At 35.5% G+C, this 288,358-nt stretch overlaps 1 protein-coding gene and 1 pseudogene across 4 annotated transcripts; both read left to right on the forward strand.

The window, feature by feature from the left end:
* Nucleotides 1-12,567: 12,567 nt before the first annotated feature.
* RTTN (rotatin) lies at nt 12,568-228,585 on the forward strand. Of its 4 annotated transcripts, XM_072604121.1 has the most exons (49): nt 12,568-12,871; nt 13,272-13,459; nt 18,147-18,348; nt 19,122-19,211; nt 21,653-21,743; nt 24,064-24,178; nt 27,007-27,157; nt 29,888-30,053; nt 34,702-34,871; nt 39,731-39,846; nt 46,163-46,336; nt 49,096-49,308; nt 50,661-50,773; nt 54,383-54,509; nt 58,963-59,088; nt 59,637-59,753; nt 63,455-63,594; nt 74,372-74,543; nt 78,924-79,020; nt 84,617-84,705; nt 85,063-85,180; nt 88,128-88,224; nt 91,897-91,965; nt 99,014-99,202; nt 99,804-100,043; nt 107,664-107,808; nt 120,739-120,893; nt 128,618-128,837; nt 131,412-131,540; nt 132,022-132,132; nt 136,919-137,077; nt 144,229-144,300; nt 153,698-153,887; nt 158,850-158,941; nt 175,823-175,925; nt 181,155-181,350; nt 183,244-183,334; nt 187,910-188,063; nt 189,622-189,759; nt 196,374-196,585; nt 204,039-204,144; nt 207,368-207,465; nt 209,058-209,135; nt 213,149-213,275; nt 218,447-218,649; nt 220,431-220,698; nt 223,866-223,969; nt 227,111-227,180; nt 228,161-228,585. In XM_072604121.1, exons 1-49 carry the CDS (start codon nt 12,841-12,843, stop codon nt 228,244-228,246), a joined length of 6,708 nt encoding a protein of 2,235 aa, XP_072460222.1. In that variant the 5' UTR covers nt 12,568-12,840; the 3' UTR covers nt 228,247-228,585. The 4 variants fall into 4 exon arrangements, 3 of the variants coding, with proteins under 3 accessions (XP_072460222.1, XP_072460223.1, XP_072460225.1); XR_011966004.1 differs by lacking the exons at nt 213,149-213,275; nt 228,161-228,585 and having other exon boundaries at nt 227,111-227,164; XM_072604122.1 differs by lacking the exons at nt 204,039-204,144; nt 207,368-207,465; nt 209,058-209,135; ... (4 more) ...; nt 227,111-227,180; nt 228,161-228,585 and adding an exon at nt 194,252-194,355 and having other exon boundaries at nt 196,374-196,505.
* Nucleotides 228,586-286,910: 58,325 nt separating this feature from the next.
* On the forward strand, nt 286,911-287,342 carry LOC140498343 (low molecular weight phosphotyrosine protein phosphatase pseudogene; annotated as a pseudogene).
* The last annotated feature ends 1,016 nt before the right edge of the window (nt 287,343-288,358 follow it).

Here is a 288,358-nt window from a genome sequence, read left to right on the forward strand (position 1 = left end):
TACACAGTAACAACAACATTGTACAATGATCAGCTTTGATAGACTTAGCTCTTCTCAACAATACAATGATCTACGACAATTCCAAAAAACTTGTGATGGAAAATGCTATCCCTACCCAGAAAGAGAGTATGGAGTCTGAATGCAGATTGAAGCATAATATTTGCTCTCTCTCCCTCTCTTCTTTTTTCTTGTAGTTCCTCCCATTGGTTCTAATTCTTCTTTACAACATGACTAATGTGAAAATGTGTTTAATATATGAATGTGTGCATACGTACACACACATATACAGGAAGGGGGAGGGAAAGGAGGAGGAGAAAATTTGGAACTCAAAATCTTATGGAAGTGAATGCTGAAAACAAAAATAAATAAATAATTTTTAAAAATAGGGATATTAATGGCACCTTACCCACTGGATTATTTTGAGAATCAAATGAGAAAACATAGGCATAATGCTTTGCAAACCTTAACATACTACATAAATGCTATTATTACAAAGATACCCCACTCCCCCATGAAACAATCCCTATCATATCAAGGGAGATGTATATATGTGTACATATATGTGAACATATAGAACAAATATGTGTGTGTATATAATACACAATAAATTAAAACATATAAATAGAAAATGGATACACACTATATTCATACACAAATGTTATTGTTGTCAGTTGTGTTATAGATGCAAAATGGAAAAGGAAATGGCAAACTACTCCAAAATCTTTGCCAAGAAAACACCAAATGGGGTCACAAAGAGTTGGATGTGACTGAAAAGATATAAACACATATCCATACATGCATACATATATACGTATAAAATGGTTGATCAAATACAAGATAGGAAAGCAATAAGTTACTGGCAGTTGAGGGCCTGGGGATTAGAAAGGGCATTGCTTTATTTGAATTGAATCTTGAATGAAGATTGATGGATTCTGTGATGCAGAGGTTAGAGAGAGCATCTTTCTAGCATGATGGATGGCAAGTACAGAGTAATGAAGATTAGAGGTGGAGCATTGTATGTGAGTAACAGCATGAAGTACAGCTGGATTGTAGAGTCAGGAAGGGGAATACTAAAATTGGAAAGACATGTTTGGGCCAAATTGTAAAAGGCTTAGAAACCAAAATAGAAGAACTTATATGTTATACTGGAGGTAATAAGGAGCCAATGGAATTTATAGAATTGGGGAGTGACATGGTGAGACTTATGCTTTAAGAGAATTACTTTGATGGCTTGGTGGAGGATAAATTTGAATTAGGAGAAATGAATCACTTTTCCTTTCTTGTACTTTTGTTCCCTATGTGCTTGGCACTTAGAAAACATTAGTTGATTAGTTGATTGATTGCTTGAGTCAGGGACAGATTTAAGAGTCCATTGCAACTGTCTAAGCAAGAGGTGATGAAGACTGAAATTAAAGTGGTATCACTGTCAAGAGATCATATGTGAGAGATACTATGAAGGTACAATACAAATGAAAAGATCTGGCAACTGATGGGATATGTGGGGTAAGAGAAAGTAAGAAGTGGAGGAAAACACTGAGATTATAAACTTGGGAGATCAGAAGAATGTTAGTTCCTTCAACAGAAATGTATAAATTTAGTAGAGGGATGGGCTTTGAGGGAAAGAAAATGACATCGTGACTTTAGGACATTCTTTGAAATGTTAATAGTTTGAAATGTTAATAGGCAATTAGTAATGTAGGACTGAAGTTCAGGAGAGAAATTGGAGTGGGGGCTGAATATACAAATTTGGGAAGAATATCTGTATAGGGATGATAATTAGACCTATGAGGTCTCTAGGAGAGTGTATAGGGTGAGAAGAGAAGAGAGCCCAGGACAGAGCTTTGGGGAATTAAGGGGCATGAAATGAAGCATGAGCCATCATAACAGACTGAGGAGTAGTTAGACATGTAGGAGAACCAGGACATAGTAGTGTCAGGAAATCCACAGAGGAGAGAGTATCAAAAAGATAAAGGTGGTCAACATTATTAAATGGGATAGAGGCTATGTGACTTGCCCGGGATCACATAGCTAGTTATATGTCTGAGGTGTCTTCCTGATTTTAGGTTCAACATTATCCACTGCACCATCTAGCTATCCATGTTGAAGCTATTAGAGACATGGGAGATCAGAAGGTCCTGAAGGAAGTAGAAACAGATGAGGTCCATAGTTACAGGCAGGATATGATTCTACAATAAAGAGTATGGTTTCACAAGTCACATGGAAAAAATCAGTATCATTCCTTTATAGTCACATTTCTTAAATGTTGAGGGCTATCTTTAGAACAGTGAGAACACTTTCATTGGAAGCTGGTGGAAAGGATCAGAAGAAAGAAATAAGTTTAAGGATTTATCTCTTCATCTATTCTTTTCACACATCAATGCACCCATTAGCAAGCATTAAATACCTACTTATTATAAGTAAGACAAAGATCATGGCTAAAGGAGTTGTATTCAACAGTGATGATAAGATATGTATACAGATAAATATAATAATATAAATTAGATTAAGATTAGTGAATAATCAAAAATAAAAAAATCTCAAGATATGGGATAAGAGATTATTTTCATTGGGGAGGACTTGTGATAGCATCTGAACGTCTTTAGGATCCTTTGCTCCCCAAAGGAAGAAAAAAAGCAAGTATATAGCAGTGGACTCCAAAGATGATGGGAATCTTAAAAAAAAAAAAAAAGTTCACGGGAGACCAGAACTTAAAATTGTTAGTTGCTGAGTTATGCATAATAAACATGTGAGGGATTTGGAAGAATATGATTCTTCCCCCCCCCCCCCTTAGTTGATGTAGTCACATGATTTAATCACAGATGCTGAAGTTTTAATAAGGTAAACATTGAATTAACTGTAAAGTTTTGGCCCTACCCAGAGATTGCTGTGAAAATATGAACACCTCTTTAAGTCAGAAGGGAACGATGTAATAGAATGAACAAACAAATTAGTCACGGTCTTGGTGGCTTTAAGTAGATATTAAGCCTTGGACCTGTTAAAGGAAATACAAGCTTGGGAGCTTTGTAGAGCAGGATGGAGAGGAAGAGATTTGTTTCTTTTCCCCTCTTTCCCCATCTGCCATAGTATCTAACAGTGACTTGCCCAGACAAAGATATCCCATCTACTATCTGAAAGAGTTCAGGGCACATTGGAGGGAATGAACCTGAGTTCCTTCTTCAAACAGAACATGGATACAGAAAGACACCAACTTGATGGAGAAAGAAGATTCAAGGAATGAGAACCTTAGCAGCAAAGAGAGCTAGCAACCTATGAGATAGCTCTCCTCTGTCAGCTAGATGATACAGTGGATAGAGCACCAGGCCTGGAGGCAGGAAAATCTCTATTCAGATCTATCCTCAGATACTAGTTGTGTGACTCTGGGCAAGACACTTAATTCTGTTTGCTTCACTTTCCTCAACAATAAAATGGGAATAATAATAGTACCTATCATGATTGCTGTGAGGATCAAATAAGATAGTCTTTGTAAAGCACCTGGCACATAGCAGGAGGTATATAGTCACTTATCTCCACCCTGCTCTGTTCCTAGTCACCCTCCCCCACCCCCAACCCTTACTGAGTCAAGATATATATATATATATATATATATATATATATATATATATATATATATATATATATATATATATATATATATATATATATATAAAAGAACACATCTTGGGAGTGCTGAGCAACCCACCCAGCAGAGATGCTTCCTCTTCCACCCAAAGGGAAACTTTGTGAAGGCATTGTAAAGAGCGAAAGGACCTCAGGCCCTGAAGTTCCAAGAGATATGAGTTGCCTTGGCCGCAAGTATTCTCTATGTGTATGACCTTATATTTCTGCCCACTCTTTCTATGGGCTCTATGTGGATTTCTGGGAGAGTACACCCTACATTTATATTTTGTAGCAATTATTTTTTCTATGTCATCTTAGCAGATGTTTTTCACTGAGACTAATTGTGTCTATTGATATGTTCATGGGAAACATACCAAAGAGAGCTTGTGAGCTATAGTTTTAGAAGGGTGGCCCAAGAGGACAAAGCCCTTGAATCTCAAGGTAGTAGTTACCTTCTAGATAGTCTCCCTTGCTGGGAGTGGAGGAGAGGAAGGAATGATGTGTACAGACAGCAATGGTTTCAGGAGACATTTTAAAAGAGTTTGTCTTCAAAACTTTATTGTTTTTCACATTTGTGGTCATACAGGTATCACTCCCTACAAATGGGCAGTTAACATGACAGAGTGTTTAGCAAATGGAATATAGAAGAGTGTTTTCCATGCCAGACTTTCTTTTTTTTTTTTTTCAATTCAATAAACCTTTATTTTTTTTTTCTATTAATTTTTTTATTTTTTTTAATGTTTAACAATCACTGCCATACAATTGCGATTTTATCCCTCCCCACCCACCCCCCACTACCTCCCTCCCTCCCCACGACTGCATACAATTCTGTATAGATTCTACATAAACTTTCCTATTGAGTATATTTTCACTATCGTCATGCTGTGTGGTCAGACTAAGATAAATGAAAGAATCCGTATAACAAATCAGAACATGATACACAAACAGATACACATACACAAACATGATCTGCTACATTATGTGAGTGACTTCCATATTTCTCTCTCTGAGTGTGGAAGGCTTTTTGCCTTGAGGTCCACCATTGGGATTTTTTTTTTTTTTTCAGAAGTTCTTGTGTTATTACAAAAATCTAAGTCTACCAGAAAAAACTCTCACACACTGTGGTTGTTGCTGTGCATAAAGTTCTCCTGGTTCTGCTCCTTTCACTCAGCATCAGGTCATATAAGTCCTTCCAGGCCTCTCTGAAGTCTTCTTGTTCATCATTTCTTATGGCACAATAGTACTCCATTACATTCATATACCATAATTTATTCAGCCATTCCCCAATTGATGGACATCCCCTTGACTTCCAGTTTTTGGCAACTACATAGAGTGCTGCTATAAATATTTTTGTACATGTGAGACCCTTTCCCATTTTTATGATCTCTTGGGGATATAGTCCTAGTAGCGATATTGCTGGGTCAAAGGGTATGCACATTTTTGTAGCCCTTTGGGCATAGTTCCAAATTGCTCTCCAGAATGGTTGGATGCGCTCACAGCTCCACCAACAATGAATTAGTGTTCCAACTCTCCCACATCCTCTCCAGCATTTATCATTTTCTTGTTCTGTCATGTTTGCCAATCTTATAGGTGTGATGTGGTACCTCAGAGTTGTTTTGATTTGCATCTCTCTAACCAATAGTGATTTAGAGCATTTTTTCATATGATTATAGATAGCTTTAATTTCTTCCTCTGAAAATTGCCTGTTCATATCCTTTGACCATTTATCAATTGGGGAATGACTTGTATGATTATACATTTGGGTCAGTTCTCTATATATTCTAGAAATGAGGCCTTTATCCCCGAGCTTAGCTGTAAAAATTTTTTCCCAATTTACTACATCCCTCCGGATTTTGGTTGCATTGGGTTTGGTTGTGCAAAAACTTCTCAGTTTAATGTACTCAAAGTTATCCATTTTGCATTTCATAATGCATTCTATCTCTTCTTTAGTAAAGAATTCTTCCCTTCTCCATAGATCTGATAAATACACTATTCCTTGCTTCTCCAGTTTATTCATGGTATCAATCTTTATACCTAAATCATGTACCCATTTGGACTTTATTCTTGTGTACGGTGTCAGGTATGGGTCTATGCCTAATTTCCGCCACACTGTTATCCAGTTTTCCCAGCAATTTTTGTCAAACACAGACTTTCTTTTGAAGCTGTTAAGTGGGTTGTTTAGTGCACTCCCTACAAATAAACTTGGCACTTAGGTGTTTTAACCATATGTCTGATTTTTACAAGGATTCAGGATTATCTATAAATTATAAATTGCATAATTAGAGCCAATTCTATGTGGAAAAACAGATTGGAAAGAGATGAATGGCATCAGTATCCATACACTATGCAGCCAAAATGAGCTAAAATCTTCACATAAATACTTTTGGGCCTTTAAGTGAAGGGTTTACATTTTTGAGGAGAAACTTGGGAACAGTCACTCAGGCACAAATTCTCCAATTTAATCTTCCTTTACCATTGAAAGGAAGTGAGTATACTGCAGAGGTAGTAAATCCCAATCAATGTTCTTACTTTGCTCTTTGAAAAGTAAACTGAATTCTCCAAGCTTTAGTTTTAAAACAGACAAGACATAAACATTCGGTTCCCAAGATGCGTATACTGAGGATGAATTAGATGAATTAGATGAATTACAATTTTGTTATACCTCTAAGAAAATGCAAAGAATGACTATATTTTTTATGTGGCTAAAATTCAGATATTTTAAGTTAATGAAAATATTTCTCAGCAGGACAAAAAACAAATCGTCAAAGATATGAGGCAGATCTATTACATATAACTTCATAAACTGCAGCCCCTAGTTACAAAATGAAGAAACGTGAAAATGTGTGAAAATTTAAAAATAAAGAAAACGTTTTTCACCCTACCTAGAACACTTTTCAGCAGATGGCACTGCAGTTTTACAGGACAGTAGTTCAATATCTTTCTTAAGTTTAAGTATAAAAATATTCATACAAGTAGGATCTCTTACAGCCAACCGCAGTAACCTTCAGTGATTGCACAGAGAGGTTGGGAAATAACACATATGGGGTTCAGAATCACAGATGTAATTACACATTTAATGGCCATAATTTGACCTTGACCTGTGAGATAAATTTATATATGATGCCATCCTTTTCTGTGATCTTTCTAGCTCTCACTAATTTAATAGTACATTTTCTTCATATTCAATACTTAGTAGAATCTCAAAACTGCACCAGTATCACATATTTCACAGATTCACAGAAAGTTAGGGTTGTCAGGAACACTGGAGGACATCCTAGTTCAATCTCCCCTCTCCCTTAATTTGACAGATGAGAATACTTAATGCAGCACTTAACACAGTTCATGGCACATAGCAAGCCCTTAATAAATGCTTGTTGGCTGACTTATTGACCAGAGGTTAAGTAACTTGTCTAAGTTCAAAGAGATAGTAAGTGGAAACACAAGAAATCCAAAGAAGAAAAGTTTTTGTACTCTGATACAGGATTTATTTTTATTATAGTTGTCTTTCACTTGTTTAATACTTCCCTAGACTTGATGTTTGACTGCTAAAATAGGAGCACACCTGGACAAAAAATAAAACAAAACAACTCAGTATTATTGGTAATATACTATTTACCAATCTACGTCCCTATTTCTCTTTCTCTTGTCTACTTTTCTTATCAATTTCTTTTCTTTTTCCTTTTTCTTTCATCATCTTGTCTTCATTTGCTTCATGAATGTCAGAGTTGAAAGGGGTTTCATTGTAGCCCCCTTGTCTGGAGCTACTTCTCCAATTGAGCACACACAGTTATGGTTGAGGGTTCCCATAGTTCTGTTAGCTGCTACTACTACTGGGGGTAATTCTGAAGGCCTCCTTTTAGCATTTTTCCTCACAAGTTCCCAACAAAATACTTCTGATTCACATCAGTGAACCAGACTTCCATTTAACATTTAGAAAAGATTATTCACTAAACAGGCATAGTAAGAATAGCCAGTACAAAACATTCCCTGCAAAAGATTGGGGGAAGGGAGAACCCCCCCATAAATATATATAAGGTCCTTGAGAAGACTGGGGCACTAATGGACAATATGATTATTATATGGGAGAGGGCAATCAGGTAACATAGTAGGTAAAGAAATGGCCTTAGAGTCAAGAGGACCTGAGTTCAAATCTGGTCACCGACACTCATAAACTGTGTGACCCTGGACAACTCACTTAACATTTTTGTCTCAGTTTACTCATCCCTAAAATGAGTTGGAGAAGGAAATGACAGAGCTTTCCAGTATCTTTGCCAAGAAAATTCCAGAGGGGGGTCATGAAAAGTTTAACACAACTGGAAAGGACTGAACGAAAGTATCAAAGTATGAGACGTCACACAGGGTCACACACCTAGTAGAAAACACATGTAGCCAAAGGTTACTGGGAGCCCTTTCTTGAATCCATAGCTGGATGTCTCTGGTGCAAGGGTCAAGCTCCTTCAAGCTTTGTCATTCCTCAATGGAGTGGGGGAGGAAGAGAATGATTCCTTCCAAATCGTTAAAGGAGGATTATATTAGCTATTTTAACTTCCATGCCTCTGAGAATCTAAGCTGGAAAGTATTTTAGGAGTCATATCACTCTGCTGATTCATTTTGAACATTGTAATATTCTGAACCCCATATTTTTTTCATGAAAAGATGTTTTAAAGACAAATTTTACATTTATCTCCATTAAATTTCATTTCCTTAGACTCAATTCAAAGCTCTAGTTTGTAAAAAAAAAAAAAATTTGGAGGTTCAAATTTTATCTTCCCTCCCAGTCATATAGAAGCAGTGATGGAGAGGCTGTGTAGAATGATGAATATAGTGCTGGCCTGGGAGTTGGGCCAACCTAAGTTCAAATCTTTCTTTTGACACTCAAACTGCTTGTGTTCTTGAGTTATTGTAATGGTAAAATGGGAATAATAATAGCTGTAGTAAATGTCTAAGGAGGTTGTTGTGAACTCAAGTCATATAGTAATTTTCAAATTCCAAAGCACAATATAATCATTAATTATGTTGGTTTAAAATGTGATAAGCATTCCATCAATCCCTTTGTAAGCATGGGTGGTGGGGTGGGGGGAGGGAGAGTGGAGTGAACCCCTATTCCCTATACCCCTTGATATAGTCACTGGAAATGATCACAATGTTAGTACATCATTATCTCTTTACAAATTAGGAATACCTTTCTCTGACTGAGGCAAAAGGGTGCAACTAACTATCATTAATTGAACAATGATAGTCCTGATAGAGCTTTAAGAAAGGGCTAGCACTGTCAATTTAGAGTTGGGCTCACTGCAGACTCTCAGAGCCCCATCTAGTAAACTACCCAGAAGAGATTATTTGCCCAGGAGGAGCACTGTGAGATCTTCCTAAGAAAAGAAAGGTCTTCCGAAGACTAGCAGTACTGGAGGGGAATGGAAAAGGCATTTATACAGTACCTAATATGTGTTAGACACTGGGCTACGAACTTTTTATGAATCTCTCATTTGATCTTCACAACAATCCTGCAAGGTAGGTATTATTATTATCTCCATTTTACAGTTGAGAAAACTGAGGCAAACAGAGATTAGGTGTCTTGCCTAGGGTCACATTAGTGAGTAAGATCTGGATTTGAATTCAGGTCTTCCTGACTCTAGGCCCTGAGCTCTATCTACTCTGCTTGCTAGGGATTACCTGAAGTAGTGACTAGCCTTGAGATGAATATCAGGTCAGTGGACCCAGATGGCTCAGGAGAAGAAAGTGAGGTTGGTGACCTTGCACAGCCCTTCCACACTCAAATCAAAGTCAACTGCAAGTCATGTCATCATCTTGATGTCATGGTCCTCTTCGAGAACAAAGGACAAAAACAACCTGTGAGTGAGTAGCAGTTGCTCTCCTCCCTCCTTTCTCTCCTCTCCCCTCCCCACCTCCCCTCTCCTGTCCTCTGATGTTCTGCCCAGGGGAAGGTAAAATCCATGACCAAAAGCTGCCTTTTTTTCCTTTGGGTTTACTGGCAACATTTCTTGTTCAAAGATCAAGCCTTAAACCCAATTCACTCTGGAGCTCATAGACTGAACAACAAGTCCTCACCCACCTAGCACAGAATGAATGTAATAACTAAATAGTAATTGTTTCTCTTTTACCCAGGTACCCTGAGGTTCTTCCCCTCCCAGTTCAATTTTTTTTTTTTTTTGATAAAAGGGGCCATCCCTTGAGTAACATAAAGAAGCCTATTCATTGAATGAGTGTATATCACTCAAAGTGAGAATGTGATAAGACCTTAGCCTAAAAGGGCCAGGGTCTCGCATTACATCCTGGGCCATCTCTAGTTCTCCTGATGAATATCAGGCCACTGGACCCAGATGGCTCAGGAGAAGAAAGTGAGGTTAGTGACCTTTCATAGCCCTCCTTCACTCAAATCAAAGTCAACTGCAAGTCATGTCATCATCTTGATGTCATCGTCCTTTTTGAGAACGAACGATAAACACAACAACTGACTAGCCTTGATCACATGTTCCTTACACATATGACCAACTACCTTTTTGGTCTGTTTGAATCCACTCTTTCCTCTATGTATATAAGTGGGTCAAGGGGTCCCAAGCTTATGGGGCAGAATGATTTGTTTCTACTGTTTTCATCATGCCATCTTAATAAATGACTTTTGCTAATAGCTTATTGAGCTTACAGTCTGATAGTGGAAAGCATACTGGTGAGGATTTGTGAGCTATAGTAATAGGATTGGGAATCCAAAGAGCAGACCTTGAACCTGTAAGAGTAGTAATTACTCTTCAGGAAGGTAGCCTAGAGGGACTGCTACACTTTCATTCAAATCAATGATAGAAAATGCTGAATAACACAGCACCTAAATGCCTGTAGAACTCCACTTGAGACACTTCTCCATAGTGAAATCTATCCAGTCGTATCTCTATCTGGTCTTTCAGACAGTTTCACATCAACCTCACTCTATTACCATTTCTCCTATTCTAACTCTAACTCTGTTATCATATCTTTCCATCTTGTCCACAAGAATACCTTGAAAGACTGTCAGATATCTTGCTGAAATCCACGAGTTGTGTTTACACATTTCCATGATACCAGTAAACCTGTTAGAATGAAAATGATACTAATCTGGTATGAACGTTTTTGATAATCCATATCAGAGTGTAGTGATCATTACTTCACTTTTCAAAATGTTTTCAAATCATCCCTTTAATAATACATTCTAAGAATTTTCAATGTATTGAAGTCAAGCTTTCTGGCTTATTCTTCAGAGCATCTACAATTTTGTTCTTTCTGAAATTTGTAAAACTTGTCTATTTTTAGTCATATAACTCCTTTTCCCTTTTGCATGACTTATTAAAGAGAGTGATCCACTGTGTCACAGCAAGCAAATCTACCACTTAAAAAAATTTATTTGGTTTTGGTGACAAATTTATTGAGGGGGCAGATATTCTCTTAGCATGTCCTCATTTTTCTTGGCTTTCAATGCCCTGGAAACCATTTTTGTTGCATTTCTCCCAGTCTGAAGAAGCAAAGTATGAATGGGGTTCTGCTTTCCCTATCAATTGATATCATACATCATATATCAAATCACTTTGAGCAGTCTTCTTTTTATTCTCCTTCTAACACTGCTAAACAGTTCCTTGTTCTTAGCATTCATTATCAACCTCAGCTTATTTCGAGTTTTTATGCTTCTGATGATATTCTTACAGATTAGTTTAACTCTTTTTGGTTAATTTTTAGTTTTTTGACCTTTCTGTCATCATTTTCTGTATGCATCTTTTAAAAATCTAATTTAGCAAGCAGCTTCCCATCCTTACCTAATAGTTTCTTGAAATAGCTTCTCTTATTCTCTCACATTGAACTTGCTTTTGCATCTTCTGTCAGAATCTTATTATTGAGAGTTTTCTGTCTTTCTTCAACTGTTCAATATTTTCCTATGTTTAGGCTCCCCTTCCCTGACTTGGTAAAGGGCCCTCAGAGCATAAGGCATTTCTAGAGGCTGTTTGGGAGTTTGGACCATATTTAAACAGACTGATAACCAGAATCATGCTTTAGTGAAAAGAACACTAGATTCAAAGACCACTTCCCCTACTTCTTATCTCTCCAAGCAATTTACTCTATTTGGTCTAAGTCCCTTACATACAAAATAAGGCTACTGAATTAGGTTTCCTCTCAGGTCTCTTCCACTTCTAAGTGGTAAAGCGCTCATCAGTTACCCTTTTTTATGCATTTTCTTCAAAGAACACAACTGAATAAAGTTCTAAGGTAACTTTTCAGTTTTTACATTACTAATTGGTCCAAACTTTACAAAGGACCAAAGGAACACTCCAGCATTTTGTGGCAACTTAGTTTTCAACCATAGTTGACACAGGAATTCTAGACGTAATTTAGAGTGTGCATGCATACCCTTGAATGTTTTTACTGAACGCTGCCATGTATTGGCTATTTACAATATAGGATTCCTATTATTCCAGAGGTTTTTAGACATATCCCAGTCATAATCCATTTTTCTTTTATTTTTCCTTAATTTTTAAAAAAAATATCTCATGAATTTCATGACTATGTTTTACCGGTAGGCTTCCGCTTCCCTTCTGAACTTTCTGCGGCAGGGGATCGCTCCTACAATGACTTCATTTAGCCAATGGCTTTTAAAGGCAAGGCTTAGCTTTGGGGCTACTTCAAATATCCAGACAAACGCATTCCACGCACGATCTCTAGCCATAGCCCAGGAGACGGCCCTCGGTGGGCTCGGGCCCCACAGCGAAAGGGGCAGAGCCGCAGGAGGCGGGGCCTCCAGCCCCGCCCGGATTCTCAACCCCGCCGAAAAACCCGCGTTCCGTAAAGCACCGCCCAAGGCGCCAGGATCTCTAGAAGAAAGGGGCGGGTCCTGAACCCTAGGTCGTGTAGCTTCTCGACCAATCAGGACGCAGAGAAACGTGTTCAGACAAAGACTACAACTCCCGAAGTGCATCGCGACTGAAAGGGGTTCCTTCCTTCTGCACTCTTCTTACCCTTCCTTCTCCTGTACAACCTTGTGTTGCTTCTCGGTAACTACGCCAACCGCGCTTCTAGAGCCTGGCTTGGGATTTTCGGCGCGCCTTCCTATCCCAGGAGCTGATTCCAAAACCGGGGCGGCACGGTTTCCGCGGGGACAACAATTGCGGCCGGACGGACGCCGTGGCGCGGAGGTTGAATGCAGAGCTGGCCGATGCTGTGGCTGGGAGTTTCCGGGGGCACGAGATGGCTTTGTTGGGGCTGATCAGGAAACTGGGTAACTTTCTGGCGAGCCCCCAGGCACCCTGGGGCCGTATCCCGCGTCCTCCTCGGTCCCCTCCTCCCCAGATTCCTTCCTCCCTCCCCCCTTTCCTCTCTCGTTCCCTCCTGAGGCTCTCGCCTCCTCGCCCCGACGACCCTGGGGCGCCTCTGAGCCCCACAGAGCTGGCTTTGGGGTAACAGCTTGTTTGACCCTAGAAAACCAAGCTGATAATTGTGATCGACTTCCTGAAAGACGCCTAGTGTCACCCTCCCCCGTCCTCCCCAAAGTGCCCCCTGGAAGCCCTGTGCAGGGTGTCCGAAGCCTTAGGGTCCTGAAGCTGAAAACCGCCCTGAGTGCAATGGGGACGCCCTGTATCTGATTCCCGAATGAGGTGTGTGTTGTCGTCCCTGGACAGGTCATCCCCTGGCAGAGATAAGGGAGAGGGCGCTCAAGAGTATTCTTTGCAAGGTGGAACACAATTTGATTTCTTGTGTCGAACTCGTACAAGAGAAACTTCTTTTTATTTATTTGCTGGAATGGTTCAACTTCCCTACTGTCCCCATGAAAGAAGAGGTTCTGAACCTACTCAGCAGTTTGGTTAAGGTAAGATCATCTTGGAATATGAAAGAGTGTCACCAAATGATTTAATTTAGTAGCAACATGCATTTATGAAGGGCCTTATATACACAAGGCAATACTGTAGGCTTTGGGGACACTTCTACAGGGATTATGGTACAGTGTAAAGAATACTGAACTTGGTGTCATAGGTCACTGGATCAGCCACTTACTACTTGTGAGACTCTGGACAAGCTGTTTAATACTTTGGGCCCTAGTTTGCTCATCTGGGCAAGATGATCTTTAAAGTCCCAATTCCAAAATTTGGTTTTATTATCTTTGATTTTAGAGGCATGGGCACTCTTATAGGATTATAGATTTCCAGCTGGAGAGAACCTTAGAGATCATTGAAGCCAGTCCCTTATTTTACAGATGAAGAAACAGTCCCAGAGAGTTTAAATAACTTAAATAAGCTGGTCAGATCTGAGGTACATTTTGAACCAAAGTCTTCTTGACTCCAAGTCCAATGCCCAGTGTAATATACCCGTGCTGCTTTTCTCCACTTGTGTACCTCACAATCATTCATTGACACTAGTAAATGAATGGACCTTGGAGAAAAATTCATTTGTAGCTGTTCGAGAACCGAGAATTTAGGCTTGTTCTCATGGGATAGAGTAGGGCAACAAGTTGGTGAAGTCAATAGAGTGCTTGGCCTGGAGTCAGGAAGACCTGAATTCAAATTCAGCCTCAGATACTTCAAGCTGTGTGACCCTGGGCAAGTTACTTAACCCAGTTTGCCTCGGTTTCCTCATCTGTAAAATGAACTGGAGAAGGAAATGTCAAACCACTCCAGTATCTTTGTCAAGAAAACCCCAAATGGGGTTACAAAGAATTGGGCATTACTAACAACAACAACACCATAGAATAGAATGTGGCTTCTCACAAAGCATATTTGAACTATTTCCAGGTGGCATAAGCTCCAGTTCTTATGTTCTTTTGACATATCATTCTAAAACCCATGGTCCCTTCTGTGTCTTGATGAGGCCTTGAATTAAATTGGGCATTGAAAGATGAAAAAAAAGAGGAGTGCTGACCCTGTTATATGATAAGTCATTGGAATTGGTTGGGGATACAAAGATGGAAAATGATATAATTCCTACAAATCTTTGAAGAGTTTATGATCTTTTGACTAGAGTTGAAGATGGGATGGTGTAAGGTGTGGATAAGTTGTGTATGTAGATGGACCTCAGTTTTTGGAGGACTGGCCTAATTTGTAGAGGTACATCAATAGAAGGTTGACCACTGAGTGGTGATTTTTCTTTTTTGACTATAATAAACTGTGAGGGGCATCCACTAATTACAGTGATTTGCTTGTGATTTACATCAGTGTAGGAACTGTTTTGACTCCTTGAAGTAATTATATGAAAAGGAAGCATATGCAAAAATGATGTAACTTACAGTAGAGCATATGTTTTCTTTTGTGACCAGTGGTATGTATTTTCGAATAGGGAAGATTAAGGGAAACTGGGTCAGTTGAACAATGGTTCGGTTCAGTTTACTGAAATATATTAAGTACCTGCTGTTTTCAAGGCCCTGTGTTGGAGATGTAGAGACAAAAGCAAAACAGCCCATGCTCTTAAGGAGCTTACATTCTACTTTGTACAGTGAAGACTGTATTCCCTCTTCATCCCTATTTCATAGAGTCCTTAACTTCATTCAAAGCATAGCTTAGAGTTCACTTACTATATACAATGTCTTTCTTATTACTCTCAGGTGTCAGCAGTCTGTCCCTCTTGAAATTACAGGGTAATATTTGCATATATTTATATGCATATTTGCTGTATCTTCCAGTAGAGGACCACTGCCTCATTTTACAGATGAGGAATCTGAGGGTCAGAGTTGAAGTGACTTTCTCAAGTTCTCCTAGGAATTAAATGGCATAGCAAACATTTGAACTTGGATATTCATGTCTTTGTTCAACAGCTCATGAATTGGAGCAGAGTCTGAAGACAGTGAGAGTAATCCAACACTGAAGTTTGTCAGGCCAAGATCTTCAGTTGGATAGATAGCAAAGACCTCAAGAGAAAGAGGACAGTGTAGAGTTGAACTGGTTCACCAAAGGGTTAATTAAGATGGGAAAGTGAAGCCAATGTGCTCTGTGTAGGAGTAATGGCCTGGGAAAGAAATGAGGACTGTCAGGATTAGATGTCATGGTGAGGAGGAGGAGGAATGGGATTTGACACCGGGAGAGGTGAGGTAAAATAACAACAGATTATGAACAGAAATTTTAGAGTTCAGGAACATGGAAGTGATGCATTTGTGGATGTTGTCAAGATCAAGGATAGGACTATCTCAGTGTGTAGTTGAGGTAAGTTTGAGCAGTGTGTCATAGGAAATGAGTAAGTTGAGGAAATGTGAGGTTAGGATGTTTGAGAAAGTATCAATATGTATGTTGAAGTTCCCTACTATGAGAATAAGAGTTGGGGAGGAGAAAGACTGTGAGGCAGGAGCTGAACTCATTAAGAAAAGGATAGTGTCCTGAAAGTCTCTAGAGAACAGCCATGAGAATCTTGATTCAGTGATAAATATGTGTTGAATGAACCTCAAAGGAGTAGAGGTTACTGGGTGATGGTGGTAGAGAGAAAGCCTCAATATGGCAGCAGGGAGCAAGGTGTATTGCAATGCCCCTGCCACAACCAATGTAGAGAGTGTAGCCAAGGAAACTGCTATTAAGAGGGAACTAAGTTTCAGTGAGTACAAGAAGATGGAGAGAATGAGAAAGAAAACATTTAAGATGAAAGTTAGTTTGTTACCTAAGGCGCAGCTATCCCAGAGAGCACAGTGGAAAGTATGGATAGCTTTAGAGTGGAATGCTGTTGGGATTATGTTAAATGGGATGGGAATAAGGATGCAGTAAGTGGGGGACCAAGAACAGGGTTTGAGCAGGAGCAGCTGATGGTGTAGTTTCCTGGTGTGTTGTCGGGGGGCGTCTCGAAAGAATTCACAGACTCAAACCATATCCAATCCCAAGCAAAGGCATTTATTGAAGGTTATGCTCCCTGGAGGACTGGGCTTCTTAGAGGAATCAGCAGCTTCAGTAGGACAAGACAGGTAATTTCATAGTGTAATGATGGAGATTACACAACAGAAATTATGACTACTAAAGAGGCAGGAGGAGTTTGTCAAGGGATTAGGTAATAGGGAAGGAGTCTCAGTGGAACTGCAGTGTGATTACCCATAATGCATGCAGAAAAACCCAAACTTGGGGGAATGGGGGGAGGCATTAATTTATGATAGATACTGTAATAAGTTTCTCTACATCATAAGTTAGCCTAAAGTACAGTTTTTGCTGTTACTGTGCAGGTACCTATTTAGAGAAAGTCTCTTCTATTGTGTAGGAGTCCACATCCTCCTTGGACCTCCTGGTGCTGCTGCTTTCTGATTGGCTGGCTATTGTGATGTTGTCTGAGATTAGATGGATGTGGTTGTGGTTGTGGTTGAATGCTTGGGCACACCTGTTGTTTCTGTGAGAAATATGATGAATGGGTCTGGGGGCAGTGGGTAGGGATTCCGTCACATGGACACACCTTCTGTTCTAGTGGGGCATGAGTTCATGGGCACTTCTGCTGTTCTAGTGAGGCATATATGAGAAAGTTAGGATATCAAGGGGGGGGGCAGTGACTATATTGAGTCTGGGGACAGTGGCTAGTTAGGGGCAGTGGGCCTGCTGTTCACTGAGGCTTATGATTGAGTCTGGGAGCAGTGATGTGGTTAAAGACAGATTGTGTGGTTAAATCAGGACATACCTGCTGTTCTGTGAGCCCATAAGGAACTCAGAATATTGATGTGGGAGCAGCTTTATTAGGACTCACTCCATCACTGGGAAGACAGAAACACTAGAATGGGGAGGGAGTGATGGATTGACAGTATGTTAAAACTTTGAGGAATGATTTCAGAGGGTCAGTAAGCAGTGTGCAACTCCTGTTGATGCAAGGGGTCTGAGAGAGGCCTGGAGCTGGATAATAGCTGCTCAAGGAGGCTGGGGAGGCTTCCTGTGGTGATATAGGGGTCCTTGAGATAATGCCTGGAGAGCTGTGGAAGAGCTGCTCTGGGAAACCATGAATCACTTGAAACTAGCTTGGATTTGAAAGAAGGGTACTACTTTGTTCCTGTTAATCTGTGCTTCTGGTGTCCTTTTAGAGAACCATATTGCTAAGCTTTTTTTTCCTGATAGTTACCAGGTATTTTATTGTATGTATTTCTGAAACCATTCTGTAAGTTATAATTTTCTCATATAGATTGATTCCTTTGGGGAATAGTTGCAGAAATGTAGTGAAAAAATAAAATTGGAAGATTATTGACAGATAAATGCATAAAATATTTATCCAAGTACTTATGTGCCAGACATTATGCTAAATGCTACGGATACAAATACAAAGAAACAAGACCATTACTGACCTCACAGAATTTACATTAAAATGGCGAAATACAATATATAATGGAGGCTGGAAGGTGAGGAAGGGGGTTCTTGTGTGTTTGGTGTTATAGTTAGGAGCTGATGACTGAGGAGTGATGTGATGTCTTAGCAGAACCCAAGGTTATTCTAGGGCTAGAGTCCAAAGTTTTTTTTGAGGAGGAGGTGGAGATAATGGCCAAAGTTTTATCTTTGCCTGCATGAAATGTAGTTGTTTTTGATTATAGCTATTCTCAAAAGACTGTCTTTCTTTTATTTTAGCATCCATCAGCAGTCCAACATTTGTTTGATATTGGTGCATATGAGTTCTTCTCCATGCTTCGTCCTAATGTGGATCCAGATTTGCAGGCTGAAATTGATGGTATTTTGGATGGCCTGTTTATTCTTCCTTCAGATGATTCTTCTCCATATCATCGTTCTTCATTTTTCCAAACCAAGCCATTTGTATGTGGACCCAAAACTGGTAACCTGAAATTGATATGATATATTCCTTAAAAAAAAAAAAATCTCATTTTCCTAAAGCTAACTGCTGATAGATTAAAAAAAGGTAGACTTTGAAAAATGGTCATCTTGATGAAGCACCCTTGTGTGTTTAATGTAGTGGTAGGTTCATCTCTTTCCTAATAAGTTATCTCCTTCCCTAACTACCTAATAGTAATTTTATATTTATTATATGTATATTCTGTGTATACTTAGGTGTGTACATTTTGTTTTCTCCATTGGAACATAAGCCTTTTGTGATCAGGGATTGTTTCACTTTTTTGTATTTATATTCCCAATGCCCACTATAGTGCCTGGCATTTATTAATAAATATTTACTGGTTGATTGGATAAATCCAGAGTGAGAAGGTAAAATAAAGATCCTGGAAAAAAAACCATCAACTAATCCATTGTGTCAATCCACAGATTTAAATATTTTCATTTGAACTAAAATAATTGAGCTTGATTGATAGAAAAGTGATGGGCTGAGGAGGTGTGGAGGAGGAACTCTTTAGGTTGAAATTGATGAAATTTTAAACATATACCTATCCAATATAGGATTCAGTAACTTTTTCTCTAGGGAATAGTAAGTAGACTTGTTACAGATGAGAACAACCCTAAACAGTGTCCTTCCAGATGTTTTTTTTTATAAAAACCTTGTGAAAATTAAGATAGTAATTAATAAATTTTATTTTCATGGAGCAAAGAAAAAAGAGGAAGCCAGTACAAGTTTGGTAACTTTTTTTTTCTCTTCAGCTTTACCAGAAGAAAATGAAATTAGACCTGGATATTTTCCTCAGGACATAAACAGTCTCCAACAGACAGAAGGCTATTCAGGATCACTGAGTATGTATATTTATGATGATCATTTATGTATTCTTTGTTAAATTTAAGTATCCTTTTTGGTGTAAATTTTTTACTATTATGTTACAGTGCGTAATATAAAATTTAGAGTATGCAGAGGACACATCCTTTCAGTCGAGGCAAGTAAATGTACCAGCCAGAAAATCAGTTGAAGATACTTCTATTTTCTGATGGTCTTGTATTTTAAGTGCAGATCCACTTTGGAAACTTTTCCCTAACTGCCCCAGAACTCACATAAGCATACTTATCCATTAGAGAGAATAGAGTGAAAGCTAAGTGAAGATAGAGAATAACTAGGGGAGAGTCATGGATTTCTAGAGATGTAGATCAATTTTTAATTTTTTTATTCAACCAACCTATGTGCTTATTATATGTAATAGTGTTTTAAAAGCTTGATGCATTTCTCATCTGCCTAAAATTTTTGTTAGGTTTTTACTTAGCTTTGTTTTTGAGATGACAGAATAGATTCTCAGTAATTGCTGTGATCATCATGTTTTCTATCATTAGTCCACAGAGTAAGGCAGGCAGGTCTTTAACAGTTAGTCACCAAGCTAAGTGATGTAATGATGTAGGGAACAGTTGAAGGAGCTGTGGATGTCAGAAGGGATAAATATTTGCTTGTGCATGGGGCTCATGAAAATGTTAGAGACCTTTTGGTTTCTGAATTTTATTTCAAATCTGAGTTGAAGAAAATATTTAAATCTTTACTGATATCTCTTGTTTTTATGTCATTTGTATTTCCCAGAGAGCCTTCCTTTGTAACAAAGAATGAAAGAGAGAAAAAAAAAAGTTTGCAAAATAACGAGCACATACAATGAGTCTGACATTGTTAAAATATTGTCTTAAAAGAGTTCTTTAGTTCAGTGTTTTATAGTTTTAACTAATTATTAGTAAAATCCTTAAGAGCTCAGTGTGCAAGCTAAAATTCCCTCTTACTTTTTTTCTCCTTTCTTTAAAAGAAATAGTAATCAAAGCACCTTTTTCTTTGATCACCCTTCAGAGATAAACTTCTTTTTCTTTTTGTTCTAAAAGTACTTGTCTGTATGTAATTCTGTTCTTTTAACTTGTTGAGATTTTTCCCCAGCCATTGTCCTTATTTGCACAATGGCCTTTGCCAATTGAAAGGAAATATGGAGAAACTGTTTCAGTGCTGCTACTTTAACTTCTGGAATGATAAAGAACCATTTGAAAAATACCATTTGTGTATTCTGTAGCTTTTACTTATCTTTGGTATTGTTGAACTTCCTGTTAACTGCTATGATCTAATTGAAAAGTGACATTCTAGTATGAGTTCTAATGCTGATCCTGTAACTGTAATTATCTTCTTGTCTGTATTTTTATTGTTTAACTTTTAATCTTTGACATATAATGTTATTATGAATATTTTAAAATGAACTTTTCTCATTGGCATTTAACTTTAGTATTTAATGATGTGTCTATTATTGTTAATATATAAAGTTGGGATGATCTCTACTTGCTAATTAGTCCCTCTTCCTCACTCTCCAATCCAGCCAAACCGGCCTTCTCTCTGTTCCTACAAAATTAACTCTCTTATCAATTAAGGGGTCGCTAGGTGGCACAGGATAGAGTACTGGCCCTGGAATCAGGGGGACCTGAGTTCAAATCTCACCTCAGACACTTACAAACCGTGTGATCCTGAGCAAGTCACTTAACCCTCTGTGCCTTAGTTCCTTATTTATAAAATGATCTCGAGAAGAAAATGGCAAACTACTCTATTATGTTTGCCAAGAAAACCCCAAATGGGGTCACAGAGAGTAGTCTGAGAGGTAGGGAACAAAATGGAAATTTCAGTGGAAACTAAGATGATTATCCAGCTTAGTTCATGATAAATGTTTCTCATTGAATTAGCTTCTGTAGCCTATTTAATACTATGTAAACACATCTTTGGTTAGGAAAAAGATTCCTTTGAAGATGGCAATGTATGTAGCTGTGGGAAACATTGCCATTCTGAGTGACTTTGCCATCAAACTGTCTTGTTTTTGAGTCTTATGAAATATTTGTTTGATTGCAGTTATAGGTGTTTTGATGTAAGATGGAGCTTATGATGGCAGTCTTGTTTTTTTCTTGTCATTTTGTTATTAAGGAAAATTGTTCTGAAGTTTGATAATTGTAAAAAATAGCTCTTTAACGGTGCTGACAGAGAGCCAGTATGACTTCATTAAGAACAGGTCGTGCCAGTCTAATCCTATTTTCTTTTTTGACAGGCTTACTAAGCTGGTGGATCAGAAGAATATTATAGATGTAGTTTTCCTTCAAGTAGAGGCTAGATCCCCACTTTTATATATTATGATGGGGATTCCTTTTGAATATGAATTAGAACAGATAACCTTTGAGAATGCTTCTAGTGCCCAATATCTGTGATTCTGTGTTCATAACTGCATGTTTTGCTATTTCATTAACAGTAAATCAGACTGTGAAATGTTTGAAGTTTTCCACATTTCCTTGGTTGCCGCTCACTGCAACAGATAGACATGTTCTTTCCTCTAATGAAAGGTATAGTAGTTGAAATGTTTAAATGTTTAAATTATTTATTATAATTTATTTAAATAATATTATTTATTTAAATTATTTTTATTTCAGTATCCTATATAATAGCTTATTAATTTTTATACTGTGCTTATACTCAGTGAAGTGAATAAAAGGAAGTCAGCTTCGATTCTTCAAATTTTTGTCATATGGACCTATATATTGGAAGTTCCATATGTAATATATGTTACCTAGATAGGAATAATATGTTCTATGTAAATATCTATACCCATTTTATGTTGAAATTCTTACTTCTGTGAATTACTTTACAAAATTAAGTTGTCATTGGCTCTAGATTAAATAAAACTAATACAGACTTACTTGAAATAAACCTCAAGGAAGCTATCCAGTGGTAAAAAAAAAAAATTTAATTTCATAGATTTTGTAATTGAGTTTCATTTGTTAGTGCTTTAAAAAAAAACCCTGCCTTTTTATTTATGCAAATGCAACCATTGATTTATATTTTGAATTGTATTAATAGTAGTAGTGATAGTCTCACTTCTAACAGATTTTCCTTGTAGTAAATTGTATGCTTCAGATGATTTGTTTATAGTAGTGCTCTTTTTTGTGGCTGTGAAAAAGATCAAAGTAGATTGACCTCTGCAGGAATGAAACTTCTGATCTTAGTCTCATTATTATTAAGCTATATCCAAAAAAATGGTTGCAAGGCCTATATTGTGGTTGATCTTAAAATTAGTCTGAGTGATTTCTAATAGTCTTTGAGTTGGTCTTCCTGCCAGCCAGTCTCTTCTGTCTTTACTCCATCATCCATAAAGCTACCAAAAAGCATCCTATCCAGAAATCTTCAGTGATTCCCCGTTGTCTCTTGTAGATATGTTTTGGAGAAAACATAAAATTAGCTAGGCATTCAAGGCTCTCCACTCACTTATGTATCACTTACACATCTTTCTGACCTTTCACATGATTTCACTTCCAGCCAAACTGAACTACCAACTGTTTGGTAGCCTTCTTGTAGAGAGCTAGTAAAAAAAAAATGACAAAGACTGAGAATCTTATTTTGAACAAATAGGGAGGTGAATAGGGAAAAACTTTCAGTGACCTGAATAGAGAGTAAGGTATTTTTACATCTTCCATGGCCAAATGATTGCTACCTGTTCTATGCTCAAAGTAGAGACAAGTCTACTTCCTAGAAGAGGAGGTAAAGGGGTTCAGATGCCCTTGTGCTTGCTAAGTTATCAGAGAGAACAAAAAAAAAATTCTTTTTCTCTATACTTTGTCCTCATCCTCACTCCTAGAAGGAGGTCTTCAATGTGAAAACAAAGAAAAATTCAGATCTGAAGAGGCAAAGGGAAATCATAATTTTTACCCTATCTCTATTTCTTTATCCTGTCCCCTTACCCTCCTCTTACTTATTCATTTTGTCTTCCTGATGTTGAGCCCTTTGAGAACACCAAGTGCAGTAGTTGTGTGTAGCTTTATTTTTTTTTTATATTAAGTAGCCATGGCTGCTGAAGAAGTGTGACGGTTACAGTGCTGGCTGTGGGAGCTACCAGGCCTATGTTTCATTGATGTCTTTGCCTGAAAGAAGGCAGTGGAGGTGGCAATAGAGGCTGCTGCTCATGAGGCTTTTGAACCTAGAGTCCTTAGGCAGCTATTTGAGTAGAAAGGAGGAGCAAAGAGATCTTGGGTCTTAGGGCCTTCTTACTCACCTACCTCCTTTCTCTACCTTGGGGTGACTTACTGCTTTGTCATGAGTGGCTTGCCTGCCAACTAGTGGAAGTTAGCTTGTGGCATGGTATTTTGTTCATGTGAGTGTTGTCTGACCTGAATTATAAACATATGGAAGGTAATAACTGCCTCATTTGTATAGTGCCATCTATGAATAAAGGGATGACTAAATGACACCACAGCTAAGGAGGAGACAGGTCTTTTCAGGATACCACTTGAGCATGGCTGAAGGGAAGCATATACTCGTAGAACTCTCATGGCTTGGTCACTACAGATGACAGAGGTTTTGGCCTCTCAGTTGCAATCTTGGGTAAGGTGCTGAGAGATATGGAGTGCTCTCTGTAAGACCAAGAGAGAGGGGAGCTCCAACTTGGAGGGGATAGAGGAGGAAAGGATTCTAACTGAGGTATGGCATGGAAAGAATCAGTCTCTTGGAACATGTTCCTTCCTATGCCTCTTGAAATATTTCTACCTATGATAATGAAATTTCTAATAATGAAGTGTTGAAATGCATTCTCTAATAGAGTTATTAAAGTATTTGATGATCTTTACTGTGCAGGTAGGTTGTTTTTCCAAATAATGCCTTGATTTATTTTAGTTCTTTAAGAAGTAGTAACTTCACTTTAGTCTGGAATACATGTGAACTGTTGGAAGATGTTATCATGCAAGATTTTCCTCCTGAGATTTTCCTTCATCGACCAAAGATTATTCAGGTAAGGATATTTGGTAATATCTTTATATTTGCTAAAATATTTGTTAAATTTTGTATTTTAAAATAGTGAGCAATTATTCATAAGATAAAAGCAAAGTGGAAATCTGTGAAGAGAATTTTATAATAATAATAATGATAGTAATAATATTCCAAAATTTTCATATTTGAAAATAAAGTACAGAGCATTACAAATGTCTGTTTTTGGAAGCAGCTCAATTCTTAGCTTCCATGTAGAATGTGGTTTGGACTCCTTAAATATACCTTGTATGGATGGGACAGAGGGGATCTTGGACCTTGTAAAATTTAGGCAGAAGGACAGTAGTCTATCTCTACAACATTTCTTCCTGCCACCTGTACCTTTCTCATACTTACACATGTACTACTCTTGTTTAGGTGCTCTCTTCTTGCTTGGACTATTGCAGTAGCCTTCTCCTTTTCAGCCTTTCTCCTCTCTAGACTCCCCCACTTGACCAAATAATATTCTTAAAGCACAATTCTGACCATGTTATTCTTCTACTTAGTGAAGTTCAGTGACTCCCTTTTGCTTCTAAAATGAAATACAGAATCCTCAGGTTGCCCTTCACAATCTGACTTCAGTCTACCTTTCTCAGACTTACCTCAAATGACCACCCTGGATATAGTCTATATTCTAGTCAAACTTAGACTTTCTATTCCTTGAACTTGGCTTTTGTATGGTCTGGATATACAGTAAATTTCTTTGCTGGAATGTATTCCCTCCTTTCTTAATCCTTAGCATTCTTCAAGAGGCAGTTCAGGTACCATCTCCCATTGGAATCCTTTCTTGATCCCCCTAGATTTTAATGTGTTGTCTCCTCATATTCCTCATATTTACCTATATATTTTCATGTTGTTTCTCACAATTTGAGCTCCTTGGGACCAAGCACTGTTTTTCTACTTTTATGTGTGCAATCTCAGTTAGCGTAGTGCCTTATATATTGTTGTTGTTGAGTCATTTCAGTTGTGTCTGACTCTTTGTGAGTCCATTTGGGATTTTCTTAGCAATTATACTGGAGTGGTTTGCCATTTCCTTTTCCAGCTCATTTTATAGATAATAAACTGAGGTAAACAGGTTTAAGTGACTTGCCCAGGATCACACAACTAGTATCTGAGGCTAGATTTGAACTTATGAAGATGTCTTCTGTTTCCAAGTCCAGTGCTCTATCCACTGAACTACCTAGTTGCCAATTATATATAGTAAGATCTTAATAAATGCATCCAGAAATGCTGTAGCATTCAATTTGGGAATAACCAGTTAACATGGCATGATCAGAGTTATGGGGTTGAAAGGTCATAAATAATAATTTCCCTGGGATTAAAATGAAATAAAACATTTCATGTTCAGTTTTTCAATATTGGTAGGTGAAGGCAATGGAAGATGAGTTGATCGTGAAGTCTTTCAATATCTGAAAGCCAGGTCGATTAAATAATGTAGAATAAGAGATGGCAAAAGGGCTTACTACATCTTTAGAAGATGAAGACTTTATCCTGTTTAATTGAAATATTCTATGTTGGGAAACCTTCAGTTTTTTCCTTTTTTAAAAATTTTAGACAAATAATAAAACTTAAGTATATAGTCAGAAAAAAATTGTAAACTTAAATATAAAATAAAAAAAAACATGTGCACAGCAGAACATAGGAGAAGATTCAGAATATATGCCAATAACTTATCATTTCAAGAAAGCCTATGTATTAAATACTGTATGTTATGTTGAAAGCTTTCCATCTTTTCTTTGCTTCCTTGTAGGTTTTCTTTTGTTTTCTCTTGTACATTTTTTACTTTGTTTTTTTTCCCCTTCCTCCTCCTTACCCACCACCCCAAGGCTACGATTAAGCATGGATATATTTATATATAGGTATTGATATATACATATACACACACACACACACACACACACACACACACATAAATATGTACTTTCCCTAAGAGATTCTACTCCTAATTTTGTTTTTATGTTTGTGCATATCTCTTTTCCCCCATCTCTCCTAACTCCTGTACTACTTTACTTTACTTTATTTTACTCCCTTAACTACTTTACTTCTATGTGCTACCTTGCCCTCCTGCTACTTTCCCTACCCCCACTCCAGCAATCCCTCCCTTATCCTCGAATTCCCCTAAATCTACACATCCTTTTATGTATCCGTTTGACCAATTTCCTCCTCCTTTCTAAAGCTCCCTCCCTCATGCTCCCATTTCCCTAAATCTAAAGACCCTTGAAATATCCCCCTTTTAACTTATTCTCTTACCCTCTTATCTAAAGATCCCTCTTCTAACTTCAGTTTTCTCCTTCTTAGTCCTTTTTTTTTCCATATAGATTTCACTGTTAGCAAGCTTTGACTCCTTTTCTTCAATTCTTTTCTTAGATTTTTTCATTCAAGTTCACTATTTTAGCCTGGTGGAAACAGTACTGGACTGGAATCTAGAAAATCTAGGCTCAAATGTCACCTCTGCTGATGATTAACCATATTCCTTTATACAAGTCACTTAATGTCTCTGAGCTTTAACTTTCTCGTTTGTCAAATAGGAGATAATAATACTTGTATTACCTGTCTTACAAAGAAAACGTGAGGATATTACTTTGTAGGCTCTAAACTACTATCTAAATGTGAGCTAGAATCATATTTCTGTGCTAGATCATTTTTAGCCTTTTGGTTCATATTCCTTTATAATATGTATAAATTTATATATTCCTTTTGATGAAGGGCCCTCACTCATCCTATAAAAAACTACACACATTTAACTCCTGTAATTATTTGCAGAAAAGTCAGATGCATTGTTCTTATAATAATTTTTATTGTTATTTATTTCAGAATCTCTTATCTCTGTTGAATCTGGCATTTGGAAGAGATGAACAGCCACGGTTAGCATTAAAAGCAGTGTCATGTCTGCAACAATTGTGCTTATATTTGAGAAACAGACTTAACTTTCACAGAGATCCAGGATTTTTCTCCTTTAAACAAGGTCTTTTTATTTCTTTTGTTCATTAGACTGGCTATATGTGTATAACTATAGTGGAAAAAGTCTCCAATGTATAATGCTATAGAATAGAGCTTGTATAACTGAACAATACAAAACCCATTCTCTTCCCCACATAGACTCTTATATTTAAAAAGCACAGACTGCATATAAATAATAAAACTATTTCCAGATATTTTTTCTCCAAGTATTTACATTTTTCCATTCTTATACTAATGATAATAATGAAACCAAGGTGTTCTTGGGAGTTAATGGCCATAGTTATATTTCTGTGTATTTCTTATATTTTTTTCTACTTGTTATTAATTTTGTGATTTAGTTCAAGGTTGAATGCTGATGAAACAGTGGCTTAATATTATTGGTGAGAAGAGAATAAAATATTTATTTACATTTTCTTGCTCGCCAAACTTTTATTTAGTTGTTTTTTTGTAGTATGTTAAATGCCTAGTAATGTGAAAAGATTACTACACCTGATTTAAAAGTAAAAGTTTGTGGCTTTACCTGGATTTATGTTGCAGAATCCTAGATTTTTTTATATTTTAAAAGGATTTTAGAGGCCATCTAGTCCAGTATCCTTTAAAAGCAGTTTTATTGATGCCTTTTTTAAAACATTAAAGTGATTTGCCTTTAAGATTCCTCTGCTGAGGGCCAAGTGACTGCTTTTGAGAACATATTGAATAGTTTTATACTAATTTTTTCTCAATGGCTTTCCATTTTGACTTCAAAAATGTTATTGCAGGAAAAATGTGATTTTAACATGTAAAAGAAATTATATGTAATTAATGTTGATATTCATTTCAAGAAACTTCTATTCATTTTCAGCATAATGTCAAATCCTTTAAGGTTTTGCAGAACAAGTTTGGAGGTTTCTTAAAAAACAAAGTCCCTAGGAGCTAATGTTACCTTAGCCTTGGCTAAAAAATTTCCTTCATAGACCAGAAAATATTAAATGAGAAAGAAGAAACCCTAAGTTAATCATATTTTCATAAGTTCATCTTGATTTGAGAGAGGGGGTACTGGCAGGGAAATCTCCCTGGGTTGTTACGATTATAGCAGTTGGGGAAAGCAGGTGATAATCACTTGAGTAACAGTAGAAACTGGTCCTTAAGAATGGTGTCAAAAGAAGGTGGAGAATCTTTAGTAGGAGGAAACAGAATAGAGACTGCCATGTGCAGAAATCTACTACAGGGCATTATTGTAGAAATTCATGGTCTCTGAAGAAATATCAATTGCCTTCATAGAGTGTACATATTTTTTGACTTTGAGCAAATACTGTCACTGCTGTGGGCCTTCTATTACTCTTCTGTGAAATGACAATGTTGTACTAAATTATCTCTAAGATTCCTGTGAGGAATTCCTGTGAGCTGTGAGGCATTTTGTTAATATCAAATATTGCTCTGATTGTGTTTCAGCATAGTATTGCTTCATAATTAGTTGTGTGCATGCTTTGTATAAGTGAAAATTTTGATCTGGCTAGGAGAATGTGAATATAACTTTAAAAAAATGCATATATGCTTACAGCTGAGAGGAACTTTAACCAAAGGTCAAATTCTATCTGTGATAATCTGCTCAGGGAGAAGCACCGTCTAATAATATCATAGAATAAATGCTATTAGCATATCAAAATAGTCTTTGTAACTTGTGATTTCTGAGTTATAAAGATCTTCCAACATTAGTTGGAAGCAGAATATGTTAATAATTTGGTGTTACTTTGTCATAACACTTCACAGCTAATTTACTTTTTCACTGAGAGTTTTCTGAGTGATGCCATTGTACTTGGAAATTTAGGCAACCATACTTGCTGCATCATTACAAATTATCATAAAATAATTCACCAAATGGAAAAGCCATTTGAAGGTGCTTTTTCACACATCTGAGAAGGTTTAAGTAGTCCTTGATTTGTAGTTCTGAAATGTATTATTAATACCATTTACAGCAAATGACTGATTGATAGATAGGAGTTTCTCAGTACCTAGTACCCTTTTAGGGAAATATTTATAGTTTTGACCTAGCCAGCAGAAAACTTGGAATCAGTTTTTTCATCAATACTGAAGTAGCCTCCTTGGTTAAGGCTAAAGGTAAATTACATTGACTGGGGAGTTTCAAATACTCATTTTAAGGCATCCAATATGAAAATTACTTCTCTGCCAGGCATAACTCTAAATCAATGACAAATTAATAGAGATACATTGATATAGTAGATTTAAAATCTGGGGGCCTTGGTTTTAATTTCTACTAATGCTTGTGTTTGTGACATTAGCATTGTAACTCATCTGGACATCAGTGTCTGTCTTAGGTCCTTTTCAGCTTCCAAATTTTATGTTTATGTAATAGTTGACATTTTCACAGTTCTTTATATCAGGTTTACAAAGTACTTCATATGCGTTACTTTTTTCCTTTCGATAGCCTTTTGCAGTTGGTGCTGCAGGTAGCATAGATTCTTTTACAGATGAAGAAGTTGATGCTCAGAGGTCAACTCACTTGCCCATGGTCACACAACGGCTAAGTGTTGGGCTTGACATTTGAATGCACACTTCTGTATGTTCTAAGTTCAGTGCTCTTTGTACCACATTCTGTTACCTCAGCCTATGACTGTACACCGGTGGCACAAATCTGAGGTTTTAAAATTGCTTAGAAGAATTATATGTAAGTACTTCTAATGAGTTTGGCTAATTCATACATAACTGATAATTTTCTTATTTTTTATTCTATCAGACACAGTTTCCCAGAATTCTTCCTTGTCCTATAGCCGTGAAACAAGAGGTGCCCATCATTCCCAGAATACTTCCCCAGGAAGCAGTAGCCCTCGACCTTCAGTGGTTGGACACATAGGCTTGCGTCCCAGAGGAGATGGCCAGGATTGGGATACAGTATCTTCCAGGTGACCTTAATGAAAGTGGATAAATTAGTGAAATTATCTTAACAGAACCTGTTGGGTTTTTTTTTCCTGTTGTTGTTGTTGTTTATATTATAATGGGGCTATATGAAGGATCTGTGATTTTTATCAGCTAATCAAGAAATACTTATGAAGCACTTGCTGTGTGCTAGACACTGTGCTAGGCACTAGGGAAACATGGAATAAAGAATGAAAAAAAGAAACAATCCCTACTTGCAAGAAGTTTTCATTCTAGTGTAAATAAGTTTCTGATATGGGAACTTCCTTCACCAAAGCTGATTATAACCCTTTTGGACTTGGTTGATAAGTCCTAGGAAGTAAGCTGAAGTAAGCACATGGGGGTTAAGTGATTTACTGATGGTGATGTAGTTAAGAAATATCTGAGATAGGACTTGAATCCTGGATTTCTTAATTACAAGACCATGGCCACTCCTTCTCGTTGCATCTCGGTTTCTGTTTATGTGTTGGGAAAGAAGCATTTCTGTCATCTTCTCTTTGAAGTAGTTTGGATATGTAGACCTGGCTTTAAACATTAGATGTGTTTGTGAAAAGTGTATTAATTTTTTTGTAAATGCCAACATTTTAAATGCATTGAAGATGTATATTATCTAAGGAATCTTTTGTGAATTCTGTCACCAGGAAAAAAAAATTTTTAAAGTGAATTAGCTCCTTCTTGATTTAGTTTTCATTTAACTCTAGTTTTTCCTATGTTTAATGTGTTTAAAAATAAAGTTAATCTGGATATGCAGTGGCAAGTGTTGATATATGTCTTATCCTTAGTCCAGAAGTATTTTATGTTTATCTTTGTATATGAGAGGCAGCATGGCATAGTGGATAGAGAGCAGGCCAAGAGACATAAAGACCTGGATTCAAGTCCTGCCTCTGATAGATACTAATTGTGTGTTATCTTTGACAAATCACTTAACCTCTTGTGTTCCAGGAAGCTCTCTATGCCTGTAAATTGTGAAAAGGTGCTGAACTGCACCGGAGGAATTTCCTCATCTGAGCGTTCCTTATACCAATCAAACTGGTCCAGTCCTTTTCCCTTCAAAAGAGATTATATCCTATCCTCATATAGTCATTACAAGGTGATTATAGTTATCAACCAGGGATGTGAATTTTTTTCCTATGAAACAGAGAAAGTTTCAATTAGATTTTTTTTCCCTTCTCCTATTCTTCTAACGTGTGTGTGTGTGTGTGTGTGTGTGTCTGTATGTATGTATGTTTCAGGGGACTGGGGAGTTTACTTGTTGCTAATTCTTCATGCTAAATATTTATTGATATTTTCCCTTCTCCCAGGAGGTATCTTAGGACTTCTTTCTGTTATGAAAAAGGATTTCCCATTAAGTATTATTTTAATGAGCAAAGCTTACTGATTTCTTTGTTATGATGTATTTTGCAAGGTTTATTAAAATTTATTTTGTATGAAGTATATTAATTAAATTAGATCTCTGCTCTTTTCCTTTGTTAACATTCTTTTCCAGATAGAGTTGGACAAGTTATAAATGAAAAAAAAATTGATGTCATGAGACAGAAAATAAATAAGTATTGGAAACATTTTGTTAGAATCATTTAAAGACTACTAGATTATATGACTTACCTATTTTTTTTTTTTTGAGACAAATGGGGTTAAGTGACTATGACAGGGTCATACAGCTAGTAGGCATAAGCCATGTGATCAAGCATAAGAGTTTCTTTTTGCTTCAGACATGTATTACATGGTTCCAAATCCATTGGAAGAACAAATTACAAATGAATTTTTTGTTTCAGTTATAATTTTGAGCCATTTTTATAGAATTCAATCATATATATTTGTTTAGGGATCTAATTTGCTTAGAATTTTGGCAAGAAGAAATCTAAATGTGGGCAATATGACACTTCCTATGAGCAAAGTTATAAATATGTAGTAAATTTCTTCTGAGGAACAAGCATGTATTTCCATCTTCAAATTCTCTCCACAGATATGATTTTATATTTCCATTTGCCTACCATATATATCCATCCAGATGTCTGACTGGCACTTCAGACTGAACATGCTTAAAACTGAACATGAACCCAGAAACTATTACATCATAAGTGTCTTAGCTACCTAGATGTATAACTTGGACTTTTCTTCTTCACTCTGTCACCTGTACTTGATTAGCAAGTTCTATCAGTTCTACCATCAAGGCATTTTAAAAAATAGATTTTTATTTATCTGCTTTGTTTTTGATAGCACTAGATTTTCCCCTGTATGTGTCTCCTCTCTTCCACTTAAAAAAATAGGCTTTATTCCTGACTTTTGCTTTTATACTACGGTCATTTCTAGAGTATAGCCCCTTTGTGTGTCCCCTCCAAATTGTTACAAAGAAAAATAGTTAAACAAAAACGGTGGACCCAGTTACAGTATCTGACAATGTATATACTGTTCTCCAGTAGTATATACTCTCATGCCTTTACTGAGAGGAACTTTCATAGTATTTCTCACCTGTTTCCTCATTTTCATTCCTTCTCTGCCACCTTAGTTCAGGACTATATTACTCTTGCCTGGTTCATTATAATGAACTTTCAACCATTTTTTTGGTCCTAGTTTGTCTTCCAATCCATCCTTCATTGCTTTCTGGGTTTTCTGATGTACCATCTTGATCTTGTGTTAACTGCAAGCAAGGTGGGATTTTTGTTATTTGTCTTTTGAAATTCAGTTTCTTAGCCTCAGGCTAAACTGTAAACATCTGGAGGATCTCCTTTCAGGTTAGGTGTTAAGGTGCTAGCTGCTATGCCTTTGGGCACTGAGCCAGGGTGATGCTGAGTCGATGCTGTACTCATAGGTTCTCTGCACTGAGCCTGTCAGATAATACACTGGGCCGGCTACTCACGTGGGCTCAGCCAATCAGATGTTGAGTAAAGCCATATATAAGCTGAAAGATTGATATTGCCTTCGACCTCACTCCTGAGAACTCTGAATGAGTTCTGGATGAGACTCTGGGGAGCCATTAATAAGATGCCCCTTCTCCCCTCATACATGTGAACCCAGAAGAAGAAGAAAATGAAGAGAAGAGACAATGAAGATGAAGAAGAAAATGAGCACTGAGCTTGAGAAGGCTAGCAACTGCCGTAGGCAGGGAAGGAGCCTCCTGGCTATGAAAGTGAACCTAGCGGAATGGCAAAGACCTGCCCACAGGAAGGAGGCTTAGCTTAAACCTCTTTTAAGAACTGTTATTAAAGAGCCTCTGGGCTTCAAAAGTGAATTGAGATGGAGGTGCTGGTAATGTGTGTGTAAATATTGTTGTTGCTGGATTAAGCTTTGTTTTCCCAGAGACAGAAGAGAGGCAAAGGCCCCTGGAGCCTCTTGTCAGGCAGGAGCAGGAAGAGCTTGGAATGGAGCAGTCCCTGGGAGTTGAGACCTGGAACAGGAGCAGAGAGCCTTCTGTGTCAGGATCCAGGCAGGAGCCAGGATCATTTGACCTATAGACCTACAGGAGGAAGAACCACAGAGCTTGGGACTTGGCCCTGAGTCAAGATGGAAGTTTTGAAGCAAGGCAGGATGATTGAGAATGCTTTCCTGCCATGCCCCTGTGGGATAGTTTGGGACTCAGGGGGTGGAGTGTGTTTAATCTCAGAGTGCTAGGTGGGAGTCTGCAGTAGCAGTGTGGAAAAGACATACCCCCAGGGAGACTTTTAGGATTTGAACACTTATTTTGATTGAGGGAATTGTAACCTGCTGTGACCTAGGATATTCTTTGCTACCCGTGGGTATGTGTTGTGCTAAGGAAGACCCTGGCCTGGGACCCCCTGACTGTATAAACAAGTAGAAGGTGGGGGGCATGCTGTGTTATATACTTAATGATGATCTATGTTATATACTGAATGATATGTTTTGTTTAAGACCATGTGACCACCTTGATAATAAGTTGCTATGCTGTTATGGATTGTGAATGTTTTGCTTTAGTTTCTTGAATAAGTTTCATAATTGAATAAATAGAGTGCTTACTATACTGTGCGATTCGACCCTCTAGATTCACAGCAACAGCTGTCAAAATGTACTGCTATGCTTGGCGTTACATCATGTCACTCTTATTCAAAAACTTTTGGTTACTTCCTCTGCCTTCTGAATTGGGTGTACATTTTTTCCTGGCTTTCAGGACCTTCATGATCTAACTCCATTTCTATTTTTCTAACCTTCACATAATGCCTCCTCTTATATTCTATTCTAGCCATGCTAGGTTACTCTCTCTTCTTTCTTGTCTTACCTTCTTCTCTATCCAAGCTGTTCCCCCATGCATGGATTAGGCTTCCTGACAAAGTCACATGTTGAAAGCCTTCTCTTTCTTCAAAGTTAAATTCAGGTGCCACCTTCTATGAAGCCCACTCTGATTCTCACTCCTACCCCCAACAGTGCCCACTAACTGCAAGGAATGTCTCTCTTATCCAGCTATTAATAGTCCTCAGTCTCCTCTTTACATTGATCATTTTCTTCCTTTTATTATAGCTCTTTGTTTTTTATCTTCTTCTATTAGATTGCAACAGGAGACTATATCTTATTTTATTTTTTAATTTGTAGTGCCTAGGACAATGCCGTATAATAGGCACTTAAGAAATATTTACTAACTGAATTACGGAAGTTCATTTTTGGTGTTTATTGTTGGTTCTACAGTGAAAGTAGTACAGTTCCTAGACCTTCCATCCATTCACCTTTGGATGTGGCACAGACTGATCTGCGAGAGCTAGAAATTGAGGATACATTGGAGCTACAATTCCAGCAACTTAGTCTTCCCCAGTTCTGCATCTCTGTTCTGGAATCAGCAGTCCCTCTCTTAAGGACAAGTGAGTTGGTTTGAATTAGCTACTTCTTGGGGTCATTTTGTATTAGAATTTGGGTATTTTTGAGAAATCTTGCATCTTTCCTTTCCTTTTTAAACCAACCACATAGGGCATTCACACTGCTTGAGATTATGTGTTTTCCTTGAGCAGCTAGCAGAAGTTAGAAAATAGAGACTACCTACTTTAGGCCATGTCATCACTCTCTTCCAGTGTGGTTACCAAAAGGAGTCTATATACAGTAGTAGTTGGTGCTTTCAAGTTTTCAAGGGAATTTCTTCACAACTTCATTGTGAGATATATGGTGTAAGTCTTTAGTATGCCTGTTTCACAGATAAGAAAAGATTCACAGTCCACAGGTAGTAAATATTAGAGCCAAGAATCAAACTCAGATCTCTCCTGATTTGAAGCTAGGGAGTTTTTACTCTACCGTACTGCCCTTTAAGTCTGTCTTCATGCCTGCTTAAAAATAGAATCACTGAAAACAGAAGGCAACCTGAATAAATCAGAGAGAAGATGGTTGAAAAGATAAGCAAAACATTGGTCTTTCAGGAATTTTTTGGAGAGTTTTTCACTTCAAGCAAATATTCTTTCCTCTCACTCTGTTCCTCCCTAAACTGTACAAAGCTGTTAGCAAGTTTAGATCTTCTCTGTAGTGTCATTCCCAGTTGTATTTTATTTTGTAATGAATTTGTATCCCTTTTCTTCCCTACTGGATGAGGTTGCAAAGAAGTCTGCTTCTTTATGTAAATAGCCAACCGTTAGGATTTATGATTCTAAATTCAACCTATTAAAATTGAACCTCTTCATACTGGTAACTTAATTTAAATACTGGCTTTTAGAAGTTATTTCTATTATATTTAATGTTGGACTTTGTAAATGTTATTTATTAATGTGTAATCAGTGACAGTTTCCTGACTAACAGGTTTATGCATATAAATAGTGCTTGATTTAAATATTAAAGAACATTTAATCATGGTTATTTATCATACTTTTATATAAAAATATCCCATATGAATAATTTTTTAAATTAATTTTTTCTTGTTGCCATGATTGATATTTAATGGAAACCTGTCATATTGAAATCAACTTGAAAGTGTATTTTTAGGGGGAGAATTCCATTTAGTTATTAATGTTTCTTTTTTTCCCATTTAGTCACATATTGGAAATAAGTTTTGACTATTTCGTATAGAAGTTCTGTTTTTATTAAATTTTTTTGCCTGTTTATTTAAACAGGACTCCTAATTTTTTATTTTATTATACAGTTGTATTCTGTTTAGAAAATAATTACAATATCCTGATTATTCATTCTTTCTCTAGATCAGGTAGTAAGGGACAAAAGCTTGGAAAACAGCATTGCTTTTCTCAAAAAAAATCATTTTCTTCTGTGGTTCACAAACCTGTCAAAACATAAATACAAGATAAATGAGTTTATATTCTTTAAAGTTCACATTGGGAGAATTAAAAATATTTCATGCAAGTCTTTAAGGAATGCTTTCCAGAAGTGGAATAAGGGCCTATGTTTTAAGAAATTACACTCAGTTTATAGTCTAGATCTTTGTTACTTTTTTCTCTTTGGAAAACCACACTTTAGTTCAAAAAAAAAAGAAAGAAAAGATTTTTTTTTTTTTTTTGCTTGTATGTTTCACAAATAACACAGGAGACACTGGAGTTTTTGGACTCCAGCCTGTAAAAGGTTTATTCTTGATCTGATCAGACAGGAAGGCCAGGAAGACATCTTTGGAGGGTTTAATAATCTTACTTTATTCTAGTCTATTCTTCTCCAAAGTGTTGCTGATAATGGGAGCACTAACTCCTGCAGCATTTCTACAATTACCCTTCTTGCAGAGGCAGATGAGAAGGTGGGGCAACTCTCCTTATGTCTTGATGGGGTCAGTGGAGACATGCACATCTTGTGCACTCCCCCAAATCCCATCAACCCTCAATGGGGGCTGGTTGAGACAGGTAAATGCATTCCTCTAGGTATTACCCAAATCCCAAATGGGTTGCTCCCTCACTGACCAGTACTTACTTTATAGGGCAACAGATAAAGAAGACATCTTGCCAGCATTAAGCTCAGAGGTTAACTTTAGCAATATCATCATTTGGTGTAAGAGTAGTAAATATTACCATTATGTTACCCCGTATTTCACTGCACACCCTCACTAGGACTGCCTGTCACTATGATTTTAGGAATTATCTAGGATCCTTGGGGCTTATCTGGGAGTTATCATCCAACTCCTGGAAACTAGACATTGCCATGACCATTGATCCTGAGATACCAGCTGCTACTTGTCAGTAATCTAAATCCAGAGACCAGTCCTAGACTTAATTAATTGAAACCCTTGTATGGTAGATGATCATGACTAGTACAAATCCTTTCAAGGACTAAATTCATTTAACTATTATATAGCTCTAAAAAGGGTAACAAAATCCTCCTTTCTTTCTCTATAATGCTATTTATGTGACTAATTATTAATATTCTAACTATTAATATCCCCTATGAGGGATGAGGATTTTACTAATGTTAAGAACATTTAATGAAGGTTTTAAACTTTAGTCTTGAGTAATTGTTTGCCAATGTGTAATATTTTTCTTGGTTGAGGATTTCAATTCTTATTTTTGTGGTTTTTTAGTTTTAAAATTGTTGTATATGTTATACTTTTCCTTCTTACTTTTTAATTTGATGCAAAAAGCCAAATTAATTAATTATGCTTGGTATTTCTTGGTAAATTAATTTTCTAAAATTTCTCTTGCCACTCTGTTGTTAGGATCCTGCATAATTTGTAAATGTTGCTTAGTAAGAATGATTTATAAAATAATTTTGCTTAATAAGAGTGATTTATAAAATAATTCATTATTAGTCTTCTCATTTTGAAGCTATAGAGGCCTTTTATGTACTAGCTTGTTTTACTTTTATTAACTAGAAATTTACTTTTTCCATTTAGTAGGCTATTAGACATGTTTGGAATATGTATGTATATATATATATTTGGAACTTTTTATTAAAATGGAATTCTGTAGCTCAGAGACACTTCAAAGATCATGTATTTTAGTCATTTTACAGATGATAAAAGGAGTATGATGGTTGAAGTGACATATCTAATGTCACATACTTAGTTTCTAGTACCAGCTTTGTTACTCTATTTCCTCACAGTCTATTGCTTTTCTTCTGTTATATAATTCTGCCTTTGGTATAGGTTGAGGATAACTTTGTTCTGGGACTGATCTAAGATTTTATTCCTTTTTTAGAATAGGTGCTCATATCTGGCACACCAGTCTCTACTTGGCAGTAATCTAAGCCTGGAGGCCAGTCCTAGACTTAATTGAAATCCTTGCATGGGAGATGCTCATGACTAGTACAAATCCTTCCAAGGACTAAATTCATTTAACCATTATATAAATCTATCAGTTTTCTCAATTGAAAGCTCCTTTTGCTTTTTTAGACCTAGGGTATAAAAATGGATTGTCCTGAAATCTGAATTAGTCTGTCTGAGTGTAGTGGGAGTGGGAAACATTTAGGATATTTTCACTTTCATGGGGTATATTTTTCTGAACAAATAAAATCGTACATTTTATAGCACCTGACTTGAATATATGTTTACTAACATCTGATTCTTTGTACTTCAAGTATTAGTAATGAGAATGAAGTTTGTAGGATCAGAACCAAAATCTTAGTGTTATTAATCAATAATGTCTCTTCTGTTTTCCTTTTTTTTTTATTAGTTCTGAGAACTTAAGCAAGTAAACAAAGATAAAAGTAGGAAAGACAGTTAATGATTGTTGATTAGCATTAATGGTGCCAGGCAATATGTGCTTTAGCTAGAAGAGACAGTTTCCAACAGGAGTGATTTAAGAGGGGTTAATGGAAGGAGGTACAATTGAATTGAAATTTAGAGTAAACCCAACCTCATCTTCTGTATATTAAGACACAAAAACATCAAGGCCTTTCCTGTTAAATGATGCATTTTTTTATCTTTTAAAGTGTTAGTGCTGAGAATAGATTTAATCAAAACTCCCAATTATACCTCAGCCTGTAGTTCAGCCAGTCTGAACAGTCTCTCTTTCTGCCTGACTTGACTTGCTATATTCTTCTTCCTTGTCTCTTTTTCATAAGGACAGTTGTATTTGTGAGTAAGAAGGCTTCTTTTGAAATTTGAGAAACTCTTGTAGTCTAAATTCTGAGGAAAGAAACTTATGATCACAACAGACTACATGACAAGATTAGGAGGGTAGCCTCTTCAGGGCTGTTCATCCACTTTTGGTGTCTGCCTTTCACCCAGCTCTCACCTGTGACTCTAAGAAGCTGTAGCATTTGCAGTGGCCACACCCCAATAAAGCATCTTGGCAGATGGGCTAAACCAAGTTGAGGGTAACTGATGGGCCTCAAACCTGTCAAACCACAAACATTTGAAGACTTCTTATGGCAGAATGGGTGGATAAAAACACTTTGTTCCAATGACCATGAAGGCGGCTAAAACAGGTTCTGTGGACCACTTAGTTTGGTCAGACACCAAGGTCATCCACTGTAACCCAGGACATCAGCAGTCATCTTGACTTTTGTCTTGCCACTGGACTTCAATGACTCTGGAAGAAAGAGTGAGGCTGAGATTTTGCACAACTCCATCTCACTTAAATCCAATTCCCATGCAAGTCAGGACATCACTCTGTGATGTCATTGGTCCTCTTTGAAAACAAAGGACAATCAACAACATGAATTTTTTAGCAGTACCAGGTTGAAAACAGGCCTTTGATATTTCTAGTTACAACTTTTACTAGCTTGAAAGGTTTTCTTTGAAATTTAACCAAGTTAATCCATAGAATCTTTTTTAAAATTAACATTTTTTCCCCATTTGCATTTGCAGATAGTAGAGAAATAATAGTGCAAGTTCTGGAATTGCTTGCAGAAATTGTGATACTTATTAGAGATTCTTTATCTGAAGATATCTGGGATGACAACAGCCTTTTTGCTTTAGACTTGGTAAGTATTAAAACTTTCAGTAATATGGTATTAGTAATACTTATAAGGATTCATGATCTTATTGGTGTATGTATTTTTTTCATTAATCCACTTCTTACCCCACTGATGCCTTTTTATCCTATGTGATCTTGTGTCTTTGTTCTTACATAAATACTTCATAGAGGATCATATTAAGCCAAAGGCTTTTTACTGAGTCTTTTAATGTTCTGTGGGTAATGATACAAACAGCAGGACTGTGCATCTGATATCCTATGCTTATATTGCCTCATTTTCCTGTCATACACATCCTTGATGTCTTTTATGCTATTTCTTATATGCATGTCATTGTTGGAAGTATATTGAAACCTACTTATACTCACAGACATTTCAGTAGATAATGGGGACAGAAACCTGCTTAAAACGGGCTAAAGAATAAATAGTGAGAAAGTAGAAGCCAGTGTAAACTGTGTTTTCTAAATGGGTCCAAGGCATAAGAGTGTAGTAGGGTCAGGGTCAGAGAAGGAGGTTTCTTTTAGGAGATTGTGAAATCCATCCACATTTGTAAGTAGAGTCAGTTGACTGGAATTGAAATGGATTATATTGTTCTCACTTCAGAAGAGTCACTCATGGAATACTCTGCAGTGTCCACTCATTTAATCATTAGAACAAGACCAGAGATTTTTCTTTCTTAGATACAGAATATAAGCATGGTGTATTTAAACATTATCACTAACAACTTGAAAATCTGTATTAACAGAAACAGATCTAAAGAGCAATGGAAATGTCTATCTACATATTCTTTTTTAAAATAAGCTTTAGTTGATGTTCTCTGTTTTTTACATCATCATAGCATCCCATAATTCCTCTCCCTTTCCCTTTCTTGGACATGACAAATCCCACATGACAAATAGTATTTTTTTAGAGAGGGGAAAAAGAAATCAGCACAACTGATCAATATATTGGAAAAAACCCCAAACATGTGCAAGGTGTGACATCTATGAACTTTCCTTCTCCACAAAGAGATAGGTTAGGGATGTCTTCTCATATCTCTTCCTTTGAGTCCCATTGATCTTTATAACTTGTTCATTTTCTTTTGATTTTTTGGTGTGTCACTGTTCTTTTTTTTTATTTTTTATTATTAGTTTTTTTTAGTTTTCAACATTCACTTCCACAAAATTTTAAATTCCAGATTGTCTCCTCATCTCTCCCCTCCTCCCACCCCAAGAGAGCATACATTCTGATTACCCCTTCTTCCAGTCTGCCCTCCCTTCTGTCCCCATCCCCCACCCCCCTTCTCTTATCCTTTTCCCTTCTCTTTTCCTGTAGGGCAAGATAGATTTCTGTACTCCATTGTCTGTATATCTTATTTCCCAATTGCATATAAAAAGAATTTTCAGCATTCATTTTTAAAACTTTTAAGTTCCACGTTCTCTCCCTTCCTCTGTCCCCATTCACCCTCATTGAGAAGGCAACCAATTCAATATAGGTTATACATGTATAGTCATATAAACACTTCCATAACAGTCATATGAAAGACTAAGTATCTTTCCTTCTATCCTATCCCACCATCCATTTATTCTATTCTCTCATTTGACCTACCCCTCCGCAAAAGTGTTTTGAATTAAGAATTGTTCTTTCCTTATTTCCTAATTGTTATAGTTACTGTGTATATATTGTTTTCTTGACTCTACTTACTTCACTCTGCACCATAGGTTCATAGAGATCTTTCCATCCTTCTCTTTATTCGTTACACACCATTTCTTATAGCACATGTACCACATTTTCTTTAGCCATTCTCCAGTTGATGGGCATCTGCTTTGTTTCCAATTCTTAGCTATCCCAAAAAATGCTGTAATAATTATTTTGGAGTTCATGGGGACTTTTTTCTTATTGATGACTTCTTTAGTATATAAATCCAGTGTTGAAACCTCTGGTTCAAAGGGTACAGAAATTCTTGTTACTTTACGTAATTCCAAACTGCTTTCCAAAAATGTTACATTATTTTACAGATCCATGAACAATGTATTAATGTGCCTGAATTTCTACAACCTCTTGGGTTCCTTGAGAGCTACGATTGTTCCTTTTTTCTCTTTGTATCCCTGATACCTAGCATAGGGCTTAGGACCAAGAGGTACTTAATACAGGCTTAGTAATTGGTTGATTCTTACCTATCCCTCACTTCTTCATATCCTATTGATTCTTCCTCACCAGTATCTCAGATATCTCTTCCATATATATTTGTAGAGCTATTACTTCAGGCACTTAGAATTTTTTGCCTGTACTGTTATATTAACTTTTGTAACTGTTACTCCTGCCTATAACCTGTCTTCAATCTGTCCCTCACAAATCTACCAACATAATTTCCATTCTCCACAAAGTTGTGTGCGTAATTTTCCCAGTCTAAATCCTATTATGATCTTGTCATTTCTTCACTCAGTATCTTTCAGTGGCTTCATATTATCAATAGGATAAAGTACTCCTGATCCTGATATTTAATTTCATAATTAATATATTTTAAGACCTAAGTACCTCAATTTCTTCATCTGTAAAGTTGGAGCAACTAACAGTGTTTGCCCCAATGCAGTTTTTGTATAATACTTTTGAAGTTATATCAAAGGCACACTGGTGTAACATTCTTAGGAAATTTTCTTATATTACAAATTTTCATTTAATGACTTTTTCCTTTGAAGTACAAAGAATATATTATCACTTGTTATTAAAATTAACTTAAAAGTTTTTTGTAAGACTTTAATCTGCAAATTAATGGTTCACTTTTAACTTCTGGCTGCTGTTCTTTTTGAATGTAGCAAATTGTTTTTATTTTAAAGGTTAAATCTGTTGCTTAAGATCTAGCTCATGGGTTGGAATTATTAAGTCAGATAAAACTGCTAGTAATAAGTAGAAACAGTACAAAAAGGTTTTCCAAGAATTAGGTATTCTAACAACTGAAAATTTTTATTTTACTAAACAGTAATTCAAAGACTAATGATATTTACTAAATTCTTTCATTGAAATGAATTAGAGAAACATGAATTGGCAACTGCAACAGTATTTAGGTTTGCTTAGAATTTTTTTTTCCTGTGAATGTAATATAATACTTTTTCCCCTGAATACCTTAATACCTTGCTAATGAGCTATCATTGAAGAATGAGATTTTCCTCATTAATAAATTTTCCAGATAATTTAAATTTTATCTCCTGAAGTTCTGTATTTTCAAAATCATCAATTTTTTGTTCAGGACCTTTAACGATATATTATGTGCTTCTTTGTCTTAAGCAGAAAATAGTGTGCATGTTTAGTATTTTCTTTAAGGCATTAGGTTTACAGAGATGTTTACTTTCTATGCTAAATGAATCAGAACTGCTTTACCCTCTTACCTCTGGGTTTGTTTTTTATTTTTTTTCTAATGAAAAGTGGTCAGTCATTTCTTAGTAATGTCATGGAATTCTGAGTTTCAGTTTTGGAAGGGAGTTCTTTGGTCTTTAATTTCAACAGACTCAAATGGAAGCCCCACTCCAACCTACCCAAAATCAGTTATCTGTTTGAAGACTTCCAGCACAGGAAAATCCTTTGGCCTCATGAGACAGACCATTCAATAACTTAAGTAACCCTGGCAACATAGGAAATAAGGTTAGACTAACACATTACATTTTCTCAGTAAAGCCATTCTGGATCTTTGTGATCACCTCTTTACTTTCTAGATATTTCTCAGCCATCTCTTTGCAGATGTGTTTGAGAATTTTGTCAGGAATCAGAGCCACTCACACTGGCCTGTAGTTGGTGGATTTCCTTCTGTTTTGTTTTTTTTTTTGAAGTTGGGATGACATTTGCTCTTTTTTCAGTGCTATTTTCTGTAATCTTTTAGATGTTACTGGCAGTAGTTCATCAGCCCCAGCAAGCAGTCCTTTCAATACCCAAGAATGTAGTTTATCTGAATTAGATTAGTGAAACTCATCAAGGGCAGCTAGGTCCTTGATTATTGTCTCTTGCATTAGCTACTTTTGCACTTTACCATATAAAAGTCATTCTTCTTGTAAGAGAAAACAGTAAAAATTGAGCAGTTTTTCCTTTTCTCAGTCACTAGTTATCACTGTCCCATTCATGCTGAGCAGTGGTTCTGTCTTTTCATTGGTCCTTCTCTTTTCCCCAATATTACTTTAAAAAAATTATTTGTTTCTCACTCCATTGATATTTGCTCTGTCCTTTTCTTCTCTGATTTGTAGTTTGTCATTGCAGACAATTCTTTTATTTTCTGAAAATTTCACATTTTTCTTATTCTGAACGTTCTTCATCATAATTGTATTGATTATTTGTCATTAAGTTTGGTACCAGTCTATCTGATTTTTGATTTCCAAGTTTGCTCCATTGTAGTCATTTCTGATTCTGACACTACTTTGAATATCTTTATACCTTTTAATCCAGGTGCTGAAAACATTATCTTTGTCATCTGTTGTCTTCTTTGAAAGTCTTTAAAGCAGCAGCATAGTTTTTTTAAGTGACATTCATCTATCCATAGTAATTCCACCAAAGAATGTGAGCACAAGCCCTTTGTTTCATGAAAGTCTAAAAAAGAAAATGTCTTACTTTCATTTAAAATGTCAAGTCATTAACTTATTATTGTACCTTCAGAACTTTTGGTAATAATATTCTGCCTTATTTGATTTCTCTTTCAGTACTTTACTCAGTGTCTGTGTGGCTAGGGTCTTTGTTAGTCTGCCCATCAAAGAAAGACAGTACAGCTCCATTGACATTGTAGATCCTGCTGCTGCTGCTTTTGCCATACTTGGGTGCTGCTACTCTTGATTCCTTTTTTTTTAAAAAATGAAGTTTTATTGATTTCTCTGTTTTACATTACCAAAATTTTCCCAAGTCCCTTACCCCTCCTAGAAACTTACCACATATAACAAATAATATGTTTTTAAAAACAAAAAGAGAAAAAGTCAGTAAAGTTGATTAATATATTGAAAAAATTTGAAAAATATGTTTAATGTACCATCTTCATGTCCCTCTTCCCTCTTGAAAGTGATGGGATGGGGATGTATTCTCTTATCTCTTCTTTGCATGCTTTTTCTTTGTAATTTTGCAACTTTCACTTTTGATTTTTAGGTTTGTAGTTTACATTGTAGTTATTGGGTATATTGTTTTCTTGGCTCTGCCTTTTTTACTCTGCGCCAGTTCATGTAATTCTTTCTTTGCTTCTTGGTATGTCATTTCTTACAGAATAAGTGATATCCCATTGTGTTCATGTACCACAGTTTGTTTACCATTCATCGGTTCATAGGCATCTCCTTTATTTACAATTCTTGGCTATCACAAAAAGTCCTTAGATGTCTATCTATATATTTCTGTATCTGTCTGTCTGTCTGTCTATCTATCTATCTGTCTGTCTATTTGTCTGTCTGTCTATCTTATCTATCTGTCTATCTATCTATCTATCTATCTATCTATCTATCTATCTATCTATCTATCTATCTATTTGTGTCTCTATGTATTGGTATATATGAGGACTTTCTTCTTCTCAATGTTCTCCTTTGTGTATAAACCTGGTAGTTGAATCCCTGGGCCAAAGGTTGTGGACAATTTAGTCATTTTTTTGCATAATTTGACATTGCTTTCCATAATGGCTTTACGGAATCACAGCTTTACCAACAATGCCTTAGTGTGGTTTTGATTCATCTGTAAGAGAAAGCTAAGAGGGATAGTATTGCTTGAGAATTAATGAAGTAACTTTTTTCTGTAAGGTGCTTGACCTTTTTGTAGGTATTATATTTTTGTTTCCACTTGGAAACATTCCTAACTCATTACATGGAGGAATATAAAACTTTATCAAGTTTGTCAATTTGACAATTATTCTTTGATTGCGTTTGGTATTTGGTACTAAATATCTAGAAGCACACTTTTATATGCCATTTGTCACTGTAGTTACTGAACACATAGTAGATTCAGCAAATACTTATTAATATATTTAAGATAATTAATACTTATTGATTTATATATGAGATATATAAAAGATGCAAATATACTAACCTAGAAAAAGTGATAGACTAGCAGGAGGTTTATAATTTATTAAGTTTTGATGGTACTAATAATAATAAGCTAATTATGTTGAAACTTGATATCTTAAATGAAGTTAAGATCTCTTCTTCTTTAGGTTTTCATGGAACAATGTTTTCTTTTGGTATCTCCTAACCTTTACAGATGAGATTTTGGTAGCCCTTTCACAGGGGAATAACTTTTCATACTTTGTTCTTCTTTGACTACTGAAAAATGGCTCTGTATTATTTCTATGTAGTTGCAGCCAGTATTTGTATTTTTTGTGTGTTTATTCTGTTTTCAGAAACTAAAACTATCTGCAGTCATGGATTCACTTGGAGAAACCATCTCCTACCACAAAAATAGTGTCAGTTCCAAAGAGCCAGATATGGTGATATTAGTGCACCATAAGATGTCTTTTGTCAGCGTCTCACTTTTTACTGTTAGACTGTTGCAAACACTTCTTCCTGTAGAAAAGGTAAGAAAGAAACATTTTTTAGTTGTAGCTTATTGAATAATGTCAAGATTTTGAATGAGAAATATCTTTTTGACTTTTTGTATAGGGAAGAATTAAATTCTTTGCTTTTGTTCAGGGCAGTATAGGTGCACAGAATTTAATGAATGTATGGTAGTGAACAAACATTTGCACCATTCTGATGTGAAATCTTTGCATAATTACAGGTAAAATTACATATGAAATGATTATCTTAAATCTTTTTTTCTGTAGTGGAAAGAGTACAGGCTCTGTAGTCACAAGACCTGGGTTCCCATTTCTGCCTCTCATACTTATGACTGTGTGCCCTTAGGAAAATCATTTAACCTCATTGACCTTAGTTTTCTCGATTGTAAAATGGGGGGATTGAACCAGAAGGCCTTTGATTTAATTTTCAGCACTAAATCTGTGATCCATAAAGTGGTTGTGGTTTGTCCTTCATTCTTGAAGAGGACCATGACATTAGCGAGATGATGGCATGACTTGCAATTGAATTTGATTTGAGAGAGGGCTGTGTAAAGTCACAAGCCTCACTTTCTCCTTCAGAGCCATCTGGGTCCAGTGGCCAGATATTTATCTGGATGATTGGAGATGACCCAGGATGCATTGGGAGAGTTTGACCTTTTTAAGCTAAGGTGTTTTCAAGTTCTTACTTTGAGTGAGGCAACTGCCCATTCAGTGAATAGGCTTCTTTAAATCAAACTGCCTGGGAAAGATCCTCAAGGTTGCTGGCCTAAAGAGAAACTGTTACTATTTACATTCACTCTGAGCCTGGAGGCCCCCAAAATAACCATTAAGTATTGCTTGAGCATGACCAGGAGTTATTGTTGTCCAATCCTGGAGATCCTGAGTGAATTTGGTTTAAAGCTTTGTCTTTGAGAAGAAAAAGTAGCCAGTAATTCCAAGTTAACTAGGTAGGTTTCAGCCATCAAAATTTACCTTGTTTTGGGCAGAATACCCTCAGATAGGAGTATGATACGAGAAGGGAGGAGATGCATAAAGTAGCTGAAATACAGAATTCATAAACTGATTTGATTACTGAGTTTTTGAAGTCCTTAGAGGGATTTATGCAGTATTGTAGAGAAATGCTAAAGGTTCTTGAGTCCTAGGTGGTTTTCTTTTTAATAGTCAAAATTTGTATCTATATTTCTATCCTGGGGAATCCTCATGAATAAATTACAAATGGTCACCTAGAAAATATCCATTTTAGATGAAGTGAGTAGTGTTAAAGAATATTTTATGCAAGGTATAAAAAAACTTCTGAATTATCTTCTTTGCTATTGGTAATATATCATTCTCCTTATTTCCTATATACAAGATTCTAGAATTTTTAAAGGAAACTCAGGTAAAACTGAAATTTTATTATTGCTTAAATTTTAACCCTTAGATTTGTGTTACATGAAGTTATGCTGCCCTCTGTCTGGTGCTAGCTCACTAAATTATATTCTGAAGAGAGAGTGGAAAACAACCTTAAAGTTGATAGCATTGTTTCTTCTTTAGAAGCCCCACAAAAATCTTGACTTGGGTTTGGAATGTAATCTGCTTTCGTGGAACAGAAGAAAGCTAATTTGTCCAGAGCAAGCGTTTGAACCTATGACCTTGGCCTCATTTATGTGGTTCTCTGAAACTATATCTATTGTGTAGATATAGGTATCAAAGGAGACAAATGAGATTGTTTCTCTTCCAAAAGAGGCCTCATTTTGACCATAAAAGTCCTATTTGCAGATACTGAAAAATGAAATTTCCTTTGATTTTTCTAATGTTTTAAAAGGACTCCTGTATCTGTTCTTGTGGGTCTCTTATCTGTGGTTTTAGCCTGAAAATTCCATTCCTAGTGCTTTTTAAAATGTATATGTCTCACATTTCCTTTTATTAAAGCCTATTTTAACTAGTTTAGCTTTTGAAATTCGTTTTTCAAACAGTAAAAAATATTTCACACTATGTGATTTCCATAAAATAAGGAACAGTGAAATACCCCCTCATTAAAACCAAAAGTTTGACTCCAGTAATGAGCTTTGTGACTTGAACTTTTGTTCTGAAAATTTAAATTGTCTTGCCTTTTCCTGATTGATTCTTGAAATTCTACCAGGAAACTGGAAGGTCTTTAAAAAAATATATAATATGGAATCAGAGTTGGAAAGGACCCCACTGACCATTTGGTCTAAACCTTAAAAAAGAATCTTCTCTGCAGCTTACCAAACTAGTGGTTATCGGGACTGTATTTAAATACCACTAGTCAAGTTCTCTTCTACTTTGAGATAGGTCAGATTTTTTGAAAGTTTTTCCTTATATAAAATTTAAATTTGCTTCTTTGCAACTTCCAACTATTGTCCTTAACTTTATACCCTTTCAAATACTTCAGAGCAGCTCTCTGTTAGCACCCCTTTTCTTCTCCAGATTAAACATCTATACTTCCTCAAACCAATCCTCATTTGGCATGAACTTGAGGCTCTTTCACATCATAAGTGCTTTCTTCTGGACAATTTAACAATGGCCTTCCTATAATAATTTTATATCCAGTAATGCAAGTTTACCTTTTATATAGAATTTTGCTACTATCAATTAGTTCTCCATGTAGAATATGAAGACGTTTAAAACTTAAACCAAATAACTCTTCTGCAGTAACAATTAATATTGCATTTTCCTTTCCCCTTTCATTTTATGTATTATGTTGATATGGGCATGAATGTATATATGCAAATATGTGTATACTTTAAAATTAATTCTTTTAAATTCCATTACAGGCAAACCAATTTTTACCAGAAAGCTTGATGACTGCTTTGTTCCATATTTCTCTGGAAATGCCTTTGTCCTTGGAATATCCAAGTATTCATGAGACTGTTATTGCCTATTTGGAACAGCTGAATTCTGAAAACTACACTATTTATAAGGGAACTGCACAGACAGTTTATTCACTTGATTGCAGCTGTAACTTCATGATTGATATGGAGAAAGAGGTAGAAAACTTTTACATCTAATGTAAACTCTGTTGACAAAGTCTTTACACAATTTAAGTTATAATTTTTAACCAGGAAGAAGAACAAAAGGTTGCCAATTGGAGGTGTTATTTTAAAATTACATTAATAGGATAGCATTCATAGGATAAAGTGCAAAAAGTAAAATTCTAAATATCTGGAATAAATAGCAGTAGTTACTAAATGAAATGATATTTTTGTGCTTATTGACATTTTTGTTAACTTAGTGTGTGACTATTACAAACTTATATGGTCTAGATTTTCATAGGGTCTCCAATTAGGAACTTTGAAAAGCATCTTTTTTGAGAGTTGGATGATACTATTAAATGCATTATCATTAAAGTGATTTTGTACTATGCTATCTCCTATTAGAGGCCCTTCCCTGTGTGATTGCTGGCTGGTACCCTAATGACCTAGAAGAGTTAATGTGCCTTTTAATTGCTAAGATAATAACCTAAAACTAGGACATTTATTTAGTCACTGGGAAGACTGATTTCACTTGACTTTTAACCTGAAAACATGCCAAGATGGATCCAGAAGATACTTAAGAATGCAGAGGATGTAGCACTTGAATTCTGGTTCTACTTGTACTTCATTTTACCCTGTTTCCTCTCCCAACTTAGGATGTTTACTAGCTGCTACTACTTTGTGAGTATAGCTGATGCTTTGACATGCCAGTGGTTTTAACCATGACTAAGTTTAAATGTTTCTGCTTTAGATATTTTCATAGTCCCTCACAGATCTTTGAGGGCAAATACTATTGCATTCTTTGTACTTGTAACCATACATCTAGCACCATGGCTAGAACACATAGCGGGCACCATAAATGCTTATTGATGATTCTTTAATAGCGTGATGCATTATATAGCAAATTATTAATACATGTTTATTTAGTGAGTAAATAAGTCAATCACCAATAGGTATTTATTTATTTGATGATTATTATGTTCCCAGCATTGCTCTGTGAGTACTATACAATGAATAAAAACATTTTTATTATCTTTAACGAGTTTGTAATCTCACCGGGAATGTAATACTTAAAATAAATAAAAGAATTAACCACAGACCCTGGCAACTCTATTGCATTTCTAAATTTGGTTATCACTGTGCTTGGGTAGAGTATATACCATTTGTGATGATTTTTAAACTTTTTCTAACTCCAATTTCATAATGTTGAATGTTTAGTGTATTTATGCAGAAGTGTACTGAAAAGAATGAGTAATGACCTTAGGGTTTAAGAGTGGTCTAATTATTAGAAACCATTCAGTTGACTGCTGAGAATTGTATAATACATGAATCTGACATTTTCCTATTGCATTCTGCATCTTTTCCAGGGAGAGAAGAATCTCTTTGAGTTAGTGGAGATGGCAAACCAAGCTATATTTAGCCTTTCTTATCATCAGCACTTCCCATTAATAGAGAAGATCATCTTTCTGTGTTCAAACATGTAATAATTCCTTTCTTACATTGGTTATGTTATGTATAATAAGATTATTTGTTCAATGTATGATATTTCTTATAGACTGCAGATAGGACAGGATGACAGTATTTTCTAATCTTAAGAATTTTGTCTTTTTGTAAGTTTTTTCCCTTTTAAACTATATTACCACATTAATTGCTATAAAACATAAAGAAGAAAACTTTTTAAATGTTCAAAGCTATAGGCATAAGCCCATACTAAAAATTATGATTGCATTTCCACATACTTGTTTTAATATGTCTTTAAAAACAATTTCAAGTGCATTTAATTCATTTTTCCCCCATTCAACAAATGTTTATTAAACATTGTGCTAAACAATTGGGTTATGAAGAAGAAGTAAAATACAACACATTCTGTGCTCTTAAAGGTTTATATTTTGCTCCAGCGGCAGGCTGGGATTTTCAGTGAACATTTAAAAGGCAGTCAGGTGGTCTGATTGGGATCCACTGTACCTTCCTGGCAGTGCTCAGAAACTAGAAGGCCTGACTACAGGTGAAGACCCTTCTTTCTGTCAAAGCAAAGATTAGAAATTATAAAGTTGAACACAGAGATAGCAGGTTCTCAGAGAAGGGAATGCAAATGAAATGTGGCAATAAGCTCAGGCAGGGAACAATAGCAGGGTGTCCTCCAGGTGGCCCAGTCAGATACAAGAAAATTAAAGGGAGGGTTCCAGCATAATCCTTATAATGTCTGCAGAGGTTTCACCAACTATCTGAAGGAAATTTTCAGGCCAGAATTTTAAAAAATAACTCCTTTTTCTTATAACTGTAGCAGAAGACCATGGCTTCCAAGGAGTTTTCCTTAATGAATTCCACCAATTCTTTATAACTTATCAGCCTAATCCCTGACTTAGATTTTTCCATAATGCTTTTCTGCAATAATAATAGATCATATTTAAATATATATGTGTTATTTTTGAACTGGAATTTTCTTGGTGTAGGGAACTAACTCCCAGTGAGGAAATTGCTTCTGTCATTGCAGATTGTTACATGCTGTATAATTTAGAGTATTATTTGCTTACTTTAAAAAAATTATTTTTGTCACTCATTTCCCAGTATATCTCTTCCCTACCCTCTCCTAGATATCTATTAATCATACCAAAGAACAAAAAAGAAAGAAAAATTAGTAAAGCTGACTAAGGTACTGACTTAGTTCTACATTATATATATTATTCAGTACCCATAGTTCTCAACCTCTAAATTCATTATTTCTATAACAAGTCATTATTAAGGATTCATAATGAGAATCTTGAGCTTCCTTATGTGTAGTGGTCAAAGACAGTAACTTCTTGTTTTATTTAGGGTTGGATGATAATTCTTATTCAGGACTCAGACATTTTCAGTAATTGGGAAAGTTGAAAAGCCATAAAGTCACTCCTCTGGCTTTTATTTTGTATATTTTTCAGCTATGCTAAACTAAGAATGAAAAAAAAAGATACACATTTTCTAGGTTTAATGTAATTTTTACATTACTTATCACAAATCTGGAATAAATTGTCATTGATTAAATACCAGAGTATTGAATCTTCACTATAGCCATAACTTGTTTTAAACATGAAAACTATAGAATTAAAGCTATATGAAGAACTTAGAGAAGATCCACCAAAGAACAATGAGAGCATTTAAGGGATTAGAAACATTATATATGATGAAAGACTAAAAAAATCTAAGATTTATGTATCACAGAAAATAAAAGGTAGAAGGTGCTAAATTGACAGTGGTTACTAGCTATTTTCCATTTCCACTGCAGGTAGAGCAGGAGTTAATTTAAATCGCAACAGCAAAAGGTTTATTTCAGATGTGTAGAGATAAAGCAGATATAAATGAATTACTAAAGAAGTCAGTGGATTTTGTGTCCTAGAATCTCTTCAAGAAAAAACGGTAACTGTTGCCAGGCCCATATTAGATGTTCAGTAAATCTTCAAGGATTTACTTGGATAGGAGTGGATTGGATAGGTTAAATTATAGAATTTTATATAATTGTATTTATGGAGGAAAAAGGAAGTGGAAGCTTTTTTTTTTCATCAGCCTTTTATTGTTCCCTATCATACTTCTAAATTTGTTGCATCACAGTTTTAAAGTGAGTTAGAGTTAGCTAAATCTTCTGGAATGTCATGTGAAAGCTTTTTGAGCTATGTTAGGTTATTATTTATATCTTCCCTCTAGGTCACTCATCTTTTTTTACCCCCATTTAATAGTATTTTATTTTTTTCTAAGTACATGTAAAGATTGTTTTCAGCATTTACTTTTATAAGATTTTGAGTTCCAAATTTTTTTTCTCTTCCCTCTCCCCAAGATGGCATGCAATGTGATATAGGCCATACATATACAATCATATTTTCCACATTAGTTATGCTGTGAAAGAAGAATCAAAACAAAAGGGGAAAATGAGAAAGAAGAAAAAAATATATGCTTCGATCTTCATTCAGATTCCATAGTTCTTTTTCTGCATTTGGATAGCATTTTCCATCACGTGTCTTTTGGAATTGTCTTAAATCATTGTATTGCTGAGAAGAGCTAAGTCTATCACAGTTGATTATTGCACAATGTTGCTGTTACTGTATATAATATTCTCCTGGTTATGCTCACTTCACTCAGCATCAGTTTATGTCTTTCCAGATTTTTCTGAAATCTTACTGTTCATTATTTCTTATAGCACAATAATATTTCATTAATTCATATACCACAGCTTGTTCAGCCATGCCACAATTAATGGGCATCCGCTCACTTTCTAATTCTTTGGTACCACAAAAAGAACTGCTGTAAATATTTTTGTATGTGTGGATCCTTTTCCCTTTTTTATGATCTTTTTGGAATATAGACCTAGTAGTGGTATTGCTGGATCAAAAGGTGTGCAGTTTTATAGTCCTTTGGGCATAGTTCCCAGAAAGGTTGGATTTAGTTCACAACTCCACTAACAATGCATTAGTGTTCCAATTTTCTCACATCTTCTCCAACATTTGTCATTTTCCTTTTCTGTCATATTAGTCAATCTGATAGGTGTGAATTGGTACCTCAGGATTGTTTTAATTTGTATTTCTCTAATCAAGTGATCTAGAGCATTTTTTCATATAACCATAAATAATTTTTAGGTCACTCATCTAATACAATCTGGTTTAATATTATTTGTGATTTGTAAAATATATATCTTGTCAAAGCCTTTTCCCTGTATCTCTCTGTGTGTGTGTGTATATATATATATATATATATATATATATATATATATATATATATATATATATATACATATACATATATACATATATTTATATCTCAAAAGGAGTAGGCAGCCTATAACAAAAATGTATTGAGTGGTACCAGGAATTATTAGAGAGATTTTCTATCTATCTTTCTGTCTGTCTATCCATCTATTCTTTTTTTTCCTACTCTCCTTCCACAATAATTTTCTCAGTATTTTTTTCTTTTTTCACCAATACTTTAACCTTTCCAGTAATGCTAGCAGACACTGCTTAACTCTGTAAGTGGCATTTAGACTTAAAAGAGATTGTTTTATAATAAATCATTCTCAGTATTTTGTGTAAACTACTAATTAGTTCATTCCAACTCATATTTCCAGATGGAAATCTGCTCAGACTAGCCCATTACTACAGAAAGAAATTCAAAAGGTGTTCCTTCATCTGTTGTCATATCCTTTGCTGCCTGTGAAAGCTGAAAGTTATCGCTGCTGCCTGGAAATTGTTCAGGTTGGAATGAAAACTTATTTTATAAAAGAAAAAAAGTTATTTGCTAACACATAATTTAATTCAGTTTAGTTGAACTAAATATTTAAAGTGTGCCTAATGTGTACAAAGCACTATGCTAGCCCTCTTGGGATTTAAAAATTATATTCTACAGGATCCTACAACATGTGCACCACTAAAGAAAAAAACCGTGAAGTGGGTGAGACAACGGGGGGGAATCAGGAAAGGCATTGTTTAAGAAGGGTGTATCTAGGGTGAACCTAGAAAAAATGTTAAGGATTCTAATAATCATACTTGACATTTGTATAATACTTTAAGGTTTATAAGTAGTTTCTGTACTTTATTTCATTTGGGCCTCATAAAATTCTTGAGAGGTAGGTACTTTATTGTTATTCCCATTTTACAGGTAAGGAAACTAGATTCAAAAAGCTTCAGTGGAACCGCTATTAAGTTTCAAAATATCCAAGGCTTCCTCCTAAGTCTAGAAACCAATGGTAATTGAAATAGCATACATATAGGGTTGGGGCTAACAGAGGTAGTACTGAGTTCAAGGAGTAGTTAATTGGACATTTTGTCTAGAATGTAGAGTAAAAGGAAAGCAGTTGAAATTTTCATCTGACGTTAGTTTGGAATCAGATTTTGGAGGATTTTAAATGCCAAGCTAAGCAGTTTATATTTTAGAAGAAATACAGGCAATTAGAGATCCAGTGAAGACTTCTAATCAGGGAGCGATATGGGCAATTCTTTGCTTTAAGAAGATTTTTTTATTAGATCTCTGCAGGATGGATTGGAGAGGAGAGACACTGGACAGGAGACCATTTTAGTAGTCTAGGGGAGTAAATGATGAGTGCCTGAACTATGGTGGAAGTCATGGGAGCAGGGAGGTTTTAGTTTAATTTTATTTGTTTTCTCTTGATTTTATCAGATTGGTTTAATAGATTTCTTAAACTTACTTGTCTTTAAAGAACTAATTCAGTTAACAAATAAGAATTTTATTAATATGATTTTACATTTAGAGTTTAAACCACTTTCTTTTTACTATGTAAAATATTTGATCTATCATATTAAATTAGTAGACATTACTATCACTTAGGAAAAGTTGAATTTTGCAAAACCTATTTACCACTGACTTCAGTTTTACAGTTTTGCATCTTCTGACCTTGGTTTTATCTGGTTTTGTTTTTTTTTTGGATGAAGAAAATGATCCATTTTAATCAAATTTTGGGATTGGCCGTAATCCATCATTTTATTAAGGCAATCCCATTTTTCTTCATATTCCTTCCCTTAATGCACTCCACACCCTAAATGGGATGTATTACTGGCTCCTGCTTCCATGCATTTTGTAGGCTGTCCTCTTTCCTGGAATTTCTTCCTTTCTCATCTCTGCTTTTAAGAATCCTTATCTTTATTTAAAGCTTAGCTCAAGCGCCACCTCTTCTGTGAAGCCTTACTGGCCTATGTCCCCTACCTTCCCACCTACTGCTTATGCTTTCCTTTGTTTTTGTTTTTCTCTGTAGATGCCATATCCTGAAAACTTCTTTAGGACTGGGACTATTTTTTTCTTTTTATATCCTCATCACAATTCTTTGTACACAATAGATACTTAATAGTAATATTGAATGTCTGTTGAGTTGAATTGAATTAAACTTGTTTAACTGTAATTGTCTTGGGACTCCAGGTGCTACCTATTTTACATGGCTAACAAAAATTACTATACAAATGTTTTTTAAATTTGTCATTTACTCTTAGCTGAGCTTTCATTTTTAACAGCTTTTTAAAAAGTCATGGTTGCTGACTTCATTTTTTGGTTGATTCCTGGAGGTAAAATAAAAATCATGAGGTTAAGATTTGTAGAACTAAAATGTCAGAACCAAAAGAAAGCTTTATAGAGCATGTATTCCTATCATTTTACATAGGAGAAAAATAAAGTCTGGAGAAGGTAAGTGATGTTAGTGAATATATCTTTAGGGTGGTATACCAGAGATCTGTCTTTGGTCCTGTGATATTTAACATTTTTATTAGTCACTTGGATAAGGGCATATATAATGTGCTTATTAGATTTGCAGATGACAGAAAAAGGGGAGAGATAGCTCATATGTTGGGTGAAAGTGAGAATTCAAAAAAATCTTGACAAGCCAGAATGTTGGACTTAATCCAATGAAATGAAATTTAATAGAGATAAATGTAAATTCTTGTGTTCAGAAATAGATGCCAACAAGGAGTTAAGGCGGGACAGATGATTTCAAACTCAATATGACTCAGTGTTATGATATGGTAATCAAGAAAGACAATTCATTTCTAGGCTCTATTCATGGATAGATTCATGTCTCTAGGACTATAAAGGTGACAGCCCCATTATACCCTGTCTTAGATCATAACTGGAGTACTGTGTTCAGTTTTGGGAAAAACATTTTAGGAAAGACATTAGTAAAATAGAAAGACTCCAGAGGAGGTTAACAAGGATGATCAAAGACTTTGATATAATGCCATATGAAGGAAATGGAGGATATAAGCCATGCGGAAAAGGGATAACTCATAGCAGTGTTCAGTATATATGAAAGGATATCAGTTGGAATAAAGTTTAAATTTGCTTTGCTAGACCCAGAAAGAATAGCTAGAAGCAATGGATAGAAGATATAAAGAGGAAGGCTTATACTTGACATAAGGGAAAAACTCCCTAACAATGACAGTGATCTAAAATTGGAGTTGGCTACCCTGGAAGATAATGGGTATTTTCTTGCTAGAGTTCAAAGCTGAATGAGCCCTTTTCAGGTATGTTGTAGAAGAATTGTCACTCAGGTACATGCTGTTGTAGATGACTTATCAGATCCCTTCCAACACTGAAATCTTGTGATTATATGACTTTTTTCCCATATGACATTTAAGAACAGAGCCAGTACCACACAAACTGACTTCAAGCCACCTTTTTAGACTAGTCATATACTTTAGTTCTTTTCATACACTTCAAGGTGCAGTTATACAGGTCTTGAAATTCCTTTACAAGACCTATCTTTTCTCTATGTGACTTTGCACATACTGTTGGTCCTTATACTTGGAATGTATTTTTTCCACACCTCCATTAGAATCTCTGGTTCCCTTCAAAATTCAGCTCAAATTCTACTTCATATATGAAGCGTTTCCTCATCCATTCCTCCCCCTGCTGCAATTGCCTTCTATTTATTTTGTGTATACTTGTTCGTGTTATATTTCTAGTAGGATGTAAGCTCCTTGAGGACAGAGACTTTCATTTTGTCTTTGCATCCCCAGTGCTTGATACATAGTAGATCCTTAAAGTGATTTGTAATGATGCCTTTTGTGTTGGAAAATACATATTACTGTGCACAGATTACTAATAATACCTAGTATTCAAATTGATCTATGATATCATTAATTTAGAAATTCCTTGCAGCAATGCAGATTGTAATCCATCCTGTATTGCTTATGCTTTCCAGTTCTTGTCTTTGGTACTCCTATAAGTTCCCTTCAGAGGCTCTATACAGTGTGTTAGGGGTTCTCCTCCCTTTTTCTTGATATTTCCAGGGTACCAGTGGAGCATTCAGTCTGTCTAACCTTGCTGAGTGATCAGCTCTTGGTCATGTGACCAGTCCATTTTCACTTCCTATCATACAGTTCCATACTAACATGTTTTATCCCATTCTTTGGAGTTACTCATTTATGCTGTAGATTTTTAACACCCAACCTTCTTTTCCCCATTGTCCTTGGTGCCCATGATTTCCCTAATTTTTTGGAAGCAACTTTATTCTCTGACTTGTTGCCATATATCAGTGATAGTAAAATACTGGTATTAAAATAATGGACCTTTTTTAGGAAGTGTGGGATCATTAAAAAAGCTTTGTAGATTCCTAAAAGCAATTGAACTGGCTCTTCTTTTGTTCAACTCTGGGCCCAACTCATTGTTCAAGTGCAGTCTGTACTGTTCATCTCAGAAAAGCTTCCTAATGGACAAGCCCTAGAGAAAATACAATAAAAAAAAGTAACATTACATTTTTATAACTAAATATGTATCCTGCATATTGGGACAGTACAGGGGTGGTTTATATGAGTTGGCCCCCATGCACTATGCCATTCTGCCTTTAAATTGGTGGTAGACTTTGTATTACAATATGCATTTGCTTTATTTATTTTTACTTTGATCTTATTTCTTAAACAAAATATTTTCAAAATAATTTTAATCACAGTTACTATATTTTTTATGCTTATAAACTAATATAAATTATAATTATAGAAACATTGAATTAATAGCTTTGGACCAGATTTCTAAGGCCTATTCCTATTATATTGGACTTTCAAATTATTTCACAAAAAATTTTCATCTAAATTTTTTGTTAAACTAACACAATTTGCTAGATTCTTAAAATATAAATAGAGGAAAGTGGGAAATTCTCTTGAAGTTCAGTGCTGTTAATCTTTTTAATATTGTACAATTCTTTTAAAGCATTGTTTAGGCATCAACACTGTGACAACCCCAGGGCATTCAGTCTGTCATGAAATTAATTTTTTACTTCATCCAAAAGTACTGTATGAAATGTGCACATTTGGTCTTCAAGAATCCAAAGATGGGGTATGTATTAACACTAAACTGAAAAGAATTCTTTATTCTGAAGATATTGAATTGGAGGAAAAACCTTAAAAAAAACTTTTCTAATAATAGCTGAGTAGATTTTATTTTAAGCTCAAAAAAGACTGCCTTTTGAATAGGCTCAGTAAATGTTTTGCTCAAATGGTGGGAAATATTTGGAGAATGTAACAATTATAACATGAAAAATCTTGTATTGTAAGAATTTAGGTCAGTTGTTTTTTTCCCTCTTATGGTTTTCATCCAGAAGAGAAAAGATACAGATATGCCAGATTATTAAAGAAAACTGATTCCTTCATATAAAGGGGGAAGAAAACCCCCAGACTTTAAAGGTCAAGAGTAGAATTGGTTAAGGGACGAAACTTAGTTAAGAATTTTATGTGAGAATGTCCCATGTTGTCGAAATTGAAATAATTTTTTTAAAATTGTTATACATTTGAGTTTTCTTTATTGGTCTTATCTGGATATACCTAGCTTACCTTGCCAGTTTTCTATCTTTTTTCATTGAATTACTTCATCTTTGTTTTGAGCAGGTGAACTCTGTTGTCAAGAATATTCTGATATATTTGCTTCAGGGACAATTGATTATGACAACATTGACCTGGAACAAGTTTATTGAGTCTCTTTGTCCTGTTATTCCAATTCTGCAGGTACTTTATGCTTTTCTATTTTTCAGGTACTATTTATCTTGGACTAAGTATGATTGATTTTTAAATTATTCATGCAGGAAAACTGTCATATTGTAATAGCAATTTTCAAAAGGCCAAAAGTCAAGGTGTCTAAGAATAGCAAATATGCCAGTTAATCTTATTTTTGGCAGAAGCTTAAACAATAGTAGCTAATATGTACACAATTTATGTATTTAAGTGGTAGGTGAAAGAGTAAGCATGATGATATTTGAAATTTTAGCATCAGTTACTCCACCCAGGGAGCTCAGAGTGGTTAAAAAAATTTAACATAGCCATTAAATAATTAAAAAATCATAAGCTTATAGACTTACAGCTGGAAGGGACCTTATATGCTTGTGAAACATGGATAGTCTACCAGCACCTTGCCAGGAAACTGAATCGCTTCCATTTGAGCTGTCTTAGGGAGATTCTGAGGATCACCTGGCAGGATAAGGTACCAGACACTGAAGTCCTTGCTCGAGCTGAACTGCCAAGCATTCAAACTATGCTTCAGAGAGTGCAGCTCCAGTGGGCTGCCCAGGTTGTTCGAATGCAAAATGTATGCTTGCTAAAAAGACTATTTTATGGAGAACTCGTATGGGGCAGGCAATCACGTGGTAGTCAGAAGAGGTGGTACCAGGACACTCTCAAGGTCTCTCTCAAGAACTTTGGATTTTACTGTGCAACATGTGAGACACTGGCACAGGACCACTCATCATGGCGTGCCCACATCAGAAAGGGTGCTATGGTCTATAGACAAAGCAGAATTGAGACAACACAAAGTGAATGTAGGATATGCACATTTGGTGTATCCACCCCAAATATTCACAGGGACTGTCTGTGCCCAACCTGTGGTAGAGCATTCTGAGCTTGTATTGGTCTGATCAGTCACAGTCAGACACACTGAAACTTTACTTTATCATGGTGATGTCATTTTGGTCCTCTTTGAGTACAAAGGACAACAACCAACCAATACATGTGTGGTCATGCAAAACATGATGCTATGAAAGACTAACTATATTTTCCTATATCCTGTCCTGCCCTTCCTTTGTTCAGTTCTCTCCTTTGACTTATCTCTCTACCAAAATGTTTGCTTCTGATTACCCCTTCCCCAAATCTTCCATCCCTTCTATTATCCCTCCTTTTTTATCCCCTTCCCCACTGCTTTCCTGTTGGATAAGATGAATTTCCATATCCAATTGAGTGTGTATGTTATTCCCCCCTGAAGCTAAATCCGATGAAAGGAAGACTCATTTATTCCTTCTCCTTCCCTTTCTTTCCCTACATTGTAAAGGCTTTTTCTTGCCTCTTTTATGCGAGATAATTTACCTCATTCTACCTCTCCCTTTCTCTGTCCCCTAGTTCATTGCTCTCAATCTTTAATTTTCTTTTTTTAGATATCATCCCTTCATATTCAATTCACCCTGTGCCTCGCTACCCTCTTTCTTTCTGTCTTTCTTTCTCTCTCTCTCTCTCTGTGTACATATATGTACACACACACATCTCATGAGTTACAAACATCGTCTTTCCATGTAGGAATGTAAACAGCTCAACTTTAATAAGTTCCTTATGGTTTCTCTTTCCTGTTAACCTTTTCATGCTTCTCTTGATTCTTATGTTTGAAAGTCAAATTTTCTATTCAGCTCTGGTCTTTTCAACAAGAATGCTTGGAAATCCTCTATTTCATTGAAGTTCCATTTTTTTCCCCTGAAGTATTATGCTCGGTTTTGCTGGGTAGTTGATTCTTGGTTTTAGTCCTATCTCCTTTGACCTCTGGAATATCATATTCCAAGTGTAGAAGCTACTAATCCTGCGTTACCTGATTGTGTTTCCCCAGTACTTGAATTATTTCTTTCTGGCTGCTTGTAATATTTTCTCCTTGACCTGGGAACTTGTTAATTTAGCTACAATATTCCTAGAAGTTTTCCTTTTGGGATCTCTTTCAGGGGGTGATTGGTGGATTCTTTCCATTTGTATTTTACTTTCTGGTTCTAGAATGTCAGGGCAGTTTTCCTTGATAATTTCTTGAAAGATGATGTCTAGGCTCTTTTTTTGATCATGGCTTTCAGGTAGTTTATAACTGTTGCTGTTTGCTTCCCAGCCTGATGTCTTTTTTTTTCTTGGCCTCATTAAAGGGGCCATGCCCTGGCTACTTCTTAAACAGGCCTATTCAGTGAATGGGTGTTGCCTCACCCTACCTGCAAAGACCTTGACCTAAAGGACCCAAGGCCTCTCAGCGCAAACTAGGTCATCTCCAGTCATCCTGATGAATGGTCACTGGATTCAGATGGCTCTGGAGGAGAAGTGAGTCTGGTGACCTGCACAGCCCTCCCTCATTCAAAACAAAGTCAAGTGCAAGTCATGTCATCATTTCTCTGATGGCATGGTCTTCTTCGGCAGCGGATGAACACTGGAGTTGTTAATTTTTAAATTATCTTTCTTGGATCCACTTTCCAGGTCAATTGTTTTTCCAGTGAGATACTTCACATTGTCTTCAATTTTTTCATTCTTTTGGTTTTGTTTTATAATTTCTTGATTTCTCATAAAGTTGTTAGTTTTCATTTGCTCCATTCTAATTTTTAAAGAATTATTATCTTCAGTGAGCTCTTGGACCTCTTTTTCCATTTGAGTTATTCTGCTTTTTAAGGCATTCTCCTCATTGAATTTTTGGACCTCTTTTGCCATTTGGGTTAGTCTAATTTTAAAGGTGTTATTTTCTTTATTGTTTTTTTGGGTTTCCTTTAGCAAGCTGTTGACTCATTTTTCGTGGTTTTCTTGCATCACTCTCATTTCTCTTCCCAATTTTTCCTCTACTTCTCTTACTAGATTTTCAAAATCCTTTTTGAACTCTTCCATGGCCTGACACCAATTCATATTTTTCTTAGAACCTTTGGATGCAGGAGCTTTAGCTTTGTTGTTTTCTTCTGGCTGTATAGTTTGATCTTCCTTGTCACCAATTATGTAAGAAAATATCTCTTCACTGAAAAACCAAGAATCTGTAGTCTGTTTCTTTTTCCTCTCTTTGCTCATTTTTCCAGCCAATTACTTGACTTTTGAGCTTTGTTAAGTGCAGATCTCCAGAAGCAGCCTCCACTTCAGCAGCGACTGCAGCCACCCTGGGTAGTTGGGGCCAGACCATGCTCCCCTCTCATCCGGGTGAGAGACCCTTCCTTCTGATCTTTTAAGCTATCTTTAAGGTTTGTGGGTCGTGAAATCTGGAATCCACAGCAGCTGCCAGTGATTCAGTCCCCTAAGGCCTGCTCCTCTGCTCTCAACCTGGTGCAATAGACACTTTCTGTCGACCTTCCAGATTGTCTTGGCCTGGAAATTTGCTTTTTTCTGTCATTTTGTGGCTTCTGCTGCTCTAGAATTTGTTTAGAGCTGTTTTTTACAGGTTTTTTGAGGGGTTTGTGGGGAGAGCTGTAACAGGTCTCTGTTTCTACTCCACCATCTTGGCTCTGCCACATCTACTTTTTTTTCAACACAATATTCAGGATTATTTTCTACAGAGTTATAAGCTGTTTGAAAGGCAAATCAATGTACATTAGTATAATTATATATATGTGTATATATATTATGTATATGTATAACATAATTAAAAATTTTATAACAGTTTTTGGTGAATTTGGTTTTGTCACTATTTCTAAACTTTGAAAATCCATATTTTTAAAAAATTGTTTTAGGGTTATGCAGACACAGAAGATACCTTGGGAAGCTGCATCCTCATTCTGAGTGAAACAAATCCTGAGGGTGGAGGTGGGATTCTCCCAGAAACTTCCAGATTGAAGTCTATATTTCGGCTGTTAATGTTGAAAAAGCAATCGTAAGTAAAGATTTTTAAGTATAGAAAATGCAAATTTCTAACAAAGTCTGGTTAATCTCTTCGTGGAATGAAACTGACCTTATTAGTTTAAGGATATAGATAGTTTCTATCTATGTTAAGAGCCTAAGAAAAATAAAGGGAAAGCTTGCTTCTTTATGTCTGAGGAAGAGCATTGATAATAAGATGACACTGCTTTTAATGATTTTGTGGGTTGTGTTTTGCATGTATTTCCCTGTTAGTTTTAATTACATCTGTCCCTTTTTAAAACACATTGTTTTGTAGTTTTAAAAGCATTACTGTGTTTGCTTTTCAAGAAACAAATAGTTATTTTGGTGAGCATTAATGAGAACAGAAGCACACCTGAGGATAATAAGAAATTGTGTTTATACAAAGCTTTAATGTTTTCAGATTTTTATATGTGGGTGTGTGTGTGTTGTTTTATTTGATGTAGATACTTTGAAAGCATCCTATTAAAGGTCTATCAATATTATACTTCATCCCTTTGTTATTTATCATCCTGATTATGTGAGTCATCTAGTCTTTCATGTCCTTGAACGTTCTATTTTCTGTTACTGTTGTGTGAGCAAGTCATCACTGGTTAATATCCTACAACCAACTTATACCCTCGAAATAAACATCTTTCCATTAACCTTAGGGTCACTTGTAATTTTTTTCTTTCAAGTGTGTTTTTTCCCTGATTCACATATTAGTGATGGGGAGATAGACTTCTGTAGCAATGAGCATTTGGGGATCATTAAAAGAATGACATAGATTCATGGATGCTCTCCAGCTTAGTCTCCTCCTACTTAATTCTATACCCAATTTATTATCCATCTGTAAGATTAATGTAAGATTATACATACATTTTTATCAGTTACTTGGGATGAATGCACAGAGAGCATTACTATCAAATTTTAGATTTTAGGAACCTAGAAGGATAGCTGAAATTTGAGGCTATGGAGTCTGGTGGTCACAGATTTGAAAAAAAAAATATAGTCATGGTACTCTGGACTAGAATGTTTTATTCTGTTTATGGTAGTCTAAAAAGAGCATTGACAAATTGGACCATGTCCTGAGGACACCAATAATGATATTGTAATAGAAATATATTTTAGGCTATCTGGAGAGAAAAATGAGGTAAGTGAGGAGGTCAGGAACAAGCCTGGAACAGAGGCATGATGTAGCTGATGGGGTTAGAGAGATATTGTGTGTCAATTATCTTAGCACCTGTTATAACTGTACCAAAAATAGTAGCTTATAATTTCTTTGCTCTCGAGTTTGTCCTTCAAAAATGTGGAGAAATCAGCCATGGGAAATTATATTCTGCATCTGGTTTTGACCAAATAAGGTAGAAGTAAGTTCCACTTATAAGTCAGCCCCAAAAGAATTGGACATTTTGAAGAAAAAGCAATTCTGAAGGCACAAAGAGAAGCAATTCTGATAAGGAGGCAAAAAGTGAATTGTTTGAGTATACTGATAGTGATGTATAAGACATATCAGCCAATTTGTATTTCTAAACGATATGGACAAAATGTGGAGAAATTGGGTTATTTGGGACGGTAAATACAACTGCCCTTGGTAAATTCAAGTAACTTCTCCAAATAAACTACCTATTTGTGTACTAAAGAATTTACAGGTGTGATTGCCAAGCTACTGTAAATAATCTTTAAAGGATTATGAAGAGTAGGAGAGGTACTGCAGGATTGGAAAAAAGGAAAAGCTTATCCTGGTTTTCAGGGAATGGTGAGAAAAAGAAAGTGACAAAAAACATGCGTTAGTCTGTCCTCCAAATTTATCAATTCTCTCATTGGATGTGGATAGCATTTTTCATCATGAGACTTTAGGAATTATTGTGGATCGTTGTATTGAACAGAGTGGCTGAGTCTTTCAGAGTTGATCTGTGTTACAATATTGCTGTTATCGTGTGCAATATTTTCCTGGTTCTTCTCACTTCAGTTTGTATCAGTTCATATAACAATTCTCAGGATTTTCTGAACCCATTCCTTTGTCATTTGTTAGCTATAAAGCAATAAATACGTGAGAATTATTTTGATGTGCCTTTCTCATATTTAGTTATTTGGGGTAGTCTTTTATGTGGTTTCTAATAGTCTACAATCTTTGTTCAAGAACTGTTCTATTCTTGACTTCTTATCCACTGAGCAAGTGACTCTTAATCTTAAGTGTTTGTATTAGTTCCCTGTATACCTTGTGTATCAGACTCATCAGAAGTGTTTTATGCAATTTTTTTTCTCTCATTTGATAGCTTGACTTCTTACCTAGTTTTATTGATTTTTTTAATGCAATTTTTTTCAATATTATTCTTGAAGAAAATTTAGATTGATGTGGGCTAGTTGATAGTACAGTTTGGTTGATTTAGTACTGATTAGATAGCTAGACCCAAAGCATATGCAGTAATGGTTGAAGGACTGGAGAGTAGAACAAAAAACTCCTCCCAAAACCTCTGTGTGAAGAGGACTTAGAAGCCCAGCAAATGACTTCATTTCCCATTGGCTTCATTCTTAGGATTTTCCTTTGCTTTTACTATTCTTTTGCATTTTGCATATATTATTTTGTGTTTTAGTTATTTGTGTTAAATTGATGTTTAAGAGGAGGTGTACATTTATTCCAAGGAGAAGGTTAGGGTCATTGAAAGCAGTGTAAATTTTTTGAAAAGGAATCCACCCTTTTTTCCTCTTTTTATTTAATTCTCGATCAGCCCGTTGCCAGTTCAGTGTTAGCACAAATTGCCAGTTCAGTGTTAGCACAAAGATACATGTACTTACCGACCAGTTCCAAAGTCTGTCCCTATAATTCCATATCTTAGTCTGGATATTGAGTATTTCTACAGTTAGTTCAGTTTTCTTCAAGAGTACTTAGTCTGTATTCTTGAATGCTTATAGATCTTATTTTGGAGACTCTGCTGTCTTCTGGGGCTTAATGCAGTCAGCACAATTTTATCTGGAAACAGAATCATCTGGAGAACCTTACAATTTATGGAAATTTGGACTTTGTCCTAGACACCCTCTACAACAGTACTTATTGATAAATGGAAGTATACCTGTTTATATATGTCATTGAATCCCAAAATTATAGAGGATTAGGTCTAGAAGGAACCTTGGAAATCATCTAACTTAACTCTCAAGATCACAAGTCTAGTAAGGACTTACATGGTAGAAAAGAAGGTGAAGGGATTCAAGGAACACTTTATCATACCCAAGGTTATCAGGGATAAGTACTTTTCCTAATGCACTTATGTGATAATTAGTTCATATGGTGGATGGAGAACTGGTCATTGATTCAGGAAGACCTATGTTCAAATTCAGCCTCAAACATTACACACTCTTTAACTCTGATCAGAAATGGGACTTGAATACACTTCTTCCTGGTCTGGTACCAGCTTTCCACTTCTCTTACCATGATGGCATTAGTGGGTAAAGTTATAATGGAGATACTTTCAAATGGATATTTCAGTCTAAACTTCTTTCTGCTTAAATATACATTTTTACTGATATTTTTTCTCTTTATGTCAACTATATTTCCCAGATCCTTCTTCCCTCTTTTTTCATAGTTATTCTTTATGCAAATAATAAAAAAGAGAAACAAACATGTAGTTCAACACAACTAACCAACATAGCAGAGTTGTCACATTATGTGCAGAGTCCTGTACCTTTGCACAGAAGAGGGTTAGGGTAGATGCTTTCTTATTTTTCTTCTTTGGGACCAAACTTTTTATAATTTTATAGCATCCAGTTTTAGTTTTTTTTATTGTTGTTCTAATTACGTTATTATAGTACTTGTGTATATTCATTTTTCATCAGTTCATAAAAATCAGTGCTTCTTTCATTTCATCTTATTTGTTGTTTGTTAAAATACAGTAATATTCCATTCCATTTGTGTTATAACTTGTTTAGTTATTTCCTCTGGCAGTTGACATTGATTTTATTTCTACTTCTTAGCTATTTCAGAAGTGCTACAATAAATATTTTGGCATGGAGGAGTTGTTTCTTTTGGTTATTGATTTCTATAGGTATGTCCCTGGCAGTAGAATCTTCGGTCAAAAGGCATGAATGTTTTACTGACTTTCTTTTCATAATTCCAAATTGCTTTCTGAAATGTATGGACTGATTCACAACTCTACCCCTAGTGCATCTGTGTCTTTCTTAGTAAAAATCCCCCAGCATCGACTATTCCCATCTTTTGTCATTTTATCTTTGCCAGTTTTCTGGGTGAGAGGTGAAAACGTGAAGTTATTTAGATCTTCATTTCTCTTAGTGTTAGTAATTTGGAGCTTGCTTTCATATTGTTTTTTAATAGTTTGAAATTCCTTTGAGAACTGTTTGTTCATATTCTTTGGTCACTTCCATTTACATATTGGAGAGTGACTTTTGGTGTTAAATTTTTCTGTTAGTTATCTACATATCTTGGATATTAGGCCTGTATCAGAGATACAAATAATTTTTCTATTGAATGTTTCACTTTTCATCTGAATTTGCATTAGCTTTGTTCATGTAAAAACTTTTTACTTTCATTTAATCAAAATTACTTTTATCTTTTATAATAACCTCTCTTTTTTGTTTCATTAAGATTTCATTCTGTAGCCATAGCTGATATGGTTCTCTAATATACCTGATACAGTTCTTTTCTGCCTTTTTGTGCTATGATCTTGAGTATTCAGAGCATATATCCATTTTGAGTTTTATAATATTTTACTGGTCCTTTCTTCATTAACTGATATTAAATGGTTTATAATAGAGTATGGAATACTGCTCTGAGCCATATGTGAGTATTGGGGAAGAGAATTGTCTCTAAACTTTAATGACATTACAATAAAATTCTAGTTTATACGTCTTTAATGAAAATAAAATCTTATATTTTCCGATAAGCTATCCTTGGTAAAGAAGAGTTATATCTCATAGAATGCAAACTCCTCGAGGGTAGAGCCTTATTTTTATATCCCCAGTGCTTAGCACTGGCACATAATAGGTACTTAATCAATGCTGATTGATTGTGGATTAATGTATGGTATCAGTCAAATTTATTGGTTCCTGTGTGGAATAAACACTTTTCTAGGGATTGATGTATAAGGAGGAAAGGTATGGCCTTATCCTTCTCTAGTTGTCCATATGTGTGCATACAAGATTCTTGCTTAGTTTTTCTAGAAAATTTATTTATTTGAAATTATCCTGGTTCTAAGTCATTTTATGGAAAGTCAGTTTTTTACATTGTATTAGGCTTTAAAGTATGTAATTTTACATTTGGGAAGAAATGGGTTAATTCAAAATCTATTCAGATATGTGTAATTGAATCACGGGCAGCTGGTTGACATAGTAGATAAGAGCACTGGGCCTGGAATCAGGGAGATTCATCTAAGTGAGTTCAAATCTGGCCTCAGACACTTGCTAGCTATGTGAACAAGGCAAGTTACTTAGCCCTATTTGCCTCAGTTACTCATCTGTAACATGAGCTGTGTAAAGAAACAGCAAATTACTCAAGTATCTTTGCCAAGAAAGCCCCAAATGGGATCATAAAGAGTTTCACATAACTGAAAAATGACCCAACAACAACTGAATCACATTATATTAAGATTATATTATAATTATAAATATTCTTACTCTCATGTAACATGTAGGCTCAGTCTAATTTTTCATGCTCTAGACCTGTAGGTCAAACATTTGCTTAAGTGACATAGAGGAACCATAGCATCAATGCACTACCCACAGCAGCCACCATGGATATGCATGCATATTTCCAGAGTAAATTAGCAGAGTATAAACTCTCATCCTCAAAGACGAAACCAAAATATTTATTCAGATACCAGAAAGCCAATTCCACCATGGTAACAATTAAGTTTGTACACATTACCAATGAAAGGAGCACAGCCATCCCCAAGTCTTCCCTCTGTCAGGCCTCCCCACAAACAAGTTCCCTTAGGCAAAATCACTCCCTCTCTCACTCATACTAGCTTCTCTGCTTTGCCTGTTCTCTCCCTCATTTCCTTCTCACTCTCTCTCCCTGCTCCACCCATTTGGCAAGCTCCTCCCACCATCAGCTCTATGTGACTCATGCTATGGGCTGGGCCAGAGCTCAAAGCAGGTCACATGATCCTAGTAAGGGGTAGAGAAGATCTTCAAATTCACTTAACATTACATTCAACCCCATTAATAGATCCATTAATAGGTCAGTGAGAGTTTAGGGGTAACTTAGAAGTTATCAACATAACTTCACAGCAGTATAACAGGGATAACAAAATAAACACATAAAACAATATCTTAGGGTGGGGGCTTGAGCCCAAGCACCCCACCATTCCCCCCTCAAACGAATGGGACCCCAAATCCGTTGGGATAAAGGGCAAAGGTCGCTTCTTCTATAATTATTTCCTGCTGAGACTGGACATAGAGCTGTCCCTGCCTGAGAGGTCCCATTTGAGGGGGTCAGTTTTTTAGCTGTTATCCAGAGCTTGGTCAATGCCAGGTCCAGGTGTGACGCGTCACAGTCTTGGACAGAAGGTGACAAACAGCTTGAGCATTGTCATCTACAAGTGAAGGGCACTAATCCTGAAGGAGTCAAATCTAGCAAACAGGTTAAACACACAAAGGACAAAAAGAATAAGGAGACAATAACCAGAAGCAGGGTAGATGTAGCATCAGCACAGCTTCTGGAGTCCCTGAATCCACTGGAGCTGCACTAATTTCTACCTTTCTTACTGTAGGGTTTCCATATATAACAGAGGCCTCTGCCCTAGTATGCCCTGGTTACAGTAGTTGATCCACTTTTCCATTATATGGTTAAACTGATATGGAGTCTGTAATCCTTCCTGTGTACTTCTTTACTCTGAGCTGGGGCTTGGTCAATTTCCTATTCTCCCTACAGGTGGGACAAGCTTGGATACAATGATTCTGGAGGATCTGTAGGAATAATCCCTATTTTGTGTGATGTTAAGTCCCTTTTCTCAATACATCTTATGTAGTTTATTAGTTAGAATACCATCTATTCTTCCAAACTCTTTTCCTGTTCTTAATAAAGCAATCACTATTTCTCTCCTTGTTAATCTATTCTGACTTTGAATCTGCTGGTTATTTGCTCTTCTCTCTTGAGGAAATTTATCTTTTCCCCATTCCCCTAAGTCACCTAACTGGGAAATGTTATCCAGCATCTCTAAAAGAGAGTGCCCTATTTCCCCAGTTAGACAAGTCAGAATTAGGTACTTTTAAGCAGGAAGAGCAGTCTTCACTATTATATTTCTGTGAGGAACCGTTAAGGGAGTGTTATAATAAGCATTGGCATCTCTGACCATTATTGCAGTTTTCATTACCTCTTCCTCTAACTTTCTCATACAGTCTCTAAGCAAATACCAGGCTCTATCTCTACTAGGCCACATAGAGTCAGTGGGATATTGCTTACTGCATCCCTGGGCAGCTAAAGCTAACAAACTAGTTCCATTGTTACCTCCTTGAATATGGTAATCCCTAAAAGCTTGTTGTACAAAAGGATTCTGAATAATACCTATGAATTTCAAACAATCTGTGTTATCTATCCATACTCCTCCAGCCCTATCCTAATGATTCTTCCATTTTTTGGGTAAATCAACTTAAAATATGTGACCTCCTGGTGAGTAAAATCCTCATTTACTTCCTTAAGCACTGTGTGACCTCCCTGGTTCTCTTGCTTCTTGCATAGTATTGGATGTGTGCTCACATTCCTAGAAGCCTTCTCATCTAAATTTGTTTAATTTTCTTCCCAGGTGTCAGGGCCCCAATCAGACCCTATACGTGCAAGGGTTTACATGAATCTTTTTGTTGTTAACCTTTCTCTTTTTTTTCTGAGCTAAACTCAAAACTGCCTTTTCTGTTACCACCTGATACTTTTTAGCTTGCTCTTCTAAAAGAAAGTTTGGATGCTATAGCATAAGAAAGCTTCTCATGTAAGTCAGTTAACTCCTTTTTCAGCTGAACCTTTTCTTCCAGCAATTTGTCTCTTCTTTTACTTATAATACAATAGCTTGTTAACAATATCCATCCTCTTCTACATACATCCTCCTGCCATTTCTTTCCCTAATTCTATTGGTATTCCTTCCAAGCATCTTTCTAAAGCTCTGGGTTCTCTCTTCTATAGGCTTGATTCCCAGCTCTCACAAAGTCTTCTGCTTTTAGCTCATTCTCTCACCGGGGAGGAATAAGGTAAATCCTCCCATCCTGGGATACCCATTTCCTTCCCCAGAATCTTCCTGTCTCCAAGTAAAGGTTTAATATTTTGCGATCCTATCCTTGTTGCCATTTGTAATGCTAATGTGATACCCATAGTAGCCACTATGGAAATACATGTGTATTTCCAGGGTAAATTCACAAAATATAAATTCTCTTCCCCAAAGATGAAACAAAGACATTCATTCATATACCAGAAAGTCAGATCCATTATACTAACAAAGAAATCTGTACACATTATCAATGCAGGGAGCATAGCCATCCCCAAGCCTTTCCTCTGTCAGGCCTTCCCACAAACAAGCTCCCTTGGGCAAAATCACTCCCTCTTTGACTCATGCTAGCTGCTCTTCTCTACTTTGCTACTCTTTCTCTCAGCTCCACCTCATTCTCTTTTCCTGCTGCACCCTTCCTGCTCCACCCATTCAGCAAGCTTCTTCCACCATTGGTTTCATGTGGCTTGAGCTGTGGGCTGGGACAAAGCTGAAAGCAGGTCACATGGGTCTATTAAGGGGCAAGGGAGATGTTCAAATTCCCTTAACATTAAGGGAGTAGAGTATAAATCCATTTGGGCCGTAATTTCCAAATTACTATGAATTCAGTTGTTTACCTTGACTAAGATGTCAATCTCTTTTCAATTCAATTCAGTACAATTTCAGATTGTATCCCACCCACATCGTCTAGTCTGGTGTTCTTTTCTGTTTGCTTCTATAAATCCATTATAGGAGATACACTCATTGTGCTAGAGGCCTTCCAGGATTCCATGAGTACCAGAATGGCACTTGGGGCATGACACAAGATAGAGAGCAGAACTTTGAGTCAGGAAAGTGTGCCTCAATTTCCTCATGTAGTAATGGAGTTAAGAATAATGCCTACATCACAGCATTGTTGTGAGAATCATTTTGGAAACTTCAAAGTTCTACTTAAATGCTGGCTATAATTATTATTATTACTTTCTCTCATCTCTTGCTCTTGCTATATCCAGTCTACCTCCCTAAGTAATCATTCATTTGTGAAATATATGTCTATGCCATTTCTTATATGTAATCTTTTTTACACAAGCTATGCATTTTCCATTATTCTTTGAGTCATTGACAATTCTAATTGATCCATATAATTTATACACAATTTGTTGTATTCTGTGATTTTTAGCCATGTAATATCACCAGAAAAATATTGTTAAAAATCTTTTTTTCTATGTGTCAGGAAACTGCTAGTGATTTTTAAAAGAATTTCAGTTTCCCAAATACATTTGAGTTTGATCTCTTCTTATTCAATTCTGACTTCAGCTCAATTGTCCATTTGTGGTACCTGGATGAATCAGGGCCATTTATTATATAACAATTGCAATGAGGGCTCTTTGTGTGAGTTTCAGGAATTTTAAAATAGAGAGACTTGATTGGTTTCTCCTGTCCATTTTAATTCTTTCATTTGGCAGCAAATGCCTCTCCAAAGGAGTGAATATATGGTACCTGGCATCTTCAGTAGAGTGAGGAATAGGAAAAAGTCTATGCACAAAACATATGTCCAAAATCAATTTATTAAAGAATATTTATTAGAACTAATTGGAGACAGAAGGGGGCTGATGCTATGTTCCTTCAATTCTGTATCCAGTTTAGAGTGATAGAGTGGCAGTGCCTGTAAGAATGCTTAGCAGCTTTCTATTTTTATATAGGAAGGATACCTTCTCTGTTGTGTATTAAAGATACTTTCTCTTTTGAGGAGGCTCTAGGATAGTGGGGAGCTAGGCAATATCTTTTACTGCTGTTTTTAGAACCGTGGTTTGGGATCTTTGAACACTTGTAATTGAGGGATTTGAGATGATGGGATTATTAAGTAGAAAGTTTCCTCATTTATTTGAATTGGCCAGTAAGGTGAATGGTGAAGAGCTCATTTATGGCCTTTTAGCCCAGTTTGGTGCTGATCTGTAGAGCTGGAGAAGTAGGGCTAAACCTTGGCTCAATTTAGGAGTGAAATGAAAAAGAAAGCAGGAAGAATAAAACTGCAATCTTAGATAGCCAATTTTAATTTGCCTGGACCTCCTTTGAGAAGATGTGGTTAGATTCATCTGTCAGGTCAAGATCTCAAAGACCTTATGGAGGCACTTAAGGATATTTTCCCCTTGGCATTTTACATAAGAATTCTAACTTAGATTCTCTGTTGGAGGGAACAATAAATTTCCAGTGCACAAAGATCCTAACAATGGAAGAAAGCCTTAATTATTAATGTAACTATGTATAATGTTTGCTCACACCTACATATTTCCTAGCAAGCAATATCAGTTCATTTACATTCACCTGGGGAAGAATGGTACTTGTAATTACACAATTCTAAGAAGCAAACATATCCTCATATGCATAATAAGAAGGCTCACAGAAACCACAAACCTGACACAGTTGTAATTTAACAGTCCGTGTTCAAGATAAATATACTGAAGCTCTTCTAACTGCATGCTATAATCCGGAAAATAGTCACTTACCTTTATGCATATGTTATAACCCTTTGTAATTGTGATATTGTATATTTAATATATAATTTTGGGCAGAAAACATGTTTATAATGATATTTTGTGTCCTTAGGGTGCGGGTCAAAGCATTAAAGCTTTTAGCATTTCAACTAATAAATGAAGACGAGAGAAGCACAAAGCGTCCTTGCATAGATGCTAATCTTCTCTCTAAAGTCGCCAATTTATTTATTGTGGAAAAACCTATTGACCTCAAATTGGATGACACAAGACAACCAATTATTAAGGTGAATTAAATATCATTTTGATGCCATCTGTTTATGCTGTGTTATTAGCTTTTGTTTATTTATGTTGGAGAAAAGTTATTCATGACATATTTTAAATTGCAGACTGGTCAGGTAGTATACTTTGTGTTTTCTTACCATGGGTCATCATTTGGTATGCTTAAATTAATCTTAATGTTACCTTAAACAGACTAGAATTCGAAAAGTAAATCTGAAAAAGTGATTTAATGCATTCTAGAAATAGTTGTGTTATCTGTTATGGGTCAAACATGTCACTACTTACCCTTTTGGGAAATCAAGAGTTAATTGTATTTTTATCCTAGCTTTATTTTCCCTTATTATCTACTCTAAATTCCTATATTTAAAATATAGAGAATTCTATTTTGCTTTTTACATGATTTTGTTGGCTTTGTAAATGAAGTTATAAATGAATGTTATGGCTATGTTTTATTTTGCATTCTGTTTGGAATTCCATATCTTAAAGCACAGATATGTGTATTTTAGTGCTTTCTGCACTTTATTGCCATATAGGTTAGAGATGACTGAATCAGATTTAAATTTATCAGTTCAGGCCAGTGGACAGTGTGCTAGGGACTGTTGGGGACACTAAGATGACTAAGATGTAGAGTTTATAATCCAGAGAATCTGAGGGAATTTTGATCCTCATTCAAGATGCTTACTTGCTGTAATCAAGAATTGACAGCAGTAGGTTGTCGATCAGACTAAGGCAAAGGCAAGTGAATAAGCATACAGAAAATAAAATAACTAACTTGTTATTAGTATTTACATATTTTGTGTGGTCAAATCTGTTCATGTTTCGATATCATACATAGTATTATCATGTGTGGGGTATCACTTTTTAAAATACCTAGTCAGTCCTTTCCATTTATGTCATTTTACTTTTTGAACTCTGTAAGGATGAAGAATAGCTAATCACTGTCCATCATTTCATATTATACTGATATGTTAATAACTTTGTTAGAATGGACAGTACTTTGACATTTCATGTTAGCTTTCTTTCAAATTAGTTTTTGAAAACCAGAATCCAAATACATGGTCCATTTATACTACCTTCCTAACCTGCTCATCTAAGATATTTGTGAATAGACTCAATGGAAGAATTTAACCATTAGGATTTAGTCAACATTGTAAAGTTAGTTTAAACATGTAAGGGGATAATTATTTTGATTTTTGTGAGACATAGTATAATTTTGTCCTTTGAAATTATCTAAATATATATGGTTTCATTTTAACTCCATATTATTTCTTATATCTTTCCAGCTAGTTATTTTGGATAGAGGATTGTTCTAATGAGATCAAGATTGTGAGTTTGACATTTATGTAGGCCTATTAACTTTGCAGAGAAGATAATTGGTTCTATGGTTTTAGACTATATTTCTAACCAACTTGCTAGTGTGACCTGTTGGTCTCAAGATTCTGAGACAGCTGGCAGAGCTGAGTAAAATAAGTACCGAATAAACCATGCTAAAAGGCACTATGGTGTAGTGGAGTTGAGAGAGAATAGAGCATAGACAAGAAATGTTATGGAGATAAAAAAAAATATTCAAGAACTGATTTATATTGGTATGAATGAGAATGAATAGTTGAGCATGACAGTAATTTTGTGAACCTTTATGACTGGAAAGATGGAGGTGCTTGTTGATAATTATAGAGAAGTTTGGAAGAGTGGAAGGAAACATAATGTGACTTCTATTTTGCACATACTGAGTTTGAGATGCCTTTAGGATATCCAATTTGAAATGTCCAAGAAGGCAGTCTGTGATATCTATTTTCATGTTGATATCTATTGTGATATTTTTTATTTATGTGTATATATGTATTATATGCATACATACGTATATATGTATACATATATACACTTTACATGTGTGCGTATGCACACACATATGAACAGGATCATCTGTCTAGAGATGATAATTAAACTTTTGGAAATCATGAGGTTACCAAATGAGAGAGTATGGAGAAGAAAAGAGAACCCAGAGCACAGCCTTGATGTATACCCACAGCTAACACACAGTAGGTGTAACATAGATCATAGATGATGATAGGGTAAAGGAGAATGAGAAGGAAGAGTCAGATAGGTAGGGGAAGAACTGGGAGAGAACAACAACATAAAAACCTAGAAGAATACATATTTAGAAAAAGAGAGTGGTCAGCAGTGCCAAATGCTAAAGAGGTCAAGAATGAATTGAAGAGTTCATTTCATTTGGTAGCAGAGAAGTGGAAGCACCACTGGAGTTGACCTGCTTAAAGACTAACTATAAAGGGAGGCAAGATCTAGGTCTGTAGCTAATCAGGGATGGTGGGATCTAGGGAGTTTTTTTTTTAATGATGAGGGAAATTTGGATGTTTTTATAGGCAGTAGGAACTAATAGACAGGAAAACTGAAAATTTTAGAGGTGAGAAGGCTGATAAGTGAACAATCTATTTGAAAAGTCAGGAGGGTAAAGGAATCATGAGAGAATGCCCTTGGTTGTGAGAAAAGTCATCTCTTCCTCAGAGACTAGAATAAATGAGGTAATTGTGGGAGATGATATCTAGGTATATCAGGTTGTATGTCATTTAATCTCCTTTAGAGAAGGATAGAAAGACTATTATTACCTATATCACAGGGCCATTTTGAGAAAGGACTATTATAATATGAGTTCTCTCTAGAGTTTTTTAGAAACTTCTTTTTAAAAATAACATTTTTATTGATACCCTTTGTTTTTCCACCTCATTCATACTTTTTCCTGTATTATTTTCCTGTATTATTTCCTCTATTATTTCCTGTATTCCTTCTCCCCTCCCAGAGATCCATCCTTCATACACCAAAGATTTTTTTTTTAAAGAGAAGAGGAAATAAATCAATAAGCCAATCAAAACATTTAAAATATCTCATATCATGTGCAAAATTCCATGCCGTTGGATCTGTACCACTGTAGAGGTTGGCTTGTTTAGGACCAAGCTTTTTCTTTATAATTTTACCATATTTAGTTACAACTGATTTGTGGTTGTTGGTTTTTCACTTAAATTGTTATAGTCATCGTATATATTGTTTTCATAGCTTTGCTTCACATTACATCAGTTCATACAAGTTTTTCTGTGATTCTTAGTATTCATCATGTTTATTGTTTCTTATAGCAAAATGATATTCCATTACGTTCACGTTCCCCAGTTTTTTTAGCCATTCCCCAGTCGATGGACATCTGCTTTAATTTTAGTTCTTTACTACCACAGAAAGTGCTACCATAAATATTTTGGTGTATATTGAAAGTGAGTTATTATTAAGCTTAAAAATATATACTCATCTAATGGTGATGGTGGTAACTATTACTGAAGAAGCAGCTTTCTACTATCACCTTTGTATTGAAAGTCAGAGAATATGACATCCCCATTAATTTATCCGCTTGGAATTAAACTTCTTTGTAAGAAAGTAGGCTGTTTAAGAAAAAAAACCCTTAATGAAATTAAGTGACCAAAAAAATCTTAATAAATTTCACTTAGTAGAGTTTTCTGCGTTCAAAGATACATGCAAAAATGTCTGTAAATTCAGCTTTTACATGCTGCTTTTAATTTAGGTTAAGGAGGGCAAATCTTCGACAAAGCTTTATAAATTTGCAGTCTCCCCTTTTTGTTCTCATTCAGTCTCAGTGGCAAGTCCTTCAGGCATTCTATGTCCTCCTAATCTTTAAACCATACGTTCCACAAAAATTGGAAAAATATGATGTTATTATTCTTATAATCACGCAAAGTTTACACTGTAGGTAAATTCAGTTTAATCCTTTGGGGAAGAGTTGTGAGAGTGACTAGTACATGGTTTCTCCCTTGGCCCAGGCAGCCTCCAGCTATTATGAGAAGGACCAGTCAGGGCTTGATTCTCCCCTACATTCCTGTATAATTTCTGCCTGTTAGCTTCTGATGAAAAAATAAAAGTATGACATAGTATATTTTTGTTAATAGAAATATTACTATAACTTGTATTTTTAAGGTGAAATTTAAAAAAGTGATTAGTAGGATCTTTAGAAAATGTTGCTTAAAATACTTTCTAGCTAACATAGTGTGCTAGATATTTACACTAAATGAATTAGACCTTTGGAAGATAAGCAGCGGGAAGAAGCATAATAACTTTGTTTTGTCTTGGATCAAAAAGTTAGCATCATGGTCCTATGACTTAGCACAACGTAGTTTAAAAATGCAAAGAAGTGTAATGGTTTTTAATAATAAGGGCTCTGTAATTTAGTACTGTATAAAATAAATATGAAATTGAGAGACTCAGGAGAAAAGTAGACTTTGAAAAATTTTTGCTTGCAGAGCAATTATTAAAGTTGTATTTTAAAACTTTATATATTTGTAAAAATGTAAATAAATTTTTGTTCTTAGGTCGAGGCTGTTGAAAAATTATATGAAGTCTTTACTTCAGATGTTGACCTACCTTTGAGGAAATCGGCCTTAGAGCAATTAGCTATAATTTTTCAAGGTAATTAAATTTTGGGGAAAATGATTGATGAAATTCTGTTTACTTAGTTTTACATTGTTGTTGTCTGGAATAGTATTCTTTCCACTTCAAAATTTAATGAATTTATGAATTATGAATTATTATTTATTGTAATAAATTATGATTTAATGAATCTTCTTTTCTTCTACAATTGTAATGCCTTTTGATACCAGACTATATCTTCTGTCACCTTGTCTGGTACACGTGATTTCCATTTTGCCATGTGATATGTGAAAAATTTCATCAAACCATCTATCCTAGGTAGATTCAGATAGGAAATTTAGTAGTTGATATGTTGTACATTTTTATGACTTGATTTTAAGACAGCTAGTAAGATACTTTTTCTTTAGCTTAGTTGAAGTATTAGCAATATATAACCTTATGTTCCCTTCCTTCATATTACCTATTATTAATTGTTTCTCACTTATATCACTCCTGACTCTAGAGAATAATGCTTCAGTACTGTTAAAAGTTGGTATCATTATTTATAGTGTTTCTAAAGAAGATTCTAATCCCAGGTATAAAATAATTGCTTACTGCAACTAAAGATAACTGTGAAATTCCAAAGCGCAATCTGTTCATTTGTATTATAGATCTAGACCTGAGAGGGACTTCAGAGTCTACCTAGTCCAACCCTCTCACTTTATGGATGAGGCAACTGAGGCCCAGGGAAATTAAATTACTTTTTTTTTTATATTGTTTAATTAAATTTATTTATTTAACTTTTAACATTCATTTTCACAAAATTTTGGGTTACAAATTTTCTCCCCTTTTATCCCCTGCCCCCCCAAACACCAAGCATTCTAATTGCCCCTATGACCAATCTGCTGTCTCTTCTATCATCCCTCTCTGCCCTTGTCTCCGTCTTCTCTTTTGTCCTGTAGGGCCAGATAGCTTTCTATACCCCTTTACCTGTATTTCTTATTTCCTAGTGGCAAGAACATTACTCGACAGTTGATCCTAACCCTTTGAGTTCCAACTTCTTTACCTCCCTCCCTCTCCACCCCTTCCCTTTGGAAGGCAAGCAATTCAATATAGGCCAAATCTGTGTAGTTTTGCAAATGACTTCCATAATAGTTGTGTTATATAGGACTAACTATATTTCCCTCCATCCTATCCTGTCCCCCATTACTTCTATTCTCTTTTGATCCTATCCCTCCCCATGAGTGTCGACCTTGAATTGCACTCTCCTCCCCATGCCCTCCTTTCTATCATCCCCCCACCCTGCTTATCCCCTTCTCCCCCACTTTCCTGTATTGTAAGATAGGTTTTCATACCAAAATGAGTGTGCATTTTATTCTTTCCTTTAGTGGAATGTGATGAGAGTAGACTTCATGTTTTTCTCTCACCTCCCCTCTTTACCCCTCCACTAATGAGTCTTTTGCTTGCCTCTTTTATGAGAGATAATTTGCCCCATTCAATTTCTCCCTTTCTCCTCCCAATATCTTTCTCTCTCACTGCTTGATTTCATTTTTTTTTTTAAGATATGATCCCATCCTCTTCAATTCGCTCTGTGCACTCTGTCTCTATGTATGTGTGCGTGTGTGTGTGTGTGCATGTGTGTGTGTGTAATCCCACCCAGTACCCAGATACTGAAATGTTTCAAGAGTTACAAATATTGTCTTTCCATGTAGGAATGTAAACAGTTCAACTTTAGTAAGCCCCTTATGACTTCTCCTTGCTGTTCACCTTTTCATGGTTCTCTTCATTCTTGTGTTTGAAAGTCAAATTTTCTTTTCAGCTCTGGTCTTTTCATCAAGAATGCTTGAAAATCCTCTGTTTCATTGAAAGACCAATTTTTCCCCTGAAGTATTATACTCAGTTTTGCTGGGTAGGTGATTCTTGGTTTTAGTCCTAGTTCCTTTGACTTCTGGAATATCCTATTCCATGCCCTTCGATCCCTTAATGTAGAGGCTGTTAGATCTTGTGTTATCCTGATTGTATTTCCACAATACTTGAATTGTTTCTTTCTAGCTGCTTGCAATATTTTCTCCTTGCCCTGGGAACTCTGGAATTTGGTCACAGTGTTCCTAGGAGTTTCTCTTTTTGGATCTCTTTCAGGCGGTGTTCTGTGGATTCCTTGAATATTTATTTTGCCCTCTGGTTCTAGAATCTCAGGGCAGTTTTCCTTGATAATTTCATGAAAGATGATGTTTAGGCTCTTCTTTTGATCATGGCTTTCAGGTAGTCCCATAATTTTTAAATTGTCTCTCCTGGATCTATTTTCCAGGTCAGTTGTTTTTCCAATGAGATATTTCACATTATCTTCCATTTTTCCATTCTTCTGGCTTTGTTCTGTGATTTCTTGCTTTCTCATAAAGTCCTTAGCCTCCATCTGTGCCATTCTAATTTTGAAAGAACTATTTTCTTCAGTGAGCCTTTGAATCTCCTTTTCCATTTGGCTAATTCTGCTTTTGAAAGCATTCTTCTCCTCATTGGCTTTTTGAACCTCTTTTGCCAATTGAGTTAGCCTATTTTTCAAGGTGTTATTTTCTTCAACATTTTTTTGGGTCTCCTTTAGCAGGGTGTTTACTTGTTTTTCATGCTTTGCTTGCATGTCACTCAATTCTCTTCCCAGTTTTTCCTTCACCTCTCTAACTTGATTTTCAAAATTCTTTTTGAACTTTTCCATGGCCTGAGCCCATTGAGTGGGCTGGGATACAGAAGCCTTGACTTCTGCGTTTTTCCCTGATGGTAAGCATTGTTCTTCCTCATCAGAAAGGCAGGGAGGAAATGCCTGTTCACCAAGAAAGTAACCTTCTATAGTCTTATTTCTTTTCCCTTTTCTGGGCATTTTCCCAGCCAGTGACTTGACCTCTGAATATTTTCCTCACACCCACCTCGCCTCCTGATCCTCCCAGCCAGCATTTGGGGTCTGAGATTCAAATGCTGCTTCCAGCCTCAGGGCTTTGGGCGGGGGCAGGGCTGCTATTCAGTGTGAGATTAAGTTCAGATGCTCAGGTGGGGGCAGGGCTGCCTCTCAGGCTCAGTTCCCTCAGGGGGTTTATGCATAGACCTTCAACAATGGATCCAGGCTCCTGCTTGCTTGGGGAGCCCCAGTCTGCAGCCGCCTCTCAGCTTCTACCTCCCGGGGGGGGCTGAGTTATGGGGGCACCCCACTCCCTTCTCCACCCGCCAAAGAGACTCTCTCACCGACCCCCGTCACCTGTGGGTGGAGGGACTTGTGCGGCCGCTGGAGATCCTGTCCCTGAAGCCTGCTCAGATCTGTACCTCTCGGTGCCGCGGCCGCGGCAGGTCTGGGCTGGGCTCCGCGTCTGCAGCGCGACGAACCTTTTGCGAGAGGTTTGCAGGTCCCTCTGTGGGTGGAGGGATCCGTGTGGCCGCTGGAGATCCCGTCCCTGAAGCCCGCTCGGATCTTTTCCTCTCGGTGCCGCGGCCGCGGCAGGGCTGTACTCAGCTCCCAGTCCCGGCGCCCAGTCCGCAGCTCTAAGGACCTTTTGCGAGAGGTTTGCAGGTCTCTCCGGAACAGAGATCTCCCTCGCTCCAATGTTCCGTGGCCTCTGGGAGCAGAATTCGCCGTGAGTTACTTCTTTGTAGTTGTTCTATGGGTTGTGGGTTTGGAGCTATGTGTATGTGCGTCTTTCTACTCCACCATCTTGGCTCCGCCCCCAAAATTAAATTACTTGACTAAAGTCACACAAATAGTAAGCTTCAGAGGTAGGATTTGAACGTAGGCCCTCTGGCTCCAGAGCCGGTCCTCTTTCCATTATGCCACACTATTTACCTGGTTGATACTTGTTAATGCTTCATTAATGTCCTAGAACATTCTGTCAGGAAAAACTAAGGTAATGTTGCCACATGTATGGTTTGGTTTTTTTTAAGAGATCTCCTATAGAAAATGAAAATTCTTTTTCAGCTTGCAAAATACACTGTCTAAAAGCAACTAAAATTTTTTGCCTGAGCAATTAGGCCATGACATTGTACAAATATTTTAATCATATCTGTCTTAACATTCAGAGTATAAGTTTTTGCTTAAGAGTCAATAATATAATTTTTGGATTTTCCTCTGTGCCCTAAACAGTGGGCAAATCAATGCCTCTGAATATATATTTTTTAAAATTTTGACAAAATTCTGAATTCTGATGTATGCCTTAAGATTTATGGATGTATAACTCTAGAAAAAGAATTATTAAACTCTAAATGCAGATTGAAGCATACTTAAAAAAATTTCTTTATCTTTGTTGTTTTATTTTGTTTGTGTTTTCTTGTGCAACATGGCTAAAATGAAAATATGTTTTGCTTGACTTTACATGTGTAATCAAAATCAAATTACTTGCCTCCTCATGAAGATGTGGGATAAGGGAGGGACAGAATTTGGAACTAAAAATTTTTTAAAATGATTGTTAAAACTTTTTTTCACATGTACTTGGGAAGTATTTACCAAAACAAGTAAAAATAATTTTAAAAGATTCATGGGTATGTTTGTGGGGAGTGTAGGGAGGGGGAAGTATCTAGAATATTCTTGGGAGGTACAGCTCAGTACCATACAATCCATGGAAAGCTTGATTTGGCATATTAAGAAGTAAATTGAAATTATAGCACTAGTTTATATTTCACCTATATAAGGTGTTCTTCACTTGGAGTCTGTGAAATTATTCATTTTTAATATTTTGAAAGCTGTACTTAAGCATGATTGTTTCTTTTATAATCCTATGTATTTATTCATTGAAAAACATTCCACTGAGAAGGGGTGCATAGGCTTCATGAGTCTATGAGAAAGTGACATGAAAAAGGTAAAGAGCCTTCTAGACATATTCCAAATCTGACACTGACTTAATTCTTGAGTAAGAACCCATAACACCTCAATTACACATTGCAACTCATGGCAACTTTTGGTTAGTTTTGTAAAAAGAAGCCAGGAATTAGAAAACAAAGACTGTTGTCATCCTGTGAAAATATTGAGTGAGACTGGGCCACTACATGGCTATATAAAAGCATACATTTTATACATCTTTGTGACATTCAGCCACATTGTCTTTATTAACAATTGCATCTTAACTAGTTATTGGAGATGATAAACAGGAGACTTCAGTTGAAATAAAAGATTTCTAGGAATGGCAGGAGCATGAATAGCACTGTGAAAGAGGCTTAAATAATATCCCTATGTACAGATGAAATATATGAGACATAGGGAACAAATAGACAATAAAAGTACATATGAAAAATGACAAGTCTGAGATTTGTTTCTTTTCTCTGAAAAACATAGTTAATTTATTCTGAGAGGAACATTTGCAAGTTTGAAGAACTCGGCAGTTCTGTATGGAGCTTATTTTTAGATTAGATAATAAAACTTGACCCTAATTTTTAAGTAGTTACAAAATGTATTTTCATATTATTCACTAGCCTTATATTTCAGTTGTCCTTAACAAAAATATTAAAACTTTGAACTCAAATAAGCAAAGTATATTTAGAAGAAAAATTTAACTTTTGTTAATAAACTTTTAGAACATTAAATTAAGGTTAAATTAGTTAATGACAATAAATTCAGAATAAAATTCTATTTTAGACTTTCATTTTTATGGCTTGTTGAATTTTTATAATTTTCCTTCTTTTGTAGATATCAAAATGCATAATGTGGTGAACAAGATGGATTTAATTGATAAACTATTTTTTGTTTTAAATAAATGTGTAAGAAAAGATGGTGAGGTAAGTATCCCTCTACCACTATTTCTAAACTATATTCCTCTTTCCCCAAAACTCCAAACTGTAAAAGCATAGCAAAATTGTATTTTTTTAAGAGATGGATTATTTTATTAATCAAATTTACTACTAAATGCAACTAAATGTTCTCCATTATTTAGCTTTGAATCTGAGAGCAAATCTCCATAAAAATCAATAATTATGTTGACCTCATTTTAAAAAAATTCTTAAGTAAAGTTTATTTAAATTTTTCTTACTCATAGTTTTGATGAAAAAGCCTATGTTATGTGATATTAAAATATTTTATTTACTCTTACTAGAATATATGAAAATAAAATTACTTTGCTTTTTATTCTTGATTAGGAAATGGAATGTATGATATTACCATGCCTTACAATCTTAAGAAAACTTCTGACTGCTGATTCAGTTAAACGTCTGTCTCTGTCACAGGAATCTTCTGTCTTCTTCCTGTTTTTCAGAGGTGATTAAAAGCTCTTATCAATAATGTAATACTGGTTATTGTTTAGAGAGATTTATTTATTTTGAGTTTATCAACTATTTTCCCTTTTACATGTCTTCATGTATATGTATGTGTACACAATACACAACACATTAACATTCATATGTAAACTGTCTACATATTTATGTACATATGTGTGTATATATGGATATTTATATTAAAAAAGAAAAATAACTGTTAAAATCTGACATCTACTAGGGCAACTTTAAATTCCCTGATTTTCTAAAAAGCCTTAAGAGACACCAGTGCATTTTGGAAATTACATGTTGTATGTACTTCATGAATTTTTTTCCTTCTAATTCCATTATTAAATAGAGTACTTGCATTGTCTTGACCTTTGATCTGCTAAAAGCTGTAACTCATGAGGACACTTTGTACCCCTTGTACATACACCATCTGGTGTCTTGACATTTAAGTAGAGTCCACGCATATAAAGAATCACCACTGCAGCTGCTGTTACTGCAGTCTCTTCTATAACCCCCATTTGTTGTTTGTTTTGTTTCTGTCATCAAATCCTGTATCCTCTGGTGGCTTATTATCTCATTAGACAAGCATTAGTATCACATATCGCCACCTGTAAAATTGGTAGCTTGTATGCCTTTCAGAATCATCAGTGGAGATTAATTCATCCTTATAAAGTGGTTGGCAAATCCTATAGCGTCTGCTTTTGTCATTTGTCATAAAGAGGAAATCTACTCAGTCGGCTTTGATTAGTTAGCCTGATTATCTTTAGCTGGCAATTTACTTGCCTCATGAGCCTTCATTTTATAATATTCTTTTTTTCTCCTGGATTAGATCAATATATTCTATTTCCTTCTCATCTAAACAAGAGGTGTTCAGATTAGACAGTTACCTTAATGTTCATAGGCTTATCAGTTTCTTAGTATTTGATAAAGATTATACAATTCAGTTGAAGCAGGTGGTTTCAGATCTTACTATTAATCTCTAGTCCTAATGTTTTGTGCATTTAGGGAGAAAAGACTTAGGACTTTCTAAATATTTTTGGTAAAAGTAAATCATTCCTTAAAATTGAGACTAAATTGTGACATTTTTAGTAGCCCTTTATACAATGATGAGTATATTAGATATTACAGAATTATATTATATTACTGCTTAATGACGACAATCTGAAATACTATAGTGGCAATATTATGTAGATGTTTTAGTTTTTCTTATTCTTAGGTCATTTATAACTGATTTACTTTATGCCTGGTTTAATTTCTTTTAAACCCTAGGTTTATGGGCCTTTGCTAATTTGGATGTTTGGGTTGATCTCAGTTTCTTTTTATGTGGCCTAATGTTTCTGTATTAGACAGTGATATCTTTCTTGTTGTTGGAATCATTTCTAGTATGACTGGGTTCAGATTCAACTGGGTAAAAAGGAAAACCCAAAACTTAAGTAATTCTGCAGGCTTTTGGGGGTCTAAACATTGTATTGTATTTTTTCAATTTTGAGATATAAATAATAGCATCACAGATTTAGAACTTGAAAGATCCTTTGAGAATATTTAGTCCAGCCCTCTTTTATGGATGAATAGGTGACATGAAGTGATTTGCCCAGTGTTACAAGGGTAGTAAGTAGTAAAATTGGGATTTTTAACCTGGGCCTTATGACTTCAAATATAATGTATTTTTCTCTCAGTATGGGAATACTGATTGATGTCTTTCTCATCTTGAAGCCTTTTCTCTTCCCTAGCACACAATCCCAACTGTTCCTATGTAGGTGACATCTGTTCATTCTTTTTTTGTTGCCTCTGGTTATCAGTGAGGGTCAGCTAGGTGGCCCAGTGGGTAGAGTGCTGGGCTTGGGGTCAGAAAGTCTCATCTTTGTGAGTTCAGATCAGGCCTCAGACACTTGATAGCTCTATCCTGTTTGTCTTATTTCTTAATCTGTAAAATGAGCTGGATGAGGAAGTGGCAAACCATTTTGGTGTCTCTAAATGAGTTTAAGGAAGTGTTGGATGCTACTAAACAACAAACTGGTTATCAGTATTGTGGCCAGTGTGTTTGCCATATCATCAACAAAATCTGGGGTGTGTGTATATGTGTGTGTGTGTGTTTAAATCTTTGTATTCAGTGGGAAGATGAGGCAGTTGTTCAGAGAGAAAAAATTTAGTTAGAATTTAACTGGTTTGCCAAATTCTGATGATGGATGAGTAATTAATTATGTCATTAAAAACTGAAGTTAATTCCTCCTATTTGCCTGGAACTCCTTTGTCACTTAATATTATTGTGACCTTGGGCAAATTACTTGGCTTTTCAGAGACTTTGTTTTCTCCTCTATAGAATAAGAGGATGGGTCTGAATAACCTTTAAGGTCCCATCAGGCTGTTCCTGTGCCCCTGCAGTTTGTTTGCCAGGCATTTAAAGAGTACCTACTATGTGCCAGGTGCTATACTAGGCCTTGGGGATAGAAATATAAAGATGAAGCAGTCATGGTATGTATGTAGTTAAGAAAAAAAAATCCAAGCAAATACTACATTTTTTTTGTTTTAGTGGTAAGGAATGTACTTACTTCTAGGGAGGAGAAGGTCATTTTGTTTGGATTGTTCCTTCAACTGAGTCTTGGAAGGAGTTAGGGATTCTAAGAGGTACTCATGAGGAAGGAGAATGTTCTAGGATAGGAGGAATGCCTGTACAGAGGTAGAGAAGTAGGAGATGAGATGACATATATGTGCAATAGCAAGTAGCCTAGTTTGAGTGGTCAAATTAGTTCAGACACTAGTATGTTCCAAAGGGATACTTTTTTTTTATTTGCACATTTCCTGACCTTCAAAAATTGATCAGTTATATTAACTTTTTTGATGTATCTTCATTTCACATTTAAAGATCTTTATGTATTTGTAAAGTATTCTATTATAACTAAAAATATCTGATAAGAAGATAATTTTGCATTTTGACTCTTCAGTTGCCTTGATATTCCAAAAGGATTCTGCCATAATGACTGAAGTGGCAGCACTGTTCTGTCTTCTTTTGTTTGATGAAGTATCAAGAATGGACATGTGGTATGTTACAAAAATTTAATAACAACTCTTTACTTGCGATTTTTTTCTGTAGCCTTATTTGTGATTTAAGCAATTCATGCATATAGGGTTAGTCCTTATAGGCAACTTAATCAGTTGTGATTTTTGTTTCACATCAGAGGCTCTGAAAGGCTTTACTTCCCCTTAATTTTCTCCTCTGTTAACTTGCCATAGTTTCTGAAATTCCTATCATTAGTCAATCCTTTTGAATTAATTTCCAGCAGATCCCAGATTAATATGCAAGTTATGTTACTAGGTAGAGGCAGTGTACTGGATAGAGAGTTGTGCTTGGAATCAGGAAGACTCATTTTCCTGAATTCACATCTGGCCTCAGATACTTACTAGCTGTGTGACTCAGGGCAAGTCACTTCACACTATTTGCTTCAGTTTCCTCATCTGTAAAATGAGCTGGAGAAAGAAATGGCAAGCTTCTCCTGTATCTTTGCCAAGAAAACCCCAAAGGGGGTCACAAAAGGTCGGACATGACTGGAATGACTGAACAACAGCACCTACAGTATGTCATATTTTAATTTATCATATGTTAAGAGAACAAGACCCCAGGGAATGGGGCATGAATTAGCATTATTTAATACTTACTGTACTTAATATGATCCTATTTTGAAGAGTGGGCTAACTCAGATATAGAAATTGTAAGGCAGAAGTACTAACAACATTTTCAGATCTCTGTTATATTGCTTTAAGTGTTGTACAGTCCATTTGACAAACAAAACCCCATTTACCTGGATTTGCATATTTCTAAAAAATGGTAGAGAATTAGACTTAACTGATTTTTACAGATAGCAGTATTTTTTTGAGGTAAACCTGTGATTTCATCAGTTCAGTGAAATTGCAGTATGCAGATTTCCTCCACTTGCTAATGTATATCACCAACTCATATTAGACTATTACCTGGGGCATTTAAAAGTTATATTTTACTAAAGTCAAACAACTAGTATGTATCAGATGAAGGACTTAGGCTAAGCCTTCCTGATCCCAAGGCCAACTCTATCTACTGTGTCACTATATTTACATAATGTTAATTGAATTGAGTTGAATTAAATTGAGTAACACTGGCCTTGTTGTCAGAAGGCATTGGTTTCAGCTATAATTCTTCTACTTGCTATCCTTTCGACAAAGGGCAAGTCATTTAATCACCCTTAAGTTTATTTATCTGTAAAATGGAAATAAGAATGCTAACACTATGTATTCCTTAGTCCTGCTGTGAAGGAAAAGAGTTACAAACTGTACAGCTCTGTATATGTCTTATTTTTTAATTCTTAACAGGTAGTAGATTTTTCTTATAGAATGGTGCAAAATTCATTGTAATGTAGCTTTTTAGGTAGTTTCATTTACCAGAAAGTTTCTATTTAATGGGAACTCATAAGCAAAACAGGTAAATGTATTTTCTCATAAACACCGAGGAAATAAAGTAGGACCATTTAAGGAATAGTAGTTTCTCCTGTACAGAGAGTTAAATAAATTTTTGAATGGTTAAACATTGGCACCAGGAAGCATACTTCACCGATGAAAACAAGCATCTTCCCAATTGAATGCTTGGCCCAGGATATTATAATTTGTTTATTATTTTGGGATTATATGATACATCTTTTTTTCCTCCATCTCTCTAGTATGCATACCAGCAAGGATGTCAAAATTACTGTGTTGACTTGTGCTTTCTGTGATTGAATCTTGAAATTAGATCATAAAATGTTAGTTGGAAGGAACTTTAGAGATTATTTAGATCAAACCTTTCTTTTTGTAGATGAAGAAACTAAGGCCCAGAGTTAAGTGACTTGCCCAAAATCACACAGTTAATTACCAGTAGTGGTAAAACACTAAAATTCAGTTCTTCTGACTCCTAGTGTAATACTCCAAAATCTACCGAAAGGCAAAGAAAATGTAGATCTCAACAAGTTAAGGTTCCTATCTACCTCACATACCTTCCCCTACCAATTCTTTTCATTAGGTGTTAATCAATAATCCATTGAAATTTTGCAAATGATGTTTGTTGTTTATTTGAAGTTTAATTTAGTCTTTTCATTTGCTTGATATTGCATAATTAGCCATTGTCACCAATAAATTAACCCCCCTTTTAAAAAAATGTTCTTCTGAAATTATTTAAAATAAATCATTAAAAATTTTAAAATTGATTCTATGCTTTCTCCTCTTCCTCTAAATGTATTTTTATGAATAAAATAAACTTTACTTGAGGCTATTAAGTCTTAGACTAACGATTAATTAGCAGAATTAAACTCTCATATATTCATCTTGTTTAGATCATAGTTGCTTGAACATGGTGGATGCTCAGTTAATGTTTATTGCTTGTTGCCATTGAATGTACTGTTGTTGGTATTAAAGATCATTGTTGTGATCATGCTGGGAAATACCTTAGTACTTTCAGGCCACTAGGAGAGCACGTTACTGTGACTGAGGAGCAATTGATTAGTCATTGCTAGTGTGAAAGTTATTATCAACGAGAAGTAATTAGTATTTATTATCAACAAGACTGTTCTCTAGCTTTTGAATGTAATGTTTTAAAAATACAGTCAATTCTTATGATGGACTTCTCACATATAGTGTACAGTTTATATACTAGGCAAGATCTAGCCTGACCTGATGATCTCTCTGGTACAAATACTTCCTTCACTGACACAGATCTTACCCCCTCTTTTGTCATTATCATCGTCAAAAAATGCATTACCGCACAGCCGATCTGATTATGAGCTTCTAATCCATCCCTGGAATTGGTCTCAAAACGTTAATACAGCTTAGGAAACTTATCAGAGCTTATATAGTTCATTATTCTAGACTCAAGACATCCAGATTCACTTTCACAATGTGGTTAGTGATCAGAGGAAGGCTTTAATAATGCAAGTGGATAAAGAAAAAAATGATGCCTTTATTTGAATCCTTGTGTTAGTGAACAATACAAAAAGTATTATTTTACTGGCAATACAGAGAACTTGGAAAGGGAAGTGTAGCATCATGAAGAGAACATTCATTAGTCTAAGAAGACAAGTTCTTGACCTAGATTTTTTCCTTTGTCCCGAGCAAGTCACTTAACATTTACGTGCCTTTGTTTGTTCATCTGTCAGAGAACTGTGCCCTGCCTGCTTCATAGGGTTGTTGTGACAATTAAATAGGATCATTTAAGTGAAAATACTTTGAAAAGGACTACTTATATCTAAGATAGTTTTAGTAATAATAATATTATTAATGTTAATTCCTTTTTATTTATAAAAAATAAAATTGATACATTTATTCATTCCTCCTGGGGGTGAATATTCTTTTTTATGTGTGATTTTTGAAATTCAATTGTTCATACCAAAAACGTTTTGAAAGGTGTTTATTTTAATAGTAATATTTTAATGCCCGTGGTGACTAAATGTGGTCAGCTGGTATTGATGGATCATACTGACTGACCATGTTTTAACAAGCTTTTATTATATGCACTTATTTTAGAGGAACCATAATGTGACCCTTTTATATGTCTTAGCTTTTATAATTCTAAGCCATGTTATAGTGGGGTTCTATTTCCCTAAATTATAAAATACTCAAGTTGTTAATAACTTATGCTGATAAAACATTGAAAATATGTTCCAAAACAGATTATTTAATTTTTCTTTTACTTTTCATTACTCCATTGTGAAACAGGTCTGATAATATATCCAGTAAATCAACTCCAACTCCAGCCTTTATCTTGCCAGTGTCAGTGATTAGGCGGTAAGGACTTCTTTTACTTTGACTTTTTTAATAGTAAAACATGATTTTATTAGGAAAAAATGGAATAGAAATTTTTTTTATAATTTTATTTTGCTGAGAAATTTGGTGTGGGAGAGATCACTTTCATCATCAAAACAAGTTTTGTGGAGGAAGTGGCACTAAATTTAGGCCTCAAAAAATGGAAGGGACTTCAAAAAAAATCACAAAATCTCAGAGGTTAAAAGTAGGTAGCTCAGTGGCCATGTAGTTCTATTAATTCCTAAAGAGAAACTCAATTTACAACATTACTAAGCAGTGGTCCTACAGTCTTTGCTTGAAGGCTCCTGAGGAGGAAAAGTCCAATACCTTCTGAGGCAGCCCATTCTATTTTTGGATAGTTCTGTTAAGAAATTAAAAAAAAAAAAAAAAGCTATTGAGCCAAAATCTACCTTTACAGCTTCTGTCCATTCCTCCTAGATCTGTTCTTTGGAATCAAGAAGAGAAAGGCTAATCTCTTGTCTTTACAATAAACAGCTCTTCAAATACTTGGAGACAGCTGTCATTTCCTCTCTTTTCCTGGACAGGCATGCCCATTTCCTTCAACTAATCTTAATGTCATAAGGCCTTTAGGCCCTTCACTGTTCTTGTTACGCACCCATAGATTCCCTTCATATTATCAGTTTTCTTTGTAGAATGGAGGGGGACATTCTAAGCCTGGGGATCAGTTAAGTAAAGAAATATTGATAGTCTTCCAGGTAATCAGGCTTATAACCTTGGAGTCTTCTTTGACTTTTTCCCCTGCTTTCTTAGACATATCCAATTAATTGCAGGTTATATTGATTTTTCCTTTAGCAGTATCATCATTCATGCCTTTACCTCTCTGTCTGGAAGTGGATAGCTTTTTTCATATTTGTTTCTTCATAGTAGTGGTTGGTTATAGTAGTAATGGTATTGATCAAAGTTCTTAAGTCTCAAATTTTTCTGTCTTTACAATACTGTTGTTATTGTATGAATTATTCTCTTGACTCAACTCTGTTTTTTCATATATGTCAAACTAGTTTTTTTCTGAAACCAATCCTTGCATTATTTCCTTAAGTATCATAGTATTTCATCACATTCATATACTGTAATTTGTGCAGCCATTCCCTGAGTGATGGGCATTCTCTTAGTATCTAGTTCTTTAGAAGGCAAGGGAATTTTGCAGGAACTTACAGGGAGTACACAATGATTTGGATTTTACTAATACAAAGTGAAAGTTAAGAAGAATGAAATGTTTCCTGAAGGAATGAAATAAATTCTTTGAGGAAAAAGATTGAAGAGGTAAGACCAATCATAATATATTCTAGGAGGATTAGTGGTGGAAAAGGAAGGAAAGGAGGACCACGGAACACCTAATGTTAGGGAATAAGTAAGACAATTTTACCTGTGGAGAGCAGAACTGCATTCTCGCTGGAGAAAGTGGCTCCTTGTTGCCCTAACGAATGATGATGTGGATTTATGAGGGCTTTCAGTAAAGAGGTTATCTAATAATGATCAGGGGAAGAAAAGATACTACTTGTGATAGTTGATTATTCTCAGATGTGGGATACTAGGTCAACTGATTTTTGACCTGAGATAAAGAATGGGGGGGGGGGTTGGTTTTGTTTTAAATTTGGGTTATATATCCACAACATGGATACTTGTCAAGAGGATAATTAGAAGAGTAAGAAGAATGAAATTCATGGCAAATGAGGATTAGTTGAAGGAGATATTTAGTTTAGAAAAGATTTAGAGATAGACACAGTAGCTTTACTTAAGTATTTGAAAGGCTATCCTGTAGAGTAGGTATTAAACTTGGTCTTAGACTACAATACTTGGAGTTTTGATTACAAATTGTAGAAAGGCAGATTTAAGCTTCTTTAGGGAAGATTTCCTAAGGAAGGAAATAAGCTTTTATTAAGTACTTATTATATGTTCTGGGGGCTGCTAGGTGGTGCAGTGCATAGAGCACCAGTGCAGGAGTCAGGTGGACCTGAGTTCAAATCTCATCTCAGACACTTGACACTAGCTGTGTGACCTTGAGCAAGTCACTTAATCCCGATTGCCTCATCCTGGGTCATCTCCAATCATCCTGATGAATATCTGGTCACTGGATTCAGATGGCTGTGGAGGAGAAGTGAGGCTGGTGACTACACAGCCCTCCCTCACTCAAAGCAAAGTCAAGTACAAGTCATTTCATTATTTCTCTGATGGCATGGTCTTCTTCGGCAGCGAAGGATGAACACACATTATATGTTCTAAGTTCTGGGGATACAAATACAAGCAAAAAAAAGAGTCCCTGTCACTTAAGGGGTTTATATTTTATTGGGGCAAGTCAGTGAGCAAAAAGGCACAGTAAGGCAGGGGCAAGAGTGGGTCTAGGTACAGTTGCGAAGCAAGGAACTAGGAGGGTTAGGAGGGGATGGAAGATTAACCTGGGTCATTCTACAAAATGGAGGCCCCAGGAGGAACTCACCAATGGGAGAAGGTTGTATGCCTCTTAGAGAGCTGTTCTAGGTTGAGAAGGCCACAAGGGTGATTGGATGTTACAAATTGATGAGGTCCCAGGCATTAAAGGAAGTTCTAGGATGAGATAGCATGATGTGGAAGTCTGGAAGCCAGGAATAGATCTGGAAGGGAAATGAAAGTTCACTTGGACCTCTCCACAAAATGGAAGCTTCAGGAAGAACTTATCAGTGGGAATTCTAAGTTCTAAGAAGTTCAGAAGTGGAATGTGCCATCTTAAAAAGTAATGGATTCCTTCTCAGCAGAACAAAGACTCGATGTCCATTTGATAGGGGATATTTTAGAGGGAATTCCTATTTAAGTACTATATCAAAGAATCAACAAGTGTATACTAAGTACTGTGTGCCAGTCATTGTGCTACACATGAAAGAGACAAACAGAAGTTTCTGTGGTTGATATTCTGTCTTGGGAGAAAGCATGTACATAGATAGATAGATAGATAGATACAAAATAGATTATTCAGTTCAGTAAACATTTATTAAGAACCTGCTATGTGCTAGGTACCGTACAAAGCACCAGGGATACAAATAAGAGAAAGAAAGGTAGTCTGTTCCCTCAAAGAACTTACAATCTAATGAGGGAAAAGTAGCAGACCTGCTGGAAAGCAGAGTGAGGATGACACCAGGGAGAAGCTGGTAAAAGATAAAAGGTAATTCTGAAAAATATTTATTCAGATGAAAAGTAATTTTGGTGCTGATAGGGTACTAGCATTTTGGAGAGACTTCATGTAACATGTGGTATTTGGTTTGAAGGAAGCTAGGAATTCTAAGAGGTAAAGTGGGAAGAGAATATATTCCTGGCATGGGAGACCATATGTGCTGAGGTGAAATATTGTGCTTGGTTTACAAGAAGAAAGCCATTTGACAAGACTATAGAGTGTATGAAAGTAAGTAATGCATAATAAGTTTGGAAAGATAGGCTGCAGCCAGTATGTGAAATTTTTTAACTGATCATTCCCAGACACACACACACGCGCGCACACACACACACACAGGTACTTAGAGAAAACATTTATTAAGCACTTATTATATGATGGACACTGTGCTAATCTCTGGGGATACAAATACAAATAAGCAAGATAATTCCTGCTTTCAAGGAGCTTATATTCTAATGGAGGAAGACAGCATAAAATGGGAAGTTAAGAAGCACTATGTACAGAGAGTAGAGAAGAGTAGGTGGGAAGGTGATTGGCAAGGAAGAGGGGAAGTCCAGAGTTGAGTTTGATTGAAATGAAAATGGCTGTGGCCTGTCCTGAAATAGTAGCGTTGGTAGGCATTCATCAGTTAGGAGATTGGGGAGAGGTATCTCGACTGTTGGCAAAGAGAAGGAGAAATTAATTATTTCTCCATGTTTTAATGTCTCTCTTGAGTCCAGGCCACATTACAAGTTCTCTTTTACGCATTTTTAACTGTATGTATACTAGGAATTTCAAACAAAGTCTAAAGCAAAATTTGTTATCCCCTCCTTCAAAATCAAACACTCTTCTTAACTTTCCTTGAGGACACCCACATTCTTCACCCTCAGTTTCTTATTTTCTCATTCCACATATCCAATCAGTTGCCATATTTTGTAGTATTTACCTTCACAGCATATCTCACATCCATCTCCTCTCCATTTACACAACTTCCACCCATTATATCTCACCTGGACTTTTGCAATTGACTCTTATGTGGCTTCTCAGCCTCAAATCTCTTCCTTCTTCGTTCCATCCTCTCTAAACCATTACCAAAATAATTTTCCCAAAGTGCCGGTTTGACCATGTCACTACCCTTCTCGATAACCTCTAGTGACTCCCGATTAGTCATATATAAACTTCTTTCCCTGGCATTTAAATCCTTTCACAACCTGGACCCAACCTATATTTCCAGCCTTATCTACACAATACATTACTCTCCATCAGGCAGACATGTGATGGTACAGCCAGATTTGTTGTCTTCTTGCCTCATACAAGTCATTCCATCTCCCTTTTCCATGCTTTCTTTTTTTTTTTTTTAAAACAATTTTCATCCATGCCTGCAGTGTGCTAATAGAATCCTAGACTTAGAACCCTAGTAGGCCTCAGAGGCATTCTAGTCCAACTTCTCATTTTGTAGATGTAGAAACTGAGGCCTGGAGAGTTGCAATGACTTTCGCAGGTGACATAGATTTTAAGTATCAGTACAGTGCTTTTTTCTTAACTCAGCTCTTCACATTCTGGCTTCCACCTCATTCATCCAAAACTTCTTTATCCTAAATCACTAATAATCTCTTAATTGGCAAATCTAATGGCTTTTTCTTAATTCTTATCCTTCTTAACCTCCCTGCAGCATTTTGACACTTTTGATTGCCCTTTTTTCCTTGAAATTGTCTTCTCTAGTTTTTCTTGACTCTTTTCTGGCTCTCTGCCTGCCTGTCCAACTGTACCTTTGGTCTCCTTTGCTGTATCTTCATTTAGGTCAAGTAGGTGGTACAGTGAATAGAGTGCTGAGTCTGGATCCAGACTCCAGTTCAAATCCAGCCCAGGCACTTACTAGCTATGTGACCCTAGGCAAGTCACTTAACTCTTGTTTGCCTTAGTTTCCTCAACTTTAAAATGAAAATGATAGCAACATTTATATCACAAGGTTGTTGTGAGGATTACATGAGATACACCGTAAAGCTCTTAGCACAGTGCTTGGCACATAGTAAGTGCTATACAAATGTTTATTCCCCTCATTAGACATCTAGAAGGAGATGTCCTCTAGACATCTTAAATTCAGTGTCTAAAACTGAACTTATTCTTTTTCCTCCAAAACCATCCCCCTCTTCCTAACTTCTTTATTATTGTCAAGGTTGTTCCTAATCATGTTCCTAATTATTCAACCTGTCACCCTTGCCTCCTCACTGACTCTCCATCTCCATCTCCAATTAATTGTTAAGTCCAGTCCAGTTGTTTATATCTCTTAAGTACACTTTTGTCTTTCTTTTGACACTGCATGCATTCTTATTCATGCTTTTATCATCACTTTACCTTTCTTTACCCTCTCCTCTCCAACCTCATGTGAGAATTATTACTTATATATCCAAAATTGCTGTAGAACATTTCTGATTGGATGTGGACTCTAAGAGGGCCTGACTATGTATAAAAAACAAATCTGAACACTGGAAAGTTGAAGGTGCTAAAAGTAAGAAGTCATATTAACATGCTAATTTTCTTTTTCTTTTCTGTTTTAACTATTTAAGTCATTTGACTCCCAATCAGCAGATCTGCCTGGCTGGAGAGATTCTCCTTGGGCTTCCCAGGATCCCATGTTGAGAATTTTCCGAAAACACTCATGTTATATATCTGTTTTGAGCTTATTGTGGTACATGGTACAAGAAATGGGCCAAAACTTAATTTCTCTGAGATAGCTTTCCAGCTTTTTGTTTTAGTTTCTGTCAGATAGGAAGTTCCTGAGAATTAGAAATACTTTCAACACTATTTCTTAACATTGAGTTGCAATGTGAATTCTTTCATGGTTATAAGTAAGAGGCAACAAAAGCATATATAAATTAAAATTGACAGATGATTTCAAAATTTCTTTCCATCCAGTTTTTATTCCAAATCTGTGAAAATGTAAGAAGTGACAAAACTGATTGCTTATTTTCTGATAGAAATGTTAATGGAGAATGAAATAGTCCAAAAAAAGGAGGAGATAGGAGCGAGACAGAAGAGTAGGCTTGGGTAGTTTCCAAACAAAATAATCAATTTTCAAAATTATCTCTAAACAATAAATGACTAGTCTGGATTTCAGAAAATTTAGGTTCTCAGGTTTATTCTGCACCTGAATTATTACATGACTATAATAACAAGTCATTTTGCTGTACTGTATGTGGTATTGAACTCTAAGTTATGAAAACCTGTCTTCCAGTCCTGTCTCTTCTGCTTTCTATCTTTATGACCCTGGGCAAATGGCTTACATTTCTTTTTGGCAACTTCCTAGGACTTCCCTAAATCCTGGATAGATTGCTTTCTCAGTTGGTGAATGTATTTTCTACAGGGGAGACCTCTCCTCTGATGGAATTTGGAGCCTCTTAGTAGTATAAGAACAACTTAAGTCTCCTACCTGTTTTGGAATCTCAGAAGCTATGTAGTTTAACATGTCCCTGAAAAAAGTCTCTAAAATTGTAAAATTATTTATCCTTTTATTTTTACATTTGTATTGTGAGATTTAATATGTGTATGATTACTCCTGAAAGTTGGAAAATGTGTGAATAGTCTTGCTGTTTGGTTTTCCTTGAGATATGGAAAGGGAAGTAGTTAATAGCTTTTGTCTTTTGCGTAATAGTAATTCATTGGATCAGAGATTGAATTGGGTTCAAAAGTTAAAGTTCTGGAGGCTTATTTTTTGAAACGCACTTACGGTAATATGGTATTGATGAGTGCTATGGGGTTGAATCATTACTAATTCCCCTTCCCTCTTTTGTGGTATGGCAACTGTAATATGCCTTTTTTAAAAATGTTGAGGGAGGGGGGTGAAGAAAGTGGTAGAAAATGGATTAACTTTTGTACATAAATTTTCTTTAGGTACCATCTTCCAGTCCATGTCCCTGGTCACCATGCTGTCAGCCCTCACTATGTGGTTTTGCCATTATCTACTGATTACTTGGCCTTAAAGCCTGTGACAGATATGCTGAGAATAGCTTGGAACTTGTCACGGTGCCATGGAATTGATAACCTGCTGAAAGAGATAAACTCTGAAAATGAAGCCCAGGAGTAAGCTGTTAATAATTTGTTCACTATTCACAATTCATATTTTAGTGAGTTATGATTATCTTTTCCCTCCTAGGTTAAGTAGGTTTTTTGCCACTTGGTTATTCAAGGTTGAGTGCTTTCAATTTTCCTAATTTTCACTTGGTTTCAAAAGCATTAGATATTCCTGTTTATTTTAAAATTTGATTTTTATGTATTGTTGACCTTTCTGGAATGGTAGCAGATTTAAATAAAAAATATTTAAATGCATACATTATCTAAAATTAAGCAATTTGGTAAATGTCTAGAGCTCCCTAATAAAAGTAAATAGATTTTTTTTCTAGAAGCATTATTCAACCAAAGGAATATCATTTCATCATGCTATTATGAGAACGGGCAGTGTGTATGATACATAAGTGCTAGTGTATAGCGCTAAACTATGCACACAGCAACTATTTTGCTTTTCCTTATGAACTAACCTTACAACTCAAGAAAATTAAGGCAACTGAGGCTCATGAATACGGATGTTACATGTATACTAAAATTTGAATTTTCTTTCTTGCTGTTAGGAGAGAAATGCTTTACATGGTCTGTTAATTTTCCGTATGAATTTTCTTTTTTTCAGAATTTTAGATTCACTGAAGTTATCCACAGAAGACATCCTTACTCTAAAGATTATACACACAGATAGTGGATTGGAAGATTGTCGCTCTTCTATTATTCAAGCTGAAGGCCATGAGGGAGTCAAGGCCGCTGTCACTAGAATGAACTTATATCTTCTAAATGACAGACTTTCTTTCAAGGGTGTTAATGGCCCTTGTGGTGCTGTCTTAAAGACTTCTGCTTGGCACCAAGAGCTAAACAGGTCAGTTTAAAATCAAGACTTCTAGTTATAAAAATATAGCAGATTATTTTTGTGTTTAGCATTGAATCTTTGAAGAAAATATGTGATCCCAGTGTAGATCTCATAAAGAGAATCTTTTTCATTATTATTTTTAAAAAACCCCACCTACTCTTTGATATACAAACAATAAATACATAAATGAATAAATAAACACATAAAAATTCTAATTAAGCAGTGGTGAGCTAGAGATCCTGATGTAAGTTGTCTGGCAATGTAACCCCATAGAAATCATTGAGACTTGATGTGATAATACCTGTGATGCAAACATGGCTGTGGAATCCCTTATTCAGAGGCTATAAGGTAGATAAAGAGGAGGGGGAGGTTGCATATTAAGATATTTTGTTGTTCAGTCTTCAGTAGTTTCTGACTTCTCATGATCATACCAGGGGTTTTCTGGATAAAGATACTGAAATTGTTTGCTATGTCCTTGTCCTCATTTTACAGAAGAGAAAACTGAGGCAAACAGACTTGCTCAGGGTCACACAGTAAGTGACTGAGGCCAGATTTGAACTCAAGAAGATGAGTCTTCCTGACTCCAGGCCTGGCACTCAATCCACTGTGCCACCTAGTTGCCCTTTAAGAAGATATGCTCATGAGGAAATCTGGCAACCAGAAGGGGGCAAGCTTTGTGGAATAGGTGTAGGTAGGTGAAGTTAGAAGCAGAAGTGATCTTGTTGTTAGATACCACCGTAGACCATATAGACAACAGAAGGAAATAAATTAATCTGGGAAACAGATCATAAGCCAGGTACTTAAGAAAGAAATACTTAGAAGGGGTATATTACAGGTTTCTTTCATATATGAGCAGTATATAACAGAGATGAGACACTTAAGTTATTTAGATGTCTGCTAGTATTCTCTTTGCCAGAGCAGAGCAAATACTTGCTTGACTTGCTTTAATGAAATTTCATTCTTCAGAATGTGAAGGAACCAATAAAGGTAAATCTAATTTTCAGCAACAAGGATGGAACTGGCTGCTGATGTGGAAAAGGGAATTTTGTGGAGAACTGGCTGTTCAGCCTTTGGAATAGAAGAAAGCTAGGAATAGTTGGACATGTACCTTAGATTTTGGGACAGCAGATTTCAAGAGCTCTGATGAAGAGAGAGAGGACTGTACTTAGAGTCAGGATGACTTAAAACACTTAATAGCTTTGTGACCCTGAACAGATAGCTTGGCTTTTCGCAGCTGAGGAAACTGATGTCCATAGAAGTTAAATTATTTGTCCAAAATTATGGTAAGTGTAAGAGTAGGATTTGAATTTAGATCTCCTAACATTAAATACAAAAATGTTAAACTAGAACCACATTTTGTCATATGTGCATGTGGAGCAAGATAAACATTGTAAGTAAGATAAATCAGTTTCCTCATCTGTAAAATGGCAATACTTTACAAGGTTGTTGCCATCTTATGAGGTTGTTGTAAAGTTCTTTGCAATCCTAGTGCTATATAAATGATAGCTATTATTATGATAAGATTTGGGAGACTTGGTTAGACAATAATTTATCTGAAAGATAATTTGGGAGTTTTAGTGGACTACAAGCTACAGTATCACTCAACAGTGTGCTGTGATACCTCTCAAAAAGTAAATATAATCCTGGGCTGCTTTAGACAGGTAGTGTATCCTGGAATAAAGAGCTGACATTTTTGTTGTGTTCTGCCTGGTCAGATTCCATTTACCGTATTGAATTCATTTCTGGGTATCTCATTTAAGGAAGGACATCAGTAATCCAGGAAGTGTCCAGAGAAGGGCACCCAAGGTGTTGAAAGATTTCAAATTCATGAACTTGAATTTATAAATATTGTTTCAGTGTCCTGGATATTTATTCTTGAGAAGGAAAAATTTAACATACAGGTTCCGTAAAGTGTTTGACACATTATTCTGTAGAATAGGGGTTAGATTTGTTTGACCTGGCACAACATAAGCAGAACTAGGAAAAAAGAAATAAATTTAGGTATGATGAAAGGAAGACCATTATTACACTTAGCACTATTCAAAACAGGAATGGGCTGAAGCAGTGGACTTCTCTTCACTATAGATTTTCAAACAGAAACTGGGTAGTCATTTCTTAGATAACTTAATAGGTATCCTGTGTCAATTAAGTATTGGATTAGATAGCAAAACTTGGAAGTTTTGCAATTTTATGATATTGTTGAACTTTTTAAAAAAGCTGTTCATTAGCTTCTGATAATTTTGTTAATTTCTTCTAGTTGGACCTAACATCTAATCATAGAAACTTATTTATTATCAGTATGGGATACATGGATCAAATATCATATAAATAGGATGAGCAATTTAGAAGTATGTATTACATTAATATGTCTTTCATAAAGTTACTCATAAAAATAGTTTCTTTTACTAGTCTAAATTCTATAGAATGATTAGAATGTGACACCCCCTTTGGATATAGAAGGTATGTCATAGGTTATAATTTTTAATAAGTTGAACTGATCACATGTCTGTATTTAAAAAGTCAAGGTACTTTCAATGTTTATCTTACTCTGCAAGTGTATATGGTAAAATGTGGTTTTAAATAGTTTCTATGTTAAATTAAAAATAAAAAAATTTTGTATTTGGATTTAGGGGACCTAACATATAGCCTTCTGAGATAGTGTGTAATTCCTTAAGTCAAGAATTGTTTCTTTTTCTTCTTTTTCTCCTGTTCTCAACATCTAATACGTAACATGTGCTTAATAAATCCTTGTTAACTGATTAATTTCTTCTTAGCTTGCAATATTTTTTTCTTTTATCTAAAGTACTGGAAAGTTTTTTTTATTTATATGTATAGGGTTGTTAAGTTTTGAATTTCATTTCATTTGGGTGAACTGTGGATTATGTCTTTATACTTTTCCCTTTGGTCCTAATAGTTTTGGGCAATTTTCTTTTATAATTTTGTGAATAGGTATTTTTTAATAATGTTTTTCTGGGAGCTTAGCAAATCTTTTAAAAATCAAATCAATTTTTTAAAATTCAAAAATAGTTAACTATTATTAATATCTTGTTTTTCCATCACCCATACTTCCTAATATATCTTTCTCTCTTACTCTCAGAGAGCCATCTCTTATCCCAAAGAATAATATGGGGAAGAAATTTTAAAAAAAATCCACACATTAAATCTGAAATTATTCGCACTACATGATCCACACTTATAGTTCCCCACCATCTTGGAGAGAGAAGGGAGGGGAGAATATTGCCACATTTCTTCTTTGCTATTAAACTTGGTTATTATAATTTCACAGCATTCAGTTTTGATTGTTTTGTTATTCTTTCCATTTGCATTGTTTTCTTGCATGTTGTAGTTTTGTTTACTTTTTCTTAATTTTGTTTACTTTGTTTTCTATCTTCCCACAGTCATGTACACAATTTAATTATTCATTCACTAATTAGCAGGCATCTGTCCTTTGCTACTATGAAAAGTGCTGCTGAAAAGAAATTTTTTTTTAATGTATGTGACTTTTTTATGTCTTTGGGCTATATGCCTTGTAGTAGAGTCTCTGAGTCAAAGGATAGATTATAATAATTTTCTTAGCACAATTCCAAATTGTTTTCCAGAATGGTTGGACCAATGAACAGTTTGACCAGTAGAATAGTAACATGCCTATCTTCCAGCAACTCCTCTGATGCTAACTGTTCTTGTAAGGTGAAACCTTAGTTTGGGTTTTTCTTTTTTCATTTTTCTTCTAATTGACTTGGAGACATATATTGATATAATTGCTAACACTTTGCACTTCTTTTGACAACTCTGTATCCTTTGTTAATTTATCCATTGTAAAATGGATCTTTGTCTCAAATATTTTTGTTAGTTCCCTCCTACACCCTTGCAGAGATTCTTGAAACAAAGGCTATTTTTCCCCCCAGTTGATGATTACTTCTCCTCTCATCCTCGTTGTATTACTTTTGTTTGGGCAAGAGATATTCAATGTCATATGACTAAAATTATCCATTTTATGCCCTGTGATTGTTTCTATCCGTTTTTGGTGAAGTATTTTTCTAGCCATAGCTGTGAATCTAACTTTTAAAAAAATGTTCTGGTCTTTGATATTTAGGTCATTCCCATTTGGATATAATATAATATATGATGGAAGATATTTATCAAAGCTTAATTTCTGTCAAAATATTTTCTGGTAATTCTTGTCTAGTAGGAAGTTTTTCACCAAGTAATTCATGTTATCATGTTGATCAAATACTTGAATTGATTCTATTTGTTGATTCTATTTCTTCATAATCAAATCTTTGTACTGATTTACTTTTTTTATTTCTTAACTAATACCAAATAATTTTGATAACTGCTTTAGAGCATAATTTTAGGTCTAAAAGTCCTATTTCCTTTCTCCTATTTTTTTTTTCATTTTTTACTTGCAATTCTAGATCTTTTTCCTCCACATGATTTTGTTATTATTTTGTTTAGCTCTACAAAGTAGCTCCTTGGTGTTTGGATTGGTAAAACACTAATTCTATGAAATAATTTTGGTAATATTGCTTTTCTTATATTGGTATTGCCCAGGCATGTGTACTAAGTACTTAAATTATTTGAGTTCTTTTTTATTCTTTTTTTTACTGTGAACTGAATAATCAGTAACATACAAACATTTTGATATGTAAACAAGAAAAATGATTGTATAAGAAATTGTGAACTCTGTTTAAGACTCAACATTTCTCTTGTATGTACTGATCTTCCTAATTTGAATTTAAGTCCCTTGAGGGTAGGCACTGATTTTGCTTTTGTATTGTTTTCCTTTGCATCCCCCTAGTGCTTAGTACAGCATCTGGCACATAATATGCAATTACTATATGCTTGTTTATTGATTGAATAATTAGTGTTTGGGGATGTATATTTATATACACATATATACATATACATAATTTAACAATAAAGTAACAAATTTGCTCGATGTTGCCTTTTTTTACTTTCTTTGGTTTTCTTACATGCAGGTGTGTGATGGAGTTGGTTCACACTAACTCAACTGGTAAATTTTTGGTGTGAGCATTTACACTTTGGGATATCAGCAAATGCTACAAATTTTTGTTTTGTAATTACTTAGACTTAAGAAAGTGATGAAGAAAATGTTAATCATGCAAATTAAACTTCAAAATATATCATAAATGCATTTTTAGAATCTCTTGTTTTACCAGAACATCCCAGCTTATATGCATTAAAAATAATTATTAATCCTCCTTTAAAAAGAAAAAAACCCCAAAACTTCTGTTACTCCCTACTAATTCAGTCCTTCCACCTTACTCCACAGAAAAAAAGTCAACACATTGCCCCTTTCAAATAATATGTGTTCCATTTTGCTCCTTTCATCTGTCACCTCTCTTTTGATTGGTAGGTCTTCAGGCTTCTGAAATCCTGTTGGCTGCTGTGGTAATTTCAGTTGTTTATCTTTGTGGAACATTATGCACTTGTATATATGTTATGTATGTATGTACGTATATACATACACATTCATATGTGCAAATATATGTATGTATGTGAGTTTATATCTGTGTATGTGTCATAATAATTTATCCACACTGTTGTCACAATTAATTTCTTTGCTTATTCTCTAGTGTTTTCTAAGTAAACAATATCATCCACAAATGGGGATAGTTTTGTCCTTTTTTCTTATCTTTGGTTAGTCAGCAAGTATTTATTAATGACTTATTATTTGCTCAGTACTATACAAAATGCTGGGGTTATAAAAAAGACAAACACCATCTCTGCCCTCAAGAAGCCTACCTTCTAATGGGAAAGACAGTATTTAGTTTAGAATGACATAGAGTTTGTGGTTTGAGTGACTGGGAGGATAGTGGTACCTTCAAAATTAGTAGAAAAGCTGGGAAGAGGAGAGTTTTTGAGAAAAGATAATGAGTTCTGTTTTGATATGTTGAATTTGAGATGCCTACAGGACATCCACATAAAAGTGCCCAAGAGGCCACTGGTAATGTATGAATATAGCTCAGGAGAGAGACTAGGGATGCATAAATATACTTGGGAATCATATGCATAGAGATTATATTTGAACCCATGGGAGTTGACATATACATAGATTGAGAAGAAAAGTGAGCTCAAGACTGAGCCTTGATAACTTTAAAGAGGGCAGTTTCATGATGACTTTATAAGCCAGATATAATGATATTATAAGCCAGCTTGCAGAAGTTTTAAAAAGACTGTGATAAGAGAAGTGTAAGTACTGAGTGTAGATAAAGTTCTCAAGGATTTTAGCCAGGAAAGGGAGGAGAGATATAGCAGGGTAGATGACAGGGATGATAGGATCAAAAAAGATTTATTTTTGTTAAAGGATGGAGGAGATTTGCATATATATTGCATATTTGTAGGTTACATGGTTACATTTTGAGGTTGAAGGAGGAGGGGGGAGAAATCAGGAGGCCATTGGCATCAAGGGCTCATACAGAGAAGTTTGTCTGGGCAACAGGGGTTGACTTAATGTGAGACTGAAGTTAACTAATAATGGAAGATGATTGAATGGTGGAAGGGATGAGGAGGGAGAAAAGGGAGCTCTTGGTAAATGTCTTAGTTTTTTCAGTGAATTATGAGGTGATGTCCACAGTGAAGGAGGGAAAAGAGGAGGAAGAAAGGGTTTTGGGAAGCTTGAGGAGAGACAACATTTGGAACAGCTTCTTTGGAGAGTCACATAGCAAATTGTTTAGGGGTGGAATTGAATATTTGCTTTGTTGCGAGCAGGTCTTGCTTGAGATCAGATAACATAAATTTGTAATGGTCTCATTCTGCATGATTTTGTGATTTCCTCCAGTTTATTTCAGCAAGTGAATAGAAGGGAATGTTGTAGATGGTGGCAGTAATCCAGGATTTTGTTTTGGCAAGCCGTGATTGAAGATAGTACAAGGGGGAAAGGGATTTTTGGCATGGAGTAGTGTTGATTTTATGAAAGGCTTAAATAGAGAAGGGAGACATATATAATCAGTGAAGGCAGGGTTGGTAGCCAGGGAAGAAGCTGAATGATGGAGGGAATGGAGGTCATGGATATAAAGATTAGGGGTTATAAAGCATAGGAAAAGATAGAATGTTAAAAGATAATGATTTGATAAAGGGATATCAGACTTTATGAACAAATAAGTGAAACATTGGTAGGTGATACCAGGGTAGGAAGCCAACAGGTAAGTTGGGTCTTATCCTTTACCACATCCCTGGTGCTGTAGATGCTTTAAATTACTCTTGTTTTATTGCCATTGTTGACATCTAGATCTCTGTCAGATAGTGACAAGGAAAAGGGAAATCTTTGCTTTATTCCTGTATTTACTGAGATTTATTTATTTATATTATGCATATTTTTATATATTTATATCATTTTTTGTATTTAATATTTCGTAGTTGCATGTAATGATAGTTTTTGATTTTAGAATATGTTGTTTGTCATTTTGAGTTTAAAAGTATCACTATTGTAAGATTACATTTTGTACACAGAAGGGGTAATCATTTATAATCCAATTACTTTAGTATTTCGTATCATGGAATTAGCTACATCTTATTATTGATTGCTATTTTTTATATTTCGTAATTTGATAATTTTGTAACATTTTTCAAAAACCAATTAATCCTGTATTGTGTTTTGCATTGCAGGTTTCTACAAGTACTTCCTGCTTGTCCTGAAGATGAGAAGCTTCTGGCTGATATCATGTGTTTTATTAATAAATTATTGAGGGAACATAAGAATGGTCCAGTTACAGAATTTCTTGATTGGATTCTGGAAATACTTCTTAAACATGTAAGTTTACATGTATGAAATAACTTTTTTTAGGTTTGAAGTAATCTCTAAAAATCATTACTCAAGTATTATTGGAAAATGAGTAGTTTATGGAATTTTGCTAAATGAATCTATATCCTGTGGCCTAGTTAATGAAAGACCCGTAATAATGATTCTTTGTTGGGTGGATGCTAACTATGTGAATGATATTTAATACTAATAACTTCTATTTATCTGGTGCTTTAACGTTGTACAAATCTCTTTTTCCACCACAGCCCTGTGAGATAGATAGTACAAATATTATTTTCCCCGTTTTACAGATGATCAGTTAAGGTTCAGATAGGGAACTTTGTTTGGTCATTGTCACTGCTAGTCAGTGTCAGGGACAGAGTGAGAACCCCGTTTGCTGAATTCATTGTTCTCTTTGCCACTACATCTGGAAACATTTTCTAGAAAAAATTCATTCTTAAGGATTCTCTAGGTACTAGCCCATGTGCCTATAAAAATAGTAGGAAGAAGCATAATGGATTGTTTGCAGTCTGGAGAAACGTAAGTTTGCATCCCATCTGTGACACTTACTACTCCTAACAATAATAGCCAATATCTTTATAGTGCTTTAAAGTTTGTAAAGCACTGTACATATATTATCTCATTTTATCCTCAACAACCCTGGGAAGTTTGGTGCAATCATAACAGCACCTAATAATGCAAAATAATCATCATTTTCCAGATGAGCCTAGTGAGACAGATAGAGAAGTTAATTGACTGACTGGTCCAGGGTCACACAGCTAGTGTCCAAAGCCAAATTTGTCCTCTTTAAAAAAAGGAAATAATGAAATCCGTAGTTACCTGGTAGGCCTGTTGTGAGCCACATGAGTACAATAATGTATATCAGGTACTTTGCAAGCCTTCAAGTGCTATATAACTGTCATCAGCTCTTATTAACAATAAAACTGTTTAGTGTATTTATATGCTGATATCTTACTGAAGTGCAAATAGAATTGGGCAGAGATATACCTCTACAAGCATAGAAGAATAAAAGGGTTAGGAGAATAGTGCAGAAGAAGACTAGGATAGGAGCTTAGGTTTCAGTTCTTGTTATAGGAGATAAAATTAATACAGAGATAACAGCATTTACCTTTACAAACACTTTGGCTTTAAATACTTTAAGGTTCCTTCCAGGTCTAAATTTATGACCCTGTAACCTTAAGATCCACATCCTAAGGAGCCTACAAACAAACAAAAAAAACCAACCTGCCAGTCTGATGAACAACAGTTCCTAAGGAGTTAATGGTTCTTTCAAAATATCATGTGTGAAGAAATGCAATTTTAAGAAAATAATGGCACTTTTTGTTCCCTGTAGTCTCCTTTTATTTACTGAAGGAGGTAGATTTCCATTTAAATATAATTCGTTGAGTGATTTGGATAGTTTATGAAATGTTTAAAAATATATTTTTTCTACATAAAAATGTTAATTTTACACATATATGTATATTATAGAAATGTAAGGAACTTTTGAGCAAATTTGACCATACATACACAATTTAGAAAACAAAATACATTATAAAAATTCATTTTTAGGAAATTTTTGCCATAGTAAAATAAAATTTTATTCACCACAGTATTTTAATTTTTAAAATACAATTCCATTTAACATTTATTTTTAATTACTTGAAAGCCACCCTGACATATCCTTATTTCTATTTGTGTTTTGATGCTTTGACTATGATCCTGGCATAGGCTTTATTTTCTGCCAGACGATCAACCTAGCTAAGTAAACAGATATTCAGCACCAATAGTTTAGCCAATGGTTGATTAGTTATTTAGACACAGCAATCCAGGAAATAAACAGAAATAACAAAATGAACTTTATTCATCTGTAGTTTCCTTTCTTCAGTGTTAGTGACAGAAAGAGGTAAAAAATGATAGAAGGTGCTAAGACCAATTTTTAGACTGTGTATAAAAATTAGTTTAACTATTGGTATTCTTAGGTACAAGATCCTTGTTCAAAATTAGCCCAATTCATCTATTATTTGAGGAACTGAATCATAACAGTATTGGAATTTTCATTATAAATACAACCAGAAGATGTTTCAGTCAAATGAAAAGAGTGATTATAGGTTTTCTTTGTAAACGCAAGTGAACATGTTGGCTGGATTGGTTTTTTATGTTTCAAAGGCAGTATGAAATTTTATGATGATAGAGTATATAGAGAACTGGATCTGGAGTCAGGATGATTTGAATTCAAAACCAGCCTCAGATACTTACTAGCTGTGTGAACCTGGACAAGTCACTTAACCTCTGCCTGCCTTAGTTTCCTTATCTCCTAAAATGGGAATAATAACAGCACTTACCTTCTGAAGTGCCAGTACAATATTCACAGTGCCTACAGCAGTCACGAATATGCCAATGTAATTCTGAATCCCGAAATACCACAGATTCTCCACATGGAAGACAGAACCAAAACATTTCTTCAAACACCAGAAAGCCAAATCCATCATAGTAACAAAGAAAGCTATACACAACAACAATGCAGAAGGCAACAGCAGCCCCAAACCTTCCCTCTGTTAGGCTTCCCACAAACCAGCTCCATTAAACAAATCACAAGCAGGCTCCCTTACACAAAATGCCCTTCTCTTACCCACAGCCAGCTTCCTGCTTGCCTGCATCCTTCCCAGCTCTGATTGCTCTCTAACTTCAGCCCTGTTCTAGCTCCTTCTCTTCCTGTTCCACCCTTTCCTGTGCCACTCATTTAGCAAGCTCCTCCCACCATAGGCTCTATGTGATTCAGACTTCTTTGTGACCCAGGCAGGTCACATGTGCTTGTTTTTTTGTTTGTTTTTGTTTTTTTGTTTTTTTGTTTATTTAACTTTTAACATTCATTTTCACAAAATTTTGGGTTACAAATTTTCTCCCCTTTTATCCCCTCCCCCCCCCAAACACCAAGCATTCTAATTGCCCCTATGACCAATCTGCTCTCTCTTCTATCATCTCTCTCTGCCCTTGTCTCCGTCTTCTCTTTTGTCCTGTAGGGCCAGATAGCTTTCTATACCCCTTTACCTGTATTTCTTATTTCCTAGTGGCAAGAACATTACTCGACAGTTGATCCTAACCCTTTGAGTTCCAACTTCTTTACCTCCCTCCCTCTCCACCCCTTCCCTTTGGAAGGCAAGCAATTCAATATAGGCCAAATCTATGTAGTTTTGCAAATGACTTCCATAATAGTTGTATTGTATAGGACTAACTATATTTCCCTCCATCCTATCCTGTCCCCCATTACTTCTATACTCTTTTGATCCTATCCCTCCCCATGAGTGTCAACCTCGAATTGCACTCTCCTCCCCATGCCCTCCCTTCTATCATCCCCCCCACCCTGCTTATCCCCTTCTCCCCCACTTTCCTGTATTGTAAGATAGGTTTTCATACCAAAATGAGTGTGCATTTTATTCTTTCCTTTAGTGGAATGTGATGAGAGTAGACTTCATGTTTTTCTCTCACCTCCCCTCTTTACCCCTCCACTAATGAGTCTTTTGCTTGCCTCTTTTATGAGAGATAATTTGCCCCATTCAATTTCTCCCTTTCTCCTCCCAATATCTTTCTCTCTCACTGCTTGATTTCATTTTTTTTTTTAAGATATGATCCCATCCTCTTCAATTCGCTCTGTGCACTCTGTCTCTATGTATGTGTGTGTGTGTGTGTGTGTGTGCATGTGTGTGTGTGTAATCCCACCCAGTACCCAGATACTGAAATGTTTCAAGAGTTACAAATATTGTCTTTCCATGTAGGAATGTAAACAGTTCAACTTTAGTAAGCCCCTTATGACTTCTCCTTGCTGTTCACCTTTTCATGGTTCTCTTCATTCTTGTGTTTGGAAGTCAAATTTTCTTTTCAGCTCTGGTCTTTTCATCAAGAATGATTGAAAATCCTCTATTTCATTGAAAGACCAATTTTTCCCCTGAAGTATTATACTCAGTTTTGCTGGGTAGGTGATTCTTGGTTTTAGTCCTAGTTCCTTTGACTTCTGGAATATCCTATTCCATGTCCTTCAATCCCTTAATGTAGAAGCTGTTAGATCTTGTGTTATCCTGATTGTATTTCCACAATACTTGAATTGTTTCTTTCTAGCTGCTTGCAATATTTTCTCCTTGCCCTGGGAACTCTGGAATTTGGCCACAATGTTCCTAGGAGTTTCTCTTTTTGGATCTCTTTCAGGCGGTGTTCTGTGGATTCCTTGAATATTTATTTTGCCCTCTGGTTCTAGAATCTCAGGGCAGTTTTCCTTGATAATTTCATGAAAGATGATGTTTAGGCTCTTCTTTTGATCATGGCTTTCAGGTAGTCCCATAATTTTTAAATTGTCTCTCCTGGATCTATTTTCCAGGTCAGTTGTTTTTCCAATGAGATATTTCACATTATCTTCCATTTTTCCATTCTTCTGGCTTTGTTCTGTGATTTCTTGCTTTCTCATAAAGTTCTTAGCCTCCATTCTAATTATGAAAGAACTATTTTCTTCAGTGAGCTTTTGAATCTCCTTTTCCATTTGGCTAATTCTGCTTTTGAAAGCATTCTTCTCCTCATTGGCTTTTTGAACCTCTTTTGCCAATTGAGTTAGGCTAGTTTTCAAGGTGTTATTTTCTTCAAGATTTTTTTGGGTGTCCTTTAGCAGGGAGCTGATTTGCTGTTTATGCTTTGACTTCATGTCTCTCATTTCTCTTCCCAGTTTTTCCTCCACCTCTCTAACTTGATTTTCAAAATTCTTTTTGAGCTCTTCCATGGCCTAAGCCCATTGGGTAGGCTGGGACACAGAAGCCTTGATTTCTGTGTCTTTGCCTGATGGTAAGCATTGTTCTTCCTCATCAGAAAGGCAGGGAGGAAATGCCTGTTCACCAAGAAAGTAACCTTCTATAGTCTTATTTCTTTTCCCTTTTCTGGGCATTTTCCCAGCCAGTGACTTGACCTCTGAATATTTTCCTCACACCCACCTCGCCTCCTGATCCTCCCAGCCAGCATTTGGGGTCTGAGATTCAAATGCTGCTTCCAGCCTCAGGGCTTTGGGCGGGGGCAGGGCTGCTATTCAGTGTGAGATTAAGTTCAGATGCTTAGGTGGGGGCAGGGCCGCCTCTCAGGCTCAGTTCTCTCAGGGAGTTTATGCACAGACCTTCAACAATGGATCCAGGCTCCTGCTTGCTTGGGGAGCCCCAGTCTGCCGCCGCCCCTCAGCTTCTGTCTCCCGAGGGGGCCCGAGCCATGGGGGCACCCCACTCCCCTCTCAACCCGCCAAAGAGACTCTCTCACCGACCCCCGTCACCTGTGGGTGGAGGGACTTGTGCGGCCGCTGGAGATCCTGTCCCTGAAGCCTGCTCAGATCTGTTCCTCTCGGTGCTGCGGCTGCGGCAGGGCTGCACTCAGCTCCCAGTCCCGCTGCCCAGTCCGCAGCGCGAAGGACCTTTTGCGAGAGGTTTGCAGGTCTCTCTGGAACAGAAATCTCCCTCGCTCTAATGTTCTGTGGCCTCTGGGTGCAGAATTCGCCGTGAGTTACTTCTTTGTAGTTGTTCTATGGGTTGTGGGTTCGGAGCTATGTGTATGTGCGTCTTTCTACTCCACCATCTTGGCTCCGCCCCCACATGTACTTGTTAATGGATGGGAAAGACTTTCCAATTAAGAAGCAAAATTGCATTAAGAATAAGCAAAATAAATTATCACTACACCTTCCTGTGTGGTTGGGAGGATAAAATGAGACAATACTTGTAAAACACTTTATAAGCCTTAAAACATGACTTGTTTTATTATTATTATTATTACTACTTTTAGTAATAATTGTCTTACATTGCCTACGAAGAGCATAAACAAAAGATTTCTGTAAGGATAATTCTGTTTTATGCCATTAATGTCTGTTCCACAGGATGACGTAGAGAAATTCCCAGAAGAATTTAATAAGACTCTTAAAATTATTTCAGCCTATAGCATAATATTCAGTTACCTCAGTGCAAAGGTCAGCATAGGAAGAAACGATGAAAAATATGGCTCACAATTAAGAGAATAAAGAGTCCAAAGGCTTTTATGTGAGATGGAAGCTTCATCTATGTATCATAAATTTTTTTTTAAGAAGAGATTTGGGAGTTGCTGGACATAACACAGCGAGCCATGAATCAACATACATTTTTTGTGCCAGACACTGTGTGAACTGCTAAAAAATTATAAAGAAAGGCAAAAACACAATCCCCCACCCTTGAGGATCTCATATTCCAATATATTTAACAACATGTAAATAATTAATTACAAGTTATATTTAATGGCAGTGGAAGGTATCCTTAACAAGAAATCACTAGGAATGGGAAGAAGACTGGAAAAGGACTCTTCTAGAAGACAGGATTTGAGCTGAGTCTTGAAGGAAGATGAATCCAAGAAGCAAAATCATTCTAAGTCCCAGGACCATTCCATGCATGGAGGATAGCCAGTTAAAAAGCAGGACCCAGGAGATATAGTACAAGGAACAGTAAAGTAGACCTATGGGGCTATAGGATAGAGTCTGTGGATGAGGGAGTGAAGTGTAAGGGGAGTGGAAAAGGTAGGAAAGGTTAAGATTGTAAAGGACTTTAAATACCAAACAGAACATTTCATATTTGATCCTGTAGGTAATAAGAGATGACTACAGTTTATTTAATAAAGGGATGACATGATCCAGCTCTGCTTCAGGAAAATAACTTTGTCATCTGAGTAGAAAGTGGGGAGACACAAATGATATTTTTAACATTTAACAGAGAGGAAACAACTGGCTACTAATATGTAAGTCATTCTTGAGTCAGCTGACTATATAGTCAGATCATCAACTTGTTAGAAAAATAAAAACCAAAACCATATTGGAAAATAGGATAAAAATGAAAAGGAAATGTGTGGTGCAGCCTGATACATTTAATCAAGCTATTGTTGAAGGAGTAGCTTAGCATTAGTAGTTAGGGGAATTGGCCTGCATGCCAGGAAGCCCTAGGACCAAAGTCCTGCATTTGATACATATAAATACCTAAATGGACATACAAATCTCATTAATGTGGGTATTTCATCTAGTAACGATCACAACCTTACCTTGCCTGCCCATCCTGTGGTTCTCTTCTCTGTGTTCTCCTGTAAATTTACCACAAGGAGTTCTCCCAGAATGGTGGCACTTTTTTGATTTTTGAAGGGTTACCTGTAGAACACATGGACTGCCCAGTGGTTCTCTTTCTTGATCTTATCACATGACCAGCCTATTTTTTTCTTTTTTCCCTCATATTAATATAAGTAGTGCTTAATAGAGGCTTAATTGAATAATTGATTGACTCTTTATCCACTAATAAGTATTTGGTGAGAAATCAAACAATATGCTTGCCAAAGATATTCTTCACTGTCATGGAGGAGATCTGGGTACTGGTTGAATAGGTTCTTCCTATGTAAATTGTAGGATCACAGATTTAGAGTTCTAAGGGACAGTGAGATTCTTCATATGCTTCTATTTATAGGTGATGTCATGCTTGATTTATCAAGCCCCATAACATTGCAGACTGTTCTAAATGAGACTCATATGCATTTTGATGTTTGTGCTAATGATACAAATGAAAAACTAAGTAGACAATATAATATGTTGTTCAGAATATTATTTGCCCTTGGTTAGAAAGCTTCTTGAGTTATCCCATCAGTTTGTGTCTATATTTGCATACACATATATATGCGTGTGTTTATACACATATATGTGTGTATATCCACAGATGCATATAGCATCTCAAAGGTCTTATTACAGTTTCAAGTTTTAATACGTGGGAAATAAGTTGGCCCCAAAATTAAGCAGTAGAGCAGGCTAGGTAATAATTTCAAGATTCTCCCTGAAACAATAGCATATTTTTGTAATACATTGATGTCAGTCATATAACTGAAGTCTCCAAAAAACTGAAATTGAAAAACATAGAGAATATGAGGAGACATGGTGAGTTTGGGCAGATTTCAACCAATTATAAGCGAGGAATTATTGAAGAGAAATAGAGTTGAGTGTTATCAAAGAAATATTAAGAGAAAATGTATATTTATATATATATATATATATATACACATGTGCTTATGTGCAAATATAGATATAGTTTTTTGCTTTTAACATTTCTTTGATAACATTTTTATAATATGTGTGTTTGTGTGTATGTGTATGTGCATACACACTGGACTGGTAACATGATGAAGCTATAAGTACTGTAGTACACAATAAAATTTTTGATTTGAAGGTACAATCATGTCTATTAAAGGCACTCTTTGCGATTGCATTTACCCAAAAATCTTTAGAATTCTTTTGCTTTTTTATTTGTAACTTCTTAAAATAATATTAAATAATGTTTTGGTTAATTATTTAGCTTTCCATAATGTCAAAAACTTCTATATTCTTTTAGTTCATTCCCGAGGCAACTACTAGAGTGTTAAGAATAATGATTTTGAAAATCAGTATAGTGGAATTAAGTAATGCCTAGTGGATTTAAAATTAATAAATGGAGCGAGATGACCCAAACAAAAAGAAACCAGAAAATATGCTCAGGCAAGAGAAACGCTTGTAGAAATTCTAATAAAATATCTTTGTATCTTTCTAAATTATTTGGAAAGACTAAAATGAGTAAGAAAAGATTTAACTAAGTCACAGACGTAGTACATCAGAAGGGTTGTTTCAATGATACTACATGTAAAAAATGCTATAAATGTTAGAGTAGGAAAAGATAACCTCAAGCATACTTAGCAGAAACATTAGAAAATTACTGCTTAATTCACAAAATTTGAAGAGAAATCAGTAAGGTGGAGGAGAGGAGGGATAACATAAACTCTTAAATTTGAAATTTCTGTACATATATTGTGTAGGGACATTAAAATTTGTAAACAACATGTTTACTGGACTTAATCCAGAATTTTCCCATCTTACTTAAATTACTATTTGTATTAAGTTGTTTATTATATTTAGGGGACAGCTAGGTGGCACATTGAATAGAGCACTGGCCCTGGAGTCAGCAGTTCCTGAGTTCAAATCCATCCTCAATCACTTGACACTTACTACAGGTGTGACCTTGGGCAAGTCACTTAACCCCAGTTGCCTTGTCTTTCCCCCTCCCTAAAACAACAACAAAAAAAATAAAAAAATTGTGTTGATCATATTTAACAATAGCTAAACATTTTGATTCTTCTAGATGAAGATGATCTAGGTGAAGATCATCTTCATCTTAAATGACTGTTCAAAATTGTTCTAAAAATTTTAATTGTAAAAAGGTTGCTTTTTTTCTTTTGGGATTACATAGAATTGCAAACTTCTCAGCTGACTTTTCACTGATGAGTGTGAAATTGGATATGAAGAGGAAAAGTAGTGTGTGAAAAAGAAAATGAGCCATCATTATAGAAATCACTGTGTTTTTGAGGTCATCAGTGAAAAAATAATGACCCAAGTAGATGGTTTAAATTAGGATTGAATACTGATGTCCAAAGACAAAGATTTCAGGAATGAGTAGATACTTGTGATCAATAGGCACCAATTAGATCAATCTGTTTCCTCCTTTGCACTGTACTTGAGGAAAGGCAATTCATTCTGCTTTCTTAGAACTAATACTCCTAAAGGTTCATTTAATCTGAATTTTGACATATAAATTTTAGTTATGTTAAAAACTAAAAAAAAAAAAATCTCATTTTAAAAAGCAGTCTTTCTAGATACAAAGCATAAGCAATATATATTTTAAAGTAATGGCTATATGCCACTATGAGATCTATCCATCGCATCTTCTTTCAACCCCTTTTCCTTTTGCCTTCAATCTTTCCTGACATTAGAGTCTTTTCTAGTGAGTCCTGTCTTTTCATTATGTGGCCAAAGTACTTAAGTTTTAGTTTCAGTGTTTGACCTTCCCGGTGTGTAGCCTGAATTAATTTTGTTAAGTATTGACTGATTTGACCTCCTTGCTGTCCAAGGTACCCACAATAGTCTTCTCTAACATCGCAGTTCAAAAGCAGCATTGATTCTGTGAGGCTTAATTTACCATATAGTCCCCCTCTCACAGCCATACATTCCTACTGGAAAAACCATAGCTTTGATTATACAGACCTTTGTCGGCAAAATGATGTCTTTGTTTTTTAAGTATTCTTTCCGAATTTTCTATAGTTTTCCTTCCAAAGAGCAAGTAATTTTAATTTCATTACTGAAGTTGCCATCTGCAGTGACCTTTGAGCCCAAGAATATAAAATCTGCTACTGCTTTCATTTCTTCTCCCTCTATTTGCCAGGAAGTGATGGGCCCAGTTGCCAAGATCTTCATTTTTTGGGGTTCTTTTTGATGTTAAGCTTCAAGCCAGCTTTTACATTGTTGTCTTTTACCCTCTTCAAGAGACTTCTTTATTCCTCTTCACTTTTCTGCCATCAGAATAATTGGGATACATGTCAAGAAAATCCCAGAATTGAAAAGGCTATCAAATACTATCTAAAGCCAGCCCAAACATGAGGAAAAATATCCTTTTCAGTGGTACTTAACAAGTGATCAGATAGTCATTGCTTAAATATTTGCAGGGAGGGTTTACCTACCATGGCAATCTATTCTGCTTTTGAATAATTCTGATTATTATGAAGATTTTCCTAACACGCTGAAATCTTTCTTTGTATTTTCATTTAATCAATGAACTTTATTAAACATCTGTTATCTACCGGTCACTGTATGAGATGTTAGAGATACAAAGATCTTCTTTTTCTGCTCTTTGGGACCAAGCAGAATAAGAATAATCCTTCTTCCATTTGACAGCCTTTAAATACTTAACGACAGCTATCATATCCATCATATATCTTCTTTTCTCTAGGTAAATGCTATTTACTTCGACAAGTACTGATAAAGTGATTTTGTGGCCTTTTACCATGCTAGTTGCTCTCTTGTGGATACTTACTAGCTTTTATATGGCCCCAAATTGAACATAAGATCACAGATGTGGTCTGACTGGAGCACAATATATAAAAGGGCTAGAACCTCTCTTTTAGACATTATGCTTCTCTTATATTCTAAGATCATATTGGTGATCACCTTTCGTATTTTTCATATTGGAGTTCAACTTTCCACTGTTCTCTGTCTTCAAATCCCTGTACCACCTTTCATGTTGCAACAGGAAAATACCTTTCAAAACTCCAACCCTCGGTTACCCATACCATCTGCCTTCTACTTTGTATGCTGCTCGGTACCAGTAGGGGGAGTCACAATATAGTCACAATATAGTCTGTTGGTGTGGTTATTTTGGTCATATGTGCCAAAGAGGAGGTATATATATAAAGATTGTAATATAGACTTAAGGCTGGATAAAACCTTCTAAATAGACAATAGACAATAAGTCTACAACAAATTTATGTCATCTCATCTCAGATGGTCCCTGAGTCGTGCATTGTTTTTACTTTTGCCTGTTGATGCTCTGTTGCACTTCCCAGTCTATTCTAAAACTTCACTTCTTTCCTCAAACCATCTACATAATGCATTCCTTCTCTTGAGCAGACTGCCTCATATTCAAGAAAATAAAAGCTTTACTTGAGCTCTGATTTCTCTCCAGTTAGATACCTCAGATGCTCTAAGCATCATCCATCATGTTTCCATTCCCTACAATTTAATTTCTGTCTTGGAAGAAAAGATGGCTCTTCTCTTTATCAAGACTAACCCTTCTACTTATATTCTTAATTCCATACTTTTCCCATCTCATTTGGGAACATGGCCTTTCTATCATCTGTCTCTTAAAATATTTTATAAATGTTATTAATATTAAGTAGATACAGAGCCAGCTTTGGAGTCAGGAAGACCTAGTTTTCAGTCCTACTTCTGACACAGACTGGCTGTGTGACTGTGGAAAGGTCCCTGGCTTCTCGGAGCCCTAGACTGTGAGTTGCAGAACAGGTGCAAATATTCATTGGCATGGGAAGTTTCCTCACTAGAAGGAATTCTCTATGCCAATGAAATCAGAACATTTAGAAGAAAGATGGAGCTTTTCCCTCTTCTTCTCCTGCTTTTTTTCTTAAAGGAAACCCCAAAAATGCATCTCATTACAAATAGGGTTTCATATGTACACAAAATTTTGAAATTTTAGAAGTGAATGGAACCTTAGAGTTTATCTAGTCCAAGCCATTTTTTAAACAAACGATGCTGGTGCCCAAAGAGAGTAAATGATTTGCCCAGAGTTGTACCAGGTAACAGGAGAGCTGGGAGCCAACTAAGGTCTTATAACATTCAGACCAGTGGTTTTTTTCACTGTGCCACATTTATAGCCTGCATATTGCCTTTTTAACAATGTACATGGAGACCTAAGTGGCACAGTGGATAGAATACCAAGTCTGGAATCAAGAAGATTAATCTTCCTGAGTTCAAATCTGGCCTCAGGCATTTACTAGCCATGTGACCCGGGGCAAGTCACTTAACCTTGTTTGCCTATGTTTCCTCATCTGGAGCTGGAAAAGGAAATAGCAAATCATTCCAGTATCTTTGTCAAGAAAACTGCAAATGGTACAGAGTCAGATATGTTTGAAAAACCACTGAATAGCTCTGAGCATACTTCTATCTATTTCTCTGTTTTGGCTAATAAGAAATATGATATTTATTTTATTCATTTATTCAGATCATGATATAACATATTGAGACTTCGTAGCATGTTTAATATTTTGTTTTTACAACAATAGTATAATTAATAGTACTTCAAAATACCAAATTATTAGTAATTCTATGAAATTGTGTAGGCATATTTAGTATTTTTTTAGTATCATAGGAAAGGAAATTTTTAAGTAACATTTAAAATTAATAAGACTTTTGACATAAACTATAGCTATTATGCAATTAGAGTCTTTGTATGTGTGTAACTTAGTTGTTTTTACAAACATGAAATGTAGCTTGTTGAGTAGATAATATCACAGACCAATTATTATTTTAAATGTTCTTTTCAAAAATTTTACTTTTAGAATCCGAATCCACTTTTAGAACTCCTTGGGCAGTCAGAAACGCAAGAGCAAGAAGAAGCAGCTGACACTCAGACCACTGTCAAACAACGACTACGAAAGGAACTGATGACTTTCTTTAATAACTTACTACTCATATTCATGGGAGTAACAGACCGGTAGGTACTCATATTCATGGATGTAACAGACCAGTATGTCTGTATTTAAAGATGCAGTCATATTGTTAGAGCTTTAGTAATAAGGCTTTTCATTGAAGACATTGCAATCTTTCACATTGAGGGAAAAAGTTTGTGGCATAGTCTTCTGTTCCGTTAGTGTGGTTATTTTGGTCATATGTGCCAAAGAGGAGGTGTATATATATAAAAAAGATTGTAATATAGACTTAAGGCTAGACAAAACCTTCTAAATCATCAGTCTAATATCTTCCTTTTAGAAGATTTAGATTTTTCCAAAAATGCTGAAATCTCTTTTTATACTTTAGAATCTATGATTCTGAATATTTTCCAGTTGTCTTGAGCAATTAGCAATGCCACTAAGAGGCATTCATTAATGTAAATATTCTTTGTCTTCACCCAAGATGTACTTGGCTTCACTGTCTCCTCAGATGGGCCAAACCAGGTTGAGGTTAACTGAGGGGTCTTGAACTCATTAGTGAAGTAGAATGATGTCTATCCCAAGCATGTGAAGACTTCCTCTGGCAGATTGGGCAGATGAGAATAATTTATTCCAGTGGCCATGAAGGCAGCTGAAGCATGTGCTGTGGAGTGCTTAGAGCTTGGTTAGACATTGAAGATGTTAAGGTCATCTGTTGCATCCTGAACTATCATTAGTCATTTTGACTTTCGTCTTGCCCTTGGAATCTGATGACTCTGGAAGAGAGAACAAGGCCAATGACTGAGCAGTTCTACTTAAATCTAATTTATGCCTGAACCCAAAGACTTCATTGATATGATTTTACCATTTTTACCTTCTTTTAGAGGCAGCTTCACTTCAAATGTTCATATATATATATATATATATATATATATATATATATGTATATGTATACACTATATGCTATTTGTACCTGAGCTGAGGTGGGACCTTCCAAGCTCATATTAGTCAGATTAGTCACAATTGGGCAGTCTACCTTGACCCCACCATACTGATGCCATTTTGGCCTACTGAAAGTACAAAGGACAAAAACTAACCATTTGATTTCACAGTTAAATAGTTGTCATAAATTGTTACATAGTGATAGCAAAATGAACGAACCTATATATTTCCTGTCATGAACTTCTGTTTTGTTTATTCAACAAGGAGTATAATGTTAGCATTATCAGATGTTTAAATAACAACAATTACAGTCCTTGTTTTCTTTCCCAAATTTAGCTCTTGATAGTTGTTGGGAAATTTTATTTTTTATGGACAGAAAGAAATGGTAATGTGTAGAGTATGGTAGTTTTTGTGAGAGCAATAGCCTTCTGAGAAGAACAGAAGTAATATACAAAGATCAATGACAAGGTGAAATGAGATTAATAGATCTTATTTAATAAATTGCATTTCATCTGTGTCCTTATGTCTTGAATGTTAAATAAATTAAATCTTGTCCCCATAGAACCTAGCTTCTATGGAAGAAGAAGGCATAGATATCTGGAGATTTATGGCCATTTAAAATATTCATAGATCTCATTAGGTTGACATCTTCTGTTTCAAAAATAAGCAGTTTGCCTCTGCGGTCTGCCATGTGGATTAGCGAAAGAAGTTGAATATGAGGAAGGCAAGGGACTTTATTATTCTAAAGAAGACAAAAGACTATGGACTGTGCTTCAAGGAAGTATCCAGGCCAAAGAAAAAATTTTAGTGACCTGCTGAGTATATATCATGTTTGTATTTCTCTTAGTAGGAAGTAAAAAAAAAAATTCAGAAAATACAAACTCATCTTTGACTTAGAGGAAGAAATTAAAAGAAAGGGCTATCGTGATTGAGCTCTCTTCTCCAAATGAATTGGGAGAATGAAGTTTTTCTTGAAAGGGTAGAAGTGCTTTAAGGAAGAAGCAAGAAAAAGGATGTGGAAACTGAGGAGAGTTCTTACCTATGTCATGAAGGTGGACAAATGTGATGTAGGAGAAGACTTATGGAACATTTGGAGCTATTTGATATACAAGGCTCTCCATTCAGAATGTGGACCATCTGTGCCAGCTGGAGCTTCTTGTGCTCCAAGAAATAGTGATGTTAATTCACAGGTATAATCAGGTGAAAAATCATCCATTAATGGTCAGAGGAGGAAGAGATTATGATGGTGGTTGGTCAGCCTCTACTGCATTCAAACTCTGCTTCAGAGAACGCAACTCTGATGGGCTGGCCATGTTGTTTCAGTGCAAAACGTATGCTTGCCAAAAAGACTGTTTTATGGAGAACTCACACAGGGCAAGTATTCACATGGTGGTCAGAAGAAGCAATAGAAGGACACTCTAGGTCTTTCTTAAGAACTTTGGAATTGATTATATGATGTGAGAGATATTGGTACAGGACCTTTCAGCATGGCATGCCCATATCAGAGAAGGTGATGTGCTCTATGAACAAAGCAGAATTGAAACAGCTCAAAGAAAACACAGCACGTGTAAATTTAGAGTTATCCACCCCAATGTTCACATCAACTATTTGTGCCTGACTTGTGGTATAGCATTCCAAGCTCATATTGATTTGATCAGCTGCAGTCAGAGACATTGACACTTGACTCTAGCATATGGTGTCATTTTGGTTCTCTTGGACAACAAAGGAAAACAACCAAATCAGCTATTTTTTGACATATAAGTAATGAAAAAAAATAGCTCTCTTTTTGAAAGGATATGATGAAGAACTTCCCCTTAATTTGCCAAATGATTCTTGACACAAATGATGCTACTAGAAGGAACCTAAAAAACATCATTATGGCATCATAATAAAGTTCTAATTAAAAAGAAAACATAAATTTTCTTTTTCATTACAACTGTGAATGAAAGGGATTCAGAATAATTAGGCAGATTTGGGAGATATGAATACAATGTTCTGAAAAAACTGGGACAGCAGATTTTGGAATTTTGTATCTTGTCTTCAAATATGGTAATGATGGACTCTTCGTCAGAGATTTGAGTACATATAATAAAAATTATTAAAATGTATTTGCTTAGGATCTTGACAGTGTAATCAAGAGGCCTTTAAATTGAAAAGAGAGAACTGGCTATACAAAGAAAATGGCCTGCATTGATCTGACAAATGAAGTGCTCTAGTGATTATCAGGTACAATACAGAAAAAGAAACAATAGAAATGTTTAGTAATTCTTGGGAAACTATCAAAGAAAGATAAAATCCAGGATTTTAGATATTACAGAAATAGATAATTTAAAAGTAATTAATAGTGAACTAGAGGTCTTCATGTAGGAGGAAAATTTGACCTAGGTGGGGCTTGGTGCAACATATATATATATTCACACAGACATACACACACATATTTACACACACATTCATGACTAGAGTGTAGCTCTTGAAAGACATACCTTAATCAGAAGGAACACAATACTTAAGAGTGAGGATAGGAGATGGGGTTTAGTAGAACTCTACGTTAAGATATATAGGAAGTCTAGGGCCTATATAGTAGAGAAGCTTGATGGAAAACATTTGGGTGATGATCGTTGAAGGAATACAAGAACTGGTATTTTGGAGGGTATATACTATAGACTGTCTTGAAAGCATGGGAATCTGATATTGTACCAGTTGGGGACTTAATTTGTCCAGACATCTGCCATTGCTGTCTTTCTGTCAGAAGCAGAATAACTAATGAATTTGGGAGTTGCCTTAATAGTAATTACATCTGTCATCAAATGGTATGAGGGAAAAGGGAACTGCTACTGTGGATTTGATTCTAAATAACAAGAATAGGCTATTGAATAAGAAAATACAAAAAAGTTGGAGGACAAGTCGCTGCTCCCTTACAGAGTTTGTGTGTGTGTGTGTGTGTGTGTGTGTGTGTGTGTGTGTGTGTGTGTGTGTGTGTGTGTGTGTGTGTGTGTAGAAGAATGAAATACTGAAAAGGGAAGCTGAAATTATCTTCATGTAAAGAACTGCCTAAAGAGACCTAGATTTGAGAAATTCTGATTTTTTTAAAAGACCTGTTTAAAAAAGTGGAAGAAAACATAAGTGACTGAGGATGAATATGAAAAACTAGCATTCCCTTATAATAATGGTATCAGAAGTAGGTTCTCGAACTGAGCTGATGTTGACAATGAGTGTTTGAACAATAAAAGCTGATTTTATGTTTTTTTAGGGGCAGAAGGAGTATTAAAGGATAGGATTATTGCTTAAGGTTAGTTAGGTTAATAATGCTAGATAATTGTGAGATGGTTGAACTGCTGTTTCAAGGAAAGAGAAGAAAAGAGAACAAAGAAGAGAAGTTGAAACTAAAGTTTGGAGATAATAAGATAACAGCACCCTTAGTGAATTTAACTCACAAAATCTGGATGAACTACAGGCTGGAGTACTGAAAGAATGTACAATTCATGAGTCCCTGTTGGAGATCTTTGTAAAAAGATTCTGGAGTTTAGGAACAATGTTTCATATCTTAGGCCAGGGCAAATATTGTCCCAGTTTTCAAAACAGGGAGCAGGATATACAAGCTGTAGACTGGTGCAGTGAGCTTGACTTTATTTCTAGATAAAATTTTAAAAGATAGTTACAGGAACGTGTGAAAACTTAGGGAAACAGGAAGAAATGAAAGCCACCATAGCTTCTTCAGGAACAAGTGATGACAAACTAACCACATTTCACTTTTTAACAGGAATAACTAGAGTGGTCAAACAGGGCGTTTTAGCAAAACATTTTGCAGTTTTTCTCATGTTATTCTTAGAGACACTTGCAACTTCTGCTTTATTTAGAGTGACCTAAAGCATACTATATTTTGTTCCACCTCCTTATTTCTACATTTTCTGCTCCATTGTTGTTTTAAGAGCCTTTATAGTATTTGCTGAAATATCTCCTTTCTCTGGGGATTTTGACTCAGTTTCTCTTATTAGGAAGTATTTATTAATTTTGATCTCTCCTTTCTCTCAGTGTTAGTTCATTTCTCCTCAGTCAAATTTTATTTGTAAGTCACTGGGTTGATTTTTTTTCCCCCATGATATCCTTGCTTTAAATGAAAGTTGTTTTCTTTGTTTAGCCCAGAACTCCTGTGCCTCTTCAAATTCTCCACCTGCAAATCTTGTTCTTCCCTCTGGGACTGTAAATAAATTGATATTGCTTGCTGTGGAGTATATAAATGTGTACACACATTTATTTTAATAGTTAAGACCTCTTTCCCTCCACTTGTTAGGATCTTTGTTTATTAGAAGATTATGCCCCTTCCCTTACAGAATGTGAGCTAACATTCCTATCTAGAAACCCAAGAGAAAAAACCTCATGTAGATTTCATAAGGCTTTGGATCATCATTCCAAGTGAACAGTCCAAGGTCATTTAATAGGAGGCACTCACTGGCAATTTAAAAAGTAGAACTCCCTTGGAAGATTCCTGCCCATGTTAATTGAGTGGTGATATCCTATAAATGTTAATTCTTTATTGCTTTCTTTTACTTTTGCCTCTAAAAGGAGTTGAGAAAATCTCTTCCCTTTTTCTTCAACTTCATAGTTCAGTGTTTACCTAGTACCAAATCATCTCATAGCTCCTGGTGTCATAGATAAGATCCTCTGTAACTACCTTGTTAGCTGATGTTGAGTAAATTAAAAACCATTCCAATCTCATATTCTCATGCTCGTTGACCATTTGTTACGCTCAAAGATTCCAAAGTGTAGATTTGGAGGTGGAAATAATAGATAGCATTCTGTTATCTAACAGTCATCATCCTGGCACCTTCCTAAAAGGAGAACATCACCAGAGATGGAATGTTTTTCTTATAAAAAAGAGAGAGTTGGGAAGGCTCTCTCAAAAGCAGAAGGAGAAGTAAAGGGGAAAAGGAGGAAGAAGAAGAATCTGGAGAACTTTGCTATCTTCCCCCAGTTTGAATGCAGATTTGGAGGTCTGAAGCATGTCATTCTAGCCTGTCCCACACATCTCAGATTGGTCCTAAAAAATATCCTATAATAAATCTCTTTTGGAAATATAAATTTTGTTCTTGAATTTCTTTCTTTTCCTCTTCCCCACTATAAAAAACAGGTTATCGCATAATCATAGTAGCATCGATTTAGTTCTGAAAGAAACCTTTGAGGCCAACTATTCCAGTCTCCTTATTTTATAGATAAGGAAACTGAGGCCCAGATAAGTAAAGTGATTTCCCCAGAGTCATTAGTAAGCATGTATTATCTGCTGGGCACTGTGCTAAGCACTGGGGATACAAAAAAAAAAAAAAAAAAGATGCTTCCTTCGAAGAATTCACAATCCAGTGGGAGAGACAATTTACAAATAAGCTACATACAGGATAAACAGGAAATAAGAAACAGAATGAAGGTGCTAGAATCAAGAGGTGTTGGGAAAGGCTTCTTGAAGAACCGATTTAAATGAGACTTGACAAGTCCAGGAATCCAGGAGAGTGAGATAAGAAAGTAGAGCACTCTAGGCTTGGAGACAGCCAGTGAAAATGCCTGAAGTTGAGAGAGAATGTCTTGTGTGGGGAACAGCCAGGGTGCCAGTGTCACTGGATTGAGGAGATTTGGGAGCTTAGAGGGAGGGAGGGTAAGGTGTAAAAACAAAGGAAAGGTGAGTAATAGGGTTAGGTTATGAAGGACTTTGAATGCTAAACCGAGGAATTATAATTTTGTAATTGATCCTGGAAGTGATAGGGAGTTACTGAAGTTCATCGAGTGAGAGTGTGTGTGTGTGTGTGTGTGTGTGTGTTATGGTGAGGCCTGTGCTTTAAGAAAATCACTTTGGTGACTGGAGGATGGACTAGAGTGAGGAGGGACTTGAAAGAAGAATCAAGCTGGCTATTGCAATAATTTAGGCATGAGGACCTGCATGGGTGGTGGCAGTATTAGAGACATGTTGCAAATGTAAAGTGAACCGGTGCTGGCAACAGATTGGATATGTGGGGATTGGGGTGGGAGCAGGGTGAGAGAGACTGAGGAGTTGAGTATGACACTTTGGTCACAAGCCTCAAGGACTCCAAAGTTAACTCAAAAATTTTGTACCTAAAATTGCATTAAGCACTGTCATCTAGTGCAGTCATAAGCTGTGGAAGAGGGGGTTGAGATGAGGGTAGGAACAATAGGCTGATGAGTTAGTATTTAGTTTTGGGATTTTTTTTTCTGTAAAATTTCCTTTGTAGCAAACTCTTTCAGTTTTCCACTTGCTGAACTGTTGAATTGCAGTGTTCTTGGTATTTGGGGTAGTTGAGGAAGAGCTTCACTCTAGGTTACCTCTGTCATCTGTATTTTTTTTACAATTGTTTTTAATAGTATATTGCTTATAATGGTGTTCCGATATTAAAGCACTGTTTTAAAAAATTCTAAGAGGACATCACCATATGTCCTTTTTTCAACTAAGGAGAGATAATTTTTAAATGAATAACATGATTGGAAGAGGCTTTTTTTTAAATCTCAAGAGTTCAAGTTTTTAAAGTCCAAGGCATAATATTTACTGTTTCACTCTCACTTTCTGTCGTTATATTTAGTGATAATAATGATTTAGTATTTTTTTCCAATATATCATTCCTTTTTTCTTTTTCTTTTTTTTTAAAATTATATGTCCTGCCCTCTGATTATAGTCTACTGGTTTACTTAGGGATATTTGTTTTATGAAAGGAATATTTACTGACATCTTTTTTTACTTTTATGATAACAATGAGTAACAAGTAACTCTGTACAGTTAATAAAGTGGCCCATTAAATTGACTTACACCTGTGTTATAGTTGATTTTTTTCCCCTCTTGTATACATAGGAAGTCTTTGGAACTTATTTACGTTTTCAAGACACAGCTGGCTCTGAAACTGCTACAATGCCTGAGAGTAACAGATGTGCCTCATTTTTATGGACTACCTTCCCTGGAGAGAACATTACAAGGAATGGTTCACATCACAGCAGTCCCAGGGTGGAGTTCTCATTCTACTGTAACTGAGCCATTCTCCATTTGTACAAAATACCTGTCAGGCCTTCTTGAGGTAGATTATTCTTGTAATGGTTGTTTAGTATCATTATTCCTATCTTGAGTATTTGTTGTGTGTTGATTTTTGAAAACTTTCACAATAGCTACATGTGATAACTTTTAAAGATGTGGGAACTAGGACTTTGAATTTAATTTTTTTTATTCAGGATTGCACATTAATTAGTTGCAGATGAGAATGAGATCACAAAACTATAATAGACATAACCCATTTTAATCATCAGATATAGAGATACTTTGTATCTTCCCCATTTAAAAAACACTTAAATTTTAGGATTCTTTTGTTTATCTTTAATATGGTGTTACTGAACAATTAGTTGCCTTTTAAAATAAGTTAGTAGTATAAATATTGATAATTTAGTTGAATAGATATTCAGTCTTTAACTTAACATAGAGGATCTGAGTTCAAATGTCACCTTAGACACTTGACACTCATTAGCTGTGTGACCTTGGGCAAGTCACTTAACTCCAATTGCCTCATCCTGGATCATCTCCAGTCATCCTGATGAATATCTGGTCACTGGATTCAGATGGCTCTGGAGGAAAAGTGAGGCTGGTGACCTGCACAGCCCTCCTTCACTCAAAACAAAGTCAAGTGCAAGTCATGTCATTATTTTTCTGATGGCATGGTCTTCTTCAGCAGCGAAGGACAAACACACACACACACACACACACACACACACACACACAGAATATGACTTAAGTGAAGGAGAAAGAAGAGTTTTGCCATTGGATTGGTTTCAAGTTTGTATAATTTCATTGCATTGTTACACAGTCTTTCATTTAAAGTCTGACCTGCAATATTTTGCTCTTAAACCCAATAATGTTTTTGTTACTTCTTCAGTACATCGAGAATGTTCTATTCTTTTCAGAATTCTTTTAGTAGCCAACAAACTCTTAGTTACCCTGTGCTAATCAATGAAAATAGTCCCTAAAATAGCTCAACTACAATAGATTTGTTTGCTTACTTAGGGAGGAACGTTAATAAATCACTTTGAGGTTCAATTTCAAGTTCAAATATATTTCTTAGTAACGTTTATTCCAAGTATCTTTGGAATAAATAATCTTTGGATAATTTCTGACAGAAATAGGAGATGCCAAGTTGATAAGTACCCAAGTAGAGGGAAAAAAATGTAATCTTGTTATGGTCACACATGTTGTACACTATGATAACAGGACATTCTGTATGGCATTCCAAATTAAAAGTGATTGTGACTGAACTTTGAGAAATCTAATAGGATTAGTTACAGTCAAAAGATCCTATCCATCTCTTTAAAACAGAACAATTCACATTTATGTTGCAGTTTAAGTTTATACAGAACTTTCTTCATAAAAAATGTTGAAGGTATATGTAGTGTAAGTGTTATTATTCTGATTTTAGAGATGGGGAGACTGGTCTTGTTACAGGTGTTTTTGCAAAGGTCGTACATAGTTATGAGTATTGACACATCAGTTATGTGGAGAGTTGGATTTAGTCTCCTTATCTGGGGATCAGCCTTGTTTCCTCTGTGACTTTGCATATTTTACTTTAACTTTTCTAGTCCTTAGTCATTTGTCAGCAAAATGAAAAAGTTGGATGGACTATATTGTGCTGGATGGCACAGAGGACACTGTGCTGTATCTGGAATCAAGAAGATCTGAGTTCTAATTCAGCCTCAGATACTTACTAGCTATGTTACCTTGAGCAAGTTACTTCTCCGTGTCTCAGTTTCTTCATTTATAAAATGGAAATAATAACAGTAATAACCTCCCAGGATTTTCATGAGGATAAAATGAGATAATATTTGAAAAACACTGTGAAAACCTTAAAGATTTATATAATTGCCAGCTAGTATTATTATTAGATGATCTCCAACATCCCTCAAACTCTAAAATCTTTATCTTTACGATGTGCCCAGTGTCAAAGAACTAGGAATTGTTGTAGCTTGTTTTTAAATGTATATCTCTTTATTCCCAGTCTAGTGTTCTTTGTATCTCTTCATCTTATTAAAAATTATAATGATGGATCATGTTTTTATATTATTTTACATTGTGCAAAACACTTTCCTCCCAACAACATTGTGTTGTGGGTAGTATTATTTTATCAGGTGAGGAGACTGCTAGAGAAATGAAGTCATTTACTCAAGGTTATATGGTCAGTAAGTGGAGAAGCCAACATTTGAACCTCTATCTCCTGACTTGAATCTAGTATTCTTTCAATCAACTGTGGTTCACTTTTTCTGATATTTAAGTGACATTTAATATATAGGTCCAGTTAAATAGTATTTGTTTAAATAACTAATTGATGTTTCATGATTTTAACTTAAGTAAGAATCAGGTTGAGGGTATGAGACTTAAGCAATGTGACAAGTATATTTTAAGTCACAATATTATTAATTGTCCCAAGATTCTGTGAGAGGAGGATACCATGAATCTTTTACCCAAATTCTAAAGGAAAAGTACATTTCAAAAGAATATTCTCTCTTTATGTAATCAGGATTTAATTCACTGACCTCAGTATAATTTTGTTTTCTTTTCTTTTATACCAGTCACAGTAAAGCTACCATGAGATTGTTTTATATTTGATTTTCAGGTCATTTCTTCCTTCTATGTGGAGCGGGGAGGAACTGCCATGTCCTTCATGGGAAAGGGTGTCACAAAGAGCACGGTTCTTTGCTTGTTACATTTGTCCCATGAGATGATGAGTCAGGCCAATATCTTGGTGAGAGCCCTCAAAACTGCCCTTAGCTTGTCATCTGTAGAGTTTGTTTAAAAAACAGAAATGCTACAAGAGTTCTGATGGTTGGTTCTTACATGAAACATCTCTCTAGTCTTTTCACTTTTATAAAACAAAGTGATTTTCAGTTAAGATAATATTTAGAATTTGGAAATGCTTAAATAAATATGTGTTTAATTTGAATTTTGTTTTTAAAAGTAATAACTGCATTCAGTAGAATAATTCAGTTTTAAATGATCATATTTGGAAAAATATACTTGTAATTTTAATTATAAATCTGAGTGCCTGGTTTTTAAAAATGTTTTACTGAAATGACATTTTTTATAAGCAGTGCTGAATATTGTTTATTACCTTTTTGTTATTTTTAAAAGTAGAATTAATTATTTTACATTCTCTTTCCTTCTTTGTTGGACACTTTGAAAATTAAGATTTATTGAAGCTTATTTTTCTTTTTTTTTAAATATAGGATTGGATTTCAATGTGGTCCTTGCCTTATGACAGTAACAATGAGGAACAAAATCTTACCCAACAGGGACTGGCTTGGTTGATTCCATTATGGGTTGATAGGGATCCAGAGGTTAGTATAAAACTAGGATCTCAACTTTTGGGGGGTTTTTTTGTTTATCATGTGTGAAGGTATAAAAATAAAAAACATTTCAAATGCAGAAATATATCAGTGACTGTACTTAAATGTAAATATATACATACATGCACATGCACGCACACACGCACACACACACACACACACACACACACACACGTGTGCTCAGGGGAACTCACACACATATCTCAGCCCAAGCCTTACCTGGGTGTTGTTTTGGCTATGATGGCTCAAAGTGAGCCAGAAACCCTGAGGGTCTTCCCCTTCCAAATTGATTTTTTGTTTTTTGATTAATTTTTGATTAATTAAATCTTAATTATTTATTTAATTACTTAATTAAATTAAATTAATTAAATTAATTAAATTAAATTCTTTGCCTCATTTCTCACCTAGTCTTAATCAGTGAATGGGTATTGCCTCAGTCAGATTGAGACCTGGGAAAGACCTGAGCTTAAAAAGGCCAAAGTCTCCCATTACATCCAGGGCTGTCTCCAGTTGTCCTGATCCATATCTTGCCATTGGACCCAGATGGCTCCAGAGGAGAAAATGAGTCTGGTGACTTTGCACAGCCATGCCTCACTTAAATCCAATTCATTTGCATGTCATGCTATCAACTTCCTGATGTCATGATTCTCTTCTGGAACAAAGGACAGACAACAACATATACACACTTACATATTTATACATATAAACACTGTATAAAAACCATATGTATATACACGTATACATATACGCACATATATGTAGTATATATGCCCTGTATACACAGACACAGACACATACATATACACACATATACACAAATAGACACACACACATTTGTACACTTATTACATATATATTAAACTAAAGGGATTCCTACAGGAAACCCCAACATGCAACCTAATTTATAGCATTCTTTATTAATAAACATTTTTTCCATTTGGAGACTCATCTTCATACTGAAGTTAACTGTATCATACTACTGCTTCCAGGACTGTCTCTTCTCAGCTGTTACTATTCTATGGGACTATTTTCCTTTCTAGTCCCTTTCTCAAAATATTTCTTCCTGCTACCCTCTACTTCCTAAGACATCTGTTCCTGCTGCTGTGATTTGAGTAGGAGTCCCCTTCAGTGTTGGCTGGGATATAGGAATACTGGTACACCGATCCTCTGTTGATGAAGCTGTGAATTATCCAAGTCTTTCTGAAAAACAGTGGGGAATTGGGGAATTATCAGAAAAAAGTGACTAAAATCTCGGTTTGATCCAGAAATATCAGCTCTAAGCATCTACCCCAAGAAGGTCAAAGATAGAAAGTTTCCACAAATATTAGGGTGTTCATAGCAGCAGTTTTTGTGGTGGCAAGGAAGTGCTAACTAAAGAGGAAATTGATAAATTGTGGTAAATGAATGTAAAGAAATATTTTTGCACCTTATGAATGGAAATCAAAGAAACATAAGAAAACTTGTATGATTTGATGTAAAAAAGCAAAAGAAAGAAAGCAACAAATACAATGACAACAATATAAATGAAAAAGAACAGTAAAACAGAGTGCCTGTAAAATCATATAATTCAAAAAGAAAAAAACCTTCACCCCAGAAGACTACTACTAGAGGAAGAATGTGGAATGTTGCATGTACTGTTTAACACAGTTGATAGCTGGTTTTACTGAATTTTACTTTTTTTCTTAAAAAAAGGTCTTTGTCGCAAGGGAAGACTCATTTGTTAGGGGAGATGAGGAGATATAATCAGATTTTAATGTGTTATAAAAATAGAGGAATAAGTAAACTTTTTTTTAATTTTAGAAGAAAAAATAATACCCAGCTTTAAAAATCAAAGCCTCTAAGTAGTGTTTATAAATTCTCATTTTTAAAAGGCTTTCTATAGGTAATGTTTTTAATGTTTTAATCTTTCAACATTATCTGGGGATATGATATTTATCATTTACAACATTTTGCATTATAGCAGAATTTATCATTTTTTATGTGATTTCATTGTGAAAAACTTATGCCTTCATTCATTGGAAATTGGGATTCCTTCTTATTTGTGCAAAAGCTTTTTCAATTTCCTTTAATTGATATTTTCCATTTTATCCTTTGTAGCCTCCTATGTTCTTTGTTTGGTTAAGAATTCCACCCAACCCCACTGTGAAAGACATCTCCATCCATTTTCCTACTTTTTTATGATATGTATTTTTATTTTTAGGTCATATATCCATTTGTAATTATTGTGGTATAAGGTGTAAGATGCTGGTCTAAAGCTATTTTTTTTGCCAAATTGCTTTCTGTTTTTCCCCAGTACTTTTTTTCAGATAGATAGTCTTTCCCTCAAGTAGTTTGTATTTTTTGGTTTATCAAAAAGCAGGCCATTGAATTCTCTTATTTCTAATTCTTGCTTTTCTGTTCTATTCCGCTGCTTTACTTTTCAATATTTTAACCATTATCTAACAGTTTTTTGATGATTATTGCTTTATATTGCAGTTTGTAGTCATTAAGTATTATTTCTCCATCATACTTATCTTTTTTTATTATTTCCTTTGAGATTCAAGCAACATCTTCTTGCTTGAAATTAATTTTGTAATTGGTAGTTTAAGTATTGTAGTGCATTTATTTTATTGGCATATGCTAATTGTGAACAAAAACTCTTCTTCCAATTATTTAAATTTTCCAAATTCTAATCACATAAGCCTTGAGTATGTTGTGGTAAGATTAAATCCTAAATATTGAATGCATTTTGTAGTAATTTTGAATGGTATTTTTCCTTTCTATTATTTCTTCTTTGTTTTTGTTATTGCTCCGAAGAAATGCTCTTGATTTTTTGGGTTGATTTTATATCTTTTTATTTTACTAAAGCTTTTAGTTGTTTCTGTTTGATTCTTTGTTCATTTACTAGGGTCCTGATTGTAATTTAATGAAAGGGTAAACTGAGGCAATTCTTCCAGAAAGATAACATTTATTGATAGAAGCCTGCTGCTTGTCAGTAAAGAGGTCAGTGGCTTACCAAAGACCCTAAGCAGATGACAGCTTCTCTTTTATAGGTTTTGGACATTATAGAACAAAGAGTAGGACAGGATAGAGGACCTCGGGGGATTGAGGACATGATTGGTTACAAAGCTGAGGCACAGGGAACAGCATGATTGGTTGGAAGTTTGATAATGGGGACTAACAATGACCTTACCCCCATATTCTCTTCTATCACAAGATTAAGAAGTGCTCATTATTGTAAAGATGGTGTAAAGATATTAGACCCAACTCCCTTATTTTCACATATATCCCCTTTGGTCAGTTAAATTCGTTGAGGCAAGAGTTAGATCAGTGATTATCAGGAGAGCTGGATTTTTAAACTTAACTCATTACAGACCAGCTGAATCAGAGACAAAGAACCACGACAAACAATTACTGGACAAATTAATTAATTCTAAATAGAATCAATTAAAAAAATACAGAATCAATATTAATCATCTCGCTTGGGTCATCTTTGTGAACTCTTATGTCTGTCCAGATAGGAAAGTTTTGTCTCCTTATTTATATTTGTGATTTTAATTTCTTTTGCTTTCATAGCATTTCCAAAACAATTTTGTCACATAACAGTGGTAAAAGATAGTACAACTTTGCTTTTCTCCTTTTATTGCTTTTTTTTTAATTGGAAAGTTCTAATATTCATCCATTGCTAATAATGCTAGCTTTTGGTTTGAGAGATATACTTTTAATCATATTTTTAAAAGTTTCTTCAGTGACCATGCTTTGTAGAGTTTCTGGTGTAAATTACTGTTGTACTTTGTCAAATGATTTTTCTATATCTATTAATATAGTCAGATAGTTTGGGTTTTCAAAATGATTATGAATTATGTTAATTATTTTAAGGAGGTTGAAGCACTCTTAAAAATCAGTGCCAGAGTACCCTTAAAATTGTGACCTGTAACATGAATTTCTTTTCTGCATATTTGTTTAGTCTAACTATTCTTCCTTTCTTCATTGTCTTAGGTGCTATTCTGTATGACATGTATAGGAATGGTAGAAAGACTAACTCATTCCCACTAAGAAGATTAAGAACACATATTGCCCATTGTCCATGTAGATACCTTAATAAACAATAATAGATTCCTCCGTGATTTTTGGAAAAATATAATACATTAGTCAGCTTGTGAAAACTGTTTTTAGTTATTTATATTTGTTTAGGTAGCAAGCAGTCTAGTAGTTATTTAACATATGTTCTTAAATAATGATTTAATTTACATGTTCTATTTTCAGTTAGTTAGTCAGGAAATATTTATTAAGTGCTTACTATCTGCCTAGCACTGTACTTAGCTCTGGGGATATAATTACCGGAAAAAAAAAAAGAAGCAGTCTCAGTCTTCAAGAAGCTTACAGTCTAATGCAGGAAGACAACACACAAAAGGAAGCTGAAAAGGAGGGAGTAACCTGCCTGCAGACATTATGGAGAAATCCAAAAGAGTACAGCCAGATGGGAACTGCATGAATGCCTACTCTGTGTTCCCACCTTAAATGGAGGTTTTTAGAGGAACTCTTCACTTTGCCCTCCACTTAGAGGGGTCCCAAGAACAGATGGTACTGATGATGTGTGAATACCAAGGCTAATATGATCTTGCAGAATGAGGAGGTTCCTGAAGGCATGGTGGAGAAGTCCAAACAGGAACAGCTGATTATGTTAGACTACTTGACCTAGGTTCATAGTTGTTCTGTTCGAAATATCCTAAAACCTGTAGAAATTGATAACAAGGTAAGATTGTTTAGTTTAACACATTTTTATTTCATTAAATAGGTCAGGTTCACTTCCCTGGCAATAGGAGCAACTCTGACTTCTGATAAACATGGATGTATTGCCTTAGCCAACAGTTGTCAAAACATCTCTGGTGGACTTTGGGCCATGGTGGTGAACATTCTTCTGGATCATTCAGAATGTAGTATGGTTCGCAGAGAGGTATGTCACCTATTTTATTCATTTATTTCATTTGAAAGTTTATTAATTCAGTAATTTAATCTCATTGACAACCCACAAAAATGGAAATTTTTGGCTTTTTCTCTTTGAAACATCATTTAAAATTTGATCGTAGGTGGTATAATTCTTGGTGCTTTGTACTTTATATAATTCATGATTGAAGTAATATTTTCTGATGCTTTAATAACTGCTATTTAATGCACATTAGAGACTACTGATCCTTCTTGTTGTGGTAGAGGGGCTTATGTAGGTTAATGAACTATGAGCTACACCATAGCTTGGCTACCCAAGATGGACAGGTCAGAGTGGAGAGTGCCGACAAAAGGGGATCCACTAGAGAAGGAAATGGCAAACCACCCAAATATCTTTGCCAAGAAAACTCCACAGAGACTATTAAAGTGATTAAAGAGATGACATCAGAAGATGAGCCTCTCAGATCAGAGTGTATTCAATATGCTAATGGGGAAAGATGGAGGTTAACTACAAGTGGTTGTGGTACTAATAAAGTGGTTAGGCCAAAGCCCAAAGGAAACTCAGCTGTGGGTGCTTCTGGTGATGAAAGGAAGGTCTGATACTATAAAGATCAATATTGCATAGGAACCAAAATGTAAGATCTGTGAACTAAGGTAGCTGAATGTGGTCAGACAGGAGATTGAAAGATTAAACATCAACATCTTAGGTGTCAGTGAATTTGAATGGATGAGAATGGGTGAATTTAATTCAGGTGATTATTACATATACTATTGTAGGCAATAATCCCTTAGAAGAAATGGAGTAGCCCTCGTAGTTAGTAAAAGATAAGAAAAACAGTACTGAAGTATAATCTCAGACATGACAGAATGCTATCTATTCTAATCCAAGGCAAACTGTTCAACATCACAATACCTATGAGAAGATCTTCAAGAAATCACACACACACACACACACACACACACACACACACACACACAAATTCACATTCATCTTAGGGGATCAGAATGCCAAAGAAGGAAATCAGAAAATAATTGGAATAACAGGCAAGTTTGGCCTTGGAGTACAAAATAAAGCATGGCAGGGACTAATAGAATTTTGTCAAGATAGTTCTCTAGTCATAGCAAAAACTCTTTTTCAATAAACCCAAAGATGACTCTACACATCAACATCACCATATGGTCAATATGAGAGATTGATTATATACTTTGCAGCCAAAGGTGGATAACACATTCTGGAGCTAAATGTGGCTCAGATCATGAGCTTCTTGTTGCAAAATTCAGACTTAAATTGAAGAAAGTAGGGAAACCATCAGATCATATAGCTATGACCTGAACAGCATCCTTTATGAATGTGAAGTGAAAGTGATGAATATATTTAAGGGGTTAGATCTGGTAGATTGAGTGCCTGAAGAGCTATGGATAAAGCTTTGCAATATTGGTCAGAAGGCAACAACAAAAACATTCCAAAGAAAAGGAAGAGCACGAAAGCAAAATAGCTATCTGAAGAGTCTTTATAAATAGCTGAAAGAAGGAAGGGGAAAGGAAAAAGAGAAAGATGTACCCAACTGAATGCAAAATTCCAGAGAATTGCAAGGAGAGAGAAACTTTTCTTAGAGCAATGCAAAGAAATTGTAACACAATAGAATAGGAAAGATGAGATATTTTCAAGAATATTAAAGATATCAAAGGGAAGTTTCATGCAAAAATGGACATGATAAAAGACAAAAATCATAGGGATTTAACAAAAGCAGAAGAGGTTAAGAAGAACCAAAGAACTACACAAGAAAGATCTGAACATCACTGCTAACCACTAGCTGTGGTTACTGATCTAGAGCCAGACCTCTTGGAAAATGAAGTCAAGTGGACCTTAGGAAGCTTTACTAACAATAAAGCTAGGGGAAGTGATGGAATTTTAGCTGAGTTATTTAAAACCCTTAAAGATAATGCTGTTAAAGTGCTACATTCCATATGCTAGCAAATTTAGAAAACATAACAGTGGCCACTGGATTTGAAAAAGATTGATGTATATCCTAATCCTAAAGAAGGACAGTACTAAGGAATGTTTAAATTAACAATCAGTTGCACTCATTTGACATGCCAGCAAATTTATGCTTAAGATTCTGCAAACTAGGCTTCAATGATACGTGAATCAAGAAATACCAGAAGAGCAGGCTGGGTAATGTTCAATTTTTTTTTTGTTTTTTTAAATTTTATTTATTATTTAACAACATTCAGTTCCACAAGTTTTTGAGTTTTAAATTTCTCCCTTTCTCTCCTTTCCTCCTCCCCAAGACAGTGTGCAGTCTGATACAGGCTCTATATATACTTGCATATTAAACATTTTCACATTAGTCATGTTGTAAAGAATTATAACTATTGGAATGAACCATGAGAAAGAACAAACAAAAGAAAACAAAACAAAAAAGAGAGAGCAAATAGTATGCTTTGATCTGCATTCAGACTCTATAATTCTTTCTCTGAATGTGGATAACATTTTCCATCATGAGCCTTTTGGCGTTGTCTTAGAACCTTGCATTGCTGAGAAGAGCCAAGTCTATCAGTCATCACACAGAGTAGCTGTAACTGTGTATAATATTCTTTTGGTTCTGCTCTCCTCACTCAGCATCAGTTCATGTAAGTCTTTCCATGTTTTTCTGAAATCTGCTTGCTCATCATTTCTTATAACACAGTTGTACTCCATTCTATTCATATATCGCAACTTGTTCAGCCATTCCCCAATAAATGGGCATCCCCTCAATTTCCAATTTTTTGCCCCCAACAAAAGAGCTACTATAAATATTTTTGTACATGTGCGTCCTCTTCCCATTTGTATAATCTCTTTGGGATACAGGCCCAGAAGTGTTATTGCTGGGTCAAAGGGTATGCACATTTTTATAACCCTTTGGGCAGAGTTCCAAATTAGAGCAGGCTGATTTTCAAAAAGTACGAGGAACTAGAGACCAAATTGCCAAAATTCACTGGACTGTGGAGAAAGCAAGGGAGATCCAGAAAAAACATCTACTTCTGCTTCATTGACTACACTAAAGGCTTTATGTGTGGATGACAGTAAAATGTGGCAAGTTGTTAAAGAGATGGGAGTACCAGACCATCTTGTCTCCTGAGGAACCTGTGTGCAGACCAAGAAGCAATGGTTAAAACCAAACATAGAACAAGTGCTTAATTTAAAATTGGAAAAGAAGTATGACAAGGTTGCATATTGTTACCCTATTTATTTAACTTATACGCAGAGTACATCATGTGAAATGCCAGGCTGGGTGAATAAAAAGCTGGAATTAAGGTTAACCAGGAGAAATATCAACAGTGTCAGATATGCAGATGAGACCACTCTGGTGGCAGAAAGTGCTTTATGAAGGTGAGAAAGGAGAGTGTAAAAGCTAGCTTGAAGCTTAACACCAAAAAACCTAAGATTTTGGCAACTGTTTCCATTATTTCCTGGTAAATAGAGGGAGAAGAAATGAAAGCAGTGTCAGATTTTAGATTCTTAAGCTCAAAGCTCACTGCGGACTTGAAAGGAAAGCTGTGGCAAATCTGGACAGCATACTAAAAAGTAGAGACATCATCTTGCTCACAAACGTCAGTATTGTCAAAGCTATGGTTTTTCCGGTAGCAATGTATGACTGTGAGACGTGGACTATAAGGAAAGCTCCACAGAATCAGTGCTTTAGAATTGTGGTGAAGAAGACTTTTGAGAGTCCTTTGGACAGCAAGGAGGTCAAATCAGCGAGTACTTAAAGAAATTCAGGTTATTTACTGAAAGATCAAATGCTGAAGTGGAAACTTAAGTACTTTGACCACATAATGAGAAGACAAGAAGGCAAAAGGAAAGGGGGATGTCAGAGGATGAAATGGATAAATAGTGTCATGGAAACAACAAACATAATGAACTTGGACAGAGTTTGAGAAATAGTGAAGGATAGAAGAACCTGGCATGCTGTGGTCCATAGGATCGTGAAGAACAGTAAAAGACTACAGAAGACTAAGGTGATACATACTCAAGTGTTTACATTAACTCGTCTCTAAAACATAACGAAGTTGTTTAATGCCTATTAATATAGATCCATCTCGATCTTGGGAGAATACCATATTAGCATTTTGGTTAATCATATCATTTCATTCAGGATTTTATATTCATTGTAAAATGTATATAATTTTTTGTAAATAGGGTTTTTTTGTTATTTTCTTTTTACATTTCTTAGATTGCTGTCTGTATTCCTCTGTCTTTCCCCTCCCATACATCCATCATTTATAATAAAGAAATTTTTAAAAGAGGAAGAGGAGGAAAAGAAACTCAGCAAAATCAAATCAATACTTAGGAAAAAAAATCTGATGTTAAATTCAGTATTTTACATCCATGGTCCCTCACATGTGCGAAGGAATGGAAGGAGGTGCCTTTTCATATCTCTTCTGTGGGACCAGCCTTGTTTTTTATAATTTCACAACATTCCTCTTCAAAGTTTTGTGGTTGTTCTTTCCACATACATTGGTGTTAATATTGTTTTCCTGGTCCTGCTTGTATCACTTTGAAGCATTTTATGTAAGACCTTCCACAATTCTCTTTATTCATCATGTTCATCTTTTTCTTACAGCACAATTATATAGTATTATATTCATGCATCAAAATTTATTTAGTTATTCCCCTGCCACTGGGCAATCTGCCTTCTTTGTGGTTCTTTGCTAACATCAGAAATGTTACTATAAATATTTTGGTGTATTTGGAGACTGTTTTTTTACTCAATGATCTTCTTTAGGTATATGCTTAGTAGTAAGATCTCTTTGTCAAAGTGATTCTACCAAACTATATAATTTTACAAGTTCTGTTCAAAACTAGATCTGAGAATGGTAACATATTTAAACAGCTCTAGAATTGCTTATTTTTAATGCTTCTTTACCCTTTATTTTCAGTAAAAAAAAATTTGATTTTTTTTGTTACTTAGCCATTGTATACTGTGCAATAAAGTTATCTATTTCATGCATTCATGGTGTTAGTCTTGGAAAGGATATTATTCTAGCCCCTTCACTTTACTGCTGATGAAACTGAGAGATTAAGTGAATTAATGATCATGTAGAAAATTACTGCCAGGATCCAGACAAGAAAGCAGTTTTCTTGATTCTCAATCCAATGAATTTTTCAGTACACTATGCTACCTTTTTATGACTTTTATTTGTTTAAAAGTCTGGAGCAAAAACTGATGGTATTTTTTTTACTAAGCTGATATCTTTGCCTAGATTGTTTGTTTTCAATTTATCCTTTGTGTGTCATTTGCCTATAGTAGTTTACATGCTGTCTCCTTTAGACACTATGAGCTCTTTTCTGTCTTTTGCCTTTCTTTGTATCCCCAGTGGCACAGTGCCAGACGCATGCTGTTGTTTTTGTTCAGTCATTCAGTTGTTTCAGACTCTTTGCGAACCCTGTATGAGGTTTTCTTGGTAAAGATCCTGGAGTGGTTTTCCATTTCCTTTTCCAGTGGTTTAGGACAAACAGATGTTAAGTGACTTGTCTAGGATCACACAGCTAGTGAGTGTCTGAGGCTGGATTTGGACTCAAGCCTTCCTAACCCAGGTCCAGAGTTCTCTCCATTGAGTCACCTAACTGCATAGTTGTCTCTGTCTGAAACATAATAGGAGCTTAGTAAGTGCTAGATAATTGACTGACTAACTAGTTCAACCATCTCATTACATAATTGTCAACACTCAGATCCTGAGAAGTTAATTGACTTGTTTAAGGTCACATAGGAGTTGGTATTTGAATCCAAGTCCTCTGACCCCAAATTCAACACTCTTTCCATGACACCATTCTGCTTCCCTATGTAGGAAGTGTCAGCTCATATTCAAGTTCATTTTTTTCTGATTTTAAGCCTAGCAGATATTCCATTCAAACCAGGCATATACTTCAGTACATTCCATTAAAGAGATTCTTTTCTCTCGTAGATCTGGCTGATTTTTTAGAAATTTTGTCCATTCTGGAAAGTTAAAGTTGTGAGATATTTATCGATTGTCTGTCTGCCTATCTATCCATCCATCCATCATCTATCTATCTATCTGTCTGTACATATTTTTATAGTTGTTCTGAGCCAGACATGGAATTAGAATGAAATGGGACACTAATAGATCATTTAGCTTTTAACTATAGGAGATTTTGCTTATGAATACAATGATATTTAGCAATACTTCAGCATTGAGCCAGATGGTACAGGCCCTCACGTTTCCTCATTTGCCGTGGTGACATAGAAAAATATGTCAAGCCTGAGGAGCCTCAGTTTCTTATATTTTGGTATTTTTTACTTAGGCAACCAGGAAACTATGTCAACTGGTTGAGCTTTAGTCTTTTGAACCAATTAAGTCTCAGGGACAGTTTTCTTGTCTTTTAGTGAAAAACTAGTCTAGCCTGTGTGTAATACATGTTATTCTTACAGTGGTGAATGTACTCATTCATTTGAAAATGAATTAAATGTATATCTAAAGGTGCTTGAGGTAATAATAACCAATTCTATATTTGGGGGTCAGTCACTTTTGTATGCTCTTTTATTTAAGAATTATTTGATGTTACAGAGATTTTTGTTAGGTTTTAGAGCTATATATACGTAGATATACATGTATATGTATATCTACATATATATTAGCTTTAGAATTACTGTCTTAATTTTTTTTTCTGGGATAAATATTGAAGTTAGTTGACATCTTTTGAGCCATGCATTCACTAATTGAAAGTGAAAACATGATATTTTAATTTTGGCTGCGTTCACTGAGTAAGTTTTGATATGTATGATATTAATTTTTATTTCATTTTCATATTTGAAGTGAAGTATTTGTTGAGAGGACATTTTTATGCATACGTAGTATTTTGATTTTAGAAAACTGACATGTAGTAACTAAATGATTCTTAGTAGAGATAATATTTTTTAATTTTTGTTTTGAAAATACTTGATATTAAAAGAGGAAAAGGAAATTGGCTGAGCAAAATGATTGTGGTTTTTTTAGGTTATTACATATAAAATTATATTCTTGATAGCCATGAGCCTTAAGTTGTAAATTTTATTTGCAATTGATCTGTGATATGCTTGGTTAAGAAATTTAGTACACATTGGTGACTTCTGATATGACAGCAAGATGGCAGTGTTGATGTTCTCTTCATTTTTTTAGGCTGCATTTATTCTTCAGAACCTGTTAGTGATTCCATTGCCTACAGATGACAACCATGATTATTCTTGGCATGTGAGTAACTATTAAAAACATATTAATGTGGTCCTGATAGATGAAAAATTTTCAATGGTATTTGTTTCATTATAAAATAAATTTAAGATGTTGATTGTTATGAAGACTTTCAAAAACAGATTTAGATGAGGTGATAATTAGCTAAACATTCTTTTGGATGCTGCAGATAATATTCTAGCTTTTTAACAAGCAAGATTTTAAAATATTCTTTTCTTTCCAAAGTACTTTGCAACCAAAAGGAAAAATTCGAAAGTAACTATGCAGTGTGTATTGTTAATAAACTTGCTTTTATAACTTTTTTGGAATATAATAGTTTGATGCTGGATTCCCATTAGATAGGTTAGTGTGTGGTCTAGATTTGAATTCAGCATTAATGTAGCTCCTAACACTACTAGATAATTTTAGGGATATAAACCAAAAATAATGTAAAGCCCTTGCTCTCTGTAGCCTCACTGGTAGAAAGCAAACTATATTTCTGTCCTTTTACCTATCCAAATGGTACTTATCCTTCAATGTCCATCTCAGTCTTGGCTTCATCTTTTTATGTTCACTTTTTGCTGACTACTAGGGACACAAAGACACAAATGAAACAATTCCTATATTCAGCAAGCTTACCTTCTACAGTGGGGATATAATATGAACACAAATGACAGCATAGGGAGAATTGAGAGAGATAATAGCTAGGGTGATCAAGGAAGTCTTCACTGAGAATGTAGAACCTCAGCTGAGTCTTGAAGGAAGATAAGAAATTTAGATACGAAGATGAGGAAAGTTCATTCCAGCCATGCTTGCTGGTTTGTGTGAATGTTGTGATGAATTCAGCAAATATACTTTGTTGTTTAGTAACTTTTAGTTGTGTCTAACTCTTCATGATCCCTTTTTGGGGGTTTCATGGCAAAGATACTGGAGTAGTTGGCTATTTCCTTCTCCAGCTCATTTTACAGATGAGGAAACTGAGGCAAAGTTAAGTGATTTGCCCAGGGTCACACAACTAGCAATTGTCTGAGGCCAGATTGAACTCAGGTCTTCCTCACTCCAGACACTTTATTTACTGTACCACTTAGCTTTGCCTGAGTTCACCTCAAACACTTAGTAGCTGTACGACCCTGGGCAAGTCACTTAACTGTTGTCTGCCTTATTTTCCTCATCTGTACAATTTAGATATTAATATACTTCCCATGGTAGTTGTCAGGATAAAATGAGTTAATATTTGTAAAGTACTTTGCAAACCTTGAAGTGATATATAAATGTTAGCTATTATTATTATCATTACTACTACTTTTTATTTAACCTATTTTCATTTAGTAAAACTATTATCTGCACATGTTACTTAAAAGTAATAAAACTAATTTAGAAAATAAATATATGCCATGTTGATCTGAATATAAGCTATACTCCTTTAAAAAAAAAGACAAGTTTTAGACAAACCAAATGGGAATAAGGAGAATAAAGTTTGTAGGTGGACAAACAGAATATATTGGGTACCTCAAAAGTCTTAGTTCAATTTTAAGCATTTGAAACTTGAGACAGTTTTAAGTTTTTGAAGCCAAAAACTGCACTAAGACTTTTGGAATATCTAATATGTTTTATGTTGTTGGGTTGTTTTCCAGTAATGTCTGACTCTACGTAACCCCATTTGGGGGTTTCCTGGCAAAGATACTGGAGTGCTTTGCCATTGTCTTTTCTGTCTCATTTTACAGATGAGAAAACTGAGGCAATCAAGGTTAAGTAACTTCTCCAGGGTCACACAGCTAGGAGGTTTCTGAGGCCAGATCGGAAGTCAGGTCTGATACTCTGTTCATTTTGCCACCTAGCTGCCCCTGTTATCATTGTCCTTTTCCCCCACATAATGTTAGATTTATGTTACTCCTGCCATTGAAACAAGAGCCTTAAAAACCAAAAGCTTCTTCATTTCTGCCCCAAATTGCTGAATATGCAAGGATAACTTATCTTGATTTTCCTCATAATAGCTTTTCAAAAACCATTAATAAGGCCCAAGGAATATTTTACTGTATATCTACTTTCCTCCTTAAGCTTCTTTTTACATCCATTTTATTCATTTCTCATCCAGATTGGGGAAGGCGGTTAGGCAAAGTTCTCTCTAGCTGACTGAAAGAGCTCCTCCTATACCTCTCCTAACTACAGGAAATACCAGGGTCCTTCATCTAGCCATCTAGTCACCCCAAGGCCCTCTTTCTTACTCACTTCCCTTTTTCCAACAAAGATGTTAAAATCACTTTTAAAAATTAATTGATCATGATGACATTATAAATAATCTCTGCCAACCATACCAAAAATTCTGGGTCCAGCATAACTCTGGCCAGTTGAGTGTCAGGTTTAAGAAAGTGATGAGATACTTTTTGACCATCAAATGCCATAAACAACTTTACTAATAATATTTAAAAATATACAAAACCTCAGTAAGAGCAATTAAAACACTGTTCCTCAGCACTTCAGTGAATTACAAACAGTAGTAGTAGGTCAGAAGTGTCCCTGCAAGCCAGTGAATGGCAAAACCTATGATTAAAGTTCTGTTAAAACCTCTGATACCAATTCCCCAAGTGCTGGGGGCAGGAAGGAAGCTAAGTGACCTCCCTTTCCCCTAAAGGACAAGTAAGTCTACATAAAATAGGGGTTGTTACTACCACGGTGATTCCCATTCATCTATATATCAAAATCATTCAAGATTCCTTGAAAGATATAATGACAGAAGTAACCCTGTTCGTTGACTCTGACTACAAACATCAGGAGAGGCATAAAAAAGAGTGCATGCTGCCCTATTATATTTACCTTTACGAGGTGCAAAGTCCAGGTTGAAGAGGGATTCCTTGTGGATGGTGAGGTCCTCTAGGAGTTCCTATTTTGTAAATGATATTGAGCAGATCACATCAAGTGCTGTAACTTTGCAGAACCTTCTTGAAAAGGTCTGTAATCACTTCGAGTTTAGCTGACCACCAATACAATAAAGACCAATGAGATAAAGAAAGTTTATTGCCCAAATTATAGATTGCATTTGGATTGAAAGCCTAGATAGCTTTTCCATTAGTATTAATATCTGAAGCAAAAGGCACACACAGAAGAACTGGACTAATTGTTGAATAAAAGGGTTGTCTTTGGGAAATTATGAAGTTTTTTTTTTTATTGACTCCAAGATTCTCATCAGAGCAGTGACCCATCTTTTTAATATCAACATTCTACCAGTATTACTGTATAGATGTCAATAAGACATTGACTGTAACAGTTTCCAAAGATTTAAAAATGAATGTTTTGTACAGGGTAACGCTAGGTATTGATAGACTACAATAGAAGCAACAAGAAACTGAAGAACAAGGGTAAAATATGTCATGAAATAATTGGAGAGAGAGAGAGAGAGAGAGAGAGAGAGAGAGAGAGAGAGAGATATAGAGATAGAGAGAGAGAGAGCGCTGATTGCATCATGAGGGCAAGGACTAATTAAGTCCCCAGAGGACTTCACTGGAGCTATTAAATCTCCTCAGGATAAGTACTACCTGTAATACTTCATTGTTGAAAGAGATAATGTTTATAAAGCTTTTTGCAAATATTAAAGAAATCCTAATGATGTCTTTCTATATTTATAATTCTCATGTATGTCCATGTTGATTGCATCATAGGATCATATTATATTAGTGTACCAAAATTTATTTAACATTTACGTGTTGTGGAACAATTAGGTGACTTCCAGTTTTTTTGTAATTGGGGAGCCATGGATAGAGCATCACACCTGGAGTCAGGAAGACCTGAGTTTAAATCCAGCCTCATACATTTTACTAGCTGTGTGACCCTGGGCAAGTCACTTAACCCTGTTTTCCTCAGTTTCCTCCTCTGTAAAATGAATTGGAGAAAGAAATGGAAAACCAGAAATGGGCTCTTGAACAGTAGAACGTCATGACTGAAGCAACTGAACAACAGCAAATAATACTATTATAAAAATCTTTCAACATTTTGTGGGGTTTTCTTTTAAACAAGACTCAAAGAATATTCTCATCTATGGAATGATTGGGGTAAAGGATATAATTATTTTAAAATTTATTGTATACTACCAGATTACAAACAATATCTTCATTATTAATGAATTTACTATTGTTCTCTAGTCATAACTAAATTGAACTTCTTTGCTTCTAATTATTTTTGCAAGCTTGTTACATGCAAAGTGGTGCCTTGTAGTTGTTTAGATCTCTTGGATTATAATAAATATTTATCAATTATTGAATAATGATTGGTCTTTTTGAAAAGTAATTAGCAATTTGCATTACTTCTTTTGAAAATTTCTTATATTCTTTGCCCATTCATTTTATGACCTAGAAGTTATCTTTTTAAAAATTTTAAGTTTCTCATATATTTTAAATCTCAGATTTTTGATGTCATCTTTCCATAAATATACTTTCGAATATTACCTTTCTCTTTCTTTTATTGTTTATAAATTCTTATTATCCTGTCATTATAAAATATATCGTCATCAAAAGTAATATATCATTATAAAAATAATATTACTTTAACTAACAATTCATTTTTATCATGAATAATTAGTAAGGAAATCATATATATTTAACCCTTAAGATCAGTAGCAGGTAGTATAATCAGGCCTTGCCCTGGAAATTCTATACAGTTCCTTTTGGCAATAAAATATACTGTATTAGATGGTCTCTGATGCTCAATCAGTATGGTAATTTCCATGGTTCTGTATTAGTAAGCATATGATAAACTTTTAATATTTTTTGTTGATTTTTAAATTTTGTAAATAAAATTTCCCATTTCAATAATTAATTGTTAGATAGTTTTTGAAGTTTTTGGAAGGCTGTAAAATGATAGGCAGTAATCAGCACAGCATGAAGATCTGAGATCTTGCCATGTAAAAACTTGGCTCAAGCACCATGACTTATTTTTTAACTTACCTTATGTATACATATAATAGTCCACAAAGCTGCCTTCACACTTAACAGTTTCCTCATCTTGTGGAGAATGAAACCCTGTTATCTTAATGACTTAAAACCCAAACACGAACTTACAGATTACTTAGTGATTCTCACTTTCCCTCCAATTAACAGTTTCAAAGACATTTAAAGTTTAGTAAGTACATTTATTTTTGAACAAGTACTATACGTGAATATGCCAAAATGACAAAAGCTTTGTTAATTAGACTGACTAATAATTAAATACGGACTTTTAAGCATATATTAGGATTCTTTCATTCACAATTTGTTGTGTCTGAAGCAAAAAAACAAAATATAAGTAGCGTCAGCCCACTATCAACCTGTGAAAATTGCTTCTTAGAAATAGATGCTATTATGATATTTCTAAACTATGGCTGGACTACGCAATTCAGAAGTAAATTAGACTGGTTTCCCTTCCTGCCTATCTAGTCTAAATTACTGAATTTTTACTATATCTTCCCCCTGAAGATTTGCCATGAAAGTAAGTTTTGCCTTAGACTAGTATCAAAACTAGTTGACCCCAAACATTCTGGAGAGTAATTTGGAACTATGCCCAAAGTTTTATAAAACTGTGCATTCCCTTTGACCCAACAATTCTACTAGTAGGTCTGTATTGCAAAGAGATCAAAGAAAAAGAAAAGCGACTATATGTACAAAAATATTGATGGGAGGTCTTTTTGTGGTGGAAAATATGGAAAATTGAAGGGATAATCATTAATTGGGGAATGATTGAACCAAGTTGTAGTAAATGATTGCAATGACACATTGTTGTGTTACATAAGAAATGACAAGCAGGGTGCTTTCAGAAAAACCAGGGAAGAATTATATAAACTAATGCAAAGTGAGCAAAACCAGAAAAACATTTTATATAGTAACAGCAATATTGTAAGGAAGATCAAATGAGAATGACTTGGATATTCTGAACAAAACAGTGATCTGGGACATTTCCAAAGGGTTTATGTTGAAAAATGCCATCCACCTCTGGATTAAGAACTGATGGGTTCTGAAGGTAGATTGAAGCATACTCTTTTTTACTTTCTTTTTCTTTTTTTTGTGTGTATATGTGTTTTCTTTTTCAGCATGATTGATATGGAAATATGTTTTGTTTGACTTCAATTTCTTACCTTCTCGTGGAGGGGAAAGGAGTGGGAGAGAGAGAAAATTTGGATCTCAAAATTTTTTTTTGCATCTAATTGAGAAATATTTAATGAAATAAATAAAATATATAGAAGTGGGAAACTAATTGACATTCTCCAATCATGTTATTATGGAGAGATGTTGCAGAAGTGTGTTAGTTAAAAGAGAGAAATTCTTTTTGATAATCTAAACAGAAATAATTAAATTGATTGTATTTTTTACTTTAGGAGAATGATACCTGGGTTTTCATTGTCTAGATTTGTTACCTAGGAAAAATAAAGTTGGAAAAAATGTTGTGATAGTAGTTGAAATGGTGAGCTTTTTTATTCTACATTTTCTTCAGTGTTATTTTCTGAGTCTCAAATGCTTTTAATTGTCAATATGATTTAAGCTCATACAAAATCTAATTCTAAAATTTGTTTACTTCTTTTTAGTCATAAACTTTTTGTTCCTTCTTAATATAACTTATTTTGATTTCTTCATTTCCTGAGATCTCAACTTGCATTGGATAGAGGGCCTGAATTCAGGAAACTGAATTTCTCAGAATATTTTCTAATTATTCCGTTAATTGATTTTGGTGGGAAACAGAAACACAGTCATCCTTCCTTCAATATTTGCAGGTTTCACATTTGAGGTTTTGTTATTTGTGGTTTGGCCATGGTAATTAATATTTTGGAAATGTGCACTATACTGAGAAAAATCACAGATATTGTGCATATGTAAAGAAAGCCGAAAGAGAAATTTATAAATCATAAATGCATAAATAGTATATATTCTTAATCTATTTTTGTTATTTAGTACCATAAGTATACATACATAAATTTATTAAAAACAGTTAAATTTTGTTAAAGGTTTTAGTACATTTAAGAATTATGTGCTGTACCCTGTGGCCCTGAGATCACATGCATCCTTCTAGGTCCTTGAGTGTGGCCTTTTGACTGAGTCTAAGTTTTACAGAACAAATGCTTTTATTAAGGGGATTTGTTTTGTGAAGTTTGGCTTCTGTCAAAGTGCTGCACTTGAGGGCCTAGAGGGCCACAGGTGGTCTTAAGGCTGCAAGTTTCCTACCCCTGGGCTATATATTCTCCACAAAAGAGGAATGGCACTTCTTTGTCTTTCTACCATCAAGACTCAGTTACATGATTTTTTTTCCTGCAGTGGTCACTGTATCTTACACTATTTGATGAGGGAAATCTGTGAAGCAGTTGCTGCAGCTACAACAGCCTCTGCTCTGCATAGATGAGAAACTGCAAACTTTCAACTGATTTGTTTTACATCTGTTTTTCCAGGGCTACTTTCCACCTCTGTAGGCAAGCTAGTGGCTCCCTTTCTTTTGGGGGCCCACATTCTAGTCCTTGCATAGCCTGAACTGAGTCTTATCTCTTCCTTTCCTTAACACCCATACCCCAGCCAAAGTAGGAAGGTTATCATTTCCTGTATATACTTTTGTTTATGTTGAGTTTCAAGCTGGGGGGGATGTGGCTACAGAGCAGTTCATCTGCAAAAAAAGATAGGAAACTTTAGTGGACTGTGAGCACAATTTGAGTAAGCAGTGTAATATGGTAGACTAACCAACTACTGTGTTCTTTAGCTTCATGAAGGGAAACATAATGTAAAGGAATAGGGAAAAAATAGTTTCATTGTACTCTGCCCTGGTCAGAAGACACCTAAAGTATTCAGTTCTGGCTTCTACGTTTGAGGAAATTCATTGATAAGCTAGAGGGCATCTAGACTGAATTGTTAACCTGGCTTTATGAAATTGTGTGTGTGTGTGTGTGTTTTATATTTTGATAATTATTTTAACAATTATTTTTCTTTTATAATCTATTGTGTTTTGTTTTTATCATTTAAAAATTATTCTAAGTAGGTTTTATCAAACTGGAAAAGTGGTATATGACATTTAAAAAATTGATTTAGCTTATAATAAAGGACCATGAGATCTTGCCATATGAAGATCAGTTGAAGGAAATAAGGATGATTTAAGAGGAGCATAGGGTCACATGTAGAGCTGTGGTTGTTCAGTTGTGTGTGACTCTTCATGACACTGTGGACCATACCATCCATGGGGTTTTCTTCTCAGAGATACTGGAATGGTTTGCCATTTCCTTCTTCAGTGGATTAAGGTAAACAGAAGTTAACTGAGTTGCCCATAGCTAGGAAGTATCTGAGGCTGAATTTGAACTCAGGTTTTTCTGACTCCAGGCCCAGCACTGAGTCTCCAGTAAGTCTCCACTGAGACACTTAGCTGCCTCATATTTAGAGCTAGGAAGGACCTTATAGGTCATCTCATCTTATTTTCTGGGGAACTGGGACATAGAGTGTTGTTAATAAGTAGAAGAGTTCATATTTAAATCAGAGTTCTGACTCCAAAATCTATTTTCCACATGGCCTACCTATATAATAGCATCTACAAGTATTTTAAAGCTGTCTTGTGGAAGAGAGATTAATTAGACTTGTTCTGCTGGATCCCAGAGGGCAAAAGTAGAAATAATGAATAGAACCTGCAAAGAGTCAGATTTTGGCATGGTGCAAAAGAAAATTTCTAAAAATTCTTGCTATCCAAAAGGGAAAAGGGCATTTTTTTGAGATGAGTTCCCCTGTACTGAAAGCCTTCAAGCAAAGACTGAATGACCACTTGTTGTGTATGCTGTGTGGATCATTCTTATTTATGTTCATGTATAATTGGATTAGATGACTCTCTGAGAGCCTTTCCAATTCCACTTTCCAATTCCAATTCCATACCATTACATTTTTTTTTTTGCTCATTAAGGTACATCGTTCAATTGCAGACATGTTCAACTTTTGAATTTTCTCTCAACTGGAAATTAATATAATCAAACTCTAGATTTATTTGCAGGCTTGAACATCTCTTTTATTGACTATATGCTTACTAGTAATTTTTTCTTACAGTTTGCCATTAGATGATAATGGGGGGGACAGTGAGTATTAGTAAGTAATCAGATAATTTCCCCCATTTGTAAAAATATAAATACTACTTATTGGAATTTATTCTAGAACACAGAATTTTATCAGAGATATTAAGACTGGAATGCCTCTCAACAACCCTCTGCCTTCAGGCAGCTAAGATGCCATTGTCATTTTACAGGTGAGGCAAATGAGTTATATGAAAAGTTTAAGTGATTAGCCCAAGGTTAATAGGTGAATTATGGTGGTTTCCTGAATAATTTCTCTGATTTTTTTCTTATAATGGGAGGAATTTGTAGGCTTATTGAAATATGCATTCTAATTTATAATGTAATATAATATAGTACTGGTGGGAAATAATTTATTCTGACCTATTGCCTTAGGGTCCTTCTGTACATGATGTGGAGTATGGCCTGTCTCTGATAGGTAAACCTGCCCTCCAGGCCCTTTTATATCACTGCAACTTTTATGAACATATGAATCGGATGGTGAAACATTGTTACCTGGGGCAATGTATGTTTGACTTAAATTGTTATGGAGCTGAAAACATCACAGCAAGAAAGAATGTAAATGGTAAGAATCTTTTATCCAATTTTAATAGGATGGTATTAAGCCAGTTACTCATCCTCCTTGGGGTTGTTGTTTTAACTATACATCCTCAAAGCATTTGATTTTATTATACTTAAGCATATTGAAATTTTTAAAACCTGAGAGAGCTTAGCCATAATATTGACATGTCAGAAGGTATGGCCATATATCTCTTTGCCTGAAGTTAAAGTAAATATTTTTCTCACCTTTCATAAGAATGAATTGTTTCTATCCTGTTCATGAGTACTTTTAATTAACATATAAACTTCTTTTTGAATCTTGTTCTCAGCTGTTGAATAAAATTCATCTTCCTAAATTTGAAAGCTGTCTTTAGATTTATAACAAAGAACAAATATATTTGTTGCATATTTTTTGAACAAAGAAATAAATAATACCTCAGAGGATTCTGAAAAATTTTAAGTATTGGAAGTAAAGAGCTTTGTGAAATGTACCATTTTTTGAATAGCATGAAGGGTGCTTATAAGTGCAGATTTTTAAGAGCATGTCATATTATAAATAATAGAATAGAGAGGGAGTTCTTAGGAATAACTAAACATTGTTATAAGGTGTATTCTACTTTGCATACTTTAAAAAAAGTATAAATGATTTATGTGCTAGAGAAAAGCTTCCAGAATAGACATTACTATCTTGTCGCTAAATGAAGTCTCTGGGTCTATTAAGTCAAGATTTGAATGCTGCAGAGCCTTTTGCTGCTAATAGATTTTGCAAGCTTCTGTAGTGAACAGGTTTTCTGTGTTCATGTAGTTTTTTTTTTTTTAAATGGTAGAGCTGTAAAGCTTGTTTTGAGAGAATTTATTTTTCTTCCCTTCTGAAGAAACAGTGATTCAGTATAAAGTACATTATAACTCTAAGTATTTAACCTTACTTAGAAAAGTTATAGTTCTAGTGCTTCCACCCACTTAATAAATTCATCTCCAAATAGCTGTTATTCCTCTGTTGTTTGGGTTTCCCACAGTATTTCATCATGTCTAGGTGACAAAATCTACCACAATAACAAATGACTGAGGGTCTTGGTTCTAACACAGACCCAGAGTATAAGATAATTGCCCTTCCAGAAACAAAGACAAAACAACTCAGAGAATTTTAATCAAGCTAGGTTATCATGAAGAAATAAAGCATTCCTAAAAAAAGTCTGAAATTAATCCAAAGAAGAAAGGGAATCTAAAAAGGCAGAAGGAAAGTCTGATCTGTGTCATCCATTCATTAAGTCCTGTCCTTAGTCTGAAGCCAGATTCATTCTATCTGGAGGGGGAAAGGAACTGCATGTTCCAGATAAATATTACATATATTGTGGAGAAATAAGGACAGATTTGAGAGATGTGAAAGTAGAATTGACAAGACTTAGCAATTAGTTGTGCATGGTAGAATGAGAGTCAAGAATGACTTTGAGATTATGAGCTTGAGTGATTGTAAAGATGCTGAATATGAAATGAGGACTCTAGGAAGAGGGGTGGTTTCAAGAGGAAAAGTAATGATTTCTGTTTTGGACATCTTGGGTATGAGATGCTTTGGAGGTATTCATTTGGAATGTTGTTTACGTTTATAACTGTTTGTTGCCAGCATTCATTTGGAGAGAGACTAGGACCAAATGTATAGATTTGGGATCCCTAATCAAATCTATGGGAGGTGATGAGATTACTGAGAGAGAGGGTATCTATAGAGAAAAGAAGACAGCCTTTGATAGAGCTTCAGGACACCTAAATTAGAAAGTTAAAGGGTAGAAGAATAGGACATGAGAGCAAGGGAAGGACAACTGAGCTCTTGGAACAAAAGTAGTAGGTATAATAAGGCTTATAATGTGAAGAGAGGAGTTGGACACTTTCAGGATCAAAGTAACTGCTTGTGTTCAAAGTAGTAATCATTGTTGACTCCCTGCTGAGGAGTAATGAGGAGAATATTTATTCTCTAATAATAGAGAAATCTGTTGACTTTACAGAGAAAAGTTACCTGAAATTTGCTTAGGACCCTTTCAGGACTTGTCAAATATGATAACCTCTATCCACTTCTGAGAATTAAGAGGCAACCAAAAGAAATCTACAAAGCATTTATAAGGATTATTAAGTCATGGACATGAAATTGAAGGCTCTTGGTGCACAGGTGATATTCTTAGCACAAAATTCATGAAGTGTGCTAGCATTAAAACTATTGGCTTCAAATGTCTGTACACAAAGGGGATCTCATTAACTCCCATGAGTTCAATATATATGCATAACAAGTGAGGTAAAGTATAAATTCTGATTCAGTAAGGCAAATTTAACCTTTCAGGTGTCATTGAGACTTGGGTGGGATCCATAGGATTCTGAAAAGGTATACATTGTTTAAAAAAAAACAATAGACAAAGGGTAAATGGAGTAAGTAGCATTATTTGTGAAAAAGTTATACTCATTTAAGGAAATAAAGGATCCAGTGGAGAGAGGCAGGTAGAGAACTTTTGGATAAAGATCAGAAGAAGGAGAAACAAACAGTTGTCATATAGGATGTCCTGCAAGGCACCTGAACAGGGAACAGATGAGGAGGTTGTAAAACATATCATACACCTGACAGAGAAGGATAATACAGTATAGTATATGGTAGAAATTCAGTTATCTATTGAAGTTCTCTTACTCTGTCAGAAAGAAAGCAGCTAATAATTTTTTGACTTCTTTCAGTAATAATTTTATCCTCCAAAAGGTAAAAGAAGCAATGAGGGAAACTATCCATGGGTTAGGTCTGACCATCGAACAGCAACTAGTTGCTGATATGGAAAGGAGGAAAACTTTAGAGAAGAGAAATTGCTCCACTTTAGAATTGATGATTAACAATGAGTGAAAAGCTGATTATAGTCTAATTGGGAGATGAAATTTCTGTGGGTTCACAGGAAACATAGGATCATATGGACTAAAGTTCTACAAGGCAAAACAGGCCAGAAACGATAGGAAATTCTCTAGGATATATAAATGGTTCTTCCACTACCCATATAGTAAGCAACAAAATTGGTAATTGAACCCATACCCTTTGGTTCCGAGGAATCAGTGATTTTCAGAGAATTAATTATCATGCAGACATTAACCTCATTTTTCTTTTCTGACATTGGTACTAGATTGGTAGATCAAGAGAATGTTCCCTGGGTTGAAGGAAGTTGATATATTTAGCTTAAAGCATCAGAAATCTAGAAGCTGCTTTTCAATTTTCATAGGAGTATCATGCCAGAAAGTGAACATTCTTCTTCTGTTTGATCCCAGAAGGCAAAATTAGTAATAATGAGTGATATTTCCAGAGTGGGAAAATTTGTCTCACAATTAGAGCTTTGCAAAAGTGGAATGGAGCTGTCTTGGGAAGTAATGGGTTCCCCCTTCATTTTAGGTCTTTAGCGAAAGGTAAATTACCTCTTTAGGGGGAATAGTGAAGAGGGGATTCTCTGTCACATACAAATTAGACTTAACCTATGAGATACCTTATAGCTCTTAAATTTGATGATTCTGTTTTTTCCATTGTTGTATTCATTCCAACAGTTTGTGATGCAAAATTTCAGTGTTACTTGTATGGATTCTTATTCTAGACAGCTAATAGTTACTGCTTACATAGGTGCATACCACCTTTTAATGTGCTTCTATATAAAAATTATTCAAAGAAAGATCGTATTGCCAGCTCATGTCCTGAGATAGTTGATGTACACAGCACAGAGCAAGCACAAGAGAATGACCACTGAGGCATCTGTGCTATTGCATGTTATTTTGATGAAACACAAAAGATGTAAAAATTGGTTTTATAATTATATTGCCTATCAGTATTGCTTCAGAGAAACAATTTAAACATCAATTCAATGATATGTTTATATTATACTTTGCAATTTACAGAATGTTTTTCTATGTGTTGTCCCATTTGATTTTCAGATACTTTACATCTGAGTAAGTTTAGACTCAGGTCAAGTGACTTACCTAAGGTCACACAGGTAGTAGTAAATAGTGGAGTTAAATCACAAACAAGATCCTCTGACTCCTAATCTTTTATTTTTACTATGATATTAATTGAAAGAAATTTCTTTTCTTAGAGCTTTTTCAAAAAGCTAACATGAGGGCCATAAATGGAGGTGGGGGAGGAAGAAGAAAAGCTGGTGTTGAAATGAAAGATTAATTTTATTGTATTCTGTATCAAAGTGACCTTTTATAAAGGAGATTAGGAAGTCTTTTCATTAATTAGCCTGCTCTGTGCCTTTAGTTTTCGCCATTCACTTATGATACATGGTATGGTCTCAGTGGAATTTGTTACTTTGTGTTTGATATATTATGATAATATTTGTCCACCCATCCAGATGGTGAGTTGGCATTGTTTTTGAGGTAAAGCATGACTTAATCCATTATGTAGTATAGGTTATCATTATCTGCTGCTTTCTTGCCACTGTGCTAAATTTCTTTCATGAATTAAAAGCAAAACAAAACAAGGCCCTTCCTACAGTTGAATAAATTTCTCAGATTAGTTTAGGAGCCCTGTCCATCTTTAATTTTGAACACAAGGAAAATACATATTTTACCTTTATTCTTTGTATATTTTATATATATACTAAGATGCTCTCCTGTTCATAGAATTTATGATTTATAGGTGTAGATGCTTGGTCATTGAATAAATAATTTGCATTGAATAGGGATGAATAATAATAAACAAGGTGAATGAATCATCCTTGTGTATGTTATATTTAATCCTCAAACACAATAATTTGTTTCCAGCTACCTTGAAGCAAACAAAATTAGTTAATTATTTCCTCTTGACAAATTAGCTGGCATAACCATCCTGATTAGCTATTTGTTCGTATAAATCTGATGGCATTTTTGTTGTTGTTATTCATGCATAAATATTTTTTTCCTCTTGGAAAGAATTAAGTGTATGTGTTCTCAAAATATTGTTACAATAATCTGAATAGAACCAATAATAATTTTACATTTACTACAGATTTTGATGACTCAGTCCATTTTGGGAGGGGACAGCGCAGTCCAACCAGCCAGAGTCAAAGTCCAGGTTCTCCTTCAACAGTAGAGACAGTGGTAAGTTCTAAAGTGCTCATAAATGCTCCCATTTTAACCTCTAAAGAAATTGCCAGTGACTCTGATTTTTCATAATTGGGTAGAGGAGACAAATTAAATTGCATGTTATACTTTAAAAAATTAACTTCAAGATAAAAATATTCATTTCATCAAATATTTATTGAAAAAATATTATGCACTCCACATTGTAGTAGTAACTTTGTCAGCATTATACCAGAAAGATAAAAGTATTTTATTTATTAAGCACATATTGTATCTGGCACTATATGCCAAAGAAGAAAGGCAAAAACAGTCCCTTCACTCAAAGAGTTCCCAGTGTAATGGAGAAGACAATATGCAAACAACCGTGTATAAATAAGATACTTACAGTATATACTGGATATAGTCTCAGAGGGATGGCCATAGCATCAAGGGGGATTGAAAAAGGCTTCTTGAAGAAGATGTGATTTTACCTGAGACTTGAAGGAAGTCAGGGAAGCTAGGCATTGGTGACAAAAACTTAAAATATAGTTGGAAAACAATTGACAATTGATTTAGTCAAGGAAAAAAATCCATAAAACAATAAGACGGTAAATGAGTTTTTGTAGCCCATAAATAATACTTCTACTTAGAAGACACCACGCTGGTAGGCTGGATGACATATTTAACTAATTTACTCTTAAATACATACACATACAACTATTTTTCAGGAGTAGGAACTTGGTCTTACAAATTGTATCTCCCACCTAATACACAAACAGTTTGTTCCTTGATCACATTTCTTTTAGGGATATTTTATTCAAAATCATTATTCATGAAATATCATCTTTCATATTGCATTGAGTAGCATAGAATAAAAAACTTGCTATAGAAAGGTCTTGTTATATTCTTGTATCTATTTCTTTATAGAATGATTCTTTGTAATTAAAATGTACATTTTATACATTAGCATATTTTCAAATTATGCCTAGAAATAAATTGATGCTTTTTTTTTAAAGAATAGATTAACCAGCATTAGAAGAGTTGAGTTAACATGTTAACAAACTTTAGAAAGTACATGGTAATCATTTTTTAGTTATTTGTAAGAACACTGATATATGGAAGTTTAGTTCAATTATCTACTGAAAATAACATTTACCAGAAATTAGTCAAAATGAAAATTATAATAGTTATGTATTTCATTATGTTGGTAAAGAACAATTTAATTTCTAGTAGTGATTGTTGATTTGTCTCTGTAAACTTAGGTTTTCTCATTGTTTCTTTACAAAGGTAAAGTTTCATTTTAAAAGTATTTCTTGAAATTGATTAAAAGTTAATAATTTCAGATAGAATTTTTGAAAAGATGTGTACCTTTGCTCAGAAAAGTAAGTTTCCCTCACTCCACTAGATGTCATACTTTCACCACTTTGCCAGAGAATGTTGATCTGAATATTCTTTGTTGGATAAAAGTTTCAGGACATAATTCCAGCACTAGTTCTATTAAGACAGCATCAGAACAAATACAAACTTTCATTTCTAATGAAATGGTTACAGTTATTTTAGAAATTTTGAGTAACCTAGTGTGCTAATATTTTTGTCATTTTGATGTTGTTACATTGTTCTTTTTAAATAACAATTAAAAAGTAGTATTGTACTATAATAAACCCACAGTAGGTGATCCAGACCTGTAATTTCATGACTATGGAAACTCCTGGTGTGGAAACTACTTTGATGCACATCAGTAGCTTATCTGTAACTTATTGTCTTAAAGAGTTACCCTAAGGCACTGAAAGGTTAAATAACTCAACCTTTATAATATAGCTAGTACATGCCAGAGGCAGGACTTTGAATCTAAAGTGTAAAACTCACACTATTCTCTATTCAATTATATATTATTAGAACATATGAGAAGTACTATGATGTAGTAGGTAGAAAGTTAGACTTGAAGACAGGAAGCCTTAAATCTGGATTGAAGTCCCACCTCTGACACACACACCAGCTCTTTAACCCAGACAAGTCAATCTCTCAGTGTTTTGGGCAACTGTCTGAGGCAGTAAAGGTACCAATATAAATAAAGTTATATATTTAAAAAAAAGGTACCAATAGGGGGAGTTTTCTTACATGGGAGTTCCCTATACTATAGAGAGGCACAGTGGATAAATAAATGTCTGGCCCTAGAGTCAGGAAAAGCTGATTTAAATCTGGTTTCAGACACTTACTAGCCGTGTGACCTTGGTCAAGTACTTAACCTCTGCCTTAGTTTCTTCAACTGTAAAATGGGGATAATAACACCTACCTTCCAGGGTTGTGAGGATCAAATGAGATAATAATCGTGAAACACTTAGTACAGTGACTAGCGCATTGTCAGTACATGATAAATGCTTATTCTCTCCCTCCCATCGTCCTGTACCAGTTAAATTGCAGATACAGTTCTTTTTTCCTATTTTAAGACTAGACCTGTGTAGTATGTCAAGATTTTTTGAATCCTGATTCTTGTAATCCCTCCCAGCTTTGGGTCATCCACAAATTTGCCAGTATGACTTTATCCAAGTCATTGATGAAAATGTTCAGTTTCACAAAGCCAAACCAGATCCCAGGGCCACACCACCAAACTCCTTCCAAAATAACATCAAATCATTAATGTCCCCTCTTTGAGTCTAGCCACTCAACTAATTCTGAATCCTCCTAATCGTATTACTAGCTAGATTACTACACATCTATCTGTATTGTCCTCCAAAATAGCAAGGAAAACTTTAAACAAATACTTTTCTGAGGCTAGGCAAATTGTACCTACAGCATTTCCTCAATCTACCATTCTAGTGAAACTTTTAAATTAATCTGTCCTGTTCTTTACAAAGTCATCCTGATTTTGTAGGAATCTTACTCTTATCCTTGACTTGACTTGTCATTTAGTAGAAAAGGAAGATAAAAATTTACCTCGTTTTAATTATCATCTCTCCTTTATATCTCATAGTGGTATATTCTTGAGTCATTCAAGTCAGGGACAGTAATGTAGTAGAAAGCTAGAAGCTAAGAGATCTGCCTTTTAATCTGGCTTACTAATTCTTTGTGATTCTGCGCAATTCATATTTTCTTTCTGATATTCAGTTTACTCATCTGTAAAATTATTGAGTTGGACCAAGAGTTTGCTAAGGTTCCTTCCATGTCTAAAGTGCTTCTAGCCTATGAGTTTAAAATGCATTTTGATGAATAGACAAAGTATGCCCAAACCCTCTCTCCAAATTGTAGTATGCCATGGTGACTTTCTTCTAGAAAAGATCTCATTTTAAAAAGGATCAATATCCATTTTTTTTTCCTGTGGATCCATGTAGTATAGTACCACATGTGAAGTGATAACATGATATAATGATATAAGTGGTGTATAACATAATTATATAACTGACTTGAATTCATAGTTCTAAATTTGTTTAGAAGAAATGTCACAGCTCCCTGACATTCAGAGAAAGAGAATTCATTTGTAAATATTAATATTTGAAGCTCAAAGAAACTGTAGGGTTTCTTCCTACCCTGTATTTTCTACTGTCAAATATGAACACTTTCTGTACCTTCTGTTTACCACACCTCACATTCTGTTGTTTTATAATCCATCAGGATACCAAATATGCTTTTGCTGGGGAGGATGAATAATGTCACTTTGTCATAGAAATATCCACCATTACCCCCTCAACATAGAATATCACATATCTAATGAGATCTCTTTATTCCCTGTAAGAAGGCAAAATACTGTGGAAAAAAATTTTTTTTGCTATCATGGGCATTTTGTCTAAATAGCAGAAAACTTCTGTTTTTAACTCAGTCTCTCTGAGAAACTGTAGGCAGCTTTGCTATTGACCATTATTCCTAAGAGATTTCAACTGTATATTTTTACATCTAATTTAAATTATTTTTTATTTTTGCTTATCCAAATTCTTTTTTTGATTCAAGCTGTTGACTATACAGAAAAGGTTTAAAGGAAACCTTTGAAACTGTCGAATCTCTGTTACTGTACTATAAACCTTATAAACTTTTCATTCGTTTTCATATTAGAATTAGAAGCTTTGTTGGGCAAATGCTTTAAATAGTGGTGCTTTATCTTCACCACTAATGAGCCGTCTTTGGCATGTATAAGATGCTAAGGCTAAAAGTGATGTACTGCATTTTGATTTAAGGGAAAGTGTGCCATTATTATTAAGCTTATCAAGACAAAGGAAGTCACATTTCTTTTGCATATATATATAAAACATAGTATATTTGAAAATAAGTTCAGGTCTAGGTCAGAATATTGTTGCTTTTATTCAAAGGCCATTTCAAAACCTACAAGGCAAGAAGTAGATACCAAATAGTATTTAGCCTGAGAGTCACTGCCATGTTCTAGTATGTCTCTAATAAGCAGGCTTTGAGTCAGGAAGACCCAGTTCAAGTCTTGTTTCTTATATATGCTGACATCACAATTCTTGGCAAAATACTTAACCTCTTGATGTCCTGGGCCACTCTCTAAGACTCAAAGTTGCAAGCAGGTGCTGATCTGAACTGGTAGAGTGAGTTTCCTCATCATGAGTTCCTTTTGCCAATTAAATCATAAATCTTATCCAAAAGCATTGCACTTAAAATAAGTGACAAAGAGCAAAGTAAAATAAAGGGTAAGTTTGCATCATAATGCTATGTTTAGTCTTAAAACAAAAGAAATCAGCAGATTCACATTCCTCCATGTTTATTTTACTTCATTGTTTAACTAACTTTAATATCTGAAGCTATCATGGTTAAGAAGACCAATGATTATTTGCTATAACACAAGAAAACCTTCTTTTGTGGTGTTCTATCGTGGATTCTCTGAGCCTAACCCTAATCCTAACCCTAATGTTAGTACATAGTATGTACATTCCCACCAGTGACACAGATCACAACTTCTCAGTGCCTTTCCATCCTGTGTGGCTTTTATTTAGGTCCTCCCATAGGAGATTTACTTAACATGCTTGGAAGCTTCCTTAAGTTCTGATTTTGTAAAGATACCAATGGAACTTGAAGTCTGTCCCTAACTTCTCTCGTTTGATCAAGTACACCACTATTCTTCTAGTCACCTAGCCTCACAACCTATAATTCATCTTTGACTCTGTTCTGATCTTTCCCCCATATCTAATCACATACCAAGTCTTATCAATTCTTCCTTCTCTTTGGCTCTTGCATGCATCCCTTTCTCTCCACATAGACCACAATCACTCTAAGTTTGTTCTCTCATCAACTCTTGACTGTACTCTTTTTGGACTCCCTTACCCAGCTTCTCTACTTTTCATTTCCTTCTACACATAGACACCAAATGGATATTCCTAAAATCTGACTATGTCACTGTGCTACATAAGAAGCATCAATGGCTTCTTGTTACTTCAACCCTAAAATATATATTCCTCTGTTTACGCTATGTAAATGCTTAAAAAGCATTTAAGGCCTTTTGCAATTTGTCTCCTCCCTGCCTTTCTAGGCTGATTGCAAAATAATAGCATATGTGCATGTATGTATGTGTATATATACCACACCAACTCAGGGAAGTAGGTGCTGTTCTTATACCCAGGAGAAAACTGAGGTTGGTTAAGTAACTTGCCCAGAGTCACATAATAAATAAACGTGTGAGGTAAGATTCCAACTTAAGTTTCCTAATTTCAGGTCCAGTGCTTTATCTACTATACTGCCTAGCTGCCCATACATATTGCATACTTCTCTACCACCTCCCCTCCTCTTCATGGCCCCTGTGCCCCCCAGGTTCCATTCAATCTGGCAATAAATGATATTTCCTCTTTCTTTTGCCTTTCTTTGTTCAGGCTGGCCCTGGGTATTGGGAATGCTCATCCTCTTCATCTCTTTTTCTTAGAATCCCTTTGTTCTGTTGTTTGTTCAGTTTCAGTTTCTGATTCTTCATGATTCCATTTGGGGTTTTCTTGGCCAAGGTATTGAAGTGGTTTGCCATTTCCTTCTCGTATTCATTTTATAGAAGAGGAATGTAAGCATTGTTAAGTGTGAAGGGTCACACAGCTAGCAAGTGTCCGAGAGCAGTTTGAACTCAGGAAGATGATGAGTCTTCCTGACTTCAGGTCTGGCACTCTATCCACTGCACCACCTAGCTGCCCCCAGACTTCTTTAAAGCCTAGCTCAAGTACCACTTTAGACTTGAGACTTTTCCTGTTATTTCCTGAGATAAGGAAAGGCTTCCTATAGAAGATGAGGTTTTATCTAGGACTTGAAGTGAATCAGGGAAGCCAGGAGGTGGAGCTGAGGAGAGAGAGCATTCTAGGGAAGGGAGGACAGCCAGTGAAAATGGCAAGAGCTAGAAGATGGAGAAGGAAAGGCTTCCTATAGAAGATGAGGTTTTATCTAGGACTTGAAGTGAATCAGGGAAGCCAGGAGGTGGAGCTGAGGAGAGAGAGCATTCTAGGGAAGGGAGGACAGCCAGTGAAAATGGCAAGAGCTAGAAGATGGAGAAGGAAAGGCTTCCTATAGAAGATGAGGTTTTATCTAGGACTTGAAGTGAATCAGGGAAGCCAGGAGGTGGAGCTGAGGAGAGAGAGCATTCTAGGGAAGGGAGGACAGCCAGTGAAAATGGCAAGAGCTAGAAGATGGAGAAGGAAAGGCTTCCTATAGAAGATGAGGTTTTATCTAGGACTTGAAGTGAATCAGGGAAGCCAGGAGGTGGAGTTGAGGAGAGAGAGCATTCTAGGGAAGGGAGGACAGCCAGTGAAAATGGCAAGAGCTAGAAGATGGAGTATCTTGTTCAAGGAACAGCAAAAGAATGGATGTGGGGGGGAATGTAAAGTGTGAGAAGACTGGAAAGGTGTGTTTGTGGGGGAAGAGTTCTAGGCAATGAAGAACTTGGAATGTCTATATTCAGCCTTAGAGGTGATAGAATGCCAGTATAATTTAATGTGTAGGGGAAGAGGGTTACATGATTGGGCCTGCGCATTAGGCAAATCACTTTGGTAGCTTAGTGGAGAATGAACTGCAGTGGGCAGAGACTTATGAAAGGCAGACCAAGGCTCACACTAGTCCAGACAGGAAAACCTATGGAGTCAATAAAGATAAAAAATGATCCTCAGCCCTGACTTGCCCACAGTGATAATGGTAGATTTGTGAAAGGGGTATGAGAAGGTTCTAAGCATCACAAAGTTTTTACAGAATTTATAAGCATAAATCAGTTGCTGTACTTTGTGAGACTAATACTCTACAAGATGAACTGAACCACATAAAGACTGATATTTTCACTATAAATAAAACTAGAAGGTATTTTAAACATGGCAGCTAAATGAAAAGATATCTCATAGAGTCTCTATTGGGAGCAGAATAAAGGAACTGATTTTATTGAGCAAAAATAAATGTGATTTCATAGTACACTTGGTCATCTTGTCTTGGGGTACTTAGACAAACAGAAGTAAAAACATAATGAGAACAAAATGGTATATATAAACTATAGAACGAACTTAATAAATGTTTGATGAATAGAATTGAATTCTTCTACCCTCCACTATCCAGACATTGGGCAGAATTCTTTTATGCCTCATCATATTCTTTTTCTTCTTTTTTAAACCTTGAAACCCGTTTTTAGGAACATATTCTCTCTGATAATTTGGAGAGTGGAGAGATGTTCTCTAGCTCTTTAACATTCTCTCTTTCTAGAAAGCTAAACATCATATCCCTATGCAGATCACAGAATTGTTCCTCTTTCAGATCCAAATTGCTGGAAGTAAAATTCCCTGGCTCTCTGTTCTTAGCTTTTGTGACTTTTAATACAAGCAATATGTCAGGCTCAGTGATATATCAATTGCAGATTCTCTTCTCTTCCCTTTTGTGAAAATTAGAACAACATTTGCACATCTCAAGTCTTGAAATGTCTTTCCAGTTCTCCAAAGAATGCAGTGATAGTGGGGAAATATGGGTATGAAATTTTGCCTAAAATATTAGACTTTTTTGATGTGTTGGTTAGTTTTATTTAGCAGGGTTTCTCCACCCCCCAGTTTCACCCCATTTTTTATACTGTTATACAATAGGGCGGACTCTGGAGAAGAGGGACAAATGAATACTTTGAAAAATGTAGATTTGATGATGTAAAATAGAAGATGGCAATAAAAATGTATTTGTTTAAAAGAATGAGGTTACAAAAATCCTAGTCAGTGGCTCACCAATCATATCTACTAACTTTTTCAATAACCTGAAATGTATTTCATCTGGATTTAGTGCCTTGATCTTAGCAAGGGCAGCTCAGTGTTCTCTTCTCTATCCATTTTAATCATAGGTATTAATTCTTTACTGTTCATCTTTAGTCCATCATTTCTAATCCAAAGATCATTCTGCTTTTCTGAGAAAGCAGAGAGAAAAATAAGAGTATTGCATTGCTAACTAGATCTTCTCTCTGCCACCTGTTTTCATTGTCCCATTTACTTCTTTGATTTTCTGTTTAAAACTCTTTACAAGCTAAACCCATACTGTCTTTTCCAATCTCATTACACAGCTCTCTTTTGTGCACTCATTCGTCCAGCCATATCGACTTTCTTGTGTTCCTCACGAGTTATACCCCATCTTTGATTTTTATGGCTTTACACTGACTGTTGCCTGCTCATGCAGTGCTTACCCTCCTCACCTCTCCCTTTTGGAATGCCTGAGTTCCTCCAAGATTCAGCTGGAGCTCCACCTTCAGCATCCTGGTCTCATCAGCCTCCGGTGTCATTTCTTCTAAGCTTTTCATGTCTGCTTTGTAACTTTTGTACATGTAAGAGTGTAAACTCCTTGAGCTGAGAATTGTTTCTCTTTTGTCTTTTTATACCCACCTCCTAGCACAGTCCCTAAAGCAAGGTAAAAGTAAATTCTTATTGATTGATTCTTCTTTTCTCTATTGTTGGTTTTAAAAAACAAACAACTTTTTAAAGCTTAGTTTTCATTGCTGGTTACAACTCATTCTGATCTTAAGCACTTTTGAAACTATTGTGCTGTGCTTTTGTAGCCATTCCTGGTTATATCTGTGACTGCTTCTGTCTCCTCTGTATTTCTTTTTACAGTGTGTTGGTTGATGAATTTTGTGGGTCCACATCTGTTGGCTTCAGAAAATTCCCCCTTTTCCTTGGAATTGTTTTTCTTTGTTTATTTAGTGTTTCATATTTGAAAGCTTCCCATCTCTCCTAGGTTGACTTTCCCTGTAGAATTTTTATTCCCTGAGACCCTACCAGTCTTTCTCTGAATGTTTTGAAAACTGCTTTCCAACAATCTGCATGGCCTGAATTTTCTCTTCTCTATCCTAAGTTTAGTGATCAAAAGCTGTTTTCTGTCATTTAAAAAAACTAATATAAAAAGTTATATTTTTTTGCTTTTTGATATCACTACCATGGCCCATTACTTTATCATCCCCAACTACTATATAGATCCTTCTCTTGTAATGAAAAAATAGTAGTTAAACAAAGCAAATGGATACAGCAATTGTATCTGAAAGAATATACAAGATTCTGTACCTGTAGTTCACTGTCTGTATTTTAAAAAGAACATTGTCCCTTCTGCCTGGAATTTCCTTCTACTCCCTATTCAGGTACTAAAATCTAGTTTAGTTAAAATATCACTTCTATTTACTAGATGCTAATGATTTGGAAATACCTTTTTAAAAATATTGAATACTTCATTGTTTAAAAAATTACTGTGTAACTTAAATAATTAGTTTTATGATTCAGTACAGGAAGCAAATTATTTGGAGAACTGAAGAAGTATTTTGTTGATGGCTGTTTTACAGATTCTCATTTTTTTTCAGGTTCTATTCAACAAGGATTTACTTTCACTGACATTGATATTACATTTATGCTAACTGAAGCAAGCCCCAGAATCCTGCTCCTCAACAAAATCCACAGTCATTCAAAAGAGATTGACAGAACCATTTATGTATGATCAGTATCTGTCCTGCCAGTTCCATTTCTACATCATCTCTGACATTTATCCTTTTTTACATCATAAACATCCAGTTTCGGCTCTCTTTACCTCATGTCCAGACTGTTGCAGTAGTCTTCTCACTGGTATCACTGCCTCTAGTCCCTCTCTCTCCTTTCTAATCTATTCTCTATATCAGAAGTGTTAAACATGCTACCTGTGTGCCATAGTGTGATCTGAACCAGATTAAAATATAATTGGGAGTTACTTAGCAAAATAAGCAAAGATACAATAAAACATAGATAATGTTAATATGTGTTTTTCAGAATCAGTATATGGCCTGTAGGGATCTTTATGCATGATTCAGTGGCTCTCATTTTTACTTGAGTGTGACTTTGGACACTACCTTTCTATAAATCATCCACAATGAGTCTTCTCAATAGAGTGGGATCTTCCTCTATCTGGATCTTTATTGACTTTGCATGGACACTGGAATATTTATGCTGTTCCTTGGTCATTTTCTTGCTACATAACTGGCCCACTTTTTCCAATCATACTTCATTCTGATAATATCCTTTACATTACTTCTCTGTTATATTCCTCACTGCTTATATGCTGTAGCATATTCAACTGAACCCACCCCTTTCCATTATCCTTTGGTTAACATGCAGCTTTAGTTCTTTGAAGACTGTTGAATTCCATGATTTTTGTAACCATACAATGCTATGAGAAATTTTTTTCTTTGCAGGGGATGGGTAGGAGGTTAAACCCATGATTACATTAGTATAAGCAGTAGTCTTTAAACTTTTTTGGATTGTGCACTGTCATCATTAAAAACAAAAATTGAGGATGTACCTCTATATATTTGGGTGAATTAATGTATATATAATGTAGTGCTGTACTATATATAGAACTATATGGTAGAGAACACAGGCAAAACTAACATTTAAAAGGATGAGAATGAAAGAAAATAATTTTTTTTAAAAAATTTCTTTTTAATCTAATTTCTTTTCTTTTGGGAATAAGTTAAACTCCTTTGAGTAGTTATGGATCCATTTACAGTACAGTACAGTTTTACAATATTCTAAGACTTGATATAATCACTGTATTGCCATCTGCAAACAGGAAGATCTTACCAGAAGGGATTCCTCTTCAATTTGTACTCTGTGCTGTAATTTTTCATAATGGCAAAACACCTTTGATGAGCATAAGTCCCTTCCTTTTATAAATGAATGAATGAGTGGGTGAGGGACAAAGGGGAAAAACATTTGTTAAGTGACAGGTAGATGATGATGATCAGGGTATAGAGGACATATTGACAGTGAAGATGGTAAGGTCTGGTGCTTCCATCTTACAGGAAGAATTATAATTTTTTACTCCAAGTTTGTCTATATAGGGTAAGTACCCATGTACACTCTGCAGAATAAGTAGGTTATGGTTCTGGAGGGGCTCAGCCTACCATCACTGGGAAGTGAAAATTGGGCCTGAGGGTCCTAATGAAGGTAGGATTTTGAGTTTTTTCCTACAGGGGTAGAGATTAGGGGTTAATGATCATTCAAAAAGGAATTCAGAGAATGGTAGATATTGACAGGAAGACTAGGGGAAAAGATGTCCCCTTTGGTAACTGTTTCTGCCTAGCATCTTGGATGAGGTCCAGGAAGTATAAATTAGAGAAAGGGTGCTCCTGCTGGTGGTTGTTCTTGCCCAGATGCTCTGCTTGATATGAATAATAACAGAGTTGTAAAAAAAAATTGTACTACATGTTCTCTGAGGTCTCTTTTTGTTCTAGAGCATTCTCTAGTGTCTATTGTATCTTTCAAGGAATCTTATATGATTTGATATACATATGGGAGATAGCTTGTTGGAGGAGAGCCTCCTAGACACAATCACAGAATTTAAAATTGGAAGAACCTCAGCATCCATCTAGTCCAACCCATAACTGAAAAAGAATCCTCAATGCAACATAGTCAGTGAGTAGACATCCTACTTGGGATTGAAGACCTCCAATTGTGGGAAACCTATATCCCACAGTCAACCCATTCTACTCTTGAATAGTTCTAATTGTTAGGAAATCTTTGCTTATATCAAGTGTACGTTATCTTCTCTGCAACTTCTACCCATTATTTCTGATTCCTCACTCGGTCCAGGAAGCTGTCTTCTATAATATAGATTTCTGATACTTGATAACTTATATTAACCAAAACTTTATTATTTCTAGGCCAATGACCTCTAGTTCCTTCATCTGAACATTATATGGCATGTACACTTGGCCCATAGTCTTGTGTGTATTCTTATTTGACTTCTCAGTGTCCTTCCTAAATTGCGGTGTTCAGAGAGAAATATAGATGAATATATGTTAGTCATCTTCTTTGAGATAATAATTAAATCCATGGGAGCTAATGATTTCACCAAAGAAAATCTGTGAGCCATCTTTCTTTTAAATAACGACTTTTTTGGGTGGTGGCGGTAGTCTATTGTCAGTGACAACATTGATATGGTTCAGTTTCTCTAGTAATAAGTTTGCTTGGTTATTGGACAAGAATTTTGCATTTAGAACACAAACATAAGACAGAGTCAAAATAGGTACACTAGTTAGACATAAAGGGTGATACATTGAGTAAGTTAGAGGAACATGTAATAGTCTACATTTCAGATCTATGGATAAGGGAAGAATTTAGGATTAAATAAGAGAGAGGAATATGAAATATAAAATTGAAAATTTTGATTATATTAAAAGTTTTGCACAAACAAAACTAATGCAACCAAATTTAGAAGGAAAGCAGAAAACTGGGGAGAAATTTTATAGCAAATATCTCTGTTAAAGGCCTCAATTATAGAGAATTGCATCAAATTTGTAAGAATAGAAGTCATTCTCCAGTTGACAAATGGTCAAAGGAGATGAACAAGCAGTTTTAAGATGAAGTAATTAAAGCTATCTATAGGCACATGAAAAAATGATATAAATCAAAATTTATTAGAAAAATGCAATCAGATTGGCTAATGTGATGGAAAAGAAAAATTTTAAATGTTGGAGGGGATATGGAAAAATTGGGACACTAAGGCACTGTTTGTGGAATTATGAACTGATCTACCATTCTGGAGAGCAATTTGGAACTACGCCCAAAGGGCTTTAGAATTGTGCATACCCTTTGACACAGTAATACCACTAGTAGTGCAGTATCCCAAAGAGATTTTAAAGAAAAGGGCAAAGAACCGGTTTGTACAAGGGTCTTTTATAGAAGCTCTTTTTGTGTTGGCTAAGAGTTGGAAAATGAGAAGATATCTATCAGTTGAAGAATGGCTGAGCAAGTTGTGGCATATGATTGTAATGGAATATTATTGTGCTGTACAAGACATAATAAGCAGGTTGATATGATTTCAGAAAAACATGGAAAAACTTATTTGTGTTGAGGAGAGACTTATTTGTATTGGAGCAGAACCAGGAAAACATTGTATACAGTAACAGCAATATTGTAGGATGAATAACTGTGAGTGACTTAGCTATTCTCAGCAATACAATGATCCAAGGACTCCTGATAAAAAATGCTATCTACCTCCAAAGAAAGAACTGATGGAGTCTGAAACAGATTGAAAGCATACTCTCTCTTTCTCTGAGTTTTCTTCCAAAAAATGACTAATATGAAAATATATTTTACACAATTCCACATATGTGTAACACATATAAGATTTCTTAGTGTCACAGAGGGGACTGAAGGCAGGGAGGGGGAGAATTTGGAACACAAAATATATTTCAAAAGAATGTTAAAAATTATTTTTACATGGGTAACTGGGAAAATATTATTTTTTCTCCTCCAAATTTATGTATTAATTTGTTTTCAGTTTTTAAAAATCACTTCCATAAGTTTTAAATTTCCTCCCCCTCATTCCCCAAGACAGCATGCAATCTTATATGGACTCTATACATACATTCTTATATCTAACCCTAACTACATTTTCACATGAGTCATGACTGTTGCATAGAGGAATTAAAGTGAAAGGGAGAAAGCACAGGTAAAGCTAAACAAAACCAAGCATAACAAAAGAGAAAATAGTCTGTTTCACCCTGGGTTCTGGCTCCATAGTACTTTCTCTGGATGTGGATAGCATTTTGCATCATGAGTCCTTTGGAAATATTTTAAGTCCTTGCGTTGCTGTGAAGGACTAAGTCTATCAGAAACAGTCCTCGCTTAATGTGGCTGTTACTGTGTATAATGTTCTCCTGGTTCTGCTCACTTCACTCAGCATCAGTTCATATAAGTCTATCCAGGGATTTCTCAAGGCCACCTGTTTGTCATTTCTTATAGCACAATAGTATTCCATTACATTCATATACCACAACTTGCTCAGCCATTCCCCAGTTGATGGGCATTCCCTCGATTTCTAGTTCTTGACCACCACAAAGAGAGCTGCTATAAATATTTTTGTGATCTCTTTGGGATATAGCCCTAGAAGCAAGCAGTATTGCTGGGTCAAATGGTAGGAAAATATTTTTTTTTAAAAAAGAAAGCAAACATAAGCTACTGCTAAGTTCATACTCACAAACTTTCCAGAATGTTTAAACATTAGAGGTTGCCTTTCACCTCTATGCCACAGGGAGGCAGCACAAAGGACTTTTCTGAACTGGCAAATATGTATAATAAACTTGGCCTTGAACTGAACACAGAGGACGTGTCTTGATCACATTTTTTAAACTGCACAACTTTTAATTATTCCGAGCTGCTTGCTCCTTCAAAAACCCATCTTTCAATTTTTTATCCATAATATCTCTAGGGATAATATTATCCCTAATATTTTTTGTGATGCTATCTGCCCACAAATCATAGTGAATGCCACTGTCTCAGAGGAAGTGAAATCATGGGTGAAGCACAGGTCAGTGCAAAAACACTTAATGGCTATAATAAGTACAGTGCAGCAGGATGATCATAAAATAATCAAAGGGATTAAAATAACTAAAACAACTCCTCTTGCAAAGTGAGCAGATCTTCTTTAGAAGATTTATGGAAATTCATGGCTCTGAATGGCACTAGATGAAAAGACATGAAGAGATTAGTGTATATGCTAATGGAAGTAATATCCACACCAAGAAGATCACAGATCTTTCAAAGTAACGGAGTGACATAAGAATCTATACTCAAAAACAGTGATTAACTTTTTGTACACTATCCCTAAACTTTTTTCTCAGATTTATGAGTTACTTCATGAAAGTACGCTTCTTTTGATTAGAAGCCTCCTATGAGCATCTCATTTTCTTTTCTCCTGCTTCACTGAATAGTGAATTTTTATTAAAACCTCCTCTCCTATGTGCAATCATAGATTTGGCTCTTCTTAATAACTTACTACTCAGCTTCTTGAGTCTTGTATTTGAAAGTCAAATTTTTTATTCAGCTCTCGTCTTTTTTATCAAGAATGCTTGTAAGTCCTCTCTAGTTAAATATCTATTTTTTCCCTTAAAGCATTATCTTCAGTTTTGCTGGGTAGTAATTCTAACTTTTTTACCCTCTGGAGTGTCAAATGCTAAGCCTTCCACTCCTTTTTTTGTGATAGCTGATAAATCTTGTATGATCCTAACTGTGACTACATAGTATTTGAATGGTTTCTTTCTGGCTGCTTAAAATATTTTCTCTTTGACCAGGGAGCTGAGATTTGGCTACTGTGGGTTTTCATTTTGGGATGTCTTTCAGGAGGTGATTGCTGGATTCTTTCAGTTTCTGTTTTACTCTCTGGTTCTAGGGTATCAGGGTAGCTTTTCTTGATAATTTCTTGAAAAATTATATCTAGGCATTTTCTTTGGTCACGTTTTCAGGTAGTTCAATAATTCTTAAATTTTCTCTCCTTGATATGTTTTTGAGATCAGTTATTTTTCTAATGAGATATTTCACATTTTCCTCTATTTTCTTTTCATTCATTTTTACTTCGTTTTATTTTTTGTTGATGTCTCATTGAGCTATTGGCTTTCACTTGCCAATTCTAATTTTTAAGGAATTGTTTTCTTTAGTAAGCTTTTGTACCTCTTTTTTCATTTGACCAATTCTGTTTTTTAAGGTGTTACTGTTTTACAGTATTTTTTTTTTTTGCGTGTGTGCCTCTTCTACCAGGCTGTCAGTTGTCTTTTCATAATGTTCTCACTTTCCTTTCATCATGTTTGATTTTGAAAATAGTTTTTTTGTTTTTCTTAGAATTCTTGTTGGGCTAATGGCCAATTCCCATTTTTTTCTTTGAGGCTTTGATTTTAGCTATTTTGACTTAATTGTCTTCTTTTGAATTTGTGTTTTGATCTTTCCTATCACCTTTCTGTGATCAGGTTTGGGTTTTTGTTATTGTTGTTGTTTGTTTTGCACTTACTTCTTGATTTGAAACTTTATGTTAATGCTGGACTGTGGTCCTGGCATGGTGGAACAGGAGGATGAGCACTGTCTTAAGCTTCAGGCTTTTACATACTTCTGTTTTCAGGGCTAGTTCTGAAAGTTTTCAGTTTGAAAGTTTTCAGTTCTTTCAAGGTGTGATCTAGGGAGAGGTATGGTTACTGCTTTCTTGGTCTGAACTCTGGTCTTTGCCTAGAAAGAGTCCCAGATCCCTTGGGATCATCATTGCTCCTCAGGACCTTTCCTCCTTTGGGACTGAAAATGACACTCTAGTAGTATGTTTCATAAACTATGGTTGTAGATGCAGGGGAGCTGTTACAACCTTCAAGGTAGAGTAGCTAGTAGTAGGTTGGTCCCTTGGGATAAAAAGGTATCATTCACTTCTTAGGAAATGAACAAAAGGTAATGGCATGTGAGGGCTAAAAGGGGAAAAAGCAGTGATTACTAAAAGTCAGGATGACTTTATCAATAACAGGATGTGCCAGACTAATCCCATTTATTCCTTTGATTATATAATTAGGTTGGAAGATCAGAAGGATCTGATACAGTTTAGACTAGGTGACCATTGCAGGTCACTTATAGCTCTTGGATTCTGTGATTCTATGAATTGTCTTTAATTTCTTATCCCTGTTCTCACATTGAAGAATAAAGCATATTTTCCTTTATGGGTTTTTAGGTTCCTTTAGTGCCATCTTCGTTAGAAAGTGCTGATGTTCCACCGCATATGACACCAAAGAATGTTATTATTCCTGAATTGAAAGATCGACTTATAGCTCAAGGTAATTTTCTTGAGTATAGACTTAAATTGCTAATTTTTTAAAATTTCAGATTAGATAAGACAAATATTTAAATGTTAATTTCAGGCAAGGAGTATAACAATAATGATAATAATAATATGATGCATATCAGGTAAAGCTTTTGAAAAATAAATAAGAGTTTGGGATTCACCCTTAAAACTCTAATTTCCAATGAGTTTTTTATTAAGAGAAATATGTGTTTGGTTTTTAGACCAGGAGACTGATAATTAATATTTTTAATCCTTCATTCTTTTGCCAGAATATGTCAGTTCACTAATGTATTATATTCATTTTGGAAGTCATTCATTCTGATACTCTTATATTGCCTTCTAGAAATTCTTCTGGTCAGTCAGGTTGAATAGCCTTCAACGAACAAAATAGGTACATTTTCCCTTACACTTTTATAAAGGAGGTAGTTGGCCCTTTATACACAGTCTAGAATTTATCTTTCTTTAGCAAAATGTATTAATTTCTCCTATTCATGCTTGCTGCCCTGCAAAAAACCTCCCTCTATACCTCATCATTGCACATAGCACATTCAGATAGCATTTGTTAAGTTCTTATTGTGCTAAACACTGGGAATATAAATTCTAGTAGAAAGAGAGTCCCTGCCCTCACGGAGCTTACATTCTAACACATAAAATGAGGTTGAAAAGTAAGGGGAGAGACCAAAGCATGCGGTCCAGAACTTGGTAGGGGTAATCCTGAGTGCAGCCTGGAAATGATGAGACAGCAGCCTGGGTGATCTTTTTAAATGGAAATTCTGGGAAAAATCATCTAGTCAGAGGGAGAGAGTGAAGAAAAGGGAGGAGAGAACAAACCTTTCTTAAGCACCTAAGTGCTTAACAAATATCTCTGATCCTTACAACAGACCCCGGGAGATAGGGACTATGATCCTCCTTTGACAGTTAAGGAATCTGAAACAAAACAGAGGTTAAGTGATTTGCCCAGAGGATCACACAGCCAGTAAGGATCCGAGGCTGGATTTGAATTCAGGTCTTCCTGACTCCAAGGCCAGCACTTTATCTTTTTCCCCACATGACTGGCTACCTACTTATACTTTCAGTGTTGTGAGCTCCATGGCAGGAGAGGAAACTTCAGAATGAAGAAATGAGACATGTTGAGGCATCAAGATGGTAGGAGAAGTCTAGAGCCCTACCTTTCAGCCCTTTGTTAACAGTCTCAGTTCATTTTGATGATGCTGAGTAGCACTATGTAGGGGCTATTTTTAGTACCTTCTCTTTCATCTTTCCTGAGGGATTAGGTTTTAAAGTTTCCACTCCTTCCTTTCTGAGGCCATACCCTTGAAGGCAGAATAACTGATAGTTTTTAAATACTATGCCAACAGATCACAACCTCCCAATCTGAAAGGTTCTTATTATAGACCTAGTGATGGACTCTGTGTCCATTATCTGAGAACTCACTGAGCTAAATTCAGGGAGTGTCATAACTAAAATGTGATGAACAGTTTTTGCTTTAACTGATGAAATTGTCTGCTTGCTATGTTAGAATTTTGTAGACATGAGATTTTAATAAAATATTTGACAAATTCTCTCATGGTTCTTCTCCCTGAAAAAGATGAGTGATGTTGTCTAGGTGATAGATTTGTTAGATGCATTCAAAACTGGTTGAATGATCAGATCCAAAAAATGGTAGGATGTCAGTTTGGAATCGCATATCCAGTAGAGGGCTCTGGGTTTTGCTCTTTGACATTTAATATTTTTTATCACAAAATTGGATAAAGGTAGATTTGAAGATGACACAAAAAGGGTGGGAGATAGCCTCCATGCTGAATGACATAGCTGAAGAAATCTTACCAGAACAAATTAGCAATATCATACTCAAATAGAAAAGATCCATGCATGCTAGACCTAGAAAGTGAAAACTTAGAAAACCACAAATTAGCATTTTCTGTACAGTATTGTATTTTTGTTTATTTTGTTGAACATTTCTCAATTACATCTAATCCGGTTCAGGCTTTATTGCTAGGGCTACGAGTTTGACATCTCTGTGCTATATCATTAGACCAAATTTAGTAAGATGAGTTCTAATATAGATAAAGTTTTACTTAGGTTCAAAATTTTATCTTCATTAGTACAAAATGGAAAAGGTAGTGCTATAATACAGTTCATCCAGAAAAGATCTTGAGGTTTTGGTGTACATCCACCTGTATGTAATAATACAGGTGGATTAGATAGGACCGAGACTATCTTTCTTTGTATCCCGAGTGTTTAACTCAGTGCTCAGCACATAACAAGAGCTTAATAAATGTTTATTGACTGACTGATGTGAATCAACAATATAATATGGGAAGCAGAAATGGAGTATGGTTTTGGCTACATTAAAAGAGTAATAATTTCCAAGACTAAGCAAATGATAGAACTCTGCATAGATCCACATCTGGAGTATGCTCAGTTCCCTACATTTTCAGGTTCCATATTCTGGCAGCTACTATGATAACTTGGAGAGTACCCGAAGAAGAGCTAGCATGTCTAAAAACCTCCAGATTATGTTTTATGAATATCAGTTGAAGGTACTGAAAATGTTTAGTTAGGAGAAGACATAGTAGTACTAAGTCAGTCAATGTGGTAACTGTTCTCAGGTATGTGAAAGGCAAGTTGTATGGAAAAAATTTTATTCTATTTGACCCCACAGGGCATAATTATGAGTAGGACAAGTTGTAAAGAGTGAGAGTCAATATAAGGAAAGATTTTCTAGCAATTAAGTTTCCCAGAAGGGGAGTGGACTCCCCTGGGAGGTAATGTTTCCCTTTTTTGGAAGCCTTCAAGGAAAGGGTGATGTCTGGTATGGTATAAAAGGATTTGGGACTAGGAAACTTCTAATTTCCCCTTTAACTCTGATATTCTTTAGTTTTAAGGTATAGAGGGTTGCTAATTTGTAGTGATGGAGGGAATAGTCACACTCAGGAAATCATAGTTGTTTTTTTTAAGTTTTCACATTCATTCTTAAAAATAGCCTCCAATTCTGTTCTCTTTGAAATACGTTTTCTAATGTATTTTTATGGTCGCAATATACCTATTCTTTGTTTTTTATAAGTTTTACATTGGGTTTTAGGCAAAAACAGTAAGTCTCTGATTTGAAAAATTTGCAGTAATAGAAAATGGATTTTGAAACAAAAAACAGAAGAGAAAAGAAAACTGCCTGGAAGGATAACATGATGTAAATATAAACTTTAAAAAAAATTATAATTTGTTTTTAATTCTTCATGGATTTTCATTGGATTCTTGACTTGCAGCTTAGTAATCAATTTCCCATTTTGAGTTGTGTTGATATGATAAATATAACCATCAAATTGTAGAAATATAATTGCTTGAGTTTTATAGAGAGTAGCACATGCAAAAAAGCCAAATACATAGAGAAGTGGAATTAATACAATAATTGCAGATATATAGCATCTTTACAAGCTCATCATTTCACATAATGGTTCTTTTGTTGTGTGTGGTGCTTAGAGTTTGCATACATTCAACATTTAGAGGAGATGAGGTGTTATTAACCTTTTTTTTTTTTTTTTTTTTTTTTTTTTTTTTTTTGCTACATGGACCTCTTTGGCACTCTGGCCAAGTTGGGTTAACATACATTTAGTAAGTGCTTATTATGTGCCACACAGTGTGCTAAGTGCTTGCCCAGGGGATCACACAGCTAGTAAGTATCGGAGGCTGGATTTGAATTCAGGTCTTCCTGACTCCAAGGCCAGCACTTCATCTTTTTCCCCACATGACTGGCTACCTACTTATACTTTCAGTGTTAAGTCTCTGAACCCCTTTTTAGAATGATGTTTTTAAATTCTAAAATAAAATATGTAGGATTACAAAGGAAACTAATTATATTGAAATCTAGTTATTAGAATATTAAAAAAAATCAGACTAAGAATTCTTATACTAGATGATCAGTTATACTAGGGTTTAAACTTGACCAAATAACCACAACATGCTCTCTTGTTGAGAGAAAAAAATCTTTGCATAGTGTTGTAGATGTCAGAATAGTGTTTTGCAGTTATCCTAGAAACTTGTAATAAATAATTATTTTGAATTTATTTGCTAGCATATTCTCAAAGTAATAGCTAAAGGTAAAAATTTTTTTTTGTATAGGAAATATTTTTTATATAGGAGATAAAAGTTATTACCTTTCTAATTAACAATAGCTTTTCTTCCTTGTTGAAGTTAGGTAATGTGCATATTTTTAAACTGAGAAACCATTGCACCATTTTTCATAGTGGCTAGAATACTTTATGCCAGTTTAGAAACTGAAAACCAAACCAAAATATATATAGATAGCAATAATTTCCAGCCAACTCCCACATAAGACTAATTTTTAAGCCAATAATATGTCAATATATAAGATAGTTTATTGGTTTTCCATCAAATTTGGGACCCTCATAAATAATTAGGATAATTCCACTCCATTAAAGTAGCAAGAAAATATATTTACTAAATTTATTTAGAATTGTCAAATCTATATAAGTTATAGACATGATTTCACTCCATGCTTCTCAGCTTTAAAGCCAGAATTCTGTTTAATATACCAAGCTGCATAATCAGCAAATATTTTAATTTTTCCACTGGGATAAATTTTTCTGATTCATTCAAATTTCTTGAATTGTATTTTCTTTTTTTAAAAAATCAGAATATTCAGTTTTCTCTCAGCTTTATAATTTTAAGTTGGGAAAGAGTTTTCTTCAGAATACAAATAACAAATTATATGTGCTGTCATTTTGACCACTAACATGGCTTCATTTTGCTAACTTGAATAAACCAATTCAGTTTCCATATTTTTGGAAATGTGAACAGGTGATTTGTCACTCTCCTACTTCATAAGGAAATTATACATTGTAATTAGTTACATGTTATAAAAATGGTCACTACCACTGCTAATAGTAGATAGCATTACGTAGCTGAGGTTTTCAAAGTGCTTTACAATCATTATCTTAGTGTATCATTACAACAACCCTGTGAGGCTGGTGTTCTTATTATCTCCATTTTATAGATGAGGAAACTTAAGCAGAGAGAGATTAAGTGACTTGTCCAGGGTTACTCAGTTCATATGTGAGGTGTGATTTGAACTTGGGGGCTTTCACACTCCAAATCCAGCATTCTCTTTGCTGCACCATCTCTAAAAATGAGAAGTTTTAAATGATCATATGTGAAAATAAATTTAACCATATTTTTGTGTTCTTTTTTCTTTTTATGATAGGTCAAAGTGACACCACAACAACATCACCTTCAAGTCATCAAGATTCTCCCCTTTCTGCTCCTTTGTCAAAGCAGTGTGTTGTAACTCCTCCTCTTCTTTCAGCAATGTGCAGCCTTTTGGACAACCTACTGATAGTTGTTCCAAAGAACACTATATCTGCATTCCATAAGACCAGCATCCTAAAGGCTTTCTGTGGGTATGAGACTAAAATGTTATTAGCTTAATGAATAGATTTGATGGTATAAAGGAACTAGATTAATTTTTACCTTACTCATGCTTCTTCTAGTCAGGACTCATTTGAATTTATTAACTAGCTTTCAGAACATTTTTCATCAGTTTTAGTCAAGTCAGCAAGCCTACTTAAAGTAGGCACTTAAAACAGAAGTTATCCCTGCCAACTGGAATTTCCCTCCTCAGAAAAGGTTTTCATTAAATTCATAGTATTCAGAAATAAAAACAAAATCCCATAGTCAAGGTTAAACAAGGGAAACAGTTGTTGAGTAACAGTTGCTGTTTAATCAAACAAACAATTCTAACAACTTTTTAAATATCCTTGAAGAATCATTTCCCCAATCTGGTCAAGGCATAGGGAAAAGTTCCACTGCTCTTAAATGGATTAATATTTGCCATATGTTATTAGTCTTTGTGTACTTATATGTTGCTTAGTCTCAAGTACTTTTTCCATATATCCTGTTTTTTTAATCTGTAAACTAAAGAGTGGGTCATTCTCATTTCTTTATGGTACCTGTTATGGTACTCAGGTAATGCTGATGGCAGGATGGTTGCCTAATGGATTTGCCAGACAGTTGGAAATTCTTGTAGATACCTAAAGACGACTTTTGAAGAACATTCTCACTGCTATATGTAGGATAAATTGCGAAAGAAGAGATGAGGGACCAGTTAAGAGTTTGTAGTCAAGTCAAAAGGCAATCATTAGAGACTTAGGTAGAACAGCATTCTGTATTTTTTTGTTTTTCTGGAAGTCTTGCAAATGTTTAGGGAATATTTTCTTCCATGTACTTTGTAAGTTATATCTTATTTTCTATTTTTATCTTTCTTGTCTAAATCTCCTAATTAGTTTAATACCTTTCCTGGGTGATTTGATTTAGCTCTTACTTTTTTAGAGCTTATCTTTTTTTAAAAATAGATTCTCATGTAAGCTGTCACATGGATGTACCATATGCATCTTAAACTCATTAGTTCCAAAACAGAACTCATTATATTTACCCCTAAATGCACCAATTCTTATCATTTCCTTATTTTTGCTAGTGGCACCATCATTCTTCCAGTCATCCAGGTTTGTGATCTGAGTCACCTTAACCCTTCACTTTTAGAAATTTATATTCTGATGGAGTAAGATAGTACTTATAAGGGGGAATGGAGAACTGAAAAAAGAGTAGAGCTACTCCTCATTCTACTCAGGTTTCACCTTACTCCCTTATGCCCTTTATTTCTGCCTCTTTGAACTTCTTGTTACCTTTGAGGCACAGTTCATGCATGCCACATCCTTTAAAAACACCCTGATCACATCCTGATTTCTCTCATTTTCAGTGCATTCTTACTACTGAGTGTTTATTTTGTATATAGTCTTTATTTACTTATCTGTGAATGTTTTTTACTACCCCCATCCCCAGTATATATCATATTTTCTTTCTGTGTTCTCAATTTGTCTTACAGTGCCTGTCAGATAAATTTAGTGAATGCTGATTGATTGACTGATCTGATCCATGTGATTCTTATTTTAGGAGACTCTAGATTTTCTCTTTTCTTTCTTTTCCTTTCTGTAAGGAGGCTTAAATTTCTGCCTGTCTTTAATGTTTTTTTAAGGGACATAGGACATTTCTGGAATACTTTGTTTTATATGTTAATCTCATGGTTTCTTTCCCTAGTATTCGTATAATCTGTTTTGAAATTGTACAGGTGCTAATTTTGTCTATTTTGTAAGTTTCTGGTCTTTCTTGAACTAGTTAATACTAATTTTTGTTCTTTTTCCCTTAAGTTTCTTTATACTTTTAAAGTGTGAATTATTACTATTTTGAAAAACTGCATCAACTATCTAAATTGCTTTTCTTTTTTCTACTTCATTTAGGGCTTTTAATGTTTCTTTGTTGGAGAAATGCATTCAAGAGCTCAGCATCTCCTTGTCTTACTCAGCTCCTGTTGTACATGTTAAAGCCCAGGTGAGTTGTCTTTTACTTACTCAAGTATCACAAGTGGTTACTACTTAATTTGATGGTTTGAAGGTGGGTAACAGTGTTTTTCATATGGAACCTAGTAACATTATCCTTACATAAAATCTTCATGGAATTTTAGACTTATAGAGGTTTAGCTTAAATATGAGGCAGCATGGTTATTATAATGAGAATAGTAATGGAATAGTGTAGTAGGAACAATATCTACAGCTATGGTTGGGACACATGGCAGTAGTTTACTTTGCACAGCAAAGAAATTAAATATACATGACCTGAGAAGACTGGAAGGTCCCTGCTACCTAGGCTAGTTTTTCTTTAAAAAGGCAGTGAAACAATCCTCAGTATTTAATTGGTTAGGGTGCTAATTAAGGCTCAGCCCATTGACCTAGCTTCACAGTGTCCTAAGGTATAATGGCTAAGACTCCAATAGACAAGACTCCATGGGCTTCATAGACTTTCCACTGTAGCATGAGTCAATAGGATGTTCTGTCCAGTTGTTCCACTGTGGCAACTGGGAAGGTGAGAATAGCTGTTGGGGACTGAACCAATACTAGATCTTTTCAGAGTACCTTTTTTATGCCATTATTAAGCAAACTATTTTGTTAAAAGTGATATATCTACAAGAGTCTCATTTTGTTCTAATACTGACCCTGTTCTGAGCTGTTCTGAGTCAGACCTTATCAAGAACAACTTATTTAGCGACCTAGATTCTAGTCCAGCTCTACCTAGCAGTATATGATCTTAGCCAAAGTCACCTAATTTCTTTAGAACACTGTTTCCTTATCTGAAAATAAGTTGTTTGGACTATGTCATCTCTGTAGGTGTTATGTATGTTTTCATGTAAATGGAGTGCATTAAAATTTTGACTCTGAATTGTGTTCATTTTCAAAAGTTAATAGGTGCATGCTTTTAAAAATTGTCGTACTTTATCTCATTTTCTCTCTATGTGTTTTTTAAATCTCTGAAGTTAATATCTACAAGTAAGTTAAAGTATAGATTTTAATAATTTCAGCACTAGAAATTTGGTCTTGGGGCCTCACTACCTGAAAACTGTGTGTCTTATTTGATCCACTGTTTTACTCAGTCCCCAGTCATGCTTCATTTTACTCCCTGTTCCCTGGATGTCTCAATAGTACCTTCACATATCCTAGTTCCTCCAACTCCTCACCACATAGGGAAAAGTCTGGTTTTTGTATTTGTATTGATAGCCCTCAGTTTGACATTGAACTGCGCTTAATAATTGACTTTTTATTCAATTATTTAATTACTATTTAATAAGTATTTATTTCATAAATGGCCCCAGATACCCCCAGTAAGAAAAGCCATAAAAATGAGGATTTTTCTTATTCCTTTACAACTTGCAGCATGCACATTTAATGCAGTTTGCTTGTCTCTTTTCCTAGTGACCTACTGAGCATTAGGTTTGTTATGTCCAGGCTATTGGAAGTTATTATGAACTTACTACATACACTCTAGATTAAAAAAAAGTCAAAGAACCCCAAATATGTTTCTAAAAGTTTTCACCACAGTTGGTACTGTTATCATTTGTGCTTCTAATACTCTCTGACATCGTCTAAAATTAACATTATAACACTAAATTACAGACCTTTAAAGCATAATACGTTGGTGTAGCAATATAGGAAGTGCTGGTGAATATGTTAGTAGCTAATAAATTGTTCGAATTTTGTTCCAAAGCTGCTTTAATTATATACAAAGAAATGTGGAGCTTCAAAAGAACAATAATTATGATATAGGAAATGGTTATATATATCAAATTTCATTTTATAATTTCACTAAGTTACTTCATAAAGAATTCTAAAAACTAAGCAAAACAGCTCTGATTATCAAACTGTAATACTTAGTGGACAAAGTAATATTTTGAAATATCGCTCGAATGATCTTAATGGCAACATTAATACTATTTACACTTATTTTTTAGGGGGGAAATAGCAAATGCAGTGGTCTATTTTTGGTGCCAAACTTTATTATCATTTAATAAAAATCTTTGTATTTCACAAGTAGTTAAACTGTGGAATCAATATCCTGATCTAAAAGGCACTCATAAGACATGACATCTGTGACCAGCTACAAATTGGAGGTGGGGAACCGTGTTTAAGGTGGGGGCTAGGGAACACAAAATATTTCAAAGTGGTCAGCTAAAATTAAACTGATCTGAATTAATGACTCAGTCATTGGTACTAATTTAAGATGTGTGTTATGTTTTTATTCCTATAACTTTTCTTTCACTATGGCATATTTTCTTACTTAAAGTATCCAGTATATGCATATCTGATATATTATTTTGTGCTTATTAGAATCAATAAATGTTGACTGGGAAAGGAAAGTAAAAATTATCTCTTTGGTGTTGCTTAGAACAAGAAATAACAATGTAGCGATTCTTCATCTATAGATAATTCATAGGAGATTAGATGATCTATACAAGCACATTTTCCAAACTGAAGCTCCTACCTTCAAGCCCAATACTTTTTTTTTTAGTTTAGCTTTTTATGGCAATCTTGTAAAAAATATATTTAAGATATTCTTTAAGAAGTTATAGAATAGAACATTCTGAACATAATATGTCCTTTTCTTGATAATTAAGGGTCATCATTATGAACTTCAGTTATTATACCCATAAATAAGAATGTAATCCCTTCTCATACATCTTAGAGAGTTTCATGAATTGCTGGCCAGAGTAAATGCGCTGGTGGCCAGCCCACTGGTCACCCACACTTAGCTAGATCAACCCTCAAATGAGGCCGAAAACCAAGTCTTTATTTCTAGTTAGGTATAACCAGTAAATCTCATGCTCCTTTGATAGAGTTTGTAGGAATGGAAGTACAGGGCGATAGAAAGAGTGTTGGATTTGGAGTCAAAGACCTGTTACTTATTGCAGTATGAGTTATGGTCTTTCTGGTCTCAGATTTCTTATCTACAAAATGAGGAAGTTGGGATAGATGACCACTGAGTCCCTTCCAGCTCTAAATTTGTGGCCTCTGTGTATCAGAGCAGGACTTTGCTGAAGAGCACTCTGCTACATATAGAATGAGATCCTCGTACCTTTTTGACATTCATGTATATATGAGGTTGTTTGCCCCTGTAGGAAATGGCACAGACTCTTTTCCTTTTATAATTTGTGATAGTTTTAAAATCTTAGTTGTGGAAGGCACTATTGTCTGCTGACTTTCAGTGCAGTGCCCTTTCTGTTCTTGCTACATTTTTATGTTTCGTTTGTAGGATTTTTTTTAAGATCTTCTATGTAATTCATGTATTGCCTTACCACAGTTGTCTGATCAAGTGTTTGAATGTTATTTAATGTTCCTTCTAAGAAATAAAAGTTCTGAATTTGGTGAAAACAATTTTCCTTGAGGTACTTTTTTCACTTCCATGTTTATGTCTGTGTTGTGGATGGTTGAAGTTGTCAGAAATCTGACCTTTGGACTAGTATTACTTATTTCAGCATTTCAGGGATCTTTTATTTCATCAGCATAGATGCTTCCCAGTGCAGATCACAAGGCTTCCCCTCTGCAACTTAGTAGAAGTGATCTTCATGAGTTTCACCAGCTTTAAAAGTTCAATATCTTATGGGCAGTTCTCAGGTGATGAGCCTGTCCAAACTTAGACTCATCCTAGGACATTATACATCTATTCCACTGGTAGGCCTGTACCCAAAGCCATTCTAGCTTAATAAGACACATAATAGCTTATGTTCCGTATGTAACTTTGAACTGAATACCACCATCAGAGTAACAGCCCACATAGCATAATGAGGCTTCAGAATATGAATCTTATGAAATATAAATAGAAGATATGAATAATACTGTAAATCAATTCATGAGGAAGGAAAAGCAAACTATAAAGTTTATGAATTGCTGTACCTAACAGTAAGCCAAACTGTGACGATGTCATAATGTATGTTATTCATGTAATGTATGGTATTGGAAGAATGTGAGCTCATTAATTGATAATGTTAATAGATTTGAATTTCCCCAGAAGAGTCCATAACACTCTACCCTTGAGCCCTATAATTTATAGTTCCTTTTTTGTTCAAGTGCTGATATCTCAGAAGTGTCTATATATACACACGTGTGTTTTCATTAAACTGTAGCATTGAAAACAGACTTGAGCACTTGCTGTCACGAATTAACCATTATGTTAATATTGCTATTAATGTCATCCTAGTAATATGTCAAGTCTGAAGTGTTTCTGCCTTCCATGTACTCAAGCTTGATGCTTGCCTAGGTTCCTCTATTTTTTATAATTTAGGATAGTTCCATATATTCTGACTTTACTAAGGAATAATATTTTCTTGCTTGGGGCAGGGGAAATGACAATTTTCATTTAAATGTGTTTTAAAGTGCACTATTTTAGAGAGGAACTTTGGAGTTTGAATCAAAGGAGCTTGGTTTCTGGCTTTCTTATGTATTGTATATATGACAAGTCACAACTTATGTTATTCCCAGTTTTTCAACTGTAAAAAAGCGTTGAGGTAGATCATCTCTTATGTGCTTTCCAGCTCAGTCCTATGATTCATTCTGTTTCTTGCTTGTTTTCATTCAACAGGTTTCATTCCTACTGGAGTATTTCTGTTCTCTGTCTAGACTTTTCATGTCATGTTTATTGATAGATCCCAGCCTTGTAAACCAGGATGAGCTACTGAAACCTCTGTTGGAAAAGATCTTCACAGTCCTTACCATGTGCACTAAAGACGACTTTGGTAATGTCAGTTTTTGGTTTCTAGTCCAGAGAAAGAGGGTAGTATTGATCCAGGAAGATTAATTCAGGCTTATTTTGTACTCGATAGTTCTCTATAGATTTGCTTATTTATTTTATTCCTTGCTAATATTTAGAAAGTTTTTTTTTAAACTTGTTTAGTCATCTAGATGAATTTAAATGGATTTAGGAAAGTGAGAGTTCAAGGAAAGTCAATGTAATTTTACAGCTGAAGAAAGGAAGTGTACATGGTATCAATAGGAACAAGTAGCCTTTAGGTACTGTTGACTCCTAGAGTGTAACATGATTTCTACAGTCCTCGGAATATGTTTTCTCAGTTAGGGCCTGGGACTATCACCAGCTAAAGAAACTTTGGGTACACTGGAAACAAGTGATCTAATTGAAGTTGTTCATGACCCTTTATTGGCAACATCTATATTTTTCTAGATTGGAAAAGGCATGATTTAAAAAAAAAAAAAATTAAACATTATGCTAAATAACAGATAAAATATTTATTTGATAAAGATAGTTGGTTGTAATATTGTACAAATAAAGCCTTTGTGTTGATTCTGTCTGTGTTTCTTTGGAATTTATATGCATGCTGAATTTTAAAGGAAGTCTTCTGGGGAAGAGAGAACCAGTGACTGTCTTAGAAGAGACTAAGAAGCCTCTGAGTCAGGAAGACCTAGGACACATGCTGGCATCCTGGGCAAATCACATAATTTCTCAGTGCCTGAGGAAATTCTGGAATACCATAAATTGTAGAAGAGTAGCTAGTATCTCAAGAGCAGTTGAGAGAGGGATTTTTCTCACCTGAAATTGCCTATACCAATGAAATCCCAGATTTTGGTGGGATCAAAAATAAATTTAAAAATAAATAAAAACATTTGGAGAAAAACACCAAGAGGACATAATTTCCTCTTTTCCTTACCAGGGATATAACCATTACAAATTGTGAAACAAGGCACTGTTCAGCCAGACTCTGAATACTTTAATTAAGGCCCTTCCCAATTTGCTGATAAGACCTAAGGATTACTACCACCACACACCAGAATTAGCACTAGAAGGACCTGAGGTGTAAGGGAAGAGCCAGGTCTCTTTTTAGCCTGCTTGACCTGTCTTCATATTTTTCATGAGTTAGATATTTTTCAGCATTTTAGCACAAGTATATCAAATAACTAAAGAACTTTGTAATATATTATACAGAGGTAACTTTGAATCACTGTTTAATTACCTTGCTACATCTTTTTTCCATTATAGTTAAGGCACATTTGTATTATTTGTATTTTTATGCTGATCTTTATTTTCAGTAACTTATGTCTAGCAACAATATAGTTATTAATTTTTAAAGTGCTTTGAAAATTCCTGACAAAAAGCATTCTTTTTCAAAGCAGAAATACAAAGGAAAAGCTAATTGAAATGCATTTGGAACTGAGCTGCTTTAACATTTTTCTGCAGTTGACAAGTGCCTAACTTTTTATTTAAAATTTAATGAGGCTTTTGTGGTCATGTGGCATATTTAGAATACTACTTGATTGAAATTTCTGAATTTGATTTTACAGATACTGAATTAAGACATGCATTTTATCAGTCATGGATTGACATATTTAACCTCCTGGCTACATTACTGAGGAAAACTAGTCAGTCCTCACTTCCATCTGTAACAGAAGCTCTGGCAAAGGGTTGGCCAACGATCATTGGTAACAACAGCTTTTAAATGATTTTGAATTTTCCTGCTAACAGTAGATAAGGATACTTTTTATTGAGTACTTGAGAGAAAGTAATCCACAATCTAGCAGTTTTGTATATTTATATGTATAATTTATGTTTATATATTGAGTTCACGATGTGCATTTAAACTTCTGTTATTGTTATAAAAAGGCAGAAGAGAGGGGTACCTTTCTGGAACAGTTTGCGATCTAACTTAAGAGCAGAACTTATAAGACAACATTAGCAAAGGCAAATTTAGTCATTCATTGCTGGAATTTTATTAGAATTCCCTTGTAATAATGAGTATAAAAGTACTTAGATGACAAAGTAAAATGAATGCTGTATTTGACCCTTTCATAATTTTAGTTTTCAGTTGGTAATGTTTTTGCTTTTAACTTTTGAGTAGATTTCAACACAATAATATTCGCATAAATTGTTAAAATTGAATGATAATTCAACAGGATATCATATTGAATGATTTTTAAAGTAACTGAGCTTTTATATTTCTATGATAACTAGTGGTTGCTTTGATTAAATTTTTTTTTACCTTTCAGTCAGTTATTTTGTTGTTCTGAAGATTCTGTATATCTGCCAGTGATAGTGGAGTGTGATTTAGAATTGGAATATTAAGGGATAAAGCAAGAAATAAAACTATCGACATTCTTGTCATTGTTATGGTTATACTTGAATCTCCATTAGGGATTTCTGTTATTGAAAGTTACTCCTAAAAAAGTCTGTAATTTTCTTTTATTTTTTAACATATTGGAATTTTATATATTGGAAAAATCTTGTGTGCTTCTTGTAGAAACAGTGATATTAAGTTGGGCCTCTAATTTAGAACAGTTAATCCATCTGTTCATAGAAGACAAATCTCACTTTCTCCAGCCATTTCAGGTAGATGATAATAGGAGATGCTAAACTGCCTATTGGCCTGCGAAAAGGTGTCTTACTCCATTGCTTCTGGTAGAAAATTGTATATTTGGAATCTATATAAATTGTTTTAGTACAGAATCAAATTTAACAGTTAAAATTAATCTGTATGACTGGCATATTTTCCCCCAGTTTCAGAATGTTAATTTATCTCTTGACTGAGGAAAATGTTAAGTATAACTTACTTACATAAAAGCATAATCAAAGAATTAAAGAATTGGAAAGAACTCTTAGGTTATCTATCTGGACAGGTAGTCATTTAGTTTCTGCTTAAACATGTTCCTTGGTTGTAGGAGGAAGAAAGATCTACTGCCTTTCAAGGCAAGGGTTCCTAACCTGGGATCTATGACCTTGGTTTTTAAAAAATGTATTTTGATAACTTTATTTTAGTAAAATTGATTTCCTTTGTAATCTTACTGCTTTATGTTATGCTTTTAAAAACATTAGCCTGAGAAAGGGTTTAAAATCTTCACCAGAATGCCAAAGGAATCCATGATACAAAAATGATTAAGAACCCTTGTTCTAAGGCAACACAATTTAGTTTTGGACAGCTCCAATTCTTAGGAAGTTTCATTATATTTAATTGAACTCTGTCTTCCTGTAATGCCTACCCATTAGTTTTAGTTCTGTCCTCTGGAACAAGTCAAGTCAACAGGCATTTATTAAGCGCTTACCTTGTACCAAGTTCTGTTCTAAGAGCTGTGGATTCAAAGAAAGGCAAAAACAGGCCTTGATTTCAAGGAGCTTATAGTCAGAAAGGGGAATTAGCATGCAAACAAAATTTTTATAGGATTAACTAGAGATATCTTAGTGGGAAGGTAGTAGCATTAAGGGGATCAGGCAACTAGAATAGTCTTAATTCTTCTTCTACATGATAGCCCTTAAAATATTTAAAGGTAGTTATGGTTTAGTGATGATGGCATCTGCTCCTATTACTTCCTGGCAAATAGAGGGAGAAGAAATGGAAGCAGTATCAGGTTTTATATCTTAGGGATCAAAGATCACTGCATATGATAGATGCAGCCAGGAAATTAAAAGACACTTTCTTCTTGGAAGGAAAGCTATGGCAAATTTGGATAGCATTGTAAAAAGCAGAGACATCACTTTGCCAACAAAGGTCTGTATGGATAGAGCTATAGTTTTCTGGTAGTAATGTGTTCCTGTGAGTAGAACTGATGCTTTTGAATTGTGGTGCTGGAGAAGACTTTTGAGAATTTCTTGGACTCTCAAATCAGTCAATACTTAAAAAAAATTAACCTTGACTATTCATTGGAAGGACAAATACTGAAGCTGAAGCTTAAATGCTTTGTCCATATAATGAGGAGACACGACTCATTCAAAAATACTCTGATGCTGGAAAAGATTAAAGGCAAAAGGAGAAGGGGATGGAAGAGGATGAGATGGATAGATAGTGTCATGGAAACGATGAACATGAGCTTGGACAGAGTTTGGGAGATAGTGGAGGACTATGGTCCACAGGGTCACAAAAAGTCAAACATGCCTAACAACTGGTTAAGTGAAAATGGTTTAGTGAAAAGAACACAGGTTTGGAACCAGAACAATAGTGTTCCATGATCTTAGGTCAATTTGCCCTTTTTGCCTTTTTTTTTTCCAAATAGGAATAATAATTTCTACACTGCCTACCTGATGAAGTTCTATTGAAAAATCGAGATAATGTCTGTAAAGTGCTTCATGAACTATGAAGCACTATACAAATGTCAGTGATTCTTATTATTATAGATAAATTTCAAATAGTCTTTTTTATAGGTTCAATATTCACATTCCTTCAGCTGATGTTTATATGGCATAATTTCAAAGTCCTCTTATCATCAAGGCTATGACATGATGGATGTACTCCACTTTGTCAATGTTCCTGTTAAAATGTGGAGCCTTGAATTCTGGAATCTGACCAGATCACAATAATTTCCTTAGCACATTTTATTACTTATTGTGATTGATGTAGTCTATGAGGTTTTTTTATTATTACTTTTATGTATGTGTCTAAATAGTCTGTATTTAGAACAACAAGCAGATTCATTAATTAGGATTTTGTTGATAATAATTGTTACAGAATGTGACCTAAAGAAAGCCTTGTACCATAATTAAAAGTGCCAATATGTAAAAATAGTGATCAGTCAGTCAACAAGCTTTTATGACATACTTTCTATTTGCTAGGGACTGTGAAACTGGAAATCCAAAGAAAAACAATAGTCCCAGCTCTCAGGAAGCTTACATTCTAATGGGGAGACAACATATATGTAAGTCAATAGATGGAAGTTAAATACAGAATAGGTTTAAGATAGCTTTTGAGGGACAAGATAATAGCAACTGGGTGATGGAGAAAGGCCTCTTATGGAAGGTAGATTTGGAACTGAGCCTTAAAGGAAGTCAGGAGGTTAGCAGGAAGAGCTTTCCAGGCACTGAGAATAGCTGATACAAAGACATAGAGTTGGGAGATGGAGCTTCATGTGTGAGTAAATGAGAAGCTACTTCAACAAACTGAAGACTAGAATGGACAACAAAAGTATAAGCAGGCACTATTTCACTTATGCTTCTGTATGCCCTGTGCTTACTTAGCCCACAAGTGATTGACAAATGCTTATTATTTGAATAGTTTGTGAATTAGTTTAAAATGAGGCTAATTAGTATTATTAAAGTCCTTTTATGAACTAGGCAGAGCATAAAGCATGTTTAAAATTAGCAATCCCTATAAATGAAAAATAAATGACCAAATCATAACCTATAGTTTTCTTAGAATTAGTAGATTTTGCTTGAGTAAGGCTTTATGACTTTATTAGCAATGTTACATAAAATATTGGCTGAGATTGGTTGTCTGTAGCCATGTGCAGACTATATGAAATTTAAAATATATTTGTGAAACCAAAATTTTCTTGCTATTTTTGGTAATGTGGCTGAACTTGGTTTAAGTAGGTCAATAGTTTAGATAATTCAATTGTAAATAAAAACAGAATCATGTATGTACTAATTGTTATTCTTAATATAATTGTAATAAATAGCTTTCATGTAGTACTGTTAGGTTTACAAAGTGCTTACAAATATTTTATTTAGCCCTCACAACAACCCTATGGGGTAAGTGCTATTATTATCCCATTTTACAGATGAAGAATCTAAGGCACACAACAATTAAATGACTTACCCAGGACCACACAGCTAATACATTCTGGAAATCAGATTTGATCTCAGGCCTTTTTGATTCCAATTCTAGTGCTCTACCCCTTGTTTCATCTCTCTTTCATCTTCCTTGATGCAGATATTATTAGCTAGTGTTTAATAATAATAATAATAGCATTTCTTTAGCATTTTAAGGTGAACAAAAATGCTTTATATCTGTTATATCATTTGGTCTTCAAATAGCCCTGTAAGATAAATGTTACCACTCCTTGCCTCCTCCCCTTATCTCCTGAGACTCTTCATCCTTCCTTTTTTCTCCCCATCCTTGTCCCCTTCCCTCCCCTCTTCTCCCCTTCTCCTCTCTTCCTTTATCCCCACCCTTCCCTACATCCTTTCTCCTTTCTCCCTTCCCCGGCCTAGACAGTGCTGTGGTGGAGACAGCCAAGGAGGCCGTGGAGCCTGCCAAGGCAGACATCACAAGGTTGTACCAGGATATATTCTCCAAAATGACCACTACCTGACAGGTGAGCTGACAGCCACCAGGGAAGATTGTAAACTTCTGGAAAATATGAACAAACTGACTAGCTTGGAGTATCTAGAAATAAAAGATATTGCAGTAAACATAAGTAGATAGCTAAAGGCCATTAACCAGAAATATGCAGCACTTCAGCCTTATCTGGATCAGATCACTTTAATCTAGGAGCAAGCAGCAGCTCTTGAGCAGGTAGCCTACAAGTTGGATGCATATTCAAAGAAACTAGAAGCAAAGTAAAAGTTAGAAAGACAATGAAAGACTTCTTTAGCACAAAGACTTTAACTACAAGAATATTTTATAAGAGCTGAAATAAGTGAGATGGAACATCACTATGCTTCAGTTCCTTAAAGGAAGCAGTGCTGCTGATCCAAGGAGAATCCCAGCCCCCACCTCTGGTTGGATGTGTAACTGGCCACTCCCAAAGTTTTCTTAAACCTGGACCCCCTGGAACTCCATCTTACTGTCTGCTTCGTTGCATACCCTGGACCAATCAGGATCAACCCCGTCTAGAGCAGACACAGATGAGAGGCTCTCATTTCCGTCTCCTGCCTTCTTCCCTCTTCCTTAGGCCCCCCACCCCCTTCATAATCTGTTGTTGATCTTAAATAATAAATGTTGACATATGAAGAAAAACGATAGATGTTATTATTATATCCATTTTGCAGATGAAGAAACTGAGAATGAGAGGTTAAATGACTGGCCCAGAATTACATAGCTTGTATCTGAAGCAAGATTTGAATTCGTCTTCCTGACTTCAACCTCATCATACAATCCACTCCAGCACCTTGCTGCCTCTAAATTATAATATGTATACATATGTATAATATACCTTGCATATATTTAAGTCAAGTCAGCTAGCATTTATTAAGCGCCTTTTATGTAGAAGCTACTATATTAAGCCCTGGGAAAATAAAGAAAGGCCAAAAAAACTCTCTACTCTTAAGGGGCTCTCATTCTAATGGGAGAGACAACACGTAAACAACCATATATAAACAAGATATATACAGGGTGAACTGAGAGGGAGTATGTTAATCATTGAAGATTGAGTCCACGTAGATTTTCATTGTCCACAGAGGTTCATTTCTAGGTGTTGTCTGAGTGTCAGGCAACTGTGTCTGGAAAGTAGGAGAGGTTGAAGGAACAGGCTCAGGTTCCACAGACAGGGGCAAAGCAAGCCCTGTGGCCAGAGATAGGTATTCTGAACAGGATATAATAGAGAAAGCCAGCCAGGCTATGTGGAGTTCTAGGTGACTGAAGTTAGTGTCTGGAGGATGATGGAATTGGGCACATCAGGCAAACCCTAAGGATTAATGATTTGCAAATATGCAAACTATTTTCTGAAAGACTTTTGTTAGAGACAGTGTGATATAGTTGAGAAAGCATAATACATAGAATCAGATGACCTTTGATTTTTGATTCTAATATTTAGTTGTGTGACCCTAGACAAGTTGCTTAACCTGTTAAATAAATAGTGATTATAATAAATAAATAATAGGGATAGAAATTCTTCCCTGCTATCTAACAGGATTTTTGTGAGAAAACTATTTTATAAACCTTTAAATACTATTTGCAAGCTGTTATAATTACTGTTATTATGATTAGTTTTTATTTATTCTAATTCTTTATCATAAATAACAAGACTAATATTTATTATTGATATGTGTAAATTTTTTTTTAGAAAATTGAATACTTACTGTACTATGTGCATATTAGTCTGCCAGGCATTATATAATGCAGATACACATGTGGGCACCTAAAGAAAATTCTGTAGGTTATAAAGGTTTAATGGTTTTGCTATTTATTTTAATAAAACTGACTTAATAATGAACATTTTTATTTATTCGCTATCATTAAAAGTTAAATATGTAACATGCACTGTAAGATTTTTTTCTCTCCTTAGAAATATTACATTGTACTATTTTTAATTCCCTGATCAATTTGCTTATTTCACTGTTTTAATTTGAGGAGTATCTAAAAATTTACATCTGAACTCCGTTTACCTTTTAGATACTGTTTGCAAATGTGTGAGCTTTTCTACCACATACCCTAAACTCTATACTGCCTGCATGCAATTCCTGTCTATTCTCCTGACTGAAGAAGGGAAGAAGTGTTTATCAGAGAAACAAAGTTCAAGCCACAGTCCAACAATGGCTTCACTTCTTGATGCAGATGATGGAAATAAGGAATCTGTAAATCGACTTTTTAAAGTTATTCTTGAGGTATCTCTTTTCCTTGTTGTTAATTACTCCATAAAGTAGTTATCTTCACTGTATTTATGTTTATAAAATATTGTTACTATAAGGAAAAATACAGAAATATAACTTTTATTTAGTATCTGTGACCTTAGTAAGTAATTTATAAGTGTATGTGTATATATGTATAAAGACATGGACTTGGTACTTCTGCATGTAAATTGACCCATATAAGTCCAACTTACTGTTTTGATCTTATTGTATACTCTTATACCCTTAAAACATTAACACCCTTAAAACATTAACCTCAAATTTTGTTCATCATAAATAATTTTTGAAATGCATTCAGTGTCACTGAAATGTATAATAGATATGGTCATTGTTTTGATTGAAATTAAACAGTGCTATAAGGCAATACACACATATAGGAGATTTCAGCTAGAAGTCAGATGGCAAAGTCTAGTGGTCTTTAGGGTATAGCAACAAGGCAGATGATAATGCATTTTTAGCATCATTTCCATTAATTAAACCGTATCTTTTCTGAAGTAGAACCATTTTGCCATGCCAGGGACTTTAGTGACAAGCAGTTTCTTTTCTGGGTTCTGTTGCTGTGGCTGCTGAAGAAGTGGGGGGGAGGGGACAGCACAGAGGCAGCTGCCAGGTCAGATCTTCAAGATTACTTCCATGGACTATGGCTGTGGGATCAGATTAGAAGCAGGGCCATTGGTGGTAGGGGGTGGTGATGCTATTCCTGGACCTCTTGATTTTACCTACCTGTCCATAGTGGTCATGGTGATGCAGTCTCTATAGAAGTTGTTGTCCTTGGATGATGACTAGGGAGACCAGGAAACAGGGCAGGTAACCCAAGGAGCACTGCTATTCCAGGGGCTTTTGCTTCAGAGTCCTGAGCTGCCTCCAGTGGATTGTGAGGGGAGGTGATTGAGTTGGTGTTTGTTTGAGTTGTTTGGCTATCTTTCCATGTACCACCTCCTGTCTCTCTCAGGCTGCCTTCAAAATAAAGGGAAGACTTGCCCATTTTGGAATAGAAATTCCAAAGAGGATAGTGGAAGAAGTAGATAGAATTGGAATGACACATAGGTGGGACTGAGTTGAAGAAAATGGGAATGAGAGAAAGAATGTTAGAGATAGTTTATTCTTAAGTAACCAGAGTTTATATAATACAGGTTTGGAAAAAATAACAGGTGGTAGGAGTTTGCTCCTAATAAGGTAATAATGGGTGGCAGGTGAAATGTACTACTGTACATGGTAGTGTTCTATGGCAAAAGGCTAAAGGAACTGGGTTATAATAGCTCATCCTCCTCATACACTTCAACTCCTTTCCATATGGCTTCCAACTTGATCATTCCACTGAAACTGTACTCAATATATAATCTCAAGAGTAATAAGTTACTGGTGATCATGTAATTTCCAAATCTAATGGCCTTCTTTCAGTTATCATCTTTCTTTAGCTTTTGATACCTCTGATCATCCCTTCTTACTGCTTACTGTCTTTTCTGTGGATTTTCATAACATGGCTTTTTCCTGGGTCTTCTCCTTACTCCTCTGATTAATCCCTCTAAGTTTCCTTTGCAGTATAATTGTGCATGTTTTGTCCCATTGGTCTAAGCCCCTTTCTCTCTCTACTCAACCATTTTTGATGATCTCATTGACTCTCAAGGGTTTAATTAATTATTAATTATATTAGATAAACAAGAAGCAATAGCAAAAAGAAGGATAATCCAACATTTGATGACACAAAAGCATAAATAAATCTCTTTTTGATAAAACCTGCCAGGAGAATGTTTGGTAGAAAATAGATTTAGACCAACATCTTATACTACATACTACAATAAACTTAAAGTGGATATACAAATCCAAATCTAAAAAGTCATACATTTTTTAAAAATGGAAGTGAATGAAGTCAGATATCTTTCTCAACTTTGGCTAGAAGGAGAAAATTTTTGATCAAATGAGTTATAAGGAAGAATACAAAAAAAGGTGGATGATTTTGGCTAAAAAATTTAAATGAATTTGCATGAATAAAATCAATGGATGTATAAGAGGAATTATAGAGTAGCAAATGGTCTTTGCATCCTATGATTGATAGACCAAGATATGTAAGGAATTGATGCAAATATAAGCCCTTCTCCAGTAGAGAGGTTGTCAAAGGATATGACTTAATTCTTGTAAAAAGGAGAATCTTTATCTTCTCTCCAACTCTTACCATCACACTAAGGGATTTTATATGCACACACACATACACAAATACATACATACATTTATATATAAATGCATACATATATACACACATATACATATACAAATAGGGAGACAGACAGATACACTCATTCAAATAACATAATCCCCAAAATTCCTTAACTTACTCATTCTTCATGATCTACTCCTCTATAGTTACACAGAGATAGTCATACGTTAATCTTACCATCACCCACAAATATTCCACATCCATGTTCTCAAACTATGAAATTCCTTCATCTGATCATAATCTGTTGTCTAACTCTCCCTCTGTCTTGCAACTCTAAACCTAGTCTTCATCCTCACTGTAATCCCCCAAACCCTAGACCCTTCATTTCTTTCCCAGGCCATCACCCCTGCACTAGCTACATTCTCTTCCTTTCTCCATCTTATCTCCTTGATGAACCAGTTCAGCTTTATATTGTACTCTTCTCTCCAATCCCTTGTTCTTTATCCCGTAGGAGATGTAGCCCCTCTAAATGCCAATCTTGAATTATTTCCACCATCCCACCGTAATGAAGCTGAGAAAAATGATGAAACTGTGTTGGTAGGCTCTACCATAAGTTTGTGTTACATAGTATCAACTAGGCTCTAACTATAGCAAGGCAATCCTTTTATATCTTTCTAATCAGTTCACTCTCCTGCTCACCAAAACAGCATTTCCAAACCTTTTCAACCTTCCTCAAATCTCCCACAAGGTACTGCTTTCTTTACCCTCTCAGCTGAGAACCTTGCCTCATATTTCTGAAGAAATTGAAGCTGTTCACATAGAACAACCTCTTGCCCACTTCCTCATCTCACATAATTCAAATATTTTCTTCTACTGTTTACTCCTTCCTCCCAGTCTCACATGAAAGAGTGTCCTTGTTCCTTGCTAAGGCAAAACCTTCTACATGCACAAGTGATCCCATTCCGCCCTTTCTTCTCCAGCAGATTGTTTTCTTTATCATCACTAATCTTATTAATATTCATTATCTCCCTGTCTGCTGATTGCTTCCCTGGTATCTATGAACATGCCCGTGTCTTACCCATCCTCAAAAAACTCTCACTTGATCTATCCATTCCTGTTAGCTATAAGCCCATATCTCTTCTCCAATTTGTGGCTAAGCTCCTTGAGCAGGTATTTACAATCAATGCGAGTACTTCCTTTCCGCTCACCCCATTTCTAACTTCCAGTGTTCTGACTTCTGACCTTATCACTCAACTGAAACTGCACTTTCCAAAGTTACTAATAATCTCTTAATTGCCAACTCTAATGGCCTTTTCTCAGTTCTCTTCCTTCTTGATCTTTCTGCAACCTTTGATACTGTTGATCATTCTTTTCTCATTGATGTTATCACCTCTAGGTTTTCGTGACATTATTCTATTCTGGTTTTCCTTCTATCTGTCTGACCACTCCTCTTTCTCCTTTGCTGGATCCCCCCTACTCTTCTTTGAAGATGACACTTGCCCCCTTCCTATACCTGGAATGCTCTTCTTCCTTATTTCTACCTCCCAGTTTCACTTACTTCTTTTAGGTCTCAGCTAAAGTCATGCCTTCCTCAAGAAGCCTTTGAGATTTACTCAAAAGAGAAAAATAGGGAAACTATACTACATGTCAGCCATATTAATCAATATTGTTGTAGACTATTTAAAATAGACAGTTGAAATATTGCTGTGGTGTAGGAAATGACAAGCTGGTGGGCTTAGAAAAATACAGAAAGACTCAGACTTATGAAGGAAGTGGTTATCCATCCTCAGAGAAACAGAGGATAAACACATATAGTCTTACATAAATGCATATGAATGTATATGTCTGCATATGAGTATGATTATAGATATCTAAATATATGTATTTTATATATATGTCTTTGTGGTTATATGTGTATATATGTATATGTGTGTATACATACAATACACACGTGCATATATGCATATGCACAAATATACATACATGCCTACCCACATATATGTGCATATATATCCATGCTTAATTGTAGCTTTCTTGGGGGAAGGGAAGAGGGAAAATAGAACAAAGTAAAAAGTGCACAGCAGAAAACAGAAGAAAATTTACAAGGGAACAAAGAAAAACATACTTTGGAGACAAATGGAGGATGGTTTGGAGTAGAGAGAGACTTGAGGCAAGCTGACCCACCAGCTGGTTATAGCAGTAGTCAAGCTTTAGCAAAAGGTCAGAAGCCAGATTGTAAGGGGTTAAGAAGAGGGTAAGAAGTGAGGAAATGGAGGCATCTACTATAAATGGATTTTTCAAAGAGTTTAGCTGCAAAGGGCAAGAAAGATAAAGGACAATAAAGAGGGGATAAAAGGATCAAGAAAGGTGGTTTTTTTGGAGAATGGGGAGATATAGACATGTTTATAGGCAAAAAGGAATGAGCTAGTAGACAGGGAGGTTAAAAATAGAATGGGGATGACAGAGGGGATTGTCTATTAGAGGAAACAGGATTGAATGGGATCACTTGAACAGGTAAAAGTGTTAGCCTCAATAAAGAGTAAGGACACTTCATCATGTAAGACATAGGGGAAGGTAGAGATAGTGGCAGAAGGTACCTGAGTGACAGAAGATGAGGAAGAGGAGCTTATGGCAAATGACCTTATTTTTTTCTGTAAAATATGAGGCAAACTTCTCAGTTGAGAGAGTAGGAGGGGTGGAAAGAGTTGCTGTGGAAAATGAGATAGTGAATTGATAAGGGAGGAATAGTAGGATTGCCTCATAGTAATGAGGGATTCTTTTGAGGTTGTGCAACATAAATTTGTGGTGGACTCGGTCAGAACAAACTTGTAGTTGACCCAGTCAGAACGTGCATGATTTTCTCCACTTTTGTTCAATAATGTGTGTGTAGGAGCAAAGACAACAAATGGGAAGTAAGCCAAGGCTAAGGCATAAATGGTAAAATGATAAAGAGGCCAGGGATTCATGAGAGGCCAGTGTACAGTTGAATTGGTTTACCAAGGGATCAAGATGGGGAAAAGAGGAGTGGGTTAGTACAGGGGATATGGTCTGGAATAGAGTTGAGGGGTCAAGGAATTAGAGATCATAATACAAATAAAGAGTAGGCTTTTATAAGGGAAGGCAGAGGGAGAGGTGAAAAGCTAATAGCTTACAGTTGGAAGAAGATTTCAGAATTTTTCAGCATGAAGGTGATACATTTGTGGGTTATGGCAAGACCATCTTTGTGTGTAGCTGAGATGGGCTAGGGGAATACCGAATGGCGTAGATACTATTATTATCATTTTTGAGAAACTGAGGCTGAGAGAGATTAAGTATCAGGGTCACATAGTTATAACTGAGGCAGAATTTAAACTCAAGTCTTTTAAATCCAAGCCCAACACCCTATCCATTATTCTATCTAGTTGCATCTAAAGATAAAATAAATATAGCACTCAGTATATATAATCAGCATTGTGTATTGGACAGAGTCCTGGGGGAATTCAAATTAGGAAGACTCGTGTCCAGTCCTTCATCTGACACTTAGAACCTGTATGATCTTAGGCAGATCACATCCCTATCTTTCACTCTTCATATTCAATCTGTTGCCATTGCCTATTGATTTCACTTTTATAACATCTCTCAAATATACCCCTTTCTCTCATTTGATATTGCTACCATCCTAATGCTTGGACTATTTACAAGATACTGGTGATAGGTATGTCTGCTTCAAGTTTCTCTCCACTCCAATCTATCCTCCATTCAACCATCCAACCATCATTTCCCTATCCATTATACCCCGCTCTCCTGAATGATGAACCCAAGATTCAAATACAGATTCTCAGGTCTTTAATTCTTTCCATTGTATCATATTCATGAGGATTAAGTAAATAGGCATATCTAACCTTGAATATTATTTGCTTTCTACCTATGATCATCAGCTAATACGAATCATGAGTCACTTTTTTGTTTCTGTAACATCACAGAACACCAAGGCATTCTGTATTATTCCCACTGTTGAAGCATTTACCTAGGCTCTCTTCTTTGTGACCACAAAAGCCATCTTTGTCAGCTGTTACTTAGATTCTTTCATTTCCATCCTCAAATCAAAATGCTCATTGAGCATATGCTATATTCAAGGCACCGTCCTAGTAAATATGGGAAAGAACTCTTAAGATGTGGTCCCTACCTTTGAGAAAGCTTCTTATGGCAGAAACTATTAAAGTTTTTTCTTTGTACACCACCAAGTACATTGCCTTGTGTATAGTAGTTACTTTCGAAAAAGTCCTGGAATTGAAGGTAATTGAAGACCTAAAATTAGTGACTTTGTTCTCTGCTCTGTCAAATTCATACTCCTAGGGTTTTAAGGCTGCTACTAATTGATCCATCCTACCCAGCTGTTTCCTTCTATGCAGTCTTGGTTGTAGTTGGGTTTTTAACTTTTTCTTTTCCTATTTTCAAGCCTTTTTTTCTCATTTTTTTTATTAAGTTTTATTTTACGTTAGCTTCATTAAACTTTTTTGAATCTTCCATCTAGACATTTAGAGAAGTGTCATTCTTCTCATAGTCATGATTTATATTCCGCAGTATTTTATTAATTTTGTTGATTTCAAAAGCATTTTCACAAATATTATGTCCTTTTGACATGCAGGGAAAGTGACAGTCTATGTGATATGATTTGACAGGTCCAGAAGATCCGCCAGTACAAAAATATCTCTGTTGTTACCTGGCTTGGAAAAACTTCGTTACTATTTTCTCTGAGTTAATATGCTAAATCACTTATTTACCATTAATACCTATGCAAGAATTAATTCATTGAATTAACTAACCAGTCACTTAACAAAGTTCTGAGGGAACTGAATACAGAATAGGTAAGTTTTGATCCCAGGAAGGAATGAGAAAGGCCTAGGGCATGAATTACAGCCAAGCAGTAGTGCCACAGTGGGGAGGCTTGAGTAGCCCAAGTGCTATATTTATTATTTATTAGTTCTAAATATTTATCTTGTCTTCTTTAGATGAAGAACTTCTTGAGTATAGGTACTATATTTTCTTCACACTTTTAAAATTCTTTATGTAGTATCTTCCATAGAGACCACTCAGATATTCACTTAATATGATACTCTGTATGGTTCCAGTAATTTTATTCGATAACTTACTGCCATGTTAAACTTCAAGTGCTATAGGCCATTACAATAAATCACTTTTCTTCAGAATGTGTAGTCTTCTGAGATAGGTAATTTTCTGTGTGTATTATCGTGTATATTGTGTTTGTATGTATTTATTATTATTTTTTTATAGAGCTATGAAAAACAATCCTCCAAGGATACACTGAAAAGGTTTGCCATAAGTGCATTGGTGTCACTTCTAGCTGTCAGTAAAAGAGCTCAGAAATATGCCTGGAATGGTAAGCTTTAAAATGCATGAACACTGCAAATCAAAGTGTTATAGAAGATATTTTGATTTCTGCTTCAGAGAATATGTTTCTTAGTGTAATTGGAAGACCAAAAGTAATACAAACCTTTTAAGTTTGTAATTCAGCTAAATTCTGAAATGTTTATTATCCGTATTTATCCTTTCCTAAATATTTATCAGACCACAGTACCTGACTGGAATAACCAGATTTTATTTTGAGTAATCAGTGACATTAAGTTATGCTGTACTAGTACTTAGAGAATTCTCCCTATATTGTTTGACATTTTAGTATCATTCAGTGTGTAGAATTTTACAGAAAGTGATATATTGATATTATGTTATCTGTCCTATATCTTGGGGTAGAATTGCTTGTTAGGCTTCCAAGATTGTTTTCTATCCATCTTTTAAAGATTCCCTGGAAAGCAAAATTCTAGTATTTATTTATTTTATTGTATTCATGGCAACTCCCTCCTCTGATGCAGTTTGGAAGCTTTTCATTTCTTCTATTCCTGTGTGATTCTTTTCCATCTCTTGCTACAAATCCTGAATAGAAGACCAACTCAATGTGCTCAAAACCTTCCTATTTTTGTTGTAATATTGTAATATTTTGGTGGTAGCAGTGTACTGAGGCTGTCCATGTGTAGTTTTCATTCTCACTACATAATACTGTTTTACAGTATAGAAAAAAATACTCAATTTGAGGCCACTGGATATGGATTTATGACTCACCTTTTTCTGAGCCTCATCTGTAAAATGAAAAAGTTGGATTAGATAAGCTTCAGGGATTATTCCAACTTTCTATTAATCAAACCTATTTTCTCTATTCCTTTTTTTTAAAGGATTGGAGGATAGCAAATCAGGACTATGTTTATAATAGTAACTTTTCAAAGAAAAAGTTGGATTAGATAAGCTTCAAGGATTATTCCAACTTTGTATTAGTCAAACCTATTTTCTCTAGTCCTTTTTTTAAAGGATTGGAGGATAGCAAATCAGGACTGTGTTAATAATAGTAACTTTTCAAACACTTGAAGAGAGTCATTATCCCTATGTCCTTTTACTCTATGATAAATCTACCCAAATAATTTGATTTTCTGCCAAAAGCCTGTGGCTGTCTCTCAATTCAGTTAAACATTTACTAAATGCCTATGACATGCATTAAAAATATTCTCAAAATCCTGCTTTTTAGCAATATATGTGGAGATATATGGAAACTATTTATGGAAATAGTTCTTGTCAGTAAATTATTAATGATTCTCTGACAAACTTTGTTTAGGTACTTTGACATGACCTAACATGTCAATAGTTAATATTCTATTTAATATATACTGTATGTGAATCCAGTATCATGTATAGTTTAATGATTTAAATTAAAGAAGTGAAGAGAAAAAACTCTACAAAGCTATTAGGTTCATCTCTCTACTGGTGAAATAATTTCCCTTTGTTGTATTTTCATGCATTTATTCCTCCTATTAGTGCTCGTAAGCTTATCTCTACAGATCACTCTCATCATTCTTTTAACAGTACAGTCTGAGGGAGAAATGTATAAAAATGGAGACAAATTCATAGTGAAACATTTTATCATTATCTTTAAATGCCTTTTTTAAAAAAAGAAAGATCTTAACAGATAATATCTATATATCAGATCTAAAAATAAATACATCAAAAAGAGTAAAGAACACTTTTGAAGTATTACTTTAGCTAGTGAACATGATATTTTCAGTAAACAGGCCTTATTCATGTCTCTTCAACTAGTCTTCAGAGCATTTTGCTACTGCTAAAAACCAAAGCCTACTTACTGCTGGAGACAGAATATTGTGAAGAAAAACAGCACATATTTCCTCCTGAAAAAGTTTGGCTCCCAATTTTGAGTTGGAAAATATGCAGGAAAGAAAAATATGTGAGAAAATACTGGATTCAGATTTGATTCCTACAAGCAAATGGCAAAAAAAACCTGTATATTAACTAACTACATAGAGAGACTATTTAAGGAGAGATGATGAGCCTAATATCCATTAGTTCAACCAGCCTGCTTTTTCTTTTGATTTCTTTTGATTTTCTTTCTACAGGTTCATTTTAAATTTCCCAACAGTGTACCTCTCACACTTTGCTTCACATACCAGATAGGATACATCACCTTGAGAGATTTTTCCTGAAGTTAAATTTCTAAGTATCTTGTGCCCCTTTTATGTTAAACATTTTTTTTTGCCTAAATATCATTCATTTCTGATGTTTACATAATGACATAATTGTTCTCCTCCTTAAACTCCTCTCGGTAAATTATGAGAAAAGGCATAATGTAGTAGATAGAGTGCTGGCCGTGGAAGTCAAGAACTCCTTAGTTCAGATCCCAACTCTGAGATTTACCAGATGTGTGACTGACTAAAGACAAGTCACTTAACCCCTTTGAACCTATTGCTTTTTCTCTAAAATGAGTATAATAATACCTGTAGTATGAACTCAGGATTGTTGTGAGGCTTAAATGAAATAATTCAGCTAATTTAGCTATTTAATTAATGATAAATATCAGCCATTATTATGAATATGCAGTTTTTATGGCCTTTCCTTCTAAAGTAATTCATCTATTTTCATAGATATTTCACTTGTTTGACTGAACTTTTAATTCTCATGTTACCATCAGTAATGCAAGTTTTAGATTAGCATTCCACTGTACACATGGATTAACTTCAGCTATATTCAGATACATAAGCACATTATTATAAATAATAGAGGCAGTTTGTATAATAGACACAGTGCTGGATTTGAAATAAGAGGACCTGGGTTTAAATCCTAGCTCTGTCACTTTCTAATTGTTGTGATCTTTGGTACATCACAACCTCTGTGGTCCTGCCACCCAGGGTTGTTGTATCTATAAAGTGCGATAATATTTGTAAAGCATTTTGCAAACCTTGAAGCATTATACAAGTCCTGTTATTGTTTTTTTCTCATCTGTAAAGTCATAGGATTAGACTGGATGACCTTTAAAGTCCCTCTACCCTGTGGAAACACAAAATGCTTTTACTTTATATTTTGGAGGTAGGCAACTGAGTATCTTGGAAACAAGTAGATCTTTTATGTAAGTTCTCTCCCATTTCTCTTCATCAGGATCTGTGGTGAGAAAGCTAAACATTATCTTTCCTGTGGTCTTAGTTTCAAATGAAAATTTTAACTATTGTCAAGGAAATTTAATTCTAAATCTTAAAGATTTTGTCTTTCAGCTGGCCTCATAGACAGCTGCATAGAACAGATGAAACATATCCATGCACAACTGAACTTAGATTCCCTGAAGCCTAGGAAAAGGGGGCCCAAAAAAAAGGTAATTGTAAAATCTACAAGTTTGTTATAAAAAAAGAATGGCCTTATAGTCCGCTTTTCAATATACTCATTAGATTCTTTTGCTAGGAAATGATGCAATACAGTTTATTATAAATTGAATATTAATCTGCTGGTTATATGTAACGAGCAGTCAGATGAGAGAACATACTGATAGATGTGCATTGCTTATTTGTAAATGATATTATCAAAGTCTTAAGGATTTGGAATTATATCTTGATATGATAATTTTCTAATCCTTTAGCTGCAGTTTAGATCCTGTCTGTTTAAAGATGTATTATGTTTGCTCATATGAATGGTACTGTGAAAACTTATTAGTGCAGTCAGTAGAAAAAAATTAGGTATGAATCTCACTATCTGAGCTTTTATTCCAAAGCCAATATATAAAATTTATATCTATGTAGATGTCAGTGTTCCGTTCTTATGAATATGACCATTACTTATTAAATATATCTAGTTTCACATTTGTTATTCAACGCTGATGGATCCTGCATTTCTATGATAGCAGTACTTCTTACAGTGATTGCAACCTATCCATACCATATGATCTGGTGCATATCAACTCTTGTTAATATCATACTACAAATTCTCTATGGCTACGAGTGAGAGGAGACTCTCATTGTTCTGGAAGCCATTCCCTAGATTATTTAAAATTATGTAGTCACTAGTTGAAGAGTCAGTCAGCACAAGTAATTCCTTGCTTTTCTTATCTGACTGAGCCATCTTCTTTTCCAGTCATATGTCTGATAATATCACTCCTGCACAGTTTTTCATTGGTTACATGTTTCAACCTGTTCACATCCAACAGACACCTCTGTTTTTCCCTTTGGATGGCTTATAACACTGAATTCTCTGGAGGTAGAGCATTCTGTGATTTACAGCCAAATAATATCACTGAAATAACAGAACTTTCCCATACTGCTCCTTCTCTCCCATGTCTCTAGTATGCTAGTCATATCCTGATGGAGTAAATCTTACAAATGATAAGTTCATTAATCATATAGACATGTGAAACATTTTTATATACACACTAGAATAAAATTTCTTTCAAAATTTTGGGAAATTAATATTGTTTCATCAAACTTTTACTCTACAAAACTGGCATTTTTTTATAAATTGAGAAAGATTTTTTCTTTAAATTGAGATAAAAACTGGCCCAAAAAGTAATTTGTAACAATGGTGTACATATTTGTCATGGTTTTTCTTGCTCTTTTTTCTAGTGCCTCTTTGAAGTAGAGACCCCTTACTTCATCATTGAGAATGTCAGGCAACACCTGACGTGATTGAAAACTGTACAGTACTTGCATCACTTTATTGAAATGAAACATGGAGCCTATTATATGTCTCAATTCCTCTGCACTTGATAGAACAGAAATAGCTTTTTTGTGGTGAATGAGTTTGCTGAGTTACGGTCATCTTTCAGAGGTGGCTAGCTTGTCAGCATCTTCAAAGTTACAATGGTCAGGCATGACTGAAGTTCTGCTGTGTTATAACATGAACCAAAAGAGGTACTGTATATAAGAATATCTGTGTTCTGTTCTTATGATATTTTTCATTTGTTTTTTATTTAAACAGGAGAACGGCTTTAGGAAGGAGCTGAACATTGCCATGCAGATACTAAGAAACTGCCTTTATCAAAATACTGAATATAAAGTAAGTAAAGCTTCCATCTGACTTCTTATAGCAGTCGTAAGCCTAAGCATTTTGATTAGTATAAGGGATAATATAAGATTTAAGTGAAAAAGTTCCTTGAATTTTATTGTTTTTAGGTGCCACAATTGAATATTTCATAAACCTGGTACTAATAAATGAGTCTCTCATCAGAAATATTCTCATTCATCAAAGCTTTATATACTTTTCTTGCTTATATCATTTCTTTAAATTTATCATTTAAACATTGGTGTCATACAGTTGAAGCAGACTTCTGCTTCTTGTTGTTGTATACCCTAATTTATTTCTGGGAATTCTAATTTTGCAATTAATAAGATGAAATGAAAGGCTAAATAATAGCATGATATTTTGAAAGAAGTTAATTAGAACATCTTTTAATTGCATTTTTGTTTATCAGTAGAGAAAGTGAGTGTGTTTCAAATACCTTTTGTGGTCACTAGTTTCAGTTATGTCTGATTCTTTGTGACCCCATTTGGGGTTTTCTTGGCAAAGTTATTGGAGTAGTATTTTCTTCTCCAGCTCATTTTACAGATGAGGAAACTGAGGCAAACAGGGGTAAGTGACTTGGCCAGGGTCACACAACTGTTAAGTTTCTGAGGCACCATTTGACCTCAGATCTTCCTCACTCTAGGCCAGGCTTTCTATCCATTGCACCACCTCACTGTCCCGCAAATACCATACAAGAGCATATATAGAGCTTGTTGAGAAGTATCATGTCTTTAAGTCTATCTAGTAGAAGTCAAGAGTTTTTTAATTTTAGTTCTGAGGCCATTCACTTTCTCTGTTTTCAATATCTGTAAAATTGCAGGAAAATAGGGTAATAGTACCTTAAGGGTTTTATTTTGACCAGAAAATTGTGAAATTGATTTAGCGTTTTGGGCCATTAATCTCTATTTGGTTAGCAGTTTTATATGGAACATTAAAAAAAAAAAGCATCCCCAATTTGAATGCTAAAACATTAATGGAAATGTGATAATACTTCTATTTGGAATTGTAGTGCATGATATAATTTCATTATGTTCAATTTGGGTATAAGAGCAGACATTCAAGACTGCTCGAATTATGCTGGCTTTTAGGAAACATACTTGAAAACTATTTCAAGGATATATGACAACTCTGAAGTAGATTGTAAATTATTATCAAATATCTAACACTTGAAGCTTCCAAGAACCAAGAAATGTTCTTCTATGTTCCTGATCATGTGTCTTTAGACTGTTACTTATATAGCACCTTAAACAGTAGTCTTACTTTAGAAAAATCTTAACACTGGTGGAGGTAAGGCATCCCATTAGTTTGTACTGTCATTTTTATCAGAAATATATACTTGTGTGTCAGTCTGTAACCTAACCCTTTTCACAATCACTTGGCAGCCAATAATGAATATTTTCAGTATTTACAATTCATTCAGCCAGTGTTTATTGGGCACCTACTGTGTGCAAGACACTAACATCATTAGTTTTATCATAAATTTATTGATTACTTATGTATATTTGCATAGCAGTGAAATATATTCTGTGTATGAAAATTCTTAAATCATAAGAATATCAGTAAGTAAAATATAATGCCCTTAATTTTTTAATATGTTCCTTTGTATTCTTCATAGGGTACCGTAGTTTGCTCACTAGATAAGCTCCAACTATAAATATCTGATGCTAAATTAGTTCTTATTAATGTAACTACCAATTTTGGATTATACCAGTCATGATGTAATCCAGATATATATGGAATCATTGTCAATCAATTAATTATTAAAATATTTTCTGAGTTACTTGAGCCAAGAACAAATCAGAAGTGAGTTAATATATTAAATAAAACTATAAAAAGAATTTTTTTTAATTTCATGAGATTAGGAGAGATAAGCATATGCTAAGGTACAATTGAATAATGAGGGAATCAATGAAAATTTTCCAGTATTTGTACTTAGGGTTTCTTTTTTTATTTTGGATTTTAGTTATATGGTTTCCAGTTCCTATTACAACATATTTCATTTGTTATGCCTGTACTTTTTTGTTACTGTTGTCTTCATTGTGATCATTCCTCTTTCTCTGAACCTTCCGGGCTTCAGAGCAATTATCAATAATAACTGTTGCTGTTTCACTCCCAGCCTGAGGTTTTTCTTTTCTTTACCTCATTCAAGCTGCCATGCCTTGGCTACTTCTTAAACTAGCCTATTCAATGAAAGGGTATTACCTCACTCTAAGTGAGTACCTGCATAGACCTTGGCCTAAAGGGGTCAGGGTCTCCCAGAACATCCTGGGTCATCTCCAGTCATCCTGAGAATATCCGGTCACTGAATTCAGGTAGCTCTGGAGAAGTGAGGCTGGTGACCTGCATAGCCCTCCCTCACTCAAAACAAAGTCAAGTGCAAGTCATGTCATCATTTCTGTGATGGCATGGTCTTCTTCAGCAATGAAGGATGAAACAACAATCCTCTTTCTGTATCAGCACTATCACAAGAAGTTACACCTCATAACAAAAGCATCCATATTTCAGTTCTGTTATCAATGGATTTTTTAATAATTGAATATTCTTTATAAAATTTCTAAAGTTATTTTTTGGCTTTTGGGGTTATCCATTTTTCTGGAGAGACTGATACTTGAAATTGGAATATCAGACTCTAAGTTTTATATAAATTCAGCCCTATGAGTTAATTTTGTAATTAGTTTTGAACCAATAAAAAGAAACTTTCCTTCTTTTGTTCTTTTTAGAAACTGGGTACATTGTTTAATATGAGACAATAGTTTTAGTACAACCAACAAAATTTTAGAGTATAATACACAGATCCTCCATTGAAGGAATAAGTATTATGCAGTGAAAAATAGTTCATTTTCATAATAAATCTGAAATACTGAAAGATCTTGAAATGGCTTCTGAATCATTAAGAAAAGATTATATGAAGTATAATTTATGCTTAATGGATTTTTGAATAGTTACAATATAATAAAATCCATTTTTAGTTTACAGAGCAATTTGATGTTAATTGGAATTTGTAATTAGGTAGAATACTCCACTTCCTCACCATTTTGTGATAAGTAACAGTTGACTACATACCATTGTAACAGCATTCTAGACTAACTTGTTTCCTTTAAATGTCTTTGAACCTTCCTTCTAGCTATTCTTATCCAAAGAAAATGCAAGCAGAATCACTTTCAAAAATGCATTCTTAACAAAGGCCTGTTCTGTGTTATGACAGCCAAATGTGGTACCTACTGTTGCTGAAGGGAAATATTGAATCCCTTTGAAATATGTGTACTTATTCTTAAATCTCACTGCTAATTTTCACCGGAGAAGGAATATTTTTTTTAACAGTTGACAGTATTTCTCTCCATTTTATTTCAGTGTCTAGTTTTCATGTGTTTTATTTCATTCTGTAATTGCGTTCTTTCTGAGTCATCTTATATACATTTTTATTCCAAGTGTGGCAAATGAAAATTCCAAGAGACAGAATTTCCAGGTAATTAATAATCAATTTATTAATTGGCTAGCCAGTTATCAATAAGTTGATAGTCAGCAGTTTCTCTCATTAACCAGAGACACCAAAGGAGACTCTGTGCGTTCCTTCGGATAGGGAACTTGACCCTGATTGTTGGACAGTTAATGAGGAAATAGGCTAAAAGTCTTCAGTTCCTCCTGCTGAGAATATGGTTTGATCTTGAACCTCTCTGGCTAGTTTTCTCCCTCATCAGCTGAGTTGCCCTGAACTCTAATAGAGGGGATTAAAGACAAAGAAATATGTTCCAGGGCTGAGACTAGCTTTTGCTTACAGAGTAAACAAAAAGTAAGGGTCCTTGCTTTGTCTGTGCCCATGTATATGCCTTGGGTTTGGGAGAGATTACCTTACTGAATTATACCCATCAGAGACTGACTGACGTTTTCAGAAGTGGAGTCTTACCAAAATCGAAGGAAAAGGACAGATCACAAATTAATAATTCGTTATTAACAGAATAGTATAATATTAATTTCTCTCACAAATCATTCTATATTTTCTTCAAAAGGCAACAGCACTTCAAGCACATCTTGTTCCTCTCATACATTCTTTTTGGCCTTGGTTTCTGCTGGATGATTCATTGATGAAGGTGGCCCTGCAGCTGCTTTGTGTCTATACTGCAAATTATCCAGCTGGTAAATATATTTGTTAAACATTTATTAAACTCCTGCTATATGCCAGTCACTCTTTGAAGTGCTAGATATACAAATAGCCCCTGCCTTCAAGAAGCTTATAATTGAATGGGAGAAGACAACACACAAAAGTCTGAAAGGCAAAGTGGGAAGAAAGGAAACCTCCTGACTTGGGGTGGGGTGGGAGGCATAGTGGAGAAGGTAGGAAGTCCCAAAGTAGTGAATGGACCCTTCCCATTATTTCCATCTCTTAAATTCCTTCCCATCGTTCAAGGACTAACTCAGGAGCATCTTCTTTCATGAAGCCTTTCTTAATCTGTGCCCAGGTGAGTTCTTTCCCATAGTTTTTGGTAACAAAGGAACATTCAGTTTTGTCATGATTTCACCTATTTTTCACACTATGTTGTATGTCAGTTACCTGTTTTAATACTTTTTCTCCCCATTACATTATAAGCTTGAGAGAAGGGTCCATATCATATCTATTTTTCACAAAAAAAATAGTTGAAAAAAACCTCAGGCCACCTTATTTAACACATTTCTGAAAAGCATGCCCCCTTCAATAAATGTAATATGTATATTTCTATTAAATATCTTTTAAAAAAACAATGTTCTAGCCTGTCAAGACCATTTTGAATCCTGACTGTCAACTATTAGTCCTCCTCCCTTTGTGTTATGTACAAATTAAATCAGCATGCCATCTATGCTTTCTTTCAAGTCAGTGATAAAATATTAAATAGTAATGAAGTTGTCATTAAACTCATAATGACTGTGCTGTCAATCTGGCCAATCAGCTGGTTCTGAATATACTTAAATTTGTTGTTGTCCAGGCCCATGTCTTTCCTTTTCCTGAAGAATTATATGACAGACTGTCAGACATTTTGCTAAATCTACATAGATTATATCTATGGCATTTCCTTTGTCATCTTGGCTTCTTATATTGCATTGTTCATGAGAAGTATTTGAAAAAAGATTACTGTAAAAATAGTTGTATCTAACATACAAACATCTGTTGCAGAGGATGAAGAATAGAGAAATTCTACAAAGAACTTGATAAGACCCTCTAAGTTAAATTAGTATTTACTTTAATGCTTGATGACTTCATTGCACAGGTGGAAATAGGTGAGGGTTATAAGGAATATATTTGAAAATGAGGAACAACAATAAGAAATAAAAGATCAAAGGCTCGGTAAAAGTCTCACTCTGTATATATATTTTCTTTGAGAAATGAATCAGAAGACACTTGGATGTACTAACATAACACTACAAAAGTATTATAGATTATATTTTAACCCTAAAAATAACAACATTAATAATTCAGATTTATATAGCACTTTAAGACTGGCAAAACACTTTACAAATATTATCTCACATTATCCTCAATATAACCCTGGGGGGTATTGGCACACCACTGACTTATTGGAAGAAAAAAATCTATATTAGTGCAAAGCTAGGAGAAAGCATATAAATTAGAAAATGATTTGATATATAATTAAAATGACTCCCTCCTGACCTATTTAAACAAATTTTAATAATAATAAATGGTATATAGACAGAAAAAAGAGATAGATACAGACTGATGATTCCTTAAAGCAATTTAACTGATGTAAATCAATTGACATAACAAGGAGGCAAAAAAGAGCTCCAAAAGTGCCTTATTCAGCCAATATTTTATTTACTCGTCTAATGGAGAGATGTGATAGCTAAGAGCAACAATGATTTCGAATATGAACTCATTTGAAAAATGTCTTATGGAGACAGATGATAGATTCTGGGCAATATTTTCTTATTAAAGAGAGAAGCAGTGGAAGATAAAAATCAGTTTCAAGAAAACTTGGTAAGAGACTTGTATTAAAAAAAGTTACCCTAATGACTTTTAGAGATAAAACTAAAAGAGCAATGGAAAGGGATTAAGCATAACACCTACTATGTGCCAATACTGTGCTAAGTGCTTTAAAAATATTATCTCATTTTATCCTTCACAGTAACCCTGTGAAGAAAATGCTGTTGTGATCCCTATTTTATAGTTGAGGAAATTGAGGCAAACAGAGGTTGAGTAAATTGCCCAGTGGAAATGTTTTACATGATTGCACATGTATAACCTATATCTGATTGTTTATCGTCATAGGGAAGAGGGGAGAGAAGGAGGGAAGGAGAGATAAAATTTGGAACTCAAAACTTTTTTTAAAAATGCTAAAAAATTATTTTAACATACAATTAGAAAAAAATTATTCATGTATGTGTGTGTGTGTGTGTGTGTGTGTGTGTGTGTGTACACATATAAATTGCCCAAGATCACATATCTAGTAGATGTGTGAGGTCAAGTTTGAACTCGTCTTCTTGACTCTAGGCCTAGCACTGTATTCACTACACCATCTAGTCTTACAAAATATGAAAAATGGAAAAGAGCACAAAAAAAATTATAGCTTTTTTTCCTTAACTATTGAGAACATTGCAGACCATATTTGGATTCTGACATAGTCCAAGATTTGCATAATTGCAGAGAAGATAGAAGTGGCAGTAAAGAGAGTAAAGATAGACAAAACAACCGAAATAAACCAAATTTATAAGAAGGGAGTTCTGTGCCAGAGAAAACAAAGTTATGAAGGCAGTGAGGGATCATTTCACAAGACATCCAAATAAGATACTAAAAGCATGGGAAATTTTTGTAACATTAATACTCAATGAAAAGTGACTGAAAGAATATCCACATCTAGTGACCTATGTACCTACTTCACCACTAGTGACTCTCTCACTTGTTGATATCAGCTCCTGTAAATTCAGTTTTCAGCCCTATGCAGGTGATTCCCAGATCTCCATATATAGCCGCAGTCAGTTTACTGAGTTCCAATTCCACATGGCCAACCTGTCTTATGGATGTCTCAGTTCTCAAACTGAACATGTCCGAAACAGAATTCATTCTCTCCCCCGATGCATCCCTTCCTCCACTTTTCAAACGAACATCCCTTTACTGTTGCAGACCTTATACTCACCTAGATTTGCAGCACTGCTATTATTACTCCCACTCACCCTACACATCCAATCTATCACCAAATAGTGTGTTTCTTTCTGCACATCTTTTCTTCACTCACATAGCTACCACCTAGTTCAAGCTTCATCACCTCTCAACAGTATTAATTAAACAGTCTTCTGATTGGTCTTCCTGCCTCAAGTTTCTACTCTCTAAGCCATCCTCCACTCATCTATCTAAAGGTATTTTCCTATAGAATAGGTCTGACCATGTTACCTTTGTTCTCTACTCACTAAGCTCCATTGCTCTGTTATCTCCAGGATCAGGTATAAAGTCCTCTTTTGGCATTTAAAGTGCTCTGTAATCTTGTGTCATCTCCCAATTGCAGGCTCCTTATACTTTGCTCCTTTTTGCACACTCTGATATTGCTTCATTGCCCTCAGTCCTCTTCTTTCCACATCACACTTCTTTTCCCAATCCTATACCTTTGTACTTACTGTCCCCTGGAATGTTCTTCCTCAAATCTGCATCTTAATTTCTCTGGCTTCCTTCAAGACTCAATTAAAAGCCTATTTTGAAAGAGGCTTTTCTTGGTCCTTCCAGTTACTGGCGCCTTCCCCTCTAAGGTTATTTTTCATCTATTCTGTACATATCTTTTATATACCTAGTTATTATATTTTTTCCTCCATTAGGATGAAAGGTCCTTGAGAACTAGAACTTTCTTTGAGTTTCTTTGTTTTCTTAGGATTTCACAGTGTATATATAGCAATATATATGTATATATATTGAACGTAGCAATCAATAATCAAAGTTTGTTGACTGACATAAGTTTTTATTTTCTTCCCAATTTTTAAACATTTTTATTTAAAGTTTTGAGTTCCAAATTCTGTCCCTCCCCACTGCCTTTCTTTTCCCCTCTTTGAGACATCAGCAGTTAGATATAGATTATACAAGTGCATTTATGTAAAACAATTTCATATTAGTCATTCTGTACAAGAAGACTCAAATAAAAGAGAAACATGAAAGTGAAAAATAGCATGCTTCAATCTATATTCTGTCAATATCAGTTCTTTCTCTGGAGGCAGATAGTATGCTTCAGTGTTAGTCTTTTGGAATTGTCTTGGATCATTGTATTGCTGAGAATAGCTAAGCCATTCACAGTTCTTCATGGAATAATGTTGCTTTTACTGTGTACAATGCTCTCCTGGTTCTGTTCACTTCACTATGCATCAGTTCATGTAAGTCTTTCCAGGTTTTTCTGAAATCATTCTGCTTATCATTTTTATAGCACAATAATATTCTATTACAATGATCAGGATAACATTTTAACCAATGACTTAGGTAAAGCCATAGATTACCCTAAGCTAAAAGAGAGTGTTAACACTTTGAATGACAGAATCAGTCTATCAAAAATGTCCTCATGGGGTGGTGGTATAAGGATATAGTAGTTATTGTTAAGTCATTTCAGTCATGTCTGACTCTTCATGATCTCACTGAGGTTTTCTTGGCAGAGATACTGGAATGGTTTGCCATTTCATTCTCTAGCTCATTTTACAGATGAAAAAATGAGACAAACAGGGTTAAGTGATTTGTCCAGGTCATAGCTAGTATGCCTTAAAGACTAGATTTGAACTCAGGTCTTCTTGACTCCAGGCCTAACACTCTATCCACTGTGCTATAGTTGCTATTAAGCATATGGTATGGACCTACATACAGGGAGAAAACCACTCCTTTTTCCTGGTTCATCAGGGCAAGTATAAAGGAAATGGTCTCCATTGAAAATTTCATGGGGAAGGCATATTATGGATTAAGTCAAATATTAAAGACAAGAAAATATAAGGAGAACTTATTGAAGAGGCAGAACTTCTAGTGGAATTTGCTCAGTATAGACTAGGTTCTGCTGGCTCAGTGGATGGTGTGTGACAGAGGGATAGTAGGGGCAAAGTAAACCAGAAGAAGAAGAATAGGGCTGAGCTGCAGAGAGGTAAGAGAGAGGAAGCAGAGGAAGGTTATTTCTACTATATAGATAAGAATAGAATATGGTAGAACCACTAATGAAGACAGCTTAAGAAACCATTAGGTCCAAAACAGAAGTATGAACACAAACATGCTGTTAATTTACTGCTTATTGTTTTGGGTAGATGGGCAGTAGTTTATAACTCAATTGTAAAACTGAATGAATTGTAATAAACTGTCATTCTTTAAGGTTGCAGTTCTCTTTGTGGGGCAAGTTGTGTACAGTATCCTGGTCAGCCTGCTTTTAGAGGAACACCAAGTAACTCTTTGATGCTTTGTATCTTAAAATGGGTTTCCCATATGACCTCTGAGAATCCCACAATTCAGCAGTTGGCTTTTACACTCCTTGCAAATGTTGCCTTATCTCATGACTGTAAAGGAGTTATTCAAAAGGTAAGCACTTAAATTGTACTATGTATCATACACACAAATATCCAGTGATAGAGTCTATGGCAAAAGATAATACTTTGAGTACCTAATCACACAAATCTAAAATTCCAGAACACATGAAAATTAAATTGTTTTTAAGATACTATTTTTAGAAATTCATAAAATGAATGACATGCACTTTCCTTAAATCCAGTTGGCATATAGAAAATATTGGGAACCAGTATATGAAAATCACAACATTTTTTTATTTCTTAATTTTTTTTTTTTTTTTTGCTATAAGTGGTTATTCTGTACTTTCAAAAGTGAAGCTCCAAGACAAGTTTCTTATATTATTTTGGAATCATGAAAGTAATACATTCTATCTTAGTACTGTTAGCTATACCAAGTTGTGACAGTTAAGTTTAGATTGGCAAATTGCTTTCTGAAATCAGAGGATTCCTCACCACACCCTTTTAAAGTCATTTATCACCCCCTCTTTTTAATGTAGCATGCACCTCAGTATGCTCTCTGAGCCTATGTTGCCAGTATTCTGACTCTTCGTTGTTGATTTTGGCTTCATTTAGTTTGTGAATCGATAACATTGAGCACATATAATGTTGCATGATGCACTAAAGCTCAAATGGACTACTTTTTAGCCTGTAAATTGGTGCAGTATCCTCCTAGGTTCTGCTGCTCATTCAAGGCTTTGACCATTTTAATTGAGTATTTAGAACAATACAATTTCAGGCTGTGTTAGGTTCCTGATTTTGAAAATTGATTGTTAGGTTTTCTATAATGTCTTTTTCTATGGGTATCATAAGTCATTATAAAACTACTTCTGTTACTTTTCTGTATGTTAAGACCAAACACTGAAGCTTTTGTGATATTGTTTACCTTATTATTCACCTTAAAGGAAAATTAAGAAAATTGCCATCTCCTTTATCTTCTTAGATAAATAGAGATACATTTAGAAGTCTAATGATGATAGAAAAAGATTGTATTCAGTTGTAATTTGTGTGACCCATTCCCCCCTCCAATCCACCTTCCACACCATGCCAAATTGATATTATCAAAGCACATATATGACTGTGTTGCTTCTCCACTCAAGTGGTTTCAATGACTCCTCGTTCACTTTAAGATAAAATAAAAATTCCTGTTTGTCATTTAAAGCCCTTCACGATCAGTGAATATGGATTATGGAATACCTTCCCCAAACACACAAGATTGCAAGCTGCTTGAGGGGAGTATCTGCTTCACTTTTGTATTGGTATCCTATATACCTTGCACATAGTAGATATTTAACAAATGCTTATTTGATTGATTGATTTCAGATAGGAAATAGTGATAGAATGGATACATTATCCAAACCAGAACTAATAAATAACCATAATACCTGATTTGAATTTATTTTCTTTTCCTATTCTCTCCATAGTGTAATTTTTAGTGAGTAGACAAATAGACCAAAAATGGATAAATGATGAACCATTAGAGGGCCTAAAATCACCCATCACAAATGGAAAAATCAGCCTTGAATAATTGAGATTTTAAATGAGTTCTCTCCATCCCTCATTAAGAAAAGAATTAGTAAAAACTAAAATTTTTAAAGTTTTCTCTACTTTCCTTTGTAGTTTCTGCCTGGAAATACTGCAGATTTGTTTCTGAAAGGATATTAGTGGAAAGGGGAAAATAATATTGGGGAATAGAATATAAGAAAACTAGCTAATTAGCTATCAAGGGACAAGTCAGATAATCAAGAAAGTGTTAAGTCTCACGAAGAAAATAATATTCTCTCTATCTCCCCCCAGAGTAATTTCTTACAGAACTTTTTATCTCTGACATTGCCAAAAGGAGAAAATAAATGTCTTCCTGATCTTGCCATTCTTTGGTTGAAGTTCCTTTTGAGTATTTCCTCTGACGAAGATGGGCAACAAATGATCCTGAAACTCAGTGGCTGTTCAGATTTACTTGTTGAGATGAGCAAATATAAACACAAAAACAGTCCCCATTTACCTCTTCTTATTCTTCATAATATCTGCTTTAGTCCTACAAACAAACCCAAGATACTAGCCAATGGTAGGTACTCAAGTAAATATGTGTATTATGTCATGTGGTTATCTGTTAAAATAACCTGCATATTGGCCAGATGTTTATAAAGAATTTTAAAATTTATCATCTGAAGCAAGTAGAGAAATATGTCATCCTTGGCAAATGTGAAGGGGGATGGTGGTAAGAGAGGTGTGTCTCACAATATTTTTTTCTACTTTTTTTTTTACTTCATTTATTCAACTCAGCAAACATTATGAAAGGCTACAATGCTTGTCTGCAGTGCTCTGTACTAAAGGACTGGGGATACAAAAATGAAATAAAATACAACTCGTCTCCTCAGTCTTGCAGTCTAGTCAAGGAAAATAAGACAAGTAACTAAAATACAAGTTAAAATGTAACATGCATATAGGAGAGAAGGTCGTTAAGATTCGATGTCATGTTTTACCGTGTGCATATCTGTATGAGATGCTTTTAATCATACTTCAGTCTAAAACATACATTATTGCACCAATGTGTATACACTCACCAAGGCAGTTTCTAATCACACCTTAATAAACAGTTTCATGTGTTATGTCAAAAAAATAAAATCAGAACCCATCATAACATAATGGTCTACTTTCTGGTGATGCATTTATTCAAACTTAGGCTTGTCCTCATGGATAGTCTTACACCAGTCTCGTACTCCAGATTTCTCTAGCTTGATGGGACATGCCAGAATTGAGTTCTCTGGTATAGCCTTTAGGAGTCCAGTCATCACCATTTTGTTATGAGACATCAGAGTAGCACTTAGTGGAGGATTATTATCCAAAGTGGAAAATTTATGGAGAGAATTTAACTTCAGTTGTTTCCTTTTCATATCCTTCCCTTTTTGTGTGTCTACATATCTCCAGGAGCTACCTTCCCCAGAGCTCACATTTATTATATAGTTCTTCTGTGGGGACTTTGTCTATTGAAGCTGTTAACTGCTGCTGCTAAAAATCTCTTTACATTTCCAGAATTGTTATTGTTTTGAGAAAGGAAAAGGGTCATATGTTCTACTTTTTAATTTCTTTATAGGATTTAGATACTGCTATTGCAGCTAGAAAAATAGCAGGAAGATTACCTCATTATGTATTATTCTGTTATCATTATGAGGTTACTTCTTCTGCATCTGTTTTTTTGAAGAAAGACTGCTTTTCATTTCCATGAAGCCTGGAGGTCACTAGTGTTGGGAGCAGATAAGAAACTAGCATTTCAAAAACATAACCCTTTGGTTATATTTGCTATGAGAGCCATAGCAAACTTCAAAGATGGAGTATGGCTGAAACAATCTCTTTGAAGATGTCAACTAATCTATATCTTTCAGTAGAGCAAATCTTCATCTTCTGACTAGAAAGCCATGGATTAGATAATCTAAGGTTGATTAAGATAAAATTTGACTTTGGAATTGAAAATAGAACCAAGAAAAGAAATGGGCAGTTTTAACTGTCATATTGTAAGTGGACTATATTAGAAGCATATCTTGAGGAGAATTTTAAAAACTACCACAATTTTTAAAACTCAAAAATATGGTAATGATTTTAGGGGAGATTTCTGGGAAGGGAATTGAATGAGCTAGTAATTAAATGTTTTTGTTTTAGTTATCTTGTTTTTAAATATTTAGAGATTTAATTTATAACACACGAATACTTTCTAACAGTATCCTTCTCAGCAACATTGTAGAAGTGGTTTAATGAAATTACCTTTTGGAGTTCACATATGCCATGCTTTTTTTCTCAGTCTCTTGTGTATAAAACCTGAATTTTTTAGTTTGCATTTTTTTTGTATGTGTGTATATATAGAGTAATAGTCCAAAAAGACTTCTTATACATACACACAATTGTAAAGAGATAACCACATGAAAGATTAAGAAAATGCAGGTGAAGTATTTGGTATTTTACATGAATTGAAAGCAGTAAAAAATTACTATACCATGCCCATTTTCAATATGAATCCATTATAGTACAAGTATATTTCACTTTACAGAAGAGATGTGCTTTTAAAATAAAGTGACTATAAATCCACTTTCCCTAAGTAAAATATTACTTACTCATTGATTTAAAAAGAAAATAAACTTCGAAGTGACTTACAGTGGAAAAATGTTTTCCCCAATAGTTAATTTAAAAATTACACTTTAGAATTCATCAGCTACTTCCCTGAGTATTAGCATAAAGTGAAATGTAAAACGTTGGAATTAGTGGTAAAAGTACCCACTTACTCAGGCTGATAAAATCACAGATTTATCAAAGGATTTTATAAACCTTTTAAAATCACACATATTAAATAAGGGTTGCTAAGGTGGTGCAGTGGATAGAGTGCCAGGCTTAGAGTCAGGAATGTTCTTTTTCCTGAGTTCAAATCTGGCCGCAGACATTTACTAGCTTGTGTGATCCTGAGAAAGTCAGTTAACCCTGTTTGCCTCAGTTTCCTTATTTGTAAAATGAGCTGGAGAGGAAATGGAAAACCACTTCAGTATCTTTCCCAAGAAAACCATAAATGGGGCCACAAAAAGTTGAACACAGATGAACAAAATTAAACAATAAACAACAAAATATGAAATAAAAATATTTCTCACTAAAACTAATGACAGTGGAGAAAGTCACAAAGTGAAAATTATAATAATTTTAAAATAGTATTCTAGTTGATGTTTTTTTCTGGAAATAGGATTTGGAATATGGTAAAGTACCTTTATGCCCTTTATGTTGCTTGGTTCTTTAAACTTAGTTTTTATCTCATGTCGCAAGATAAATATTACTTTTTCAAACCCCTAACTTTATAAAAATGTTTATCATGTGTGATACCTTTTGTCATCTCATCTAATAGCCCTGGCTAGTAATTTATCTGTGCTTGTTTAGTAGTCTTTAGTAATATTGAGGGAGAGTTTATTTTTTCTGCAGAGCAGGCTTGGAAGTATAGTAAAAAAATGTATCATTATCATAACTGAAGTATAAAGAAAATCAATTGAATGTGAAAATGTACTGTTTACTGATTCTTTTGCCTAGAAAAGGAACTAAATTCTTGAAATTTCTTTCAATAGACCATGGTTATGTTACAGATTGTTATGTATTTTAATACTGTCATTTTTGTATTAATCTTAATGTAATCCAAGTCATAGAAAAGACAAAATGGAACGTATATGAAATGCTTTTAGTAACAAAATCTTATTTCTTCATTAGATAAAGTTATTTCATTGCTATCTTCTTGTTTGGAAAATAACAATCAAAATGTTCAGAGAATTGGAGCCGCTGCACTTTGGGCTCTCATTTACAATAATCACAAGGTCAGTATTTTATGACGTTATTTAACCTGAGTGTGGGGAACAGGAAGTCAGGGTTTCTAAAATGCATCCTTATTTACTAAAGACTTGGAAATAAGTTTGTCGTGTCATTTGTGTGCATTCATATAATTAATAAATTGTAGACGCATCAGATGAAATCAGGAAAATATGAACATTAAATGTTTTATTCTAGAATAACTTTTTTTTAGTTTGTTTACCTAGTTAGTGTAAATTCGAGGCAATATTGTTACACTATTTAATTCAGCAAATATTTAAGTAGCAATTATTTTCAAAGAACACGCATTTTTCTAAAAGCTATTTGAGAGCATAAAATATAGCATAATAATTTTCCAGTTTCAGGAAATATTGAACTTCATATCCGAATTTAATAATGAATCCAGTTCTCCATTTTTAAGGCATTGGATGCCTAAAGTGAGTGGGCACTTCTCATTCCTTCCTTTACATTTAATCTTTCATTATAGTCAATCAATAAACATATATTAATCACTTACTATGTGCCAGGCACTGTCTTAAGCTCTGGGGATACAAAAAGAGGCAAAAAGATAACCCCTAGCCTCAAGAAGCTTATCATGCATACAGTATACATACAAAGCAAGCTATATACAGGATAACTACAAAGTAATTAACAAAGGGAAAGCATTAGAATTAAGAAAGATTAGGAAAGACTTCCTAGAGAAGATGAGATTTTTAGCTGCTCCATTAATGAAGCCAGGGACGCTAGAGGTGGAGTTGGGAAGAGAGAGTATTCCATGCATTGGGGGATATGCAGTTAAAATGCATGAAGTTGGGAGATGGAATATATTTATGCAGGCCAGGTGAGATAATAACAGAATTATATGGATGGTAATGATTTGGGAGTTATTAAAGGAAGTTAAAGATTCTATTTAAAGAAACTAGGCGATAAGGAACTCAGATCAATCAGTCAAAAACCATTTATTAAGTTTGTTATTATTATCATCCATATGTTTCTGTTATTACCTCACCTGGCTTGCATAAATACATTTTATCTCCCAACTTCAGACATTTTAAATGTCTGCTGTGTGCCAAACACTGTGCTTTTGTGCTGCCCACAAGGAGTTCGAAAACAAATGAAGACAAGTATATGCAAACAAGCTTTATATAGGATAAGTAGGAAATAATCAATAGAGGTAAGACCCTAGATTTAAGGGGAATTGGAAAAGGCTTCCTACAGAAGGTGAGATTTTAGCTGGTACATGAATGAAGCCAGGAAACATCTGTGATGAGGAAGAGCATTCCATCAGTTGAGAGATGGCCAGTTAAAATGCCTGGAGTTCAGAGATGAGATATCTTAGGAGGACTTTTCTCTGTTGTATCCCTGAATGGTCATCTCCACCCCTGGAAAGCTTCAAGCATAGTTTGGAACTCAGTTCCTTTCCAGAAAACATGAGTTCTCCATCCAGGTTCTAATCACTGACCACTCTTTGAAGCTAGTCCATGATCACTTTTTTCTGTGTCTTTACAAAAGTAACCAGAAAAGCTTTGCCAAATGCTTCAGTGAAATTCATGTTTGCTATGTCTTGTTATTACCCTGGTTTACCAGTCTACGTTAAATCTATGTAGTCAGAAATAAGAACAAAATTTGTTTACATGACTTCTTCTTAGTAAATGTATCTTAGTTTCTTGTTTCTCTTTTTAAATGTTTTCAAACTATTCTTTAATAATACACTCTGGTATTTTGCCAGAAATCAAAGAAGAGCTCACTAGTTAAGATTTTGAAGAAATGATCTTTTTTTTTCATAAAATGGGTTCACATTTGCTGGTCTCCAGTGATGTGGCTCCTCTCATAATTCAAATATCTCCCCCAATCTTATCACATCCACTGGTTTTGCCTAGACCATAAACCTTTTCTCTTTTTGATCTTCTTCTCCCAAGCATAGCTTTAAATGAACCAAACAAAATAGCCAGCCCTTTAGAGCAGACATTAGTTCATTCTGTTTTTTAGCATTTCTGACATAATTCTTAAAGTAATGGATCCCTCTTTGTATTTTTCCTCAGTTATCTTCCTTCATGTTCATCTTCCACATGTTTTGTTGGTTATTGACCCTTTCTACTCTCCTTATGTATCATAAACTCTAAAATGACATGATCACAGACTTTCTAAGTCTGTGGGTCACTTAAAACTCTCTTCTTCTCTCAGAGGGAATGTGAATGTGATTTTGGGCCACCTTTATATGCTAGATTCAGCCAAAGGATGTCCAAAATCTAGAGTCTTACTCTAGGTTAATTTTGTTATTTTATTAATTATTATTTATTTTTAATTTTATCTTTGTTATATTTCACTGTGGCATGAAGTGGATTATAGATTATTTTGACTAACAGCCTTGTACCTCTATGGCCTTGCCTTGACCCATAAACCTTTAAGCCACAACTCCAAACACTTTTTGACCCTGTGGTCTAGATTTTCATCTTGCATAATTCTCTTTTCAGATTTTCATATATTCTCCTTAGTCTGCTAGAAGACGCTTGGGATAATTTTGCGCATCTGTGTGTGTCTGTGTGTGTAACACAGACAATGCAATTTTTAAAGGGATTGGTTTTATAGCAGAATGACTATTATATACCTTCCCAGGGATTTTTGCTATACATATTCTGAAATCACCATCAACTTATTTTTGCCATGTTTTATGAAGCAGTACTGAAGCTTTTCATTTCATTGGCTCCATCTTAATTTCTCATATCTTTTCTACATACAGTAGAAAACCAGCACTTAAATTATGTAGCAATGTGCCTAGACAGTTGGTTGAAAAGGTACTTCAGATATTCTGATGAAATGATGATGATAATGATGATGATGATGGTGTTGATGATAGATTGGGAACATCTGAAATCAATGCAGAGTGGTGGAGGAGGAAGAGGGAAGGGAATAAGTATTTAAGTGACTGTTATGTGCCAGGTTTGAAACACAGGAATGGGACAGTATAGAGAGGGAAAGTGAAGAGTGGGCAAGAGTATATAATGGCGTATAAATCTCTAGTTGCATTATTATAATCTGTTTCTTACTTGATAACATAGTTCACTGTTGACAGATGGTATCCCATGACACCTTGAGCCTTATAATGTGTGAATAGATGTAGTTATTGGAGTTCTTTGTATCTTCTACAGGCAAAAGCAACTTTGAAAACTCCATCAATAATAAGAAAAGTGGATAAAGCTTATGCTTCCGCAAAAAAAAGTAAGTTTCTTTCTTAGAAAATCTAGCTGTAGTTTGAAAGATGGTGACTTCTGAGTAAATAAACCTTTGTGCAGGGCACAGCAAAACGTCAATTTGCTAAAATGATGTTTCGCAAATGTGCAGATATTTATTGGTTGTCCATCCTTTTAAAAATTAAGCCTTTAGCAATAAAATCTGCTGGCAAATGTTTACAGTGTCATCATTTCTTAAAATTTGGCTGTGATTCTTCTCTGTCAGTTTTTCTTTATTTCTTTTGCCAGTGTGGTATGGAGATTTGTTTTTGTGTAAGAAGAGCTGCTGCCTAATTAAGATTGACCTTGAACAGCAAACTCTGATCTGACATCCGTTTGTTAAATTATAGTATGACAAGAAAAGATCATCACTCCTGTATATAATATGTCATCTTGTCAGTGTGATCATGCTATGAGATATGGGCTCACCATGACTGTCTTTTTAAACATTTTTTCCAGAATTATAAATTCTTTCTGAGCATCATTGGTTCAACTTTCTATGCTAAGTCATGGACCCTGAATTTGGCTATTCCAGAGTCCAAAGGAGTCTGCTTACCACTTATTTGTTTCTTCATAGTTGAACGCAAAAGCATTAGTCATGCAAGCTATGAGCATAAATTCTAGAGTTCGTTCAGTGTCTGATACCATAATGTTGGAGAGAGTGTTTTTGGAACAGCGTATACATTTGAGATTATATTTTGGAAATTTTTCAAGAGGCGTAGTTAGTTGCTTTGTTCCATTTTCTTCAGTAAGCAAGGTATACAAAAACTTTCACCAAGTCTTCCTTTCAGAGAAATAAAATTAAGTAATATGTGTATAAATGCATACTACAGTATTTATAGGTAAAACATTTATTTCCTTTATTATTATCTTATTTTAAATTCCAAATAGATGTTAAGTGATGCTTTTAAAGTTTCACATGTAGTATTAATTTTAACAGATTTGTTTTCTCTCATTTGTCTCTTATAGCTTTCTCAGACCCTGACGCAAACTCATTAAATGCCTATTATTTAAAATGTCTGGAGAATCTGGTGCACCTCCTTTTCAGCACATGAATGTCCTGTACTCCTCCATTTTGATTCTGACACTTACATGGTTAGAAAAGTTTGCTTCAAAGAGATATTGTATACTTTCAGGTTAGTGTGCACATTTTATCCAAAACATACAAAGCCTTTTGGAAGATACTAATGCCTTGATGCCAAACAGGAAGTAGAATTGACGATAGTCAAAATTCTACCGTAATATGATGGGACCACAAATAGCATCTGACAAGATGACAGAAAACAAAAACATGGAAAATAACTGGAATGTTTTTTACTTTTTTATATAAAATTGCTGTATGAATGATCATATTTATTACCTATTTATCAAAATAAAATATTTGGGAAACTAAACTGATTGAAGTAATTGTGTACTTATCTCAGACTTTTATTAGATTTCTCACTTGTAAATGGTAAATGAAATAATTTTATGGTTTAATTTTCTTGATTTAGCATTAGTTATAAAACTTAAAACTTATCTGTCAATCCAAGGTAAACATTATATATGTATTTTATCTGTAGCATCTTAGATCCTATGCCTGGCTTTAATGAAATAATTATTTTTTCATTCAACAAACATTTATGGAGCACCTGCTTTGTACAAATCACTGAGCTAGGCACTGAGGGAGTCTATCCATTAGGAATTTAGAATCTAGTGGTAGAAATATATGTGCATATGCACATACATACATACATACACATATATATATATATACACACGAAGGGATTTGTATGACAGTAATACAAGGGAGAGTGATATTTTGCACTCAGACGTACATTTAATAAGAGAAATAAAAAACAAAATGTATAAGAATTCAGTGAGACCTTCTGATTGAGGAGTTTAGGGAAAGCTTTATGAAGAAGTTAGCAATTGAGTTGAACCTTGAAGGATGGATAGAATTTCAAAAGGAAAAGATTGTGGTGGGAAGCAAGGGTATTAAAGGTAAAGCAAATTTTGTAGGCAAAGGCTTGAAAATAGAAAATCATAGAAAGTGTTTCAGTTGGTTTAATCTAGCTAATGAGTAACCCTTAAGACTGGTGATGAGGGTCTGAATTAGAAGTATAACACCAGTAATTGAAAGGATTGATTGGCTGAGGTTTCATCCAAGAGGGAATGACTTCAAGAATGAAAATGCCATTGGCAGAGAAGTAGATAACCAATTTGTGGAGAGAAGGTGATTTGTTTATCTGTAGTTGTCCAAGCTGATATTCTACAAATAGTCCAAGCAGTTTTATTATAGTGGTAGGCCCAGAATTTAGCGTTCAGGTAGTTAAACAGCACAGGGCTGGTGATGAAGTAGAAGGGTGTGTGCGTGCATGCATGCGTGTGTGTGTGTGTGTGTGTGTGTGTGTGTGTGTGTGTAAAAGCTATGTACTCTTTCTAGAATTTTGGTAGTGAAATGAAGTAGAGAAGAAATTGGCTCAAGGAAGTGACAAGAGTAGGGGAAGTTTATTTAGGGTAAGGTATACCTGCTTCTGTTTACAGGAAAGTGATCAGTTGTTAAAGACAAGAGTTAAAGGAATTTTTGTTGGTTGGCCTCTATCTTCTGTGTGAAGTCATATGTAAGGTTATTTGCTAAGAGTGGTGGGATTGGGGGCCTGAAAACATTGAAGGTTTAAAATAGTCTCCTTGGGAAGTGCAATAAGGAGCTGATAAGAAATGAAGAAAACTATTGCCAAACAAGTGAAGTCATTAAGAATTGATTCAGTGCATTATACTAAGCACTGGCACTAAACAATAGTGAACGTCTAGTTTAAATTAAAAAAGAAATGAGTTTATTAGTGGTGCTCTTCTTGGAAGTTTTCGTATAGTAGTAGGGACAGAATCTAGTTTACAAGCAGTTGAAGAGCACCGGAATCTACTTTACAAGCAGTTGAAGAGCACCTGGCTTATAATGAAGTAGAGACCATATATCTATGCTGCGCATTCTAGAAAGTTACATAGAAACTGCATGAAGCATGGAAGCGGGAGCGATCTTTTTGAATGCTACAGTTATTTGCCAAAGGAGACTAAACTTCAGATTGGAGAGGCAAAAATGAAAATAATTAAAAAGGAATTGAAACCCCTCATATCCTTAAACTGCTCTCAGATTCAGATCACTAGAATCACATTCCAAGGCACAAAACTATATTCCAGGGTACTAAGAGGCTGAATCAATCAGTCACATTTATTAAGTACCTTGAATGTTCCAGGAATTCTGCTAAGTGCAAGAAATATAAACATAAAAATACAATAGTCTTTACTCTAAAAGGTATTTTCTATCAGGAGAAACATAATACAAATACACATCTGCACATATAATAATATAGACTCATATATAGAATAAATATAAGGTAGTTTGGGGGATGTAAGTTTAGGAGGGAGAACAAGATCTCTGAGTAGTAGTTAGGGATACTAGCAACTAGGGAATTAGCAAAAGTTTGATTTAGGGAGTGGTGTTTGAAATGAGCTTTGAAGGAAAATAGGAATTCTAAGATGTGGTGGGAGTGCATTCCAAACACTGGGGAAGGCCTGTGGAAAGCATAATGATGGGAGATAAAATGACATGTATAAGGAACAGCATGAATTGACTGCTGAGCCAGTGATAATGATCTCTAAAATTTTGGAGGGTATATTTTGGAGACTAAGGGTAACTTCGGGCTCAGCTTTTTCATGCCTTGTTCCTCAGATCAACAGTAAAGGTGTCCAGCAGTATAGTTGGGGGAACAATGCCAGGTAGAGAAGAAATAAAAAGTCACTACAAAGTAATTCTTGAAAAAACAGCAGAGCGTCTGACCACATCATTGCATATTGTACCCCTTGCACTCAAATGCATTGGCTCAGGTGATTGCTCTTCCTCATGACAGTTGCAGTTTTAGGTATCAGCTTTTGGTGTGCAACTTTCCTGGAAGAGCCTCATCCTGAGGCAGACTGATGACTGTGAATGATGTTAGCTTCCAGGGCTCAAGAGGGATGAAAGATTGTTGTGGAGGTGACTAGAACTTGAGAGAAGAAGTCAAGCTTCAAAGTATTCCCATATGGTATGTCTTGACAGGACCCTTCCCCCCCACCCCACCCCCACACACGCACAGTGGGCTAGTCCCAATAAACCTGACCAGTGCTAGGGAGTAACTAGAACAACAAAATAACAATTGGTTGCTATGAAGTTGGAGTCAAGAGGATGTGTGCTGGGGAAAAGTAGATAATAGGTGTGGCTCCCTATGACAGTGACCCAACTGATCACATCCATCCTTTGAAGACCACAAATCTTGCTCATCCCAGGTGACTTAGAGGTTACTTGCTCTTTGTCCTTCATTCTTGAAGAGGACCATGACATCAGAAAGGTGATGCCATGATATGCAAGTGAATTGGATTTGAGTGAGGTAGGGCTGTGATAAGTCACCAGCCTCACCTTCACCCCCGGAGTCATCTGGGTCCAGTGGATAGATATAGAACAGCTGGAGATGGCTCAAGATTTAGTGGGGCACCTTGGCCTTTTCACGCTAAGGTCTTTAACAGTTCTCAGTTTGACTGAGGCTTAATTAATTCATCAATTAATAAGAAATGGGGCAAAGAAAGCCCTCTTTAAAAAATACAGATCTGGGAGGGGAAGACCTTCAAGTTTCTGGCCAAAACAGAAATAATTGCTATTTACATTCATTTTGAGCCAATCAGAGTCCAAACTGACTGAGTGATTTAGGTTTAATTTCAGAGATTAAAAATTTAAAACTGAAATTGGCCAGTAGGACAATATAGTGACACAGAGAGAATAAGCTACAAAGCCTAAAGGAAGGCAACACGAATAAGCCTACCTCAGAGCTATCTAGTACACAAATGAAAGGAGTTCTGTTGAGAAGCATAATTATAACAAAAATACCATAAGAAAAAAAACACTGTTACTGATAAAGACAAATACAAGCTCACAAAGATTTAACACAGGGAATTGTGTTTGGAAAAAAAAAGATTCCTTCCCCGCTTTCAATTTTAATTTCTTTTCAGTTGCAGATTTTCTCCCTCCCACCCACCCTCCCACTCCACTTCTCCCCCTATGCATTGAGAAGGCAAGAAATATGAATTTCATTGCAAATATGAAGTCATGCAAAACACATTTCCACATTAGCCATCTTTCAAGAAAAAGAAAGAAAAAATATGCTTCAATCTGCACTGTATTCATCAGATCTCTGTCTGGAGGCAGATAGCATTTTTCATCATGAATCTTTTGGAACTGTATGGGGTAGTTGGGTTGATCAGAACAGCTACCATTGATAGTTTTTACAATATTGCTGTTACTGTGGATTGTTCTCCTGATTCTGTTAACTTCATTTTGCATCAGCTCACGAGTCTTCCCAGGCTTTTCTATAACCGTCCTGCTCATTTCTTATAGCACAAAAGTACTCCATCACATTCATAGACTATAACTTGTTCAGCCATTCCTCAATTGCTGGGCATCCCCTCAGTTTCCAATTCTTTGCTACTACAAAAACACAACAACAACAACAACAAAAAACTGCTATAAATATTTTGTACATATGGATCCTTTTTCTTTTTCTTTTATGTGTTTGGGGTATAAACCTAGTGGGAGTATTACTGTGTCAAAGGTTATACACAATTTCATAGCTTTTTGAGTGCAGTTCCAAATTACTTTCTACAGTGGTTGGACTAATTTATAGCTCCACCAACAATGCATTAGTACACCCCTTCTCCCCACATACTCTTCAGCATTTGTCATTTTCCTTTTCTCTCACTTTAGCTGATCTGATGGTTGTAAAGTGGCAGCTCAGAGTTGTTTTAGTTTGCATTTGTCTATTAGTGACGTAGAGCAGTCTTCCATATGACTGTTGATAGCTTGGATTTCTTTGTCTGAACATGGTTCATATCACTTTCATGTCATATTTAACAGTTGGGAAATGGCTCTTATTTTTATAAACTTGGCTAAGTTCTCTATATTTGAGAAATGAGACCTTTATCAGAGAAACTTGCTGCAAGGAATTTTCCTGTTTCCTTTTTTTCCTCCAATTTTAGCTGAATAGGTTGTATTTGTACAAAACCTTTTTAATTTCATGTAAACAAAATTATCCATTTTTACCTCCTGTGAACCTCTCTGTCTATTGTTTGGTCATGAACTCTTCTATCAATAAATCTAAGAGGCAATTTCTTCCATGCTCCTCTAATTTACTTATATCACCTTTTATGTCTAAACCATGTACCCATTTTGAGCTTATCTTGGATTATGGTGTGAGATGTTGGTCTATATTCAGTTTGTGCTGCACTAGTTTCCAATTTTCCCAGTAATTTTTATCAAACACTGAGCTAATGCCCTAAGATATAGCATCTTTGGATTTATCAAACAATAGGTTACTGTGCTCATTTGTTTTTGAATTTATGTTCCTAATCTGTTCCATTGATCGCTCTATTTCTTATCTAGAACCAATTTTTTTTTGATGATCACAGCTTTGTAGTATAATATGAAATATGGTACTGCTAGGCCCACTTCCTACCCATTTTTTTATTGATTTCCTTAATATTCTTTACCTTTTGTTCTTCCAAATGGATTTTGTCATTTTTTCTAGCTCTATAGAAGCTAGAAAAGGCCTACTCTTACCCAGTTATTGTATTCTTTGGTAGTTTGATTGGTATGGCACTTAATAGTTAAATTTATTTAGGTACTATTATAATTTTATGTGGCTCCACCCACCCACGAGCAATTAATATTTGTCTAATTATGTAGATCCGTTTTGATTTGTATGGAGAGTGTTTCATAATTATGTTAATATAAGTCCTCTGTGGGATTAGCTGATAGATTCACAAGTATTTTATACTGTCTAATTATTTCAAATGGAATTTCTCTTTATATCTCTTCCTGCTGGGTTTTTGTAATAACATAGTGAAATTTTGATGTGTGGATTTTTTTAATATTCTCTAACTTTCTTAAAGTTACTAATTCTTTTGACTTGTTTCTTAGTTGACTTTCTAGGATTCTCTCAGTGAAGTGCTATACCATCTGCAAAAAGTGATAGTTTTGTTTCCTATGTTTATTCCTTTGATTTCTTTTTCTTGTCTTATTGTTATAGCTAGAATTTCTGGTAGAATATTGAATAATAATGGTGATAATGACACCCTTGCATCACTCTTAATCTTATTGGAAAGGCTTTTATTTTATCCCTCTTATCAATAATGCTTGTTCTTAGTTTTAGATAGATACTGTTATCATTTTAAGAAAAGCTCATGAATTCCTATGCTTTCTAGTATTTTTAATAGGAATCAGTATTGTGTTTTTTCTAAAGCTTTTCAGCACGCATTTGAAAAATAACGTGATTTTTGTTGTTTTTGTTAGTGATATGGTAAGTTATGCTCATTGTTTTCCTAATATTGAACTACCCTTCATTCCTATTATAAATTTCCCCTGGTCATAATGCATGATCCTTGTTATAATCTCTTTGCTGGTATTTTATTTCATATTTTATTTTATTTAGAATTTTTGCATCACTATTAGGAAAATTGGTCTGTAGTTTTGTTTGTCTGTTTTTGTTCTCCCTGATTTATCAAAATCCTTTTTGTGATATAGAAGAAAATTTTTCCATTTTTCCTTCTTTAACTATTTTTTCAAATAGTTTACATAGTATTGGAATTAATTATTCTTTAAATGTTTGGTGGAATTTGCTTATATAAATCTATCTGCTCCTAGAAATTTTTTCTTAGGGAGCACATTTATATCTTGTTGGCTTTCTTTTCTAAGATAGAGTTATTTAAGTGTTCTATTTCCTTTTCTGCTAACCTAACAATTTATATTTTTCTAAATATTCATTCAGTATTCTTCAGAGGATTATCATATTTAACTTTTATAAAATTCTATTCATCTTCTTAAGTTCTTTCTTGTTTACTTTATGATTAATTATACCTAGATTTGAGAGGTAAAATGAGGTTCCTACTATTATAGTTTACTGAGTATCCTTTTGTAACTCATTTAACTTTTCATTCAAGAATTTGGATGCTATTCAAGTGTGTTTTTTATAAACAACGTGTTGATATGGCTCTTATTTTTATAAATTTCTTCTAATCCATTATGCTATCCCCTTCCATTTTTGAGGTGAGTTCATCCTTTTCTCTTCACATTGAAGAGGCAGATGTGAACAATTTGTTCCAACAGGCCATGAAAGCAGCAGAAGAATGGCACTATGGAGCACTTAGAGTTTGGTTAGACTTTGAAGATGCCAAGGTCATCCACTGCATCCCAAGCCATTCTGAATCTTCTTGACTTTTGTTTTGCCACTTGACTCCACTGACTGTGATAAAGAGTGAGGCCTTAAATTTGTTTTATTCACAAGTCAAAAGATATCACCCAGACATATTACCATTTTTACACACCTCAGAGTCCTGCGGCAATGGGCAAGTGACAAAGCAGCAGGTGAGGATACAATGAAAGCTGAAGCCGCAACCTTGCATACAGGTAGCTCAGGGTACAGGGTCTCTTCTAACTGCACTAAAGCAGCAGTGGAATTCAGCAGCCCATGGAAGTCTGAGCAGCCTTTTTAAAAGACCACACTACTCACTTCCTGGTGTGAGAAAGGGGCCAGGAAAGGTGCCTTAAAAACTTGTTTGCTTCACCTAACCTTCTTTGATGCAGACATACCATGCTGGGTGGTCTCGTACCAGTGTCTCCCATGTCTTGCAATTGATTCCAAAACTCTTAAGAGAGACCTTTAGAGTTTCCTTGTATCACTTCTTCTGACCTCCATACGAGCACTTTTCTTCATAAAATAGTCTTTTAGGGAAATAACATATTTGGAATTTGAACAATGTGGCCAGCCCATCAGAGTTGCACTTTCTGCAGTTTGGGTTTGAATTCTTGACAGTTCAGCTCAAGAAAGGACCTCAGTGTCTGGTGTTTTATCTTCAGAATCTTCCTAAGACAATTCAAAAGGAAGCATTGTCATGCCAGTTTCCTGGCATGACAGAGGCATACAGTCTATCTTTCACAGGCATACGGTACCATAATGAGGTCAGCACAATAGCTCTATAGACCTTCAGTTTGGTAGTCAAACTAATACCTCTTCTCTCCCATAGTTTCCTTCACACACACATACACACACACACACACACACACACAAATATATATGTGAATTATTATGGACACCTATAGATAATTATTGACAGCTTCATTTAATTTCCAGTTGTTGAAATTGCATGTCAATCTTCGTAGCAAAAACTATTGCAAGGTTTCCATTTAAGACAAACATGTTCTTTGACCACTCTCCTCAACTCATGCCTGGGAGCCACTTGGATACTATGTTGTTGGGCTCACTCTATTGTTGGGCACCATATTCCTCCAATCCCCTGATGGCTTGGTGTCCACAAATAGGCACCTTCTGTATTGCTTTTTTAGTGCCTGTTAGTTCCTGTGCCAATTTTGGATTTCACTGTGCTCCTAGATCCTGGTTGGTACATTGTTCTTTGTAACTTATGTTCAACTATCGATACATCCTTACCTTCTCCGTAACTTCATTATAATCATAACCAAAGTGAATATTTTTCTAGACCAAAGATTCTTTCCTTAAGTATAGACGTAGGCTACGTAAATGTGAGTCACTGTTTTTATTATTATTTTTGCAGTATTTCAATGATCCATAACTTTATAGGTGTACAGTAGCACAGATTACAACCCCCTGCTTATCCTTAGTAAATGGTCCTTGTGAGGTGCCATAGCTGAAAAAAATTCTTACCCTAGTAGACAATCTTGTAATAATGAACCTCTAGCCATGGGTTCTTAACCTGAGGTCTGTGAATGTTTTTTTAAAAAAAAATTTTTTTGGTAACCATATTTCAATACAATTGTCTTCCTTTGTAGACTTGTGTTTTTTACTTTGTACACATAAAACCATTATTCAGAAAAGGAGTTCATAGGATTCACCAGACTGCCAAAAGAGCCAATGACACACTAGAAGTAACGTTAGGAACAAGACTGGGCAGCTAGCCCTACATTGGGCTCAAACTTGCAACCTTTCCTGCTTGGTGGGGCCTTCCAGAGCTTGTGTCTTGCTGGCAAATTCTTAGATAATTCAGGATCATCTCCATGTCATAATGAGGCATTGGAAGAGGTCCTTAATAGTTATTGTTATTATTACAACATATGCTGAAATATATGGAAATTTAATGCTGTCTTAGTGAATCGAAGGCAGACTTCAGGGACAGAATTAACTGAATTCAGGTCCTATCATATATGGTGTTTGACTGTGAAAGTCCTTTAACCTTACAGTGCCTCCATTCATCTGAGAAAAAGAATAGCTGATATCAATAATGACCAATATTCAATCAATAATAACCAATCAAATAACCAAACATTTATTAAGCACCTATGATGTGCTAGACAAAGGGGATACAAAAATGAAAAAAGACAATCCCTACTCTCAATGAGCTTACAGTCTGATGGGGGAAGACCAAACACAAAAGGAAGCTGAAAAGCAGGTAAGGAGTGGAAGCTGGGAAGCTACCTGATGAGAGGACATGGTAGAGAAGTGAGTTAGAAATGTCCCAAAATAGGGCAGCAATGTGAGAAATGGATGTCTGAGCTGGGGTCTCTCCTTAGATGGAGATTTGGAGTTGACAGTCCTGGAGAGGCAGAGAGTAGTGATGAGGTAAAGTATCAAGACTGATGAGACTTTCCAGGATAAAGAGGTTATCCCAGTGATGAACTTCTTGGAACATGGTGGAGAAATGAGTCAGGGAAGTCCCAAAGTAGTGCAGCCCGCTAAGAGAGGAGATACCAGTGAGATGCTGATATGCATATCCTCACTTGTAGGTTCCAATTAAATCAGAAGTTTACTAAAACAAACAAACAAAACAACCCTCTTTATAATCTGATTCCTGTCTATCTTTCCAGGTTTATAATACACTAATTCCTTTCACTCTTCTTATCAGTCAACTAGTATTTATTAAGTGCCTACACTGTGCCAGGCACCGTCCTAAATACTGGTAAAAGTACTTGCCCTCAAGGCGCCCCTCCTCTAAGGGTCCAGGCAAAATGGCCTTCTCTAAATCCCTCCCAATAATCGTTGATATCCTGTCTGAGGGCCTTTGCATGGGGTACCCCATCCCCTCCCCTCCATTCTTGGAATGTCCTCTCTCATCACCTCTATCTCTTAGAATCCCTAGTTTCCTTCTAATCTCAGCTCACATGGCATATCTTACATGGGGTCTTTTTTGGTTCTCCCAGTTCCAGGGCTTCCCCTCAAAATTACTTTGTATTTATTTCTATATAAGTCACCGTAGACATTTTGCCTTCCACAAGGGAATATAAGCTTTGTATGCCCAGTGCCTGGCACAGTACCAGGAATATAGAACTTAATAAATACTTTTTGATTAATTGTTGATAGGAGGTATTGTTACCTTTCTGGAAACTCTCCTATACATCAGGTCCCCAATAAGAAGCTCTCACAACATAGAAAAAGCTGTTAGGATCATCATCAATCTATTACATCCTCTGTTCCTAACCACATTCAAACCTCTAACATAACAAAAGAGAATTGTGTAACATAAATGTTAACACCATCACATCAGCCTTCCATAAGACCCTGAACATTGCATGCTGGTTTTGTATTTGGATTAAAATTTTTACTCACTGGGCAGCAAGCAAATGTGCCCTGTTTCTTTTAGATGGAGCTATTTGTTGTCACCACTAATGAGAAATGGACATGAAATATTTAAAGTGATACAATTAAGATTCAGTTCCCTATAACCTCCTATTTGTTTGCAATGGTTCCTGTAGAATCAGCCTTTCCATTAACTCTCATTAAACCAGTCTATTAAAAAGTTACCTTTCAAGTCTTTCCTCTGGTTCCTCTCCCTCCCCACACCACTTGTCCTGGAAGAGAAGCACTCCCATTTATTTCTGCAGAATCCTGATATTCTTAAGGTGACATGCCTCCCACTGCCAAAGAGCTCCAAAGCAAGAACTAAGGGGAAGGAAGCTGACAGGTTATCTGTTGAGTCTCAGCTTTCACACAGCATGGGTGATACAAACAGGCTTCTGGTATTTCTACACTGTTGGAAGTGCAGCCTGTGCAATTTGCAGAATATGCTCTTCTATTTTTAAAAAAGCTGATAGCCCCCAAAAAGGAACATCCCAGGTGACAACCTAAGATTGGATCCTAAGAGCCTGGATTCACTCTCTTGCTTATTGTCACTGCTAATTACATTTTAATATAGGTAAGAGAGCTTTTCTCACTCTCCCCTAACCTAAGATAAAGTAAAACAGTAAAATTTAAGAATCAGAATCTTTTTGTTGAGACAGAACAGGATTTTAGGGACTATAATTAAAGGACTCTAATTCATTATGTCTAGTAGTTAAGGAAATTATTCTAGAAAATTAATTCTTGACAATCCAGGATATTTCGGATATGCATGACCAAATTAGCAGTCTTTTGAGGCAGATTTAGAGCTCTTTTCTCTCCTTTGTGCTAAGGTGACAGTACTGATGATGATTACTGTCCAGGTTTGCAAAATTGGGTATAAAAATTAACATACAATTAATAGTGTGCTCTATATTGTACACACACATAAGCTGTTTGTGAACAGCTATTTGTGACTCAATCTTTTAAACTCAAGTTTTTTTCAGTGTCTCAGCTCAGAAAGATGCACCTCACCTTCTGTTGCTACCTAACAGACTACTTTGTGCATTTGTTTGTCAATCAGTGATTCAGATGGATAAATTTGTTTAAAATTGTGCTTCAAGATTCCTTGACAATATTTTGCTTGTTCTTGTTTACTGTTCTGACATTTGTCCCATTTCAGCACAATAGCCATCATATTCTGAATACTCATTTGAGGATACTTTTGGGGAATAGAGGAGGTAGAAGTGGGAGACGGGGTTTGACTATAGCTTTTTCATGAAAATGGTCATGCCTTCAGGTCCGGTTCAGTGAAACATATGCTCCTGGCCCTTTATTAAGGAAAATGTGTGACCAGTGGATCTCGATTGGTAACTGCACCTCTCTAATCTTCCCCCAACCCCAGCACAGAAACCAAGTAACCAGCCAGAAGCCCTTAGTCACATATGTTCCTTTTAGCAAGGGAACACATGTCTCGCCAGAAGGGGCCCAGATGTATGCTCAGCTCCATGTGCAGTGTTCCCACTATAACTGTCTTTGTATCTCCAGCACTTAGCAGAGGCTATATAAATAGCAGGTACTTAATAAATACTTGCCTAACTGAATGTAAATATTGTGTATAGTCCTGTTCTGTATAATTTTGGTCCTCTGGTTTACCTAGGTCTCAGTCCTAGATTTATTTGGATCATAGATTCAAACTTAGACCTATAAGGGATTTTAAATATCAGTTAGCTCCGAACTTCCTCATTTAAGGAAACTGAGGCCTAGAGAGCTATAAGTAACTCTCCCAATATCAAACAGATAATAAAAGCAGGACCAAGATTCAAACTCAGGTCCTCCAATTCCAAATCCAGTTGTCATTACAGCCTCAAGTACTACCCATTGTTGTATTCCTGAGCAGAACTGCATAAAAGACTTAGCAGTAAGAGTTCTGCTCTCCACCACTAAGGCTGTATCAGACAAAACATCTTCATCTCAGCCACATTATTATAGAACAGAGTAGCCTTAGGAACCTGATGAACTTTATGGATCAGCCAAACTTGCTTAGGAATTATTTGAGTCTATAGATTACAACAAATGTAGTTGTGTTTGATAAATGTAGTATAGAGACACTGCTTGGGAAAAAATACAGAGTAGAGATTTTGATTATGTTCCTAGCAATTATCCTGTATCTACCAGCTATCTTTATTCTGTTTTGTTTGTAGCCTCCAGTCATGGTAAAGAACACAATTTTTCAGTGTTTTGTAGCATCTAGAATGATTGGCTAGGATCTTGTCAGCCATGAGGTTTATGCATTCAGCCAATAAGTATTTATTAATGACTGTTGTTTTCCTAATACCACTTGGCTTTGTGGAAAATAACCAGTAAAATAGGAGACTTTGTTTCTTCCCTCTGGTGTTTGCAAATTGAGTTGGGAAGAGTAGTCAAGTCTAGAAACAAAAAGAAAACAATTCTAAGCAAGGGAGATAATGTGACAGTAATACCTTAGTACTAGAGAAATTCATGAAAGGAAAGATTAGTGAGTATGTAGTTAAGAGAGAGTTCATGCAAAAGGGGCTTTTGAACTCAGCTTTAAAGGAAGCATAGTATTTAGTGTGGAGGATGAGACTTCAGTGATTTCCAAAGGCAAGAAGAAATACAGGAGTAAAGACAGAAATTAGAATGGCATGAAGAATTGACGGATCAGAACAAAGAATGAATGAGTGAATGACAAAACACTTATTACATCCTTATTATATGCAAGGACTACAACTATAAGCAAGGTCTACCATCAAAGACCTCATATGTTAAAGAGCGAAGACAGCTTGCATTGGGAAGCTAGAATGGAAGAAGGCACACATATGTGTGAAAGATTCCCAAACACTGGCTGCACAGATAGGAAACATTGCAAAAGCACTGGAGTAGAAATGTAAATGTGTGTGTGGAGATTGTGGGTGAAAGAAGGAATAGAAGTGCTCAAATATCTTGAGTCAGGCAGTTTATTCATCTTAGATGTGTGGTTCCCAAGTCCTACCTTTCCACACATGACTCTTTCATGCCATGGGATTCATATGCCAATCAAGAGCCCTGATCTTTGGGTCTCAGCCTTTATATCTGATTGTTGTTGCCTGGCAGAGTCACCAGGACTAAGTAGGAATGATGAGATATAGGCCCTGGGACCTCCTCCGCAACTTTCCTTGAACTTTCCCATATGGCCAAGAATCTGGCATTCACCTGAGCCATCAAACCATCTCAGTAATCCTTTCAACCGGCCTTTCATTGTGGCCTACAACTCAAACCTCCAGTTCTTGGTTATCTCTAACGTAGCCCAGCCCTTCATTGTCAGAAAGACCCCAAACCACTTCCCACCCTTAATTCCACCTGGACTCCCTCCACTCCACTCCTCCCAGGTCCCAGGTGTTTGCCTGCAGCACCAGGCCCTTCTCAGTCCTCTTTTACCTCCCAGTTACCCCAGCCTACTGGCCACTACCATCCATATCTTTCCACAAAATCTTTTTTTTTCTATAAAAAGGCGGTCTCCCACCCAGACTGGTGTTCTAATAAACCTTATCTGGCTGAAAGAAAGCTTGAGTTGAATTCATTGGAGGCAGGATCCAAGCATTATTTGCCCTTGAATTCTGGGGTCCCAGCACTGCTATGCTCAAGAGGAATGTGATGGCAATCAAATTGGGATCTTTTGCTGTTTTTATTTTCCTAAAGTGCCTCTGATTGAATAATGTGATTGGGTAGGATCTTCCCCACCCATTGATGGGGGGGGGGGGGAAGCTTGATTAGTGGAGTTGTTTTGTAAGAGGGTCCCAAGTACTTTTTGTTTTTTCTGTTGAGGCACTGGGTTATGCCCTCTGTCTCTGAAAAATGCATATATACTCTGGGGGTGAGGTTTTACTTTGGGACTTAGTTTTTGGAAGAAGGTCTGTGTGCCAGATGAGACTCTGGGAAGCTGCTAAGCAGCCCCAAGGCTTTTTGAAAACCCAGATGTTGGTGCTTCCCTCTCTGGTAAGGTTGTATGTATGTTATTGGTCAGGCAGTTTGGAAGCACTGTCTGTTGATTTTTCATTTTTCTGAAATTTTGATTTTGATTTTCTCTGATACCTATGCTTGATTAAAGTGATTGTTAACCCCTCAAAAGTTGCCTTTCCTTTTATGATTGCAGATCTAAGAACTTGTGATAGTAGGCCCCCTGTGTATGTTGGGGTGCTTACTGTTACAAGGAGGAGGACTTTAGGGTAAAGTGATCAGCAGGTGGTACAGACTTCAACTCCTCCTTATCAATAACAAAAATATTATGTTTTAAAAAGCTTGCTAACTTTGTACACATGAATTAGATGAAGTTTACTAAAATGATTATAATCAATAGAACTTTTCATTGCTTTCCTAAATGAAGTTGATTAAATTGATATTGGATACATAAGAATTTCCCAATACATGGGTGAGTCAATCAGTGGTCAAAAGTGAAATCTTTCCTATCAGCGAGGGTCTAGCAATGGACCAGTCTTCACAATATCATAGCAAATGAGATTATAAAAGGGAACATAACGTCTTAGAGCATTCATTGCAAGGCTGGAAAGATGCTTGTGACACATAGCCTGAATCTGGTTTTTATGACCAAATTTGAACAACTGTCCATGTGGCTCCCCTCTTTGGATAATTTTCCAAGTTATCTCATGGTTAATGCAGTACACAGACATTGAGGAGATTATAAAAGAAATTGGAAAGAGTGGGGTCAGAACCTTTCTGCCTTGCAAGACCTTCATTTTCACATAGGCTGTGGCTATCAGGAGCAAGGACATGTCTCCATGAGGAAAATAGGTAGGCATGGGGAACCATGTCCAACTGTAGTCATGTATCCTTGATTGCTAATGTTTCTATATCCTTTGCTGACCTCTTAATAAGAATAAAAATGGAATGGTTGTTTAATCCATTCACATTTAAAATTGTGAGAGTTAAGTTTATATTTTACTCCACTTATCTCTAATATTGGTTTTCTTTCAAATACAGACTCCTGCCCCCTCTTCCCCCCCAAACACACACTTTTTCCTCAATAAAAACAGCACTTTTTTTCTTTAGTTATTTTAGTTTAATCAACTTTAAGGCAAAATAATCCCACTAGCAATGTTCCATTCACCCTCAAGGCATTCTTTCATTTGTTACCCCTTTTCCTAGTTTTGGAGTTTTACCTAACAAATTCTTTTTCTTTTTTCCTTTCTTCTCTCAGTTAAGTGGTCAAATAAAATCCCCTTCCTGTCTCTCAATTTATTTTGTTTGGTAGTTTAAAATTTCATTTTCTGTACCTCCTTCTAGAAAGGTTTTTTTTCACTTGTTCTCTTCATTATTTCTCTTCCCTTTACATCTATTCTGGACTTTTACTCTTTGATTCATATTCTTTACACTTAGTTATTTCTTCTTCATTCTCTTTATTCCTAATGAAAGAAAGCTGCTAAGGTACCTACTTTGGAAGCTATGCTATATCTATGTTATTGCCTTGTAGGTCTTAACCCTCGTCCCTCGTATCCTACTTTCAGATATAGCAATTCCTACAAGTGATAGAGAAGTGCGAAGTACTGCATGTTGGAAATTTTTCTTAGTCCTTGATTATGTAGTTGATTATTGAACCCTCTCCATAGTCATTTTCCCCCATTTGCAATGAAATCTTATCTCTGCCCTGCCTCTGTCCATGCCCTGCCACTTTTCTGTGTATCAGTTGCCTCCAGAAGCTATGGATCCCCTTTTCCCGAGACAGAATGAGTGGTCTCTGTAATCCCTCATTACAGAATGTATCTTCTCTCCCATGGGATTACTTTTCAGAGGGATGCCCTTTCTCCTCCATAAGAAGAATTCCCTCCTTTCTTTCCCCTTATTGTAGTCACTTCCTTTGCTGCTTTGCCCATTCTCCTATAGGCCCTTATTTTGAGAGATTAAAAGAGTTATTTCCTCTTCATAGTTAACCTTTGATTTGGTTAGGATACATCATATATTCCCTTCTCCCTTCTCCCTCCCTCTCCCCTTTTATGTGCTCTCATTCTGCAATTTAGTTCTACAAAAAAACCTTGATTTACCTGTAAGTGGGGTGTTGTGAGGTTTAGTCCATCCTGTTTTAGGTCTATTCCTCCACTGAACCTGTAGGTGGGTTGTGAGGTTTAGTGAAAGTGGAAGCTGAATAGAAATCCCAAATGGAGAGTTCTACTATTTGTCTTCCACTTTTACCTTTGTCTCCTTTTAGAAATTAATCATTTCTCTGTTATTTGGTTGTTGTTGGGGAGGGAGTTCATGGAAATGCTGTTAACCCTAAAGATATTTTCTATATATATATTTTCCCACCTTTTTCCTGGAGTGCTGTATTCTATTACCTGTACCTTCTGTGACTGTTCAGTGGTTTACCTTTCTTATATTTCTTTTGTTTAGGGCATTTGCAAAGCAAATAAAAGTCTGGTTTTCTTTGGAAGAATGCTTCAAATGCCTCTTTTTTATGGAAAAACGATCTTTTTTTTTCATTAATGGCTAGCAGATTTGCTAGATTTGTCACCTCAGATTTCATCGTAATTTCCTTTGCTTTTTACAGCACATTATTTCATTTCCTCCTTCATTTCTGGCTACTTCAGAATATTCATATCTTATCCAGATTTCCTTTGTGTATGTTTTAAATTCTTTGTCAACTTGCAGAAGACATCTTATTCCTTATTATGATTGTTACATTTAACCTTTATATGTCTTAATAAGCAGCACCACTTATTGTTGATGGTGCTGTTGTGTTTTTTTCTTGAATTCTTTCAATTGTCACTTTATTTTCTGTTTGCCAAGTTCTAAACAATTTTATTATTTTTGCATTGTGTAGTTAAGACTTTTTTTTTTGCTTATCTTGTTCTTTTGAGAGTCTTAGTTTTTGGGCATTTTGTCTTCAAGATCAATATTCTACTTTTGTTAAGATGATATTTCCTTTTAACATTATTACTTTTTCTTGCTTTCTTCCAGCTTGTCCTTCATTTCTATGGATTTGCATTTCCAGTCATTCTGTTTTGTTTCTTTAGTGAGATTTGACACAATGTAATAACATTTTTCTAATCTGCAATTATATCTGCTATGCAGGTCCACAAATTCTGCTTGTACAATTCTTATTTTTCTCTTAAACTATTTGAGAATATCCTGCTGTTTTTTGGGGTGTTTTTTCATGCAGTCTTGGGAATCCACAGGTCCTCTGCCTCGTCAGATGTTGATACATTTTCCATTTTCTTTCAACAACTATTCATAGATGTCTGGACACTTGAAAGATGATCCGGAGGCTATATTCTCTTCTGTTTTTAATAATTTACTCACTGGTTTATCTGTTCAAAATGCTGAAGGTCTTTTACGAAGTTTGCTTACTTCTAAGATCTTTGGTGATTTCAGTCTTTTCCCCTTAAGTTCCCCTTTTATTCACTTTCTGACTACTTCCCCTATGATGGCAGTTTTCCCAATCTCAAAGCTTTCTCAGATTCTTCCCATGCTGTGCAATTGACATTGCACCAGCCTTGGTCTCTTCCCTAAGTGACTTCTGTTGGGACAGAGCTGATCACATGCCAGTCTTACTTTCCTTCAGGCCCAGTTGAGTACTACCACACACATGCTTACTTCCTACGGCACAAAGTGCTACAACATTCTTCTCTAAGCCAGAGCAAGTTTCTGACTTTTGACTTGGTTAAGGAAAAGAACTGAGTTTTGTTGCAAGACCATGCTTCTGTTTGTGCACTATTCCAGAGTATGTGGTGGCTGGTGGGGGGAGGGAGTGATAAATGTACATTTTAGTGATTAGGGATTAGCCTTCTTTATTGTTATTTCATTGGGTTATTTGTGGAGGTTATGACTTTAGCTTCCAGCATATCTGCACCTGCTGCTTTGTCACTTGTCCCTTGGTTTCTCAGACCAACAGGACAACTGAAATTGCTTTAATTGCTTTATCTCTTGTGCATAATTTCTGTTGTAGAGAGGTTTGAGAGATTGTGAACATCAAAGAAAATGTACAGTCCTCCATCTTCCTAGTCATGTGATCTAGAAGCTGCTTAATTAGAATAATGGTAGCCCAAGATTCATTCAAGCTGAATACTATACCTGAGGCCTCTCTGGTCATCTAAAGGCACTAAAGCCATACTTCAAATAAAAATGGGCCATTCCCTGACTGCTTCTTAAAGAGGTCTATTCACTGAATGGGTGTTACCTCACTCTAAGTGAATACCTGAAAAGGCCTTAGCCTAAAAAGGCGTAGGTCTCCCATTGCATTCTTAGTCATCTCCAGTCATCCTGATGAATATCTGGTCACTGGATCCAGATGGCTCAGGAGAAAGTGAGGCTGGTGACCTGTATAGCCCTTCCTCACTCAAAACAAAGTCAAGTGCAAGTCATGTCATCATTTCCCTTATGTCATGATCATCTTCAAAAATGAAGGAAAAACACCACAAGAACTGGGGTTATAATCCATGGTCCTTTATCTAAAATAAGAATAATAATAGCTAACATATATAGCACTTTAAGATTTGCAAAATATCCTCACAAAATCTATAAAACATGAGTGATATTAATCCCATTTTACAATTTTTATACATTTTCTGACTTTACAGTTTTACAACTAAAAGCTAAAAGAGGTTAAGAGACTTTTCCAGGTTTACCAAGCTGGTAAGTATCTGAATCTCCTAAATGACATCTAAATGTCCTCTTAATTCCAAGGCTAACACTCTAACCACTATTCCAAGCTGCCTTTCATGTTAATTCTGTGCAGTCTGTCCCACATTTATATCTTATCTTCCCAAAGAGATGGTAAGCTCTTTAAAATTAAGGTACATGACTTATACTAGTATTATCACCCAAATAATACCTACAAAATGTGGTTGATAGAGATTGACTAAATGACTGAATGAAGACTAAAACTAAATTTAAGAATTAAAAAAAAGAAGGCAGTGCTAGATAGGACAATTGCTGCTTGTTGGGAAGAAACTAAGGAAGGAAGAAAATCAATTAGGTGATATGCATTTATTAAGCACCAACTATGTGCCAGACACTATAAGACAGTCCTTGCTCTTAAGAACTTCACAGTCTAATGGGGGAGACAATCTATAAATAACTATATGCAAAAAAGTTATATATAGGTATAATATAAATAGAAAATAATTAAAGGATGGAAGGCACTAGAATTAAGATAGATTGAGAAAGGCTTCCTATATAAAGTGGGGTTTATGCTGGAACTTGAAGGAGGCTAGGGAATCCAGGAGATAGAAATGAGGAGGGAGAGCATTCTGGGCATGGAGGACATCCAGTAAAAATGCCTGAGCTAAAGTGTCTTATTTAAGGAATTATAAGGTGGCCAATGAATCAAACAGTATATAGGGAATTATAAGGTAAAAGAGGACTAGAAAGATATGTGTGTGGGAGGGGAAGGTTATGAAGGTTTTGAATGTAAACAGACGACTTTATATATTTGATCCTGGTTAGACCTACATTTTAGGAAAACCACTTTGGCACCTGAGTGGAGGGTGAATTGAACTGGAGAGAGACTTGTGGCGCACTGACCAACCAGCAGGCTATTGTTGCCATGAGGAGCTGAGGACCCATACCAGGGTGGTGGCAGTATCAGAGAAGAGAAGAGGGTATATTCAACAGATGTTACAAAGGTGAATTCAACAGGTTTTGGTAACAGTTTGGATATGGGGGTGAGAGAAAGTGAACAGTTGAGGATAATGCCTAGGTTGTAAGAATTTGAAGTATTACTCAAGAGTAATAGGGAAATTTGTTAGGGGAGAGGGTTTGGAGAAGAAATGTGTTTTTTGGACATGTTCAGTTTAAGATGTCTACTGGACATCTAATTCAAGATGTTTAATAGTTGTAAACGTAAGACTCAGGGTCAGAAGAGAGGTTAGGGTTGAATAGGTAGATCTGAAAGCCATCAGCACTGAGATGATAACTGAATTCATAGGAGATGATGACATTAAGTGAAATAGTATAGATGAAGAAGAAAAGAGGTCCCAGGGTATAGTCCTGTCTTATACCTATGCTATGGTGGGTATGACCTGGATAAAGATCCAGCAATGGAGGTTGGGAAAGAGCCATCAGAAAGGTGGGAGGAGAATCAGGAAAGGGTAGTATTTTGAAAACCTAGAAAGAAGAGTATTAAGGAGAAGAGGTAAGGAAAGAAGGAGAGAGGAAGAAAGGAAACAAAGAAGAAAAGAAGGAAATAAGGAAGGAAAATGAATAGGCATTTGTTATATGCCAGGCACTGTGCTTAGTGATACAGATACAAATACAAGCAAAAAGAAAGACAATTCCGGCTCTCAAGGAGCTTACATTCAAATGGAGGAAGGTAATACATAAAAGGCAGCTGAAAAGTCTTGGTAACCTATGAAGGTAACCTGTGCAGACACATGGTTTTGAAATCCAGAGGGAGTCAGGAACAGGGGCAGGAAGAGAATGAAAACAGGTGGACCTGGGACTGCCACAAAATGAAGGCTCCAGGAGGAACCCACCAAAGGGAGGACAAGCCTTGAAGAGGAATATTTCATAGTGAGTGTTCTATAATGGATGGACCAAGTGATGATAATTTGTTCCAGGGTGAGGAGGTCCCAGGTATTGAGAGTCTTAAGTCCTGCTAATTCTGAGACTTCAAAGTGATGGGATGGAACATGCATTTAAAGCTTACTTTACTATCTTGTTTCTATTACTACCAATGTGCTAATATGGTCCAGGTACAAATGGCAAGGTGAAATGTCTAGAGTATATAAAATCTATCACATTTTTCACTTTCATTCATTTTTCTGTTTAAGAAAATCATAAATCTCTTAGCTAACTTAAAACCTGTAATCCCATACATAAAAATGTTTTCTTGCAATTTATTCTTCATGGGTAGGGTCCTAAAGAAAGCAGCAATTAAAAGTAACATCTTGGCATTTTATAGTATACCCCCTTCCTGTAGTAAATCTACTCAGTTTATGATTCAAAACAAGATTATCCTAATAAAATATCTGAAGAAGCTGTACTTTCCCAATTTATACCCCATTGCTAAGAAAGAGTTGGTAAAAATAGATTTGGCAATACCTTCCTTGCTACTTTATAGGGTTGTTGTGAGTCTCAAATGAGATAATGGGGGTGAAAGCACTTTACCAACTGTTCATTGGTATACAAAGACAGGGTACTAGTGTTATTATTAAAATAGGACCATATTTGATGGTATTACTGATGCATACAAAACATCAAATGCATATATTTCTAAAAACATAAATTCTGACAGGCCAACAATCACACACAAACACATATTTCCCCAAAAGAGGGGAATAAACAGTTTTTCCCTTATGAATCTTAATTCCATTGTCTCAGATCTTTCATATAAAAATCATCTCCTGGGAAATTTATTACCATAATTGGTACTGTATGGCTCTTTTGAGAAAAATCTTTAAAATACTATGAGCAGCATACTCTCCTAGGGTGGGTTTCTTAAAGGTCAGAGCAACTAACATTTAAAAATGTTGACTACTGTTGAGAAAAATCTGTAACAGAATCATACTGAGTGTTGCTGAAGAGCAACTGCCAAATCTTAGAATTCTGAGACTTTTGGCATAGCCATGTGCACATTCTAGGCCTCAAGGCTTAGCATCACCCCCATAGAGTACCTTATGACTTCTTATTGCTTTGTTTTAAAAGAAAACTTTTATATGAGGAACACTTCTTAATTTAATCAGAAAAAAGCATTCACTTCAGTTGACAAATCATAATTCCCCCCAACCCTTTGACATTTTTCAATCTTTAAAAAAAAATAAAGAATGAAGAATTATAATTAATCACCATGTGGTACTCAATGAACAGATTTTCTTTATTTAAAAAAATGTTGTTTGATGATGATATTTGATTTTTTTTACAACCATCACATCCCAATAACCTGTATCGTGTAGTACCTTCCTCTACCACAAATTAACTCAAATTAAATAAAATCAATCAGTATAAAATCAGTATAGCAACCACAATTGAGTATATCAGATTCCACAACTGCAGTCTGCTGTATCTCAACAGAAAGGAAGGACATATAAACTACCTTATCATTTATCAAGAACCAACACCGGTCATCTAGGGCATTTGCCCTGAATTGTCTTATCTTTGAGTGTTGTTTTCATTAAAATTGTTACAGTGGTGTATATTGCTCTCCTGGTTTTGTTTTCTGTGTAAAAACTCACGTGCACTTTCCCATGTTTCTCTGAATTCTTTATATGTGTCATCCTTTGTGGCATGTTTATAACACATAACAATTTAGTTAGACATTTTCCAATTTATGGAAACATTCTTTGTTTCCAACTTTTTTTCAGATAGCATATTTTAGAGATTTCTTTCAGCTTTTTTGTGCTCATTTTAATATCCTTTCTATTATAGTTGTTTCTTTATATGCCTTACATTCACCTCCTCAGGATAAATTTTTTTTGCTTCTTAAAAGAAGAATTCTGTTTCTTATTTTATTTTGTGTCCCCAGCACCTTTGACTCAGCAATGCCAGTACTGGGCATATACCCCGAGAGAGTCAAAGACAGAAAGATTATAGATTATATGCTAAAATATACATAGCAATACTCTTTGTGGTAGCAGAGAGATGGAAACAAAGTGGATGACTGTTGATTGGGAAATGGTTTAAAATTTGTGTTATATGAATGTAATGGAATATTATTGTCCAGTAATAAATGCTGAAGATGAGGAATTCAGAGAAACATGGGAAGATTTGTCTGTACTGATGCAGAACAAAATAAATAGAACCAAGAGAATAATGTGTAACAACTATAACACTATCCATGAAATTATCACTAAAAAGAAGTTAAACTCCAAGTAACTGGAAAAACCTCAGAAGGCTTTGAGAAAATTTTCTATCCTAAGGGAAAAGAGAATGGGAATTCTTAGAACAGAATATTAGAGAGAGACAGAGACAGAGAAACAGAGAGAGGCATATTATCAGACATGATTTCTGCCTTCAATATTTTTGTTCAGCTGTTTTTCTTTTTCACATTTTGGTTTAGTCTGGAAGAATTGACCAATCAACCACCATTTATTAAGTGCTTTTTGTGCCATGTACTGTGCTAAGCACTAGGGATACCAAAAGAAAAACAAAACAAACAAAACCCCCACAAAATTGTGGTATAAAGACAACAGGCATCAATACAAACATTTAATAAAAGAGAAGTGATCACCTGTGCTCAAATTTTTGTTCATGGCTAATTCTTTCCAGCATTTGGCTATTGTTGAGGAGATGAGAAAGTAGGGCAAGCTAGATAAATAGCAGTGGTGAAGGAAATGATTAAAGTGATGTGTGCTTCAGTGAGAATAGTTTGACTAGAGTAATGGGTTCATGTGAGAGAGTAGCAAGCAATAAGTTTGAATAGGTAGAAAAGGACCAGATTTCGGAGGAATTTGAAGCTTAATGGAAGGGTTCAACCTTGCTGTGGTGTTTTTTTTAAAGGAGTCAGATAAACAAGAGATTAGGAAATCAGAAACTATCAGCAAGAATCAGTCCAGAAGTCAAGTTAAATCAACTAACGTTTATTAAGTGCGTACTATGCATCCATTTAAAGAGATCTCCCATGGCTGCTATCTTTTTACATATATTCATTTCATATATCACATATGAATTATGATATGTATCACAAGTGTAATTAGTCACACATATTGTATATGTTGTATTAATAGCGTGTCATAAATATATTAAATAAATAAATATATATTTATAGGTCAGAAGTGTAACATATTAGCTAAATGTTGCATATGTCATATATGTATATTATACATAATATATATTATATATGTTATATAATATATAACACATATGTGATAGCTATACATATATATTCATGTGTATACATGATATGCATATATCAGATTTGCTACTCATACCTCATCAGTATCCTCACTAACCTCTGTCTCTCAGTTGGAAGGCTGGAATGCTAGAGTGCAGAGGAAGGAATTCCTACCAACCATCCATTTTAATAGGACTCCAAAAACAGTTGCCCTCTCCTGTCCTCTCTTCTCCCCTCCCCTTTCCTTCCCTCCCCTCCCCTCTCCTCTCCTTTTCTCTTTCTTCTTGCTAAGTATACGACCCACGTATATAAACATATCACAAGGGGTTACATGTAATGTTACCCACATATAATAAATGACCTTTTAAACATGTATGATATGTCACTTGTGCACAGGCAATGACATTTATTATGCTTGCATTATTTGTGCTATATATTGTATTATATATGATATATGCTAAATAGATGCCAGAAATGCAAGATATGCTAGCTTATATTTGTGCCATATTTGTTGCTTACATGTATGTAGGATATTGTATCCACGTACAAAATACATTTATATACATGTTCACATATACACATACACATTAACTTTGCTATTCACACTTCATTAGTACCCTCTATCCATATATTCAGCAAGTCCCAAAAGTGTTATTGCAGTTTCGATTTATTAAAGCTTAAAACTTCACTAGGTTGAGATGCCCTGTATATTTATATATCTATAAAATCTATACCACAAAAGTGAGAAACCATCCATTCATCTCACCGAGGCAGTGCAGGTTAGAGCCAGGAAGGAGTTGCAAAGAGGCATGTTACACTTGAGGTAGTGGTTTCCTTTTCATTAGAGACCTTCAGGCAAAAGTTGGATGACACTGTCAGAAATGATAGAGGAGATTCTTTTTTTAGGTATGAGTTGAACTAGATAGTCTCTGAGACTCCTTCAAATCTTGGAAAAATTGTTAAATACCGTGAGACTTGGCAGTTCTGTTCATAAGCACTACTCCCAGCTCTCTTGTCATGTCACTGTGGAATTGACTTTAGCTACTTTTTCTTTTGCCCTTTATTAAATCCATCACCAGGTCCTATCACTTCTTCGAACTTTTTCAATCTATAGGTACCTCTCACTTTGATTTATATACATTCTGTATACATTCTACACATTCTTTAGAGATTACTAGAACTTGCAGACACCACTTTTTCAGCATCATTTTCCCTCTAACAATGGTATCTTCCTGTCACTTAGCCTCATTCTTTGTCTAGACTGGGCTAAAAAATAGCATCCCTCAAATCCACTAGAGTTTTCCTACCAGACTATCCCTCATCACACACTTAAAAAAAAAAAAAGAACATTACCCTAGTCTTCTAAAAGTAAACTAACTTCTGATGAGAACTTCAAGTTCCAACAAGAACAGTATATTGAGTCAGAATGTCATTTTAGCCTATTTTTCATACAAAGAAATTGTCAGTTAGATTCACTGGGATATTATAATTACATTCATGTGTACACATGTACATTATACATGCATGCATGTATGTATATGTGTGCACACACATATATACATTACACACTCACATATATATATACATTATGTACACATGCCACATATACATACACAAACACACATATATTTGCAGAACCATGTCTTCATCTTTTGCTGATCTTGCATGAGTTAATACCCCAAATATAGGTATATATTGAAAATCTGACTTTTTTATTTTTACTTTAACTTAACTTTTCAAAACTGCTTTACTTTTTTAAATATGTGGTTCCTTGTAGTTGGGGATGTGGTTTATAACAGTGCAACAGTGGTTTATTGCAGCCCTACACTGACTAGATAGCTATCAGGTCATTAATAAAACCACATCCTTTGTTGACTGTAATCTTTTGCTTGCTTTGTGGTGCCTGCTCTGCTAATACCGAAATCTACTTGGACCAAGTACAATCACAGTTAATGTGTTAAATGGACATAAAGTAAAATGACCATGGACTTATTTTCAATCAATGTTTGTAAAATTTTGTTTTGAAGCAACTAAACAAAGGTCACCAGTTTTAATGTTTCTTTTCTTGGTTTGTGAGACAAGGTATTATACACATGTTGACAGATATCCATTTTACAGATGACATAACTGGAGTTCTTGAAATTCTTTGCCTAGTTCACTGATTCAGCTTGTCATGTGTACAAGCTTTTGTTAAATTGAAAACCTTTGTGAGGCAAGGGAGGAGGGAGAGGGAGAGGGAAAGGGAGAAGAGATAGCTTAAATGTTCAACAACTGGAGGATGTTTAAATACTTTATAGTATATCAATTCATTGAAATTTTTTTTAAATTGATCCTGTGATTTCATTGGTATAGGGAACTTCCAACTTTCACTACCTCTACTAGTCACCTGTTCTGTAATTTATAGTCTTAGACTCTGGTAGCACTGAGAGATGAGTGATTTGTTCATAGTCAAATAACCATTATTTGTCAATAGTGAGACTTGGGCCCATGTCTTCCCATTTCCAAAGTTGACTCTCTATCCACTATGTGATATAGTTATACTGTCATAAAAATGATGAATATGAAGCACACAAGGAATGAGGTGATACAGAATGAAAGCAATAGAATCAAAATTCTGTACAAACTGGTTTCATTTCTGTAAAAAAAAAAAAGCCTACGTTGGATGTCCATTGAGCATGCTCACCATTTGACCATGCGGTGAGCTTTAAGTCCTGTTTGTGGTCATGTAATACTTAAGGTTCAAGAGTTTGCATTTTGGCTTTATGAAGAGTCGTTTTATTGACTTTAGAGCTAGACTAGCCAGTGACTCACTGGGAGTTTAATAGGGAGCAACATCATCCTCAATTCTCTCTCCTTTTTAGCTAATAATTGTGTCAGGACTGTTGCAAGCTTTGTCCTAAGAGAAGTATTGGTAGAGACCTTGCTTGCTTTCTCTCCCACACAGACCTTCATGCAGCCATGAACATGTAATTTAAAGCATATGGCCTACCTACACAAATCCAAGCCAGGGTTGAATTAGTTCTTCTGTGTGTATTTTTTCCCCTTGATTTTAGGAAAGTAAGCACCTATCCCTAGATAGACTTGTCAGGCTTAGAGATAAACTTGTGGGTTGAAGAGGTATGTAGATTGGAGACTCATAGAATTTGAGCTGTTCTGGCAACAATTCCAGTGCTTTTTGAGAGGGCATCCATTGACAAGAGGATTGACTAGAGTTTGACTATTTTATTAGGAGATAAGTACCAGAAGTTGTTGGGAAAGTAAAGAGCAGAAGAGAAATATAAAATGCCTCATTAATAGTTCTACAAACTTTTTATATTCTTATGAACTCTATCAATCTCTGAGCAGATTGTAACAGCAGATATGAGTTAAATTACTCAATCCTTTTAAATTTTTTTTGTCAAATCTATACTTGTTTTGTGTTTATTTCATGTATATATACCATATGTATAGCATAAATAACTGCCCCATACCTGATTAATAATTTGTCATAAATGCATGTTTTTCCCCCCTTTTGGTAAACAATCAATGAAATTAAGCTTAAGCTTTAAATATTCTGTCCCCAGGACTCTAGGATGAGGGTTTAATAATCCAATGACTATGAAAAAAGGGAAACTAGTTCCTTCTCAATAGGGACCAGGATCCCCAGGACTGAATCAGTATGGACATGTCTATATCCAGAGCAAAGGGGCCCTTCAATGGAGAAGGGAGTGGATACTGCTTCACTTCTTATGGGCCCAGCAATACATCAATTGTCAATGAACATTTGTTAAGCTTCTGCTATGCATCCTGCACTGTGCTAAGCACCAGGGGATACAAAGAGGTGAATTCCAGTCCTTGACCTCAAGGACTTCAAATCTAATGGGAAAAACAACAAGCAAACAAATATGTATAAGGATGCTAGATACAGAATAAATAGGAAATAATTAACAGAGGGAATGCATGAGAATTAAGAGGTGTTGGGAAAGGCTTCCAGTAAGAGAAGGGATTTTAGTTGGGACTTTAAAAAAGCCACATAAGGCATTAGGTAGAGATGAGAAAGGAAAGCATTCCAGGCATAAGGGACAGTCAAAGAAGATGTCACAGCCAAGAAATGGATTGTCTTGTATCACTGAATCAAAAAGTACTTGGCAGGGAATGAGGTGTAAGAAGAATGGAAAAGTAGGTGATGCAAGGTTATGAAGGGCTTTGAAAACCAAATAGAGAATTTTTTATTTGATCCAGTAGGCAACAGGGACCCACTGGAGTTCATTAAGTAAGAAAGGGAATATGGCTAAATGTGTACTTAAGGAAAATCACTCTGGAGGCTAAATGGAGGAGAATGGATTGGAGCTGGGGGACATGAGACAGTCAAACACACCAGCATACCATTACAATAATTCAGGCGTGAGGTGATGAGGACCTCCACCAAAGTAGTGGCAGTGTAAGAGGAGAGAAAGGGGGTACATTCAAGAGATACCGACAATGAAAAACTGACAGTTGTTGACAACAAAGTGTAAGCAGCTGAGGATGACTCCTAGGTTGTGAGCCTAAGGAACTGAGAGGATGGTGTTGCCCTTTATACTACTAAATTGGAAGGTAGGAATTAAGGAGGGTTTAGGAGGAAAGATAATGAATTCTATTAGAAAAAGAAAGAAAAAAGAAGGAAAACAGGTTCCCAAGGGTTGGAACTTCAAGTAGGCCTAGAAGGAGATACAGAACAAAAGTATTTTGTTTGTTTGTTATTAATTCAGTTGGCTATGTTTTGATTAAGGTTTTGGGATAAGGTTTTACATCTTGTTTGTATGCTTATTTGATTGTTTTTGCCATCAGTTAGTATAATAATAATAATAATAGTAATAATATTAAACTTCATAGCCAGTGAGCTTTTGGTTATCAGTTCTGTGACAGTTTTCCATCCTCATTCTGATTTTTGAATCTTTGGGCTCCCTTCAGAAGTTTTTTTTTGTTTTGTTTTGGTTTTTTACTATTACATTTTATCATAACTACAATCTGGCTTTCCAACTTGTTACATTATTTTTTTTTCTGCTTGATTATTTTCTTTAAGTGTTGTATTACTCCCATGGCTTTAAATAGTTACGTTTATGAAAAAGATGCATGCCAAGTTTTATAATCTCATTTCTTTCTTGAGCCCAGTGCCTTTTCATCAGATATGTTCTTGATATCACACCTTATATTTCACACTTTGGCATTAGCCCACTCTTCCTGCCTCATTTTTCATCATCAAAAGCATCCTTTCCTTCATTTCCTATGAAATTGAACTTTAGAGTAATTTTCGACTCTCCTCTAAAATAGACATTTGAAATGTAAAGGGAAAATCCATTTAGATGTAAAAGATATATTCCATATCATAGAAATGGGCCTGTTGAACAGTAGCTGAATTGTATATGAAGAATTTGCCTTTCTGTCACAGACTGAATTTCTGTCTTTTTATATCACTACTCATCTGCATAAATTCCTAACAGAAGTCTAGGAAGAGTAACTAGATGAATGGGACTCATCATCCTAAGCAAAGGTGGAGTCCTTTACTGAGGGGACTTGCTCAGGAGCTGGAAGGACTACAGAACTGGAGAGCTTCTCTCCCATTTCCTTCCCGGAACTGACAAAACTCAGGATCATTTCTCTCAAGGAGTCAGAGGAGAGGCTTCTATCAATTAGCAGTCCAACTAAAGAGACAACAGTGTCACCTAGCTGAGTTAATCACTGAAAGTGATCAAAGAATGCTGCTGTTCATTGAAGGACAAGCCCAGATTGGCCTGTCTAAGATATATACCATCTCCTGTGAGGAGACTTGGAACTGGATGACTTTCCCAAGCCATGCTAGAGGTAGCAAACCAGTGGCAGAGCACATTTCTTGACCCAGACTTAGTAGCAGCCAAACTCAGTGAGGAAGACAAAGGAAGAAGTATTTGTTATGCACCTACTCTATGCCACACATTGTGTTAAGTGCTTTACAAATATTGTCTAATTTGATCTCAAAACAACCCTAGGAGGTAGGTGCTGTTGTTATCTCCACTTTTGCACTTGCCCAGGGTCACATATCTAATTAGTCTTTGAGACTGGATTTGAACTCAAGTCTTCCTAAATGAAGGCCTGGTGCTTTTTTCCATTGTACCATCTAGCTATGAGGAACTATCACATCAGCCAAGTGACATTCTTGGATTGACCTGTACATCTGAGATGCCATGCCATGCCTTATGATGAATGAGTCCAGTTTAGCCAACAGTCTTGTGGACATACTGTTTTTGCAATGAACAAGCTCAGCTGAGCAGTGGCTCAGGACAGTGACTATTCCATGAATTTTCTATGCCTCATAGTCAAATTCATGAAGACCTCCCCAAAAGAAGAAAGGAAATCAAGGTCCTGCCATTCCAGTGTTGTGGGTTGCCTAGGTCATGTGTGTTCTCTACATCCATCTCTCTCTGTATGATTTATAGAACGACATGGACATAAATTGAACAGAATGAGAAACCATGAATGAGTTGTAGTCTGGATGGACTTAGCCTTCACAGATCTACTGATGTATTGAGGGAACACTGATATACATCTAGCGCTCTACTTTGATGCTTATGTGCTATATTGTATTATACACGTTTATATTAGATTATAAGAGACACTGAGAGTGCTTCATGTGAGATGTGATCTTAGTGCTGGGATAATGGATAGAAACATTAGGTGACTATCACTGTGTTATAGTAAATAGACTCTCATATATGATCACTGGATGGATCATGCTGTTTCATGTGTTTTTAAAATTTTAGATATCTTTTTCTTGGGGTCATCTTGATGGAGAACTTAAAGGGACTTTTCTTCCAATTTTTACTTCGTTCTGACTTAGATGAAAGGGATTTCATTGTTTTAAAGATCTGCTTCCAAAACATTATTAGCCTTTCAACAATTCTGGAAAAGTCATCATCAGTTCTTTCCTGAACCTACATCTGACAAGGGAAGTATCACAACTTTCAGCTGTTTCAAAGTAAATTCTGATACACTAGTTACAATTCTAATATATACCTGTCGCTAGAAAAAAGAAATAAAACTTCTTGTTTTTACAGTAGAATATAAATTTCTCAAGGGCATTCCTGCTTCATCTTTGTCTTTAATAACCATAATTAATATTTATATGCTACTTTAAGGTTTGAAAAGTGCTTTAAGACATTTTCTCATTTTATCCTCACAGCCATTCTGGGAGAAAAGTTTATAATCCTCATTTTAAAATTGAGGAAACTGAGGTGTACAGAGACTAAGTAATCTGCCGAAGTTAATAAAACTAGGTAGTGTCTGATGCTAGAGTCACTGCTGGGAATTACTAGACAGATTTGGGTATTGACTTTCCCATATATGTTTGGCTTTGAGATCTCATTCATCATTCAAAGTCTATGCCTTGACTTTTCTTCTTAATTTGGTTCTCTGCACTTTCTTTTTTGAAAACTCATAGCCAATCAAAATTCACATCTCCCTGCATTTACTTAGCTTCATAGGGTGGGATTCAGAGGATGCTCAAATCCACCTCACCAAAAGTATTACATAAGGAAAACAGTTTTTCAGGAAGATTAGACTAGCAAGGGTAGTATGGTAGACTAGAGGGAGGCTTGATAGGAAGCTGTCCCACTAATCCAGGTGGGAGATAATGAAGACTTGGACTAGGGAAATGACAGTGGGAACAGAAAGAATGCAAGATATAGACTGAAGGAGAAATGAACAAGACACAATGATTGACTAGATATGAGAAATAAAGAGGCGTGTAGGATCAAAGATGACTACAATGTTTTGAGCCTACATGATTGGGGAAATAGTGATGTGGCTTTTCAGAATGAGGCATATAAAATGATGTACTTAAATGCTCAGTAGATTGTTACTGAGAATTTAAGCATATTAAGGAAAGTGTGACATCATAGATAGAAGATCAGTCCTGGAGTTAGTCAGACATGCACAAATCGTGTGTCTGACAAACACTGGATGCATGATCATAGACAGATCACTTATGCTTTCAATGTTTCAGACAACTCTCTTAGATTGTAAGTTATGGGAAAATTGATAATCTGCATCAGTGGTGAAAGTTCTATATCTAGAGTTCCCAAATATTGACGACACCATGGGTTTAAACTTCACCTCCCTCCCATAAAAACATAAAACAAAAAACCCCCAAAAACTCTTTTAAGAATTGCAGAAAAATAGTTTGCAGATTTCTTATGCCATACTGAAGTTTGATCAATCTTTATAAAGAAAAAAAGATGTGATTACATAGTTTTACTGCAAGGGAAATTATACCCATGATGCAACTCTGAACTTTGAGGACATCTCAGCTTTTTATTTAGGGCACTGAAGTGGGTGGAATGGCCCCTCAGAGGGGAAATTAAGAGCAAGAAAGTATGCTGGTGCTTAGAATGAAAAAGAGAAACAATACAAAAAGGAGAAATTGAAACGGTCTCCAGAGAAATTGATCTACATAAATTAAAGAGCAGAGAAAGTAAAGCAAAATGTGGTTTAAATATTGGGGAGGATTTCAGAGAAAAAGAAACTGGATAAGATAGTTTGCCTTTAAAAAGCTGTCAAAGGTCAAATGCATAAACTTTAACTTTGTATTTGCATGTATAATCACATAACTTGAAAATTAGAACTTTGCATAATTTTTCTGGCTCAATTTTTTTTTTATTTCTTATCTTAGTACCTTTCAGATACTAACTTTTTGAATGATGTCTGTATGATTTCACAGGCAGGTGACAGTATGTCTAAAAACAAAAAGGGTAGAGTTTTTTGTAATGGGAAATATTTGAATTGCTAAAATTTACAAAATCCTGCTATTACTCAACCTTAACCCCCAAATTGCCCTGTTACAATTTTAGTTTCCATTATCTCTTTAGAAAAATAGCCTGGTCCACTATCATCAGGGGACCTGAAATCAATTGTGGGTGTGGTGGGGTGGGTGACAGGATAATTTTTCCAAGCTGATGGAATGGTAAGGTTTAATTCTTATGTAGTACACTAGGAATTTCCTGACTGCTCAATACTCATTACTTCTTCATATAATTAAAACTAAGTCACCACAGCTGAAACTTTGAACATGTGGAAAATTTGTATTTTGAAATTATATCTTCAAACTTTTTTGGTGATACTATGAACATTACTTGGGGAAAGGATTTTTGAATGTGACTGACTAGATTTTCAAGCCAACGTCTCTTGGTATCCATGATGAAAAGCTCCACAGTGACAGAATTTTAATGAAATCTTGCAAACACATGGACTTAAATTTTTGTTGATATCTTTCATTTACATATTACTTTCACTTCCACATATATTCTTCCCCTTTCCTCAGAGATCAATCCCTTGCAAGGAAGAAAAAAAAAAGGTATACGTTGGGGGAAACAGTTCAACAAAACTAACCTACACATTAACCAAATCTGAGATTATATATAATATTCCACACTCACATTCTCCTACATCTGAAAAAGAAGGGATGGTAGGAAGGAAGAACTTTTGAGGACATTTTAGCTTAATACAAACATCAAAAAATATTTTGTATATATTAAGAATATAAGTAAAAAATTACCTTAACATAAGTTAGACATATTTTCTTGCAAAAGATCTGAATTTAGATTACAAATGAACGCCTGTGCCAAGTCCTGTTGGGGATACAGCTTGATGTGAGGCTCCCTTGAAAGAGAGAGAATTGCATCAAGATACTGTTCTGCCTACTAGAGAAGACCCAAATGATCTACTTCTTCTAGTGACCTTTAGGGAGAAGGTAATTCCACCTCAGTCCAGTCAATAAAACTCATTGTCACATACTTCTTTCAAAACATGTTCTGGTAGATCCCTGAAGTGATGGAGTGGAATATATTCAACCCCATTCCAAACAGCTAACAGGTTACAAAGTACTAGTCCATAATTATATTACTATAGATAGTTAAAACAGGTGGGCTCAAAATAGGAGAGAGAAGAATTTTTATTTTCCTGAGGTCTTAAAATTCTGAAAGTGTTCACAGTGAGGTCCTATAATTAAGGATGTTGAAAAGGATAGTGGTAGGTTTGCCATGCTGTTGTTACTGAACAGAGATGGTTATCCATGAGTCACAAGTTATGGGTGGAGGATGTGCCCATAGTTATTAGCCTGTGAAAAATGGACTAGGAATTTTTAAGTAAAATATTTTAATCTGAATTATTTGGTTAAATATAGAGAAACTATATACATACATATATACATACAAAGATATATATGGATGTGTGTGTGTGTAAATTTGATTTGTATAGAGAGAAACTATAGGGTCATTAGATCATGTAATATAACAGGAGGCCCCTGGGTGACATGGATAGATAGCTGAATAGCTGATCTGGGATCTCATCCATACCATCTCCAATTTCCTTTTAAAGCCCATGTAGAAAGTGAATGGATGAACACAGGGAACCCAACCTGTTGTTACACTACATATAGTTACCAACAGCAGAACAACCACAAGCAGGGAAGGGAGAAGAAATTTTAAAAGACCACACTGAAACACAGTCACAGAAAATACAGAATAACTGTTGACCAACTGGTCAGCAGCAATGAACAAACAAGGCTGGAATACAAGTCAGAACAAAGTAGCTCTTTTCAATTACAGAGCTTGGTCTCAAAGTCCGAGAAGCAGTATGTATATGTCTCTGAGTGTGTGTGTGTGTGTGTAAACATACACATACATATATACATGTGTGTATGTGTATATGTATACGTATATTCACATACATACCCACCAACTAATTGTTGTTCTGACAAATGGTAAATGGCATCTGCTTTTTCAAAATTTTTTACATTCTTTTACATCAAAATCTTTTACATTCTCCTGGCCAAAAATGCCAAAGAATTGTCGTCGTTGTTTGGTCCATATTATGTGTAAAGGAACACAGAATTTACATTTATATGCATATATAAATATGGTTTTTTGTGTGTTTGTATATGTGTGTATCACAGAGAGAATTTATGGTGTTTTAAGGTTTATACACAACAGACTTGTGAGGTAGATATAGTATCAAACAGCATCAATATGCAATTATGAAAGATAAGCCAAGGTCTATAATTGAAAAAAGTGACTTTGTGCAGGCTTGTTATATTCTAGGTTTCTCTGTTCATTGTTGCTTTCCAGCTAGTCAACAGTTATTCTGTATTTTCTGTAACTGTGCCTCAGTGTGGTTTTTTAAAATTTTCTTCTCCCTTCTCTGCTTGTATTTTTTTGTATTTTATATTCCTAACTCTTTATTGGTAACTATAAATAGTACAACAGTGGCTTGGGTTCTTTGCATTCATTCATTCACCCTCTACATGGGCTCAGCTCAACAGCATTATGTCACATAAGTTACTGGTGACTGGATGAACACCATTGTGGATACCTGAGGTGTAGTTCATTCCCTATCACTTCTTGGAAATGACAACCAAAGTTGCTAGAAGTAGGTAACAGGAGGAAGAAAAAACCTTATACCGATCATAAGATGGGAATGAAAAGCTTTATTTCTTTCATCTTGCCTTTACTTAAACTATCCTTGAGATGAATGTTCTTTCTTTTTTTTCACCTTCTGAGACTCAGTAGATTTATCTGTATTTGATTTCACATGACTTGAGTTGCGATTCCAAAAAACTGCAAAATTACCATGTCATGGAGGCATTTTATGTGTAGGAGCATAGTATGTGTAAGACTTAATAGAATCTAAGGTAATAATTGGTAGTTATACAGTGTGTCTAATGATGCTTTGATCCCTGCTAGTCACTTATCAGTCTTAAGGGACTAAGGTGAAGCCTTTCTTCTATTTGTTCCTTCCATTATCTTAAAACCTTTTGTTTCTATATTGCTATTTATCCATCCAGAATCTTTTAAGCTCCTTCATTCTACCCAACCTAGTAAATATTGCAATATTTAGTTCTTTCTTGAGATTCCTTTGATATTTGTACCCAAAGTATTTAACCTAATAATTTGTCAAGTATTCTCGAATTTCTTCAGTAGCACGAGTGAGGCCAGTGGTAGCAGAAATGCCAGGATTTGGCAAGGAATAATTGGCAATAGGTCAAGAGACCAAGGGTTTCATGAGTGGGGGCTAGTGTAGAGTTGAACTGGTTCAGCAAAGGATCAATATTTAGAAAGAAGGAGAGTGTATCCAGAGCAGGACTGATGACCTGGGAGAGTATTGACTGATAGGGTTTCTATAGATCATAATGAGCATGTTTAGAAGTCAGGCATAGAGAAAGATAGAAAGACTATGAAAAGATAAAGGAAATTCAGAATGAATATGGAAGTAGAACACGTGTGGATGATGACAAGATCAAGTAAGTGTATGATCATCCCTGTGTGTTATTGAAGTGGAGTGGATTACCCTCATCACTTCTTGCCCAGTACATCCACCACACAATGATATTCCTGAAGCACAAATCTGACTTTGTCTCTTCCCGTACAAAATGCTTTAGTGGTTCTCTAACACATCAAGGAAAAAATATAAATTTTTTTGGTCGGCATTTAAAGCTCTTCAGAATCTGATTCTATCCTGTCTTTTTAGGTTTGTTACACATTGGTTCTCATTCTACTCATAAACTTCTTTAATATTTTATGTGTGCTCTTATGACTGCTGCAAGGTGGATTTCCTTCCTTCCTTCCTTCCTTCTTTCCTTCCTTCCCCCAAAACCTTAAACCCAGTGCACTCTGAAGCCCACAGGCTACACAACAATAGCTCCCTGCCCAAGCTCCACTTAATGGCTCGCTTACAGTGATTATAACTACGAACACTTTCCACTGATTTAGTTATTTTTTTCTTTTGTTCATTAAAAGGGCCATTCTCTGACTACTTCTTTGAGAGACCTATTCACTCAATGGCCTTTACCTCCCTCCAAGTGAGTACCTGAAAAGGCCAGCCTAAAAAGGCTAAGGTCACCCATTGTATCCTGGGCCATCTTCAGTCATCTTGATGAATATCTGGTCATTGGATGCAGATGGCTCAGGAGGAGAAAGTGAGGTTGGTGACCTTGTACAGCCCTCCTTTACTCAAAACAAAGTCAAATGCAGGTCATGTCATCATTTCTCTGATGTCATGGCCTTCTTTGAAAACAAAGAATGAACACAGACAGGCAAAAACATTGGTTCCCTTCACATTCAAACTATGCTTCAGAGAGTGCAACTCTGATGGGCTGGCCATGTTGTTTGAATGCAAAATGTATGCTTGCCAAAAAAACTATTTTTTGGAGAACTTGAATGGGGCAGGCAATCACATGGTGGTCAGAAGAAGCAATATAGGGACACTCTCAAGGTCTCTCTCAAGAACTTTGAATTTGATTGTGGGGCATGGGAGACACTGGCACAGGAGCGCTCAGCATGATATGCCCACATCAGAAAGGGTACTATGCTCTATGACCAAAACAGAATTGAAATAGCACAAAGGAAACACAGGATTCACAAATTTGGAGTAGTCACCCCAAATGTTTGTGTGGATTACCTGTGCCCAATCTGTGGTAGAGCATTTCGAGTTGGTGTTGGTCTGATCAGCCATAGTCATGCACATTGAAACTTCACTTTATCGTGGTCATTTTGGTCCTCTTCAAGAACAAGAGACAACAACCAACCAACCAACCAACCAACCATTATCTCTTTACTTCCAACTCTCAGAATTCTATGTCCCTTCAGGGTTTAGTATTAGTGTCCCTCTCCAACCCAAAATTCCTTTATATTTACCTTGCAGACACTTCATGTTTACTTATACATCCCCATGCTATTTCTCTCAATAGAATGTAAGTAAGCTCCTTGGGAGAAAAGATTATTTCATTTTTGTTTTTGTATCTAGATTACCTAGCACAGTGTATGGCACATAGTAAGTGCTTACTTAATACTTGTTGATTGATTGAAACCTGACATAATACTTCAGCAAACTTTTAAATATACATTGTGATCAAAGCACTGCACTGGATTCTGGGAAAAGTACAATGTTTAGGTAACATTTGAGCACTGTCATCATGAAATTCATGGTTGAATAGAAGTATTATTATTATCTTAGTCATCTCATCTTTTTTGATAGGTTTCATACAGTAATAGACTTGAGATTGTTATTGTTCAGTTATTGTTGCTTTATATTTTATGTGTGCTCTATGGACTGCTGCACAGGTGGATAAAATAACTGCTTTTTTATAGTTGAATGGAAGTATTAGGATGGAAGCTCATCATCTGTAGGCTCTGTGAAAGCATCCTTGGTACAATTCCAGTAGCAATACAGGACAACAAGGATGATATGCATCTTCTGTCCTGAAGTAATTTCATTCTCCTCTACTGAATCACGGTGTTTTGAAAGCTTTTTGTTCCATGTAGCCTCGAGATTGTCAGCATTTGTTACAGTGACATTGATTAAAAATTTGGTTCTTAAGTTTTTATGAGTTAATATTATATCCCAGAGATTTGGGGCAATAATTGAGACTGTGATGATGGTCTGACACCATCTTTTTAATTGAATTCTCCAGGACATTTTTAGGTCTATGTTTGTAGAATTTGGATTTGTTGAATGTAAGTACATAAAAAGGCAAGTAGGTAGGTGGCACAGTGGATAGAGTGCCAGGTCTGAAGTAAGGAAGACTTATTTTCCTGAGTTCAAATCTGACCTCAGACACTTACTAGTTGTGTGACCTGGGCAAGGTCGCACTGTTAACTCTATTTGTCTCAGTTCCTCACCTATAAAATGAGCTAGAGAAGAATTGGAAAACCACTCCAGGATCTTTGCCAAGAAAATTCCAAATCGGGACATGAAGAGGTAGGCATGACTGAAACAACTGAGCAAAAATTCATAAAAAATAGTGAGGCTCTGAATTATAAATCTTGCCCCTAGATCATGTCTTGCTAGATATTTGGTAGATATTAAATCTTTTAATGATGTGTTGCATAGTTCCTTCAATTTCATTACATAATCTATATTACTAAACTGAGGGGGTCTTTAAGGATAATCTTTCTATAATTTCTGGTAGCAATAGACTAGACATGAATTTCCATCATAAATCCCTCCATTTCTCCAAACAAATCTGTAGGACTCAATTATTTGTTTAACACTTAGTTTTTCATTGGTATGTTGTTGTCTGAGTTCAATAAACATTTATTAAACATCTACTTAAGTGTCAGTCATTGATAATATAAATAAGAAAAAGAGTTAGTCCCTGCCCTCAAGAAACTTAAAATCTAATCAGAGAAGACAACATACAAAAGGAAACTGAAAAGTGTGTTAGTGTTGGTGGTGTGTGGTTGTTCATTGGAGTAGAAGCCAAAAGAGCAACTGATACAAAATGGAGTCACCAGGAAGGTTGTGAACCCTCTCTCTATAAAGGAAGGCTTTGGGAGGAATTTAGTATCCCATTATCCATCTCCAATCAGAGTGGAGAGGCAACTGAGGGAAAGGTGAGAAAGTGCAGAGTATCAAAATCTGAGTCATTCTTCTTTGTGATGAGATTTGGGGTGATAAGGCAAGTGGGAAGGGCATGTTATTCCTTGGAGTCAAAGCTGAATTGAGCAGCTAATGGGAAATTGTTCCAAAATGATTGTATTTGGCCCGTTTTTATCTTATGGTCTCAAAATATCTATCAGTCTTCTTTGTTACTATGTAAGTCAAGTCAACAAGCACTTATTAATCACCATAATATGCCAGGCACTTTGCTAAGTGCTGGAGAAATAAAGACAAGAAACAGTCTCTGATCTCAAGGAGCTCTCAGTCCAGTGGGAGAGGCAATATACTAACAGTTATGTACAAGCAAGAGATATACATAGTAATGTGACACATAAAATGTTCTAGAGACATAGTTTCTGACTAATTAATCATTTTATTATCATGCTAGAAGATAATTAATAAAAGGGATCACTGACACTCTCAAATGTCAATGGAACCCACTCAATGCTCACATATATGCATAAATGTATATACATACACACTCTTAGAAGTGAGTGTGTTCCTGAGGGTGGCAATCAACTCCAATTGCTTAACAATTAATGAAAAGAATTAATATTATAAGAAGAGATAGACCTATTCTAATGAGGTACTGGGGATGTGACTGATAATTCTCACTCCCAGACCACTCCCAGCCTCAGACAATCTAGACAACCTCCCTCCCCCCAACTCACTGGAGTGGAACACAATGGGTCAGAACTCACCTTAGATTAAATTCTTTGTCAGGTTCTCTAATTGGATGGGATTTTTAGCACACAATAATCAGCCAAATAGAAGGTTTCCAAAATCCAAAGCTACTTGACTTAGTGAACTCCCTGTAGGTGTCAGAAACCACAGAGCCACAGCCTTTGTTAGATCAAGGGCAACCCTGAAGAGAACCTGCAGACTCAATACCTTGCTCTGGATTTTCTAAACATCCTACTGCCTGATTTCTTGTGTCTACAGATGTTCTTCCCTTAACCTCTGCTCCCTACCCAAAAGCCTCTAGAAATTTTATTATCTCACCCCTTTTCTCTCCTCTTTGAGAAGCTGGAGAACGCTCTCTCTCCTTGTTGCTCCTATGAAAAGATCTTATGATCTTTTCTCCCCCAAAAGTTTTTTTCTCCAACAATAAATACATTTAATTAGTGATCACACTCTGTTTCATTTCAGGTCCCTTCATGGTCTTGGGGGTCATTTGTTTACAGTAGTCATGATTTATTGTTATAAAGAAGACATGTCATTAGCCAGCTATATAATAGAAACTTTCATAGTAATTTTGAGAAAGTAATGGGAAGTAAAAGTGATAGATAAAAAGAATAAGCCAGAAGAGAGGTAGTGTGATGTTACAACCAAGAAACCAATCATTTTTGCTGTTTGTTGCTTCTTTCAAAGAAAAATAAATAAATTTTTAAATGTATTTAGTTTTTAGAGATTATAGAATTAATTTTTAAAAATGCAATTCTATACATTTGGTGCCCATATTCTTGTTTTTTATGTATTTTTTGACAAGGTTATGGATGTTGTTTCCTGCCTTAGTTCTCTTTCTTGTTTGAAGGAAAATGCCTCTGAAGTTGCCATTCTATTGCTAAATTTTTCCCTCTTTCCCCACTTTTCCTTCCAATGCACAGTCAATATAACTCTTCCTCAGAGCGTCTGTTGTATTAGTGAGTGAGGTATGATTGCTGGAATAATCCAGTTCTTTTTAAGGTATTTATGATTTGGTTAGATTGGGAAACTTTAGATAAGGGAAACAATATTGAATTATGTTATATTTGCCCCGTTGTACTGGACAAGTTATCCTACTTATTAGAATCAGAATTACTTGGTGCTTGATTTTTAAATTTTGTCAAATGAACTGTGTATATAACATGGTAGTTGGAAGATCCTACTTTTCTAAATGACAAAGGCTAGATAGGCTAGATGGGTAGAGAATTTGGAACAGTGGAAAAAACTGAGGACTTTTAGTCAGAAAACCTGAATTCAGTTCCTAGTTCAGAACCTAACTAGCTATGTAAACAGGGGAAAATCATTTAACATCTTTAGGTCTTAGTTTCCTTAACAATAAAATAGACATCACTGAATTGATATAAGGAAAACCATTTTGTAAACTTTGAATAGCTGTAATTATAAGTTATTATTAGTGCTCCCTGACTCTTGCAAAGGGACCAGGAAAGGTCTCCAACATATTGGGTGGATCTTTTATGAAAGATAATGAATAAGATTTACATGGTCCAGAAAGGAGGGGTTATACCCTGTACCAGAGGAGAGAATACCCATGTCAATAAGCCTGCTTTTCCTGACTTACAGTTGATTTAGTATGTATCTTCTTCACAAAATCACAGAATTTGAGAGCTGAGAGGGACCTTAGCAATCATTTACTGCAATGTACGTGTGAAACTAATCCTCATTATAACATATCTAACAATTGGTCATCCAGCTTCAACTTGAAGACTTTCAAGGAGTGGCAATGTGCCAATTCTTAAAGCAATTCATTCTACTTTTGGACACCTCTAATTGTTAGGCAGCATTTTCCCAAATTCAAACCTAAATCTGACGCTTTTCAACTTCGAACCATTACTTCTGTTTTGACCCTCTGGGGCCTAACACAAATCTAATCTCTTTTCCATACGTTAGTCCTTTCAGATACTCAAAGAAGACTTTCTGAAAGCATAGGCTCTAAAGTTGGAACAAGTTGGGTTCAAGTCCCACATCTGAATATATTTACTGTGTAACTCTGAGCATGTCATGATGACTCAATGCTCTAAGCAGTTCTGTAAAGCTTTAAGTTGCAGAGAAGGTGCTGCCCTTGGTAGAGAAAGTTTCCTCACCCGGAAGTTCCCAATAACAACTGAGTCACAGGTTTAGCAACTATCTTCTAACGAACTATGCTACTTGCTCTTTAAAACAATTCTGTGAGGGAGGTACCTCAAGTGTCCTTATTCCCATTTTATAGAAGAAGAAATAGCTCAGAAAGATGATGTGAGAAACAGAAGGAGTTCTGTTCCCACAGGAATTGACATCTACACACTCCCAGCTTTTCAGGAAAGATGACTGGATGTAACTGATTCCAACCAGAACAGTGACCTAGCAGAACCAATCTTCTAACTGGGTAATAGATCAGAAGTGAGTATAAATGCTTAACGAGCTATTTAATATTAATCCACACATCCCCAGGGTGGAGCAAGCTAATTTAAATGCACATGTGATACATGACAAGAAAGGGGGAACACATCTGGGAGAAGAACATGGAATGGTGGTTCAAGAAGTTGTGTCCAGCCAATGGACAACAGGGGAGGGAAATGTGAATCAGGATAAGGGATAAATTGCTTTGCAATTGTCTGAATGCATGTGCCTTTTTCTCAGAGGTGACCCTTCCAAAATAATGTAAAATAAAAATATATTTTTCTAAATTCACTGATGGTCAAGTGGAGTTCTTGGTAAGGCCCTTGTTTCTTACAATGAGATAACTTATCCAAGGTCACACAACCAGTGAATGCAAGAGGCGAGATTTGAACCAAGGCCTTCTAGACTTCAAGTTCAACGTTTTATCCTCTATGCCACAGTGCTTCTAATTAGTACGTAGTTATTTTCTTACCAGATAAAGAAGTAGGGCATTATTTCAGAGGTATGATAATATGTTGATATTTTGTGGTATCATAAAAATATTTAGTGCCTTTTTTTCACCTAAGGCTTAAAACCTAAGGCATAAGTGATGGGTACTACCCAGGCTTCACAAACTTTTCATTGCTTTGTGAGTCAGCACACACTCCTGAACCAGCATGCTTCTAAATGAAGGTGAGAGGAACTGCATCCTATCAAAACAATCCTCTTTCTGTCTTTATTCCTGTGGATCAATTTCATTATTATTTTGTCTAACTCTATAAAGTAACTTCTGGGTAATTTGAGTGGTATAGTGGTAAAGCAAACTAATTTTTCCTTTCATTCTCATATTGCTCATCATAATATTTTATTGATACTTTCTGTTATTTTTCATCATAGTTACTTCTAAATAACTACCTCTTTCCCTGTAGACCCTTCCTTTGTAATAAAGAAAAAAAGTTAAACAAAAAATACAACTGATACTGTGACTGTGTCTGAGAGCATATGCAATGTTTTGCAGGAACCCTCAATCATATCTCTATGGAAAGAAAAAAATGAGTATTTTATAATCATTCTCCAGGAATAAGATTAGTTATTCTAGTACTCTTGTTAAGACACCATTAATCTCTGAATTCAGTTGAAAATGAATTTTTGGCCTCTCCATAATGAAAAGTAGAGCAAAAAAGATTTGTTTTCTAATTTATATTTTTTAATTTCATCTTCCTTCCTTCTTACATCATTTCATTTTTTCTTCAATTAATTCCAATATGAATGAGCTATGTACAAAAATAAAAGAAAGAAGGCATCTTTCTAATCTCTCCCTACAAAGCAAAAATGTTTTTGATTTCTAAACCATGGGGAAACAAAGCAAAGAAAGAAAGAAAGTTATAGACATATTCCTAATGAACACTGATACAAATATTTTAAATCAAATATATGAAAAAGTGGGCAGCTATAATACAGTAGAAAGATTATACATTATGACTAGTTTGTGTTTATGTTATGAGTTCAAGTTTGGCTCAACATAAGGAAAATTATAAATACAGTAAATTCTGCTAATAATATAAATAATAAAATATGATTATTTCATTAGATGTTGAAAAGGTTTTTTTGAACAAAAATCTGATACTTATTTTTATTAGTAACTCTATATCATAGAAATGAATTAATCTTTCCTTAATATGTTAAACAGTATTTATCTAAACCACAAAACATTCATAAATGTCTAATGAATGTTTTCTTGTTTTTTAGAGAATTGTGTTCTCATAAATAGGGGTCCCCTCTCCATTAATGTAGATTGTAACTCAGTCATACTTTTTCATCATTTTCATTTTTGTCCATGACTTTCTAGCAATCCCCTGTAGAGGATCCACATAAGAAACCTTTCTGTGACTTACTGACTACCCTGCTAGCACTAATATAATACTAGGCATTTTCATCTGTTTTTTCACATTCAAACCACACGACCAGAATATTTCCTTTTTCAGTCACAGATATCTGTAACAACCAGTAATGATCTTTAAATGAAGTTTTAGAAAGTATATTGGCTTTTTAAAATGATCTAAAATGATTCAGCTTCATCAACATATGTATGAGCTGCTTTCTGTGTAAATAAATTAATATAGTTCATGACTTCTGAAGATCAGCTTTGTTCTGTTCTAGGTCTAAACATTAGCTTATTATTTACTGAAATAAAGAGAATCATAAGAAGTAAAGTCTAATTATAGGTGGATGATTGAAAGGATATCTTTTCTCAAATTTTCAGTGAATTGATTTATCTCTGAATGTTCAATGACTGTACCTATGCCAAACCAGAAAATGAAATTTCAAGCAATATTTATTTAATTTATTCAACAAATATTTATTGAGTACCTACATTGTGCAAGGCAGTATACTAGGCACTAAGGGGCAGAGGACCTACAAATGTGAAGATAACAACCTTTAAAGAACTTCCTATCTAATAAAGGAAACGATACAAATTATTTCAGTGCAAGGTAAAATGGGAGAACACATAGGAGATGAACCAAATGCTATGAAAGGTGTAAGGAGAAAGCACACTACTGCTGAATCTGTGTGTCAGAACCATCACCAGGGCTTATGATGAAGCTGTGACTACGTGATTTAGCACTGAGACTTTGGACCAAACTCTGATGATCAATGCCATAGTAGCAATTACTCTCCTTGCTGGTGTAATGTTGTGAGGATTTTAAGGGGGATTAATGTCACTTGATTTAATTAGTTTTGTCCATTTTTGTGCCTTTTGAAGAACTGGATTATTCATGGCTAGAGCTGTACAGTCAATACATGCAGTGGGACTTGAATGCAGCTTATTTCTACTTTAGAGCTATGCTTTCTGAATCTTCTTTGAGTATCTGAAGGGCTGACAAGGAAAAGAGATTAGATTTGTTGTGTTTGGCCCTAGAGGGTCAAAACAAAAGTAATAGAAGTTATTTAGGTTTGATATTGGAAAAATACTGCCTAACAATTAGGGGTGTGGCTAGAGTAAGATTCAGAGAAGTTATTAGAAGAATATGGCTACGTTGTTTGGGTTTCTTGATAAAAAGTATATGTCTTTGTGTCTGATTCATTGGAATCAATCTTTTTATGGTATGTAATGGAGAAGGGCATAGTGTGTTTTCCTTGAGCACCTAGTTCCCAAGCCACAAGATGTCAGACCAAGTATGAGTTAAACTGAAGTAACAAGGCTTTTCACAAAAAGCTTTAGGTATACTTCTGTATTTTCTGAGACTCTCTGCCATCATATTAAGGATGTGTTTTGATAGTCATGTAAGTAAAAAAATAAGAATTTTGAACCACTGTCAAAATAGATGAGAGAGTATCCTTGAGGGAATTTTAGTCTTAAGAGATTGTTACTCTCTACGGTAATTTAAATTCTGCCTAAAAGTGGTAGAATGAATAGCTATTTCTGCAGTTATTCTGTGTTGCAAATATATGCTCCTCCATGGTCCAGTATTCGGGAATATCTCTACTGACATACAATAGAAATAGAATGTAACATTTTTTCATTATTTATTATGTCTTTAAGCATAATCTAATTTCTAATTATGTTGCTCTTGATTTTAACATTATTATTGTTGACTTATTTGAGATCATTAATTTAAAAGCTTTTTTTTGGTCACCTGAAACATAACAGATTTTGTCATATGTCTACATTTTCACTCAGTATCTATAAGTTTTATTTTTATCACTTTCAGCTTTACAAGGATTTATTAAGTACTAGCAATTGAGGAGAATCAGGAAAGTCTTCATGAAAAATATGGTGCTTGACCTGTATCCTAAAGAAATAGGAAAGAAATAAATATTTATTGAGTACCCACTATGTGCCAGGCATTATGCTAAATGTTTTAAAAATATTATCCCATTTGATCCTCACAGCAATCCTGGGAAGAGGGTGCTATTATTATACCTATTTTACAGTTGGAAAAAGTTGAGGCAGACAGACAGAGGCTTAGTGACTCAGCATCACACAGCCAAGTAAGTAACTAAGGTCAAATTTGAACTCAGGTCTTCTTGCCTCCAGGCCTAGAACTGTATCCACTGTTCACTTTGCTCTGTCTTTGGAGTTGCACCATGAGGCATAGACCAGTCATCCTGATGAATATCCGGTCACTGGATTCAGATGGCTCTGGAGGAGAAGTGAGGCTGGTGACCTGCACAGCTCTCCCTCACTCAAAACAAAGTCAAGTGCAAGTCATGTCATCATTTCTCTGATGCCATGGTCTTCTTTGGCAACAAAGGACATACACAACAACAAAATAGATAAGGAAGAAATGCATATGGGAAGGCCATTAGAAAGGCCAAGAGATGAGAAATATAGTGTTTATACGGAACTGATAGAAGGTCAGTTTTGCCAGGTCTCAGAGTTTGAGAAAGGTAGTAATGTCCAACAAGACTGGGAAGATAGGTTGGGGCCAGCTTGTGCAGGTCTTTGAAAACTAAATGGAGGAATTTTTTGGATTCTACAGGTTAAAGGGAGATATAAGAGTTGATTGAGTAGTGGTTTTTCATTTAAGGATAGTTTGGGCAGGAGTGTGTGGGATGCACTGGAGTGGACAGAACCTTGAGCAGAGAAACCAGTTGATAGGCTGTTACATAATCTAGGAAAAAGTTGATATGGACCTGAACTAGGATAGAGAAGGGAGAAGAGGGAGGGAGGGACAGAGAAAGAGAGAGAGAGAAAGACACACACACACACACACACAGAGAGAGAGAGAGAGAGAGAGAGAGAGAGAGAGAGAGAGAGAGAGAGAGAGAGAGAGAGAGAGAGAGAGAGAGAGAGAGAAGAGGAAGAAGAAGAAGATAGTGAAGGAGAAGGGGGATAGAATTTTGTGATACACTAGCAGTTAATGGGTATGATATGGATTCTGAGTCAGGAGAATAAGGAATGCTACAATACGTAAGAGAACCAGAAGAGAGCAGTGTAAAGGAAATTCAGAGGGGACAGTCTACATTAAGGAGAGAGTGGTCAACAGTGTCAAATATAGGAGATAGAGCAGGAAGGATGAAGATTAAGAAAAGATAAAATTTGGCCATTAAGAGATCATTGATAATATTAGTAAGAGCATTTTCAATTGTGTAATGAGGCTGGAAGCCAGATTGCAGTGGGTTGAGGAATGAGAAGAGAGGAAATTGAGTCAGTAAGTATAGGCTGTTGTTTTTAAAGAACTTGTTTGATGATGGGAGAGGGATATAGGATTATAGCTCGAGAGGATGGTAGGCCCTAATGAACTGTCTCATGACAGCCTTCTGGCATGAGGGAGTCCTGAAAAGGAATATCCTTTGAATAAATTAGTATTGATTACTTTGATTTATTTTTAGTTAATTATAAGATTAAGCTCCCTTCTTTAGGAAAATGTAGTCCCAACTGCTAAGCCAAATTAACATAGATATTCTCTTAAGTCTAGGTTACCTATAGATTTAGCACATTCATAGATTGCTAAGACTATCATTTAATAGCAGATAATTTAGAGTAAGATATACAACTTTGAAGAAATAAAATAATGTGACAACTGGAGAAATGGGAGTTGACTAACAGTTAAGTTCATCTTTCCAGTCTTAGTGCATAACCTCCCTTTTTTTCTGGAGCTAGAGGTTAAGTTTAAGTTGGGTAATGTAATCTTCTAAGGTTGGCAGCTGAGAGATGGGCATGAGTGCTAACTACAAACCACAAGTTCCTTTCTGCCACTTAGCTTTCTGGTTACAAGAGATAGGAGGGGCAGGAAAAGTGCTTCTGGTGTAGTCTCACTTTGACAGCTAAATATTGCCAATAAATTTGGGTTAAAAAGTCTGGTAGAAGCAAACTAGTCAAATGACCTGTCTTATGCAATTGAATTATGTTCAAAACAAGTTTCCTATTTTTTTATTCCTTTTTTCTGTAGTAAAAATAAGCCCCATAAATCAGGTCTTTGTCACTAATCATTGAGGAATTAGTTGAGCTGGTTTAATGCTAACTTGTTAACTTTACTATTAAATTATTTTCATTCAGAAGTAATAAGCCTCATTATTTTTCTTATTTCAGATGATTAATTTGAATAGTCCCCTACTTGGAAGGACATATGTTTCTCTTTTGACTCTTGCTTTTTAGGTCTGGGGTTACAGTACTCAAGAACACTCTGGAGCTCATAGACTCAACAACAAGTCCCCACCCACCTAGGAAGTGAATTGAAATATGAAATAGTAGTTGTTTCTCTTTTACCCAGGAGTTCTGAGGGTCTTTTCCTCCCAGTTTGATTTTTTTTTTTTTTGATTAAAGGGACCATCCATTGAGCAACTACTCAAAAAAGCCTATTCACTGAATGGGTGTATCTCACTAAAAGTAAGATTGTGATAAGACCTACACCTGAAATGGCCAGGGCCTCCCATTGCATCCTGGGCCATCTCTAGCCATCCTGAGGAATATCAGGCCACTGGATCCAGATGGCTCAGGAGAAGAAAGTGAGGCTGGTGAGCTCGCACAGCCCTCCCTCACTCAAATCACAGTCAACTGCAACTCATGTCACCATCTTGACGTCATGGTCCTCTTTGACAACAAAGGACAAACACAACAACAACAACAGCAACCACCAAAGATACAAGTGTCAAGAAGGAAAGTCCCTGAGGACCAGGTTTATGTCTAAGGACAGGCCTATGGGCCCACCAGAGACATTAGGGATAACACTCCTTAATGAGTTCATTTGCCATAAATAATATGTCAACAATAGGGGCTAGTTTAATATTCAAGTTTTATTGACAAATAATAGAGAAGAATGGGAAATGAGGGGGAAAGTAGGAAGAGGAGAAAGTAAAACTCATGTAAGTGTGACATTGCACTGTGGAGCACAAAGATATGAGTCCATTCAAGTGGTTCATTCAGGTAGGAAGCCTTGGTCCCATGGGAGTAGTGTGTTCCCAAGGAGGGGAAATGTGCTTCCAAGGAGGAGAGATGGACTCCCAGGGAAGGGAGATATACTTCAAAGTACCCTCCTGAGAATGGGATACTTAAACCCTGATTTTAGTGGCCACCTAAAGCTGGCAGATTTGTATGTTAAGGTTTAGGGCACATAGCAGATTTTTTGAGGTACGTAGATGCAGTGGTGAGTAAAAGACAAAGTGATATTTGGAAAGATATTATTTTTTGGAAACATAGCTGTAAAATATTGCCATCAGTATTTTTCCATGACCTAATCTTATAGCAATGGTTTCCATGCCTAGATTTTATGAACTATAGCCTCTTGTAAGAGGAGACTGTCGTAGTAGTCTCAAGATCTCTAGGCCTTATTTAATAATATGAAGGTTTTTTAAAGATAGGGTGAAGTTGGAGATGTCTGAAAAGCAAAAGAGATGAAACCAATTAATAGAGTGACATTGATGATATTGATGGGATACAAGCCCAAGCTAAGACCTTTGTCCCTTGGACTAGGAGGGTTTTTGTCCCATTTGTCTGAAGGGCCATGGGGTCTCCTTGGATTCCCCTTTCTTAATTTAGCATTCTTTTGATATTCCTCACTTGCTGCCACATCTTAGCATTCTCTTGAGGTCTCAGTTGCCCAGTCAGGATTATGGATTGTCTGGACTACTGGCCACTCCCCTCAGGAACCTTGTTGGGTTTGATCTACCTCCCCTATCTACACCATCCCTGGGACCCAAGACTGCTTGGCAACACCTGGATTCTTCCCTCAGTCTTTTTCTGTATTTAAGTTGCGTCTTGCCTCCATGAAGGCACTCAGATTCAATCCAGCTCAGACTCTGTCTAGCTGAGATTCTATCTGACCCACTTGTTAATACAAACTTTGCAAATGCTTAGGCTCCTAAAGAGTCAACCCAGTATGGCGAATCTTTAATAACCTTTGTTTTTCTTTGACTTTAAGAAGGCTTGTATCGAATTCATTCGAGCAGATCCCGACGTGTTGGTATTTCGGGGTCCCCAGGACCCCAAATCTCAACAATATGAGAGAGGGGAAATGGGTGAGGATGCAAAGCAATGGACAAGGTAGGAAGGGATGGAACCAAGTGAACACGTAGATCGGTTGCCTTTGGTAAAAAGAATGTTCTTTGTCAGAGACTGGGACAAGAAGAAGAGATTAGAAGATTATGTCAAGGGGTTTTGAGATAAGAATGGAGAAAAGAGAGAGCTCATGTGGAATGGCTTTTAATTTTCTCAGGAGAGTAAGATACATGATCCTCAGCAGTAAAACAGTGGGGTCAGGTAGGTGTTGTGGGGATAAAAATTATCTAACCTACAATAAGAAAAACTGAGGCAGAGCTCTGAGCCAATGGCACTGTATTAAAGGGTAACAACTCCTTTCAAATTCCTTACTCTGTTCAGGAGACATTAGAATCTATTTTGAGGCGTGCTCAAGGTGGAGGCAGAGATGCAATGAGAAGAGGTCAAGAATCTTCATCTGCATAGGAAGATCATTATCTGTTATAATACTTTTTATTCTTTTTAAGGTCCTGTTACCCCTCCCTTTCAACACCTTTTCTGTCACCTTTAAGTCGTGATTGCCTAAGTACTTTCACTACCCTTGTGGAGAGAGTCTTGCTGGATACCCAAACGCTTTCTTTATGCTTGTGAGGGGTTAGACTAAGACTTATGACTCACAACTCTGTCGTGTGGAAGCTAATTTCCTGAAGTATACAACCCTCTTCATATTTTACTACTTACTTCCTTTAACTTGTTGACCTTCTCTTTCTCTTTTCACTGAATCTCAATTTGTGAAATTTGAAAAAAGAAAACTCTTAAAAAAGAAAAAGAATCCTTTAAAATACTCAAATGTATTAGTGATCTCATTGTTTCTGGATTTCTTTCCAGAGATACTTATTGCAACCTATCTATTCTTTGCATTATTTTCTACATCTTTCCATAAGGTCACCAGAAGAGGCCTGTTCAATATGAGTGTGTGCCCAGGCTTTAAAATTCTTATTTCTCACTGCAATGTCTGTCTTCTCAATATACACTTTTAAAATGATGGAACAGAGTCTCAGAATATGACTCTTATCAGAAATTCTGTTAAAGCTGTTTCTGAAAGGATTTATCGCAAGCACAATTACTTTGACATATCTTAATCCTTAATCCTTGGAAATCAGGCACTCGGGGAAGAGATACACAAAAATATATATACTCTTTCAACTGTTACTGCTACCCCCATCCCCCACTTCTCAGTATATCCAGCGCAAAGACAAACTTTTGTCAAAAAACTCAAAAACTGCAGCAACATCATTCTAATACTCTCACTTGGTTTTGCTCTGACTCTATGAATGATTCTTTTGAAGAATGATTTAAATACTTTCTTTTTACTGAACTTTCCATTATTTTCTTTGATGTTTAGGCTGAACTTTGCAGTTAGGTTACTTTTGAGTGCCAGTTTGCTGATTTCCTTTTCTCTTTGGAATATAAAATTCCAGTTCTTCATTTGATGTAATCATATAGTAATCTTATGAAGTTTTGATTGTTTCTTCTTGGAATATTCAGGGCTTCTTCCCTTGACTCCTACAGAATTTGTCCTTCAAAGTTGTAGAAATTTGATTGTGTTCTCCCTTGGTGATTTTAATTCTAGGTTGGTCTTCCTTCCTTCCTCCCATCCTTCCTTCCTTCCTTCCATCCTTCCTTCCTCGTTCCTTCCCTCCTTTCCTTCCTCTCTCTTTTTAACAATATTTTTTCTATCTTTCTAGGGGCATCCAGGTGGTGCAGTGGATAGAGCACCAGTGCAGGAGTCAGGAGGACCTGAGTTTAAATCTCACCTCAGACACTTGACACTCACTAGCTGTGTCACCTTGGACAAGTCACTTAACCCCAATTGCCTTATCTAGGATCATCTCCAGTCATCCTGATGAATATCTGGTCATTGGATTCAGATGGCTTTGGAGGAGAAGTGAGGCTGGTGACCTGCACAGCCCTCCCTCACTCAAAACGAAGTCAAGTGCAAGTCATGTCATTACTTCTCTGATGGCATGGTCTTCTTCGGCAACAAAGGATGAACACACATTCTATTTTCTAATGGATTATCTCAATCTGATCTTTTCCATTTACTCTCAATATTTTGAACAATTCTTATCTCTAACTTCTTAGAATATAATATTCAAGGTTTTTCCCCTTTTTATCCCCCTGAAAAACCTATAATCCTTAGAATATTCCTTCTTATTCTATCTTTAAGTTCAGTGTTTTTGTTTTATAGAGCTTTCATGTGTTTTACTTTGGTTGTTTTGTGACTTTATTTTTCCTTTTGTCCCTATATTTTATATTCTAATTTTGTCTCTTTTTCTCAAAATATCTACTGATATGAAAAGTGTCACAATAGTTTTTTTTTATGACTTTTCTGGTTTTGGTTGGATTTTCTAATTTTATCCTTAAGGACACTAATTTCTGTCTTTATTTCTTGATCTTAACTGAGAGATGAAGAATTTTTAAGTATGACTTGTATTACACAATAAACAATTCCTTTTAAAAGCTCATAAATTAAAACCAAAGCAGAATTTACTACAGGGTACCATAAAATCTGCCTTTGTTTCAAGTTTTTCTTGTCTCCCCTTGCTCCCTTCCCTCCCCTTTCAACTTCCATTTATGTGTTGGCTTCCTCTAATAGACTGCAGGCTCTTTGAGGGTAGGGACTTTTTTTAGACCTGTATTTGTATCCCCAGTGCTTAGCACAGTGCCTGACACATAGTAAGTGCTTAATAAATGTTTATTGACCAACTGATTGATAGAAAGCTGGTCTTGAAGTCAAGAAGATGTGGTTCCAGTTCCTTGTCTGCCACATATTGCCTATGTGACCTTGGACGATTCACCTAGCTTTTCAGTGATCTAAGAAGCTATAAGTTACAGAGAATATATCAAGATGAATGTTAGAACACATTCTTCACCAGAAACTTACTATGCCAATAAAATTGAGGTTTCAGTCAAAAGAATTCTTGGCTATCTTTCCGTATTTCTTTAATTTTTCTTCTGAACAATTCTAGAGGTTCTTTAAATTCCTCCTTTGTCATTTCAAGGTTCTTTAACAATTTGTTGTATCTTTTACTTTCCAAAGGATATTTTTGACTCAGTTTCTTTTGCAGCCAAGTACTTTTTTTGCTTAGATTCACTGTTCTTTGAATGCTTGTTCATTTACCCTCCTTAGTCAGCTATTGTCTGTCCAAACAATCATCCTTTTGAATTTTTTATGATGCCCTTGCTGAAAATTTGCATACTACCAAATGCTTTTAGATAACCTACTTATGTTGTGTCTCTCTGCTAGCATCCGTTGCCTATTCCATGGTCTTTCAGACTCCCAGAAGCAGGTCTCTTTCTTTTTGTAAAAAAAAAAAAAATTATTTATTTTTAGTTTTCAACATTCACTGCCTTAAGATTTTGAGTTCTAAAATTTCTCCCTCTCTTTCCCCTCCCCTCACCAAGACAGAGTGCAATCTGATGTAGGCTACACATATACAGTCATATTAAACATATTTTCACATTAGTCATGATCAAAGGGAGAAACCATGAGAAAGAAGAAACAAAAAAAGAGAGAGCAAATAGCATGCTTTGATCTGCATTCAGACTCCATAGTTCTTTCTCTGGATGTAGATAGCATTTTCTGTCATGAGTCTTTTGGAGTTGTCTTAGATCGTTGAATTGTTGAGAAGAGTTAAGGCTATCAAAGTTAGTCATTGCACAATGTTGCTGTTACTGTGTATGATGCTCTCCTGGTTCTGCTCTCTTCACTTACCATCAGTTCATGTAAGTCTTTTCAGGTTTTTTCTGAAGTCTGCCTGCTCATCACTTCTTATGGAACAATAGTATTCCATTAAATTCATATATCACAACCTGTTCAGCCATTCCTCAATTGCCTCAATTTCCAATTCTTGGCCACCACAAAAAGTGCTGCTACAAATATTTTTGTATATGGTGGTCCTTTCCCCATTTTTATAATCTCTTTGGGATAAAGACCTAGAAGAGGTATTACTGGGTCAAAGGGTATGCACAGTTTTATAGACCTTTGAGCACAGTTCCAAATTACTCTGCCGGATGGTTGGATCAGTTCACAACTCCACCAATAATGCATTAGTGTTCCAATTTTCCCACATCTTTTCCAACATTTATCATTTTCTTGTTTGTTATGTTAGCCAATCATAGGTATGATGTGGTACCTCAGAGTTGTTTGGATTTGCATTTCTCTAATCAATAGTCATTTAGAGCGAACGTCTCTTTCATAGGGAAGGAGTGGCCAGTAGCCTCTGGTAACCATATTAAGGCCTATTCCCTGGATTTACCTGTCCCATTCATGTATTTTCCATAGTTCTTCTTCCAAGGAACTTTCTGCAGTTCCAGGGGCTAGTTTGGAGGGGGGAAGGATCTAAGAAAGATTATTCTAGACTCTGATGAGAGGGTGCTTCCAGAAACCTTTGCACATAGATCTCTTCTGCATCCTTTTCTCCCTCACTGTACTCACTGCTTGTTACATCCTTAACTGTACTGATTAATATTAATTAGTCATGTGTTTCTGGTCTTCTTTATGTTCCGCCTTCTCGTTTCCCAAGTTCATATTCTTTGCTACTCACTCCTTTTTCTTTCTTCTCAAGTGGTCTGATTCATGGAACTCAACTTGTCTTAATAGTTTCAGATTCAGAACTGGAGGAAACTTCAGTTGTTATCTAGTCTAACCTCATTGGTTTATACATGAGAAAACTGAGGATCAAAGAAATTACCTTGTTACACTTGTAATTACCCTTGTAATAAATAAATAGTAAAATTAAAATTTGAATCTAGGTTCTCTGACTCAAAATCAAATTCTTTCCCCCGTATACCATGCTGCCTCTATGGTTATGTGGACATTGTCAGAGGATTATCTTCAAAATCTGGGTTAACCAAATTGCAGCATCACAAGCTATGGGGTAGTGGAGGCCTTTGGGTAGCTAAATGGAAAAATGGAATCCAAGGTAGAGAGGCCCAAGATTCTAATCATCATAAGAGTGGTGACCCCTTCGGCAAACTGAAAAAGGATTAATTTCAAAAGTCAAGCAACCACTACCATGGTAAGGATCCTGGGATCCTCTTTTGTCCTTTGTGGGAGAGCGCAATGGGGAATTCAGGAACCCTGTGAGTACTCTGACAAGCTGGTAAGTTGGTCTTTATTTATTTATTTTGATGGGGGAGTGAGAGGGTGATGGCAAAAGTTACCCTGTAATAGTTTCTTTCAATTTTCTTGTTTTTCTCCTGGCTCAGTTTACTGTATTTGGAAGCTTTTTATTTGTTTATTTGAAGTTTGAGGTATGTCAAGGAGAGGAAGGTTGCCACTAGATTACATCTAAATTGGCTCTCTTGCCAGGATCTCATACTATTTCTTAATGACTCTTAGCCCTTCTTTATTATTTCCTTCTTCTTTTTATGTTAAGCTCATGATTATGAGTGTTTTCATGCAAAGTGATCTAATCAACTGATCACAAGTACACATTTGAGAAGCTTTCTGTACAATGTATTGAGATGAATACAGAGGAAGCATAAAACATAAAACCTGCCTTCAAAGAGCATACAAACTCATTGCAGTGTTTCGTGAAACACAGGAAATAATCCCAAACAATAATAGGATGCAACTGATTGCCAAGCTGTATGATCCAGATAGACTAGCAATGCAAAGGAATTCAAAGTGGGCAATTCATGTTGATAAACTTCTCTTTCATCTTCTAAGAAAGATAAGTCAGAAGCCAAATTCATTTCACAAAGAAACAGTAATGAAAAGATCAATTAATTGTTACTGATAGAAATGTTTCTTACTTTATGAGTTTGCTTCCATATTGAGTTAGAAACAAGAACAACAGATGTGCAATAAACATTTTTATTTATATTCTAAATCTAAATATCAGAAGGTAATATTAATCCTCTTTTTTTCTCCTCAGATTTTTCTGTCTTCAGATATTCTGCCAATAAGAAAGAAGGCTAATGGGAAGGGTTACAAAGCAAGCAAGGCAATTAGAATTTCTTTCCAGTTACCTTAAGGATATATATTCTATTATCTCTTCAGATACAAGTTGATTGGTGCCAATGAGAAATAAAAATTCTGGGCCTGCCTCCTGCAAAGCAAAATTTTATAAAGGCTCTTTTTCCAGTTCTTGGTCTCAATTCTGTTATGCCTTCCATGATAATAATGAGAACTCATATTTTTATAGTGTTAAAGCTTTACAGACCATTTCCCCCACAATACCTTGTATTTAAGGTATTGTCCCCATTTTACAGATGAGAAAAAAACCCCCAGAGATTCCTCAGTACAAATGACTTTTCCATTGTAACATTACTATGAAGTGGCAGATCTGGGACATGTATTCAGGTGTTCTGGCTCCATTTTCAGTGCTTTACTGTATCAATGGGGTAAGAAATTCTTTCATTTATTTCCAGAATACTTCAGGATATTTTGAGATGTTTTTTTTCTCTGAAATGGGAACTGTTACATGTTTAAAGTTTAATTTCCCCTCTACAGTATGGCTTAAGATGAGATCTTGCAATTTCAATACTGTATGCTATGTATAAGGTATGTCACGATTTTTGCTGATTCACAGGCAGCACTTATTATTGTTGTTTTCCTTGTCTATATAATGGGAATAATAATATTTGCTCTCCCAGGGCCATTGTGAGTATTGAATCACATAACAGATAGGAAAATTCTTTGTAAGGGTACTATGCTATAGGCATATGAAGTGATATTATTATTATAATATTTTATCTTGTACTATTAGCTTATTAATTCCATGACACTTGGGAAGACTCCTCATTTTGATGTCATTTTCAAGACAATATGGCAAAAATTTTGGATGGAACAAAATATGAAGAGCAGGACCAAACTTGACAAAATTTGACTGCAATTTTGTTCTCTCCCCAGTCTCCTTTCAAGGCCAGTCAGAAAGTCAATTAACATATATTAAACACTTATTAGGTTTCAGGCATTGTGCCAGCTGTAACAGGTTCATTCTTCTTGTTCCTTGATTTAGAGAATCATAGATTTAGAGTGAAAAAAGATTATAGAGGCAATGAAGCCTGACTCCATGCTCCCATCTTTCTGATGAAGAAACTGAGGCACATAGAGGATTAAGTGACTTGCCCATAGTCACACTACTAGTAAGGAAGTACCTAAGGTAGGATTTGAAAGTAGGTCTTCCTTATTCCATCTCCAATGCCATATTCACTATACCATGCTTATTTCTAGTACTGATTCCTTCTGGTGCCATTTGAGGTGTTGAAGAACCCCCAAGAGCTAAAGTACAGGACAGGGATGTCTGGAATGAATTCACAGACTCAAGCAAATTTTCAGTCAAGTTGGCAAAGGTTTTTTGTTAAGTTATTCAGTGGGAAAAAGTTCTCAAGGAGCCTGCAACCTTAGAAGGGTAAAATTAAAGTTTATGTAGAAAAAAACTGTAGTAAAACATGTGACAAGTATGCTAATTAGGTGATTCAGGAAGGGATTAAGGAGTGGTTAAGGAGTGGTCAGTTCTTAAAGGAAGTGCACTTTTTGTATCTACAGAGCAGGCATTTTACCCAGAGTTCATCAGGAAAAGCCCATGGTAGGGGAGGGAAGGGGAAGGTCCTGGGGGCACAGTGAGGTATGGATTTTAGGACTGCTCTGTCACTAAGTTAAGTGGTGGTCAGGGCCAACTGAGGATTGCCCAGTCTACTACTAATCAAAGTCTTATTTGACAAGATGGATGCAGGGCGTGTACATATATCTTAAGTCTAGGATACACATAATGAGGAGTCCAGAATGCATATAATGAGGTAGGGAGTTGGTATAGATAATCCAATGGGTACAGAATATCTTTATGAGCCAGTAGAAAGCCAGTTCAGAGGAAATTAAAAATGGTCACAGAGGGAACGAGGTCTCTGCCGTTCATGTGTCTGGGTAATATTTGTCGTTCACCTATAGCAGAAGCAGTTTTTAGGAAACTTGTAGCTGAACAAAATATTTCAGATAAGTGGAGGATAGACAGTGCAGCAGCAACTGCATGTAAACTAGGAAACCCCCCTGATTATCGAGGGCAGACTTGCATGAAGAAACATGGCATTGCAATGAATCATATTGCCAGGCAGATTACCAAAGAAGATTTCCTGACCTTTGATTATATACTAAGTATGGATGAAAGCAATTTGAGAGATTTGAATAGAAAAGTTAATCATGTTAAAAACTGCAAAGCTAAAATTGAACTTCTTGGAAGCTACGATCCACAGAAGCAACTTACTGAAGATCTGTATTATGGAAATGACTCTGACTTTGTATATGAGTGATGTGTGAGGTGCTGCAAAGCAATTTTGGAAAAATCTCTTTAAGGCTCATATTCATTGCTGAAGGACAGCAGTGATTGACATCAACTTAAAAATGATGTATGTATATCAGTTGATGTGTTATTAAAGAGTAATAATGTACTACATTTCGAGACCATCATTGTTTCTTTAAATTTAATTTAATGTTCACATATGTACTAATTTTAAAAGGTAATGGAAATCAGTCAATAATTTTGAAGCAAGAATATTTGATTAAATCAGTTATAATTATGAAACAAGCTAGAACTTCTAATCTATGCCTCAGATTTTAAAAGTGAGTTATATAGTGGAATAAACTAAAACTTGCATGTGAAAGCTAGGATACCTCAATAACACAATCATTTATTAAAAATGTTTGATAAGAGTTTTCCTTTGCTACAGCTTCATTTATGTCTAATTGGGATCTTTAACAGGTAAAGAAAACATTTACCTTTATGTTCTAGAAGAAAATAGAAAATAATTGAGATCATTGTGAATAAACAAAAATTTATTTTAGTATTTTAGCAGTAATTTGATGGCAATAATTTAATGAAGAAGAAATATTCTTTCTGCTCATCTTTTTACCATCTTTAAATATTTTGGCTGTCTATTAAAATAAACATATCCCCTGCCATCGGAGTTTGTAATGTGAATTTTATACGGTTGCTCTTTACAGGGAGGGAATAAGGGGAAGTTATTATGTAATTATTCTTTAGGACCTGGTTAATCTCTTGATCTTTATATGGGGGGGTCCCAAAAATGTTAATATAATTTTAAGTCACTAAAGCTTTTGGGACACCTTGTACATAAGGACTTTGTTTTAAAGAAAAGTCAATTTATTTGTTCTTTGACTTCCATTGCCTCCCTCAGATTTTAGGTTTATAACAAATGAACAACGTTTTACTGTTTTATATCATGTAGACTTTTATTTTATCAGTTTGAGATAAGTTATTTTGCTCTCAACATCACCTGAAACTTCAACTATACACAAGCATGGATAA

The sequence above is a fragment of the Notamacropus eugenii genome, chromosome 4, assembly GCF_028372415.1.
Source record: "Notamacropus eugenii isolate mMacEug1 chromosome 4, mMacEug1.pri_v2, whole genome shotgun sequence".
Classification (NCBI taxonomy): Eukaryota; Metazoa; Chordata; class Mammalia; order Diprotodontia; family Macropodidae; genus Notamacropus; species Notamacropus eugenii.

Coding starts and splice junctions, on each gene's coding strand:
- RTTN (XM_072604121.1), top strand. CDS start 12,841: ATGGCTTTGTTGGGGCTGATCAGGAAACTGG. Junction 12,872..13,271: donor GGGGCTGATCAGGAAACTGG/GTAACTTTCTGG, acceptor GTCCCTGGACAG/GTCATCCCCTGGCAGAGATA. Junction 79,021..84,616: donor ATTAGCTATAATTTTTCAAG/GTAATTAAATTT, acceptor CTTCTTTTGTAG/ATATCAAAATGCATAATGTG.